Source organism: Haliotis cracherodii, unplaced genomic scaffold (assembly GCF_022045235.1).
Source record: "Haliotis cracherodii isolate W230 unplaced genomic scaffold, xgHalCrac1.p SCAF_9, whole genome shotgun sequence".
NCBI classification, from domain to species: Eukaryota; Metazoa; Mollusca; class Gastropoda; order Lepetellida; family Haliotidae; genus Haliotis; species Haliotis cracherodii.
In genome coordinates this window covers 38,219,232-38,507,589 of record NW_027266343.1, presented here as the reverse complement: position 1 = coordinate 38,507,589, position 288,358 = coordinate 38,219,232, and the positions used below count along the sequence as shown (strand labels likewise).

Here is a 288,358-nt window from a genome sequence, read left to right as displayed (position 1 = left end):
GTTGGAGGAGACGGGAACACCGACACTGTGCGTGGGTGGGACATGAAGACCGACACGCGGGGCAGAGGAGACAGAAAGATCGAGTACCTTTCTGTCGCTTGATGAAGTGCCAAGGGGACACGTCATCAAGGATTTTAAAGGCCAATAATCAATAGAAAACTAGCGACATGCTATGTGTCTTACTTACGAAATCAGGTTGAATGACATGTGGTTTTGTATGCATGGATGATCTCACGTCGACAACCCGAGTTCGACTGCCCACATGGGTACAATGTGTGAAGCCAATTTGTGGTGTTTTCTGTCGTAATATTGCTGGAGTATTGCTAAATGCGGCGTAAAATCATACTCACGTTCTCGTGTTAGCGAGATTTTGCTGAATCTGTTGAAGCGATGCTGCCAAAATAGATTACGTATATAAAACATGATACATTCTTCAGATAGAAACACTTCTGATGTCTTACGTAAACATAAAAATGCCTTACAATAATTTCCCCCGGAAGATTGATATCAATTCACAGTATGGCACATGTTTGTGAGCTAATCCATTAGAATAAATCTGCCGACACGTCTACAGATAGGGGAGCCCCAATTTGATTTTCAAGGGAGGGGGTGGGGGAATTTTTGCAAACATCTTCAATCATAATCATTTTTATAACATATTCCCGCTTTGTAGGAAAATATAACGTGCCCTTAGTTTACAGACACGTGTCCAAATAATACAGTTCGTTATTGAGTTATATAAAACATTTCAGCACAAGTTTATGGTGGAAAAAAGAAATTGAATTTTTTTATCCCCCTTCCCCCCTCCATCGAAATTCAAATGGTTGCTCCCTAGTCAGAGGGATCACAAGCGCCTGGCGTGGGGTACTTTCTTAGTTCAGTCCCGCTCCAAGGAGTCAGGACATCTACAGTTTATCAAAGGCCATCTTAATAAACTGTGTTTCATAAATGCAAAAACGATCTTGCCAACAGTATTGCATGATTTATATCGCCACATACCCTTCACATGTGTTGCTTTGTGCTTCAGTTTACCTCCAGTAAATCAGATTCATGCTCTAAAAAACGAACCCTTTCACCCTTTTGTATCAAACGTTTTCGAACAGGGGTCCGAATGGAGGTAGCAAATCACAATTCCGTGTGATGTGCTAATGCTCTATTACAGCCAGGTCAGAGATAATCATAATCAACGCTGTCGGAACCTCTCTCCCTACGGGTCCCCCGCTGGGACAAAATGGCTGGCATGAGTTAAGAGCCTCGTTTTGGAGACAGGTTAAATGAGCTAGAAGCTTATATTGCCATGTAATGGCCACTTTATGTCGGCGTATTGGATGTGAATTAGAAACATCAGCAGTCATCTCTTCGACACATACCGCTCCAATTGCTGACATACGGGTTTTGTTTATAAACGTGTGATAGATACAACTATATCCGTGTTATAAACATATGTGGCCCTGCAAACGTTTAAAGTAGATGCCCAAATATGCCTCGAATGTACATGGAATCATTTTGAGAACTTTAGTCATGTAGAGAACCTATGCCAAACTTCTATTTTAAATTTAAATTGTTAGTTTTTATTTTGCCTTTCATAGATCATGATATTGGGTAGTGTCATGTTTTAGATACTTTTTCGGCTGTAAATATTTGATGTAGGTTCAGTTATGCCCCGCTTCCTAGCCTTGCCCAAAGGCTGTACTGAATGATCCACGAGTGTCTAGTAATTATATCCTTATAGGCAAGTCTAGATATGTGGATAGTAAGGACGCCACTCTAAAAGGGACATATTGTTCTTATTATTTCATAATCTAGAAATAATGATTTCAACTAATACTTTTTGCCTTAGGGACTTGTGCAATTCTACCCGAGTACCCGTGTAAGCTATTCCGTAGACTGGTTCCCGTTCGTTCCAGCTACGAACTGGGACACACTGCAGCCACACCAAGCGGAAGTTCCGGACACCAGTCACGGGTGGCCTAGTCGTCTAGTGGCCTAGTCGTCGCCAGAAACCTATGATTGTGGGTTCGAATCCCGGTTCACCCCGATTATGTTTCTAGGTTTGTCGTAACCATACCCGTGCTCGTGGGTTTCACCGAAGTGGTAAACGTCTGAGACCTGCATCACTTCGGGCTTTCCTCCCACATTAAGTTGACACGCCGTGATATGACTGGAATAATGTTAAAAGCGGCGTTAAACATAACTCACTCACTCACTTTAAGCGTAAAAGGGGCATAGGGTACCTAGAACAATGGTACGAATAGGCTTCTTCAATCGGTATTTAAAGTCATGGTTCCTTTATATTCGACCCTCGTCATATAAATATATGGAATACGACGTAAATAAATATCATCTCATATAATTTCTAACCTCTCTCTGACCCATGTCATTGATGCCAGATCGTCCTCCCGGAGAGCGGAAGGTCCGGGGTTCAATCCCCGATCGCGTCATACCAACAGTTGATATAAGATGGTACTTGTTGTTACCCTGCCTGGCGCTCGGCATTAAAGGTATAAAACAAGGAGTGGTCGATTCGGAGTCAGTATACTGTGTCTGAGTGGGGTATTCATGTTAAACTGCAGCGTGGTATCTCAGTGGGTTAGCACTATAAAATCGGCATTAGTCCGGACTAGTACAAGCACACACACACAGGCACGCACGCACGCATGTATGTCGCAATATAAGTGTAATAATCTTGGACGCGATGTTAAACCCCATTTCACCTCAGCTCAAAATGTCATTTCAGGCGTTTATAGGAAATGACACTTCTTTCATTAACGGAGAAAAGCGAATGGTTACGAAAACATCGATCATGTCTCCCTTTTTCCGTGAGCACGCCTACGATTGATCAGCACATATATGATACCGTTCCATCATAATACTTGACCGTTTCTACTTTGACCACGAACACGTCTTCACATCCAATTGACTCGATACCGCCTGAAGAGGGCGATTTAACACAATGCACACCTTCCTTCGCCTTCTTCGACGGCCGTTTCCTTCGCCGGCGACACAATGGACAGTATTGACCCTCGGTCAAGCTGGTGGCCAGGCTGTCTGAAGCCGTTGAGTCCACTGTCCAGAATCCCCGAGTGCTATGATTGAAAGGACAGTCGTAAGTCATCTACCAACACTCGAAAAAGCATCAATGTTTTTAGATGTGAGACGAGAATATTGAATCTTTGGTCGCGACTGACAAATCAAATATTTGATAGGCAAAACCAAACATGTCCATGGGTTTGGTTAGGAAGAAACCAACAGGAGTCGGTTACGCAAGGATCACATTCCGTGGTAAGAAAACTAGTGCGTATTTGGATTACTAGAATTGCAAAGCTTCATCGAATGAATTCTTTATTGGTGTTGATACAGCGCGTGATTACTGATTGGTTCTCGTAGTATGGTAGATAGGATTAACTCGAGATGAACCTACTTTGTTGAGGAACGTATGACGAGACTCTCTCCGCCGACCCTTGAAGATCCTGACCATAACTCATCTTAAACAACATACATTGCCAGGTTGAAATGGGATAAAGATTCATATTGTGTAATTTCAGTTGCTTTGATTTTGTTATTGTTATTATTTCTAACTACATCGTTTTCTTTAAAAGTTTAACGCTGCAATATTCCAGCTATACTACGGCGATCTGTAAATCTGAGTCTGGACCAGACAATCTAGTGATTGACATCATGAGCATCGATCTATACAACTGGGATACGATGACATGCATCAACCAAGTCCGCGAGCCTGACCACCCGATCCCGTTAGTCGCCTTTTTTCGACAAGCATTGGGTGGCTGAAGACTTATTCTACCCCGGATCTTCACGGGTCGCCAAGGAAAAAGAGGAATGTTGTTTCTGGGGATGGACTTCCTGGATGTAGTTTGGTGCCATGATATCTCCTCCATCAAGGGGAAAAACTTCCTGGATGTAGTTTGGTGCCATGATATCTCCTCCATCAAGGGGATGGACTTCCTGGATGTAGTTTGGTGCCATGATATCTCCTCCATCAAGGGGAAAAACTTCCTGGATGTAGTTTGGTGCCATGATATCTCCTCCATCAAGAGGATAGACTTCCTGGATGTAGTTTGGTGCCATGATATCTCCTCCATCAAGGGGATAAACTTCCTGGATATAGTTTGGTGCCATGATATCTCCTCCTTCAAGGGGAAAAACTTCCTGGATGTAGTTTGGTGCCATGATATCTCCTCCATCAAGGGGAAAAACTTCTTGGGTGTAGTTTGGTGCCATGATATCTCCTCCATCAAGGGGATAAACTTCCTGGATGTAGTTTGGTGCCATGATATCTCCTCCATCAAGGGGATAGACTTCCTGGATGCAGTTTGGTGCCATGATATCTCCTCCATCAAGGGGATGGACTTCCTGGGTGTAGTTTGGTGCCATGATATCTCCTCCATCAAGGGGATAGACTTCCTGGATATAGTTTGGTGCCATGATATCTCCTTCATCAAGGGGAAAAACTTCCTGGATGTAGTTTGGTGCCATGATATCTCCTCCATCAAGGGGATGGACTTCCTGGATGTAGTTTGGTGCCATGATATCTCCTCCATCAAGGGGATAGACTTCCTGGATGCAGTTTGGTGCCAATACCTCACCTGTACGAGACCTCTACGACGACTTACACTGTTATGGCCGATGTCCTCAGTGACAGGAACCGGCTGTGCACACGAAATGTACGCTGATAGCGGCCCTCCCCACGTTGGTTTGTGACGCGTGGCCTGTCCCTCGTGAGTCTCGTCTCTTTGTACGTCTGGAGACCTCGAGCCACTGTCATCCGTCTGCAACCGAAGGTTCGTGCAATGCGGACTTGCGTCGCGGCTCGAGTAGCCATACCCATTGCTCAATCCCTTTCTTCTGCAGTTTATCTGGGCTTACATGGGGCATTCTTTTTTCAAATGTGACACGTTCCCATCCATGTGATCACCTTTATACCTCTCGTTTGCATCCTTCCTGTTGTTGTTTTTTATATAAAAATACGTGTTTTCTACAAAAAGTGCGAAAATCGAAATCTCCGAAATACACGGACATAGTCATCCACACTTGGCTGTGTCTGGACAATCGTTTCCAGATACTTCAAGATAAATATAAATGTTACGAAAGATTTTCTAATGCTTACTCTTTTATGCTTGTCAGTTTAAAAAACAATAAAAACCCTACAAGGGGATTTCAGTTTCAGATTCATCTGTTTATCCCTGCAGTTCACAGAATAAAAACTAATATTTTCGACAAGGAGAATATAAATTAATCATACAATGACAAGTCTCTTTGATGTTGTACTGGCTAAAGTATACCGAGTAGATGAAACGAATGTAAAGTACGTTATTCATATTGTATCTTGAACAAATGAATATTATGTGTCCTTGTTGTTAAACGCCGTAATCAGAGCTACTCCAGCTATGTGACGTCGGTCTGTAAATACTCGCCAGTGGTTGATATTATGAGCAACGCCATGGGTGTGCTATGTATGTTATCAACATAGTCGCCGAGCCTGACTACCCACTCCATAAAGTTGCCTCGTACGACAAATTGTTACCGAATCCTCACGGGGGAGATATTATATCAAACGCAAGATCTATAGATGCAAGTTCATATCCCCATACCTATTCCGTTATGTATTTCACATTTATCTAGAACGGTACAGCGTTCGAATCCCATTTAAAACATTTCTCATTCAATCGCATTGTGACACACACTCCTATTCGGTTTACAATTTGGTTTAAAGTCGCTTTCAACAGTATTTCAGTTATATCAAGTCGTGGTATGGGAGATGTACAGTTTGTTGTTTAACGCCGCACTCAGCAATATTCCAGCTATATGACGGCGGTCTGTAAATAATCGAGTCTGGACCAGAAAATCCAGTGATTTACATCATCAGAATCGGTCTACACAATTTGGATACAATGAAATGCATCAACCGAAGTCAGTGAGCCTGACCACCCGATCCCGTTAGTCGCCTCTTACAAGCATAGTCGCCTCTTAAGGCAAGCTTGGGTTGCAGAAGATCAGTTCGAACCCGGATCTTCAAGGGTATGGTAGATGTATAGTTCAACAGTGACGCATGTCGTTGTCGCTTAACGCGATAAGAGATCAGCAGGTAGACCTAGAAACTAAGTCGGGTGCAGGGGTGGCCCAGTTGTCCAAGGCGCCGCGATTCGCTGTGCAGGGTTGCGTCCCTTTGGCACGCCAGAAACCTATGATTGTGGGTTCGAATCCCAGTTTGCCCCGATAATGTTTCTAGATTTTCAGCACCATACCCGTGCTCGTGGGTTTCACCGAAGTGGTAAACATCTGAGACCTGCATCACTTCGGGCTATCCTCCTGCATTAAGCTGACACGCCGTGGTATAACTGGAATACTGTTAAAAGCGGCGTTAAACCCAACTCACTCACTCACTCACTAGAACCTAAGTCATGCGGGTCGAATCTAGGATTAGAACAACACATTCAGATGGTCGTTTAACTCAAATTAAAAGCACCAATATGGGACACATCTAAGATGTATGTGCTTCTGATGCGGCCCTTTTGGCCTAAAAGTAACATCCACGTCTTTGAGAGTCTTTTTTCGCCGAAGACCCGGGCTCGATTTCCGACATGGATACAATGTGTGAAGCCAATTTCTGGCGTCCCCAGCCGTGATATTGCTGGAATATTGCTAAAAGCGGCGTAAAACCATACTCACTCACTCACCTATAATATGACCATAATAGTATTGGAAAAATTGTTTGTCGATAATCTCGCCAGGGTGATGGAGATAAAAAATATGACATCGTTTACAGTTTCCGAATTTCTTTTAGGTTTACTGCTGGGTGTGCTTTGGGTGTGTTGGTGTGTGTGTGTTTTTGGTAGCGTTTTCGTTAAAGCGTTCGCTCGTCGCGCTGAACACCCGGGTTCGATTCCCCACATGGTAACTATGTGTGGTGCCAATTCGTGGTCGTGATATAGTCGGAATATAATTAAAACGATGTAAAAGCAGTGTTTCATTATTGATACACGTGGCTCACACAGAATACCTCATATCTACCAAGCTACAACACCTGACTCACTGAAAGACAATTTCACATACGTTTTTAATCTGTGAGTCATCTGCCTACGTCATAAATTAATTTTTTAACAGTTTCAATTTTGTTTCAATATTTTAAATTCGATCCATCAAACTGTTTCCTCGTCTAATTAGATGCCTTGTTTTGAAAGATTATGTTTCAAACAAAATGTTTTCATCTAACCACTTACAAAGTGTTTGAAAATGAAGAGTAACTGAAAGAAAGACACAAATGTTCAAGAATGTGGGTCATGGTTGATGACACATGTGTCAGCTACGTGTCAAAATTGCAGACCAAATTATGCTGAGATGTTTCATATTAACTTGCGGACTGACAGACGCTTGCCCCCGATGCATGTTTTATTAAGAGGTGTTGTTATGAGCAGGCTTGTGACGTACCGTTGAGGGTTAAGTGACAGATCGTACACGGGGAAGATGAAGAGACGATCAAGTGTTCAGATGAAAGGAATGTGAACTCTACAGGGAGGGTAACGGCGCACAGTGGAACCTGTTACTTCAGTAGAAGTCCATTGACTTTACGTGGTAAAATATGCGGCTTTTCTGTTCAAATCAACGGATTATTTCATCCCCTGACCTAAGTGGCGTTGAGTGAGTGAGTGAGTGAGTGAGTATGGGTGGGTGGGTGGGCGAAAGGGTGAGTGAGTGAGTGGGTGTGAGTGAGTGAGGGACTCACTTCAAGCAAGCAGAAGTCATGTCGTAGTGCTTGTTTAGGCGGGGCGGTCGGGTAGCCTAGTGGTTAAAGCGTTCGCTCGTCACGCCGAAGACCCGGATTCGAATCCCGACATGGGTACAATGTGTGAAGCCCATTTCTGGTGTCCCCCACCGTGATATTGCCAATCTCATTAAAATCAGATCTTAGTTCTCGCTACCGCTAAACAAAGATCTGAGGACATCTCATAAGGGGTCACGTCAGAACGACCCTTCCTCCGACCAATCAGAGCGTCGCTTACCAGATCATGAAAGTGACAGTCGGAATGTGATTTCTCATCATTCAGCCTCGAAAACTTTAAAACGGGGTATTCCGAACGATAGTTACAGGCTTAACGACTGAATCTATACAATATAGATCATATATTAGCCATTCGAGAATGTTCTTTTGTTCAGGTTTCAAATTTTTAAACGAGAATATGTCAAAATATGTTTCGAAGCGTAGTCGCCAATTTGAAATTAGTGCCGTAAAGCACGAGAAAGCTGGAATATTGTTAAAAGCGGCGTAAAACCAAACTCACTCACTCACTGTTTGTTTAGGCCTGATAGTGTCCGTATGGCCGGCCAGGGAGCTTTATGGAGTATGATACCACAGCAGAGTAGAGGTGAGGTTGTGAGGTGAAATGAGGTTTAACGTCGCGTCCAAGATTATTACACTTATATAGCGACGTGCATGCACGTGTGTGGCTGCTTGTACTAGTCCGGACTGACGTCGATTTATAGTGCTAGCTTACTGAGATACCATGCCGCAGTTTAACATGATTACCCCACTCAGACACAGTATACTGACTCCGAGCCGACAAGTCCTTGTTTAAGCCCCTTAATGCCGAGCGCCAGACAGGGTCACAACAAGTGCCATCTTTTAACGTCTTTTTGTATGACGCGGCCGGGGATCGAACCCCAGACCTTCCGCTCTCCGGGCGGACGCTCTACCACTAGACCACGGAGGCGGTCGCAGAGAAGAGGGGATTTCAGGTAAGTCGATCCTGCATTCTTAACTAATTAACCTCTCAGAGAAGACATACTCATATACTTAGAAATGTGTATAGCGTTACCAGCAACAGTGACTCACCGCGACATGGGACGGAGGCTGGCGTTATTGATGCTGTGAATGATACTTAAAGGGGGCCTCCGCATTTCCAGTCTGGCTTTAGTTTTTGTAAATATAGTCGTCGCCACTTGAAATAGCATCATTAAAAAAAATAGCGCGATCATTGATCAAGGAAAATAGCTGTATGTAAGCTAATACTTTTACAGTGAAAACAAGCCATTCCGCCAATAAGGAATACCACTTACAGTAATGACAAGAATTGCAAAGTGCGCCTTTCAAGAAATATACCATTTCGCTAGCGATAAACATCATCATGAGTTTTGACCACAATCCGGGTAATCTTGGGCAGTCAGGTGACTATATTTATGCTGTATTTAGCGTATTTAATGTTGTTGGTTTGTTGTTTCATGCTGCACTCAACATTATTCCAGCTATATGTCTGTAAATAATCGAATCTGGACCAGACAATTCAGTGATTAATATCCTGAGCATTGATTCACACAATTGGGATCGATGACATGCATCAACCAAGTCAGCGAGCCTGATCACCCGATCCTGTTAGTCGCCTCTTACGACAAACATAGTCGCCCTTTACGGCAAGCATGGGTTGCTGAAGACCTATTCCACCCCGGATCTTCACGGGTCTTTAGCGTACTTAATGTACAGCGTATATGCAGCGTACGTACATTGCCAGCACGAACTCAAAGAAAAACACGTGCGGATGTAGTATTTAAAGCGCAGTTGAACAATGTCATTGCTTATTATAACCTCACACAGTCACCTGACTGTCGATTCTTACCCGGATTGAAACCACGTGATCAAAATTCAATGACGATATTTATCGCTAAGAAAATTGACATTTCTTGAAAACCCACTTTGCAATGTTTGTCATTGGTGTAAGTAATATTCCTTATCGGCGGAATGGCTTGTTTTCGCATTATAAGTATTAGCACACATGCAGCTATCTTCGTCAATTAATCATCGCGTCATATCGTGATACTATTTCAAGTGGCGAGGATAAACGCGCGAGGTGTTGAATTGAAATATTGTGTCTGCATATTCACGGCAGTCATAAACTGCAACACTGATATACATCATAAACTGTTTGAGTGATATGTCATAAACATCCAGACATCATTAACTTTGGGGAGGGAGACATACAGAGATGCGTTTAAACGAGCTGCATGAAATGTGCAAGGACCGCCAATTAGCCGAGCGGAGTGCCCCTTTAAGAACAACCTTGCCCAACAGAATAACATGATTGATTATCACCCGATCCCGTTAGTCGCCTCTTACGACAAGCATAGTCGCGTTTTACGGCAAGCATTGGTTGCTGGAGATCTTTTCTACCCCGGATCTTCACGGGTCAAACATGATCAGGAATCAGGTTTGTTTTATATAAACGCAATTAGGATCTAAACACATCGCCATGATCTAAACATGTCTTTCCAACATTTAAACCCTAAACACGTTTAACTCTTAAAATCAATCCTAAACATGTTTAGACACTAAACGCTCCGAAATTATTGGACAAGGAACGTGTTTAGGTTTAGGTTTACGAAAATAAGAACATTTTTCAAAGTGTACCCATGTGGGAATCGAACCTGGGCCTTTGGTGTGGCGAGCGGACGCTTTAACCACTTAGCTACCACCGCCAATCAGTGAAAGGTTATTCTCTATGGGTTACTGCAATAATATCTGTCTGCATGTCATGTTAATGGAAGGTGGGGCCTAGCTTGTGGATTGAGTTCCTCCCACTGAGGATAGATGTTACACAATATCTGAGTAGGTTTGTATGAAAGAATAATCACACTGAACATTATAGAAGAAACTAGTATGTTTCAACAAACAGGAAGAATTTAAAAAAATGCTTTCTTAGCTTTAACAAACGTCACGCGTGATACAAGGTCCTAACGAGGTATTTATTCCACTGGTCCAATGAAATAGCATCCTAAGACGTAAAAGCACATTCTGTAAACACCTCAACATATTCGATAATCCAGTATGTTATAACCCGACTGGAGAACAATAGGATGACGTCACCGGAGGTTTATAAAACCCCTTAGATGATAGTTATTATAATAGTAAGTGATGGATAAACGAGGATTACAACATAAAGGAACATGTGCGTTCTGTTTTTAACATTGCTTTTTTTGCACATCCCCCCGAATCTCATTGCTCATCCCTGAATCCCGAATACTACTTAACACAAGTCTCGTGTCAGAATTCAAACGCAGAAAGAAAAGCTTTAAAACACGTTCCCAGGTCATAAAGGGGTGCGGTTTGAAGATCTAAAAGTTTTAAAAAGATCTATAAGGACATTTTTACGGACACGTTTTTAATTTAAAATGTTGAATCTGCGTGTCAAATACGATTTTATTTTGCGTCCCGTGTACCACACTGATGAGTACCGGATACCTTCTAAATAGACCCCGGATCCCTCCCGCTATTTTTAAATAGCGTGGCGTCATTTCGGCCTTACGTCACAATATAATTCGAATGACATCAACAATGCCGTCAGGATGACGTTAAACAATACACTGGTTCCCGTTTTGTGATATTTTCACGAGTGCGCATGTAGACGATGTTTATGAACTTGGTTATTTCTACCTCTATGGGTAATAGTGAGTGAGTGAGTTTGGTTTAACAGTATTCCAGTTATATCGCAGCATGTCAGCTTAATGTGGGAGGAAGGCCCGAAGTGATGCAGGCCTTAGACGTTTACCACTTTGGTGAAACCCACGAGCACGGGTATGGTCCTGACAAACCTAGAAACATAATCGGGTCGAACCGGGATTCGAACCCACAATCATAGGTTTCTGGCGTGCCTAAAGGCGCAACTCTGCACAGCGATATGGGTAATAAACCTGCCCACGTGACCAACTCTGAAGCGGTCATCACCATTCAATAGATTTTGTCAGCTGAGTATCATGCAAATACGACGCTAAAAAGTGTATCTATTACATCTATACGAAATATCTTAAACTATAAAGATATAATGTTCATATTCTAAAACAAATACTAAATAACATTTATTACACTGACGTAAGAGGGATCTAAATCGACGTGACGTTTAACATATAGTCTAAGTAAATATTGTTCTTATTATGAACACAGTTATTTAATATTTATAACATTGGGAGTGTGTGGATACATCGGATATACACGTTTCGGGAACCGTTTTACGAGTCAATATACATTTTCTCCCGGCCATATTAACAAAACCTAACTATAACACCCTAGATTGACACATAGTCTCTGAAAAGATATAATGTTCATATAAACAAACAACTACATTTAAACTGAGCATATATGAGCCGGGTGAGATGGGAAATTCAAAACCGGATCCTATGGAAAATCTAGACTTGCTTCATTTTGAACCATACCATTACCATAGGGGCTGGGCAGAAGGGAAAATAATATGACAGACTAATAGCACCCGTGATGCATTAGGAATTTTTAATTCTATCTGGTATTTTTGGCTGGTGTTATACGGCCGTTGAACAAACGTATGATTTCCAAGTTTCCGGACCCACTAAAATATCTTATATTATTTTTAACAGCATTCCCATATGGGTATAACTACGTGAGCGAGTAGGTCCACTTAATCCTATAGCTTAGTTTCCTGCATGATGAAGTCATAGGGGAACCACTTCAGTAGAACAGCCCCCTCGCATACGGGAAGTATAACAAGGCGATTATTTACTCTAAGTCTTGAATAAGGGCCTCTGACTGGCAAAGGAAAGAGCTCAATATCAAGTCTTCCGTTTGTTTGCTCTCGGTATAGTCAATGAGGTTTACTTTCACATATCATTTCCCTTATGACAACACAACCTGGCCATACCATACCCTGAACCGTATGGCACGGCTGATTCCCCGTGTTCTAATTGGCGAATCTACATAAGCATATATTACCATGAAGCTAGGGTGCAGGAGGACAATGTTTCTCGATCTTAGGACTTGATTTGTATCAATGGAATTTCCTGCTCAAATAGGACATAAGTACGTGGTTGTGTGTGCTCAGGTACATATTGGGTGGTCTATCGTGTTAAAGTATCCTTGAATCTTCGACTGTCTGGTTTGGCTGTGTTCTGGAGAGTCTCTCCCAAAGGTCAAACTGCGTACAATCTGTGAGGTGGCATAAAATTGAGCCGATTGCTTGGTTTGTGGACATTGACCATAGTTTACTTATTATTGGAACTGGCGAGACATATCTGGTCAAGGTGGACACCCCGACATTGGAGCGAACTGGGCGGTGTGACCTTACGGGGATTCAGCCCAGGAAAATACATGTATTCTCAATAATCACCAACACACTATTCGTGCTTGCCCGTACCTGTTCGTTCTTGTTCGTACTTGTCCGTACCTGTTCGTTCTTGTTCGTTCTTGTTCGCTCTTGTTCGCACTTGTTCGTACTTGTTCGTAGTATGTTCTATTAATTCTGAACAGTTTTAACACACATGGGTATAAAAACGCTATTTGATTGAGTATGGTTTTATGGTTGTTGTTTTTTCAATATTCCAGCATAATTACGGCTTGGGCGCACATTGCACCCATGTGGGGAGTCAAACCCGGACCGTCTCTCAACAACACAAGCATGCGAATTTTGTTCCCCACGGCGTCGCCAGACTTTCTCTCTGTCATATGCTGTTGAGATACAGTAACGGCACTCGTCTGAGAAGAGGACTCTTCTCCACTGCTGGTGGCACCAATGCTGGTGCTGTGTTGCCCACTGAAGACGGTCCCGGCGATGACGTATGTCAGAATGGGTCCTCGGTGTGGCCTATGACAGTAGATGTGTCTGCTCGTCAATGGCTGACGCACGATGCCCGCACTAATGTGTCCCTGGTGTGTCTCCATTGTCTGTCGAGCAGTTTCCGCAGCAGTAACAAAGCGATCTTGAAGATGCTGTCGCACAATCTGACGATCCTGACGTCGGGTGGTGACCCTTGGTCATCCACTACGTACGTGGTCGGTCATCTGCAGTGTTGGTGGTCTGGTACCGTTGCTGGAGCCTGTATATGGTCCTTACGTGGCCTTGAAATGCATTGACTACTTGCCGGGCGGTTTGTCCAGCTTGCAATCGTCCAATGGCATGGTGTCAATCTTGGCATGTGGTAGCAATTCAATAACGAATGAATGTTATCCGATCTGGGAGGATTTTTATTGGGCAAGAAATGGGGGAACGCATGTGCATTTCAATTTGGGTGGAACTCACGTGCATCGGGTTACCATAAGCGTTGCTGTGATGCGTCTGGGCGATTGTCAACTGCTATGTTTTCTTATCATCAAATTTTATTTTTCCGGACAAGGTAATGTTAAATTTTAGAAACTTTGACAAAAATTACCTAGATATTTAAATGACAACTTTTTATGCAATGTTACTTGGGGTGACGTTTCTTTTGCGGTTCAATATATATGCATGTGGTTTGTCACTATTGAAACATATCAAAATAGCTCACACATTCTTGATCAGACTAGGACGACACTGTTGCTATGTAGCCTAGGTATATAGGGTGTCAATTATGGGCATGAAAAAAAGCTTCAATAGGTCCGAGCATAGTCACAATGTGATAAACAGTTGACGAACATGTTGTTTATGCCTATGTCACACTGATTGGATTCTATTATGCAACTGGAAAAAAAGGACAACGACTTTTTAAAACAATGAAAAGTGCAAGATTTAAAGTAATAGAAAAAGCTAACCAAAACACATGTCTTCAGGGATAAAACCAGTGGTTTAGCCATGCATGTGAAAAGATGACATCCTTACCTTGTCGGTGTAGCAGGGCGTGGGGTCGTCCCTCAGATGACATCCTTACCTTGTCAGTGTAGCAGGGCGTGGTGTCTTCCCACAGATGACATCCTTACCTTGTCAGTGTAGCAGAGCATGGGGTCGTCCCACAGATGACATCCTTACCTTGTCTGTGTAGCAGGGCGTGGAGTCATCCCACAGATGACATCCTTACCTTGTCAGTGTAGCAGGGCGTGGTGTCCTCCCACAGATGACATCCTCACCTTGTCTGTGTAGCAGGGCATGGAGTCGTCCCATAGATGACATCCTTGCCTTGTCAGTGTAGCAGGGCGTGGGGTCATCCCACAGATGACATCCTTGCCTTGTCAGTGTAGCAGGGCATGGAGTCGTCCCATAGATGACATCCTTGCCTTGTCTGTGTAGCAGGGCATGGAGTCGTCCCATAGATGACATCCTTGCCTTGTCTGTGTAGCAGGGCATGGAGTCATCCCACAGATGACATCCTTACCTTGTCAGTGTAGCAGGGCGTGGGGTCATCCCACAGATGACATCCTCACCTTGTCAGTGTAGCAGGAAATGGAGTCATCCCACAGATGACATCCTCACCTTGTCAGTGTAGCAGGGCGTGGAGTCATCCCACAGATGACATCCTTACCTTGTCGGTGTAGCAGGGCGTGGGGTCGTCCCTCAGATGACATCCTTACCTTGTCAGTGTAGCAGGGCATGGGGTCGTCCCACAAATGACATCCTTACCTTGTCGGTGTAGCAGGGCGTGGGGTCGTCCCACAGATGACATCCTTACCTTGTCAGTGTAGCAGGGCGTGGGGTCGTCCCACAGATGACATCCTTACCTTGTCAGTGTAGAAGGGCATCGAGTCATCCCACAGATGACATCCTTACCTTGTCAGTGTAGCAGGGCATGGGGTCGTCCCACAGATGACATCCTTGCCTTGTCAGTGAAGAAGGGCATGGAGTCATCCCACAGATGACATCCTTACCTTGTCGGCTTGCTGACGGGGCTTAATTCTTTAGTCATGTGGACATGGCGTCCGGCCTCAGATTAGAAGATCAGTGGTTCGAATCCCATCACTGGATTGTCTGGTCCAGACGCGATTGTTTACAGACCGCCGCCATATAGCTGGAATATTGCTGAGTGCAGCGTTAAACAACAAAACAAACAAACAAAATCAATGAAAAAGCAAACCATTGCATGATGAGATGCTTTAACGTCGTGTTTGGTGGACAAAGGGAGATAACCCACAAACAATCCCAATACACATTTTACAGATTTGGTACTCAGCCTACTAAGCGAAAATATGTGACCATCCCAAATTGCCTGCCTATTATATCTCGGCCCTTCCTGTGAGCGTCTTTCCTTCGTCACTGAAACATCATGATCAATATTTTGACAGTCAAATGGCATCACCCTTCCCCCAAAACAGTGTAGGCCCATGTGCATTTTATCTTGGCTAGACTCCCTCAACCCATATTTTGAACCTTCTCATTTTACGACGGTGTCATGGCATGTACATAAAGCACTTAACATTTTTTTTGCTTTATTTCGTTGCAATGCAAATCATAATTGTGAATTATGACACTTAAAAGAGATTTTACGTAAGCTTTAATAAATATCACCTCCTATAATTTATTGCCACACAATGTTTTTCGTGCTATCATATGTACGTGATTGTTGCAAGCTTCGTTCTATGAAAAACATTGTTTGAGCATAAAAAGAATATTTTGAGACAAAAAAGTTTCAGTCGATAAATATGAAGTTGAAAGTAAAAGAAGACTGGGTTACTGTCTGTACGCAACAAGAGTATTCTGCCAGTTTTCGTGCGGAACTTAGAGTTACTCCCCTTTGATATTTTGAAAAAATGACCAATCACGGGCAAGCTTTTATAGGCGGTTTGGTAAATGTTGACTCATCTGATTGGCTGCTTCGAAAAGGTCACAAAATTCGAACAAGCAGGTAGCTCCAAAGAAAACAAACCACCGGCAAAATGCCTCTTTACAAGAAACCCGAAAAGGAAAAGAATCAAAATATTCAAGTTGCTGTTCGATGTCGGTATGTAAGACAGATTTAATTGAAGCATTCGATCGTTAACTTTTAGGCTGTTTTTACTGACATATCAATGATGAGCCGATGAGATGACAAAAGATCTTGGAACTGCTAAAAACATTTATTTGGACTTCTTATTTGAACAGTATCGCTCTGTCTGTGCTATTGGGGACTCTTACGCGTGAGGTAAAGGTGACAGAAAGCATGGATTTGTTTTTTAACATGTCGAGTATGCAAGTCTGTGGTAAAATGTCTTTCCGATGAATCTGGTAACGATTATGCCAGGCAAAAATTATACCCTCTATGTTGTTATGTGATAATTTGTTTCAGAAATATTGTTCCTTCACCAGCGTTAGTAACAAACAGTTTAAGTCGACTAGTCCTTACAAAAACATAGCAAAACCATTAAAAAAGAGCAAATTTCTACAAGCCCTTATGATACCTAATATTAGGCAGTTTGGCAAGGACCATAGGACAGGTGCCAATTTCCAATGCTGTTCACTTTTCTCTATATGAAGCGCCTATTGCACGATGTGTTGCATGATGTATAGGATGCAAAGCACAGGCCACATGCATATCCTGGGCTACAGAATATAAAAATAAACTTGATTTTTTGGCAGTTCAAGTTGTCACTGAAATAGTCTTCGAATATTTACATATTAGGTTAACCTTATTGACGCCTATCATGTCTCTCAGTATTTCCATCCAAGAATGATAATGATGGTAACCTCAAACTGTGTGCCTTTTTCACATCCCCAAGTCTAAATAGAAGTTAGAACTTGCAGTGCGAATTGTTATAATGTTAGATTGGAACCATACTGAAGTGACAGACACCATGTACACTTGAGACTAATGTCATTGAAAAAATGTTTTTACTGTATCAAGTAGAATTGCGGGTGACAGTGTTTCATGTACATACAGAGTAAATTGCTGTGCCCATCTGCTAGTGTGCTGATTTTTCAATTACCCGTATTAAGGGTTTTGCGCGACAAATATGCGTCCATAATGTACAGTTTAAGAGAATGGCCACAGAAAAAAATATACTGTGTCCCGAAGGACGCACAATGATATTCATTGTACCTACAGCATGTACAACGCATCAAACACTGAGCTGTTATGGGTGTCTTGTTATTTCATCCATCAATTTTGACCACTGTCAGCATGATCATTGATTCATTCCAGGCTCTGAAGTAATTATTATGTAGGCCTAAATGTAATCTACACTACACCATTTCCTTACTTATATTATGCTCATATTGCCTGCAAGGACCCTTAAAATTAATTACCGGTACTACTTTTGTAGGTCAAGGTAAACATGGTAAACCCTGCTTTTTAATCATTTATGACAACTTACAATAACATTCATTACCTCAACAGAAGCTAAAAGCATGACTCTTATCCTGTTTCAGACCAATCAATGGGATAGAGAAGAAGCAGGGGTCGTATGCAGTAGTGGATACAAATGGAGATAAGAAAGAAGTGACCGTCAAGGAAAGATTAGGAGTGAGCACCCACACAAAGACCTTCACCTTCGACCATGTGTTCCCCCCACACTGCAAGCAGCTGGATGTCTACCATAGCATTGTCACGCCCATCATTGACGAGGTCCTCCTGGGATACAACTGTACAGTCTTTGCGTCAGTATATCTTTGTCATTAGAAGATTTGTTAGGATTGTATGTATACTGGATATTATGAAGATATATCAATATATCCAATCGTTATCTCTGAAACGATTCCTCTATATGACGACACCTCCACAGAAAGCTGCATCTCGTGAATCCTTCTGAAAATTTGACCACCCAATCCATATCATAGATGACCGGCTCTGTGGGCTAGTGGAGTATGGAAGATCCGGGGTTTGATCCCCGGCCGCGTCATACAAAAAGACGTTAGGAATGGTACTTGTTGTTATCCTGTCTGGCACGGCATTAAGGGACTAAAACAAGGACTGGTCGGCTCGGAGTCGGTATACTGTGTCTGAGTGGGGTATTCAGGTTAACTGCGGCATGGTATCTTAGTGTGCTAGCACTATAAATCGGCATCAGTCCGGACTAATACAAACAGTGACACACACACACATGCATGCACATCGCTATATAAGTGTTAAGATCTTGGACATCACGTTAAAACCCATTTCACCTCACCTCATATCATAGGTCTAACTTAACAGTGCTCAATACATTGGTGAACTGTGACAACCCAATATCTAGACTATCATCAGTGTCTGAAAATATCAGCTTATCAAAATGCATCTTATTTGCAGATATGGCCAGACAGGCACAGGTAAGACCTTTACGATGGAAGGTGACCGCAGCGAGGACCCGAACATCTCCTGGGAGGACGACCCTCTGGCTGGAGTCATCCCCAGAACCATGTATCATATATTTGAGAAGCTGCAGAATCAGGTAGGCAATTCCCCAGGGTTAGTCCGCTGAAGCATCTTAGCTTGTCATGAGAGACCACCAAATGTCCCGTGGGGTCAGGCTTGGTTGATTGCGTGTCCTCATACCCTGACGACGTGGAACGCTGCTCACAAGCTGCATCATTGGAATGTCTATTCCCGACTTAAATTATTTACAAGCCGCTGTCACATAGCTAGAACATTGCTGAGTGTAACGTAAACAACAAAGAAACAGGTTCGGAGTTATGGGGGCACGGTTTACTGTTTGTGTGTTGAGCTTGAGTGTCGGCACCATAAATGTGAGATTTCACCTTCACCTTATATCATTATCATATCCATACAGTTGTATGCTTGACTCTCGATGATTTGGATTTTGAGACTGTATTGGCAAACATGCTCATACACATAAAAATCACTGTGATACTGATACAAATCAAACAGATTCAACAACAAAATCAATAAGTTCAAATTGTGAAGGATTTATATCTCCTGGCATATAATGCGGTGGGATATAGTCATCATCTGGTCTGTCCGTATGTCCATATTTTGTTCCCGGAGCATAACTTGAAACTTGGGAAAGATTTTTCATCCAAACTTGGTACATGTGTTAGCCAGGGGCTGTGTTTGTGCCTTTTGCAATTGTAGGGTCGGGGGGATTTGTCATCTTATAGTGACTCTTGTTCTGTTTGTCAACCTAAATGACTACATGGAATATCCATATTTTCCAGAACTCGTCACGATATGGCTGAAATATTGCCGATGTGACGTTAAATATTAACTCACTCACTCACACTATTTTCCAGGAAGTTGAATTCTCAGTGCGAGTGTCCTTCCTAGAGCTGTACAATGAGGAGCTGTTTGACCTGTTGGGATCCTCAGAGGATCCACTGCGGCTCCGCATCTACGAGGACAGCACAAAAAAGGTATGCTTACATAGATGCCCTTTATGAATATCCATCAGTTTGATACCAAATTGCTTTTGTGAAATTCTGCATCAGTGATGCTGTACATGTACATATCGTGTACTTGGAGACATTTGAGGTCCAGTACGTGTTTAAACTGTCCACTGAAATCACTGACTTTAAACTGACCATATGATATGTATATTAGGGCTGCAACCACTATTCAGTCGTTTAATATGCAAGGTGTCATCAATAAGTATAGACAATACTTGAAGTTGAATCGACAGTTTGTGAGATTGTGATATGTTATAAATAGAACAGGAACTGATGGAGTTACCTCCCCAAATGATGGATGTGGAATAGCGCCACCTGTAAGCATGGGAGACCATCAGGATGTGGTGATAATTCTGGACGTGCCTGCTGCATTTGAGTTTTCAGTTTGGAATAATATGGGTTTGAAATTAGTCCTCAAACTGAAATAAAGTTGTGAAATGTATAAAGCACAAGATATCAGGAGATACTCGGCTCTAATGTATATGATTATGATGTATATGATTGGAAATGATTTATGATAAATTGTCATGCTTATTGTTACTTGTTGTACCCAGGGTTCTGTGATTATCTCTGGCCTAGAGGATGTGGTTGTCCGCAGCAAGGATGAGGTATATGCCATCTTGGAGCGTGGAGCCCGCCGGCGCCAGACTGCCGCAACACTGATGAATGCTACATCCAGGTAAGTAGCAATTTTTCATCACATTCCAGATTAGAATTGGCCACCTATGCTTGTTGTAAGAGGCGACCAAATGGATCGGTGGACAGACCCTATTAAATGGTTGATTGCATTTCACCGTACTCCGATGGTATGGATTGTTGCTCACAATATCAATCACTAGATTGTCGGGTCCAGACTTGATTATTTACAGACTGCTGTCTTTTAACTGGAATATTGTTGAGTTGGTGTATCCACATTTCATCTCAAGAAGGATGACAAGCCATAATCTGCCTGGACATGCATCGTGTGTTTCCTATGATCAGTCACTTACAGTTGTTTTTTAGGAGAAATTTCTCTTTGACAGGCTTTACCATTGTCAAGATTATTTGATAGAATTAGGTCATATTTGTTCTTGAATAAAAATTGTCTCCTTTATTGATGAACTTAATTAACAGTCTTTTGTGATGCTTCACAAAGTGCTGGTTGTAATACAAGTGTATCTGACATGTTCGGTCTAGTCGCTCCCACTCGGTTTTCTCTGTGACGATCCACATCAAGGAGAACACAGTGGACGGGGAAGAACTTCTCAAGACCGGGAAGCTGTACCTGGTAAGTACTTTTGTTAATGTCATTGTACAATGTTGTAGGCAATGGTTCTGGGGCAGGAATACAATGACAGATCATCCCCCATCAGTACCGCTGTAGTTAAATAAGCATTCTTGACCATTGTCAAAGTACTTGACCACCATATTCCCTGCTAACACCGTGACAGTATGAGGTGATGTGTAAACCTCCTCAATTATCAACTGAATCATGTCTCCATTATTGAGTCCAGTCTGAATTACACCATCTTCCCAAAGGCAAGTGAGTTAACTGACTATAAAAGTCCAGTTTCCACCCTTGCCGAACTAGGCTGGTATTATGGAGTTACATTTTGGCTGGACTAACGAGTCTATGCATAGTCCAATCAAAATCGCGCACCGAAATCGAAATCCGGTTCGTAAAGTGTCATGCAGATTTCGATCGACTGCAGGATTTGTAAAGCATGTGCACTGCTAACTCGTTGCACTTCGCGATGTAAGACTCGTTTTATCACAATATAGATCTTGATTATTGATCAGATCGTATTGACTGGGCGCCACTATTTTGTTTGAAGCAAATGCAAGTGATACGAGGGGTTGAATCTGATTGGTCAATAGAAGAGGCATAGAAAGGACATAACTCGTAATAGCCACTGGTGGCACTACGATCGAGCCCAGGAATTCCAGCCTAGTTCGGCAAGGGTGAAAACTGGACTTTTAAAGTCAGTTAACTCTCTTGCCTCAGGAAGATGGAATTACACAGCTCTCAAAATAGACATCCAGTCAAATTACTTTTGTTCTTTTGTGATTGGAGCAAGTAGGGATATCACAAGTCTTCTATTCAACTTTTATGCGCTGTTGCAAATACACCTGGAGAGTCTCATGACTGAAGGACTACCACCTCTTAGTTCTCAGGAAAAGCTCTTTTCCAGTTAAAAGTGAAACACTAATTTTAAGATGATAATCGGACGCTGAATGTTTCTGCAAGGGTTGTAGCATTGTGTTAGAGATTAGGGTCTTTCATGTATTGTTGCCATGGTTCTGAAGAACATTACACACTCTGTGCCAGGTTGACTTAGCAGGAAGTGAGAACATTGGCCGATCGGGAGCAGTTGACAAGCGTGCTCGTGAAGCGGGTAAGTAATCAGTACACTTCATATTAAAACTTTAATTATCTATTTTCTGCATGCAAATGCATTCTTTAAGTTGCAGGGGTGGTGGGGTAGGCTAGTGTTTAAAGCGTCTCCTCGTCACAATTCCCTACATGGGTACAATGTGTGAAGCCCATTTCTGGTGTTCCTTGCCACAATATTGCTGGAACATTGCTAAAAAAACAGTGTGACACTCACTCACTCACTCACTCACTCACTCACTCACTCACTCACTCACTCACTCACTCACTCACTCACTCACTCACTCACTCACTCACTCACTCACTCACTCACTCACTTTTTAAGTTGCAAAAAGTACCCAATATTGACGCCTTGAGAACTTGAGAACTGGTTCAGAATTATAGCCTTCTAATGCTACCAGACAACAAGGACTGCCATCATTGGATGTTTCAATGGTCCTCAGAACAATTTAGTAGGGAATTTCGAAGGCTGTAGCGATGTGAGAAGCGCCTCTGGGTTGTAATGTTCTTCCTTCTGTTTTATAGGTAATATCAACCAGAGTCTGCTGACATTAGGACGTGTCATCACCGCACTGGTAGAACATGCACCTCATGTACCTTACAGGTAGGTACTGCACGATCAACCATCTGGCTGCCTGGTCCAGGTGTAGATAACTCGGACATTGCAATTACATAACATTGATACCTGATCTTTTACTCTGATCCTATGATCTGCGTGAAGATCTAAGGACACCAGTACAGAAGGTCGAGTTCACGCAAACCTTGAGCGAACTATGGCCGCCCAATCTTAATAAAGGGTTCTTGACCCTATCAGATGTCAGCTCTCTAAAATGATTCAGATTTATTTCTTTAGTGAAAGAAAACTGCCATGGAACATTAAGATGCCTGCATCAGTAACCCCTTTTGGTGCAGATGCCATGGTGTTCAGAAACGACAGATGCATGAAATATCCAAAACAGTATAATAACACTCTTTTATTTTTTTGCATTCGGAACTTCCTGATTACATGTGATCTGATTTTAGTGTGAATGAAAGTCCTAGTCAGTTAACTATGGCTGATATTGAATAATTAATCAGTATTCCATTTCTGGGAGAAACGTTAGTATATGAGCTTTACAGTATAGCTTCTTTTCAACAGAAAAAGTATGCAGTGAATATTTTGTTACAAACTGTGAGATGTAAATCTTCTAGAGTATTTGTAAAACAATGCGTTTGAAATTTAGTATAGCCCACTTTGTAACTATGAGTTTTTGTTTGCAGAGAGAGTAAGCTGACTCGTCTCCTACAAGATTCTCTAGGAGGTCGCACCAAGACGTCCATCATCGCCACCATCTCCCCCGCCTCCTGTAACCTGGAGGTAAGCAGTGGTGCTAGTTGAAGTATCATAACATGTAACTATACAAGATGGCCATTGAAAAGAGTGCCACATTCATATCTGTTAAACCTGATTTGATACTTGAAGAGTAGCTCCATGGGGATTCCATTTGAGAATTGGTCTTCGACTACCTTTGATTGTCATGTGAGGTCACCAAATGGATAGGGGACCTGTGAAGATCCAGGGTAGAATAGGTCTGCAGCATCCTATGTTTGGCGTAAAAGGTGACTATGCTTGTCGTAAGAGGCGACTAATGGAATTGGTTGGTCAGGCTTGCTGACTTTGTTGATGTATATCCCAATTGCTTGGATTGATGCTCATGATGTCAGTCACTGGTTTGTCTGGTCCAGACTCAATTATTTACAGACCGCCATTACATAGCTGGAATATTGCTGATTTTGGTGTTAAACAACAAACAAACAAATGGATAAGGTTGTCAGGCTCATTGACTTTATTGAAAGCGTGTCATCATGCCTTGTTGTGTGGACTGATGCTCATGATATCGATCATTGGATTGTCTGGTCCAGACCCGATTAATTGCTGGCTGCCATCATGTAAGAGGAAAGCATCTTAAAACATTTACCTCTTGTGTTATTTTCTGAATGTACGAAGCAGGGTTTAATCTCACACAAAAAAGAACTATATTCACGATAAGGGTTTCTGTATGCTGGTCTTTCAAACAAGGACTGAAGCTCATCCCCTTGACCATATGTTTGTCTGGCCACAATCTCATTAAAATTGCTAAACAAAGATCTTAGGACATCCCATTATGGGTCATGTCAGACCGACCTTGCGCAAACTTTGACCGACCAATGGAATGACTGACAAGAAGTCAACATTAGCCAATTAGAAGGCAGCTTTCTCGTGCTTTACGGCACTAATTTCAAATTGGCAACTACGCCTCAAAACATAATTTGACAAATTCTCAATTAAAAATTTGAAACCTGAACAAAAGAACATTCTGGAATGGCTAATAGATGGTCTAGATTGTATGGATTCAGTCGTTAAGCCCGTAACTATTGTTCAGAATACCCCGTGTTGAAGTTTTCGAGGTTTTATGATCAGAAATCACATTCCAAATGTCACTTTCATGATCTGGTAAGCGACAGTCTGATTGGTCGGATGAAAGGTCGTTCTGACGTGACCCCTTATAGGATGTCCTCAGGTCTTTGTTTAGCTGATTTTAATGAGATTGGTCTGGGCAAAGATTGATTACATTTTGTTGATTCTTATCAGGACCGGGGCGGTCGGGTAGCCTAGTGGTTAAAAGTGTTTGCTCATCACGCCGAAAACCCGGGTTCGATTCTCAACATGGGTACAATGTGTGAAGCCTATTTCTGGTGTCCCCCACTGTGATATTGCTGACATATTGCTAAAAGCGGCGTAAAGCCATACTCACTCACCCTTATCAGGACGTAGTTATTTAGTGTGATTTGTGTTCTATTGCAGGAAACATTGAGTACCCTGGACTATGCTCATCGTGCCAAGAACATCACCAACAGACCGGAGGTCAACCAGAAACTGACCAAGAAGGCCCTCCTCAAGGAGTATAACGAGGAGATCGAGCGTCTGCGTCGGGATCTCCAGGCAGTCCGAGAGAAGAACGGAATCTATCTGGCTGAAGAAAACTATGTGTGAGTTTGAGGTTGAGGAGTGTTATACAGACCTATTGAAGAAGCTGTAACAGTTAAACAAGCACTCACTGTCAGAATACAGGGTTCATACGGGCTTGAAAAGGCCTTTAATTTTAAGCCTTGAAAAAACCCAAAATAGCTTGAGAATCAATTTTAGACTTTGATAAAGAATAAGTTTCGACATGATGTTATGATTAACTTTGGTCTCAAATTTTCTTTCTGAAATCTGTATCTTTGTGCTTCATGGCTAAATATGTGTATTTCAGTGCTATGCAGAACAAAATCAGTCAGCAGGAAGACGCTATCCAGGAGTTTGAGGAGAAAATCACAGCTCTCACAGAGGAGATGACGACGGTATGTACAGGCTCAGGCTATATTTTATGACAATAGTCACTTTGTATTGCAGTTTTCCATGCTGGATATCATGCTCGAAGAACATTTATCCCCCCACTCAATGGATTAGTGTGCACTCAAATTTCATTCTCAGCTCAGAGTATGCAACCCATGCTGCCATTGAGGTGCTAGAAGGTTAACGGTCATATTACCATCTCATCCTACCGGGTACCCTTTCACTGCTGTTTTAACAGGCGTATTTCAACCCAAGTCAACTGCCTAAGGAGACACCTCGTGTCACATGTGTATTTCAGTGTGGGGCCTGACCGAAGCCCTAGAAACTCGCCCCTGTCAACTGTTGCAAGCCAGTTACGATTGTGTGTAGCCTAGTGGTTAAGCATTTTTTGTCGGCCGTCCACCATTTGTTAACCTTGGCCAGGCTCATTATATATTGGCCATTGTGACAATGCTGGAATATTATATATAATAAGTGGGAGTAGAACATATTCACTCAAGCAATAGTGCATACATTTGGATGAAATTGTGTTTAGGAAGAGATTAATATAATTGTTTATGAAAAATTAGGGTAAATGTGCAACAAAATCATAATCTTTTTGTTAGATCAATTGTATCATTAAAGACTTCAAATAAATGTATGTAGTTGTCGGAGCTGTTCACTGACACGAAGAAGGAGTTGGAGGAGACGTCGGAGCAGCTGACTGTGACCACCAAGAACCTGGAGGAGACGACAACAACGCTGCAGGAGACGCAGGTGACCCTGAAACACACGACGCAGGACCGTGACGAGCAACAGTTCCTGGTGGGAGAGCATGTGAAGACAGAGGACAATCTGTACACTGAGGCCACACAGGTAGGCCTACTGCACTGGGGGCTGTCAGATGGAGAGAGGGGGGGGTTGTGGTGGGGGATTATAGGGTAATCACTCAGTAAAATATTTGGAGTGGTACAGGTTGAAATTTGATGATGTGTTAAATTTTTAAATGTCTCCTGAAAGCGTGAAGTTGATTGATGACTTTCTAACAAAATCATTAATGAGAAATTGTTAAACTTGCTGAGTTGTTACCTCATTAATTCCATAGGCACCAAGTATATCTTTGGTTTTCCCTAAGCTCAGGTGACTGCAATTTTACTTTTAGCAGAATGTAACCATGGTAACAACGTCACACTGAAGTCTGATGTTTGTATATATTCAGTTGCTGACCACGGCCGAGTCGTCGACGTCCGACGTGAGCGGTCTACATGCCAAGCTGGACAGGAAGCGGGCTGTGGAGGCCCACAATGAGGAGAGTCAGCTGACCTTCCAGGATCGGTTCTGTAACGACATCAGCAACATGCGCAACTCTGTAAACACCTTCCTCTCCCAGCAGGACTCCTTCAAGGCCAGCGCACTCAGCAACATAGGTGTGTACAGGACAGTCACCTAGTCACCAAGTCACCTAGTCACCTAGTCACCTACACTGTGTTAGGCTTCCTTGTTGTTGTGACCCCTGTGGACCTGGGATAGAATGTGTTCCTTGCACACCATTGCTTGTCGTAAGAGGCACCTAAATTGAGAACCCTTGGGGATTCCAGGTTAGAACTGGTCCCAAGCAACCTGTGCTGGTTGTTAGAGGCAAGTTAATTGTTTGGGTGGTCATGCTCGGGGACTTTGTTGAAAGCGTGTCATCTTACCCCATTGGTGTGGATTGTTGCTCACAATCACTGGACTGTCTGGTCCAAACTTAATTATTTACCCGCGTTTACCAATTTTGTAAGCAACATGTCAACATTACCCATTTTTTTTTTTATCTAATGGCTGACTATATTATCAAAAAGCTTATGTTAATTCCTTTCCAGAAACGATGTTGAGCCGAGGCAAATCCCAGGCAGACAGTTTGACGTCCCAAATGACCGGTCTGGTGTCCCTACTGGGTACACATGTGAAGACAGTTGACGCCCATACACAGCAGGGTCACGAGGACAGTCTCAGTACCCTCTCCCACATCCAGGAGGCAGTACAGTCCTCCAAGGTAGGTCATCAGTCTCAGTACCCTCTCCCACATCCAGGAGGCAGTACAGTCCTCCAAGGTAGGTCATCAGTCTCAGTACCCTCTCCCACATCCAGGCAGTACAGTCCTCCAAGGTAGGTCATCAGTCTCAGTACCCTCTCCCACATCCAGGAGGCAGTACAGTCCTCCAAGGTAGGTCATCAGTCTCAGTACCCTCTCCCACATCCAGGAGGCAGTACAGTCCTCCAAGGTAGGTCATCAGTCTCAGTACCCTCTCCCACATCCAGGAGGCAGTACAGTCCTCCAAGGTAGGTCATCAGTCTCAGTACCCTCTCCCACATCCAGGAGGCAGTACAGTCCTCCAAGGTAGGTCTTCAGTTTATCAGTCATTGGTTTATGTTTAAGGCACACGTGTCACTGAAATGCTTTTTGAATGACAGTATGTAAGACATTTTCTCCATACTTACCAATAATGTTAGAGAGGCAAATATCATACAAGAATCAGAATGCAAGAGACGTCACAGATATTTATACATATATTTTTTATAATTATGGTGATGATTTTGATAATGTTTCTGGTCGAGCTCACCCGCCCTCTTTCTCCTGCCAGACAGCAGAGGTGTCAGCTCTGGGTTCTCTGGCGCAGACCGTGGTTGTGTCCTCACTCACCGAGCTGCAGAACGACATGAAGCAACTCAGCTCATCTCTCAGCTCCCTGGCCGAGTTTGTGCAGCAACAGGTCCGTGTCGCCCGCTTTTCTTATATATTGCACCACTATTAATAAATTCTTAAATATGTGGAAGAGTGTAACAATGTTATGGGTTAGTGAGCAGTTAAGGTGAATATAAGCAGGTTCAAGGTTTTTCTGTCAACACTGTTATAAGGATAAAGTAAACTATGGTCAGACCTTAGATACATTTATGATGTTAAAACCTCATGCTGTTTTTGTTACTCTCTCAGGTCAGTGTTCAAAATAGGCAAGGTCGGATCCAGCATTTTTAAAAGGGAAGCGTCAAAAATATCAAAATCCTCACTCAGATAATTTTACTGCCTAATTTTACTGCCCTGTCAACAGGGCCCACTTGCACAAAGCGATCTTAGCGCTAAGATGACCGTAACTCCCATACTTTAGCATAGGCTTACAATAGTCTTAGCTCTGAGATCGCTTTGTGCAAGTGGGCCCTGGACCCCCCATCTCTGGATCCGCCTATGATAGGTGCCAGTGGTATACAGTGTTAGAAATTGGCACAAGTCCTACAGCCCTTGCCAAACTGCCCAATAGTAAAGTTATCCGAAGGGCTAGCAGAAATTTGCCATTTTTAAAGGTTTTGCCATATGTAATCATTATAAGGACTAGTGGACTGAACATGCTGAAACTGTTTGTTTCTACCACTGGGTATATGTAAACTATTAATGCAAGCATTCAATCCAATCTGTTTTCGAGAGGGGCCCTGAGGTCTTTGAGGTTTTAATACTTCTATGGACTCCCTCAGTCGTTTTATCTAACTCTTTTATCAAACTTTTATGAAAGGATCCCTTGACTTTTTTGGTTACCTGATTTTGAAACAGTGCAATAAGAACCATAGTATTTGACATTATATTGTTTTCTTACAATATATTCCACTTTTTCTGCTTCTTATTTCCAAATATTTTACTGTTTTTTTATTTACTGTAAAATGTTCTTACAGCGAGAGAGTCAGGCTGAGTTGATCAAAGCTCACACACAGAAGCTCCACACAGACCTGAGTGCCATCACAGACACTGTGAGGAGTTATGAGAAGAGCCAGCAAGAGAAGATTGTGACACTCCAAACACAATCCAAGCAGAACGTGACCACTCACGACACTCTACAGCATGACATAGAGAAGAAACTGAAGGAGCTGACTGACCTTATACACAACAAGCACACACACGTTGCCGAGTACAACACACAGGTAGGACCAGTAGTAATATGTGACTGACCTGTAGTAATATGTGACTGACCTGTAGTTATATGTGACTGACCAGTAGTTATATGTGACTGACCAGTAGTTATATGTGACTGACCTGTAGTTATATGTGACTGACCTGTAGTTATATGTGACTTACCTGTAGTTATATGTGACTGACCAGTAGTTATATGTGACTGACCTGTAGTTATATGTGACTGACCTGTAGTTATATGTGACTGACCTGTAGTTATATGTGACTTACCTGTAGTTATATGTGACTGACCAGTAGTTATATGTGACTGACCTGTAGTTATATGTGACTGACCTGTAGTTATATGTGACTGACCAGTAGTTATATGTGACTGACCAGTAGTTATATGTGACTGACCTGTAGTTATATGTGACTGACCAGTAGTTATATGTGACTGACCTGTAGTTATATGTGACTGACCTGTAGTTATATGTGACTGACCTGTAGTTATATGTGACTGACCAGTAGTTATATGTGACTGACCAGTAGTTATATGTGACTGACCAGTAGTTATATGTGACTGACCTGTAGTTATATGTGACTGACCTGTAGTCATATGTGACTGACCTGTAGTCATATGTGACTGACCTGTAGTTATATGTGACTGACCAGTAGTTATATGTGACTGACCAGTAGTTATATGTGACTGACCAGTAGTTATATGTTACTGACCTGTAGTTATATGTGACTGACCTGTAGTTATATGTGACTGACCTGTAGTTATATGTGACTGACCAGTAGTTATATGTGACTGACCAGTAGTTATATGTAACTGACCTGTAGTTATATGTGACTGACCAGTAGTTATATGTGACTGACCTGTAGTTATATGTAACTGACCTGTAGTTATATGTGACTGACCTGTAGTTATATGTGACTGACCAGTAGTTATATGTTACTGACCTGTAGTTATATGTGACTGACCTGACACACCACAAATACCCATGGTTCTTGAAATGTGGTCTTGCTTGTCAGGTCAACACTCAGTGTTCTTCAATGTGGTCTTATTTGTCAGGTCAACACCCTAGGTTCTCATTGTGGTCTTGCTTGTCAGGTCAACACACCGGGTACTCGATGTGGTCTTATTTGTCAGGTCAACACTCAGGATTCTAAACGTGGTCTTATTTGTCAGGTCAACACACCGGGTTCTCAATGTGGTCTTATTTGTCAGGTCAACACCCTAGGTTCTCATTGTGGTCTTGCTTGTCAGGTCAACACCGGGTTCTCGATGTGGTCTTGCTTGTCAGGTCAACACTCAGGATTCTAAACGTGGTCTTATTTGTCAGGTCAACACACCGGGTTCTCGATGTGGTCTTATTTGTCAGGTCAACACCCTAGGTTCTCATTGTGGTCTTGCTTGTCAGGTCAACACTCAGGGTTCTCAATGTGGTCTTGCTTGTCAGGTCAACACTCAGGGTTCTCAATGTGGTCTTGCTTGTCAGGTCAACACTCAGGGCTCTCAATGTGGTCTTGCTTGTCAGATCAACACTCAGGGTTCTCAATGTGGTCTTGCTTGTCAGGTCAACACTCAGGGTTCTCAATGTGGTCTTGCTTGTCAGGTCAACACTCAGGGTTCTCAATGTGGTCTTGCTTGTCAGGTCAACACCCTAGGTTCTCATTGTGGTCTTATTTGTCAGGTCAACACACCGGGTTCTCGATGTGGTCTTGCTTGTCAGGTCAACACCCTAGGTTCTCGACGTGGTCTTGTCAAGTCAACACCCAGAGTTCTAGACATGTGGTCTTACTTTGATAGGTCTGGTATTGTTGAACAGGTGTAAGAGCTGTGTGCTGCATAGCTGCTGGGCTCGCTGAAATGTACTGCTCTGCCATGGCCACAAATCTGTAAGACTGAAGAACTTCAACAGTTCTATCTGGGGCTAGTAAGACTTCTTAGTTATTTTAATGAGTGCTACTATCCCTCTTACTTGAAGGCTTATAAAATACTTTTCAAGATTTTGCTGATGAAGCAGGGTCTAAAGACCAAGTGTATTGTAATATTGTTTATCATCCTCAGGTGACAGAAGCGTTGGGATGCAGACAGGAAGATGTGACAGAGTTGTCCACCAGTGTACAGAGGTAGGTCCATGTTGACACTTGACATGGCTGCCTTATCCTCACTTCTATGTCACCTTGCACAGCTGAGGTGTATTGGAGTTGTCTCCCTTGTTCTGCCTAGTGGCTCTTTTGTGTCTGTGTGTTATATGTAATGCCTGTGTGTGTTGCAGTGCGGTAGATGGCGCCACCACAGCCTCCTCGGCCAGTGCAGACAATCTACAGAGTCAGCTGCTCAGCTGTGAGAAGTCGACATGGGAACAGATTGACAAGGTCAGCCTACACAATTTGAAAATCAACATTCTGTTGAACGACCCAGTACTCCTTGTTGCTGAGTTGACAACGATTACAATTTGGGGGAATCATTATGATAGTTTGAACCAAATTCCCCAGGCCAAAGAAGATTGTAAAAAATCATCACCTTGTAATTGAAACAAGTTATTGACCATGCTGCAATCACTCTTGCATATGACCATAATAATCACTTGTATTGCTTTTGAAGGGGTTTTGAAGAATTTGTGTGATTAAAATATCCAACCCCACCCTTACAACCCCCTCCAGGTTACAGTTGGTCCTCAGCAACCTATGCGTGTTGTAAGAGGCAACATAATGGAGATTGGGTCGACTTGGTTGGCAATATGGATCGTTGCCCATGATATCAATCACTGGGTTGTCTTGTCCAGACACAATTATTTATACAGACAACTGTCATATAGCTGAAATATTGCTGAGTGCAGCATTAAACAATGCACACACACACACACAAAATTACTGCTGTGATTTCTGACAGGCCGTTGTGATATATTTGCTAACTGTCATATATACATTTATGTTCCTGCTAAAGGAATGTCATAAAGACTCATTCTGTATAACAAGCCCTGCACATTGTTTCTTTTATTTTGGACACTGGACTACAAAAATATTGTGCCATTCATTATACTGATATTGTCAATTGGCTGAAACTTGGGAGCTTTAACTTGAATAATGGCTTTGACAAGTTTTCATGTCCTCACTGTATAATGTCTCACTGGTGCAACTGACTTCATCCTGTTGGCAGATGTGTTCTAACCTAGAAGAAAATGAAAAGAAAGCCGAGAAACTACAGACAGATATCACAGACAACCTGAAGCAGAGATGTCAGGTCAGTCCAGTCTTAGAGACATTAGATTTTTTTTAGACTAGTAAACCTTCCTCAGGGTTTGTAGCTAGTCCTGCTTGAATGAGAGAAATATGTTTACTATAGTTACAATTCTATCAGTTGTATTCTACTCCAGTTTGCTGCAAAACTGAAGCATTCAGAACTGGTTCAGAATTATAGCCTTCAAATGATGCTAGTTAATGAGGACGACCATCGTTAGGTTTTTACTTGTCCTCAGCACAGTTTAGTAGTCTCAGCCCAGACTATCATGAATTTCGAAGGCTGTTAGTTACTGTGTTGTAACATGTAGACATGGCGGTTAGGGTTGTTTGCAGTCCTGCACGAATAGTATTTAACTTGCTCATAGATTGGTCTTTTTAGTTAGTGAATGATTCAATATAACTATCCGAAGAAAAATAAGTCTGCATTCTATGGCAGTGCCAAATCCACACTTTAGGTATTTAGCTCAGTTTCTAACTTTTCACTTTTGCTGTGGGGATAACTGCTGTAAACATGGTAAGGCATAACTCATATGTGGCCTGTTTGATATTGAATTGAAATATATTTTCATTGATATACACCACTGTCAAATCTGAAATATAACAAGAAAATATTCTCTGCTTCATTATGTATTATAGCTGATGCAATACGAGCATCGTTGCTATCCATCTTATTTGAAGCGGGCGGTCGGGTAGCCTAGTGGTTAAAGCGTTCGCTCGTCACGCGGAAGACCCGGGTTAGATTCCTGACATGGGTACAATGTGTGAAGCCCATTTGTGGTGTCCCCCGCCGTGATATTGCTGGAATATTGCTAAAAGCGGCGTAAAACCATACTTACTCACTACTCTTATTGAAGCTTTATAAGTGGATAGAAGCCAAACAAAACAAGGAAGGAAATTAAACAAAAGATTTCTATAGTGCAGCTATAAAACAAAGGTGACATTGTTTGCTGTTGCGTTTAGGCCTGGGAAAACCACAGCAGTGAAACAACAGCAACACTAGACAAGCACAGAACAACACAGGAGAATCTGAAACAACATCTCAACAACACACAGGTAAGGCGTCACCACAAGGTGCAGACCCCGTGAAGATCTGGGTTAATATTGGTCCTCAGCAACCCATGCTTGTTGCTAGAGGCCGCTAACGGGTTTGGGTGCCAGACTCACTTACTTGGTTGATGCATGTCATCGTATCCCTGTTGTGTAGATCAGATCGATGCTTATGATGTCAAAAACCGGTGAAGATTCCGGGTTAGAATAGGTCTTCAGCAACCCATGCTTGCCGTGAAAGGTGACTATGCTTGTCGTGAAAGGTGACTATGCTTGTCGTAAAAGGCGACTAACGGGATCGGGTGGTCAGGCCTCGCTGACTTGGTTGATGCATGTCATCAATCCCAATTGCGTGGATCGATGCTCATGATGTCAATCACTGGATTGTCTAGCCCAGACTCGATTATTTATAGACCGCCGTCATATAGCTGGAATATTGCTGAGTGTGGCGTTAAACAACAAACCAACCACAGGGTTAGAATTTAATTTTTTTAGGCACAAGCAAATTTTTGCTTGTGGTTTTAAAAGTTACAAGCAAAATAAAAAATCAACAAGCAATTATTTTTTCTCAACTCAAAACTTCCAAATATATATCACAAGATTGCATGATCATGATTTATGCTGCATATAAATAATGGCTGATTATGCATGTTATGACATTCAGATAACAAAGTAATTAAATTACACTCATAAAACATTTATCAAAGAAAATATCTGCATGTGTGTAAAACATCTTTGCTACCACATATTATACACCATTTCAAGTTCCAATCCTATTGTTTATAAAATATGTTATGTTTATCACATTATTTAGATAATGCATTTACAACCTTATTATGTTCGTTGTAAATAAAGAAAATGTAAGCTAACACATTCATAACGTCCAGATTAAGGACCAAGGAAGCGCAAAATTGACGATTTTCGCAAACAGAATCTATAAGATTTCATAAAAAACGCAATTGGAAAAATATTTTAAAAAGAATTGTAAATAGATCTGGTATCTGCCATCACCCATTTCCCGATATCTGCGGCTGTTCGTTCAGTAACATGAAGAGATACCTCCGTTTTCGAATAACATGGTCGTCGAAGACTGCCATGTGACACATCGCTAGAAAGCTTCGATAAAATTGGTTTCTAATGACGCTTTCTTTGCCGAAATCTGCTACAAGGTTCGTGACTGGTCAAATCTGAACACGTGACCTAAGTCAGCCAATCAAATTACATCTATGGTCTGATAAATTTCAGAATTTGACGAAAGACTTTTGTTAAATCATGTTATTCTGAACGTTTTAAGCAGGAAATTGCGATCTATATTAAAAATATGGAACTTCATAGATGTATCGTGCCAGGTTACGAGCTGTGACAAAGATTTTTCATGCTTATATTTTTGCATTAAACATCGTCTCCGAACCTAGGAAATTGAGACGACGAAAGCCGAGATGTCATTTGACTTACATTACACACGATCGCACGAAAAGATGGAAATAATAACTTAAATGTAAGTTTGACAACTTTAAGATATATTTTTAAAATTTTATCTGTTACTTTGTATAACATATAGCTTGAAACGTCTTTACATTGCTCTTTTACATGTTCGATGTGGACCCCGTTGTCGTAAAGCGTTTTCGAGATTTTATTTTCAATAACATTGCGGGACATAGTGAATAGTTTTTTAATTTATCGATAAGAAATGATAAATTGAAATGGAATACGTATTTCAGACATTATGAAATGTGATAGATTAAATAAATGAATCATAGGACAGGTAGGTTAATAAAATTATATACTATTTTGACGTGACTACGGCTTCGTCAGTCAACCGGCCTCCGGGTGTCGTCTGGGATTCGAGGATGGCATGTCATCTTAAAATATGAAACGACCTTGGGTCAATTGAATAAATTACCGATGACATAGTTTTTACGGCATTTGATTGGTCTCCCGAAAATAGACATACGTCATTTGCATAATATTAATCTCCGTGCTATATGTTCATTGGTCAAAAAGAGCTCGGAATAGTCCGTGTTAACGAAAGTTGAAAAGAAGTAAAAGTTTTTCCCGGAAACGCGAATGGGGAGGTAACTCTAAATTGGAGGTAAACAAATCAAGGAAAATCTTCGCGAAATCAAATGTTATCACAGTGAATTTAGAAATTTAGGTATTTCTCAACCAATTGTTAAGCGGAAAAAAGCAAGACGCAAAAAATATCGTCTTTATTTTGATTTATAGACGCAAAATCATAAATTAAGACGCATTTTGCGTCTTAGCGTCCCTTAATTTCGAACCCTGAACCAACCAACTCATGATGTCAAACACTGGATTGTCTGGTCCAGACACGATAATGCACAGACTGTGATATAGCTGGGGGTCGTCTTATACGTGGGGTCGCCTTATACACAGCGATATACGGTATATTGTTGAGAACAAAGAAACAAACAGGGTCCATCAAATCTTAAATATAACAATGATAGCTGTGATAAGCTGTTTCAACACATGATAGATTTGGCAGTGAAATTATTTTTTTAGCACTAGCCCTAGCAAGTTTGTCTTGAGTGAAAGTATCAGAATTTTTCAAATTTCAGGCTGTTTAGTTTTTCCTGTAAGTAATCACTATTTGGGTTGGCCGAGCTTCAAGGTTAATTTCTATACCAGCACGGAAATGCTGACTGCCATGTGTCTGTTTCAGTCCCTGGCTGCAGCAGTGACGGAGGTGACAAGTCGGGTGTCTACATGTGTCGGGGAGAATCTAGAGAGAGAAGTGTCCGAGCTAGGTCAGCAGAGGACGTATGTGGACGAGCAACACACAGGGACGACGACGTTCAGTCAGACCCACACGGACGAGCTGCAGGCCAGGCTGGGTGATGTGAACAAGTTCCTCGCGGAGGAGCTCCACAAAGACATTCCTACAGGTAAGTGCTTCCCAGGGGTAGAAACTAACAGTTTTCGTCCACTTGTCCTTGTAATGATAACATATAGCAAAACCCTTAAAAAGGGCAAATTTCTACTAGTCCTTATGATACCTTTACCATTGGGCAGTTTGGCAAGGACTATAGGACTAGTGTCAATTTCTAACGCTGCTTCCCTGTTGCTCCCAGCAACGTATGCTGGTCGTGGGAGGCGACTTAATGGATCATATGGTCAAGCTTTGTGACTTGGATGATTGTCTGTCGAAGAAGCTGTTTTCAATACTATGTCGTAAGAGGCGACTAACGGGATCAGGTGTTCAGGCTCGCTGACTTCGTTGATGCATGTCATCGTATCCCAATTGCGTGGATCAATGCTCATGATGTCAATCAGTGGATTGTCTGGTCCAGACTTGATTATTAACAGACCGCCATCATATAGCTGGAAAATTGCTGGGTGCGGCATTAAACAATAAACACACAAATGTTTTCAATAATTGAAATTATGTACATGTATTGGATTGAATACACTAATATTGATATTGAAAGATATGAACTTGGCAGGTGTTGCCCCAGATGATGGTATCAGCATGATCAGTAAACATTATGTGAAAATTCAAGACCGTTTAATAGCTTGTGCTTGATGACTATTATAACATAGCAATATGATTCATTTGACATGTTAACAGCTATATGACAATATAATTTATGTTCCTGTAAATACATGAGGGAATTATTCAGTCTTCCTGTTGACTGGTAATTGCCAGTAATTTACTGGTAAAATAGGCCATGTACCAGTAAAATTTACCCTTATTGGTCCAAAGTATTGAACGAACCGGCTGGGCTGATCCAGTGAATCGGTAAATAACTGAATGGAAACACATTTTGAATGGTCTTATTACGTATTAGAATTTCCTCAAATGCATGTCTGTGGGAGTTGCCTCCCTTGAATTAGTTTGCTTGACACTTCCATCCGCATTGTGTGCATCTTCCTGAGGCAAGAGAGTTAACTGACTTTAAAAGTGCAGTTTCCACCCTTGCTGAACTTGGCTGGAATTCCTGGGCTCGATCGTTGCGCCACCAGTGGCTATTACGAGTTATGTCCTTTCTATGCCTCTCCTATTGACCAATCAGATTCAGCCTCTTGTATCACTTGCAATTGCTTCAAACAAAACGGTGGCGCCCAGTCAAGACGATCTGATCGATAATCAAGATCTATGTTGTGATAAAACGAGTCTTACATCGCGAAGTGCATCAAATCACGTAAGCACCTTGATTAAAAACATGAAAAAGATTTAGAAAATATCTGTTGACAACGAGTTAGCATTGCACATGCTTTACAAATCCTGCAGTCGACCGAAATCTGCATGACACTTTACGAACCGAATTTTGATTTCGGTGCGCGATTTTGATTGGACTATGCATAGACTCGTTAGCCCAGCCAAATGTAACTCCATAATACCAGCCTAGTTCGGCAAGGGTGGAAACTGAACTTCTATAGTCAGTTACTTGCCTCGGGAAGATGCATTGTGTGAAGAGCCACTCACTTTGACTTCATCATGTTTTTTTTCCCTCAGGTCAAACCCCCCAGAGGCGAGACTTCAGCTACCCCCGGGCCCTTAGTAAGACTGACCCCCATGATGCCTTGCTCAAAGAGTTCCGAGACAATCAACAAGCTGACCCCCTCGCGGTCAGTCTGTCCGATGCCCTTGCAGCAGCCGAGGATGACAAGATGATCGGCTCACCAGAACCTGAGGTAGGTCATCAGCGGCGTGGACTCTGGTCGAAGGCATGCCGTATGACGTCCTGATGTCAAAGACTTACAGATATTACTATGTCAATCAAATCAGAGGTGTTACTTGATATTTCTTTCTGTTGACCGCCTCCTTGTTCCAGTGGTTAGACCGTCTGTCTGGTTAGTGGAATATCGATGGTTCAACCCCTAGCCGTATCATACAGAAAGAAGTTACAAGATACTACTAGTTGTTACCCTATTTAGTTAGTGATTATGGATCTGTATAATCTAGACATGAGAGTTTTCCTCAGATTCTGGGAATTCAGGGAATTTTTCCACTTAGAATGATGTAAAATGCACATATTTTAATCCTTGTTTTTAATATTTTCGGGTGGGGGGTCATGACTACAAACCCCCCTAAATTGGCAATGTTCCTCAAAAACAAGGTATGCTGTTGTCATGTCTGTATAATCTATATTGATAGCCAGCCCTAAATATCATTGCCTTATTACTTCACTTTGAGAAAAACTGTGGTGTTTTTGGGGGCAAGAAAAAACATTTCTCATCAAAAACTTTTTATTAGACTCTAAATAGAGATATAGAAATGATTCACTGATTTGTTTGAAAAGGAGCATCTTTGGTCATTTGCATCCATGTTACCTGTGTGAATGTGTTGTGAAACAAGCGCCTGTCTTTCAGGATGTGAAGGACATATCTGACAGCCTGAGTGATGCCGGCAGCGACATCTCCACCAACTCCAACACATCCGGCATCTCCACGCTCAGTGACAAGAGTCGGGTATGTAGACATGAGGCTGCTATGTGGACAACTTGCAGGACAGTGTTTTATACTACTACCATGTTGGTTGAGATGTTCAGTTACACATTATGAAATTACTGCCATATTGCAGGAAGCAAATAATTCTGATATTTCACGAGTCTGTGAATTATTATGGCTTAAAAAAATAAAATATTTGGCCTTGGAATATTTAAGGATTTTTTATATATATTTTTTTAAATGAAAATAAAAACAAAACGTGCGGCCAACTTTAGGATGATCACAAAATCACAAATTTATATGAACTTACTGTTTGGTAAGTGGAAGGCTATTTAATGACCTTTGTCCTTAAAATGTCTTCATTATATACCTTTTTTTTTCGATTGAACTTTCTTTTTCTAAAATTCGCCAAAGACCCGGGTTCGATTCCTGACATGGGTACAATGTGTGAAGCCCATTTCTGGTGTCCCTCGCCGTGATATTGCTGGAATATTGCTAAAAGCGGTGTAAAACTATACTCACTCACTCACTTTTTCTAAACACACTTGTTTTTCAAGTTGAAATGTTAAAACAATTTATGACCCATAATGTTCACAATACATTATCTTTCTAGGTTTCGAACAAAGAAAACAAGCAGCGAATGAAGCCACCGAGCTCGTCCAGAGTGAAGAAGAACATCACAACACGGACCCCCAACAAAACCCTCACCCCCCAGAACAAGACCAAGCTACCCCTGAGGCAGGGCAACACTCCCACCTCATAAACACAAACATCTTCTGTCGTCTCAGTGTTTAAGAACGTTTATGCATCTTCTAGCTATCTTTACATGCGATTCACGTCTTATCAAGTCTTATCAGCTAGTGATGTGCACATGGTCGAGTTATGACCCTGAACTACAGCATACACCCCACCAGGGACAACATTGGTCAGACCGTGAAGGTTTGTTTTCAAGCCTCATTTGACATGAATGCACAAAATGTTGAAACACGATGACATCCACAATCACGAAACTCTTGGCCTAAGATCTATCCTGATGTCTTTTCTGAGGTATTGTGTTAAGATTGCGATGCCAGGGCCCCATTGCACAAAGCGATCTTAGCACTACGACTATCACAATTCATATACTTTAACAAAGAATTACGACAGTCATAGAGTTATGATTGCTTTGTGAAACAGGGCCCTGGATTCCATTCCTAAAAGTGGTCTTAGTGCTACGACTATCACAATTCCTATACTTTAACATAGAATTACGACAGACATAGAGTTACGATTGCTTTGTGAAACAGGGCCTCGGGTTCCATTCCTAAAAGTGGTCTTAGCGCTACGACTATCACAATTCCTAAACTTTAACAGAGAATTACGACAATCACAGAGTTAGATTACTTTGTGAAACAGGGCCCTGGATTCCATTCCTAAAAGCGGTCTTAGCGCAGCAACAATCAAAACTCTCATACCTTAACATAGACTTACGATAGTCGTACCGCTAAGATCGCTATGTGGAATGGACACAGGACTACTTTGTCATCAATACATCCCTGTTGGTACACACTATTTGCCTCCTCCACAAGGAGAAAGGTAGTGTATACACGCCTGTGAAGTATTAGCTTTGTTCAATACCTGTCTGTTCAACTCCTGTCTTCCTATCCCTTCTTACTTCAGCTCTATTACTCTGTATCATATTGTATAAAGCATATCGTGCATGCATTGCCATTATTTATATGTCTCCTATAAGATCCTGTAAATATCACCATTGCTCATCGTAGTCTGCTGGAAGCAGGGTTAGTGAAGACCTGGGTGCCGTTGTACAAAACAGCCTTAGCTCTACGACTGTCGTAAGTGGTCAAGGTATGGGAGTTACGATCACCTTAGTGCTAAGATCGCATTGTACAATGGCACCCTGTTCCAGTTCTTTATGAATCTGTTGATGCATGTAATAGATAATTATGAAAATGTATTAAAATAAAGGAGACAGCTTGAACTGGTTGTCTTGAATATGGCCATACTTAAGTTTCATGCCGACTTTGTGTCAACTTGGTGTGCAGGTGAAATTCTGTTGATGGATTTACTGGTCATCAAATATTATCCATTTTGTTTACTATATTTTAGATGTAAGCTCAGTTTACTCTTTTAATTCAATTTATTTGTATTAAGACATTTTTATTATAAGCTTGTTTTTTTATGCTATCATGTAGAATTTTAAGTAAATGTGATTTGTGTCTCTATTCTTTACTTTTGGCTAATTGCATGAACAATGTAAAGTCAAAGTGATTAATTTGTATGGGAGTGTTGAATGGGAAATGTATATAAACAACATGAAATGGTTAAGTCAGAGACCAGTAAGGCTGAAAAAAATAAAAGAATTTGTTCTTAGGCAATGGCTTTTAAAAATATTGTGCGAGCGGGCAGCGTTTATTTTTTTGTTCAAACTAGAATGTTACCAAATTTTGTTTACAATAATTTTGGCGAATTTTGTTGTTCCTAAGTATTGAAGCATTTCACTGCTTGGGTTGTGTGGTTGAGACGCAGAATATTTAAAGATTTATTATTATTCTTAAAATGGAAATAAAAACAAAAAGTCATGATGCGGGCGATGCCTGGGAACCAAGACTATTTATTTTTATCCTAAGGTACTTAAGGATAAAAACTGCAGCATTTGATCCTATCTTTTCTGTCTGGGTTTGATCCTAACAGACAAGAGTTGTGTCCCTTGATTGACACACCATGATAAAGAATTGTTCTAACATGCTTACATATTTAGTGGAGCAGGTGATCTAAATATAGACCGACTGCTGCATCAGAGTGGCAGATTACCAAACAATGTGTCCATGTTTGTATAAAACCAAATGTGTGTATTAAAATGACCTTGCCAAAGAACATGATTCACCAAAAGGTGATGACCTTGATAATGATGGCACAACATTAATATTGAAATTATCTCTAGGACAAATCAAGCCAGGCTGGGTCTCGTTGTGATAAGCTGCATAAATGCTGGAAGCATTGACAGTACTCATATTGTTAATTTATCACACTAAGGAATAGTTAAAAGCTGACCAGAGATCATTTTCAGTAATGTCATGTCAAAATGAACTAATTTGTTATGATGAATCTTATTAAACAACATATATATTCTATTTGTTTTTCTTGTTTATTGCCTGTTATAATGCTTTTGAGAGCACCAGACATATGGTGGAGGTGATTAATACCGTTCTATTTCAGCGAAACTGTTTCGGCATCTTTTAAGAGATTGCAAAATGCCTACAATTGGATAGGCCAAATTGGCAGTTGTTTGAAAGGTGGCTCTGTTTAAACAATGGGAATTATATGAATGGTATTTATTGTTACTAGAGAATTCAGAAATTGAAAGACTGAGCATGATAAGTTATTTTCAGTGATATTGCTGGGATACTGCTAAAAGCACTCACTAAAACGGAGACGGCATCACATTTGCTGTGAAGATAGATGTCATTGCCCTGTTGGTATTGAGACATGTTTTTGTAATTATAGAGTAAAGTATTGTTTTAATGTCCAGTTTCTAACAAGACCGCTACCTGGAGCCTGACAGCAGTGTGAAAGGTACAATTAATACACCAGAACTTAGTGGTTAAAGCCTCCACTCCTCGGGGAAGACCACTCCGGTTCCTCACATGGGTACAATGTGTGAAGCCCATTTCTGGTGTCTCCCCCCCCCCCCCCCCCCCCCCCACGTGATCTCGCTAGGATATTGCTAAAAGCTGTGACCGCCTCCGTGGTCTAGTGGTAGAGCGGAAGGTCCGGGGTTCGATCCCCGGCCGCGTCCTACCAAAAGACGTTTAAAGATGGTATTTGTTGTTACCCTGTCTGGCGCTCGGCATTAAGGGGCTAAAACAAGGACTGGTCGGCTCGGAGTCAGTATACTGTGTCTGAGTGGGGTATTCATGTTAAACTGCGGCATGGTATCTCAGTGAGCTAGCACTATAAATCGGCATCAGTCCGGACTTGTACAAGCAGCCACACACACACACACACACACTTTTTTATCGTGGAACTAGCATGCATGAATGGAACAGCAAAACAGATTGTTTTAATGTCCCGTTGCTCGTATCAGTGTTATTCTCCACGTGTCCACATCCAACTATTCGTGTGGAGATCCTTGAGCTGTTGAAAGGCGTAGATTTCCATCAGGAGACGGGCTACTACGTGGACTATGGTTACCGTATCACTAGGGTCACGGAACTGCCGTATCTGTAACAGGAAGCAAGAGACTATTGTCCAACTGTGCAGGTCAATGACGCAAGGTCTGTAAATATGCCTAGCATAGATGAGCGTACATTTATAACATAACACACATTCCCAGGAACCTGTCTCAGAACCACATGGACCTACTAAAATAACTCTGAATAGTTTTAACTTCCTTGGTAGAAAAACGGAAGATGTTGTTAAACGCCGCAGTCACCAATACTGCAGCCTGTAAACAATGGATTCTTGACCAGACAACAGCAACAACAACACAGTGCTGGGACGTATTCTAACCTGTCTCAACATGTTATGTCTTGTAATTTTAAACCCGTGATGATGCAGGGTAGAATAGGTCTTCAGCAACCCATGCTTGCCGTAAAAGGCGACTATGCTTGTCTTACGAGGCGACTTACGAAATCAGGTGGTCGGGCTCGCTGACTTGGTCGATGCATGTCATCAATCCCAATTGCGTGGATCGATGCTCATGATGTCAATCACTGGATTGTCTGGTCTAGACTCGATTATTTACAGACCGCCGTCATATAGCTGGAATATTGCTGAGGGCGACGTTAAAAAACAAACAAACAAACAAAATTATACTACAGATTCCGAGAACACATATTTTTCAATACATTCTACCACACCCATATCTGATTACCGATCGCGATGCAGTTTAAAATTGAATTTACGAATAATCGACTTGGTTGATGCATGTTATCGTATCCCAAATGCGTAGATCGATACCCAAGATGTCAATCACTGGATAGCCTGGTCCAGACTCGATTATTTACAGACCGCCTTCATATAGTTGGAATATTGCTGAGTTCGGCGTTAAACAACAAACACACACATAGGAATACAACAATGATCGGTGTGCTCGGAACCAGTGCAATGTGTCTGAGCGGGGTTTCCTTGCTAAACTGTAGCATGGTATTTCACGGGGGCTAGCACTACATGCAGCCCGGGGCTAGCACTACATGCAGCCAACAACAAACAAATGTTATCATTCCCACAAAGTTTCCCCTTTCTAACCCATGCTGAAACAGCACAGTTTCATTCAGGGAGCGAATTTAAAATTATCTCCCTTTGACTGCAATGCTTGCCTGCAAGACATTCTGAAGGTATTGATCGATTTGAAGTACTTCTTACTTGCCAGTTAGACTATTTCTTGTTCCTTTTGACATTCTATAGTTTTACCCATGCAGGCCGATCCACTATTTTGAGGATTTGGTTGTTTTTGGACTTTAGGGGTGTGCAAACGATCATTATAGCTGATTACATGTATCGGGCCCGTGAAGATCCGGGATAGAAGAGATCTTCAGCAACCCATGCACGCCGTAAAAGGCGACTATGCTTGTCGTAAGAGGCGACTTACGGGATCGGGTGGTAAGGCTCGCTGACTTGGTCGATGCATGTCACCGTATCCCAATTGCGTGGATGGATGCTCATGATGTCAATCACTGGATTGTCTGGGCCAGACTCTGTTATATACAGACCGCCGTCAAAAAGCTGGAATATTGCTGAGTGCGGCGTTAAACAACAAACAAACAAAACATGTATCGGCGACTGCTAAGTTATCCGGGGACCGTATGTTCTGTCTTAGTTTCATCATCCCAAACTGGATTCCACAGGAGATGTCGCTTGGTGAGATCAAGCAATATTCCTTTGGAAATTTTCTGTAATGAAATTGCATCATAATTATTTTCAGACCATCGGTTACCACGACGTCGCACTCAAATGACATCTTTAATCTCTCTGCCACTGAAGCTGGTATGCTGTAATTTTTACACCCAGGACTCTGGTTATTACGGTGGCCCATAAGGGACATGGAGTCTGTTTTGATAATTCACTTACTGTTATCGTAAGCTTTTGCAAATTAACACGATTTGTCATACAAATATGTGATAAATCATGTACAAAGAAGTTATTGAATCGCTGAAATGTGAAGCGAAAATGTCACAAACTAAAATGAAAATACAGAAAACTATTTCCACCGCGGTGGGAATATTATCACCGCGGTGAAAATAGTTTTCTGTATTTTCATTTTTGACATTTTCGTTTTTGTTTTTGACATTTCCATTTTAGCTTTTGACATTTTCGCTTCACGTTTCAGCGATTCAATAGGTACTTGAAAGTACATTTTCCATGTTTTCTGTTGTTTTCATACATGATAACAAATTGTGTTAATTTGCAAAGGTTACGATAAAAGTAAGTGAAATATCAAAATATTGTAAAACGGACTCCATGTCCCTTATGGGCCACCGTATTTAAAAGCTGAAAAAGTTGGAAGAAGGACGTTGGATGATATATAGAATCTCACCCCAGTGTCTTTTGGTATCAAATATCTCAACACTCGTCGATAAAACTCCGAGGCTTGACACGTGATGATATATGTGATATTAAGACACTTGGTGATATTCTTTATATATATATATATATATATATATATTCAGCTTCATGTGCAAAGAATGTAGACTTGTCGGCTCGGTGTCAGTATACTGAGTCGGGTAGTCATGTTAAACTGCGGCATGGTATCTCAATGGGCTAGCACTATAAATCGGCATAAGTCCGGACTAGTGCAAGCTGCCACACACACGTGCATGCACGCAACTATATATATAAGTGCAATAATCTTGTAGGCAACCATCTGCGGATCCGGGCAGAACAGGGGGGATATTTATGATTAATCACATTGACCGAAATTCCCACCGGATGTCCGTCTCGGCTTCCAGATGTCAGATTACATCCGTGTTTGATATAGGCAATAATCAAATTTCTTGATCAATGTCAGGAAACGTGTGTTGTGGCAACATTTATAACGCAGTATTTCATTCCTTAAGGCTAAATGCAGATGACAGTTTCTGGAATATCTGTTGAGGCTATTAAGGCTGGATGTATGCTTGTAACAGTTGTTTGAATGACCATCAACCTCAATTTTGGAGTGGTCGTCTGAACTGATTTTGCACTAATTAAAAATATCCAAAATTACAGGAATGATTGTCTTAGTAAATTTCCGTCCCTAATCATTGTCAATATGCTGCTGTGAGTAAGTGAGGTTTACGCCGCTTTTAATAATATTCCAGCAATATCACCAGAAACGGGCTTCGCACATTGCATCCATGTGGGGAATCGAACCAGGGTCTTCGGCGTGATGAGCGAACGCTTTAACCACTAGGCTACCCGACCGCCCCAGATGCAGCTGTGTCACGCTGTGGTGGAGCTTTAAAACTTTAAAATTCAAAACTAATATTCACATAATTCACAGCTGCCGGTAGATATCTTAGACTTCTTATCTTTGAAAATCAATAAATTTGCTTTTTTCGGCACAAATGTACAACAAATATTTTCAGGGGTCAGGTGGTTGCAAATTGATATATATATATATATATATTCAGCTTCATGTGCAAAGAATGTAGACTTGTCGGCTCGGTGTCAGTATACTGAGTCGGGTAGTCATGTTAAACTGCGGCATGGTATCTCAATGGGCTAGCACTATAAATCGGCATAAGTCCGGACTAGTGCAAGCTGCCACACACACGTGCATGCACGCAACTATATATATAAGTGCAATAATCTTGTAGGCAACCATCTGCGGATCCGGGCAGAAGAGGGGGGATATTTATGATTAATCACATTGACCGAAATTCCCACCGGATGTCCGTCTCGGCTTCCAGATGTCAGATTACATCCGTGTTTGATATAGGCAATAATCAAATTTCTTGATCAATGTCAGGAAACGTGTGTTGTGGCAACATTTATAACGCAGTATTTCATTCCTTAAGGCTAAATGCAGATGACAGTTTCTGGAATATCTGTTGAGGCTATTAAGGCTGGATGTATGCTTGTAACAGTTGTTTGAATGACCATCAACCTCAATTTTGGAGTGGTCGTCTGAACTGATTTTGCACTAATTAAAAATATCCAAAATTACAGGAATGATTGTCTTAGTAAATTTCCGTCCCTAATCATTGTCAATATGCTGCTGTGAGTAAGTGAGGTTTACGCCGCTTTTAATAATATTCCAGCAATATCACCAGAAACGGGCTTCGCACATTGCATCCATGTGGGGAATCGAACCAGGGTCTTCGGCGTGATGAGCGAACGCTTTAACCACTAGGCTACCCGACCGCCCCAGATGCAGCTGTGTCACGCTGTGGTGGAGCTTTAAAACTTTAAAATTCAAAACTAATATTCACATAATTCACAGCTGCCGGTAGATATCTTAGACTTCTTATCTTTGAAAATCAATAAATTTGCTTTTTTCGGCACAAATGTACAACAAATATTTTCAGGGGTCAGGTGGTTGCAAATTGATCTCTTACCCCAGTCTACATTGAACAAACATGTTTTTTCACAAAAAGTACCCACTCACAGAATACTTTTTTACAGACTGTTGTTCGTGCATGGTTAAATGGACATAATCGAATCTACCAACAGTTCTTTCAATTTCCAATTACATAAAAACAAACTCTGTATACCTTCTTTTGCCCCTCAGTTTAGAATGACCTATACTCGAAACTCGGAATTTCGGATTATCGGATCAAATGTTGTAAGTCCCTCGCAAAAGTCTCGAGATATTTCCGGCGATAAGGACCCGGGACTTACACAATACGCAATACATTCACTCGGAACAGATTAACCGTAATTCCTCCTGGCTCGTTGGGCATTCTCTAACTAATATTGGGGCGGTCGGGTAGCCTAGTTGTTAAGGCGCTCGCTCGCTCGTCACGCCGAAAACCCGGGTTCGATTTCCCACATGGGTACAATGTGTGAAGCCCATTTCTGGTGTCCCCCGCCGTGAAATTGCTGGAATATTGCTAAAAGCGGCGTAAAACCTTGCTCACTCACTCACTTAATCGCTCCGCGAATATACATACTCAATCAAACTAATATTATACATAGTATATAACGAAATATAGAAGTTTGAAAATTTATGATAAAATCAAATTCTTTATAAAATAAGTAATATTACGTGATCACATGAAAAAAAAGAAAAGAAAGGGGAAAGGACAAATATTTTGGGGTTGTCAACCTTACCGTTGTACCGCAGACCGTCTTACCCCAATGGAAGTGAACGCTTTTCTCTGCGAGAAGTAAGTTTAAAAATATCGTTTCAGAGCGGCATTTTCCTATATTTCTCGAGTTGTAAGCATTTAGATCAAAACCTTTTCAATGCAGTCAGAGCAAAGACCTAAAAAAGCTTTGTCGTGTACTATCAGCCCTTACTGGCAATACTATTGATACCCGTCAGAATAGTCGGAAGAAAAGTATGTCTGAGAAGCTATAGAATGGATTAGATTATTCGCCACGTTATACAAACAGTGGCTTTTAGCATTCAAAGTCTTTAAGTCTTTTACATAATTCATTAAAGAATGATTTTACGAAGTACGAAGCTTCAATATCTAACGGTTTTAATTATTGGCGCTGAAAGACCACCACCCTAAACAAACCATTGAACGCGTCCACTCCGCGTATCAAACTCTGTCCACAACGGAACAAGTTTTGCCGGTGAACGCTTACCGATAATCTAGGTGTGTAGTGTTGCTTCTTGAACTGCTAATATTGTGTGTTGTAATGCATATTGAAGTCTAATACTGCGAAAAATTCCATGTATATATGTAGAACTTGGTACAGGAGTGAAAATTCGCTGCCCATGTAATGAACAGGTAGGATTGGGCAGGGATGTACATCTCTTGGATGATATTTGTATGAACGGTATACCCCAGTGATACGCTAAACGCGCAAAATAAATCGTAACCACCCGATTAATTTTGAGATCTTTGCGTTCAAATTTCACCTCACCTATATATATATCAACAAGCATTGTAAACAAAAAATAATGCGCTTATATGTTAAATAGTTTTCATGTTTCATGGTATAATTATCGATGTAACTAAAAAAGATCAAGCTATTTTGTTCTGTAAATGTAAACCTTTTTTAAAACATGACTTGGGCGCTAACCATGTTACTGCTTCGATCTTGTTAAACGATGTCTCCCACTTGGATGTTCTGTAAGGGGATCAAGAGGTTGACTTGTGAGAGAGTGGTTTCATGGTAATCTACGTGAAAAAACGTATTATAGTACATTCATCCACGTAAGGTACCGTTTATAATCTATGTGAATACAACGTAATAAAGTACATCCACGTAAGGTACCGTTTATAATCTATGTGAATACAACGTAATAGAGTACATCCACGTAAGGTACCGTTTATAATCTATGTGAATACAGCGTAATAAAGTACATCCACGTAAGGTACCGTATATAAAATGCACTCATTGACCCGTTAAAAAACTTTCTGTATCCGTGAGGCGGAGTAGCAGCGATAAAAATACCCCCACTCTGCGACGATGAATTATCTGGGAAGGGGTAATTTGCTGTAGTTAAGAATACAATTAGGTTGAGGAGTGTTTTCAACCATGATGAAATTACTTTGTGTCGCTTCCCTTCATTCCCCGCTTATGTATAACCCACACCCCACGCCAAAACCTCCGTACGCATACTAAGTACATCTATTTATAGATAGCGGACCCAACCACCCTATTGATCATGTACGGCAGGCGGTCTTTCCATGCACAAGGGAAGTGAACGTTTTCCTCCGCGAGAGCTACATTTGCAAGCATCGTTTCAGTGTAGCATTTTTCTTGTGTTTCTCGAGTTGTAAGCATTTCTGTCAAAACCTTTTCAATGCTTGCACTTCAAAGATATAAAGAGAGACACATGCAAAAGCTTGAGTTCCAACTTCAGCTAAAAATTATTTATTAGTAAAAGGACTGTTGCTTTTAAAATATCGGCGGATTAAATATGCCCCGAAATTAGTTGCAATTATGTGTTATGATTAATGATAAACATAGCATCATAAACACTAATCCCTTAACTTCAAATCTTGAGGAAATCTTCTTTTAAAGAGGTGTAGGTTTACATACGTTTCGTTGAAAGATACCTACAGCCTCGAGTATAAGGTTAGACTAACATCTAGTCTCTGAAATGAACACATCCTACATAAAAAAACAGTTGTTCGGTTATCTTAATAAAAATATAATAAAAAGGAGCCCAGTGACTCTCTTCATTCTCAGATACTGATACTGCAGTGATCTAGACTTGCCAAATATTATAGACTTGCATGGGCTGTATTTGATATATATTTGTATCAGTGTCTGTAAGACAGACTAGTATAAGGTGTACACTTACCGTGCAACAGTACATTTACCCGTGGTGTACTCTTTCCACTAGTTTTACCATCCTTTTTATAAACGGTTTTAAGAAGCATAGTGTGTTTCATTTGCAGGCAAGTAAAACAAGATGGATCTGTATTTTGTCTTTACTGCAATGACACGTTTGAAAACATTCGTCACCACTCGTCACGAATGGTTTGACAATTTTTCTTCCACCATAATTCCTTCTTTTAACGCACACGAACATGGTTTTACGCCGCTTTTAGCAATATTCCAGCAATATCACGGCCGGGGACACCAGAAATGGGCTTCACACATTGTACCCATGTCGGGAATCGAACCCGGGTCTTGGGCGTGACGAGCGAACACTTTAACCACTGGGCTACCCGACCGCCCCTTCTCTTCTGGATATCCATGAATGGTGATAGATACAGACACGAAGTGATCGTGTGAATTCCCGTCCACAGACTGCGTTTAGTATTACAATACCATCACTAGGTGAGTGAGTGAGTTGGGTTTAATGCCGCTTTTTACAGTATTACAATTATATCGCGGCGTGTCAGCTTATTGTGGGAGGAAAGCCCGAAGTGATGCAGGTCTCGGACGTTTACCACTTCGGTGAAACCCACGAGCACGGATATGGTGCTGACAAACCTAGAAACATAATCGGGGCGAATCGGGATTCGAAACCACAATCATAGGTTTCTGGCGTGCCCAAGGGACGCAACTCTGCACAGCGAATCGCGGCGCCTTAGACGACTGGGCCACCCGTGCCCCCTATTCAAATAGAAGACTTAGTGTTAAGTCAGTGGGTAAACACATTCCACACGGGGACAAAACGAATTGTTGTGAGCATTTTACATTTCACGGATCGTCGTCTTACTTTATCACTAGGGACTGCCATATCTGTAGCAGGAACTCAACAGTCCGGTGGTCGCATTTCATTGTCTGCGGGGAGTAGCACAATGATGCAGTGTCCGTTAATATTGCTAGCAGACATTATTTGCATGCATTTATGACATAAATTTCCAGGAACCAATCTCTAGGACCTACTCTATAAATAACGTTGACTTGTTGGCATGCCTCCGAGGTAACACACACAAACATGGGCCAAATTTCAGGTTATATAATTCAAACTGGTTAATTACTGGTTTTTACTGTGTACGTGTATTTATTTTGGTTCAAAGAGGTATGAATCGATAAATTGATGTTAGCGTCTATGGTGTCAAATACACTCACAAACTGAATCCTTAGATAAGTGTGATAAGCTAAAATTATGGATTGGAGAAAACACGCTCTATAGGTTTCGGTAGACAGAGCATGCCCTGAGGAGAGGGAAAAACCAACGGGGCGAAGCCCCCGTGGTTTTTCCCTCTCCCCAGGGCATGCTCTGTCTACAAAAACCGAGGGAAAGTGTTTTTCCATTCTTATAAACCGTCTAAATTGATTAAATGTTATAACGAGCATCTATAAATGAGGCGCTTCATTATAGCGCTTCCTTGAAGACGTGATATCATATCATGCACGTGAAATTCGCTGACTTGCCAGGCGTCCAAGAGCACTTGAATCTGTCAACAACAAAACACAACTAAAATACTTACTTTTAAATGAAAGTGAAATCTTCGGTCTCTAAATGTTTGTGTTGCAATATTCCACTTCTTTTAAACTTTTCAAAACGAAAATTCGCAAATTTAAAAGGTGTCTTTTGCTTTACAAGATTTACGACTTTAAACAATCCAACTGTTACACAGAGGTAGCTGTGACGTAACGGCTAGCAGTTACTTCACGTGCAAATTGTGCAGCATTGACAGGCACTTGTTTAAAAGCACGTGTTTTGAAACCTCGCTGTCCTTTCAGCAGAAACTCTGAAGTGGAAAGATGAGCGACGACGACTTTAATTTTGTTACCCAGTCTTCATTCACTGTACACATGGCATTCAAGTTTAATTGAATTTAAATTTTGAATTGCTACTTGTAGTCATTTTTTTCAGTTACTTGGTTAAACCTGGGATTTGAGGTTTTACATTCAAAGTAAAACCTCCAGAACGAAAATAAAACCTCATAATAGGTTTTACTTTGAAAGTAAAACCTCACAATAGGTTTACTTTGAAAGTAAAACCTCTTAATATGTTTTACTTTGAAAGTAAAACCTCACAATAGGTTTTAATGCCTATAGAAAGAACTCTCTTACTTAATAGAGATCCCAATGAATAGGTTTATAAATTTTGAGAATGCTAAGCTAAAAGATTTGGAGGATGCTAAGCTAAAATTATGTTTGAGGATGCTAAACTAAAATTATATTTTGAGGATGCCAAGCTAAAGTTATGTTTTGAGGAAGCAAAAATACCAAGCTACAATTTTAAATCCAACTGTCCAGTGTCAGATCAAATTACACGTTATAATTGTTTTAAGTTGAAGAAACATCGACAATAGGCGATTAATGTGCTGGGACATTGTTCTTTATGCAGAAATATGCAGATACATGGCAGAGAGAGAAAGCGTGTAGCACAGCTACTTCGTAAGCCAGAATGAAAAGGGTACCTTTTAAAAAGAGTACGCAAGCCTTGCAAGGTTTAGTTCAACACCGCGCGTATCTATGGTTATTAGATAGGGTCAACTGCCACATCTATTTGTCTTTTATCTATGATTTTGTATCAGCAGAGTTTCCCCCTATTTTATGTAGCGTTGTGAGCATTCACCTTGTATGGAGTTAAGCGCAAAACAAATGCTCTTCTTCTTCATATTATTATTATCATTATAGGGTCAAAAGACGCTAATTGTTCATATACTACCGTGTAGGTTTTCGCGTAAGCATACTTGTTACGCGTATAACTCATGTTTTACCACATACCTATAAGTGTACATATAATTATTTGAAAAAAGATATCGGCGAAAGAAAAAAATACGTTCTTTTCTCTTAATGTTTTATTCAGCTGTATCCCAGCTGAGGTGATAAAGAATCAGCCATCTATAGACATTTTAACCCGTTTGTACAACGTGATCTCTAAATCAGGTCTGGTCCCCAATATTTGGAAGAAGGGAGTCATTAATCCAATCCCCAAATCTGGGGCAGGTGACCCAAGATTACCAACTAATTAAAGAGGCATCACTCTTCTATGTGTGACTTATAAAGCATATGCCAAAGTCCTCAACAACAGAATCAGCACCTGGCTGGAGACTAATGATCTGCTTACACCTTATCAAAATGGTTTCCGCAAGGGGAGATCTTGTCAGGATCACCTAGAAACTCTCACTAAAATAATATACAATAGGAAGATGTCAAAAATATCTACTTATGTATGTTTTGTTGACATGCGTAAAGCCTTTGATTCTATACAGAGAAATATGTTGTGGCATAAGCTACAACATCAATTTGGAGTTCAAGGATATATTTTGAGATCTATTCAATCTCTCTACCAGCATGTGCAATGTTCTGTCAAGGTGAATACTGACAAAACTGACTGGTTTGATGTTACTGTTGGGGTCAAGCAAGGCTGTTGCTTGTCACCAACACTATTTTCTATGTATATAAATGATCTAGCAGATGCTTTAAGTGAACTTCAGTGTGGAATAAACATTGATTCTTTCAACATCTCATTCCTAATGTATGCGGATGATATTGTCCTCATCGCACCTAATGAAGATAACTTACAAAAGCTACTCGATTGTTTACATCAGTGGTCTACCAAATGGAAGCTAACAGTGAATAGAGACAAAACAAACATCATGCACTGTAGAACAGCATCAACACCTAGATGTGATATTCAGTTCAAATGTGGAAATGTCAATATTGATTAATGTACAGAATATAAATATCTAGGAATGTGGATCAACGAACTTTGTGACTACAGGAAAACAGTTAAAGAAATATGTAAAGCGGCAAACAGGGCACTTGGAGTTATTTTCAGTAAGTTCAACCATTTGGGAGGTTTAAGCCATGCAGTGTTCACAAAATTATTTGATAGTTATGTGCAACCAGTTCTTAACTATAGTGCAAGTATGTGGGGCATAAATATGTACAAAGAAATAAGTTATATTCAGAATAAAGCCTCCAGATTCTTCTTGGGAGTGAGAAAGAATTCCTCTAATGTTGCCGTCAGAGGAGAGATGGGGTGGAGAAGCCAAGATACAAAAATTAAAATTGAAGTTCTTCGAAGTTTCCATAAAATTATCACCTCCTGTGAAACATCTGTCTGTGCCATAGTCCATAAATGGTCATTTAAAAGAAAATCCTCCTGGGATTATAGGGTGTGTGAATTTGTGAAAAAAATAGGTATTCATGGAAAAATGGACGTTTTAAATTTTTGTGTCAAGGCTAAACGTGCCTCATTTCTCAAAGCATACCTTGAAGTGTTGGATACAAGAGACATACAAAAGTGGTTCTCGGATATATTTAATGACAAAGGCAATTGTAATGGAAATAAATTACGAACATATAGGAAATATAAAGAAACTATCCAAACTTCTCACTATGTGAAAATGTCTCTACCCAGACAACAAAGAAGTATATTAGCTTCATTACATTGTGGAAACCTTCCTCTGTCTAAAGAAAGTGGCAGGTATACCAAGCCTGTGACTCCCTTGGTAAATAGACTTTGTCAACTATGTCAGGAACAGTTAATCGAAGATGAAGTTCACTTTGTTGTGGTGTTCAAATTCTACAATGTTTTAAGGAAATGTTCATTTGATACATGCAATAATCATTTCAGTGGTTTCTGTGAACTGTCCACGTTAGATAAATATAAGTGGTTGATGAACACTGAATGTATCCAGCTAGAATTGGCGAGATGTGTTCAGAAAATGTATTACAAAAGGCTGCAAGGTGTAAAACAACTTAATTATTGAATTTGAATTTTATATGAAAAGTGTAATTGAATGTCTGAGGTTATGGGTTATGGGTGTGTGTGGGGAGGGGATATGAAAGTTGGTACGGTCAGAAGAAAGGATATGGATTGTGTGTAGATGCATGAGTTTGGGTATGGGTGTATTTGTGAGTGAGGTTGAGTGTGTGTGTGTGTGTGTGCGTGCGTGTATGTCTCGAGTGACGGGGTGGGGGATATCTGAATGTGTTTGCGTGTTTGTTTAGTATGTGCGGGAGAATATTAAAATGATTGATTGTGTGCATGCGTGAGTGAGTGCGTGAGTACGTATGTATATACGTGTGTATGCATGGATGCATTATGTGATTGTGTTAGTGAATATGTGTATATGTAGATATTAAGAATGTGCATGATTACTTTTTATATCTAATTGTATTTTAATATTTGTAATACCTTAAGGTGTCATTTCGGCCCACTGAGGCCTGGTGTTTGTATTTTAAGTATGCGCTAAATGTTGTATTGCTTTGTAACACATGACACTGTAATAATCTATATTATTATTATTATTATTATATTATTATTGTAATTCGGTCGTCAAATCATCTGTTTCAGTCAGAGGTGGTTATTGGGATTTGACACCTCTGAATGACCAGTCAGCATCGAATATTTCCCATACTGCATACTGATTAATTATTTAATGTAAGCTTTAGTTCATTGACTGGGACTTTTATCTCATTAAAGTTACTGTAACAAGGTCTCAATGTGTTGTTCAATTCCTTCTGACGCCATCTGATTGTGGATCTTTCTTAAAAAAAAGTTTATCATGAAGGACAATCTCGTTTTGGTTCTTTGAAAGGAGTGAACATTTAAATGTATATAAAACGTAGAGTTAAACTCAGTTTGTATGTAAAGCTATCATGCATGACTTGTCGACTGTCATATATAGGTTACAGATGCTGATGTGTATATAAATGAACAACGCACACTTTGTGGCAGACTAAAAAACGGTTACAGGCCGGCAAAGCCACATTTCGAAAATAGATAGCCCAAATTGATGTGGCTCTCGCGGCAATGGTTATGGTTGCGTGATTGTATAATGTGGCTCTCGCGGCTATGCTGTCAAAACATGCTTTGTGATTCTAACAGGTTACCGTATATAACAAAATAAGTCTTGTTTTCTCATTTATTATTCAACAAGGATAACATATTCATCAAAACTTTACATTGATGAATATGAATAGCATATGAATATCACAATGGATTTAATGTCATTACTGCATTACTGCAATACGTGCATCGATTGCCTTGTACTTCTTTCTTCGTGAAGGTTCTCACCGCTGGTGAGAGAGTCTCAGGACTGCAACCTCTTTGAGTGACTGGTCTCGCTGAAATATCTTCACTACCTCGTAGATGTTCGGGTGGCACTTCCTGGCAAGTTTCTTTATCTTGTTGTGCCACCCTTCCATGGGATTGTTGGTACGGTGGCCTTGGTTTTCGAAATGGTTCCAAATCTCTGGCATGAAGGCCCCTCCTTGAACCCAACTGGTTGTCACGTAGTCTATGAAGGGAGTCACTTTAGGGCCAGCAGGAGAGTCAGCAATGGCATCAAGCCACACATCATCCACTTTGTCACGAGGTACTAGAGGGAGGGCAGCAGCTCTTGTCACCAGCTTCTTCACCTCCTCATCTTCCTTATTGTCCATCACCAGACCTTCTTTCTACACCCTCCTCCAGATACATTGGGTGAAGTGAAAGAAACACCCTCTAACTAATGTCCCAGGAAATACATCAGTCACGGCATTGTGAGCTGCACGTTCAAAGTCCAACTGAATTGTAAGTGGGGCAAACTCTAGACCTCCTCTACTAGCAAAATCGCATAGGTACTGAAACATGTTGACATAACACTCTTTTGTTCGATTGGACAACAAACAGTGAACTAATGGAAACATATGGCCAAACACCTCAGCATGTAAACAATAAATCTGATCAAACAACTTGGGACAGGCATAAAATATACCATCACAAAATACAATGTCTGCAGTACACAAATGTTCAATGTTCTTGTCTGTAGTGAAGATGAGGATGTCGTCACTAACACGGTGTAGGAACTGGTCGCCTCTCTCAGTCTGGGAGTATTAAATTAGGAGTATAATTAAAATGTGGGACACTCATATACAGGTATCGGTAATCGGATTAATTAATTACCCGCTAGAATAGGTGAAATGCACTCAGCTGAAAATGTGGCTCTACCGGCAATAGCCATTTCTGAAATGTGGCTCTCCCGGCTAGACACCCTAAAAAACACGTGGTACCAGCTGATACCAGTATCTAGGCCAGTGCGCAGCTATGTCTATCTATAGACAAGGCGTGGGCTTTGTGCGTCGTGTCTACTGAATTAATTGACCAAATTACTCTACGTTATTTGATATTTTCGTCAGTGCCATAGTTAAATATGCACTCTTGTGAATATCAATGGTTACTGCGCTTCAACTTCCTTCTGGAAAACCAAGCTGATGATTGAGAGAAAAAACCAATCACATGGCGATGAATAAATTACACTCCATCAGGTGATCCTTGAAGCTAATTGAACTAAGAATCTCCTTGTATTGTTACAAGCTGCACCTATCAACCCCATACATGAAACAGCGCTAGCTGGAACTATATCTCGCAAAAAGCATCTTTGTAAATAGTCAGTGAGTAAACACATTCCACGTGCACATGGGGACAAAACAAATTGTTGTGAGCATTTTACATTTCACGGATCGTCGTGTATTTTTACACAAGCACACAATTCCCTTTCTGGGATACATTTCTTAACAAAACCTTCTCAAAACTACCCTGCCTTATAGTTTAGTCCTCTTACTAAGTAAAAACACGGGTGACAATAGAAGGTTATATTTTGGTCTTCTTGTTTTGACGTAATGAAAACAAATTGATGATGAAGGTTAGCAATGTTACCTCATAAATATCGATAATTTATTTAAAAAAACATTTTAATTAGTCAGTAACTTTGCTATTTTAGTAATCAAAGTTTCGGATAAAATTATGTCAATAAAATCGTTTCTAATTTAATCATATTCAGTTACGGAGGTTGTTCAAGGCCGTGTTATCATATCATATATATTGAGTAGGAAGTATCATAAAGGCGTTTCTGATGAGATTAATACATACAAATAGTGTACTCACAAACATCAGTAACCCAGACCACTTACTTACTTATAACACCCGTGAAGATCCGGGTCTTCAGCAACCCATGTTTAATGTAAAATGCGTCCAACCGTCTTTTTAACAAAGGGTCATAAGTCTTGTACGCCTTCTTGCATACCACTAATAATATATTATCCTCATAACAGATACATATGCTTTGTTTTATAGGCATTTCTTATGCACCGTAGCCAACTGTGCTGACTATTATGTACCATGACCTTAATGAGTACTGAATAAAGTGATACCAAATACTTAACTCATACATATGTAAATATAATTGAAGACTGGAAAGGCGATCGTTTTCTGTTTAAAACTTTTTTTATGGAACGACACGAATTGTAATGTATAATGACATAGAAATATCTGATTACGGTATGTATATGACCCAGAATATGTACTCTGGTGAAATAAATGACAATAGGTTGTGGCACACCCGTACAAAAGAAGTGGCAGATAAATCACATACTTGTGCGAGACAGTAATTTACTAAATATCCACCCGACACCGATAACTCGCTGTGGGGGTGGATGACAGTGTATTAAGTATATATGCCCCTCACTCCCATTGGCCAGAGAAGTAATCACTATATATATACTGCATATATCGATGAAATGCTGTTTGTGTAACGCTTCACGGATATACTTATGTAGATCTTAAGTATACCACATACGGGGACATATGAGCAGAGTCAGGTACATAGGGTTAAGATCTATGACAATTTGAAGAGACGGTGACAGTGGATACATACTCCTCATAAGATGTAAATAAACATCCATTTTTTTCATATGAACATGGTAAATAAATCATAGACACCCGAGCACGGATGTGGTGCTGACAAACCTAGAAACATAATCGGGGCGAACGGGATTCGAACCCACAATCAAGGTTTCTGGCGCGTCCAAGGGACGCAACTCTGCACAGCGATTTGCGGCGACATAGACGACTTAGTGCCCCCATTTTACATAAGATATATAAATGGGGGTAATTTGAAGTTGGAAGTGGAAACAAATTATTCATTCAGACTGGTTTCGATAAGAGTAAACTGTATTCTGTGGGTTTTTTATATATCTGGAACCCGAGTTATTTAGATGTAGATAAGGCTCGGACGAACATGCTTTTATATAAATCGGGAAACAGTATGTAATAAGCAGTCAACTAATTGTTATTCTGTTGAAAACATGTCGCCAAATTATTTAGTTATAGACCAGTGAAGATCCGGAGTAGAAAACGTCTTCGACAACCCATGCCTGCCGTATAAGGCGACTATGCTTGTCGCAGGAGGCGACTAACGGGGTCGGGTGGTCAGGCTCGCTGACTTGGTTGATGCATGTCATCGTATCCCAATTGCGTGGATCGATTCTCATGTCAGTCACTGGATTGTCTGGTCCAGACTCGATAATTTACAGACCGCCGTCATATAGTTGGAACATTGCTGAGTGCGGCGTTAAACAACAAGCAAACAAACAACAAACAAATGTAGTTGTATGTTTTTTAATATAATTCAACATGATAATAATGCTAAAATAAGGAGACATATATAAGGGCACCTCAGTGCAAAGATTCGGGAAATAATTTGCATTTTGTAGCTAAAACGTAATCAACTCATTGTTTGTTTAGTTGGCTTCAAACAATGGGGGTGGGGCCGCGCACCCATGACGAGATATACTGTCAAGGAGATTGGGGGTGGGGCCGCGCACCCATGACGAGGAATACTGTCAAGGAGATTGCTCTGCTCGCTCTCTGCAGAACGTATAGGCTAGATAGGTGTCTGAATGTGCTTCTTATCATCATTGTGATTGTGATTATTATACCAGCGATCCATATAAAAAGCAAACGTACTAAGGCGCTATTTTCAATGCCGACAACTAGCGTGTTTACGAACTAAACATATATCGCGTTTTTTAATAAAACTAGGTCAAGGTTGCAATTGTGTTCTGGCCGACTTAATCGCATGGCGTGTGCCATGATGTGGCGCCGGCGTCAATAACTAGGTCATTCTGACATTGTAAAATAGTGAAAACTGAAAATAAATTTAGTGAGTAACATGACATCTTCTAACGATATGTACATTTTACTTTGTATTACTTTCTTATGTTGTTTAATGCCGCACTCAGCAACATTCCAGTTTATATGAAGCTCGCGACCTATTCTAACGCGGTATTCTAACGCTGACTTGTTTTGGAATATGTTCCGCATGCATGACTCGAACTGACAGCACATTGGGCAACATGTCGATGAAACTAGTGAGTAATGAGTATGGTTTTGATCCGTTTTTAGCAATATTTCAGCAATATCACCGTTTCGGACGCCAGAAATGGACGCTTTAACACCTGGGCTACCCAACCACCCAGTAGTAGTAGTAGTAGTAGTAGTAGTAGTAGTGATGTGAGGTGAGGTGCACGTGCGTGTGTGTCTGCTTGTACTAGTCCGGACTGATGCCGATTTATAGTGCTAGCCCACTGAGATACCATGCCGCAGTTTAACATGAATACCCCACTCAGACACAGTATACTGACTACGAGCCGACCAGTCCTTTTTTTATCCCCTTAATGCCGAGCGCCAGACAGGGTAACAACAAGTACCATTTTTTAACATCTTTTGGTATGACGCGGCTGGGGATCAAACCCCGGACCTTCCGCTCTAGGCGGTCAGTAGTAGTAGTAGTAGTGGTATTAGTAGTGGTAGTAGTAGTAGTAGTAGTAGTAGTAGTAGTAGTAGTAGTAGTAGTAGTAGTAGTAGATTAATATTTAGTCCCAGAAATAAAGTTATCTTATTTACAAATATATATCTACAAAATAAATGTAATATAATACAATTAAATGGAGCCCCGATCACTGCTTAATTTCAAAATAAAGCTCAGGCAGTCTAGACTACTACTTCTACTACTACTTCTACTACTACTACTACTACTACTACTACTACTATTACTACTATTACTACTACTACTTCTACTGCAGTAGTAGCATTGTTTGATAGGCAGAAGTTGACGGATGACAAATTTATGGATATCAACGTATTTAATTACTGCAAAGAATACATTTCGGTGTATATCCTTATACCGTAGTAGTAGTAGTAGTAGTAGTAGTAGTATATCCTTATACCGTAGTAGTAGTAGTAGTAGTAGTAGTAGTAGTATATAGGCCGCGCTTGGACCACGGGAATATATATTTCAGCCTTTCTTTTTGCACCAGGGGATGATGCATTTCCCCCTTTGCTGTAGCTCTTTTTAGTTTAAAAAATATAAAATCTGAATCAAAATCTGACAATGAAGTTATAATGTAAGGCTCAAGTTTGTTCTCTATACCAGGCTTTGATTCTTTACAATTTTCCTAAAAGTTCTCCGAGCAACTAAATTTTTGGAATTGTTCAGCCAAAACATTGGTCACTTCATCTGCATTTTAGACGAAGACAGGAAGAGGGGACCTGTTTGAATTGCCGTCAATTGTTTTCCAAATTGAAGATTACGATACGAACCTGTTAATTTTAGAAATTTAACAGGACAACTACTATGTTTGTTTGCTGAATGCATTGTCCGCTGAAACTCGTCAACCTCCCCACGAAATCCAGCCAAATCTGATGGCAAAGAAGTATGTTGAACACTGTTATGAGCTGTTTTCATGACACAGTCAGCTTTTGTTACAGATGTCATTCCATCAAGGTTTGGGAATTGTTGTTGAGGATACTCCAGAAGTTTTACCAATATATTTTTCAACAATAGCTATTATCTGAGAAGTAACGTAAGCCTTAGCAGTGTCAATATCATGATCCTGGTTGCATCACAGAGTAAACACTGCAACACACGAAAGTAATCATTACCCAAAGCCTCAGCATGAAAGACATTTTTAATCAATTGATGAAGATACAGTGGAAAAAATGTCCATTTACCTATTTTTTTATGTCATCTTGCTTGTGTGTGTAGAACAGTGAGTGAGTTGTGTTTAACGCCGCTTTTAACAGCATTCCGGTTACATCGCGTCGTGTCAGCTTAATGTGGGAAGAAACCCGAAGTGATGCAGGTCTCAGACGGTTACCACTTTGGTGAAACCCACGAGCACTGGTGCTGACAAACCTAGAAACATACGGAATGAGATTCGAAACACAATCATAGGTTTCTGGCGTGCCCAATCGCGGCGCCTCAGACGACTTGGCCCCGTGCCATTCCCTCGTGTTTAGAAGAACAATAGCAGTTTCCTGAAGGACATCCTTCAAACTCAGCCATTATAATTAGTTTTTGAACTGTCCCCACATTTCGTTTCCCCAGAGAATTTAATGTCCCAGTGGAATTATTTAACACGCTTTCATAATCCTCAGCAGTGGGTTTCCTAGTTTGTAAATATTATTTATAATCGGAAATCTGGTTTCACTGTTAAATAATGTAATAGCATAACTTCAAAATCAGATTGTGGGAGTAAATGTTCCTGGAATGCAATACTATCTTGAACAAATATTGTGTAAACACCTCTACAAGGGTTTTTAACATTAGGATTGTGAAACAAACGATCTTGTCTAAAAGACTTTAAAACCATTCATTCTGAAATTACATGGACTTTTTAAAAAATTGACATGTTTGACCATTGAGACGGGTGTAATTGGAATATTTTTATCCTTATGGCTTGCATTCTGGTATGAAGTGCCTTCTGGTGGTTTCATTTAAAGCGTTTGGAAAGGACGAGTTGATATTGTTCGGAAACCTTCCGTCAGTAGAAGTATTTTCGAACGGTCCAATGACTGAAAAGGATGGATCAACATTCATCCCAATCAGATTTCCCTTCCATAGCTATAAATAAGCAAAACCAACTTGCAATGCGATTGAATGCCTTGTATTTGTACATACATACAAACACACACACACACACACACACACACACACACACACACACACAAACATACACACACACACACACACACAAACACACACACACACACACACTGGTACCGCGTCTGTTCGCCTGACATTCCTGACCATAGTCCTAATAAGATTATACAACCAGACCATGGTCCTAAAAAGGTTACGCCACCAGACCATGGCCCTAAAAAGGTTAGACAACCAGACCATGTTCCTAAAAAGGTTACACCACCAGATCATGGCCCTAAAAAGGTTAGATCACCAGACCATGGTCCTAAAAAGGTTAGACCACCAGACCATAGTCCTAAAAAGGTTAAACCACCAGACCATGGTCCTAAAAAGGTTAAACCACCAGACCATGGTCCTAAAAAGGTTACCACCAGACCATGGTCCTAAAAAGGTTATACCACCAGACCATGGTCCTCAAAAGGTTACACCACCAGACCATGGTCCTAAAAAGGTTATACCACCAGACCATGGTCCTTAAAATGTTATACCACCAGACCATGGTCCTAAAAAGGTTATACAACCAGACCATGATCCTAAAAAGGTTATACCACCAGACCACGGTCCAAAAAAGGTTATACCACCAGACCATGGTCCTAAAAAGGTTACACCACCAGACCATGGTCCTAAAAAGGTTAGACAACCAGATCATGGTCCTAAAAAGGTTAAACCACCAGACCATGGTCCTAAAAAAGGTTAAACCACCAGCCCATGGCCCTAAAAAGGTTACACCACCAGGCTATGTTCCTAAAACGGTTATACCACCAGACCATGGTCCTTAAAATGTTATAACACCAGACCATGGTCCTAAAATGGTTATACAATCAGACCATGGTCCTAAAAAGGTTATACCACCAGACCATGGTCCTCAAAAGGTTACACCACCAGACCATGGTCCTAAAAAGGTTACACCACCAGACCATGGTCCTAAAATGGTTATACCACCAGACCATGGTCCTAAAAGTTTAAACCACCAGACCATGGTCCTAAAAAGGTTACACCACCAGACCATTGTCCTAAAAAGGTTATACAACAAGACCACGGTCCTAAAAAGGTTATACCACCAGACCATGGTCCTCAAAAGGTTACACCACCAGACCATGGTCCTAAAAAGGTTATACCACCAGACCATGGTCCTTAAAATGTTATACCACTAGACCATGGTCCTAAAAAGGTTATACAACCAGACCTCGGTCCTAAAAAGGTTATACCACCAGACTATGGTCCTAAAAAGGTTATACCACCAAACCATGGTCCTTAATAGGTTATACCACCAAACCATGGTCCTAAAAAGGTTATATCACCAGACAATGGTCCTAAAAAGGTTACACCGCCAGACCATGGTTCTAAAAAGGTTATACAACCAGACCATGGTCCCAAAATGCAGTGGCTATCAGGGTATCTTCTTTTTAGTCATGTAGTTCCAAGAATATGCCTTTTTTTTAAGAGTATCCCTGACTCCTCTCATTCCCTTTGTGGACAGTCCTCTGTGGCCAATGTGTATGTTCTAGCCAGGTCAAAGGTATGTCCCCCATCAGGGTTTTCGGCTAAGGGGGAGGGTGTGAGGAGTGCCACTGATTAGTATTTCTTAATACAGGGCCCTTACTGCAAATCTTGCCTCTGATATAAGGCAAAAGTACCTGTAATCTGTCTTCATCTCTTACCACAATATGTACGTTCTATCACTTTTCATGTGCCTGTTACAGAATCCATCTGGAATTGTGGAAATACTGGGAATACGTTTCTGAACTTCTCTTTGATAATCTAAATTGCGTCATTTGCACATTACACCATATTAATATGCCATGTGTTTGACAAATATTTTCAATCCCTGAATGATAAACACAAGACTTGGACTTGGATAGGTTTTGGAATTTTCTTTCGTGAAACAGTTCGGTGTCTGAGAATAAAATGAAATTATATTACCGTCAATTTTCTTTTGACAAACACTTAACATATGGATAAATGATAGATTATAAACAAATAAATCAAACTACACGGCCTTGAACAATCTCCATCACAGAAAATGATTAAATTAAGAAACGATTTTAGTGACAGCATTTTATCCGAAACATTCATAACTGAAATAGCAAAATTCATGTCTGACTAATTAAATTTTTTTATTTGTATTCTGTTAATTTGTGATTCATTGGAAAAGGAAAATAAATTATCAATGTCACCCGTGTTTTTACTTAGTAAGAGGACTTAACAATAAGGCATGGTAGTTTTGAGAAGTGTTTGTTAAGAAATGTATCCCATAAGGAGACTCGTGTGCTTGTGTAAAGTGACACGAAGATCCGTGAAATGTAAACTGCTGACAGCAATGGTTTGTCCCCACGTGGAATGTGTTTACTCACTGACTGTTACTCACAAAGCTGCGTTGTGCCAGATATAGTTCCAGCTAGTGCTGTCGATAGGTACAGCTCTTAACAATACAAGGAGATTCTTAGTTAAGTTAGCATCAAGTGGTTTTGAGAAACTTCATAATGAGTTTCTGCCACATATATGTGAAGGGCGGGCGGGTAGCTAAGTGGGTAAAGCGTTCGCTAGTCATACCGAAGACCTGGGTTCGATTCCAAACATTAGTGTACCCATTCTCAAAGTCATATGGCTGATATTTTACTGACGCGGCGTAAAATGATACTCTCTCACTTAGAAAATAACGTATCCTAGTCTTGAAACCCAACTGAAACGGGATTTGTAAAAATAGGTTTAAACATTGAACAACTTCAGCATATATATAAAATAACACACACAAACAACATGCAGTTTAATGTCCTATTTGAAATCCTAGAGTTCAGCCAAAGGGTTTTGTCACTTGTGTTATATATATATATCAAATCAAACAGGATTCACCTGCTTTATGCATATGATGGTGAAAACGTGCTATGTTACACGATGCTTGGAAGCCGTGAAGATCCGGGTTTGAATAGATCTTCAGCAACCCATGCTTGTCGTAACAGACGAATATTCTTGTCGTAAGAGGCGACTAACGGGATCGGGTGGACAGGCTCGCTGACATGGTTGATGCATGTCATTGTATGCCAACTGCGTGGATCAGAGCTCACTGGATATCAATCACTGTTTGATCCAAACAAACAAACAAAACATGATATTTGCCAACGTGAAAAGAACCAGCTGAAAGTTGATATACACACATGGCGCAAACAAGAATATTCCTTTCTTGTAAGTTGTAACATTGTAAAACTCGGATGTGCATTTTAATTAGACAGAATTATAGCGTCTGTAGGCATTAGGTATAGGTTTAAGATTGTGTATTTGTATCTATGACATAAAATGTAAATAAACAGTGTACCTTATACAGTGTGACTTGTGTCAGAAAGTGAGATGCAATAATATAATCATATAATAAGAATATATCTCATTGCATGTTCTATTTGTCACACATATGATTAAAGCATATTAGATTCATGTGTTTGGATTTTATCGAAAAAATAAATATTGTCCAGGAAAATGCTTGAAAAAGATAAATTGTCAAGGAAAATGCTTGAAAAATAATATTATTGTTGAGACTAAAAAATTTCTGCCACAAAAATAAATTTTTGCAACATGTTTTACAAAAATATTTTGGCTCGTAGTTTTAAATAAAATAAATATATCTGGTTTAGCAGCAGAATATCAAATGATCAGTCCCCGAGAAAGCTGGTACATGTGATCAAAAACATCAAAGCTAAATTTAGACACAACCGGTTTTCCTCACCAGCTATTCTTAGCTATACGTGGGATAATGACAAGTTGATTCAGTATCTGGATGGGGAATGTAACCGCATGACGTGAAATCAAAGTCCAGGATAAATTATTCAGTATATTTCCATGGAGAAATGAACACTTTTGTATGCAGATTTGTATAATTTTACACTCGCACACATATTGGTATTTTATACTCATAAATCTTGAATGTGTCCTATTCCCAAATGACTGAGATAGCTGATGAGATACAACAACTGAGAAACATTGCTTGGCAATTACCATAGAAACCAAAGTCTTCGTAGAACAGAAAAAGAGAGAGTTTGAAATCATCCCATCAAAGACATACGTTTATGAACTCAAAGAACAATAAATGCGGTTTGATAATCAGTTTCGGTGGAAAACGTAAAATCGACCTATTGCATTGGCACGGCGCGCATTTGTACAAATAACGATTTATTTTAACGGGAATCCCAGGAAAAAATGCAGTGAAACATTACGGCGTCACACCTTAATGACACTATAGGATGATCACGTTGAGAATAAGATTCTATAACCCATGCATGAAAATAGACATAAAATAAACTTATATTGACATGATACTTATATGGATTCCAATTTCCTTATTGGTGCTTTCCCATTTTCTAACACACTGTTTATGGTGACAATTAAATTACAGTCAGTATGTTTACAAAATATATTGACCGTGAAAATGAAATTACTACTAGCGTATTTTTTCTGCAAATGCAAATACAATGCGGATATAAAGTATACGTACCTTCCTATAACAGAGATATCCCAGGAAAGTAAAACATTGGATTTTACATCGGAAACAATAAATAGTCACTTCAACTGTTCACTTACTCAATATTGTCAAAAACCTCAAACGAGCACATGTATGCATAGTAAGCGAAGTTTCGCATCAGCGGGGACTTCCCCTTCTATTTGTAGTCCTTACCTGGTTTTTCCCATTCTATTTATAATGCTGCGATGTGCAGAGAAGTTGTGCGCAGTTGTTTCCAGTGGAGAGGTCGAGAGTCCGCGTTTATAAACTGAACTTCCCTGACGTATGTCAGTACTGTGACTCTGTTTAACCGAGGTATAACCCGCCTCTTTGGTATGGGAGATTTGCGCGATAGGGTAGAGGCTGATGGGGCACCAGTCATTCAACCTCAAGTTACCCAGACTGCTCGATATGAACCCACAATTGAACCAGCAAACGACGCGGACAAACTCCGACAAAGGCTGAACACGTACGCACGATGGACAAGCCAGAAGAGCGCATTGCAGCTGGCAACTTCAGGATTTATATACACAGGTACATCTATATGCAATTATATATACATACTACTTCCGACATAATTTCTCTTTGCTAGACTGGATTCGTAGGCGACATAAATTATCTTTGCTGGACTTAATTTATTTTTTATATTAATAGTTGCTATGCTATCAGCAGCTGATCAGTTGTGATCGCGATTTTTTTTTATGATTATTATGTATTGCACTATTTGAGGATGTGTTGAAAATTTGGAGCTATCTTGACCAGGTATCACGGACAAGGTCGAGTGTCAGTCTTGTGGTATTCGGCTGTACAACTGGCAAGATGACGAGGATCCTCTCCAAGCACACAAGAAATATGCCCCGGATTGTGAATTCATGACCAAGAATTTCCCCCAGATCAAAGCGCCCCCGAAACCAACGAAAATCCTCACAGTGAAGTACCCCCATTACTCTGATTATGAAACGCGCCTGAGGAGTTTCGACTCGTGGCCACTAAAGTGTGTCGCCCAAAAACCCGAGATGATGGCTAGGTCAGGGTTTTTCTACATAGGGTCAGCTGACAGGGCAAGGTGTTTTCACTGTGGTGTGACATTGAGAGATTGGGATACGGACGACTACCCACCATGTGCCCACAAGCAGTGGTCTGAGAACTGCCCTTATGTTCAGCAACTTGATGTGGATGGAATGAAAAAAGAAATTGAAGAGTGGGAAAGGACTGACAAATTGAGAATTCAGTTTGAAAATTCAACTTTTATCGATGTTAATTCCAGCAAACTTAACAATGTGAATGTTGGTTTCTACGGTGCTGGTGACATCACAGTTGACGGTGTTACAAGTGGTGCAGCGGCCAATCCCCAAGTCCACTCCCAAGTTTCAGATCCTTCTAATGACGATTTCGGAAATAGCCCCGCGATCCAGGCGGTCGTGGAAATGGGTTATTCTCATGACATGATCAAGCAAGCCATAGCCATTAGAAGGAAAAATGGAAATGGGGATTTTCCCGATGCGGTTACACTCTTTCAAGCAATCATGGACATTGAAGACGGAAGGTGAAATCTTCATGAAACACACACCACGGTAAGCACCAATGATAGCAAGGCTAGTTTCCACGTGACTAAATACATATCTAATTGCCTGTCACCGCTATCGACTTCAGCGTATACGATATCCGTTGTGACTCACACATTTTGAACTCATAAATGTTATACCACGGTGGTAAAGGTTAGATAATGAAATTGCTTGTGCTCTTTTAAATGTTTCACAGTCTTACGGAATATTAATGTGCTTGGTGTTTATGGAGGAAGTTAGATAGATCTATCTGTTCAACATATTAAGGTCACAAATTTTGTAATTGTTCAGACAACTTGATTTCAAGCAGATACATTCTCCTTACCTATACAGTTTGTTGTAATCTATACACTGACGAGAAGCAGGATATTGTCTTTGCTTTGGTTAATTAATATCTTTTATTTACGCCAATTAAATTATTAGTGAAGCAAATAAACATAATATTGTCTTTTCTAATGTTTCAGTTACCCATTGACCAGGACCATTCCACAAACCCACGTGGACCGTGCGAGCTGGTCCTGTCAGAGGTTGGTCCAGGTGACTGAAGACAAAGGGCCACACACACACACCGAATTTAAACTTGAACACTAATCAATAATTGAAAACTTATTGTATATAGTTCAGGTTCACATTTGGTATCGTTCTTATAGCTGTGCGTTGCACTGTTAATTATTGTAGATGGCGCTTACATTCGTCACATTTAATAGAAAAAATCTAATGGGTTATACCGGATAAACATTCAGTCATTGAATAGCTTTGTGGGAGGGAGTTAGAAAATAACTTGAGAGTTAAACAATACCAACAGTTCTATGACCAGTTTTAAATTGGTTGTTTGAGAGAAGCTATTCATATGAATTAACTGTTTGTTTAGTGACGCGGGTTTGTCATGGAGACAGTTTAACTGATCTCACAAACCGAGACCTGACTGACGACTTACCTCAATCGACAGTAAACTACGTTTATAACGAACACGCTTATAACGAACTGTTCTTTTGGTCCCATCCATTTGCTGTATATATGTTGTAAATATGCTTATAACGAACTACTGCTAAAACGAAAACTAAATTTAGCGGTCACTTTGAGTTCGTTATAACCGTAGCTTACTGTACTTGACTCCATGGACAGCTACACACATTTGTCCACAAAATGGTCATTTGGCCTCTGTATACCTTATCAGTATTGTTAACCACTGTGCTTTCACGCATAGCGCGATAAATACAACAAAGTTGCAGTCATCTGCATAACATGTACACATGCATGTCGTTAATCCGGATCGTACCGATCCCAGTAAAAACACCACGATCAAAGACTCGTAGGTGGGTTGGAGCGTCCTACTGAACTCAATATAGACGTTTCCGACAGTCATCTCACGGAATACATGGTTTCCAGATTAAAGGGTACGGACTAGCGAGGTTTTACAGTATCACAGTTCGCTTAATCTCCGTATAACTAGAGCTTAAACTAGTACACAAGAAAAAAGGTTATTATTTGTGTATATAATCTGTGTGTAATTTCATGAGGGTGGTTCGTAATTGGGGACAATTACAAGTAGATTCTGTGTAATTATACATTGAGGTCCGACGTTTGTGTTCTTTTGGGGGTTTTTGCTTACAAATTTGGGGCCCAAAATTCAGGGTGAAGTGTTTTAGTTTTTAAGATTAACTTGTCAACATGCTTATATATATAGATGTTTAATAAATTTAAAATTACTTTCCAGAGTGACTTTCATGAAATCTATGATATAATCATGGGGGAAATTGTGTATGAAAAGTTTAACAGCTTTATAGAAATACCGATGTGAAGAACGCCTTGCCATTGTTACACTTTTTTCGTAGTATGAATTAAGAATCCTAAATAATAAAGAGAAACATTTTTTTTGTGGCCGTCAATTTCTATTTTTTAGCTGTCTGAACCATAATCATTTTTTCAAGCATTTTCTTGGACAAATCAAATGGCCGGTCCTAAAATAAGTAACATTACAAACAACGGTATTCCCATCGTTGTTGAATTGCATCTATTGATGATCAAGAATAACTGGTTTCAGGGATTACTAAAGTATTACTATTTGTAAACTGGCTTCTCACCTCCGTGATGAATATCATAGATTTCACATTTCCCCGATTTGGATATTATCCTTAATAAGAAAACAAATTGGGATTAATTCAGTTTATGTATCTTGTATTTATTGTTTACATGTTGAGTATACAAATTTTCATTTGTTGTAATTTATATTGATTGACATGTACAGCTTCAAATAGATATGTACAGCTTCAAATAAAAATGTCAAGTTCTATGGTGTCATTATGTTGAGGACGGCGGTTGGGTAACTCGTCGCACGTTCGATTTAGGTGATGCTGGTGATTGTCTTCAGCTGGAATCATCTTCAGCAGTAGGGCGGTCGGGTAGCCTAGTGATTAAAGCGTTCGCTCGTCACACCGAAGACCTGGGTTCGATTCCCGACATGGGTACTATGTGTGAAGCCCATTTCTGGTGTCCCCCGCCATTATATTGCTGGAATATTGCTTAAAGCGGCGTAAAACCATACTCACTCACTCACTCACTCTTCAACATTACCGTAGGACAGGGTCACACGTTCAGTTTTGTCTCCTCAATGTCCAATGTTGACACGAAGGCAAACCTCATTTCAGAGATGACATGCATCAACCTCCTCAGCGAGCCTGACCATCCGATCCCGTTAACCGCCTCTTACGACAATCATGGGTTGCAGAAGACAAATTCTGACCCTGATTTTCACAGGTCTCCAGCAACACAGGCGACTAACGGGACCGGGTGGTCAGGCTCACTGACTTGGTTGATGCATGTCATTGTACCAAAACTGCATAGATCGATGCCGGTGATGTCATTCACTGGATTGTCTGGACCAAACTCTATCATTTACAGACCTAGCTGGAATATTGCTGAGTGTGGCGTTAAAAAATAAATAAATCATATAAGTGTTTATGCAGAGCAGTCTGATATATATTTTACAATATTAGGTGATTAGGTGCAAAGTAAACATAATGTATTTATGTTTTTGCGGAAAAAACAATGTGTTTCATTTACGACAGAATTTGAGACGTGACGTTTCCAGTAGTAACACGAGAGTTTGCTAATCGATATTTGGTTCGAAGGACATGTGGCAATAGATTCCCCGTATGATGATCTTAGCTCTAAGAGTGTCGGTACAATCTGTATTCTCACCGCCGTTTCACAAAGCAATCTAAGCGAAACGACCGTGGAAAGTCACGGTTGAAGTATCGTCTTAATGCTAATATCGTTTTGTTGAAGAATATCGTTTCTTCAAAGAAATTATTTCTTTCAGTGTTAAACCTGATTATACGTTTGACAAAAAGTCATTACTGGTTTCAACCTGTTTCTGTTTCGTTTTGGAATTACAAGTTTATTTACTGTTTTTTTCTATAAATTTATGACTCAAATTTGGCTATTATGAGTCTGCTGCAGACCTTTGTTTAGGGTAAAGGTGTATATCCCTAATGTTAATTTGTTACTGTTGCATAGTGAAGAAGATAGCTTCCCCCATCGGGGGTCTCCTCATTTTGCGACCACCTAATGTCTAGAATAAGTAAAGCAACCATGCGTATCGATTGAGAGAACATAAGCAGACAACATGGGTCGTCTCAATTATATATTAGCTTTAGACTTCCACAGAACTATTATATCATATACAGCTACCATCTTATATACTGGGAAATGCCATTAAATATAATTTAAAATATTTGTGCTCATCATATTCATATCAATTGTGTAATTTTACGATCATTGCATGGTTCGAAGAACGATTATGCGCAAGGTCGTGACTCGACATTCACAAGTGCATTTGATGCGCAAGGTCGTGACTCGACATTCACAAGTGCATTTGATGCGCAAGGTCGTGACTCAACATTCACAAGTGCATTTGATGCGCAAGGTAGTGACTCGACATTCACAAGTGCATTTGACGTTTCAGTGTTCATATACATGTCAGTATTTATATGATATCAACGATTACATGTTACGCGGCCACTGCAATTTAAAATTTCAGTGAACTAAGTCCATTCACTTCACATCTTAATTAAGCCTGGGTTGAGTTTACCACTAACTGCTGTGAGCGCTTTTGACATGACCCATGTGCTTGTATAAACACAGTAACTAGTATCCCCTTGCAGTGTGGTGGCCAAGTGAGGATAAATCTGATTGGTTACGCCCGTGCCCCGTTCTACAATTATTACGTTCCATATTATAAGTAGCACGAAGTCTTCATGAATTCAAAGCATTCCCCGTGTCCATTAAGATACCTCGGATTGGATTCTCTCGGCGTTAGCTTTCCTCTATCTTCATCACGATGGGGCGGTCGGGTAGCCTAGTGGTTAACGCGTTCGCTCGTCAGGCCGGAGACCCGAGTTCGATTCCTCACATGGGTACAATGTGTGAAGCCCATTTCTGGTGCCCCCCCGCCGTGATATTGCTGGAATATTGCTAAAAGTGGCGTAAAACTATACTCACTCATTCACTCTTTATCACGAATGGCTGTGGAAATGAAAGTGACTACAACTGTTAAATATTGTTGGGAGTTGAAATGTTTGGAATGAAGCCGGGTACAAGTTGACTCATTTCAGATGTTGGGCATTTAACTTGGACTTCTCCGGCTGTCGGGTTGATGAAGGCTCAACGTTTCATTGACTTAACTCGACTCGGTAGAATTTTGTCAAGGTGTGATGCTGCCATTGTGCCATACTTCCTGTCAACGGAGATTTTATTCCGTGGTATGGATATTCCATCTGCAGAGGACTTGCATGACCAAAGGTAATCTTGTGTCGTTCTTTATATGTATATGAGGCACGGGTGGCCCAGTCGTCTAAGGCGCTGCAATTCACTGTGCAGAGTTGCGTCCCTTGGGCACGCCAGAAACCTGTAATTGTGGGTTCGAACCTCGGTTCGTTACTATTGTTTCTAGGTTTGTCAGCACCATACCCGTGTTTGTGGATTTTCCCCAGTGGTAAATGTCTGAAACCTGCATCACTTGGGGCTTACCTCCCACATTAAGCTGATACGCCGTGATATAAATGGAATACTGTTCAAAGCGGCGTTAAACCTAACTCGCTCACATGTACATGAAAACCGTGAACCCATTCGTCTGTTCGCTGTAACTCATGAACGTGTGTGGACCCTTTTAACCTACAATGGGTTTAAGTGTACAGTAGACGTATGAGATCACATGACACTACCATTATGAAAACTGGTTTAAGGTCTCTTCAAAAGTGTGTTCGATTCCCCGATTCTACCTCATTATGATTCTAGGAAAATTGAAAACATTTTTCCTTGTGAAAGTTCACTTGAATAAGAAACGAATAATCTTATTATTCATACACCCGATCTGGTTTAGAATAGGTCTTCAGCAACCCATGCTTGCGGTATAAGGCGACTATGCTTGTCGAAAGAGACGGCTCACGGCCTCGCGTGGTCACACTCGCTGACACAATTGCGTGGATCGATGCTCATGTTGTCAGTCACTGGATTGTCTGGTCCAGACTCGATGTACAGACCGCCGTCGTATAGCTGGAATATTGCGGCGTTAAACAACAAACAAACAAAAGAAAAAAAATCATTCTAAGAACCAACTACGTCAGACTTAACCCCTAACCATTTTATATTGCTACAATGGCCCCTCACTTGATGAACTTATGTGCATGACACGGCATCTGATGTGGATCTATTTTTAGAATTCTTGGCTTTTCCAGTCTGATCACGGAAAGTTACCGGCTGTTGTAATGTCGGTCACAGTGACCTGGCTTATATTACCAGGGGCGTATTGTGACCTACTCAACCGGCTGTGCATTATATAAGAGACCTTATACCGACTTAAAACACATCTGTGCCGTCATTCCATTGTTTGAACGCTCCATTATTTTTCAGGAATGGAGAGTTGCTTGTCAACTGTACATTATCTTGAAGCAACATTTGAATTAATTTACACTTGGAACAGACGGAACTATGTTTTTACATTTATTTACAAGTGAACATTTTCATTTTTTTCCGAAAACATGTGTCGCCAGCGGGGTCCGAACACGCATCGTTAGATTTGAAAACGCGTAATTTTCAACCTCAGCTACTGCGGCACATGTAGGCATAATGTGAAATTAACTATTAAATATTTTCACAATTTTGCATCATGCTTAAAAGCTCAAAAATATATGTATATATTTTGTGTTAGAGCACGTTACCCACAACAATGTTCATATTTATAGATAGTTAGATAAACCTTTGACGAGAACAAACAATAAGGTAACATAAATATCGCTTGTTCGGGGTTCTATATTTCCAATTATACCCATCAGCATGTATTAACAATGTGCAAGCGATTGATAAATACTAGTTTAGGACCCAATACAATTATGAAGAGCCGTGTACCATGCATTGTAACTGTCAACTCGCCACGGAGCTTGGAGCACGTGCAACAGCGACAGAGGACGCATTCCTCGTGCATCACGCAAGGTCGACTCACGCAGTATAAATACGGGCAACAAAGAGTTCTGGTTTATTTTTCAAATATTTTCAACTACAGAATATTTTGTCAAAGTGTAAAAGTAGGGATGAGTTTTAAGTAGGGGAATATCCTCGTAACTCTCCATTCCTTAAAAATAATGGGCCTCGGCCCCTGCGGGGCCTCTGCTCCATTATTTTTAAGGAATGGAGAGTTACTCGGACATTCCCCTCTACATACAGTATATGTAGCGGTATATTGTCCCTGGTTATATAAAATTGACCGTAGAAGATTGTTGTGAGACTGTCACGTCATTGTGTTAAATATATATACATTGATCCTAGGTGTGGTCACGTGTTAACTCACAAAGAAGGTATTGACATTTCACCCACCCTTTATGTTTCAACTACACGTTCAGTGGCCCATCCCACATCATTAATGGGCTTGGCTCAAACTTGTTTTCGAATTACCGTCGGTATGCAAAGGTACACACATTACTAAAACTAACAAACGAACTTTTGTCCGAGAAATAAACTTTTTAAAAAATTTAAAATATGTTTCTTTAAAATAAAAACTAAAATCCAAACTGAACTCAGCCTGAACATGCTTAATTTCAGAACTGAGGCAATGTAGACTTGCCAAATCATTCTTGACTGGATTCGCTTACAAATGTATTCTCTATAGGGCCAGGGGGACATACTACAGTAAACTACGTTTATAACGAACACGCTTATAACGAACTGACCGATATAACGAACTTATTTTTTAGTCCCGACTATTTGTTGTATAAATGTTGTTTATATGCTTATTACGAACTACGGTTATTACGAACTAAAAATAGTGGTCCCTTCGAGTTCGTTACCGTATTCGCCGTAATAAGCGCCCCGCTCTGATAAGCGCCCACGGCGATATTTGCTAATATATTAGCAAGTGAAGAATCCCAATTAGCAACCCTTCCGATTGATCAATGTACACAAGACTTATTCATTCGTGTATAATACGCACTCGTGTGTTATATGCACCCTTAATTATGGGCAATTAAATTCTGGAAAAATATATCTGTCGTATATAAACAGTTCAGGCCATCAGCATAAACCACTAAATTTATCTTTTAACTCTGTTTTTTCAACCAAAATAATATTCTTATAAGGGACCCATATTTCTAATTTTGAGAGCGCCCTGGGCGCTTATTACGTCGAATACGGTATATGGTACATATAGCTTGAAGCTTAACCGATGTCATGATTTGTTGTGGATATAAGTTTTGGTCTTATATGAGCGCATTTTAAAACAAAATAAAACACCGAGGACTTATTCATAATCGTTTCTCCTCTGTTTCTCCTGAGTGAGAATCGTGTAACGCCGCTTTGAACAATATTTCAGTTATATGACGGTACATCAGATTGATGTGGGAAGAAAGTCCGAAGTGATGCAAGTCTTAGAAAAATAATCTGGGCAAACTCAGGGAACTCGAAACGCCAGCAAAGTTTCAGTATGCCTCTGAGAGACAACTCTGTACAGCGAAAAGAATCTGACGACGAGCTAACCACATTTACTGGGGATAGGGTACAAACCGGCAATATATAGGAACACGAATTTTTCAACAATCGATTAGGGGAAAACGTAAGAATATAAGATTGAACATAGCGTATCTCAACTTGTTTACCGAACTGCTGGAGGGGGATTTCTTCGCCCAGACTTGTCAACTTTGTTCCAATACAGCTGAATGCACGTACCATTGACAAAAACACAGATATATCGGCGTGAGGATGGAGCATGAGTGGAGCATATAGCACTACAAGCAACACCCACACTGGAAGTACATGTACCGGCAACCATCGTCAGGAACAACAATCAACGCCACTAGCACTAACTCCAGTCAAGCTAAGTAATTTACACCCGTATCTGCTACCATATTCCAGTGTAAATGTTTCCTGCATTAAATTTGTTTGATGGATTCCAATCTGGTTTTTGCCTCGGTTATCAGGGACTCTGCCTGTACCGATCTGCGGGTCACTTGTCGTCGGTGTGGGAACCTCAGTCACAATCCATAGCCAAGCTGGACAAAGAGACCTTGTTAGGTGGGATTGCTCGGCCCTACTACGATCCACCCTTCGAATATTTGCAAGTGTCGCCGATTGGCTTGGTCCTAAAGAAGCAAAACATCACATCCACCGATAGACCCCTTATGGATAACTGTAGGTTAATCCACCATCTGCATTACGTTTCTGTGTCTCGGGATCGATACGATAGTTATGCAGGTCCGCTTATCACAAGAAATAATCGGCGACGTTACCATGGAACTCGGGGCTTGACTGAAGCAGGTATAAATAAGAACACAAAGCACTCGCAGTTGCAGTCAACGATGGGTAAACCCAACGTTACAAGCAGCGCTATACCGATGGGTCGTGCATTCTACCGCAGACCCATTGACGAGATGTGCAAGGTAAAATCGCTGCATCATCGAATCCTACTGTGGGTACAACAGGACCTAACTATGTGGTTAACATTCCTGTCGGGTTTCAAAGGTATGTGACCGCCTCCGTGCTCTCGTGCTCGTGGTAGAGCGTCCGCCCGGAGAGCGGAAGGTCCGGGGTTCGATCCCCAGCCGCGTCATACCAAAAGACGTTAAAAGATGGTACTTGTTGTTACCCTGTCTGGCGCTCGACATTAAGGGGCTAAAACAAGGACTGGTCGCTCGGAGTCAGTATTTTGTTAGCCAAAGACTTACCCAACATTCGAATAGACAACGCAATTGGAAATAGCTCCAGTAATGTCATATCCCGGGTGGTACCGTCCTCAACCGAATGACGGGGCCACTTGCCTGAGACCCAGTGTCCTTGAACATATGCACCAAAGCCTGCACTGCAAACAGCATCCGTGTAGAGCTGCAGGATTTCATTGTCGTCCCACTGACTTTCCTGAAACACTGACATACCTTTGAAGGTGAGATGAAATGGGGTTTAACGTCGCGTCAAAGATTAATGCACTTATATAGCGACGTGCATGTGCGTGTGCGCGCGTGTGTGTGTGTGTGTGTGTCTGTGTGTGTCTGTGTGCTTGTACTAGTCCGGACTGATGCCGATTTATAGTGCTAGCTCGCTGAGATACCATGCCGCAGTTTAACATGAATACCCCACTCAGACACGGTATACTGACTCCGAGCCGACCAGTCCTTGTTTTAGCCCCTTAATGCCGAGCGCCAGACAGGGTAACAACAAGTACCATCTTTTAACGTCTTTTGGTATGACGCGGCTGGGGATTGAGCCCCGGACCTTCCGCACTCCGAGCGGACGCTCTACAATTTGACCACGGAGGCGGTCTGAAGCCATTAACCTGCCACGGCTGTCTTTTTCAAGTAACACTTGGTCAACCTTCCAATCGGGTCTAACCGCATTACATCACTTCCGGTCTACACATGATCTGATGGATGAATGGCCATTTCCGATGAGTCACATCACTTATTATCGCTTCAAAGTCCGTGAGACAATGCTCTTTCAATACTATCAAAACATATCTTTCTTCAATAGCAACATATCATAAATTAAACGTCCTTGTTCGCTGGTGCGACTATTTTCTTACCAACAAAGATAGATTCTGCCCATGTCCAAAATCTTCCTCTTGCTCACCTTTGTAACATTTTTCCAGCTCGCGAAATATAATTTTAATATTTCGGTAAGTAAGAGACTCTAATCGAATTTAGATGGCTTGTACGTGTGTAGAAATGAGTTTTGTATGGATCTACGGTCAGAAATGTGTTTGACAATAAGCGTTTTATATACAAATCGACCTGGATGTTGATGTAAACAAAATCGGGATTGACGCTCCTTTTCTCTGCTTATATATATGGTGATACATATTTTAGCTACTGTTCCTATGCAACAGAGTGAGGGGGCTCGGGGGTATGCAGTTACACCTCCAGGCCATGCGTTGATCGATGCTCATGATGTCAATCACGGGGTTGTCTAGTCCAGACTCGATTATTTATAGACCGCCGTCATATTGCTGGAATATTGCTGAGTGCGGCGTACATAACTTCCGCTTTTGGCAGGGTAGGGTCCTTACTTCCAGTTTTGTTGTTGGTCTTGGTGGGCTATGCACTTTCGTGCTTTGGCATAGTACTTGGAGACCCCATTAATGTATGCTATAGGTTACATTTGATATAAATCACCAAATTTATAGGTTCCTGCCCTTTGGCGGGAACCTTCCACCCCTCTGCTTATCAGCGATTGGGAATCTTTTTGGCGTATTCAATTTCCTCCCGCTTTTCAGCGGAATATATGTTATTCTTATTATAGCTATTGCTGCTGGCGAAGCTAGTCGCCCATCGCCGTTGTTGTTGCTGCTGCTGGCAATTCGAATTGCCCATTTAACTACCTTTGCTAAACTACCCACAAGTCCTGCCTCAACTAGACCTTAACCAAATATTTTTCCTCCTATCTATTCGTGTCCTTTCAGGCCGGTTCGAAGAGGGTTTGTTTCAAATAAAGCTGGAATATTGTAGCTGGCGGCGTTAAACAACGAACAAACAAACACAAAATCTTGTGATGGCGTGAAATATATTTGATTGTGTGTCTGATCAGAATAGAAATGAAAGTTAAATCTAACGTGCATGTTACAACTGAATTATTTTCAATGTTTCAAACATCCATACGTTTTTTTCATCTCATGACTTTCACAGAAAATATTATTCGTCTTCATTCTCACTTTTTATGCGAAAAGGTCGCGATATATTGTCCATACCGTTCACACCCAGGGCACCGCCTCCAACCGGGAACACGTACACCCTGTCGCAATTGGCATAGCCTAGCGGTTACAGCCTTCGCCCGTCACGCCGAAGACCCGGGTTTCGATTCCCAAAATGGGTACAATGGGTGAAGCAGTGATAATGCTGGACAATTGCTAAAAGCGGCCTAAAATCATACTCCCTCACTTACTGACACGACAGGTAAGTTAACGATAGCGGTTTCATCAATAGCAGCTGTTATCTATCAATCATTCCGTATCGTGATAACGGTGTGTAAGCGTGTATTGGTCACAAAAGCTTGTTCAGTCGTAATCAATTGTTGGTTCGTCGAGATAAGCGTCGAATATGCATACTACTTTAAATTTATATATATCTATATCTTGTTAATCATATACTAGATAGGGTTCACCTTGCAATAGATAGTGTTATATTATATATATATTATTAATAAACATGACGTCCTGAGCCGATAAGAATGATAATGGAGTCACCTGATACGAACTACTTTTAGTAAACTTTTTACATCAGTGTATTCCATAAACTATTGCGTAACGTTCACCAAAAGGTTTGGATGAGGGCTTTGCTTTATACTGTCCTGTCATCACTCATGATTGAAAAAATCTTTGGTATAATAATTTTTCATTAATGGTTAGGTCACCTTTAGCAGTGTATTCATACACGGTTTCTCATGTACTTCAGTACATAACGCCATCTTAAACATTGATTATCATAAAATAACGAGAGTATTACCCGCGTTTGTTCCTCCTTCATTAGTATTACATCAAGCAAATAACAAAATATGTAATATGCTCGCATACTTGTTCCTGATACGTATTCTTTATGATACGGAAAGATTTAGTAAGTATTTTATATATGGTATGTAGTTCACGATTCTGGTGCGCCCTAGTTATCAACGTATGACAATCACGTGTCATATTTCGACCTTTATCAGGCACGTTTTAGTTACACTTCAGTGTCATGTTTGTTCAAATGGCAGGGGACACTATGTGGAGATATTCATAGAAGCGTATTAGTGCCACAGTCTAAATTATTTTTATCATCTACGTAAATAATACTTTCATCAACGTAAATGAAACTTTCATCTACGTAAATAATACTTCATCTACGTAAATGAAACTTTCATCTACGTAAATAATACTTTCATCAACGTAAATGAAACTTTCATCTACGTAAATAATACCTTCATCTACGTAGATGAAACTTTCATCTACGTAAATAATACTTTCATCTATGTAAATGAAACTTTCATCTACGTAAATAATACTTTCATCTACGTAAATGAAACTTTCATCTACGTAAATAATACTTTCATCTACGTAGATGAAACTTTCATCTACGTAAATAATACTTTCATCTATGTAAATGAAACTTTCATCTACGTAAATAATACTTTCATCTACGTAGATGAAAGTATCCTCTACGTACATGATACTGTCATCTACGTAGACGATACTTTTTTAGACTGTGGCACTAATACGTATTCATAGATATTTCTAAAGTGGAACCGGCGAAGCTGTCTCCGATATAAATTGGCTCATTTTATTCTCAAAGCTGAGGAGTATCCGTGACACGCGAAACAAATGCTAAAAAAGCATGAAAAGGTACACTCTTGTATTCTTGTATTTGTTATAATGTTCTCTAAAGGTCGTTCACAGAGAGTAAAGGTGAATAGTATCAAGGAAGGAGTTTCTTTATATTAACAGAAAGTATTTGAGACAAGTGGAATTAATACCATCTGGAGTCGCAAAACCTCAAAGTGAGTGAGTGAGTTGGGTGTAACGCCGCTTTTAACCATATTCCAGTTATATCACAGCGTGTCAGCTTAATGTGGGAGGAAAGCCCGAAGTGATGCAGGTCTCAGACGATTACCACTTCGGTGAAACCCACGAACACAGGTATGGTGCTGACAAACCTAGAAACATAATCGGGACGAACCGGGATTCGAACCCACAATCATAGGTTTCTGGCGTGCCCAAGGGACGCAACTCTGCACAGCGCATTGCGGCGCCTTAGACGACAGGGCCACCCGTGTCCCCTCAAAACCTCAAAGGATTTCCTTGAATTGCTGCAGTCTCAGAAAAGAACCAAGTTCAATTCTGTCAAAACGTTTGATCTTTCTACTTCCTAAACTTCTATCCCACAAAACAAACTTAAAGAAAAACTTTATTCCTTGATCCATGGGGCATTTATTACTAAAAAACGCGGTGACCATAGATAAAGTGACATATCTATATTCAGAGGTTCAGGACAATTTGTGACAAATGAAAGCAAATGTCATCTGAAGATTACTGAGAAAACAATATGTGAAATGCTGGACTGATAACATCTGTGTAAATTTTCGGGGTAAGACATTGAGGCACGACGTAAACATCAACATGTGCACCAACTGTTCTCCCCTTCCTGCTTATATGTTTCTTTATGCAATTAAAACACATCTGTGACCTCATTCCATTGTTTGAACGCTCCATTATTTTTCAGGAATGGAGAGTTGCTTGTCAACTGTACATTATCTTGAAGCAGCATTTGAATTTTTCAAATATTTTCAACTACAGAATATTTTGTCAAAGTGTTAAAGTAGGGATGAATTTTAAGTAGGGGAATATCCTCGTAACTCTCCATTCCTTAAAAATAATGGCTACTCGGAGATTCCCCTCTACATAAATCGGAAATCTGCTCGGAATGGCAAAATCAATACAAGGGAATTTGGCCAAGAGGTTTAACGTAAGCTTCGAGTACGTCAATGTTCTGATATCTTCATTAACGGTCTAATAGCCAATTCTCTTTCACTGATTTTCCCACCTGAACTAGAAATAGAAATCTGTTTCTTATTAGATTTATGCATAAAGATTCAGACTGACTTAAAACCTCTCCACTGTGACAAGAAGGACGACTTCAACTTTCCAATAGCCTTTGGTGTTTACATTTCACAAGTTTTGAGGTACAATCGAGCATGCTTTTCCTACCTTTCATGTTCTTTCTAAGATTTCAAAGAGCGTCATACGACTCAAAAGTTGTTTGATCAAGGTTACAATATTCAGGATCTCGGTAAGGATTTTAGGAAGTTTTATGGTAGACATGTAGAGGCCTTTTTCCTAATTTGCATGTGTTTATTCAGCACTATTTTTTATTATTTCTTATTCATATTGTTCTGATATGTTTATTTTTGTGTAATCTGCCACAAGACCCGTGAAGATCCGGGGTAGAATAGGTCTTTAGCAACCCATGCTTGCCGTAAAAGGCGGCTATGCTTGTCGTAAGAGGCGATTAACGGGATCGGGTGGTCAGGCTCGCTGACTTGGTTGATGTATGTAATCGTGTCGGAATCGCGTGGATCTATGCTCATGATGTCAATCACTGGATTGTCTGGCCCAGACTCGATTATTTACAGACCGCCGTCATATAGCTGGAATATTGCTGAGTGAGGCGTATAACAACAAACAAACAAATAATCTGCCATAAAGTACATGTGCATGTTTTTTCAGTTCATCACTTCCAGATACATTGAAGATAATGACATCAAATTCCAGGAATAGATCCACATCCAAGTGAGTGAGTTGATTTAGCGCTCTATGGGGGACATCTTTGAAGATCTGCTCTATGCAAGACTGGTACTGCCTGACACTGGCGCCGAGTACGTAACGTAAAAAAGTTGGAGCTGTCCAGAAAAAACCTCAACAGGTGTGTTGCGAAGCGCGTCGCGGAACTACAGGGACTAGTTGTGCGACATGACCACGTGGACCCAAGCGTACCAGGGCATTACGAGGACGATGGAGTCCACTTGCGGGGCAATGCACGGCACCACTTCGTGCTTAACATTTTTTCAGTTTTTAGGTATTCTTAAACTTCGGTAGGAGCAGGGGAGAGGTACACACTACATCATAATCATTTATAACATTAACTTCTTTGCCACATAGTTTATTTAATTTCATTCATTAGATTTCCTTGTTTCTTTCTCAGTGTGATTTGGGTAAGGTGTGGATGGCGTAGCACCTTTGGTGCTCGGTGGCAAGGTTTGGACGGGCGCTGGACCGATAAGGTTTCGCTCGTATGCTCGGTTGCCTGCTTGTACAGTGGGAGCCCATTCCAGCCCTCATGTTTCCGTGGGTGGACACAAATGCATATAGCTCGTCTGCTGTACAGTAGAGAGCACATGGTTTTCGCTGCTGCTGCTCGGAGTTATCTCCCTTTGCTCGGTCTAGCGCCCGTCTCCGCCTTCCACACCTGGCCTTTTATTTCCAAACATTCTCTTCTGTTATTATTCTTTTCCATAGTCCATAACAGGTCGGCCGATAATCTGCCATAAAGTACATATGCATGTTTTTTCAGTTCATCACTTCCAGATACACTGAAGATAATGACATCAAATTCCAGGAATAGATCCACATCCAAGTGAGTGAGTTGATTTAGCGCTAATTTGAAGTTATAATGTTTTGCGGAGGTAGGCACTAAACAGTTTAACCCACGAACATGTGTATGACGCTGAAAGATCAAGGATCGCGAGCAGTCAGGGATTCGAAGGAAGGAAAATTCGAAATGTGTCACTTAAAGGGGAAGTGTACACACAAAAATCACTTTCTATCTTTTTCTAAACAAAACGCAATTTTAGAATTAGTTAGTATCTGTGTTTGAAAATATACACTCATTTTTTTCACAGTGAAAGTGGGAAGCTCCCAATAGTGTGAAAATGATATGCCGTTATGAGGCCTTCGTTTTTTTAGCTAAACAGGCCTGAGTTATCCCCCTTAGATTATGACGTACTTGGTGCCAATTCAACTGGGTCCCTGTCTATTCTCAACGCAAAAGATATCAAGTACCAGTTTGTGGTAAAACAACATGGCCTACGACACACTCCGGCGCAGTGGTGACTCAGCATAACACTATGCTGGCTGGCATCTGAGACGCTAGAATCACACACCTGTACCTACACCACGTGAAGCTGCTCTAACAAAGCATGATGACGTCATAATGTTTATCAATTGGCACCAATGACGTCATATTGTAAGGGGCATAAGCCATGGTGTTTTTGTTATGGAAATAGAACACTTGGTAAATGTGAAAAATATAAATCATTTTAATGCAAAAAATATGTCAACTATTAGTGATATTTTTATATTTTTGTCTATGACACTTCTAGGTTAACACTTTTAATGTGGAAAAAGTACAAGAAAAATAGGTTTATTTCCGTGTGAACTTGCCCTTTAAGCCAAAAAGATGAGAACAGAAAATAACATCTTTTCGTTTTCTTGCTGAATATAGAACAATATATAACAATTACCAAAATTACCATAAATCAAAATCTTAATAAAATTTTAGTCTCTTAAACACACACACACACACCTTCCTAAAAAGAAAATTTGATAATTATGATATGGGGGAAATTTTCTCTGAAAGAAAAAAAATGTGTAATAGATAATGGAAGTAACTACTTTTTTCGTTTATTTGAGTTTCTTTTCAAACTTTCAAACACGATTTCAAACTTAGCCCTTACATGCCTACATGGCTAGAGGTTACTTGTCCTTTGTTCTGTTAGTAAAGTCCAGGTAAGGAAGTTACTCAACAAACTAAATCACTTGCTTGATAACGATGTTAGAACCTACACCGAAACGTCGCTCCTAATTGTAATAAAGAAGTTGTTCATCGATAAATCTTATCCTTACTTATCTTTTCAAAATTTGCTGCGAAAGCTAGTTTATAAATATTAATGAAACGGGATGTTTACCATTGAATATTAGACACAGACAGACAAAAAAGATATTCTACATATCTTACATATTATATTCAGTTATTAATTCCTTCAGCAAATAAAACCTACGAAACCTACGAAACCAATTTAATCTTGTAGTAACCAAATTTATAAGGACTACAAAAATCCGTCAATCATGATAGCAGTTTATATGTGGAGTCAACTTTAATCAGTTGTGAAAGGAGCATGTTGATAGGAAAGTAAATATTCTACATACAAGGCTCAACATGTGAAGATCTTGATCTACAGCAAGATCGGGTGGTCAGGATCGCTGCTTTGGTTGTTGCATGTCATCGTATCCCAATTGCGTGGATCGATGCTCATGATATCAATCACAGGGTTGTCTGGTCCAGATTCGATTATTTACAGACCACCGTCATATAGCTGGAATATTGCTGAGTGTGGCGTTATCCCCACCCACCCCAAAAAAAGAAAGAAAAGAAAAAAATACCTCGCCTGTATACATACTGGATGCTTGTCGTTTCTACTTTTACCAGGAGTGAGTGAGATTCTTTTAACGCCGCTTTGAACAATATCTCAGTTATATTCAGCTTGGTGTTGGAGGAAAGCCCGAAGTAATGTAAGTCTTAGAAAAATACTCAGGGTAAACTCAGGTAATTCGAACCCCCAAACACAGTTTCTGTATGCCTCCGAGGGGCAACTCTGTACAGCGACTCAATTTGACGACAAACCCACCCACCCCAACCACATGTACTGGGAATGTGGTATAAACCGGCAATAGAAACACGAAGTTTCCAAAACGCGACTACCCTCGAATTACCGAAAGAATGTAAGATTGAACAAAGCCTATCATAACTTGAGATCGGGTGTTGAATTAGTTCTTTTCAAAACCAACCAATCACGCCAAGTCTGGCGCTTTTTGTGTACATAGATACTGGTCATTCTCTAGAGGGAAGTAAATTTGAATTTCTTAACCCACTTTAACGTAGACAGACAGACAGACAGATTTCTAAGTCTCACCGTAGTAAGGACATACAAGACTCAGACATGTCGACTTATTCAAATTCAAATTTTTCAGAAAATCATATATGCAATTCGACTCTGAAAGTGTTTTACGTCATTTCCTCAAATGTGATTACATTGATCTCGTCGATTTAACTGTTTTAAATTTGGCATACAATTTTATCTTAATAGTATTCTTTAAACTCAGACGAGAGTGTCATACATTTCCGTTTTCAAGCTGTACAAACATATTCAGTCGACTAACGGATTTACACCTACTTCATGTCGTACTCAATATTTACATTTGATGTAAATAATACTGTTGATTGCATGTATTAAACATGTTGATCATTCTTTACTTTTGTAAAGGAAGGGATCAAGCAAGGCCAATCATTCCACATCATGAATACGGCGTATATAAGTGTACTGTTCACAAAGGTTGTTAAGATAAGAGTAAAGTATGCATGCAACTTTGAATTAACACCTCTTATCTGAAGGACATGAGGTGAACGTGTTGCATGTGTTATATATCCTTTAGATTGGCATATATTGGTTATCATCATGTAAATAGAGGTTATCACGCGAGTGTGTTTGGGGATGGTAAATATCCTGCATTAGGAATAAACATTGTATTTAGCAAGCCTTGGCGAGTGTTTATGTGTTTATGTCCCTACTTGACCTACTTGACCTTCGATATATGCATCTCTGTCCGAATATGACCCCAACGGATATCGTTTTTTATCTGTAGGCTTTATCCTGCCGAGAAACCTACCCATTATGTGATAATAGATAGTATTAGCCATGTGATGAAACATGCCATAAACATCAGATAAATATGCTAGTTGGTCTGCTAGCAGGAACTACCTGAAATAAAGGAAGAGTAAAGTTTGCTTTTAGTAAACTCGTGTTTTCAACTTGGTAAAAATAACTAATGCGTTACGTTCACAATACGTTTGGATAAGGGATTTGTGGTGTGTGCTGTTCTGTCAAAACACATGTATAAAACATCTTTACCACTTCAGGTTATGATTTAAGGGGCATTCGTGACCAACTCGTGTTATTCCGGGACAAGCCGAATAGTGACTCGTGCCCCTCTTATGGCCATTTTTCTGATCGGGTTCCGTCTTAGCGCAAACGGGCATACCTAAAACAATTTTTTCCCTGATATATTATATATATTTCAGATGCAATTTAAAGCACATCGGGACATGCGGAATTATACAGTATGATTGAACACATGTAACGTGCACGCATTCTGATTGGTTTATCGTACTTTCGCACATAACATTCATCGATAGGGGGACGAGTCTTCTTGCAGGTTACGGAAAGGGGCGAGTGGTGACGAATGACTTGCCTGCGTGTACACCCTTTGCATCAATATTATCCCATTGATATCCTTTGTTAAACCTTCGATGCGGCTTTTTTCCTTTGATGATTTTGAGCAGTTATGTTATAAGTATTTAACCGTCTTTTTGGTGTATCCAAGTGCACTCTGCGCGCGTGATGCTTCCGAATGGATTATCTATCGATGCGCAATGAAGTAACTGAGTAACGCACCGTGGGGAAAGCATTGGGTATCAAAATAACGTCTCTAGAAAATCAAACGAAACGTCACTCGCAAAGTTTTGAATACACGCGGGAAAAGTACAGGATTGGTCCACGCCAAACTGATTAAAAAAAGTCCGGTTTGAACTCGCCTTACAACAGGCCACTGCTTATTCCACGTCAACACAACATGACCTTGACACATATTGCTTGTGGGAATACCCACTGAATGCGACATGTGGCTACAAGTAGACCCTCAACCGCTAAGTTTTGAATAAGCCAACTCCAACTCATGCTGCACCCCCACACACGATCGTATTTCTTAAACGATGCATTGATTTGAACTGGTCGATATATCTGCTGGTGGACTGAAGTCTCCTAGTTTCATTATAAGTAGAGCGCGGGTGGCCCAGTCGTCTAAGGCGTCGCGGTTCTCTGTGCAGAGTTGCGTCCCTTGGGCACGCCAGAAACCTATGATTGTGGGTTCGAATCCCGGTTCGCCCCGATTATGTTTTTAGGTTGGACATTGTCAGCACCATACCCGTGCTCGTGGGTTTCACCGAAGTGGTAAACGTCTGAGACCTGCATCGCTTCGAGCTTTCCTTCCACGTCGAGCTGACACGTCGCGATATAACTGTAATACTGTTAGAAGCGGCGTTAAACCAAACTGAATCAGCTATAAACGAAATGTTTAGGCCGAGATTATTGCACTTGTATAACGCTGCACGTGTGTGTGTGGCTGTTTGTGCTTGTCCGGACCAATACCGGTTTAATAGTGCTAGTCCTCACAGTATACTGACTCCAAGCCGAACAGTCCTTATTCATCCCGTAATGCTAAGCGCCAGACAGGGTAACAACAAGTAGCATCTTTTAACGCCTTTTGCTATAACGCAATCTGGGATCGAACTCACGACCTTCAACTCCACAAATGTGTCTTTTTATTTGTAACATGATACATGTACGTAAAAAACACTTGTTGAAAACGCAACATTATTCAATGGACTGACAATATGAACATGTAGCAGCATGAATAAATAAAGTCACGTAAACTTTAAAATCCCCCCCCCCCCCTCCCCCCCCCCCCCCCCCCCCTTCACTGACAAGAATATATCTGATGCAATTCCCTATTTTGACTTGTACTATCTGTTCCCGTGTTTTTTTAGGTGAACAATTGACTTGCCTTTGCATGTGTTTGTGACGGGTGCCACCGGTGGGGTAGGATACGCTCACCTTGTCGCGAACACCTGGTATCATTACTATTTGATAGTGATTCATAAACACATGCTCACGATATAGTCGGAATAGTTCAATCGACTCTGCTTTCTGGAGAGATTTCTATTTGATATGGAAAGGGTTTTGGCACTTTATTTATTTGAATAGCTGGATTAGTGCTGACTACGCTCTACAAAAAGGTATTTGTTCAACTAAACATCGTTTTCATTTAATAGAAATATTTTGCCATTTGGCCCATTGAAGATATGTTTGGCGTTCTTTCAGTGTTAGGCATTAGTCCCGATGTAACAGATACACCTTTATGTACTTTCAGCGTCACCAAACGCAATCATTCTTCATCAACCACATACCTATTCAGCCATGTGAATTGCACATGCCCAATACGTTCTATATGTAGCAGGTGTTCATGTGCATAGACAATGGAAAAGGGTGTGAATTCTTATAGCATTCGATTAATCATTGATCATACTAGGGCGGTTCTTCCAATGGTACTGTTTGATGCGCGGTTCAATTACATTTCGCAACGAAATGACTTGAATGCCCATTGGGGCAATGCATTGAATTTATCTCTTTGCAGTCGTTGGGTATTGTAATGTGACATTCAAATGAAAACCATTCTAGCAGAAACTGACGCAATGTTTAAAAATAGTTTTCAATGCGTAATGTTACAGTAGGTTTAACAATGTTTGTGTTGAGATTCGGTAGGCGCTCATTGCATTGTGTTTAGACAGTGATTAGTCGTCAGGAGTGTAGTTCTATATAATGTAAGCAGTCGTCAGGAAGTTACTATATATTAATGGTGGTATGGTGTGTAAACATCCGGTCCGGTATACCGCGGACGGTGATAGTATGTTATAGAAACACGCGGAATGTTTCAGTGCCTCTAGACTGGTGAGGGCACTATGTTGATATGTCCAGTAGCCTGTTTATCCTGTATATATAGTGGAACAAGAGCGTGTTTACGCATATCTCTATATCGCATCGGAACCATCTTTCGTTTGTGGATCACTCATCGCCTCTGAATCCCCGCCAAGACCCGTCTCGGAAGCTTGACCGCTGTCGCCGCTGGCGGAATATATATTATTATCACTGACTTTTGCTATCACCACTGTTTTTTTGTATTTGATACTGACCACTACTATCATATTATGCTACATATTGCCATTGAATATTCTTCCACCACTCTATAGTGTACTGACTTTGTAATTGATGTGCAGTAATTTGTGTTGATTTGTAAACCTGGTTAATTTTGTTATACATTTGTTGATTGTATACAACTTTTGGGTTTTACACTAAGTTCCTTTACGTACAAATTTCGTATCATGTTGTTTCAATTCGGTAATGGACACGTTACACAGGCATATGACTCGACTGAAAGACTCTTTTTATCCTTTTCCCTCCCCCCCCTCCCCCCCCTCCCCCCCCCCCCCCCCTCCCCCCCCCCCTCACCACCACACACACACACACACACTCAGCGCGGCTGGCTACGGCACTGTTCTATATAGTAGGGTTTTTCATTAGATAGGGACAAGCCACGACAAACATATTGTACATTTGGCAATCAAAGCGTGTAGAATCTGTTGGCTGAACATCGTCTGCCACTTGTTCACTATAAACGTCTGAGACTCCGTACTCACTACAATACCCGGTATACTCATTCTTCAAGGATATGATGACCGTGTGTGTGTGCATGCATGTGTGTGTGCGTGTGCGTGTGTGTGTGGTATTATAGTGCGAGCTCACATGCCGCAGTATAACACGAATACCCCGCCCAGACACAGTATACTGACTCCAATCCTACCAGTCCTTCTTTTATCCCTTTAATGCCGAGCGCCAGGCAGGGTAACAACAAGATACGTCTTTTGGTATGACGCAAACAGTGATCAAAGCACCGACATTCCGCGATCTGGGCGGACGCTCTATCAAGTTGACAACGGAGGCGGTTTGATTCAGTTCTGACTGTGGGCTAGGGTTTATGTGAGATCGAACAATATCTCCTTGGATCACTCCAGATCACTCTTTACACTTGGTAAAGTGTAAAATCAACTGAAAATCTAACATGTCATACAATCAACTGCATGGGTGGTATAGCTTCTTCCGTTCCTCTGTTTACTATCAGTCATACAGCAACAACACATTTATGAATACAACTTGTTTACAACCTCGGCGAATCCGTGAAGATCCGGGGTAGAATAGGTCTTCAGCAACCCATGCTTGCCGTAAAAGGTGACTATGCTTGTCGTAAAAGGCGACTAACGGGATCGGGTGGTCAGGCTCGCTGACTTGGTTGATGCATGTCATCGATCCCAATTGCGTGGATCGATGCTCATGATATCAATCACTGGATTGTCTGGCCTGGATTTACAGACCGCCGTCATATAGCTGGAATATTGCTGAGTTCGGCGTTAAACAGCCAACCAACCAACCAACAACCTCGACGGGATACGACCTTCAGGCTACGTCCTGTACTTCATCACAACGTCACAAATGTCAATGTTTGTCGTCCTTTTTATTTTTACTTGGCTTATCTGTACATCATTATGATAAAATTGTACCAAGTTCGTTGTAGATCCTGGAGGTATTGCGTTATGCAAGTGCCTAATTTCAATATACATTATACATCTTTTCCATATTTGACTTAATGCCTAATCATATGTACTTTATTTAAATATGTTTAAATTCAAAATTGGGGATATACACAATGATATGCATTTTATCGTAAACAAGTTTACATTCGAAACATGTTTAAAATCTAAATTCTAAACATGTTTTACTTCTAAGCATGGTTGGAATATGGGGATGTTTTAGATTTTTAGGTGGTGTTTAGGCTGTGAGATGATAGTTTGTTTTCATACGTTTAGACCGAAAACGTGTCCAGACGGAAGACACCAAATATGTATTCCGTTTAGGATTTAAATACATTCCTGCACATGCTTAGATCTAAACATGTCTTGTATGTGTTTACATTCTAAACAAATTTCGTGCAGTGTATGTTGACGAAACATATATTAATTAACTTCTTGAAAGGGATTTTCATGATGCAAAAAATAGCTGCTCCATGTGATGAGCGTGTGAAATGTACGTGGATATATTTATAGCTTCATAATCTGCGTTATAAATGTCACGAGAGTTCTAATCAGAAATAGATTAGGATGTCAAACCGGGTAACGAGGCCTTGGTGAAACCATGTTTTGCCTTATTGACCACCAACACGGACATTTTATCTAGAATACAGACGTAAACATTGCATGGTAACCAATATGCAACGAAAGTCTGTGTTGTGCAAGATAATATTTATACAAAGACAGTGAAGAGTAATTCATTAGCACGTTCCAGAGTGACAGTCTCTTCAATCTTCATTCTGCCTCTGAGTCAGTTAACAATGTCATATCAGTTAACATGTGTCGTTAACTTTTTAAATGTATAACGATCTGCGCAAACCTTTTAAATGTATAACGATCTGCGCACGTTCAGCTTCCCAAATTCGGGTGTTGGCTGTATTTCTCTCCAACAAGGAACAATGCTATGTGGCCAACATCAGGCGAGCTCCTGCCTTGTTTTCTGAAATAAATCAAATTATGATGCATAACAATATACCATGGAAAGTCCAAAGAGAATAATGTCAGGATAAATCCCTAAATATCGATATATTATTTGGTTTCGTGTTTCTATAGTATTACCGGATATACATGAACCACGACGCGAAATAGATAAAGCCTAAATGCATGAAAATAGATACATGAGACTATTAAAGAGACTATCAAATATAAGATTTCGCGAGAATTCAATTTTTTACTGTGTTTACTGTTAAGTTATCATCACAGGTTATAAATGTAGACACCTTTATCTATATTGTGTAATATTTTATAAAATGTTTCTCATTGAGAAGAATGCGAAAACGTAGAATACATTTATTATCCTTTTAATACATATCTTTATGTCATATGTCACTAAATTTATCACACATGCGACAGTTATAATCACTAGGATAACTTGACTAAATGTCCAGCAGAACTAAGGAATTCAAGAGGAGTCTTCAGTCCCGCTGGTTCCTGGGTCAGGACAACCTCTGGTCAATCTCTGTGTAAATCCTCTTACCAATTTGTATATTGAGTTTTGGAAGTAGATTCTGTCAGATTGTAATTCTCGCCTCAGACTTGGTTGTAGCGATCATAGATATGAAAGACATATTTCTCACAATGCAGCTTGTTCTTGTGGATACATATACGAAAATGTATGGCACTATTTCTTTTCCTGTCCCGGTTATAATGATGTAAAAAATGATTCATTCTTCTAATTTGAGGGAGTTGACCTCAATACTATTGAATGGTTATGCTAATTTTACAAAAACTCCAATCAGAACATTCATACATACTTTATTACAAAAGATTTAAGCTAACGCGAGACTATAAATCCCGATTATATATTAATGTTTCTACTCATTACACCAAACTGTTGTCCCTGACCACTTGCTTTTGTTAATGTATTTAGTTCATCATAATGTACTATTTTGTACAATTCCTTAATGAATATAACTTGTACTGGAGAGGTATTAACATAAACCTTGGCTTGGTTACCGATCCATATTCACTGAATAAGACTATGTTTAAATCAAGTCCTCTTAAGGAGACCATAAGCCATCTGAGTTAACTTGTTCCTCTCCTTCTTTTCCAACCTCTGCAGTACACTGACCAGAGCAAATATGTTGGGGTGTGCTCTCTTGCACCATGTTCACCATGTTCACCATGTTCGTCTTGTTGACGTCACGGTCTGGTTGACGTCACGGTCTTGTTGACGTCACAGTCTGTCCGACGTCACGGTCTTGTTGACGTCACAGTCTTGTTGCCGTCACGGTCTTGTTGACGTCACAGTGTTGTCGACGTCACGGTCTTGTTGACGTCACGGTCTTGTTGATAGGCTTCACTGATTTGAACCAAGAACTCCACGACAAGCATTTTATAACATATATGTATTTCTCTGCTTTAAGTAAAGAAACCAAAATTCTTATTTCTCCCAAAACTTCTCCCCCTCTCCCCCTGATATTGCTAGAATATTGCTAAAAGCGGCGTAAAACCATACTCACTCACTTTATATAGATACCATAAAACAAAAACACCCGAGATGAAGCCCTAGCTCGGAAAATTCACTCAAAAATGCCATCTAGGATATTAATACGTCAACTCATCCGAAGTCACAATTGTGATAACACTAGGCCATCAGAAAGTCACTGCAAAGGTTTACACCCTCCCTGGAATTATAATTGTTTTACCCTCCCTCGCGCTCGGCATTAAGGGTCTGAATCAAGGACTGGTCGGCTTGGAGTCGGCAATCTGTGTCTGAGCGGGGTATTCATGTTAAACAGCGGCATGGTATATCAGTGTGCTAGCACTATAAAATCAGTATTAGTCAGAACTAGTACAAGCAGCCACGACCCGTGAACATGCACGTCGCTGTATAAGTGCAATAAACTTGAACGTGACGTTTAACACCATTTCACAATCACCTTGTGTCATACACGTTCTTCATCTAGGTGTGGCTGGAACGCGAGAATGTCCCTTACAGTATGCCATAATAAGCGGAGTAAATATCGTGCTCACTCACTATTTCCGTCTATCGCCCGTGTTTCTCCCAATTGAAAACCAAATAAAATGACGTTACCTTCCCGATTTGCTTTGGAATATAATGACTTTCGATTTCGATTTCTACAAAACATAGTCATAAATTGAACATTAAGCTATGTCACGTCACCTTAGCGTGAAACCGATCATGAAGGGACTTTCACTTGTTGTCCGAGGTTTAGCAAATGGAGAGTGTAGTTTCACCTCTTGATGTATGCCAGTAGTTTCACCTCTTTATGCACCGCCTCAGTGGTCTAGTGGTAGAGCGCACGCCCGGTGAGCGACAGGTTGTGGGTACGATCCCCGCCCGCAGTGCTGACTCTGTGTCGGTAGATATTCGAGACTGGTTGTTTCCTCCGGCGTTTCTGTTTAATATTTACAATTAGCATCTTTTTGAAAGGTTCAATGAACGTACCAGTTGACCACCTGGGTAGGTCGACCCTCAGTGGGAACTGACTCTATCTACATCACGTATCGACATGTCGTGTGGTTCGATGCTTACCCTAAAGCAGTTTTTCGTAACCAAATCGTTTTGTAATGTTGCTTAACCAAATCATTACATGTATTGTCTTCAGAAGTAACAATAACTGTCTTATAGATGGCTGCTTTTAGAAATATGTCCATGGGGGTAGGGGTTGGGGGTTGGTGGTGATGGGGGTGGTTGGTGAGGTTGGTCTTTGGAAATTGTCTTATCATATATGTCTAACCTCCACCACCTCATTTTATGTAACATCTATTCATGACCCCAACCCAATACCTGTAACATTGTTTCAAGACCATCCACTCCATGTCTTAAATGAGTCCGAAAATATTTTTCAAACATATAAATTTAATATTTCATAAAAAAGAACTGTGTTATCTTCTCAATATTTGACTAATGTCAGTGGAAGGTATTCTGTACATTAAACAAGACGTACGTTTGAAGGATGAGGCTAAAAACAGGCACGTTTTGTATTTCTTGGTGAATAAATACAGACACATTGTGTATTACGTGATGAATAAATACTGACACATTGTGGATTACATTGATAAATAAATACAGACACATTGTGTATTGCTTGGTGAATAAATACTGACACATTGTGTATTGCTTGGTGAATAAGTACTGACACATTGTGTATTGCTTGATGAATAAATACTGACATATTGTGTATTGCATGGTGAATAAATACAGACACATTGTGTATTGTTTGGTGAATAAATACTGACACATTGTGTATTGCATGGTGAATAAAAAATGACACATTGTGTATTGCATGGTGAATAAATACAGACATATTGTGTATTACTTGATGAATAAATACTGACACATTGTGTGTGTCATGGTGAATAAATACAGACACATTGTGTATTGCTTAGTGAATAAATACAGACACATTGAGTATTGCATGGTGAATAAATACAGACACATTGTGTATTACTTGATAAATGAATACAGATACATTGTGGATTACATTGATAAATAAATACAGACACATTGTGTATTGCTTGGTGAATAAATACTGACACATTGTGTATTGCTTGGTGAATAAATACTGACACATTGTGTATTTCTGGGTGAATAAATACAGACACATTGTGTATTGCTTAGTGAATAAATACTGACACATTGTGTATTGCTTGGTGAATAAATATTGACACATTGTGTATTACTGTATGAATAAATACAGATACATTGTGGATTACATTGATAAATGAATACAGACACATTGTGTATTGCTTGGTGAATAAATACAGACACATTGTGTATTGCTTGGTGAATAAATACAGACACATTGTGTATTGCTTTGGTGAATAAATACTGACACATTGTGTATTACTGTATGAACAAATACTGACACATTGTGTATTGCTTGGTGAATAAATACTGACACATTGTGTATTGCTTGGTGATTAGATACAGATACATTGTGTATTGCATGGTGAATAAATACAGACACGTTGTGTATTGCTTGGTGAATAAATACAGACACATTGTGTATTGCTTGGTGAATAAATACAGACACATTGTGTATTGTTTGGTGAATAAATACAGACACATTGTGTATTGTTTGGTGAATAAATACAGACACATTGTGTATTGCTTGGTGAATAAATACAGACACGTTGTGTATTGCTTGGTGAATAAATACAGACACGTTGTGTATTGCTTGGTGAATAAATACAGATACATTGTGTATTGCTAGGTGAATAAGTACAGGCACTCAGCATGGTTTGTAAGGGGCGCTGGTTGATACGTCGCCATCTTTGTATTTGATGAATATGCATATAAATTTATATTCATATAATTTTGTAGGTGTTTCTACGCATACGGTTTTTATGCGATGTACAGGTACAAATGAATAGGTTTAATTCACTGCGGTGCACTGAACTCTGTCCCATTGAAGTGTCTGAATACACAGTCTCTTCTGAAAGCTGATAACTAACTATGACCTTTATACAGACCAGATGACGCTATTTCAGGGGAATGTATTGCTCTTCTCCGTTATATAGTTGGGATCGTACAATGGACACTGATATAAGGAGACATTTCTCATGAATATGGAAATGGTTTTGTCGCTTTACATTTGACAGGAAGCACATTGAGGAATTTCCCTCAGGATAAGGACAAGATTTCGGCTATTTGTATTGCCACATCACCACTATAATTGTATATATGTTATCATTATGTTATTATGATTAATATATTATTTAAATATATTGCATTCATATAATTTCCACTACTATTATACCTTTTGAGCCCAATGAAATCGGTGTCGTTAGAAGATCGAGGCTAGTTATTCTCAAGCATTGACGTCGTTTTATATTATACATTCACCCTGAAATAGTGTAGACGTTGTGTCGGACTTCGGATTTCGGATTTCGGATTACGGGTATTGCCCCTCACGGTCACAAGAGATGGAAGACACTCCAGTCAAAGCAGAAGCAACATTGTGTGACATACAATTCACCTAAACTGATAGTTGTACGAACAAAAAATACATTTTACGACAATTTAAATTGGACCCATACTAGTCAGTATAGGACTGTTTTCGCGTTAAAATTACTCAAGGAAACAAACAGTGAAAGTGAATATAGGTCAAGCTTTAGCATTCATCGTACGCCCCAAATCAGATTAAACTATACCAAAGGGAAATCCTACTTTTCGAACACCCACACATGAAGCAGATACCACCAAATCTAAATACAGATATGGGAAATGTACAGCTTTTATAAGCATGATTACAAAGCAGTCATCTTCACATCAAACAATGTAGTCCATCACATGGCACGAGTTGGTCATATTGTACGTCGGATGGGGTTTCCTTTTTAACCTTAACCCCTATGGAGTCACGAAGAACAGTTAACTTCCTGTCCGGAAAACCTCCTGACATACATAGCACACGAAGTATGTGAGTCAATTCCCCTGGGATGGGAAACAAACGTCATCTATACAAATACAAGGTGCATCTCAGTACTTATTTGTATCCCCCCAACATACCCGTGAAAGGCGAGTCACAAGACACTAATACGCTTGGCTGATGCCATCTCAATGTGGAGATTACTGTCTTTGTCAATATAGTTTCTTCAGATGTACCTTGAAAATGTTTTATCTTACGAGAATAACGCTGCGTCAGATGTATGTATGTATGTATGTATGTGAGTATGTATGTATGTGAGTATGTATGTATGTGATTATTTACAGACCGCCGTCATATAGCTGGAATAACAACACACAAACAAACAAACATCATTCATACAGTAAACATAAGTACTTCACTTAAACAGAAAACACGAGTACTTTACTTATGCAGTAAACACGAGTACATCACTTATAGAGTAAACATGGTTGTATCACTTATAGAGAAAACACTTCCCTTAGTGAGTAAACACGGGTGTATCACTCACTCATACAGTAAACACGGGTGCATCACTTGTTTATTAAACATGGGTACTTTACTTATACAGAAAACATGAGTACTTCACTTAAGCAGTAAACATGTACTTCACTGAGACAGTAAGTAAGACAAAATGTTACGGGAAAGGGCTGACTGCGTACTCTCGATCTTCCTCCAACCGAAAATTAAATACATGGTCTGTCTAAAAATGGTTTTGGTGGCATGGCTGGATTCCCAACATGTGCAGAAAACGTGAACCCTAGTTTTTGTGTCTCCTGTCTATATATTACGGAATGTGCTCATAGGGGCGTAAAACTAAACTCACCCACTCACTCACTTCCACGTACTTGGACCTATTGATCAGTGGTATCTCTATAAACACATTCCTTGTAGACCCGTGAAGATTCCGGGGTAGAATAGGTCTTCAGCAACCCATACTTGCCGTAAAAGGCGACTATGCTTGTCGTAAGAGGCGACTAACGGGATCGAGAGGTCAGGCTCGCTGACTTAGTTGATACATGTCATCGATCCCAATTGCGTGGATCGATGCTCATGGTGTCAATCACTGGATTGTCTGGTCCAGACTTGATTATTTACAGACTGCCGTCATATAGTTGGAATACTGCTAAGTGCGGCGTTAAACAACAAACAAACAAAACAAACAAAACATTCCTCCGTGGAATGTGGTAATTGATAAATACCAGCATAAGTGGGTGACCGTGCGTGGCAGGGGAGCCCCACATATTTAGTGAGGCATATTTTCTGTTGAGTAACACAGGGTGAGATTGTCATGTCTTTTTTCAGACAAATGGTGTTTGGACGAGTGTTCATCGTTTCTGTAATTTCTTAATTTGTAAAAGAAAACTTAGCAACGTATCTATCTGGCAGCCACCACTTCAATGTGAGGTGAGGTGAAATTGGGTTTAACGTTGCGTCCAAGATTATTGCACTTATATAGCGACGTGCATGCACGTGTGTGTGTTTGTTGCTGCTTGTACTAGTCCGGACTGATGCCGATTTATAGTGCTAGCTTACTGAGATACCATGCCGCAGTTTAACATGAATACCCCACTCAGACACAGTATACTGACTCCGAGCCGACCAGTCCTTGTTTTAGCCCCTTAATGCCGAGCGCCAGACAGGGTAACAACAAGTACCATCTTTAAACGTCTTTTGGTATGACGCGGCTTGGGATCGAAACCCGGACCTTCCGCTCTCCGGGCGGACGCTCTACCACTAGACCACGGAGGACGCCACTTCAATGTGGGGTGTACGCATGATGAACTGGGTTTCGTGTATTTTTATTTAGATTGTGCAGTGGCGTGTGAAACACAGGAAAACCTTTTATCCTTACACCAGAGTCTAAACAGTGTTGCAAATAAGATACACATAGGCACGTGGCTATTTCATTTAATTTTAAATCCAAAGAGGAGAACATTTATCCTTTCTGAGGAAAGTTTTCCGCTATACCAACAAAATATGTACACATTCATGCGAATAGGAAGTGTTATCTTATAAACAACCGCTTGATCATACCAGTGAAAACTGATGAGGACTTTGTCACCTGTAACCAAATTTGGGACCTTCAACAGGTCAAATTCTGGCTGATGAAATGATTATATTTATATTTATTATATCAATATTATTTCAGAGAATATGTTTCATTGTAGTCATAAAAAATCCTCCGATATTGAAAAGCGTTGCTGCCAATCCAAATTCTGACATATAGGTTTATTTATGTAGATAGAAGAAATAAAATCATGATAAAATGTCAATACGGTTTTCATTGTACGTCCTATTATGTTATCAGAGAAAATGTAAAGTCTCTGTAAAGTTCAGTGATTATGTATAGTCGCGGAGCGATTAAGTGAGTGAGTGAGCATGGTTTTACGACGCTTTTAGCAATATTCCAGCGATATCACAGCGGGGGACACCAGAAATGGGCTTCCCACATTCTATCCATGAAGGGAATCGAACCCGACCTTTGGCGTCACGAGCGCACGCTTTAACCTCAACCCCCAATGGGGAATTACATATAATCCCGGAAATACTTCAGGGCCTATACAAATTCATTGCAACATATCACGGCGTGTCAACTTAAGAAGGGAAAAGCCAGCATGCTGTAGGCGTTTACAGGTGCACGGGTGGGGCAGGATACGCTCACTTTTCCCGAATACCTGATATCATCACTATATGATAGTGATTCATAAACACATGCTCATGATAAAGTCGGAATCGCACAATCGACTCAGCTTTTGGCAGAGGTTTCTTAAGAATAGAAAGGGTTTTGTCGCTTTTATTTACAACTTTGTTGAAACCCACGATCAGGAATATGGTACTGTCTTCATCTGCGGATCCTGACAGCTAGGGGGCGCAACTCTGCAAGGAAATAATTGCGCCTTATGCATCCCCCTTATCAGTCCAGAGACGTCTTCACTGACACTACTTAGACGGTAGAAAATCATCACTTTTATCATTGTCAGTGTCAAACTGTTTCTTAATATTTGTAACATGCCTTTTTTGTTTGATCTAAAAAAGATAATATTTTAATAAGACACAGAAGTGTTACAGAATTGTTAAATGCTAGAATGGAATGTATATACCGTGTTACCCCTTAAAATATGTTCACTGACACATTATTAAGGCTTGGTCAGAGAGTGTAATATGACACTTCAATCGAAATACAATGACATTTTAAAACGTTGACCTTTGCAATAAATCGCCCGAAAGCATTTGCATCATTTGAAAATTCAAATACTGATATAATCTCTGATGTCAAATTTAAAATTGGAAATTTTGTTGGATCTATTTATAGCAAACAAAAGCTGGTAACTTTATCAAGTTCCTTGAATAATAACCATTGTTTGCAACAACAAAAAACAGGTATTCATTGTCCTGGGAAGTAATTTGCCACAAAGACATGGTTTCCTGTGAAGAGTATTAATGTTGAAGGCTAAATAATGTATGAATGGTGCACCTGATGCCATCATAAATCATGCAGTGAAGAAATCTCTCATCTTCCTCCTTGTAATAGGAATACCGTCATGAAAAGCTGAAGTGTCCTTTGAATTTATGTAAAGAACCACCAGTCATCGAATCTCATTACGTTACGCCTCAGATGGTAAGATCTTAAGAGATATGTGAAAAACACGACGATGACAAACAACATGGCGATGTTTCATTGTCTGCCGATGAGTTCAAAATGAGGTGAGCGCGCACCTGCTGAAACAGGTGGTAGAGATGAGGCATAGAGGTATCAATATGCAAATACATCGTTCGTAATGGTTCGAATGGTTGACACATGGTGGGTTAAATTACCCTTTCACTGACCGGAATTCAAATGATAGATGCAGTGAAATGTGTCATCTTCATGATCAATATTGTGTTACAAGTTCCTCTGCCTTAAGACAAAGGTGGGGCGGTTGGGTAGCCTAGTAGTTAAAGCGTTCGCTCGTCACGCCGAGGACCCGGGTTCGAATCCCGATATGGGTACAATGTGTGAAGCCCATTTCTGGTGTCCCCCGCCGTGATATTGTTGGAATATTGCTAAAAGCGGCGTAAATCCAAACTCACTCACTGAGAAAAAAAGTTTTTGAACATCCGTACCACATATAAGGTTGAAGTGTTTACTCTGTTGCAATAACGAATTTTAATGCATGAATTATTTTTTTTTACGTCCAGCATCTGTTATCGTCATCATTATCCCGGATCCGCCTGCAGCTGACATCCGTGAAGTAGGGCATTTGACTACACTTCACACATCCTGCTGCACGGGCGGTAGTAGCTTAGTGGTGAACGTGTTCGCTCGCCAACCCGAAGCCCCGGGTTCGACTCCCAAGATGGGCACAATGTGTTAAGCCCATTTCCGGTGGCCCCCGCAGTGATAATGCTACTTGCGGTGTAAAACAATACTCACTTACTCCTCCTAAACACTACAGAGGCAGGAAAAGGCTAAACATGGAACGTAGTCTATTTTATTGTCTAGAAGTAGAAGTGAATAGTAAAGGGTTCATTGGGCCATGACTGGAATCGCTGCACACAGACAGTTGTTGAAATTAAGAAGATCTAAATATAATGATTCTCCTATATCAACTCTGTGGTCAGGCTTACTGAATGGTTGATGCATGTCACCGTATCCCAATCGATACTCATGATGTCAATCACTGGATTGTCTGGCCGAGACTCGATCATTTACAGACCGCCGTCATATGGCTGGACTATTGCTGAGTTCGGCGTTAAACAAACACATTTTGGAATGACTGCTTATTGGACACCTCTTGTTTCAGTAACGCGACATAAAATGTTCAGAGCTAAAAAAAAGCTGCTCATTTGCGTAAAATGCTCCCCAAAAATATTCAAAACCCAATTACTTTCAATTATCTTGCGTACAGAAATGCATGCATTAACTGAAAAACTCATATGAAGAACTAGAATGGTGTCGTGAGCTTCAATTCTGTTTCAACATAGTCCCCCTGACAGTTCAATACACTTGTTCCGTCTCTTCTCAAGGGCAGTTATCTCTGTGTTATAGAAGGTCATGTCCTTTGTTGTAGAAGGTCATGTCCTTTGTTGTAGAAGGTCATGTCCAGTGTTGTAGAAGGTCGTGTCCTGTGTTGTAGAAGGTCATGTCCTGAGTTGTAGAAGGTTGTGTCCTGAGTTGTAGAAGGTCATGTCCTGTGTTGTAGAAGGTCATTTCCTGTGTTGTAGAAGGTCATTCCCTGTGTTGTTGAAGGTTATGTCCTGTGTTGTAGAAGGTCATGTCCTGTGTTGTAGAAGGTCATATCCTGAGTTGTAGAAGGTCATGTCCCGAGTTGTAAAAGGTCATATCCTGTGTTGTAGAAGGTCATGTCCTTCGTTGTAGAAGGTCATGTACTGTGTTGTAGAAGGTCATGTCCTGTGTTGTAGAAGGTCATGTACTGTGTTGTAGAAGATCGTGTCCTGTGTTGTAGAAGGTCGTGTCCTGTGTTGAAGAAGGTCATGTCCTGTGTTGTAGAAGGTCGTGTCCTGTGTTGTAGAAGGTCATGTCCTGTGTTGTAGAAGGTCATGTCCTGTGTTGTAGAAGGTCATGTCCTGTGTTGTAGAAGGTCATGTGATGTGTTGTTGAAGGTCATGTCATGATCCATCCACAGCTTCAACGGATTTTTCGTCCTCGTCAAATCTGTGACCATGCAAGTTTTTTTTCAACTTTAAAAAAATGCAGATCACTAGGGTCCAGCTCTGGTGAATAAAGTGGATGTCGAAGAAGCACGTATCCACATTCCCGTACATCAGTCTTTGCAACATGAGCAGAGCAGTGTTCTCTGATGGGGAACGCCGCGTCCAAGTTTGACGCGATGCTTCTCCCTGGTAGGTTCTAGCAAGTGTTTTCAATACGTTGGCATAATATTCACCTTTCATAGTTGGCAAATAATGGATGCATTTTATATGTTTTAATATCTTGATAACTTTCTTAGTGGATCGAGTTGCTAAACACATCTGGGTCTTAGTCTCATCACTTGACACGAGCCATCGGACACAAATCTCTGATATGTAGCTGACATACGTATGTTCATGAAGGATTGGTTCACTTGACTCAGACGAAAAGTCTGTCGCCTTATCTAGTTTGTTGGTGGTAGCTTGGTGGTGAAAGTGTTCACTCGTCATCCCGAAGCCCCCGGGTTCGAATCCCAACATGGGTTTTGTTTGTGTGTTTGTTTTTTTACGCCTCACTCAGCAATATTCCAGCTATATGACGGCGGTTTGTAGATAATCGAGTCTGGACCAGACAATCCAGTGATTGACATCATGAGCATCGATCCAAGCAGTTGGGATACGATGACATGCATCAACCATGTCAGCGAGCCTGACCACACGATCCCGTTAGTCGCCTCTTACGACAAACATAGTCGCCTTTTACGGCAAGCATGGGTTGTTGAAGATCTATTCTACCCCGGTTCTTCACGGGGAGACAAGCATGGGTTGTTGAAGACCTATTCTACCCCGGATCTTCACGGGGAAACAAGCATGAGTTGTTGAAGACCTATTCTACCCCGAATCTTCACGGGTTCTCGAACTCGTGGAGAGTAATGTATACCTGATCAGTACCCGAATGTGGAAGGCATCAATGAATCCTTTTGTTATACTGGTGCTGGGTCGACCTTGGGTCCTCTTCCAAACTCTCTCCCACGCTGGAATTCCTTCACCCAAAATTAAGATTTAACCCCAAAAAATTATTATTGGTGCTGATATTTTAGTTTAATTCTTTTAGTTTTATTTAATAAATAAAAACAACGAAGTGCATTCTTTGCATACATGTCTGCAAGTAAAGGACACATTATTAAATTCCCTAGAATGCCCGACATATGTAGTTCTTATTGGTACTTGGTCTTGATTAATGGGGCCCCTGGCCCCGGAAATCAAATGTTTGCTCCCTAAAATATGTTGACATGATCCAAGAGATTTTCAGAAACACACAAATCATAGTACAAATGCATAAAGATGAAATAAAAACACAGCACAACAGAAGTTACATCAACACCAACATCCAACATCCAACACACCCAGGAAGGTTTCATATTTTGCACATTATTTCTGGCATTCATATTCATCTCGTTGACCCCTAACACTTCAAGTAACACTTCTTTATTGACTTCAGGGGGCACGGGGGCCCAGTCGTCTAAGGCGCCGCGCAGAGCAGTGCAGAGTTGCGTTCCTTGGGCACGCCTGAAACCTATGATTGTGGGTTCGAATCCCGGTTCGCCCCGATTATGTTTCTAGGTTTGTCAGCACCATACCCGTGCTCGTGGGTTTCACCGAAGTGGTAAACGTCTGAGACCTGCGTCACTTGAGGCTTTCCTTCCACATTAAGCTGACACGCCGTTATATAACTGGAATACTGTTAAAAGCGGCGAAAAACCCAACTCACGCACTCACTATTGACTTCAACTGTTAAACTGAACAGTTGATGACGTCGAACGGAAAACCCGAAGTTCTGACCACTTGTCGTCTTGATGTGTTGATAAACCCATACAGACAGGTACTCTCGACATTTTCAAGATCACTCTTATGCTGAAGGGAGGTATCTGCTGATTGCCGGTATATCACTCAAGATACGAATATCACCTGCCATGATTCAACGGTTATTTATATATCTTTATCTTACTTTGTTTATTTCTGTTTAACGCCGCAGTAATTTTCCACCTATATGACAAAAAAATCTGTAAATAATCGAGTGATTGATATCAAACAAATATTGATGTCAAACAAACTGATATATGCACTTCTTTTTTGTCTTTTTAATATGTAAAGTTATCGAAGCATCAAGACGGAAGCGCCACACGTTTCTTTTACCGATCTTTAAGAGCTAAGGCCATAATTACGCGCTCATGTCTATTTACATATATATTTGTATATTTACGCGATAAATCGCAAATGAACATTAAAGAACGAAGCATTGTTTATTTCATGATAAAACAATGTTCTATCATGACGTCATTTCAGGAGATTCGAACATGATGACGTCGTATATTGGACGACGTTATTTTGAGAGGGAGATGTTCAGTGAATTGTTCCCCATAGATGTAACTGGGCAACACAGTAACGCGATTGCCGAACGCATCCAAGAGCAGGTGAGATATGACAATCGGTATTTGGAGAAAGGGTACAGGTTATCGACGTTATGATTGTGGGAATATGCGGAAAATACCCACCTGTGCATAAAATGGACTTGTCCAAAATTGCCGCGGTCGGATTCTATTGAGAGAGTCATCATTATATAAAGACGGGTATATAATTTTAAAGCTTGTACATTTAATCATCATCCTTAAAGTGGCTGTACTTAAGTTTGATGTATCATGTAAGAAATATACAACTCGTGGTCGTTGTTTATCGTGCAATAAAACACTGCAGGGAGAATAAACAACTCAGGTGTGCCCCTCGTGGTGTATTCTCCCTGCAGTGTTTTATTGTGAGGAACAACTCCCAGTGGTCATGAATACATGACAGCCGTGATCACTCACTCACCCTGTCACGCATGTGTTACAAATGTATTGGTTACACATGGCGTGCAGTCATGTATCTGCGAATACGAAGGTTAAGCTTCGACCAGGAAGTAGATAAAATATTGGCATATTGGAATTGGTACAATACTTATTCACCTAAATGACCCCGGAAGTGTACTCGACAATTGAAATGGTGTCACCGAAATGGTGAGGGGAATTCCCTTGGATTTGGGGTTACTAGGGTGCACGTAGACGAACATCCGTATATACATAGGTGCACAAGCTTCCTGTCGCAAGATCATCGTTATTTGATGTATGCGCCAACAATCGTGTGCCATGTATTCTACACACGGATGCAATATAGCCTTAGGGGACTAGTACATACTCGCCTTATCCTACAGTATGAGAACAATAGGTACTGCCGGGTAACTTAGAGGAGACTAGGCTCTGGCAAGTTTGAATCAGGTCAGGCAAGGTCAACTTTAACTGTTATTTCAAAGTTTAAGAATTACACCAGTCTAGCACTTTAACTCAAATAAAGCACATACGATGTCTCAGTTTTAAACAGGGCAAACCACAACGTCTTGGGGGCGGTCGGGTAGCCTAGTGGTTAAAGTGTTCGCTCGTCACGCCGAAGACCCGGGTTCGATTCCCGACAATGTGTGAAGCCCATTTCTAGTTTCCCCTGTCGTAATATTGCTGGAATATTGCTAAATGCGGCGTAAAACCATACACAACGACTTGACTAGAAATAGCCACCAGACCGTAGCCTTCGAACCCAGGGAACCCGGATGTTTTCACTTTTCCTGGAATAGGAACATCCATTCATGTGAATCATTCATTCATTCATGAGTGAGTGAGTGTTATGGTTTTACGCCGCTTTTAGCAATATTCCAGCAATATCACGGCGGGGGACACCAGAAATGGACTTCACACATTGTGCCCATGTCGGGAATCGAACCCGGGTTTTCGGCGTGACGAGCGAACGCTTTAACCACTAGGCTACCCGACCGCCCCTCATTCATTCATGAACATCACTGAGTCATGAATGAAGACACGCGGCACTATGATACAAAATCAGCCAGTGAATAAATACTACAAATATATTTTGAATGTGTTTTAATCCATCAGTAAGCATTCAACATAGTCCAAGGACGTATGTCCCGAAAAACAATTGTATATATCTGTCAAAAAGTTTGTATTATGTTTTATCGTTAGGCTCGTGACCTACAAAGATATGTCATGACCATGTACCAATTATTTATGCATAATCGATGGCGTTCTGCCACTCTGAAGATTTTAAACAGTTTTTATTTAAAGTGCCGATGTCAGGCTCACGCGGAATAAAGGATTTTGGTGCCTTAATCTGTGTGAACGACACAATGGGGGCCTTCTCACGAGAACATAATGCCGAGGCCAGCCATTCTTCACCATCTAAATATATCAATGACGTGTCTCGAGGACAATATTCCAGCAATATCACGGCGGGGGACACCAGAAATGGGCGTCACACACAGTACCCATGTCGGGAATCGAACCCGGGTCTTCGGCGTGACGAGCGAACGCTTTAACCACGAGACTACCCGACCGCCCACCAGTATTTTATATACATCGAAACGTTTGGGTCGGTAATCTATTTTAGCCACCTTCTTGAAAACATTATGAATGGTTGGTTATAGTCTACGGCTTCCTGATTTACGTCCCGTGCTCGTGGGTTTCACCGAAGTGGTAAACGTCTGAGACCTGCATCACTTCGGGCTTCCCCCCCCACATTTAGCTGACACGCCGTGATATAACTGGATTACTGTTAAAAGCGGCGTTAAACCCAACTCTCTCACTCCTGATTTACGTTATATATTACAACTGGTTTTCTAGGAATGATCATAAATATTACACAGCAACTCTGTGCGTCAGTAAGAAATTCCCCGTGAAGCTCCGGGTTCGAATTGGTCTTCAGCAAGTCATGCTTGTCCTAAGAGGCGACTAACGTAATCACGTGGTCAGGCGCGTTCACTTGGTTGGTGTATGTCATTATATCCCAATAGCGAAGATCGATGCTCATGATGTCCATCACTGGGTTATCTGGTCCAGACTCGATTATTTACAGACCACAGCCATATAGCAACAAGGGCGTTAAAAAGGGGGGGGGGGGGGGGGGGGGGTGTCCAAAATATCAAAATCCTTTCTCAGATAATATTATTGCCCACAACATATTTTATTTGGTATTCAAAAGATTGAGGGTGTTTTTGGGGGGTTCATTGTATGTTTGTCTTCCTTCTTTTTTTTCTCTTTTTTTTTTTTTTCTTTGGGGGGAAAGCTGTTTTACATAAAAGTCTTGAATGAACGTGATGGTTACGATGACACGAAGGACTATAACGGGCCTGCTGTATACTATACAACATAGCGTGACCAGCACAGAGGCCTGTATTTACTGTTATACAGTACAAGAATGTTTCACCCCGAGCACTTCCCAGTCCGGTCGTGACTGCCGTCAGAGACCAAATAATATAATCTATTATATGGTCTCTGCTGTCGTGAAGGGTGTGACATGTAAGTTAACACTGCAGTCGCAATTATTGGCGACAATATAGACTTTGAGGTGGATCTTTTTTTATATATATATTTATCGTACGAGTCAACGAGTCAAGACATGATATATAGTGTATTAGCTCACGTAAGGGAGAGACACCCTCATCTTTTATGGACGCGTTGCTATTGTTCTGGTATTTAGGTGATGGTGGCGTCATTGGGAATTCGGATAGTCGTCACATCATTTGTTGTTTCCCTCGCAATCTTTGTGTTTCAGTGTCAAAATCAGAAAAAATACAAGAATTATAATAGTTCAGAAATTATCTTTGGATCTGGATTAAGCTGTCATCTGCGTCGAAGTGAAACAAGAGGCCATTTCCCTTAAGTAATCTTAGCTCTCCGACCCTCGCGCGCACGCACACACACACACACGCACGCACGCACGCACGCACACACACGCACGCACGCTAGCACGCTAGCACGCACGCCCACATACACACGTTATAACGAACTCAAAGGGACCACAAATTTTAGTTCGTAATAACCGTGGTTCGTTATAAGCATATATACAGCATATAAACAACAAATGGCTGGGACTAAAAAATAAGTTCGTTATATCGGTCAGTTCGTTATAAACGTAGTTTACTGTATATATATCCGCAGCAATATTGTTGATACTAATATTAATTGTATATATTCTACAATGTCAGTGTCCTTGTTTTCGAATGAGACTGGAATTTACATTTCATATGCATCCTAAGTCCAACTGAGATGTAATATGCAATATATGATACATATGCAAGCGCAAGCGCAGTGACCCAGTCTCTAACCCGCCAAAATTTGCTATGCAGAGTTGCGTCCTTTACGTTTGCAAGTATCCTCTGGTCACTGGTTCGATTCCCGATGAACTCCAATTATGATCCTTGGTTTGTCAGCACCACATCCGTGCACGTGGCTTTCACCAAAGTGGGAAACGTCTACGACATGCGTCACTTCTGGTTTTTTTCCCACGTGACGCTGTCACGTCGTAACGACCGAAATACTGTTCAAACCCATGTCATTCACGAACTACAAATAAGCGGGTTTTAAAATGCTTGAGAAAAATAAGTATGGTAGAAAAAAGAGATAATTATCAACTACAAAAATACATCTTTGAAAGGACTACATGTCACTACCCGGATGATTGCGATCACTGTGCAGCCAAGGGCGTGACTTTCTCATATCTCCCCAACATGATCTCATCTTAAAGTGTCCTTAAGTTGGATCTATATATAACGTAGGATACAATTGCCTCTGTCACCATGTGTATTAGTCATATCGATATGACAACGTATTGATTAAGGAAGAGAATTTATTGATGTCAACTTCTTTATTATATTATGAGGAACACAACGTTTCGGATTTATGCTTACTCCTTCATCAGGTGAATGAATGATATGAGTGAGTGAGTATGGTTTTACGCCGCTTTTAGCAATATTCCAGCAATATCACGGCGGGGGACACCAGAAATGGGCTTCACACATTGTACCCATGTCGGGAATCGAACCCGGGTCTTCGGCGTGACGAGCTAACGCTTTAACCACTAGGCTACCCGACCGCCCGAATGATATGAGGCAGAGGCCATATATATGTACACGCCAGAACAGAGTGTGTTTTAATTGTAATGATCATATTGAAGATGAAAAACATGTTTTATTCGAATGTCCACTATACGATGATCTACGGTCTACATTATTTATGGGTCTAACGCCCAAAATGTCAATATTTTTAAACCTGACAAACAATGAGAAATTGTGTGTCCTTTTTAAACACGAGGTATATGTCACTGCTAAAACCTGCTTTTTAATATTACAACGCAGAAAGTTATTGTCCTATGGGTAAAACGTTTCTATATATATCACCCAGTTCTGTGTATCGTCTCTCATAACTTTATACGAGTGGAGCTGTATTATTATTTTTATGTATAAACGTCTATTTTATGCATTTTTTAGGATGTACAGCGGTGAGACGAAAATAAACATATTTGTCTGTCTGTCTGTCTGTCTATGTTCCCTGGTCACAGATCATGGCTGGCTGGTGTCTCCTGATGTCAATGGCTTCTGGTAGTATTTATTGTGCTTATTCAGAAGGCTCTGAACCGTGAATTTGTCATTTGTGAACAGCAATTGACGTCATATTGTAATAATAGTAATTGGTAAAAAATGTAAAATCTTTCTGAGATACCAACGCATATATACTTATCACACAGATGTAACAGCTATCCATAACATTCGTTTTACAACGCCAGCACGATGATATAAACATACAAACCTCATTGGAGAAACAAAGACATGAAACTAGAAATAAGATTGTGAAATTTAAACTGGAATAATGAAAGCGACAAAACCCTTTCCATGGCCACTTGTTATTAATAATTGCTCTTTTTGCAATGTCACGCTTTGGCTACTTTTGACACTTATTGCTTGTTTTGGCAAGGGCGACAATGCGACAATGTCCCTTGTAATATTCCATAGTTTATCCTGTACATACTACATCAGAACACTATTCTTCTCGCATCTGGAGGAGATTCTTGTGATGTTATGTATGCTGCACATACATAGTGCAGTCCTTTCAAAACAGGAGCAGGAGCATTGCAATGGGCACAATGTAGCCATGAGGGTGACTGAATTCGTTAATGACATGTCGATGCTAGATAACTATATTCTCCCTGAAAGGGTTCTTGGATATTCGTGAAGACATCACGGTAGTGTTGAAGATGCTATAAGATGTATCGTGAATCCACACATCCATACAGCGTGCTGCCGCGGTAGACTAACACCTTACCTTGAAATAATTGTACGTGTTTTCTCAAAAGAACCATATTCAAAGAACCATTCTTGGTTTAGTCTGGTCTAAACTTAGCTAGGCTTTTAGTGAAAAATTCTGTGTTTTTATATATGTTTTTACTGAAAGCCTAGTCAAATCTCTGTGTGTGTGTGTTTATATATATATATATATATATGTATGTTCGTATATATATCGTGTGTGTGTGTGTGTGTATATATATATATATATATATATATATATATATATATATATATATATATATATATATATATTTATATGTATGTTCGTTACTATCGTTTAATCAATGATCTGTGAACAAGAAGGTTGAGGTTAAAAAATAACGTAATCTGAATCAGTATCATATTGATCATGACTGTGGAAAGAGCCCTTCTGGTGATTAAAGTCGAAGAAATCAAAGCGACGGTCTTGCTCACAAAGTTTGACTTTTAATATTGATATGGATCTTAGTATCAATAAACGTTACATTAATAAGTCGTCATCATAGCTGAGACACGACGAAAACATGAATAAAAAGCAAAACCTTTTCCATAATCTTAATAAATATCGACTAAAGCAGAGTCCGCTCTACGATTCCGACCACGTCACAAGCGTGCGTCCACGAATCACTATGAATCACTATGAATGCGTCCATGAATCACCCTCATATGCGCTGTTGTTAAAATCCTTACAACTGTAAAGTGGTTCTAAGAAAATATTTTACAAAAAAATCTTTATTGAATAAACTGTGCAGTTGTTGTTCTATTGAATCTATTTATAGCTGTTTAGTTGTACTACTGTCGAGTCTATTTATAGCAGTGCATTAACAGATGTGCTTTCATTTTACAGATGTCTTTTTTCAACATTTGATGAACAAAGCCGTTTTCGTTACCAGCGCAAAAGGGATGAATTTTATTTGTGTGATACATGCATACATTCCGACTGTTTTATAATTACAACATGAACGATATACTTGTTACTTTGCCGTAGTCAGCATCCCATGCTTGCTGTAAAAGGCGACTATGCTTGTCGTAAGAGGCGACTAACAGGATCGGGTGGTCAGGCTCGCTGACTTGGTTGATGCCTGTCATCGATCCCAATTGCGTGGATCGATGCTCATGATATTAATCACTGGATTGTCTGGTCCAAACTCGATTATTTACATACAGACTATTGCTGAGTGCGGCGTTGAACAACAAACCAACCAACCAACCACACACATTGAAATCATTCTTACTTCACCAGATCATTTGTCAATCAGACCAACATTTGTATTTATCGCTTGTGTCACTATGATAAGGTCGAAAAACTTATCAGAGGCACTCATCACATGCACTCCACATGGCTTCATGTCAGGGTGGGGCGGTCGGGTAGCCTAGTGGTTAAAGCGTTCGCTCGTCACGCCGAAGACCCGGGTTCGATTCCCGACATGGGTACAATGTGTGAAGCCCATTTCTGGTGTCCCCCGCCGTGATATTGCTGGAATATTGCTAAAAGCGGCGTAAAACCATACTCACTCACTCACTCACTCATCTCAGGGTCGTCCTGTTTGATGGTCTACATCTCTTTTAATACTCTCACGCAAACTTTAAATATTATTCTACAGTTTTTTGTAGACATAAACTGCCGAGAAAAAGAAAGTATACACTTGAAAATCGGATTTGACCAAAATATTACAGACAGACATTATTCAGTAAAAATGCCATAGACACATAACAATTTACATACACTGATCATACATACGCATGCCAATAAACTAATCGATAAAGTTTCTTTTCGCCGTTTGACTTTATATAAATATAAACGTGTTATATACAACATAAAGTTTTAAGATGAAATAATTTTATTCAAAGATATTACAGTTTGAGACTTGATATGCTGTTTAAGAGACACGCATTTCGGAGCTGAATATAATGTTCACGTACAAGCAAAATACATGGAATTCATCTCAATATAAGATCTACCATTTTCTACATCCAAAACATTACAAACCTTATCAAAACGTTACTAGTCCCCGTAACACTAAAAACATAAGGTTCACAGCATACGTAATCTGTCTCAAATACATCACGACCCGTGAAGATCCGGGGTAGAAAAGGTCTTTAGCAACCCATGCTTGCCGTAAGGCGTTTATGCGTGTCGTAAGAGGCGACTAACGGGATCGGGTGGTCAGGCCCGCTGACTTGGTTTATGCATGTTATCGTATTCCAATTGCGTTGATCGATGCTCAGGATGTCAATCACTGGATTGTCTTGCCCAGACAAACAAACAATCATCAAATACATCACTATCGAATAGCGATTTCTTGTTTGTTTTATTTGCAGCCACCAGCAAACCTGGGTGAATATATCTTGGTGAGTATTTGGCCTTGACATTGCGTCAAATGAGAACAAGATCGACCTTTTTTGATAGGCATTGGCATGACTTTGAAAAATGTACCTATGATCCGATTTGAACATCTTGGTATTACCTCAAATACTACACGCGCGAAATGTAAAATTATAGTTCGTATGATTTTATTTCATAAATTGTATTTCAAGCTAAAAACACACAAGCGCATTTTATTAAACTGTTAAAAGCAGTACGTTCCTCTTTCTGGATGATATATATTTATTTATTTATTTATTTATTCCTCAGCTTTGCCGGTGGGTTAGGATGCGGTCACCATTCCGCGAACACCTGGTCACTATTTCATCTTGAATCATAAACACATGCTCATGACGTAGTCGGAATCGTACACTGGACTCAATATGGAGATTCCTTATGGAATGCATTTTGACAAATGTATCTACAGAATGGTTGAACACTTCATTTTCTAAGAACATTCATGATTTCAAGTGAAATATAAGAACACAAATACTTTGTGTTGCTGTTGGCGTTGTGTATAGTCAGACATACACTGGCTCGACTGCAACGGTGGCATGGACGTCACCATGGACCCTCGTGATAGATCTACGAGGTAATCAAATTTAGACGGTTAAAGAACTTTAAACCTATACATTCTATGGGGAAAGCGAAACATTATGCACCTTATAACCTTGCCGTATCGGGACAGGTGGCTGTAATAAGTGGCGATGTTGCCAAGAGGAAACAGAATTGGAACTTGCCCTTCCAGTCACAACCCACTGTCATCCAGAGTGTGACTGCCAACGTATTTAGTGTTGTTCCCACTGGCAAGGCATCCAATAACATGATCATCGTCATAAGCATTAACACAACTACGATGTAAATGATATATCTAATAATGACACCTATAAGGCCAGTATTTTAACTGAGGAAGACATTTGCCCAAACCACGCATAAATACTATCAACATTTAACAGGCAGACAACATTAAAATCTGAAGACATGTCCGTACAGTTTTGTACTGGATTGCAAAGCTCCATAAACATAAACGAACACAGCGAGATAATTTATATCAAATTGCAAGGCTGATGTACCACCAAATCTCTGTCTCACATTTAACCATAATACTTAATACAACGGAGGAAGGACTTTCTGTATTTGACAGTCAACGTTAGAAACTGGCTTAAGTCCTATAGTCAGACTGCCCAATAATTATGGTATCATAAGGACTAGCAGAAATTTGCCATTTATAAGGGGTTTGCTATATGTTATCATAATTAGGATTAGTGGACTGAAACTGGCAGTTTCTAAGTTAATCGCTGACAGTGGTTCATAAATATATGCCCAGGATATAGTCGACAATTGACTGTTTTTGGCAGAGATTTCTTATGAAGGTCGAAAGGGTTTTCTCGCTTTTATTTATATTCAGAGAAAGTATTTGAGACAAGTGGAATTAATACCAAGTTGCTTCTAAAAACACAAGGATTTACAATCATAGAAATTTTAACAAAACATTTGTTTTTTTCAACTTTGTAACAACAATCAGACCCGAAAAACTTTAGGAAAAACGTCATTCTTATTACATGGGGCTAAGCATCTTGACCATAGATATAGTTTAATTTCTATTTCAAAAGGTTCAGGACAATTTGTCAAAAATGAAACTAAATGTCATCTGAAGTTTACTGAGAAAACAAAATGTGAAATGCTGGACTTCCTCAATACATTTAGTCAAGAAGTAGGCATCCCCATGGGCACCAGTTGAGCTATTCTCGGATTGGCAAAATCAAAACAAGTGAATTTGGCCAAGATCTTTAAGGTGGGATTCCCTTCACCCTCGTGAACGACAAATAAACGAAGTAAGGGCAGGATTTATGGATGAACAACTTCTTTATTACAATTAAGAGCGACGTTTCGGCGTAGATTCTTACACTGTTATCAAGTAAGTGCTTCTTAATGCCCATCAAAGAAGTTAAAAAATAAACGAGACCAGCAAAACAACCTCATCTGTTTCATGTTCAGATCTATGCAGAGTGACAAAAGAAAATGTATGACAAGAAGGATGAATTCAACTTTCCAAAAGTCAACTTACCGTTTATGCCAAGCATTATTCCAGCAGCTTTATGCAACTCTTGTTCAAAAGTTGTTTGATCAGGGTTACAATATTCAAGGCCTTGAAAGTTTTCAAAAGCTGTCATGTTAGATATTTCCAAATTTGACGTATCAGTGGCCAAATGATGTCCTATCAAAGTCCCTATTTTGACCATATGTTCCCGTTTTTGTTCAGGTGAACAATTGACTTGCCTTTGCATGTGTTTGTGACGGGTGCCACCGGTGGGGCAGGATACGCTCACATTTTCGCGAACACCTGGTATCATTACTATTTGACAGTGGTTCATAAACACATGCTCATGTTGTAGTCGGTATTGTACAATCGACTCTGCTTTATTCAGATATTTCTATTGGATATGGAAATGGTTTTGTCGCTATATTATTATTATTATTATTATGGCAATGGATTTGTGACTTTATTGGTTGCTGATGTACATGACGTATCTTAAATGACTGTTTTGCAAGTTCCTCATTATCTAACGGTATCATACACAAATGAATGATGTTAACACGTAGGCGATCGCCGTTTTGCTCCTGTCGAAAGATGTAATATTTATTCTGTCTATTTATTAGCTTATTTTACGCAGTAGTAGCATTGTAGTGTGTGAACTCGGGTTTATGTGTGTTTGTTTTTTGTTTAAAGCCGCACTCGGCAATATTCCATATAATATCGAGTCTGGACCAGACAATCCAGTGATTCGATTCACGCAATTGAGATACGATAACATGCATTAACCAAGTCAGCAAGCCTGACCACCCGATCCCGTTAGTCGCCTCTTACGACAAACACAATCGCCTTTTACCGCAAGCATGGGTTGCTGAAGACCTATTCTAAACCAAATCTTCAGGGGTGTCTCGGGTGTATGAATATTTTTATACCACGATTATATTCGATCAAACAGTTCCATGAATCAATCTTCAGAAACGATTACATGGAGATTTATTGCCAATCTAAGGGATTTCTATGAATTATATTTCTATGATGTATGAATGTAGGTGTGAATTGTCAGTGATATTTCTTTCTTGCCAGATTGGCATTTTGCCTTTAAAAGATAAGTAGACTGGTTGTGGGATTTAGATATCCTTATCGTAAGGACATACTTCAGGTGACATTTAATAGCACCGTGGGAGACGTATGTGTGTCCTAATAATAAAGCTTACGTGAACGTTTTGGAAGGAATACCTTCTACATGTTTAACCAAACGCTGTGAGCCCGATGTTGTCTCGAAACAGTTTTATTGAAGTAAAACTCTATTCACACTTGAACTTTAGGGTTATACTTTTGCCGATGCGACTTTCGTATTTTGACTCTCCCACGGAGGTACAGGGATACACAATGCGTTTCTCATAGACTGGGTTAAATATCTCAAGAAGGCATATGTAAAATACAACCATTGCATAACAATGTGTTAGCTTTTAAGTGGAGTGGAGTATATATTTTATGAGTAGCTATTAACATGTATTTGCTTGAATCATTCAGATAACATATTCGTATTACTAACAGATTTAAAGTACTTAAATAACAATCAAAACAACAACAATATATACCCTATAATAAACGTAACGCAAAAGTAGTAAAATCATTGCCGACCAATTCAGCGTATTCAGACACGGTATTCACACATCCAGCGTATTCAGACACGGTATTCACACGTCCAGCGTATTCAGACACGGTATTCACAAGTCCAGCGTATTCAGAGACGGTATTCACATGTCCGGCAATTAAGACACGGTATTCACACGTCCAGCGTATTCAGACACGGTATTCACATGTCCAGCGTATTAAGACGCGGTATTCAGACGTCCAGCGTATTCAGACACGGTATTCACACGTCCAGCGTATTCAGACACGGCATTCGCATGTCCAGCGTATTTAGACACGTTATTCACACGTCCAGCGTATTCAGACACGGTGTTCACACGTCCAGCGTATTCCGACACGCTATTCGCATGTCCGGCGTATTCTATTCGCATGTCCAGTGTATTCAGACACGGTATTCACATGTCCGGCGTATTCAGACACAGTATTCACACGTCCAGCGTATTCAGACGCGGTATTCACACGTCCAGTGTATTAAAACACGGTATTCACACGTCCAGCGTATTAAGACGCGGTATTCACACGTCAAGCGTATTAAGACACGGTATTCACACGTCCAGCGTATTCAGACACGGTATTCACACGTCCAGCGTATTCAGACACGGTATTCACATATCCGGCGTATTCAGAGACGGTATTCACACGTCCAGAGAATTCAGACACGGTATTCACACGTCCAGCGTATTAAGACACGGTATTCACACGTCCAGCGTATTAAGACACGGTATTCACACGCCAAGCGTATCAAGACACGGTATTCACACGTCAAGCGTATTCAGACACGGTATTCACACGTCCAGCGTATTAAGACGCGGTATTCACACGTCCAGCGTATTCAGACACGGTATTCAAACGTCCAGCGTATTAAGACGCGGTATTCACACGTCCAGCGTATTCAGACACGGTATTCACACGTCCGGCGTATTAAGACGCGGTTTTCACACGTCCAGCGTATTCAGACGCGGTATTCACACGTCCAGCGTATTAAGACAAGGTATTCACACGTCCAGCGTATTAAGACGCGGTATTCACACGTCAAGCGTATTCAGACACGGTATTTACACTTCCGGCGTATTCAGACACGGCATTCGCATGTCCGGCGTATTCTATTCGCATGTCCGGCGTATTCAGACGCGGTATTCACACGTCCAGCGTATTAGACACGGCATTCGCATGTCCGGCGTATTCTATTCGCATGTCCGGCGTATTCAGACGCGGTATTCGCAGCTCCTCAGGTACCAGGCATTCCTAAAATAAAATAACAAAGTATGGTTTCTTCATCACTACAAGGGGGGTACGGGTGGCCCAGTCGTCTAAGGCGCCGCGATTCGCTGTGCCAGAAACCTATGATTGTGGGTTCGAATCCCGGTTCTCCCCGATTATGTTTCTACGTTTGTCAGCACCATACCTGTGTTCGTGGGTTTCACCGAAGTGGTAAACGTCTGAGACCTGCATCACTTCAGGCTTTCCTCCCACATTAAGCTGGCACGCCGTGATATAACTGGAATACTGTTAAAAGCGGCGTTAAACCCAACTCACCACTCACGGCTCGCTTCTCTAGATAACAGTAATATGGTCGAACATTTCTATTTAACGACTATGGCTGCTTTGTGTTTGCATTATTACGGATTTGGGATTAAGACTTTTTAAAGATATTTTATGAAAGCACTGTCATGACATTATGTTCTAAACTCATATGAAAAATAAAGTTACAAATGTAATAATAAACAATCCTGACGAGCTTCTTAGTAATGAATCTCAAAATTATGAATAACGTCCTGGAAATGGTAATGTTAAGGAAAGTGCACAGGTAACTGTGCATTCGTTACAAATATGAATCAGCGACGCTAGCGAGAATCAACATTTGGAACGAATATCAGTAACAAAATAATTTCTGGTGTCCCCTGCCGTGATATTGCTGGGATATTGCTAAAAGCGGCGTAAAACCATACTCACTCAGTCAGTAACACAATACTGCTAAATGATATTTAAAATACAACCAGAAAGTTAACATATTTAATAAATATATATGAAGATAAATACAACACAATATCCTGCCCGGAAATGTCATGCAGTATATTCGTCATACATGATAATCTTTAACTTCGTGCATTGACATCCATGCTGCTAACCCTTTATTCGCGCTCCACGCGTGCGTGCGTGCGTGCGTGCGTGCGTGCGTGCGTGCATTTTGTGGGATTAGATCACTGTAGCCAGTAAATTCGTGATCTATTGCATCAAATCAATGCATGAGCATGCAATAAACTGTGAATTCGTTACAGATAATCTACAGTTGAAACAATAGAATGACGTCACAGCTGTATTTTGACCAGCCTTGGTCCCTGCTAGACTTAGCCGATACTTAGGTTCATCACGATTTATTACGTGACTGCGTGTCTAAGTCGTTGTTCGAAATTTGCCTAATTTCCGAAGATTGTGTTCCGATATTACCTACTACTTACCAACCAACTGTTCAGTGTTGAACTCCCAAATATCTTAGCGTTGGATCTATTCAGGACAAACGATAGGAACCGTTGTCAGTTACCTACAATGGTTTCCGTTGGCTGTAACTGTCGATATTAGAATGAGTGCGTGAGTTTAAATTCGCATCGGCGAAATTCTAGCCTCACTAATACCATACGACGGTTTGTTTGTTTGTTGTTTAACGCCGCACTCAGCAATAGTCCAGCTATATGACGGCGGTCTGCAAATAATTGTGTCAGGACCAGACAATCCAGTTATTGATATCATGAGCATCGATTCATGTAATTGGGATACGATGACATGCATCAACCAAGTCAGCGAGCCTGACCACCCGATTCCGTTAGTCGCCTCTTACGACAAGCATAGTCGCCTTTTAGGGCAAGCATGGGTTGTTGAAGACCTATTCTACCTCGGATCTTCACTGGTTGACGACGGCCGGTAAACAAGCGAGTCTTGACCACACAAACCAATTCTTGTCAGGCTTTTGAACCTTGTCAACTAATAACTGTTGACATGTACATGATCCAAATTGAAACATAAACAAGTGAATTATTGTCTATTAATCATAAATCTTATTATGTGAAAACAATCAAGCCATGCTATCACCCTAAACAATCCTAAGGGTTGTATATTGACAACAATACGCATTCGTTCCACGTGTTGTATACATATAAACTTTCCATACGTTTTCGTGTTTTCCAGTGAACAATTGACTTGCCGTTGCATGTGTTTGTTACGGATGCCACCAGTGGAGCAGGATGGGTTCCCCTTTTCGCGAACACCTGGTATCATCACTAGTACACAGTGATTCATAAACGCATGCTTATGATATAGTCAGATTCGTACAATGGAATCTGTTTTGAAGTTTTCGTATGATTATGAAAAGGATTATGTCGCTTTTACTTACGAAGATACCATGGCACGGTGATGGCAAAAATAATCCATTTCATGGACCTCCTCGGCTGGGCAGTTTATCAGTGCTAGTGTATGCCACGCTATTATCTTGTCTTACGAACCTATGAAGATACGGGTTAGAAATGATCTTCAGCAACCCATGTTTGCCGACAGACGCGACTAACGGGTCCGGGTGGTCAGATTCGCATATCATCGTATCCCAATTGCGTAGATCGATGCTCGTGATGTCAATCACTGGATTATCTGATCCAGACTCGAGTATTTACAGACCGCCGTCATATAGCTGGACTAGTGGAGTCCGGCGTTAAACAACAAAATATTTAGTTACTAGTATTTGAGGTATGTCTATGAAAATAAGTATGACAGTGATGACAGGTCGTGTCTACCTGTGTAGGCTGTTAACCTGTCTGACTAATAATAACGCTTACGTGTCTGTTTGAGATACGGGGATCAACATGGGTAGGTTTCGTAACTGATATCATGTTGCTAACGTGTAGTAGATTGTTTACGTCAGCCCCTCTAAAATACCTGCTTTGACTGATTGTCTCTTTACAATTTGATACCCATTAGTGGAATAAATGTTCTTATAGCTATGACTGCATTGGAGATCTAGGTTACAGTTGGTCTTTATCACCCCATGATTGTCGTTAGAGACGACCAACGGGATCTGGTTATCTGTCTCACTGACTTGGTTGATTAGGAAGCATTCCTTTTGATTTTCCTAAAGGGCTACATGAGTGAGTGAGTGAGTGAGTATGGTTTTACACCGCTTTTAGCAATATTCCAGCAATATCACGGCGGGGGACACCAGAAATGGGCTTCACACATTGTACCCATGTCGGGAATCGAACCCGTGTCTTCGGCGTGACGAGCGAACGCTTTAACCACTAGGCTACCAGACCGCCCCCTAAAGGGCTACATGAATAAAATGTACTTAGAAGACGAGAATCGTGTTTGACTTGTACGTGATGCATAGACCTATATTAGAAAAAAGGTATATTAGTAAATACATCAGAAATGACAGTGCAGTAAACATATTCATAAATATTATGAACACTCCAAATACACAAACAATAAGTGATCTCTGTTTTTATGTGCAAAAAATAAGAAATATGTTCAATACCACGTATACCAAATATACCTACTTTCAAAGAATGCTTCATACGATATGTGTGTCTGAGCTATATATGTGTGTATGTTTGTGTCTGTATTTGACATCCTACTACTAATTGCACCTCTAAATACTTCTCCTACATACACGTGTGTGCGCGCGTGTGTGTGTGTGTGTGTGTGTGTGTGTGTGTGTGTGTGTGTGTGTGTGTATATATATATATATATACAGCTCATCTTTGGACTTTTGTATTTTATCTATCTAGTTATATCACGGCGTGTCAGCTGAATGTGGGAGGAAAGCCCGAAGTGATGCCGGTTTCAGACGTTTACCACTTCGGTAAAACCCACGATCACGGGTATAGTGCTGACAAACCTAGAAACATAATTGGGGCGAACCGGAATTCGAACCCACAATCATAGGTTTCTGGCGTGCCCAAGGGCGCAACTCTTCACAGCGAATCACGGCGCCTCAGACGACTGGGCCCACCCGTGCCCCCCTGTGAACAAGAAGGATGAGGTTAAAAATAACAACAACAAAAAGTAACACATACATTTGGTATGAGGGTGTGTATATGTGTGTATGTATAGTAGCGCTAAGAAATGAAACCTTTATATGTCTGTATTTGGGCCATTGGCCTCTATACTGAATAAATTGTCTTGTCTTGTAAGGGTGTGGGTTTGGGGTGTTTCGTAATGTATGGGGGTTGTGTGTGTCAGTTTGCCAAAATATGCCCAAAATAAATAGTTTGTTGGCAGTGTTAGTAAAATGAATAGTTTGTTGGCAGTGTTAGTAAAAATGAATAGTTTGTTGGCAGTGTTAGTAAAAAGATTGGTTTGTTGGCAGTGTTAGTAAAAATGAATAATTTATTTTTTAGAACATCCTCAAACGTCAAACATTTTGTGTTAATAGTAAAAATGAATAGATTGTTTGATGGTGCTCAGTGACTAAGTAGTGTGTTGGATATAGTTGTTGGAAAATAGATTGTTCTCAACACTGTCACGCCTATGAACGTCGCTATATCCATTGTGAGTGCAATAGTCTTGGACGCAACGTTAGTCCCCATCTCACCCCCCTTGCATGCACCTATTTGTTAGTACTTTCTGCTGATACGTGATGCCATTGTTAGCGGGTCACAGCTCAGTAACTTGTGTTCTTTATTTGAAACAAATCAATATTTGAAACATAACGTTCCTTCCGAACGCAACAGAAAGATACGGCCTGTCTTCAGACTAACATCTTGTCTCTGACATGAACATTATCTAACAGAAAAAAAAACAGTTGATAAATTATCTTTAAAAAATATAATAAAAAGAGGCTCTCTTCATTTTCAAATACGGCAGTAATCTTGGCTTGCCCACTGTTATAGACTTGCGTGGGCTTTGTTAGATATATTTGTTTCAGGATCCGTATGACAGACTTTTAAACGTCTCATGTTTGAATGAGATTAATTATGATTTGAAATCTCCCATCGACCATCAGATTCGGGCCTTCCCCAAATTTATGGTAGAATGAATCATAATACTAATCTAAAATAGCATCACTATGTTTATATATCCTTCCAAATAAATATATAATATCCTTGTCTATAGTCAACACAATGAGTTCATCGTATTGTGTTATTTTGAAACATGATTTTATGACAAATAATAACAAGTTTATCAACCCCAGCATAAAATATGCAATTATAACATTTACAAATTATTGCTGCATTTTCATTGGTCGGGAAAGGGTCACCTGACCTTCCTTAGAATACGGTACTGCCCCGAGATCCACCCTTCCGCGCAGCGATCAAAAGTAGTATTGACCTGCGTGATTAAGCATCGTAAGTGATTAAGATTATTTGAAAAAGGATTCCATTTATAATATTCAGTTGTATCGTATACCAATAAATCTATCCGTATCATGTTTGTGTTTCCCATTGGACTGCAGACTATGTAGATATGATAGATAATATAACCCATATAGGCCGATTGCCTGGGATGTCTTTACGCCATGTGTGAATGTTTAAGGAAATGTATCATGGCTGAGATATTGCCGGTGTGACGTAAAACATAAACTCGCTCATTTTAAAAAAATGTAGCAACTCCGACAAACTGCTTAATTGCCACAATGTCAGAGGTCCGCCAGGATGACCTTTAACAACTACTAACACCACATGATTATAATTTGAAGTTAATGAGTTTTGAGATTTAATGATGACGAGAAGGTAATAACGACATCAATAAAATCATCAAGAAGAAAGGATGCTGTTTGGTATTGCATTGTAGGCACTATGTTAACAAAGTGATTTACACTCTGTCTCTCCTCTGTCTCTCTCACTCTCTCTCACACTGTGTCTCGCTCACTCTGTTTGTCACTAACTGTCTCTCACTCTGTGTCTCACTTACTCTCTGTGTGTCTCTATGTGTCTCTCTCTGTCTCTCACTAACTCTCTCTCACTCTGTGTCTCACTTACTCTCTGTGTGTCTCTGTGTCTCTCACTCACTCTCTCTCTCACTCTGTGTCTCACTTACTCTCTGTGTGTCTCTCACTCACTCTCTCTCTCACTCTGTGTCTCACTTACTCTCTGTGTGTCTCTGTGTGTCTCTCACTAACTCTCTCTCACTCTGTGTCTCACTTACTCTCTGTGTGTTTCTGTGTGTCTCTCACTAACTCTCTCTCTCACTCTGTGTCTCACTTACTCTCTGTGTGTCTCTCACTCACTCTCTCTCACTCTGTATCTCACTTACACTCTGTGTGTCTCTGTGTGTCTCTCACTCACTCTTTCTCTCACTCTGTGTCTTACTTACTCTCTGTGTGTCTCTGTGTGTCTCTCACTCACTCTCTCTCACTCTGTGTCTCACTTACTCTCTGTGTGTCTCTGTGTGTCTCTCACTAACTCTCATTCTCACTCTGTGTCTCACTTACTCTCTGTGTGTCTCTGTGTGTCTCTCACTCACTCTCTCTCACTCTGTGTCTCACTTACTCTTTGTGTGTCTCTATGCGTCTCTCACTAACTCTTTCTCACTCTGTGTCTCACTTACTCTCTGTGTGTCTCTGTGTGTCTCTCACTAACTCTCATTCTCACTCTGTGTCTCACTTACTCTCTGTGTGTCTCTGTGTGTCTCTCACTCACTCTTTCTCACTCTGTGTCTCACTTACTCTCTGTGTGTCTCTCACTCACTCTCTCTCTCACTCTGTGTCTCACTTACTCTCTGTGTGTCTCTCACTCACTCTCTCTCACTCTGTGTCTCACTTACTCTCTGTGTGTCTCTGTGTGTCTCTCACTCACTCTCTCTCACTCTGTGTCTCACTTACTCTGTGTGTCTCTCACTCACTCTCTCTCACTCTGTCTCACTTACTCTCTGTGTGTCTCTGTGTGTCTCTCATTAACTCTCTCTCTCACTCTGTGTCTCACTCTCTGTGTGTCTCTCACTCACTCTCTCTCACTCTGTCTCACTTACTCTCTGTGTGTCTCTGTGTGTCTCTCATTAACTCTCTCTCTCACTCTGTGTCTCACTTACTCTCTGTGTGTCTCTGTGTGTCTCTCACTCACTCTCTCTCTCACTCTGTGTCTCACTTACTCTCTGTGTGTCTCTCACTCACTCTCTCTCACTCTGTCTCACTTACTCTCTGTGTGTCTCTGTGTGTCTCTCATTAACTCTCTCTCTCTCACTCTGTGTCTCACTTACTCTCTGTGTGTCTCTGTGTGTCTCTCACTCACTCTCTCTCTCTCTCTCTGTCTCCCTCTCTGACTCGCTCCATATCCCTCGAGCCTTAAAGGGGAATCCCCTTGTACGTATAAATAGCAATCTCATAATCTGCCTTGTCGCTGTCGGCTTCGGACGCGCTGTTACACATGCTGCGATATATTCAGTGTTACTGTGAACATATTATCTTAAACAATGTGATTCTCTACATATTTGTGTGTGTTAATACTCTGCTGTCAATGGCCAGAATGGACATGAAGTCGGAACGGTGTAGACTGGGGACGTTCTCAAGATGGGCGTATGGATCTATACAACGATCCGTCGACCTTGCAGCAAACGGACTGTTTTATACGGGCTATCTAGATAAGGTACAGTGTGCTTTCTGTCATGGTGTGTTGAAAAAATGGCAAAAGTCGGACATTCCATTCGATGAGCATACAAGACACTTTCCTCACTGCAGGTTCATTCGGGGACTTAATGCTGGTAATATTCCTATGGGTTGTGATGTACGTGTACCGTTATACCACACAAACCAGCCTCATCATCAATGCAGAACTATATCAGCTAATACATCATTAAGTGCGCAATCATACGACAAACCCGTCGGTAACGCAGATTTAACAGTTGAAGATAATCGTCTAAGGACATTTATCAACTGGCCACTTCACCTACCTCAAACCCCTAAGACACTGTCAGAAGCTGGGTTCTATCATACGCCATGCGTTGAGAAGCCTGACCGCGTCCAGTGTGCTTATTGTAAAGTAAAGTTGTATAATTGGTTAGACGACGATGACCCTTGGATGACCCATGCACAGAACTCTCCATCTTGTCTCTACATCAAACTGTGTATGGGTGCCGATGTTGTGAATGATTTGCCGAATCAGGGAACTATTAAAGCTTCAAACAGGTTTGTCATTAGTATATTCTTAACGAAAACAGTATCTGATTAACAGTCGGACTTATAGCACGGTCCCCATTAGATTCCGGGGGAGCATCGCTCCCAGCATGCTTATCGTAAAGGCCAATTAAAGAGGTGCAAGACATGCTTTCCCTTTCGCGAACACCTGGTGTCATTACTGGTTTTCAGTAATCCATCATATAATGTTAACCGCTATTTTGCCTTTAAGGCCAATGGAATCTATTTAGGCGGATAATCGAGACTGGTTATTCTCTGGCGTTGACGCTTTATATTTACAACGTCCTAGCTGGGTCATTGTGTTCAATGATAATTTGGGTCGATGCTCACGCTGTCAACCACCGGTTTGTCTGACCTAAACTTAATAATGTGGGTATTGCTGACTGCTGTCTGCGGCGTAAACCAACATTCACCTAACTCACTCACTCTTTAGCACGGATGATAAATCATCTATCAAACGATAGCTTTAAAATGAAAGTTAATAATTGTGATATATGTTGCAAATTTGCAAGAAAGAGTAAGCGGCTTTACATCTCGTGTACCCTGTCTCAAGACTTTATTCCTCGTTGATCAACTTTGCAATGAAGAATGTGACAGCTGAAGACTCGTGTACCCAAACTGTAGGCTATGTTGACGTCCTATGGGATGGTAGTTGTTCTATTAAACATTTGACATGTTGAGCAGAAAACTTTCCAGGCACAAAACATCAGTTTATAATACAGTAAACCTCGGTTATAACGAACTCAAAGGGACTTCTAATTTAAGTTCGTTATAACCGTAGTTCGTTATAAGCATATACACAGCATAACTACAGCAAATAGTCGGGACCAAAAAGTAAGTTCGTTATATCCGTCAGTTCGTTATAAGCGAGTTCGTTATAACCGTAGTTGACTGTATAACAAAACAGAGCACACGAAGGTAATAATAGGTGCACTGTAAAACATACATATAGCACTGCCGTAACCTACATTAACATGAAATGACTAGTAATGCACACATTGATGCACTATCAAATAAGGCAATGGATTATACAAGTCGGTTGAGATGACATAAAGCCTATTTTCACTTTGCATTCACCAATGCAACCAACGTGGCGCTATTTTGAGCCGTGTTCCTGGGGAGAGATGATGTGTCCTTGACTTCCCTGTAAATGTATAGCACAGTGGTTGAAGTTGAGCACAGGGTCTAAACTGATAGCTTGTCAAAGCTCCGGATTATATTCCCAAATTAGCAACTGAGTGCAACCCATTTTGGATGCACCATGCTGTAATATAGCTCGAATATTGGTAAAGGTGTACCTCAAACCGACAAAAACATTTCCACAGTCATTACAAATCTCCATTGTCCATGTCATGGGTGTATGGCTCTCACAACATCAATAATTGCATGTGTTTACCAACCCCAAACTCAAGCAGTGGTGTAGGGCTCCGTGCTTACAGTCATCAAGTTTCGGTGTTAGTTTGCTTTCCACCTCTTTAGCGCTTCATATATTCTTTACATTCGCTAAAAGGTCTGGAAACCGGTTTCTTAGCCAATTACAATGTGTCCTCTGTGATGCAAGCATCAATCCTGCATTTCCTTTTGTACTGTGAGATCGTAGTTCGGACAATGATAATCCGGACACACCCCATTCTGGACATTTATGGACCGCCTCCGTGGTCTAGTGGTAGAGCGTCCGCCCGGAGAGCGGAAGGTCCGGGGTTCGATCCCCGGCCGCGTCATACCAAAAGACGTTTAAAGATGGTACTTGTTGTTACCCTGTCTGGCGCTCGGCATTAAGGGGCTAAAACAAGGACTGGTCGGCTCGGAGTCAGTATACTGTGTCTGAGTGGGGTATTCATGTTAAACTGCGGCATGGTATCTCATTGAGCTAGCACTATAAATCGGCATCAGTCCGGACTAGTACAAGCAGCCACACAAACACACACACGTACATGCACGTCGCTATATAAGTGCAATAATCTTGGACGCGACGTTAAACCCAATTACACCTCACTTCACCTTGAATTGCATGAACAGTTGAGTGAGTGAGTGAGTTAGTTGTGTTTAACGCCGCTATGAACAGTATTTGGGTTATATCACAGCGTGACAGCTTAATGTAAGAGGAAAGCCAGAAGTGATGCAGGTCTTAGACGTTTACCGCTTCGGTGAAACTCACGAGCAGGTGTATGTGGCTGACAAACCTAGAAACATAATCGGGGCGAACCGGTCACTCATGGCAAATCTCAGGACCATACGTAATCTTCAATGAACCTGTTGAATGCTGTTGAAGTGTAAACCGTGAACCAGATAATGATGGACAGAAATATGCACAGACACTCCAAAGCCATCAACGTGGCTTGTTGTTGATGTCAAACAGCATTGAACGTAACACCTTCATCCCTGAATATTGCAGATGCACATTAATGTTTCAGCTGTAACAAAGATGAAGATGCCATCCAATCCAAGGTCCCTCCGAGTCCTCCTCCTTCACAAGCAAGGCGGACGATTCAGGATAATATCACTCATCATATGGAAAGTGAGTCGGTCCAGGCGGTACTAGAAATGGGCTTTAGCCAGGATCTCGTCGCGCAAACTGTAGAAACCTGCCTCAGGGAAGACGACGGTACCTTGCCCTCCGCCTCGGAACTGGCCTCAATGGTACTTGCCCTGGAGGAAGAACAAGCATCTCCAGGTCCTGCTCCTGCTCTACCTCAAACACCCTTACAGAGACTGGTGGCTTCTAGAACAGATGCACCTCAAACGACTCAACACGGAGTAATGGTAAATGGCACCAGACACATGGATCCTACTTATAATGCACTGACATCCCCCTCTCAGACACCTAATTCTCAACAATGCGTTATGAACATCAATGGAACAACACCAAAAAATCAGATGTGGCAACAATACAGAGATCCTGCTCAAAGACTACGCGAGGAAAACGTTCGTCTTAGTGATCGATATCTTTGTAAGATTTGTATGGAAAACCAGGTCAGGGTGACCTTCTTGCCCTGTGGCCATCTTGCCTGCTGTGGTTCCTGTTCATCATCTGTGTCCCTGTGTCCTATCTGTAGAATGAGTATCGACGATCATATCAATACGTATTACTGAAGGAAGACAAAGACAGAATCAGCCCAGGTAATGGACAGCTAGAGAAAGGGGAGTGTTCAGCATCAACATTGACGCCCAGGACAACAAATCGTTGGCGGTCCGATGCTTTGGGCTCTCCAGGTCGTGGAAGAAACGAAGAGGGATGCCACAAAGGCAGTTCATGGAATGAAGAAGAGCTCCTTTGTGGCGAAGGTGTACCAATGTGGGGTTTCCAGATGTCAGAAGCATCGCTTCTGTCGTATGCCCGAGGAAGAGGATACGGGAGCCTTAACAGACTGACAAAAAGTACCAGTTTCAGTGATATCGACAAAAGTGGAAGCAGTTACCATGATGGGGAAGATGATGAGGAGGAGAAAGCCTGAGACTAGGACAATATTATCGGACTCACACCATCACAAATGGTATTTAGTCAATTAACTTGTATAACAAAGAGAATACCTGCCAGTTTCTATTTTGAAACTATTTTGAACTGAAACGGAAGTCTGCCATAGTTAAGTTTGACAATTCCTGAAAAGGGAGGAGTGCTAGTCCTGTTTAAACAAATATCTTAATGTTACCCAAAATTCCCCGAAAAACAATTCTTTACTTCATATTGCTTCCAATTCGCATTAACAGCCAGATCCAAATCGAAGCAACAAATATTATTTTGCCATTACTCGCTACTTGTAAGAGCATAGTATGACACTATTTTGGATACCTTGGCATGCCATAATCTAATGCAGAATCTATAGAATTTATATCTGGCACATTCACCATATAGCAAATACTGAGCAATTTGCTGTCGAGATTTTCACCGCCTCTGTGGTCTAATGGTAGAGCATCCACCCGGAGAGCGGAAGGGCCGGGGTTCGATCCCCAGCCGCGTCATACCAAAAGACGTTAAAAGATGGTACTTGTTGTTACCCTGTCTGGCGCTCGGCATTAAGGGGCTAAAACAAGGACTGGTCGGCTCGGAGTCAGTATACTGTGTCTGAGTGGGGTATCCATGTTAAACTGCGGCATGGTATCTCAGTGTGCTAGCACTATAAATCGGCATCAGTCCGGACTAGTACAAGCAGCCAGACCTTAACTATCATATATGAAATATCCTTTAAAAAATTCATTGTTGGATTAAATCTATTTAATTGTCCCTCATATGCCTAATAAAACGTTTTAAATCACACGCAGTCCTATTATTATTACGAGTTGACATGTTACTAAGAATTAGGTTTGGTGAAATATTTGTGACCTATTGTGTTTATCTTAAAGTCGCCATCGCTGTCAACAATTCGGAGTGCGAACAGGGTCAATCGTAACGTCAAAGCGAATACTCTGACGCCATGATTTCCGCACGGGCAGGACAAGGCAACTTGCAAGTCAATCAGACAGATTGATTCTTTCACGAGAAATGCTACGTGCTCTGACTTAAGTATAAAATAAATCACCAGACTCTGGATGAAGATGAAGAGATGTAGGATGTGACATCATTTGTGTTATGTGCAGCAGAGATTGCCATAAGTGGGGGGTCGTTAGTGGCGGCAAATGAGTGAAACGCTCTTAAAATAGTGTATTGGCCTGATTGTAACATTGTAAGTGTGATTTAGAGTTACCTCCCTTGGCTATTGACAAACACAGGAAAGCTTGATCAATCGAGAAGTTTCGTAATGGGACATTTTCTAATAGGCTGGCTGTACGTGTACACGTGTTCCACGAGGGAGGACTAATTAAAAACACCTTAAAAAACCTGCCAGCTTCCAACATTATTCCGACTGCCTCCATAAGAGCGGAAAGTCGGTGGTTCGATCACCGGCCGCGTTATACCAAAAAACATTAAAAGATGGTATTTGTTGTTACCCTGTCTGGCGCTCGGCATTAAGGAGCTAAAACAAGGACTGGTCGACTCGGAGTCAGTATACTGTGTCTGAGTGGGGTATTCATGTTAAATTGCGGCATGGTATCTCGGTGGCCAAGCACTATTAACTCGGCATTAGTCCGGACTAGTACAAGCAGACACACACACACACACACACACACACTCTCTCTCTCTCTCTCTCTCTCTCTCTCTCTCTCTCTCTCACACACACACACACACACACACACGTGCATGCACGTCGCTATGTAAGTGCAATAATCTTGGACGCGACGTTAAACCCCATTTCACCTCACCACACCTCACCTCTAACACTTTTGTCCGGATTTAAGAACGTAGAGCGTGCCTCCTTCATGACAATCGACAGTGACACATTCTGCACATTCTTTTGTGCACATGTGTTATAGAGCCTGTTTCTAAGTGCAGCTGTCACTCTTTTGACCCATTGTAGAGACCTTTTCTGTTGTAAAACTAAAACTGTGCGTTTCAATATAATGTGTTGATTATTTATTGGTCTTGTGTGGTCGTCTACCGAATTCACAATTTAGTTCTGCACGAAGCGGAATCTGGATTAACACTTGCGTTTTTATTTAGAGACCACCTCGTAACACTGTATTGTGAAGGTACGTGAGAACGTTGATAGTGAGTAAGTGAGTTGGGTTTAACGCCGCTTTAACACTATTCCAGTTATATCACGGTGTGTCAGCTTAATGTGGGCGGAAAGCCAGAAGTGATGCAGGACTTTTACAACTTTGGTGAACCCCACGAGCACGGGTATGGTGCTAACAAACCTAGAAACAAAATCGGGGCGAACTTGGATGCGGACCCACAATCATAGGTTTCTCGCGGACCCAAGGGACGCAACTCTGCGCAGCGAATTGCGGCGCCTTAGCCGACTGGGCCACCCGTACCCTACGCCGCTAGGAGCATGCTTCTGGTAATATTGGGTACGGTTCACCAAGAATAGACATAACACACAACCAAAAGTGGATTCGAACCTTTCTCTAACGCTGTTAACACGGGGCGTTTTGTTTCGGAACGGCCTGTATGCAACATGCAAGGATTTGTCACAACTGAAAGAACATGTCCATAATTCGTATATGTCGCAAAATTAGATAACATTGCAATCCCTAAAAATATCCCTAGATATGAATTTGATAACACCTCAGTAATAATCACACAATGTGATACATGTTTATTCTCAGGCGGCTTAAGAGTGATTTAGTGCTACAGGAAGCCTTCCGTGTTGTTGACCCAGGGAGATGATAGGTTACAGGAGTGGCGTTGCGATACTGAATTCACCATGAACAAAAGCCATTGACAGATAGCAATGTTATTTGACAGATAGCAATGTTATTTTAATGCAAACATTTACGCACAGGCGTCCCATACAACAGCAATGCCAGTATATAAAACTGTTTATATGATTTTGTAAATATACTTAATACATCCAGGTCAGCATGCGTCAAAGCTATAACCTATAACATGCAATAAGCCTCACCTGTAAACATTACATCTTTGATTGATCACAATGGCACACGCCCATTTCTGCAAACATACACACGCGTAAACGCCGCACACTATGATTTGGGAACGCCTTTACTGAAATATATAGAGTGCCTTAAGTGTAAAAAGTACTGCAAACAGCTTCAGAAGCAGAGCCATTAGTGATGTCATTTGATTGTGACGTCATGGTAACCAGTGACGTCACAATAGTCTGCAAAGCATTGTGATGTAATTTCATTGCAGCGATATCTACAGTGTAGATATATAGAATACTAAACGAGCTCCCGTGTAATACCAATTTTATGAAACGAGTGAATAGTTCTGGTATCTGACGAGCGAAAGCGAGTCAGATACCACAACTATTCACGAGTTTCATAAAATTGGTTTTACACGAGAGCGAGTTTAGTATTTTATTTATTACTTGTCATTTATAATGTTTTTAGAATTATACTGTTGAGTGTAAATAGGCTGACACCTACACGATCCATGGTATAATCCAATTGAGTTTAACAGAATAATACTTCAAACACGTCAAAAGTTGAAACGTATGAATTTAATATCATACAATGGTCCACCTTTAGAATTCAGGCGTTCGTCCCACAAAATTATCGTAGTGCTAAGGCTATCACAACTCACATAATTTAACTGAGACTAACGACTGTCGTTGTGCTACAGTAGATCGCCTTGTGGAACGGGGCCTTGCACCTCAAAGTTTACAATCACGTCACAATACCCGATGACGTAATTTCTGGAATTTTGTTGCACGATCCATCGGCGAAACAATGCCATGTGACGTCAGCCTAGCAACAAGGTTGCTGGGGTCATCGAGTGTGCATAAGCTCCTCCCAGTGATCTATCATCTCAACACACAATGTCGTTGAATAAGCCAAGGGATGTTGAGAGCTTTCAATATTTGTTCGTGAAACGTGTTCCGAGAGTACATAAGCACGCGTTTTGGTATTACACAATGTGTAATAAAGCTGTATGTTTATTAAACGGGTGATCTCTTCACGGGCAAGTAATAAATCGCTTGATCTCATCCAAGCGATATCTCCTGTGGGAGCCAGTTTTGGATGATGAATTTATATTTACTTACAACATATATTACATTTATTTTTTTTGCTGAAAAGTACAGGTAAACACCTTACATTATCTTCAATGAGCTATACCTGTACATACCTTATAATGTCTTTGATAAGCTGCACCTGTACATACCTTATAATGTCTTTAATGAGCTATACCTGTACACACCTTGCCCTGTCTTTAATGAGCTAGCAATACCACGGAGGGGGACACCAGAAATGGGCTTCACATATTGTACTCATGTGGGGGAATCGAACCAGGATCTTCGGCGTCACGAGCGAACGCTTTAACCAATAGGCCACCCCAAAGCACAGAATCCACTTAAGTACATATATATGACAAATTATCATTAGTTCCAGAACATATATACTTCAACAAGTAAAAAATAAACTTATATTATAATATTACTTAGAACTCTGATGTTATTCCTTTATACATGTTTACTCACTGTGTAAACATAAAACGTCCTAACCAGAGTACAAACCGTCTTAATCATCCCACGAAACAGATTCAATTGGGCGTAGAAGTCAAACTGGCGGTGACAATGACATGAATGGATCACTGATAATCACTTCTACCCCGACACCCAGACGGCGCACCATGTATTTGAAACTTCTATCCGCACATACATGTCATTTGAAACATGTATTTTCGCAGTTTGGCAATAGCGTTCGTAACAACACAGGATTAAATGTGGATTTTACCGACGCTTCCTTCAACGGCGGACACTATCGTCTATGTCATATTCGCTTTCTGTGTTCAAAAAGGGTGTTACCTCTTGCTGCCACAATAAATCCAAAATAATTTCTCTTGTGTAAGCGTTACCTTGGCTACCATTTCACTGCACTGTGAGATCGTAGTTCGGACAATGATAATCCGGACCCCCCCCCCCCCCCCCCCCCATTCCGGACATTTATGTTTGGGATGTCGACAGTCAAAGGGACATTATCACTTACCGTTATAATGGGAACGGAATCAACCTGATTACCATGGTCACGTACACGCACGCACGCGAAAAAAAAGACAATTGCAAAGAGACACATTTATTAACAAGATCATGGAATAATGAACAGGATATTACACAGAGATCAGGATGATAACTTTTTAAATATATCATGCAGACGCCGGCTCACGCGAGGATGCAGCATTTCGGAGACGTGCAATCGTATAATAATGTTAAAATTGTATCACCAAATGAGTGAGTGAGTGAGTATGGCTTTACGCCGCTTTCAGCAATATTCCAGGAATATCACAACGGTGACACCAGAAATGGGCTTCACACATTGTACCCATGTGGGGACACAAATTGTACCCATATGGGGAATCGAACCCAGGTCTTCGGCGTGACGAGTGAACGCTTTAACCAGTAGGCTACCCCACCGCCCCTGTCACCAAATGAGATAGTCAAAGTTGTGTGCACTCGATCACCAATCCATTTCCGAACGTTTATTATGTTTAATGTTTAGTATCAAACGGGGGTGGGGTGAGGGGGTGGGGTGAGGGGCGTTGACTTTCTTGTTAGAGATCTCCAAACATTGCACCCCTTCCCTAGTATTCATACGTATTCATAAATTCACATCAATGTAACAATTTAAGTCAACATCTAAAATAATATGTTACATTTATTTACATAGAAGTAGAGTATAGAACAAAATTTTAAATGTACATCATGAAGTCAGTTACCATAATATCAGTTAATATAATAAAAATCTTCTCGCATCATATTTTCCGATTAAGCTTATGCTGAACTTTTCGTTTTTGTTTGTTTGTATGGCTTAACACTGTTAAGGCACTCCGCTTGTCCCGAACAACGGATAAGTCGATATGTTGGTTATGACTTCGAGTCGAGGTTTAACAGTATATTAAGCACTTTATGTGTGAGTATGATGCTCAGTCCAAGGCACAAATGTCTTCTCGGCCTCATCTGTGTCTTCACACCGCCGCCAGCAGCCACACCACTGTACAGGCGAAGGCAACTGCCACACAGATGTGTGCACACAGGATGAAAAGCATCAGCGACGCATACTGAAAAAGACATTCACATTATTAGGGGATACAGCAAACTATTTATTTCATCATCATCATCTATTATTATTGTCGTCATCATCATTTATTATTGTGGTTATCATCATCTGTCATTATTGTCGTCATCATCATTTATTATTGTGGTTATCATCATCATCATCATCATCTATTATTATTGTCGTCATCATCATTTATTATTGTGGTCGTTATCATCATCGTCGTCATCATCATATATTATTATTGTCGTCATCATCATTTATTATTGTGGCTGTTATCATCATCATCATCATTTCTTATTGTTATCATCATCATTATTATTATTATTATTATTAACACATCTCCGGATGACATCATCAAAGGCATAGACACAAGATAATATCAATAGCCCCAGATCACCTGTGGCTTTGAGCTGGCCTCTTGAGGCATCGCCTGATCGATGTTGTTCACCCGTTGGTTCCCTGTCAAAGAAACATTCAGTATGTGTAATGCTGCGGGAGGTCGCCATGCTCCCCATTGCTGGGTGACACATGCTTTGGGTCAACTATCTAAATGCTGGGAAAATCGTATAATCGATGTTGAATCTTACTTTCCCCATCTTACTTACAGGAGAGGTCGATATGTGACTCACTATATGGCAGCTTTTGAATGTATATACGAATAGTGAAACTTTGGTTGTATCGACTATTAACGTTTCAGATATCTGGCTATTCGGTTTCCTAAAAGATGGAAGGTTAGTCCGACGGCATGCTAACTAAGCCCCATGGAGCAACACATACTCTGATCACACGGATCAGATGGACAATTTGCCAGCAACTGGTAGCCTGAAGACGACAAGCGATACACATCGAACCAAGATCAGATTCTACAGAAACCAAAACTGTCCCAAAACGGGCTACATCTACAGAAAGAAAACCATAGTTATTGGTTATAAGGAAAAGGAAGGTTCACTCGACCAAGATGTAAGTCTATATCGTAGCATGCTCCATCATCCATAGTATTATCTCTCCAGTCTTTCACGATACATGATTCATTAGTTTCGTTTGAGAGGCAATGTCACTTTCCCTTATCAGGAACGCCACACAGAATGTCTCTCGTACATGAGTGTCATTGATTGGTGGGTTGCCACCGTCGTGTCATTCGAATCAGACTAAAAAAAGGGTTGGTTTGGTTGGTTGGCTGTTTAACGCCGCACTGAGCAAAATTCCAGCTATCTGATTGCGGTCTGTAAATAACCTTGATTGGACCAGACAATCCAGTGACTGACATCATGTTTGTTTGTTGTTTAACGCCGCACTCGGCAATATTACAGCTCTATGATGGCAGTCTGTAAATAATCGCGTCCGGACCAGACAGTCTAGTGATTGACACAATCAGCATCGATCCACGCAATTGGGATACAATGACACGTATCAATTAAGTCAGCGAGCCTGACCACCCGATCCCGTTAGTCGCTTCTTTCCACAAGCATGAGTTGCTTGAAAACCTATTCTAACCCGGATGTACACGAGTCTCTGTGATGGCGAATGGATCCAGGCATTGCCGTACTAGAATAGAAATATAATAGGTTGGATACCTGAGGACACTGGACAGTCTAGGGTGAAGGTGTGGTTCCTTGAGTGTAAACTTTAAATTACAATGTCAGATCTATGTTATACCTAAGTATTATCAGTATAATAAGTATTAAAATTAGTAATAAGTATTAAAAGTAATACAGTGTAGTATTTTATTTACACCTGTCTTCTATGCTTGTCGTAAAAGGCGACTAACGGGATCGGGTGGTCAGGCTCGCTGACTTGGTTGATGCATGTCATCGATCCCAAATGCGTGGATTGATGCTCATGATATCAATCACTGGATTGTCTGGTCAAGACTCGATTATTTACAGACCGCCGTCATATAGCTGTAATATTGCTGAGTGGCGTTAAACAACAAACCAACCAACCAACTACACCTGTCCTCGATTCTTCTTGAAGTATATATTAAAGAAACTGACCCTTGTTTGTGGAAAGGCACCTAATGATCTCCAGACCTCCCTCGACGAGCAGATGCCAGCCGAGGTAGCCAGCGACGATGAAGGGCATGTAGTTGGGGGCACTGGCCTTCGGCATCCTCATACCAAACAATATCGCCACTCCTGAAGAAAAAAAGTCGTTTGACAGTTTTGACGGCTCTGGGTTAGTTTTGCAAACTTGCAACGACTGGTACCTCTATGAGGTAAAAAAAATAAAAGCGGCAAAATCCTTTTACATTCATCAGAAATCTCTGCTAAAAACAGTCGATTATGACTGTACCGTAAGCATGTGTTTATGAATCACAATCCAATAGCGGTGACGCCCGTTCGCGAAAAGGTGAGCGTACCCTGCCCGACCAGTTTCTCCCGTCACAAACACATGCGAAGACAAGGCAATTGTTCAAGGGCTGGAGCTGCAGGAATATTTTTCGGCATTAAGGGTAAGTTGACTATTGGAAGGTTGTGGAGAGTGTTTCGTGTTATCGCATAGATCTAAATGTGAAACAGATGAGACGTTCTCACTGGTCTCCTTTATTTCTAGTTCAGGTGGGTAAGGGCATTCGGCTTGTACCGAGTGTTGCAAGAAATCGTTCCTTTCCGTAATCAGCTTCGGCTTTTCTCGAAAAGAAACGAGTGGTCACGGTTGGCTTTAACTTTTACCGCATTGTTGTTTCCATGACGACCAGTGAATGTTTATTCTAGTTTTAATTCAATGTAAGTGGTAAAAAAGTAGATATTCACGTTCAGAGGTTTAGTTCTATTTAATTTCAAGGCATGGTATATATTACCACATCTAGTGCAAAGATATCGGGCGTTATGTAACAACATCGAACCGGTCATCTACTCCCTTTAAGGGGACGCATTGGTCATACAGCCATGAACCGGTCTATTTCAGGAGGGCGTCATTACAGCGCGTGACTAATATATTTGTATAAGTCGCTTGCTAACGCCAAGTAATCTGGGCACAATGCGCAATCTCATAACAATCAGATCTTTTACTCCGATCCGAGACCCGTGACGAATAGGTCTTCAGCATCCCATGCTTGTCGTAAAAGGCGACTATGCTTGTCGTAAGAAGCTCAGGTAGTCAGGCTCATTGACTTGGCTGATGCATGTCATCGTATCCCAACGGCGGCTGTGCTTGTCGTAAGAGGCGACTAACGGGATTGGGTGGTCAGGCTCGCTGACTTGGTTGATGCATGTCATCCGTCCCAATTGCGTGGATCGATGCTCATGATGTCAATCACTGGATTGTCTGGTCCAGACTCGATTATTTCAGACCGCCGTCATATAGCTGAAATATTGCTGAGTGCGGTGTTAAACAACAAACAAACAAACAAACTCCGATCCGATACCTCTCTGAATGAAGACCTGAGTACTTCTGTGATTCACTGGGTCATGATGGCACATAGACCGGTCACGCATTGTGACCACTGGGTCCTTCAACAAACATGAGGCACTGGGGACCCATCCTTCCCCCGGAATCCCCACAAGGAGACAAGCTTGAGATACTAGAGACCTATTATTCACGGAATACTTACAGGGAGACAAGCATGGGATACTGGGGGCCTATTTTCCCCTGAATCCCCAGGAAATCCAGTTTATAGGTGGTTTATTAAACCTCATCATATATGGTTACTGTAAAAAGTTTCACAAACCTGCAACAAGGAACGCTCCTTTACCGACCAGGAAATGAGCCCAGTTGAAATAAACTCTTCTTTCTGATTTTGTTCCGGGTCTCAATAACGCCATAATGGGCTGAAAATATGTATTTATATTGTTATGCCTACCGTATTGTGCCAGGTTTGGTGAAGAAATATTGTACAGTTTTCAAGATCTGCTCCGGAAAGGAACACTACCGCCATTTTCAGTCTAAGTCAAATTCGTTGCCATGGAAACTCGAAAAATATATTTTTCAATAATCTATCAAAAGGCACCAGTTCACCACTAGACCTATCTGTGTGCCAAGTTTGATTAGGATATCTCCCATGGTTTTTATGTTCTGCTCCGGAAATAAAACGTGACGTGACAGCATCCCTTCCTATATCCCCTTCCACTTCTAGGCGGGGAATAATAAAGAATAGATCAAACCATGTCGCCCGGGATACCGGTTGACAACGAGTTTATCATACCGTGCCCTTAAATATTTTGCAGGTATATTTTATGCATGTTTTGGTCCGAATCGGAAAGGATACCACAGTTAAGCATTTATAACAGACGACAGAAAACAAACTAGAGTTATCCCCCCTGGATCTATTTCATTCGGTACATATCCGGAGAAAATGGGGTCTCACATAACCATTCGAGATACAAAATTGCGGTTGGTATGTTGAAAATCAAATGCTAACAGGGAACGTTAGAAATGTACCTTACAAGTTGAAAATAAGGCAATGGTTCTAAGCCAATCAGAATCCGACATTCATGTGCAAGAACTCCTTAACCACTGGGCTGATCCACCCAGCCTGGTTCCCTGGGTATGCTGCGCAGACGCTACACTGATCAGATACCACGGGGACCAGGCTGTGATCCACCATGTTGAGATCTCGTAGATTTTTACCAGTTTTAGCAGAACAATTAAGGACCGTAAAGGATATAACTATGAAAACACAACCACAGTATCCCATCTTCCGGAGGCAAGGGAGTTAATTAACTGCAAAAGTGGACTTTGATGATCAGTTAACTCCCTTGCCTCGATAGGGAGGGTCCTGGTAAGATTTTGATTCTGTGAAACTGAAGGTCGTAATCTGGTTGAGCGTGGGCTTCCGACTCTACTTAGCGAATTGTTTGACCACTTAGATCCCGTGTAATAACAGACAGACAGACAGTTTATTCAGTATTTTAGGCATCAAGGCCCATAGTACAATGCAGATTGGATATTAACATTGTCACGTGATGTACATGATCAGATTTTAAATCAAGTTACACATTCCTCATTTTAAAGACATGTCTTAAGAATACAGAAACAGCATGGATCATATCAGGATTTTCAGAGTTTAGCAGATTTATCATTAACAGGTGGTCTTTAAAAGTACCTTGCAACATGGGGAGAAATTTATACCTTAAATGGGAATACGTTTTTCATGTAAGTAAGACATGGTATTCATCCTCTACCTCTACGTGTAATAACTTCATTAGTTAATCTGTTAATCAGCTATATCACAGCATATATTATCTTCATATTATCCTATATTATCTTTTGTGAATATACTTACATTTAACACGACCAATATTGTGGCTACTATACCAAGTATAGGATGCGCTTTCTGTCCAGGTTCTTCAGCCTGTGAATAAAGCGGGTATATTGCATCGAACGATTAGGCGTTTGTTTTCTTATTACATTGTTTAGATTCCACAGAGATGGAACAAAAGATCGCTTTCTTCCCAAATTTCAGCGATAAGAAAACTTTAAACAATAGATCCATATGGGAAGGATTTTGTTTTATTTTCCTTATTTTTACGACCACCGACCCACACAGCAACATGCGAAGTAAGCAGTAATACAGTCTCTGTGGTTTTAATTCCATATATTGCGTTTATATTTTATTGTTTATTAGTCAAAAGAAACAATATCGTGATTGTGCCGTTGGCAGTACTTTACTGTTTATAGAATAAACAAAATATGATATTGTTGGTAGAAGTATTGTACGGCTGCCTTTGAGGGCCATTTGGGTTTTTTAATTATACTAACATGAAATTTCAAGATGACATGTTGAAATTTCAAGTTAATATCTTGAAATTTCAACCAATCTTTTTGAAATTTCAAGATCATTATCTTAAAATTTCAACTTAGTTTCTTGAAATTTCAACATGACATCTTTCAATTTCATGTTCGCATAATTAAAAAAGACAAATGTCCCTCAAAGGCTTCCGTAGTATTGTCACACGGGTACCTTGGTGTAACCTTCCACCTCCACAAAGATCAGTATGAAAGCGATGACTGTAAACAGCAGGGTGCCGGTCATGCAAGCACGGTGAACCTGTGAAGAAATGGTGAATATCATCATCGTCGTCATCGTCATCATCATCATCATCATCATCATCGTTATAACCGCAGCTAACCAAGGGGCATATTTAAACCAATCATGATTCGCATGATCATCAGACGTGACTGAGCAGTGAGGCTGATGACATCTCTTTATATGTCTCGGGCATAGGCAAGCATCTACTTAAAGTGAGTGATTGAGCGAGTATGGTTTTACGTCGCCTTTAGCGATAATCCAGCAATATCAGGGCGGGGGCCACCAGAAATGGGCTTCACACATTGTGCCCATGTGGGGAATGGAACCCGGGCTTTGGGCGTCACGAGCGAAAGCTTTAACCACTAGACTATCCCACCGCCCAGTTGCGTAAAGACATGTTCATGTTAAAATATTAGAAGAAAAAAAACACTTCCAGAATACCTATAAAACCAGTCATTAGCCCTACCTATGCATTTAAAGTTAGTCCAAAACATGAAAAGAACAAAAAGTCTAATTCTCACTCATACGAACAGGTGAATTAACTTTCTTAATTATAGGGTTTCTTCATTTTTTAAATTATGCATATCTCGGGGCCAAAAAGGCCCTTATCACACCTTGTGTTTTAGGTCCCTGCCTTTTCTATGTATTTTTGTCTGTAGTTCGTACCGTGTGAATGCCAGATTATTACAATCGGGTGTTCGCATTCATGTTTACACACCTTAATGCTAATGGTTAGACCTGTCCAATTACTTAATCGACACCACGGAAAACATCCCCCAGAATGGAAATTAGATAATACAATTGCAGGTGATACTGATCTGATTCTTTGACAATGCTATCACAACCTGCACATTTCTGCGTTGGCGTATAGAATAACCATGGCAACTTTGGGGCAACCAAGAACCGCAATGCGGGAAGTTGCCGTGAGTGCTTCAACAACTGTATCACACGAGAATCTCCTACTTGACAACGCTCACGCGTACGTGTGAGTATAGGGTGAGGTGAGGTGAAATTGGGTTTAACGTCGCGTCCAAGATTATTGCACTTATATAGCGACATGCATGCACGTGCGTGTGTGTGTGTGTGTGTGTGTGTGTGTGTGTGTGTGTGTGTGGCTACTTGTACTAGGCCGGTACTTGTATAGTGCTAGCCCACTGAGATACCATGCCGCAGTTTAACATGAATACCCCACTCAGACACAGTATACTGACTCCGAGCCGACCAGTCCTTGCTCTAACCCCTTAATGCTGAGCGCCTGACAGGTAACAACAAGTACCATCTTTTAACGTCTTTTAGTACGAGGCGGCCGAGAATCGCACCCCGGACCTTCCGCTTTCCGAGTGGACGCTCTACCACTAGACCACGGAGGCGGTCATGTGACTATAGGGGAGGGAGTTGATGCGACGAAGAAGAGAAGGTTAATATGTTCGTCAAGATTCTTGCATCAGTGAATTGTAGACTTACATCTAGTCTCTGAAATAAACATATTTTACAGAAAAAGAACAGTTGTTAAATTATAGTTATAAAATATAATAAAAAGGAATCCAGAGACTTTCTTCATTTTCAGATACTGTAGTAATCTAGACTTGCCAAACATTATAGACTTGCATGGGCTGTCTTGGATATATTTGTCTTAGGGTCTGTATGACAGACTAATTGTATTGTTCTCCAGTCTTTTATGATGCCCATTCTCTGACATACTTTTATTTGATTAGTAGTGACTGAGTTCGGTTTAACGCTGCTTTTAACAGTATTCCAGTTATATCGCGGCGTGCCCAAGGGACGCAACTCAGCACAGCGAATCGCGGCGCCTCAGACGACTGGGCCACACGTGCCCCCTATTTGATTAGTAACACGAGCATTTACGTCAATGATAGCACTGACAACGATATTTGCTAAGTCCTCATACAGTTGTCATGCGTATTTTCATGTTCGTGCATCTTGCCTACAATAATCTTGGTTACTGGTTACACAGCCATGGAGTGTTTAATGGATAGGGACGAACCAGAGCCTTCCGTGCTTACTCACGTACAGGTTTACTATAGTTCCTTGACACGATTGTGTGAACTCTACATAATAAAATAACATGTTCGTAACAACCTTTAAAAAATTGAAACTTGGTCAATCTGAACTAACTACTTGTTATTATCCTCTTTTTTGAGACAAAAAGTTTGTTTTGAAGTACTGACCGAAATTATATGTAGTCTCAACAAAAATCCCAAATTGCATTAACGTACTCGTATTGCATTGAGTAGGTCGTATCAATATTTGAATTTAAAACAAATGGTTAAATGTCTGAAAACGGAAACAAAGCCAGGTTCTAAACAAGAATTCCTGTAGGCATTTTACCTGAAACCATATGTTGGCTCCACCGACGGTCGTATCCGGCCACATGAGCTTATAGAACCTTGCAATGACCATCCCTACGCTGGCCAGAAGTAGCCAGGCGACGGACATCAGACTTCCTGTAAATATTACATCATTGAAAATATTCATGCCGGTTTCTCTGTCACAGACAAGGAGACTCACAATCTTCATGAAAGGTAGTTCCGTTGAAAAAAAATGATTGCTTGAATTAATCTCAAATTTAAAAAGTTAAATAATATGATATTTACATTTTCAGAAACCATGGTAACGGCAGTTTTTCTGGAGGTATAACTCACCATGAGCCTTAACGAGAACAAACTCAAGGGTTACCGCCCCACTGATAGAGGTCTCCTGAAGGTCAATCACAGCAGCCGATATCGTTGGAAGGGAACCATGTTTGCTTTTTGCAAAGCCTGGAAAGAAACATTACTTGCAATATATATATATCGGTATCACACCCGATGCACCTGTTCAACGAGGCTTATATCCTTTCATCGTAGTTAGATTGTTCGCACGTCTCTACGGAGGGGTGAGTGAGTGCGTGAGTGAGTTGGGGTCAGCACCACTTTGAACAGTATTTAAGTTATATCACGGCGTGTCAGTTTAATGTGGGAGGAAAGCCCGAAGTGATGCAGGTCTCAGACGTTCATCACTTTGGTGACCCCAGCGAGCACAGGTATGGTGATAAACCTAGAAACATAATCTGGCGTATCGAAACCACAACCATACAGGCTTTTGACATGCCTGTTTAAGGGACGAAACTCTTCACAGCTAATTGCAGCGCTTTCAGTCAACTGGGCCACCAATGCCTCCAACTTATTTAAGAAAATATAGACAATCTATCTGTCTCGTGGTCACCATGCTAGTATTAAATCATACCTGGTAGCCATTGTGTCCACTAGATCTACGTTTACTCAATACTGATGATTGTCATTGGTACTGCAGTTGTTACTCGGTGAAAAGAGTTGGTTGGTTGGTTGGTTGGTTAACGCCGCACTCAGCAATATTCCAGCTATATGACGGCGGTCTGTAAATAATAGAGTCTGGACCAGACAATCCAGTGATTGATATCATGAGCATCGATCCACGCAATTTGGATCATTGACATGTATCAACCAAGTCAGCGAGCCTGACCACCCGATCCCGTTAGTCGCCTTTTACGACAAGCATAGTCACCCTTTACGGCAGGCATGGGTTGCTGAAGACCTATTCTACCCCGGAAGTTCACGGGTCGAACAGACTGAGGGAGGGATAGGGGTGTGGTGACGTACCGGCACTGGCCATGCCTTGTGCTGCCAACAGGTAAAAATCCTGCGTCAGGTTGAAGGAGTTAGGGTCTGATGTACCCCCCGTCTCCCGAAGGAAGGTGCAGTCAAACACGCCGTTGTTGACGGAGCCAGAGACGTCGCTGATGCCATCCTCGGGCTGAAATATATACATCACTCTAGGCACGAAGGTGAGATAAAATGGGGCTTAACGTCCCGTTCAAGATTTTACATAGTGACGTGCATGGATTCACAAATCAGACACAGTATACTGACTCCGAGCCGACCAGTCGTTGTTTTATGCCCTTAATGCTGAGCCCCAGACAGGGTAACAACAAGTACCATCTGAACGCTTTTTGGTATGAAACACCGACCTTCCGCTCTGGACAACCGCTCTATCTATAAGCCCATGGTGCGACAGTTCACGCGATACTTGAAAATATTGTTGTTAGAAATATACCCATCATATATTATTAATTTTTACATGGTTTTGAATCAATAGGGAAATCCTTACCTATACTCTAATTATAATTATACGAACCCTACAGACAGTTTAGATGCACGCTTTTATCTTTAAATAAAAATTGTGTCAGCCTTCGCTCTTCAAGCAAATAGATCATCCAGTATTCCAATCCGTGTTATATTATCGGATGTTACTTTCATATTAATCTTTTTCAAATACGAAACTCTTTTATCAACGACATACATGTCTTTACCAAACACCGTCAACTAAAATAGGGTATCTGTTACAATCAGATCATAAATTTGCGTTTGGTTGTCTCTTTACTGACTTTGTTTATGTACATGTACGCTTATCTCAAAAAACATACAATGGCCAGTCTTGAATTAGAGTAGCCGGCGTTGAAAGACTGGAACGCCCTGACCACTCCGCCAAAGACGACGCACTCGGTGACGCTATCACCTCCCTGCGACATAAACAAATACTAAAATGAAAGCAAAGTACCACAGAAATATATTGAAATGTATGGGAAGCATAAACTTGTATGTGAATTTTGTTTAAGTTGGGAAAACACAAGTTCATGATGTAGCGGGTGGGGTGAAATGGGGTTTAACGTCGCGTCCAAGATTATTGCACTTATATAGCGACTTGCTTGCACGTGTGTGTGTGTGTGTGTGCGTGCGTGCGTGCGTGCGTGCGTGTGTCTGCTTGTACTAGTCCGGACTTATGCCGAGTTTATAGTTCTAACCCACTGAGATACCATGCCGCAGTTTAACAGGAATACCCCACACAGAAAAGACCTTTTTTAGCACCTTGATGCCTTGTCCCAGACAGGGTAACAAGTACAAGTACAAACTTTTAACGTATTTTTATATGACGCGGCCGGGGATCGAACCCCCAACTTTCCGCTCTCCCGGCAGACGCTCTACCACTAGACCACGGAGGCGGTCTTCGTGATGGAAAAATAAAAATAGGTGAATTATGCGTGCACACAAATCAGTGACGTCACGATCAGCGCATAAAAATTTAGGGTTGTTTTAGGTGTTGATACTCTTTGCGGTCGTAAAAAATGTTTTGTACCGATATATATAAACATGGGACAACAAAAATATATGTTTTCTAATGCAAATCTGCCAAAGCGATCTAAACACTTTTATGACTGAAACACATGCAGAGAATAGGTCTTCAGCAACCTATGCTTGCTGTAAAAGGCCACTATACTTGTCGTAAGAGGCGGCTAACGAGATCGGGTAGTCAGGCGCGCTGATTTGGTTGATGCACGTCATCGTATCCCAATAGCATGGATCGATGCTCATGATGTCAATCACTGGATTGTCTGTTCTAGGCTCGATTATTTACAGACCACCGTTTTATAGCTGGAGTATTGCTGAGTGCGGCGTTAAACAACAGACAAACATAATGCAGTACACGTACCATAGACGTGTCCCCGGAGAATCCAATAGCAAAGTACGAGTTCCCGGATGAGAGAGACTTGTACTGGAACCGGATGTTGCTCCCCTCCGTAGACCATGTGACCGAGAACGTGCAGCCAGTGTCGCAATTGTCGAAGCATCCTTTTGTCTTTCCACATTCGGGGTCACGTGAAATGCCCTGTAAGCAACAAGAGTGAGTGAGTGAGTGAGTGAGTATGGTTTTACGCCGCTTTTAGCAATAGTCCAACAATATCACGACGGGGACGCCAGAAAAGGGCTTCACACATTGTACCCATGTGGGAATCGAACCCAGGCCTTCGGCGTGACGCAGGAAAAAGCAACAAGAATGAAGATAACGTTTTGACTTACACGAAACCAACAGTTACCAGGCAGGGTGTGTGTATTTTGTTAACTCATGAAACGTTAGGGACCGATAATAAAAAGAGCCCCACCATTTATTCGAAAATATAAGATAGCTATACCATAAAGAACAGTGAAGAACGAAGCGTGATTTCTTTCACGCAGAAAAATAATAAGCACACACGCACACACGCACACACGCACACACACACACGCGCGCACGCACACACACACACACACACACACACACACACACACACACCCCTCGTTGTATATTTCTTAATTCTGTAAATATTTTGTAAATATAATCAGCGAAATTCTCAGAGGCCAGGAAATCGGGATGCTACTTCAAACTAGCGACAGGATTTGCCACGACTGCTGTTAGAATGTAAAACACACAGTGCAAATAGAACTGCACATCTTCCCGAGGCAAGGGGAATTAACTGACTCTAAAAGTCCAGTTTCCACCCTTGGAAATTCTGGGCTCGATCGTAGCGTCGTCCGTGGCTATTATGAGTTATGTCCCTTTGCTTCAACTTCAAACAAAATGGCGGCGCCCAGTCAAGACTATCTGATCGATAATGAAGATTTATATTGTAATAAAACGGGTCTTACCTCGCGACGTGCATCAAATCACATAATTTACGACTTTGATTTAAAACATGAAAATATTTGAAAAATCTGTCGACGCACAGTTGACGGTGCACATCCTTTGCAAATCCTGCAGTCGACCGAAATCGGCACGTTGAAATTCATGTTGTTTACGAACTGGACTTTGATTGGACTATGCATAAACTCGTTAGTCCAGCCAGAATACAACTCCATAATAACAGCCTAGTTCGGCAAGGATGGAAACTGAAATTTTACTCTCAGTTAACCCCCTTGCCTTGGGAAGAGTGAGTGAGTGAGTATGGCTTTACGCCGCATTTAGCAATATTCCAGCAATATCACGGCGGGGTACACCAGAAATGGGCTTCACACATTGTGCCCATGTCAGGAATCGAACCCGGGTCTTCGGCGTGACGAGCGAACGCTTAAACCACTAACCTTGGGGGGATGAAGACTGTAATCATAATGTATACTTTGGACCACAACAGCGTGTGGAAATGAGATGATGAGCATTGAAAATCATCATTTGGGAAGGAGCAGTGCAAATCAACACAATTTGTGATACAGGTTACTCACCGCCGAAGGCGCCGTAGACACTGTTGTCCCTCCTGTTGTTGAAGTGCAAGGTGCCATTGTCGCCGTCATCAGCGACGCCTCGGTGACGCTAAGTGCACCAGCCGTGGCATCAGTCAGAACGGCGGAGGTCACGCCGACCCAGAAGACCAGTTCAGTCTTCACAAACGTCGTTCTGGAATAATCATTAACATCATACAACATGCTGCAATAAAAAAATCACTTTGACGGTTTGGTGACATGCACACAGATGTATGTGTGGCTGTTTGTGCTGGTCATGGTTTACCTGGTCCCGCCGTGATAAAGATGGCGTTAAACAGCATTCACTGACTCACTAACTATCTCTCACCTGAAGATGATGTGCCCTGTCGCCGGAGTAGGAGCCGTCCATTGCAAAGTCAGTCTGGATTTGGGGCTGCTATTGATATGTGTCAGCCCACGTTCTGTCTGTAAAATAGAGGACCTCTATTTAATTGTTCATTCCGAAATGACGTGTATTTATTCCGAACTGTTGATTATTTGACCGTTTGTATGACGAATTGTTTGTCTGTTATGGTGGCCGAGAGGGGATATTGCTTTCTCGCATTTCTCGCGAGAGGAGAAAGTATGGTGGCCGGGAGGGGACATATATCTCTCTCTCTCCACCCATCTTTATAATTCTCACAGCTTTTTTGCCTTTTAAACCTAGAATTTTTCAACATTTTGTTGTCGATAAATATGTTAGATATAGATACAGAATGCTATCTCGTTTAGTTTGTATACACGCATGTATTAGTTTATTATAATAAATTACCAAGGTGCACATACTCTACAACGGAAAAATCCTTTACTTTTAATATATTTCGAAAAATCAAATGCCAAAAGCAATATTTACGGACGACAATATTACAGCATTCACACTGTAACATCATATACTACTCAAAACAAGTTAACGAATACCCACAATTATACGATTGTGTTTTGCAATAAAATCAGCCATGACTGATTACTTATAGTCATATGAACGAACTGGGTGTTCTTTAACTTCTTTTGAAAGGTATATATTTACATTTAACCTCATTTATTTAGAGCGTATTGCCATGACACACACACACACACACACACACACACACACACACACACACACCCCACCCCACCCCCCCACACCCACCCCCCACACCCCACCCCCACCCGGCAAACCAATCCCCCGCGTCAGCGCTGACGGCGTGAGGGTCCCATAGAACTACTAAATTGGGCCATAAAGCAATCCGTTACTATTTACGCAGAAATACGTGAATTGTTTTAAAATCACCTACGTCTGTACAGTTGAATTATGTATAAGTAGATAGTGAGAAAATTTCAACATCCCTTCCATTTGAATAATTTTAAGTGTGAGTGGAAAAAATCAACCTGAGCCCCCACGATGTGAAGCGGAAATTATATTCTTTATTCGGAACTTCCCGTTTACGTTCTTTTCGAGATAGAAGTAAATTATGCTGCTCCGAATGCTGTATGAACATGAGAATTTTAAAGTACCCAGACTGAGTTTTAGAATAGTTACAGAATAGATTTGTCTGAACAGACTTTGAAGAGAGGTATCGAATAGTAGTAAGAAAAGCATAATGGGCAACAATGCGGAAAAAGAAAATCCGAATTTAAACAAGCCCGTCTAAATTCTTCCGTAACTTACAGCATCTCCGTTGTTGCAGCGTTTCTGGGTGGTTGCAGCGTCAATGGATGTGAACTCGCCTATCAGCTCATCGTTGTTGGCCGTGGGGTCCGCCCGACGAGCTTGAACCAGGAACCCTCCAAACTCCTCCCCGCATCGCCCCTCCAGCGTCACTGGGTGGAAATGATACCTCACCTTATTTTAATGTTAATGGTCCGTCCGGTTTTACCGTGATTTTCTCTCTTTACCAGATAATGCTACCACGAGGAAAAGATGTTAAACTGGTAGTTACTATAGACACGCAGAGAGACTGACACCGAACCAATGCTTGAGTGAGTGAGGGATTTAGGTTCTACGCCATATTTCAGCGCCATCATGGCGGTAGAAAACATGAATTGGTTTCACACGTTTTGCTCGTTTGTGGAATCGAACCACAAGGCTATCCCATTGCACCTTGTATAGTTGATGAGTTTAGTTTCAACCACTCTGAAGAGCGAGTCACTAAACTACGGGGCCAACGGTTGCTCCCAAAAGGGCTATTAGCTATTGCTGAGCAACTATAGGTGCCAGCAGAGTATGAGATCGTGGCATAAACATGGGATTTGTTTGATTCTTTGTAGTTAATCAACGCACCGTGACGGCGGTCTCTAAAAAGCCGAGTCTGACTCAAACAATCCAGTGGTTGATATCATGAGAGTCGGGGTAAAATGACACGCAATCAACCAAGGCACCGATTCTGACCACCCTATCCATTAGGTCGCCTCTTACGACAAGCATAGTCTTCTGGGGACCTATTATAACCCGGAATTCAGACGGGGGTGATGGCGTTAGAGGGGACCTCCGAATCCACCTACCCATCTACCCCGGAGATATTCTAGATAATCTGGGCACGCCAGAAATCTATGATTGTGGGTTGGAATCCCGGTTCGCCCCAATTATGTTTCTAGGATTGTCAGCACCATACCCGTGCTCGTGGGTTTCACCGAAGTGGTAAACGTCTGAGACCTGCATCACTTCGGGCTTTCCTCCCACATTAAGCTGAAACGCCGTGATATAACTGGAATACTGTTAAAAGCGGCGTTAAACCCAACTCACTCACTCACTCACTCTAGATAATCTCTCAACTATGAGTAGATGAGTCATCCTTTCCCTTCACCCGGAAATCGAAAACCAAACAAACGAATTGACACACCGAATATCATTATTGTGAATCCTGAAGACCGCACTGCCAAATACCTTCGATTGTCTCCCCTGCAGTGTACGTAGTCTTCGACGTCAGCACCACGAATGGCGAATCCGTTGTCTGTGCGGTAGCGCCGTGGTTGGGTGTAAGGCTCGCACAACCGGTAGTGCCAGCGCCGCTGGTATATGCACGTGCTTCACGTGCAAACACCAGCACTAACAACACGACGAAGCGAGGACATAGGGAAAGCCTGAAGCTTCTCATCGCTTTCTGAAATAGAATTATATCCAGTAAATGATAAGAAGTATGAATCAATAGGGATTAATCTTATCTTATCTTTTCTTAAATCTGTCATACATCTAACGCAGAATATTGAAAAAGCATGATCAGTCAAGACGGGAAATACGAACGCGAATTGTCTGCGTACTGTTGAAACAAATCCATCATCGCAACCCATATGCATATACATTCAATATGCCTCCACAAGTTAAAGAAAAGAAAGACCCTTGAGCACGGACCTCCATAAGTCGACAGTGGTTAATGACTGAGTGAGTGAGTGAGTTTGGTTTGACGTCGTTTAACGGTATTCAAGTTATATCACGTCGTGTCAGAATTAATCGGACACTTTATCGGTGTGTCCCCTTGGATTCGAACCCAAGACAAGATCATGGCGGCTAGTGGTGCAAGATGGTGGATATGTAGTGAAGCTGAGTGTTTTGTGTAGACGGCCGCCGCATGGACTACAATTCTCGCCTACCAGTTAGTCCACAAGAGATGACGAGATCTGCCTTGTTTATTTGGTTGATGTTTAACGCCGCACTCAACAATATTCCAGCTGCATGACGGCGGTTGTAAATAATCAAATCTGGACCAGACAATCCAGTCATTGACATCATGAACATCGATCGACGCAATTTGGATACGATTACAAGTATCAACCAATCGCGTTAGTCGCCTCTTACAAGCATGGATTGCTGAAGACCAATTCTAATTCGATCTTCACGGGTAGATCTGCGTTGAGACGTCATTGAATACAAGAAAACCTTACGGTGAGGCATCTACGCGGCATGTTGTATCATTATGTTGAAAAGACAATCTTTGTGATGCGAATGAAGAAATGTCGTTTAACATCGCAGAGCGAAAAACTGTTGCAATCACGTGCACCTATATGCAGTGTGTGATGTGCCTTCCCACATCATTTTAGGGTTGTCAGCACCATACCCGTGCATCACTTCGGGCTTTCCTCTCACGTTTCGCCGACACGCCGTGATATAACAGGAATACTGTTCAAAGCGACGTTAAACCCAACTCACTCACTCACTTGCCGAAGTGGTGCAACTTACAGTGTGTGATGCGACTTGATGTGTGATATTACTTGCTGTGTGATGTGCCTTGCTGTGTGATGTGACTTGCTGTGTGATGTGACTTGCTGTGTGTGAAGTGACTTGCTGTGTGATGTGACTTGCTGTGTGAAGTGACTTGCTGTGTGATGCGACTTGCTGTGTGATGTGACTTGCTGTGTGATGTGACTTGCTGTGTGTGAAGTGACTTGCTGTGTGATGTGACTTGCTGTGTGAAGTGACTTGCTGTGTGGTATGAGTTGCTGTGTGTGAAGTGACTTGCTGTGTGGTATGACTTACTGTGTGTGATGTGACTTGCTGTGTGTGATGTGACTTGCTGTGTGAGGTGACTTGCTGTGTGGTATGAGTTGCTGTGTGTGAAGTGACTTGCTGTGTGGTATGACTTACTGTGTGTGAAGTGACTTGCTGTGTGATGTGACTTGCTGTGTGAAGTGACTTGCTGTGTGGTATGAGTTGCTGTGTGTGAAGTGACTTGCTGTGTGGTATGACTTACTGTGTGTGATCTGACTTACCGTGTGTGATGTGACTTACCGTGTGTGATGTGACTTGCCGTGTGTGATGTGACTTGCCGTGTGTGATGTGACTTGCTGTGTGTAATGTGAATTGCCGTGTGTGATGTGACTTACTGTGTGTGATGTGACTTGCCGTGTGTGATGTGACTTGCCGTGTGTGATGTGACTTACCGTGTATGATCTGACTTACTGTGTGTGATGTGACTTGCCGTGTGTGATGTGACTTGCTGTGTGGTATGACTTACTGTGTGTGATGTGACTTGCTGTGTGATGTGACTTGCCGTGTGTGATGTAACTTACCGTGTGTGATCTGACTTGCCGTGTGTGATGTGACTTACTGTGTGTGATGTGACTTACCGTGTGTGATGTGACTTACCGTGTGTGATGTGACTTGCTGTGTGTGATGTGAATTGCCGTGTGTGATGTGAATTGCCGTGTGTAATGTGACTTGCTGTGTGAGATGTGAATTGCTGTGTGTGATGTGAATTGCTGTGTGTGATGTGAATTGCCGTGTGTGATGTGACTTGCTGTGTGTGATGTGAATTGCCGTGTGTAATGTGACTTGCTGTGTGAGATGTGACTTGCCGTGTGTGATGTGACTTACCGTGTGTGTTCTGACTTACTGTGTGTGATGTGACTTGCTGTGTGTGATGTGAATTGCCGTGTGTGATGTGACTTGCTGTGTGTGATCTGACTTGCTGTGTGTGATGTGAATTGCTGTGTGTGATGTGAATTGCCGTGTGTGATGTGACGTGCTGTGTGTGATGTGAATTGCCGTGTGTAATGTGACTTGCTGTGTGAGATGTGACTTGCCGTGTGTGATGTGACTTACCGCGTGTGTTCTGACTTACTGTGTGTGATGTGACTTGCTGTGTGTGATGTGAATTGCCGTGTGTGATGTGACTTGCTGTGTTTGATCTGACTTGCTGTGTGTGATGTGAATTGCTGTGTGTGATGTGACTTGCCGTGTGTGATGTGACTTACTGTGTGTGATGTGACTTACTGTGTGTAATGTGACTTGCCGTGTGATGTGACTTACTGTGTGTAATGTGACTTGCTGTGTGTGATGTGACTTGATGTGTGTGATGTGACTTGATGTGTGTAATGTGACTTGCCGTGTGTGATGTGACTTACTGTGTGTGATGTGACTTGCCGTGTGATGTGACTTACCGTGTGTGATGTGACTTGCTGTGTGATGTGACTTACCGTGTGTGATGTGACTTGCTGTGTGATGTGACTTGCCGTATGTGATGTGACTCGCCGTGTGAGGTGACTTGATGTGTGTGATGTGACTTGCCGTGTGTGATGTGACTTACCGTGTGATGTGACTTGCCGTGTGTGATCTGACTTGCCGCGTGTGATGTGACTTGCCGTGTGTGATGTGACTTACCGTGTGATGTGACTTGCCGTGTGTGATGTGACTTGCTGTGTGTGATGTGACTTACCGTGTGTGATGTTACTTGCTGTGTGTGATGTGACTTACCGTGTGTGATGTGACTTGCCGTGTGTGATGTGGCTTACCGTGTGTGATGTGACTTACCGTGTGTGATGTGACTTGCCGTGTGTGATGTGACTTGCCGTGTGTGATCTGACTTACTGTGTGTGATGTGACTTACCGTGTGTGATGTGACTTGCCGTGTGTGATGTGACTTACCGTGTGTGATCTGACTTACTGTGTGTGATGTGACTTGCTGTGTGATGTGACTTGCCGTGTGTGATCTGACTTGCTGTGTGTGATGTGACTTACCGTGTGATGTGACTTACCGTGTGATGTGACTTGCCGTGTGTGATGTGACTTACTGTGTGTGATGTGACTTGCCGTGTGTGATGTGACTTACCGTGTGTGATGTGACTTGCTGTGTGTGATCTGACTTACCGTGTGATGTGACTTGCCGTGTGATGTGACTTACCGTGTGATGTGACTTGCCGTGTGTGATGTGACTTACTGTGTGTGATGTGACTTACCGTGTGTGATGTGACTTACCGTGTGTGATGTGACTTACCGTGTGATGTGACTTACCATGTGTGATGTGACTTGCCGTGTGTCATGTGACTTGCTGTGTGTCATGTGACTTACCGTGTGTGATGTGAGTTACCGTGTGTGATGTGACTTGCTGTGTGATGTGACTTGCCGTGTGTGATGTGACTTACTGTGTGTGATGTGACTTGCCGTGTGATGTGACTTACCGTGTGGGATGTGACTTACCGTGTGGGATGTGACTTGCCGTGTGTGATGTGACTTGCCGTGTGATGTGACTTACCGTGTGTGATGTGACTTGCTGTGTGATGTGACTTGTCGTGTGATGTGACTTGCCGTGTGATGTGACTTACCGTGTGTGATGTGACTTACCGTGTGTGATGTGACTTACCGTGTGTGATGTGACTTACCGTGTGTGATGTGACTTACCGTGTGATGTGACTTACCGTGTGATCTGACTTACCGTGTGGGATGTGACTGACCGTGTGTGATGTGACTTGCTGTGTGTGATGTGACTTACCGTGTGTGATGTGACTTGCTGTGTGATGTGACTTGCCGTGTGTGATCTGACTTGCCGTATGTGATGTGACTGCCCAGATAACTACGTACATCGCCGCTGAACGTCAACAAACTACCATTGCTCGAGACACCTGAAGACTGTCAACTAAAACCGTTAGTTCAAATTCATTCACGTGAAGCGTACCTCAATTATTTATTCTATCACTAATAATCAATACCTGTATTTCTGCCAAGTCATTCTTTGAACTAAAGAATTGGTGCTGTGTCACTCTACAGCTGGCGGTGTTAACTTGATTTACTGCAAAGGACCAAGTATTGATTCCTTAGTAAGGTCATTGTGTAGTCTTAAATAGTCCGTAACATTTGCCTAGAGAGTGTCTTCCTTGACTTTCTCCTTGATAATGTCTTAAACTTGCGGAATCGTTTCATTATACAGTATATAATCTAAGATTATAATTGAAGTTTGAAGGCTTATCAGGACGAGCCATCCCCAAACCCCTTTCCTTTAGATGCATTATTAGTCAAGTAAGTCGATTCATCTTCCCAAAACAATATATCTACCTGCAAAAGAAAGTACACATCTATGTTTGATGGTAGCTAAAATGAAACAAAACAGGAAATAGTTATTCAATGGTGATGTATTTGATACGGGTATCATAGTTATGTTTTGGACCTAACTTTTGCGGTGTTTCGGCGACCGTTTTCAGCCGTATATATTTTTTGGCTCGCACCCAGTTTTCAGATGTATACTTCTTTTATCCGGTAAATTATAAACCACATGAAAAAGCCGATACAATTAAAAAGAGCATTCAGATTCAATAAAAGTCACAGTTCGCTACGTCTGAAGGGTCCTTCAGTCGTATCAGTCTGTATATCAACTGTGTGTTGATAAAAGCTCTAAGGGGGTCTGTTATTTTCCCCAGTGTAAATTAATATTTGCGTGTAAAAATAAGTCTCATTTTTATGTAGATTTTATAAAGCATTTTATATGTAAATAAATACAAGTTTCCAAACAGGTTTTTTCTGTCGTTTTCTTTCGGCCGGTTACAAAGGCTAAGTCAGGCTAAGTCAGGTAAGAGACAGTGTATTTTATTTTTGTGTCACACCTATAATAGCAAGAAAAGTTAAAACGAATAAAATACAACATCCGTGTCCAAGGTTTACTAGCAACATAATGAACAATATAAAAGCACTTGCTATATCTTTTTGGTAAAAATGATAAAAAACACCGTGCATAGGCAAAGGATTAAAAGCAAGTGTTATAGTATCCAAGCCATTCCTGAACCCGATTTGTGATCCATTGCATGTTGACATAAGAAAACAGTTTAGTAATAAATACTAAATTCTTGATCCCCCAAGTCATAAATTTTAGACCCATGAAGATCCGGGGTAGGATAGGTCTTCACGGCAACTCACGCTCTCCGTAAAAGGCGACTATGCTTGTAGTGAGAGGCGACTAACGGGATCGGGTGGTCAGGCTCGCTGACTAGGTTGATGCATGTCATCGTTTCCCAATTGCGTGGATCGATGATCATGATATCAATCACTGGAGTGTCTTGTCCAGTCTCGATTATTTACAGATCGCTGTCATATAACTGGAATATTGCTGAGTGCGGCGTTAAACAGCAAATAAACAAACAAACATAAATTGTGCTTATAAATCCAACTGACAACAGTGTATACACAAGAAATATACTCATTCATTCCATGATTTTTTAGGAAATCATGCAGCCATGCTATTGTGTCTACCTGTTGGTATGTCAGTGACATAGATACCCTCTACAACATATAACTAGTTATTACACTTTCTACCTGTTGCCCCCTCTGCATCAGTGAATGAAGATCGATTGAACCGGCCCTTCTCACAAATATGGACGTCATACTTACTGGCTGATATTCCGATAGCGGTTAAAGCGATCAGCAATTATACTGCATCGTTCAAGTCATATATAGATTCCATCTATGTGACAGTTCAATACATCAATGTGACAAACCACCCCACCCCCCACCCCCCCCCCCCCCCCACCCCCTTAAATGGGTCTTAAATGTCACGAAAGTTATTTTTTGTCAATACCAATTCGTCACCATATAATTTCAGACATTGACAAACTCTCATGTAACTGTTGGTGTTTTATGCCTGTTGTCTCAAGGAGGTCTGCAATGTAAACTAAATAGCCCTACATTCGCACGTGAGATTCGCACGTGTTAGACCAACCCACTACACTATACTGTCTTTTCTGTAATAAAATCCTGTCAATAAAAAGTCTAAGTCAGAAGCGTATCTTTCTGTAGTAGTTATTAAAATGAATATACAATGAGAATCTGTAAGATATTCTCAAGGCAATGTTAGTGATGTTCTTGGTATTGTTATTCAGCTATTTTCAAATGCAAATAATATGATAAACAGAACGAGCTCAATATGTTATTAAAATACATGATGAAATTCACAAATTATTAATCCTTGGTATTTCACGTTAATGATTATTTCAAGTTGGACGGGGTGCATTGACAAAGTTGAGACTAGATTTAAAGCTTCATGTTGAAAAAAGATGGTTTAGATCATGCAACTGTTAGTTAAATTATGATTTGGGTTGACAGTGACAGTGACAATTAAAACATCCCTGTGTTTCGCGATGCCCTTAAGCTGTTATGTTTATTGCGCAGACCCCCTTGTAACAACAAGCACTTAAAAAACAACAATCACATGATAGTTTGTTAAACAACTCTTTCTCTACTTCACGACAATGTCTGAAATTATGGTGACGTTTGTTTGTTGGTTGTTTAACGCCGCACTCAGCAATATTACAGCTATATGACGGCGGTCTGTAAATAATCGAGTCTTGACCAGACAATCCAGTGATTGACACCATGATCATCGATCCACGGAATTGGGATACGATGACATGCATCAACCAAGTCAGCGAGCCTGCCCACCCGATCCCGTTCGTCGTCTCTTACGACAAGCATAGTCGCCTTTTACGGCAAGCATGGGTTGCAGAAGACCTATTCTACCCCGGATCTTCACGGGTCAATTATGGTGACGGGTTGGTATGGACAAATAAATAACTTTCTTGCCATTTAAGACGAATTGTTGCTTTCGGATTTATATCTTCTTTTTTTTTTTGCATTTCATCGGTCCAATTTTGCAGCAAACAGATTGAATATATTAAGTATATTCGAAGATCATACAAATCCGCTTAATTAAAACATTAACAGGCTCTCTCAAAGGAATATCCAACTAGAAGGCAGTGTTTTATGTCTGTATGTATCGGGAGGATGTCACGCCTGACCGAATGTGTATGAAAAGTAAGACAAGGATCGACCCATGTTTTCTGCTGTGTCATGCTGCGGCCATTCTTTTACCTCGTAGCTAATACATACGTGACTAACACTTCTGAGACAATAAGAAATCAATAATGAATCAGTTGCAACTAGAGTAATTTGTATCTTCTAGCTATTAAAAGGGAAGACTTTCAAATATTGATCTGCCATTGTATATGAGGGCTACAGGAGTGGACGAATGGATTGATTCAACTTTTATGAGAGAATCATAAGATAATAAGTCTGTTTACTTCAGTCATAAGATCGTACTAAAGTGATGAGTCTTCGTCTGTGAATATAAAACGCCAACGCCAGAGAATAAACAGTGTCAATTATCTGCCGAAACGATTCTGTTGGGTTTAAAGGCAAAATAGCGGTGAAAAATGGGTCTATAACATCAGTGATGACAAAGGTGTCTGCGAAAGAATATTAGAGTAAAACTACTTCCATAAAGTAAGTGCCTGGATTTTTCAATCATATGAAATGGTATAATGACAAAAAAACTTGAGCAATTCAGTGTTTGAGTGAGTGAGATGGGTTTTACGCCACTTGTATCACCAGAAATGAGCTTCACGCAATGAACTCTTTTTGAGACGCGAACCCGGGCCTTCGGCGTGAAAAGCGACTATCTTAACCTCTTGGCTACCCAACCGCCTCATCTCAGTAAACAGTTACGGATAACATGCATAAATTTGTCTTTCGTATATATGCGTCAACAGTGTTAGAGGTATTTAATCCATTTTGTTGACTTAACGGGAGGTTTTTTATACTTTTCGTTGGCTAAATGGAAGGTATTTGATCCTTTTTGTTGACTTAACGGGAGTTTTTTTTATCCTTTTCGTCTTTTAATCGGGAGGTATTTGATCCTTTTGTTGGCTAAACGGAAGGTATTTGATCCTTTTTGTTGACTTAACAGGAGATTTTTTATCCTTTCCGTTGGTTAAATGGAAGGTATTTGATCCTTTTTGCTGACTTAACGGAAGGTATTTGATCCTTTTTGTTGGCTAAATGGAAGGTTTTTTACCCTTTTTGCTGACTTAACGGGAGGTATTTGACCCTTTTCGTTGACTTAACGAGAGGTATTTGATCATTTTTGTTGACTTAACGGGAGGTTTTTTATCCTTTTCGTTGGTTAAACGGGAGCTATTTGATCTTTTTTATTGGCTTAACGGGAGGTTTTTGATCCTTCTCGTTGACTTAACGGAAGGTATTTGATCCTTTTTGTTGGCTAAACGGAAGGTATTTTATGCTTTTTGTTGACTTAACGGGTTTTTTTTATCCCTTTCTTTCGTTAAACGGGAGGTATTTGATCCTTTTTGTTGGCTTAAAGGAAGGTATTTGATCCTTTTTGTTGACTTAACGGAAGGTATTTGATCCTTTTTGTTGGCTAAACGGAAGGTATTTTATGCTTTTTGTTGACTTAACGGAAGGTATTTGATCCTTTTCGTTGACTTAACGGAAGATATTTTATCATTTTTGTTGACTTCGCGGTGTACAAAACCAAAACGACTTAAGAGATAGTTCAACAGACTATCTATGATTAATGTCATGCTATTTTCCAAAGGGTTTTCACTGCCTTTTAATCACTATGCATGGATTACTCCGATGGCGTAAGTCTGGCTTCGTCGCAGATAGCTACATATAGTTTGGACTCAGGAAGACCTACAGTAGCACCTAGCGCTTAAAAAGACAGAGTAGAGATTCCTTCGTCAGCAGAACAACATATTGATCGAACGTATCTCTCAAGCTGGACAAATGGTTGTATGGTAGTATGGTAACATGGTATTATCGTTTATATTTTTAGGTGAACAATTGCCTTGCCTTTGCATGCGTTTGTCCCGGGTGCCCCTAGTGGGACAGTACGCTCACCTTTTCGCGAACACCTGGTATCATCACTATTTGATAATGATACAAAAACACATGCTTATGATATAGTCGAATCATACAATGGACTGCTTTTGGCAGAGTGAGTGAGTGAGTGAGTGAGTTGGGTGTAACGCCGCTTTTAACAGTATTCCAGCCATATCGCGGCGTATCAGCATAATGTGGGAGGAAAGCCCGAAGTGATGCAGGTCTCAGACGTTTACCACTTCGATGAAACCCACGAGCACGGGTATGGTGCTGACAAACCTAGAAACGTAAACGGGGTGAACCTGGATTCGAACCCACAATCATAGGTTTCTGGCGTGCCCAAGGGACGCAACTCTGCACAGCGAAGCTTTTGGCAGAGAATTCTTATGGTTCTGACTTTTAGTTACACAAAGTCTATATGCAAGTCACTTATGAAATGGCCACTCGTGAGCAACCTTTAAGCCCTAGAGTTGACAATAACTGGCCACGGCTATACAACACGCACCTGTTCTGGTGTTATTCTATGAATAGTCACAACCAGAAATACCCATCGTAGTTAGACGCGATGACAGTCATGACCACCAAACGGTATATAAACAAAATTTTAAAAAAGCAACAGGTGAAATATCTATGATGATGAAGAGTTTCAAATAATGTAATTGAAGGCGTCATAATACTCACAAGATCTGCGAGACAGTATACCTCGGGCTATCACCATGTGCATGTCAATACCGCTAGGACAACGGTTACGGTAGACTGGACGCGTGAGACACGAGAGCCATCGCGGCGTGCGTTCATTACAGTCAGGCCATGCTTCTTTCAAATATGGTTTACGGATATTTTTATCACCTATTCATTACGGGTAAGTCGAAATTGAAATACGTTTAAAGTTGTCTCGCTCCATATTTTATTTGCCATAAATAAAGTAAACTGCCGGACAAGAGAAAATATACACCTGTGTTTGTTTGATGGTGTCCAAAATGGAACAAACAAAAATGGTTATTCGATGATGATGTATTTGATATGGATACCATAGGCGATATAATATGCATTATATCAATGAGTATCTTGCAACAGGCGACTGTTTTCAGCCTAGTAACGTGTGCAATTGTTTGGTTAAATCCAATTTTCAAGTGTATAATTGCTTTTGGCCGGCAGTTTCTATCAGTGGGCTTAGTTTGTTGTGTTTAACGCCGCACTCAGCAATATTCCAGCTGTATGACGGCGGTCTGTAAATAATCGAGTCTGGGCCAGACAATCCAGTGACTCGCATCATGAGCATCGATCCACAATTGGGATATGATGACATGCATCAACCAGGTCATCGAGCCTGACCACCCGATCACGTTAGTCGCCTCTTACAAGCATGGGTTGCTGAAGACCTATTCTATCCCGGATCTTCTCCAGTGGGCGTAGTAGGGAAACTATTGGATGTTTACTATTATTATATTTTGTGTAGCGAATTTTTTCAAGTTTACTAATTCGATGTTTTCCCGCTACACGAGAGGGACGTTTAGTATAACCTTCGTTGGAAATATTAAGAGTAACATTTGCTTTAATTGAATTTTTTTGTCGGGAAAACAAAAATATGTTTTTAACTAGTTTCCATAGTACCATCAGCCCTTATAGATTTGAGGAAATTGTGACATGCAAATAAAATTGTTTTACATTGTCTCCAATTTTCGAACGTTAAAATTAGTAATGGAATGGTGTTCCGTACGAGTTAATTCAGAATCCACTCTCAAATAAGAAAATAGAATAAGATACAAGCAATCAGTCCGATCAACCAAACGTTCTCGCTTACTTGCTGTGGAGGTTGTGAAACTCACCCAATATAACAATATAAATGTCGTGATGGCAAAAATAGCATAAAAGACTGAAATGGTTGACAATGTGTTTACACGTCGTGTGAGGAATGTTGGGTCAAACTTGGGATGGTTCTACGTCAAGTTAATAATTCTATTTTTTGTTTGTGAAACTTCAAGGCTGCAGAAAATTACTCCCTGAAAATTACAATTCGATCTTGGCATGTTTGAAAAGAAACATAAGTTTGTTTGTTGTTTAACACACAATGCAATATCCCTGGTATATGATGGCGGCCTGAACATTTTCGAGTCAGACAAACCAATCATAAATTTGGCGTATGTAATTGGGAAATTCATGTAACTGACTTTGGAGGTATGTGTTCTCAGTACACAGAACTTGGTAAGGTGATCCTGGAAGAATCGGAGAAACCAGGGTTAAGGACGACTGCATGCTGTAAGTAACCTGGTATCGGTGCTGTGATCTGTACATGGTTCTCACGCGGACATTAACTACACTGGCAACCATTCGTGCAGTCGTCATAAAGCCTGGTTTCTCTGAGTCTTCGTTAGTCTTGGCATGGCGCTGGTGTCGATACAAGAATGTTGGATCCGCGTATCGGGGTGCCGTTTATCAGAAAAGGCACAAGGAAAAGCAAGTGAATTATGATTTCATTGAAAGCAGTTGGGACTTTGTACAATGGTCGTTTATTAAGCTGTGTTTTGGCGACCAATCATATCGATATTTGTGTCACTTTATGGCGGTTAACGTTAAATATGGATACAGACTAACGTGAAAAAACGAGATACCTCCATACAAATGCATTGTTATTTGGGAAACTGACGGGAAACTGACATTTTTTGCGGTACAGTATAATATTTTTAACAACATTTTTTTACGGTACGGTATATATTTTTAACATTTTTTTGCTGTACAGTGTATGATTTTAACATTTTTTTGCGGTGCAGTATATATTTTTAACATTTTTTTTGCGGTACGGCATATATTTTTAACATTTTTTTGCGGTACAGTATATATTTTTAAAACTCACTTTTCCTCTCACGCACGAAGTAAGCCGCTGTGTCAGTCTCAGGGTGAGCTCGTGCATTCCACGCACCTGCAACTGGTCCCAGGTACAGCTCCAGCCGCGTCGGAGATACGTGTTGACAATGAGACACCAATAGTTTTATAACCTCTCTTTCTATAAACTGTATACATAACTACCACATAACACACATGGATATGTAGTTGAATCCAAAGTGTCACCCGGGAATATCAGATTATATATTATATAGACCCGAAAGTGAAGGCATGCTGATATACGGTATATTGTCTCTCCTGCCACAGGATAATATTTCAATGTATCAGCACTCCGGTATTCGGTCTAAGTGGTTAAAGTGAGTGACTTGGGTTTAGCCCTGCTATTTACAGTAGTGTGTTATATCAGGTCGTGCCATGTGTGAGAAAGCCCGAAGTGATGTAGGTCATTGGAGATTGCCACTTCTGTGAAACGGGTGTCCTAATCGAGGTTGGTGTGGTGCTGACAAACCAAGGATCATAATCAGGGTGAATCTGGGATTCGAACACAAGATAACAGGATTCCGGCACATCAAATTTATGCACAGCGAATTAGACAATTGGGACACACTTACCCCTGTGCATAATGATACGTGTAGCCTATCAATCGCATTAAAATTATAATTGTGCATTAAGACTAATGTATCATTTGGGTTTAATGTAGCCATTTTTAGTAAAGGGTTAATACAACCGGGTCCAGAACGGTAGTGAGAGCTTAGAGCTGATTTTAATTAGATTGTGTGGTCTAGTAGCTAAAGCAGTGAATCGCATTGAAATACTAACAGTAGCAGAGCGTGTGAAGCCATTTCATGGTGTCCAACGCAGAGGAGAATGTCCTCGTAACTCTCCATTCCTTAAAAATAATGGCCTCGGCTCCATTATTTTTAAGGAATGGAGAATTACTCGGACATTCCCGTCTACATATTTAACAGTTAATTTCACACTGTACTGTCATGCATCGCCGTAGCTAAGGTCAACAATAAGACATTCTCGTGTCACACTACGCGGGTTCGAACCTCGCTGGCGACATATATTTTCTGACAAAATTTGAAATCATACACTTGTCTGTATATAAGGAAATAGTTCCGTCTTTTCCAAGTTTAAATTAATTGAAATAGTTCAAGAGAATACATTATTGACAAACAACTGTCCATTCCTGAAAAAAATAATGGATCGTTTAAGCAATAGGATGGCGTCATAGATGTGTTCTAAGCTGTGATATTGATCGAATATTGTTAAAACCAATTCAGTGGGATTGAGTGAGTTGGGTTAAAATGCGACACGAAAAATTCCAGATCACAGTGTATCAGCAAAATATTTGAGCGGAACCCAAGATACACAAATACCTATTACTCTGTGTTATGGTGATGAGTCAATGATAACAATGACATCTTCCCTAGGCAAGGGCGTTAACTGACTATAAAAGTCCGGTTTCCACCCTTGCCGAACTAGGATGGAATTCCGGAATTACATTTTGGCTAGAGTCTATGCATTGTGTAATCAAAACCGCGTGACAAACTAGACATCCGGTTCTCAAACAACATGGATTTCAACATGCAGATTTCGGTCGACTGCAGGATTTTGCACTTTGCTAGGTAAGACCCGTTTTATTAAAATACAGATATTGATTATCGATCAGATCGTCTTCAGTGGGCGTCGCCATTTTGTTTGAAGCAAGTGCATGTTATATGAGAGGTGGAATCTGATTGGTCAATAGGAGGAACATATAAGGGACATAAATCGTAAAAGACACTGGTGGCGCTACGATTGAGCCTGGAAATTCAGCTAAGTTCGGCAAGATTGGAAACTGGACTTTTATAGTCAGTTAACTCCCTTGCCTCCGGATGATCACTAATGATCTTAAATATTTATCAACTAGGCGTGAACCAACGACCATGGGTTCCTTATACACTAAATTGCAGCACATTTCACCAATGCTAGAGGCACCACTAAGTTAAAAATTATATATATGTGTGTTTGTTGTTTAATGCCACTCTCAGCAATATTCCAGCGGTCTTTAAAGAACCAGGTTTGAACCAGACAATCCAGTGATGACATCACAAGCACTGACCCACGCAATTTGGATACCATTACAAGTAACCAACCAAGTCATCGAGTCTGGTCACCAAATCTGTTTAGTCACCCCTTATGACAAGCTCATGTATCTGGGGGTGGTTGTCTCCCAAAACAACTACATGCAATAATCAGCATATGCCAAAACCCCTACACTTAGTTGAAACAAAGTCACATCCCACTGATGTAGTGGAATAGTCCAGGAGTCCAGCGAATCGAGGCGCCTTAGACGACTGGGCCACCCGTGCGTTTTTGTATTTACATGTTGTAAGCCCACTTAGGCATAGAGGCAACAGGCATAGGATTAGCTGCCCACTGGACCATTAACTTTGTTGTTTTAGACTGTAGTGTTTTTGACATGTAGTTATTTTGGGGACCTAATCCTCACCCAGAATCAATGATAAATAACATCAACTAAAAGGCCAATACATTTAACAACAAAACACTCATCTCTTAAATAGAAATGTCATAGGAGAAACGCCATTCTCGTCATGACATTAATTGTTTCAAAGAGACTTTTTGCCGAGACAAAACTGAAAATGACTTCACCAAATGCAATATGTTTTTATTGGATACTGATATTGTAACATACCATGATAACATTGGCAAAATGATTAACACATCTTTGTATTGTTTGTTAAGTTTCTTAAACATTGTATCGTATTCGACATAAGCGTCCAGGGCGCTCTCAAAATTAGAAATAGGGGGCTCTTATTAGAACATTATTTTTGTGAAAAAGAACAGAGTTGAAAGATCGTAAATTTCGTGTTTTATGCTGACAGCCTGAAATGTGTTTATATACGACAGATATATTTTTCCAGAATTTAATTTCCCATAATTGAGGATGCATATAACACATGTATTATACACCAATAAATAAGTCTTGTGTACATTGATTATTCGGAAGGGGTTGGCATTGTTCAATAGCCAATATATTAGCAAATATAGCCGTGGGCACTTATTCGGTCGAATACGGTATTACTAAATAATGTTCATATAATGACATCTGCATGTTGATATAGACATACCTCCATGTTGATATACAGATAAAAATGGTAGATGATGTTTAGACCTTTAGCACAGTGAAATACACAATGTCCTTTATCCTAAACTGTTCAATATAACGTTACAGATCGTTGTTGAGAACTGCTGCAAATATCAGAACATGACAGAAAAGTCACCATGTTAAATGTCACAAATGATCCAATTAGGTAAAATATGACATTTGCCAATGACAATATACAGATGTTAATGTTTGAGAATCCACTTTGATTAAAATGACAGCTGAGGAAGTATTCGGACTGAAATATGAAACTGTGAAACACACGATAATCTGTCCACTCATCATGTCGATAAAAATATCATTTCATTACATTGTATAAATTATGTCATTTCCCCCCTTTGCATCGATGTACACAGTGGAGATGATATTTTCTGGAAAAACACAATTTCAGGTAAAAAAGGTGGGTACCATGAACAAACTGGGTACCGTGAACAACTTAACAAAGATAACAACTGCAAAGTACACGTGATGTCTGACATGACTTGCAGTGTTTGTCAACATTGTTGACTATGAAGCTAGTGATCAATGCATCATTGATACCACTCAAAGAAGCACAAAATGTCTGTTCATTACTTAGGCACGTTGGATGTTCACTGCATCCTCCCCACTTTCTATCAACTTGTTTTACACACTGTTTAGTCAAGTTATCCCTCAATGCACACACACGCCTCGCCCCATCCCAGAGCCTCCCACTCAACGCCACCCTACCCCAGCCCGCCCCCTCCCACTCAATGCCACCAAGCCCAGCCCCTCCCACTCAAAGCAGCCCTACCCCAGCCCGGCCCCTCCAACTCAACGCCGCCCTATCCCAGCCCGGCCCCTCCCACTCAACACAACCCTGCCCCAGCCCGGCCCCTCCCACTCAACACAGCCCTATCCCAGCCCGGCCCCTCCCACTCAACACAACCCTGCCCCAGCCCAGCGCCTCCCACTCAACGCCGCCCTATCCCAGCCCGCCCACTCCCACTCAGTGCCACCCTACCCCACCCTTAAAAGTGAACATAACTGGTGACAATACCTGTATAAGATATCTGTTGGCTCCCAAAATCTTAAGTTTGACTCCTAACATATTCATGTTAGGAGCTGCTTGGTTCCCTAACAAATCAAACTTAGAGGGCTGTACCCCCTAAAACACTGTGTTCCCCTCAAACCCAATCCCTCACACAGTGCCACCCCTTCCAATCATTGCAACCTCTACGACAGTGGTTGCATCGAACCACGCCATCCCGCACACTGCGCTGCACTAGTCATTGCCAACCCCCCATGACACCGTGGTCCCATAAACCTTATTTTAAGCACCCCATCCCTTACACAGCAGAGCCCCTTCCAATCTACCCCTCAATGCCCGAGATACAAGATGAGTGTTATGACTTGGGCTTGGTCTCCTGGTCACTGACGTTGCGGATGTAGATGTCGTCCTCCTGTAGGGTATCAGGCTCGTCCTGCTCGTACATGTAGGAAGAAGCAATAGCCAGGACAGACCCATCACTGCTGAATGAAAGGGAGGCGATGCTGGTCGGGTATCTGGACAAAAATGGAGGACATAGTTACAAATGTGTGTTTCTTATTAAATACCACACTCGGCAATATTCCGGAGTATGGCTAAAAAAATATAATAGTCTTTGTTCTCAGGAACTGCCCGCATCATCATAAAGTCTGCTGCACGTTTCGTTTTTATTTCCATTTTCAAAACATATAAAATCCTGATACTTAAAAACAATAATGAGATCAAATATAGCACACAGTTACTTCCCTTTACATGCCCACTTCTTTACTGCACATCTTGGGTTATGGTCATGGCGACAATAGGAGTTTGTATGCCTGTTTATGTAGTTTATGCCTGTTTATTGGTTACATATTAGGTTGAACAAGCAAAACAAACACACACAAAAACACCCACGCTATATTTTCAAAAGTCATTGCCTGAGAACCAATTCTTTCATTTTTTTAAGCCTATAACAGTGATCTGTATATAACTGAGTCTGGATCAGATAGTCCTGGGATTGACATCATGAGCATTGATCTACACAATTGGGATACAGCAAGCAACCATTTGACCAAGCCTCACCATTAAGTCACTTGATATTAATATTAGAAATGTAGATTCCTTATCTCGGTTTAAGCAATTAATTTCTGGAGAAACTAAGCTTACTGCAAATTTTACATCTTTTGCTAGTTATGGCCAGCGGCAATGTCAGGTGATTTTATCTAGACTTAGGCTAGGTTGTAGTGATTTAAAATCACATTTATTTGACAGATTTCTGATTGATAATCCCATCTGTCCATGTGGCCTAAATAGAGAAGATGCTTTCCACTTTTTTCTATCTTGTCCACGCTATGTCAAGTTTAGAATTGATAAATACTTTTTTGTTAACCAGCTCTGCATACATACTATACTCCACGGCAATGAAGATTCATCTTCCTCAGACAATGAATACATTATAAAATCATTTCACAATTACATCATTGAAACAAACCGCATTACGTAAGTTTTATGTCAACTTAAGAATATAAAATGCATTTGGTATCTTGCTTTCCATTTTATTTCATGTTGTGTTACTCATTAATGTCTGCTCTATAGACTTCATTACAATCTACATGTATGATGTACAATATTAGAAGAAGCATTAATATAGGCCTTTTTGGCCTGTTTGCTAATCCTTTTTCCATTTTGTAATGCTATTTAATGTAAAATCTGAACATTAATGGAAATTAAATACTGTTTAAATCAAGTCACCTCTAATGACCAGCGTAGGTTGCTGGGGACCTGTATACTTCCCCGTAATCCCCATGGGGACAAGAGGTGTGACAAGGGGAAATATTTAAGTTAACAGAAACAGTGGTAACTGGGAATCCTGGACAGTTGGGGAAGAGCTGTCAGCAAGTCCTGACACAGCAAATAATTTATGGCTTAATCAAAACAATGAAACTGGTGCTCCAATAGTTTCATTCCATGATGAAGGCAACAACTGATCCCTTTGTGAGTGATATAGGTGTGACATGTTTTCAGAAAATAATTATGATGATTGCAATGTCACACAAGCAGCACCAAGAAAGAGCTTGACAATGTGGGGAATCAAACTTGCATCTTGCACATCATAAATACAAACTAGATGACCCCCAAACACCTCAACCATCCCCCAAGCATTGGGTCTGACATTCCCCCCCCACAACCCTTATCCCCCCAAGCATTGGGTCTGACATTCCCACCCACCCAGCCCCCAAGTGTTGGGTCTGACATTACCACCCACCCCTCAAGCGTTGGGTCTGCCATAACCCTCTCCCTACCCCCAAGTGTTGGGTCTGACATTACCCCCCCACATCCCAAGCGTTGGGTCTGCCATAACCCCCCACCCCCAAGCCTTGGTTCTGCCATAACCCTCCCCCGTCCCCCAAGTGTTGGGTCTGACATTACCCCCCAACCCCCAAGTGTTGGGTCTGACATTACCCATCACCCCCCAAGCGTTGGGTCTGACATAACCCTCCCCAATCCCCCAAGTGTTGGGTCTGACATTAAAAATGATTGTACTTTAGACATGTTCGCTATTCACTGTTCACCAAAAGCTCAACTAATCTCACCTGTGGAACTGACACAGTCTCTTCTTGTTGAAACCGTCCCAGATGTTGACATAGCCATCTGAGCCACCAGTGGCGAAGGTGTTGTAGACACTGTGGAAGGCGATGGCGTTGACAGGGTAGATGAGCTCGGCTCCACCCTCCTTAATACGGTGACACTTAAAGGCATACTTCTTTTTCTGAATCTCAGGGCTGGGGTCTAGGTACTCCACTGCTACTCGGCCTGGAACAAATGGTAAATGGTAAATTAGGAACTCTAAAGAGTGACTATTTGAAGTTTGCAAATTTGCAATGAAAACAAAACACAAACACAAAAAACTAACGCTGTAATGATAAACATATACATTGTTTGTCCATGCACAGTGTAGTTTTGTACATGTTGAAGTTACACCAGGGCCCATTTGCACAAAGCGATCTTAGTGCTAAGATGATTGTACTCCCATACTTTAACATAGGCTTACAATATCGCTGTCTTATCGCTAAGATCGCTTTGTGCAAGTGGGCCCTGATCCCACCAACCTTCAATGGAGCTGAGGACGTAGCCCTGTTTGTTTGGGAAGGTCCTGATACAGCGAGTCTGGTACTTGAGACTGGACTCTCGTCGCTGCTGTACGTAGCCCATGTTACGTAGATCCCACACTAGGATCTTCCTTCCTGCTGTCCCCACAACCAGTCGATCTCCACACACAGACATCGTGTACACCTGCAGTGGAGGAGTTACACCATACTCAGATTTAGTAATTGTTAGAGAGAGCTAACAAACAGCCATTTCAGGCTTAAGTGTAGATATTGGGGAGGTGAAATTGGGTTTAACGTCGCGTCCAAGATTATTGCACCATTATAGCGACGTGCATGCACGTGTGTGTGTGTGGCTGCTTGTACTAGTCCGTACTGATGCCGATTTATAGTGCTAGCACACTGAGATACCATGCCGCAGTTTAACATGAATACCCCACTCAGACACAGTATACTGACTCCGAGCCGACCAGTCCTTGTTTTAGCCCTTTAATGCCGAGCGCCAGACAGGGTAACAACAAGTACCATCTTTTAACGTCTTTTGTTATGACGCGGCTGGGGATCCAACCCCGGACCTTCCGCTCTCCGGGCGGACACTCTACCACTAGACCACGGAGGCTGTCTTTAGATCTTGAGTTACACACAGAACAGAACACTATACAATGATTACTCTTGAAATTGTTTGTTTTGTGAGATATGTTTAACCAAAATGTAGCGGACAAACAGAAAAAGAACTCCATTGTGGTGTATTTAACCCATGTGTTGTCAAAGGTGCTCTAGTCTTTTAGTAAGACTTGATGACTATTTTTTTTGTTTCTTTGTTGTTTAACACCACACTCATCAATATTCCAGCTGTATGATGGCAGGCTGAATATAATCAAGCCTGGTCTAGACAATCCAGAGAATGACATCATGATCGATCTCAGCAATTGGGATACGATGACATGCATCAACCAAGTCAGTAAGTCTTGCCACCTGATCCCACAAGTCGCCTCTTACGACAAGCATGGGTTGCTGAAGACCAATTCTAACCCGGGATCAGCAAGGGTTCAATAGGCCATGTGTTACTTTGGGTCTTACTTTTCCTTTTGAACCTGATCTGAAATATTTATTTATATTAAGTTTCCACACGATTTGACGTAAAAATGCATATCATGAAATGTATCTTATCATTATCTTGCAGTATCGTTTCACCCTATAAGTCAACCCTGTCTTCACTGATACTAGACCTTTAAAATGGCACGTTTAGATTTTTGTCTCTTTCAGAGTTATCTCCCTTTGTTATCTGTAATCTATGGCACAGGTATCCTTTTGCTGTTCTGTCACTACAATGACAAAACTCAGAGCTTTATGATGGTTATAGACAAGGCATTATAATGTCAAGGATAGTTTTCTTCATAACTCTAGCATTGTCTAGGGGCACATTAACAGTTAAGGCCTCCTGTCCACATGGTAATGATCTCAATTTACCTTGTCAGGCTGAGAGAAGGAACCAGCACAGCACGGCGTGCGTGGGTCCCACAGTTTGACGGTTGAGTCCCAGCTGCCGGTGATCACAACATTGACTTCATTGCAGAACTCCACACAGCGGATTGGAGCTTCATGGCTCCCGACGTTGGTCTCTGTCAAACATTTACAGCTTATCAAAACACGATGATGACATTCAGAGTTTTTACTTTCTGTATATTCAAAACACTTTTTAACATATATAGTGAGAGTCCACAATCATTTTAAGCTTAACGCCTCTATAACAGTATTTTTCATATCGCAGTGTGACAGCTTAATGAGGGACAAAACCACTTTTGTGAAGCACAAGCAAGGTTGGTGGCAATGAACTGTGAATCATCTGGGATTCAAACCCAGAACCAGCTAACCCTGGCAGGTGAGGGATGCAATTATGGACCACTGAGGTATGTGTGACTGTCTTATACCAGTGAGTGAGTTGGGTTTAAGGCCGCTTTTAATATTATTCCAGTTATATCACGGCGTGTCAGCTTAATGTGGGAGGAAAGCTCGAAGTGATGCAGATCTCAGACGTTTACCACTTCCGTGAAACCAACCCACGAGCACAGGTATGGTGCTGACAAACCTAGAAACATAATCGGGGTGAACCGGGATTCGAACCAACAAACATAGGTTTCTGGCGTGCCGAAGGGACGCAACTCTGCACAGCGAATCGCGGCGCCGTAGACGACTGGGCCACCTGTGCCGCCCCCGTCTTATACCAGGACTTCAGCAGTTAGTGTAAACAACTACCTCTTTGATTCTACCAACATGATTATCATTCAATCAGATCAAGATAATCATTATAGGACCTAATTGTAGTAATTATCAGAAACTTTTGTTTGTTTGTTGTTTAACGCCACACTCAGCAATATTCCAGCTAAATGACGGCAGTCTGTAAATAATCAAGACTAGACCAAACAATCCAGTGATTAACATCTTAATTGATCTCAGCAATTGGGATCGATGGCATGCATCAACCAAGTCAGCGAGTCTGACCACCCAATCCTGCTAGTCGTCTCGTACGACAATCATTGTCGCCTTTGACGGCAAGCATGGGTTGCTGAAGACCTATTCTAACCCGCATCTTCACAGGTATTATCAGGAGTTAAACTTATTATCTTTGTATGATGTGTGATGAGTATGATGAGGGAGCAACAATACTGTGAAATAGAAAACATAATTGGCTATACTCTTGCTGGCAATCATCATCATTATCATCATCATCATCATCATCATCATCATCCGAGTTCGATTCCCGACATGGGTACAATGTGTGAAGCCCATTTCTGGTGTTCCCCGCCGTGATATTGCTGGAATATTGCTAAAAGCCGCGTAAAACCATACTCACTCACTCACTCATCATACACAGATGGGAGTGAGTGTGTGAGTTGGGTTCAACGCCGCTTTGAACAGTTTCTAGTTATATCACAGCATGTCACCTGGAAGGAAAGCTTGAACTGAATGATGCAGGTCTCAGACATTTACTACTGTGGTGAAACCCAGGAGCACGGATATGGTGCTGACAAACCTAGAACCGGGATTCAAACCCATGTTCATAGGTTTCTGGCATACCCAAGGGACGCAACTCTGCACAGCAAATTGAGACACCTTCTATGACTACTTGCAGAAGGATATACAGGAGATTTTCATTCTCTTGAAAGTCAGTAATAATGCTTACATCACTTGTGTATTTTGGACTGCACTGCACCAGGCTTAGTTCAAGTTAAACATCACTCCCCTTCTTCAAACATGTTCAATCTAAATATTGTCTTTTCTTCCTCAATTTTTAACATGTTTAAGTGAGACAGTGAGCAAGTTGGGCTTAGTGCAGCTTTGAACAGTATTTCAGTCATAACAAGAAAGCCTGAGGTGACGCAGATCTTGGGTCGTTTACCACTTTGGTAAATAACATGAGAACACAGGAGTGCTGACAAACCAAGGATCATAATCAAAGTTAATCTAGGCTCACAATCATAGAATCCTGACAAGCTCAAGGGATGCAACTCTGCACAGGAAACTGCTTCCCAATAAGTGACTGGACCACCTATGCCCTCCTTTTTTAAGGTGATGGTGCTGGACTACTTCTGTATTACCTGTTGTGGCATTGAAGTCAAACATCTTGAGAGTCTTGTCCAGCCCTCCACTGTATGCATGAACGGTGTCCTACAAATGTAAAATGGAAGCACCCTGACAAAACATCCATGTATGCTGCAGACATACTGAGACATACTTCATATATAGTTTTGGTTTTGCTCCTTGTAAACCCTACACTCAGAAATATTCCAGCTATGTGACAGCGGACTGGAAATAATTGAGTTTTGAACTGACAAACCAGTGATTGATACAATGAACAACACTATATGCCATCAGTGTACAATGACATGAATAAACCAAGTCACTAAGCCTGACCACATGACCTATGTTGTTGCCTCGTATGACAGCCATAGGTTACTTTGTTTAATTTCTCTTAATTTCATTCACCATAGCCACATCATCTGTGATTTACTGTGGTCTATATACTTGAGAGTCCTGGAGGCCATATGGGAATAAGTTTTGGGGGTCCCAGGCTATAAATTGGGATGCCAGGGTGATTACAGTACCAAAAGCAGATTATACATTCAATACAAAGTATGTGTGATGACTAATGTTCATTATTAGATGACATATGGAAATTTCCTTGTGTGAACCGAAACATAGTGATTGAGAGAAGAAAATCTGACATGGCTGTTGATAGTGTTTCATATCAGAACAAAAATATCAGGTAAGTCTCAGGTACACATTTCAGCTTCAATCTTTCCAACATTCATACTCTTTTACAGTGACGCACAGTGGATATTCTTTGCGGACCAGTCCTTGTTTTAGCCCCTTAATGCGGTGCGCCAGGCAGGGTAACAACATGCACCATCTTTCAATGTTTTTTGTTATGACGTGGTCAGGGATTAAACCCCAGACTTTCTGCTCTCAAGGCGGATGCTCTATCACTAGGTCACTGAGTTGGTCTTAATTTTATGTGTATAGGACACAATATTAGGCATTCGTTAAAACCCTGCATTATGACAGCACATATCAACTATAACAGGGGTAACCAACAATAGTTAACTACCATCTCTCATATCTATGCACATCCTGTAACCAAGGGCATGCTCGAGTTTCAGATGGTAGTCGATCAACGGTCATAGACCGATAACATTTAAATGTGAATTATGATTTGTTTTGCAGTTGGACTTTCAACTGATATAAATGCTGAGCAAGGTGTCTCAGGTTTCATAATTCCATAAACATGATAAATGTAAAGTAAATTGTAAGGACTAGTCCTACAATTTTACAGTGTTGATGTAATAAAATTACCATTCCTTACTATATTTATGTTTCTCATAATCAGTGTTCTTAAGTGTTAAGGTCAGTACTTACTTGAAAACAACAGTCCAGTACTGGGGCAGTGTGACCATACTGTATTCTCATATTGTCAGTGACAATGTCATACAACCTAACACTGGTGTCCCATGATGACACCAGCAGAAACTGGTTTGTGTTGGGGCCGAACTTGACGGCAGAGATTCCATCTTCTGGAGAATTTTTCAACTTGAACTCATTTGGCGTCTCACCCATTGTTCACTTCCTACACTGAAAATGAAGCAAAACTGTTAATTCTGCAGGGCAAGACATAGTTTCATAACAACAAGCAATGCCACAGGTCAGTCATTCTATAAATTTTTCCAACATATATATCCCCATGAAACCTATTTTAGAGCCTCGCCTGTTTGAGCACTAACATAAAATGTTTTTTAATTCATCTGGGGCGGTCGGGTAGCCTAGTGGTTAAAGCGTTCGCTCGTCACGCCGAAGACCCGGGTTCAATTCCCGACATGGGTACAATGTGTGAAGCCCATTTCTCGTGTCCCCCGCCGTGATAATGCTGGAATATTGCTAAAAGTGGCGTAAAACCATATTCACTCACTTTAATTCATCTTGAATGATCATGCTTACAATAGTGCTACATTATTTCAAAATTAATGAACACAGACAATGTTTCATGAAGATGAACTTCATATTTTCCATCAAATCTAATCAGGTTTGACATACATTAAAGAAGTTTTAGAAAAGTCACATCAGATCACAACATAGGGAGTTGAAAATAGGGAACACTCGGTTAAAAGCCATAAACCAATCACACATTAAAGTTATATATTCATTTCCAATTCCGTTTTAATCCCCTGCATATATCTAGGCCATTGGTGTAACATATACATCTTAAGTAAGCGGGGAAACAAAATATTGGTAGTTAATCCCAAATGTGAGTGTAAAACAGAGAAGATGAAAACGAAATCGTCAGTGCGCGAAAACTGTAAACATTATTCTAACACCATCGAAAAGACGGAAAATCGTTTTAAATCGATTAAATTAACTGTTGGAACTTAAGGAATTGTGCAAAAAGCGGAATAGTTAAGCTGTATAGAATGAGTAGTACCCACCGACAAAAATATAGCGACAACACCGTTGATCAGCCTCTTTGCTAACGCTGCTCGCGGGTTTATTTTGCATTGGACCGGAAGTAGTCGTATAATAGGTACTCGTTGACAGACAAAGAAAACCTCTGATGACAAACGTTATGCGAACAAGGTCAGACATGGCAACCTAATGTATACGGGACATGTTATCTATTATGTCTAAACAATTAGAGATCATGAATGAGATTCACTAGTGCACAGTATCACACATGTAAAGAAATTCCAAAAATAATAACATGACATGGATTGTTCTTGGGCAGAAAGACCACCAAAAAAACTTCTCGGCCATCAAATTCAGTTGGATAAAGTCCGTCGTCACCAAACATTTGATTAACAGAGATCAAGGGTATTACATCTCGTCTGCCTATGAATAGCTAATCCTTGCAAGCAATATACTTTAAGTATCCAATCAGCCTGTCACAACTCTTTACCCAGATCTATACCTAGATACCCGGCATGCATTTGTTTTACCATTCGTCACCAATCGCCCCTTTCCGTAATCTGCTTGTCCCGGAATAACACGAGTTGGTCACGAATGTTGTTTTACCTTTCAACAACCAACATGGCTGTACATTCTTCCATAAAAGGACATCTTGGGCACAGACACATACCCCGTTCTCTTACGATAGTCTACGTTTTTTGGCTTTGATGATGATGGTGATGGTGATGTTGGAGATTTATGAGCGGTTCCGATGGCCCTGATAATTTGTAGGTTTGTATGCCCGTAAGAAGCCTAGTTACAGCCCTGCTCGTTAGTTTGTTTTAGTGGTATGCTAATTAAGATGTATTAGTTTGTTTGTTGTTTAACGCCGCACTCAGCAATATTCCAGCTTTGTGACGGCGGTTTGTAAATAATGGAGTCTGGACCAGACAATCCAGTGATTGAAATCATGAGCATCGATCCACACAATTGGGATACGATGACATGCATCAAACAGGTCAGAGACCCTGACCACCCGATCCCGTTAGCCGCCTCTTACGACAAACATAGTCGTATTTTACTGCAAGAATGGGTTGCTGAAGACCTATTCTGAACCGGATCTTCGCGGGTGTGTTTAAGATGTAACCAGCTGTCTAACTTACGTAGGATAATTTATACCCAGGCGCTAAACACAACCGATGCTTACACAGTCGCGGGGAAGTATGAGGAAGTAGAGGCAGCAAATGACTGAAGCGCTACTAAAAGTGTTAAGTGTGATTAGAGTTACCACCCCTAGTTTTTGTAAATACACACTTCAAGCTTGGTCGTTCTTGAGGTTTCGTGACAGTTTCTAGAAGACTGGCTGTACCTTTATAAGAGCGAAATGAGGGCGATTCGATGCCTTTACGATTTGACTACGTGTAATCTACCTACATGTTCGGAGAGGGTACCTATCTGAAAACTCCGAACTCCCGCCAGCTTCCAACACTATTACTGATTCAGAACGGACACATGTTACAAGACACTCGACGTGTTACTTACTGGTGCTGCCACTTATTTGGCCCATTATTTTGCATTTTGGGATTTTAAACTTATAAAACTACGTGTTTCAATTTAACTTCATTGATCTTGTGATTTACTGATTTCACGATTTCTGGGTTTAATCCTTGCGTTTCACCTCGTAACGTAGGTCACAGGACCCCTTGTCTTGATGCAGGAACCGAGTGCTGAAATTGCTGAATTGCTGAAATCACTCATTAATCAGTCTCGTTAATCCGACACGGTGATCAGCGTACTCCGCGGTCATCTGCCCGCGAGTACATAGCCCCGTGTTTTGATGCGAAACGAGTCGGCGAGTAGCTGGATAATAAACGGCTGCATAGATAAACTTGCTTAACAATAAACAATTACTGCTTTAAATAAACAAAACAGGATTAATCACATGCCTAGATAACCTCAATCTCATTTAATTCGGATACAAGTTCTCGCTACCGCTAAGGACATCCCATTGTGCACAGTTGAGTCCATTGGGTACGCCAAAACAAAAAAATCTATGGTCGTGGTTTCAAATCCCGGTCCATCCCGATTATGTTTCTTGGTATGTCAGCACCAGACCCGTGGTAAGCATCTAAGACCAACATCACATCGGGCCTTCCTCCAATATTAAGGTGACACGCCGTGATATAACTGGAATACTGTTAAACCTAAATCACTCCCTCACTCACTCGGTTATCTAATCTCTGGCGCGGGGCGGTCGGGTAGCCTAGTGGTTAAAGCGTTGGCTCGCCACGCCGAAGACCCGGGTTCGATTCCTGACATGGGTACAATGTGTGAAGCCAATTTCTGGTGTCCCCCGCCGTGATATTGCTGGAATATTGCTAAAAGCGGTGTAAAACCATACTCACTCACTCACTCACTCACTCGAATCCCGGACGGGACTCAACCCAATAAAGTACGAGAATCTGTACTTTACTAAGAAAGTGTTATCCCAAATATAACATAGGTTAAATATGACCACTTTCTTAATGGCATTGTGTATTCATGACCTTGCATTGTACTTAACTACTTAAAAGATCAAGTATTTGATCCGCTGAAAAACGCGTGACACTTAGATAATAATGTTTTTTTGTGCTTCTTTTGTAATGAAACATCGAATTTGGTAGTTAAATATTTACTCTTTTTAAAGGCGATGACCCCCTCACTTAAACCGGTATAAACAGGACTTGTGCATGACTGATTCCGACAAACAATCGAACGACGTCGTCCCAGAAGGGGATTAATGAAAGTTTAGTTGGTCAACGTCCTGCGATTGAGCCCTCGAGAGGCCACATGCAGTGTTATAAACTATCCGTGTGTACTAAAAGAGGTAAGACATAACGAGGGGAAAGCTAACTTTTATTGAAGAAATACATTCTACTTTATCCGATTGAGAGAGTCTCGCAGTAAACCGGCACTCCGCTCTGGTCGAGGAAGAAAGCGTTGCAATTGCAGTCGAAGCTGAGGACAATAACAGGTACAGTGTATGTACAACAATAAACGTGTCTTTCAATAGACATTCGACAAGAGCGATGGGACAATACTCTATCGATTTGCAACATAACGTTCAATCCCTTCCATGCTGTGCATTACCGTTATTGGTATAAGTTTATAAACTGAGGAGCAAAAGAAACTATACATTTCAGTTTATTTGATGGTATGTTTGATTGTCAACTGAAAATATCTTAAGTCAGGGATATTATTTTTAAACTCTGAACTGTACTGGCACTTTATCAGCATTGAATGAATATTTCTATATTGTTTTATTTAAAAAAAATGTAATTTGATTTTTTTAAAATAAAAAAACAACAACGTTGTTCGCATAATACACAACTCTTAGACATCTTATATTTGAAAATCAATAAATTTGCTTTTTTGTAACATTTCAAACATGGTAGGTACATGTAGCAGCAAATAAATTTCATACCCCAGGCTTCATTGAACCAATTTATTTTTACCCAACATTACCCAGACACAGATTAATTTTCAAAAAACTGTTGCATGAATGAGTGATGGTTAAATGTATACAATAAAATTAAACAACAGTTCTTTCACTTTTCATTTACATAAAAAAAAACTCGGTATACTTTCTTTTGCCCCTCAGTTTATATTATTAATATAGGCGATGACACATTTTCCGGATGATACGGCGTACACACAAACAGAAGTAACATGATTAGTTTTGGCATTTTTTAAGGTACGTTAGCAGTTTTGAGGTACCAGTGGCACGGTGGGCTCGAGAGTAGCAAGTTGTTATGCAGAATTGCGCCTCTTAGCCGTGCCAGGATTCAGTAGTCGTGGGTTCGAATCCCTGTTTCGTTCCGATTATGAACCTTGGTAACTCATTACGTGTTGCCACGCAGTGATATAACATATACATACTGGCACGTAGCTTCCGGATGGGAGGGGCACTTGGAATAATTACACGGATCTTGGAAGCACGGGTTGTTCGTGCACTCTGAAACACAAGAGGTCAGAGACACTCAGTTTGGAGAGAGAGAGAGGGGAGAGAGAGAGAGAGAGAGAGAGAGAGAGTCACCTTTTTTAACACTGAGTATGGTTTTACGCCGCTTTTAGCAATATTCCAGCAATATCACGGCGGGAGACACCAGAAATGGGCCTCACACATTGTACCCATGTCGGGAATCGAACCCGGGTCTTCGGCGTGACGAGCGAACGATTTAACCACCAGGCTACCCGACCGCCCCCCTTTTTTAACAACTTACGCTGGCCATAAGAGGCTATACATGGACCCGTGGGGTCATGCTTGGTGACTTGATTGATTGTGTGTCATCGTACCCCGACAGCGTGGACCGTTCCTTACAATACCAGTTACTGGATCGTCAGGTCCAGACTCATTATTTACAGGCTGGTATCATACAGCTGTAATATTGTTGCGCGCGGCGTAAAGAACAAACTTTACGCATGTTATGTATGATTACATCAGTGTATGTTTTCATACAGGAGCAGAGTGTGCGACATCTGACGAGATAACATTGCATATATATATCAGTACTAGGCATATGTATCTCACACTTCTGTATAAAATGTTATAAAAATGAATCATACGCTTGGGTCTGTATATTAATAGCATCCGCTTTTCCTGTTCGACTGGGGATCCTGAAAAATACGAAAGAAAAGTACCATTTAAGAATCAATGTAAGAAGTAGGCACTGTGATTTGAGCATTTCAGATAGGTTACACTGAAGCAAAGAACCGAATCAACAGACGTTTGCCAATTAATACATATAGGTATATATATTTCTATCATTTCCGATAAACTTAGAAATCTTCTTACCATTTATCACCAACAAGAGGGATAAGGTTAAGACGATGACATAAAGCTTGAACATAGTGCAAGGCCTTCCACCACGTTTTAGTAGATCTACAGATAACAGCTAACCCAGGACTATAATAGATATGCGTGACATGTTCTTCTGACCGGTGTTAGCTTGAATTGAGGCCAACTGATGAATAGTTTGTTTTTCTTCACACATTCACCTAACGTTTCTTTCCAATATATTTAGCACATTGAACATCCGGGTTACAATTGGTCTTCAGCAACCGGTTCTTGTAAGAGGTGACTTACGGATCCGGTGGTCAGACTTCCTGACTTGGTTGATGCATGACATCGCATCTCAGTTGCGTAGATCGATGCTCATGATGTCAAGCACCAGCTTGCTTGATCCAGATTCGATTATTTACAGATCACAGAGCCATAATATTGCTGAGTGGTGTTAATCAACAAACAAACAAAAGTAACACACAGACTATGTCGGCCCGTTCATGGTTTATTGGTGTGTATATATCTATACAGCATATACACGTTGTATAGTGACCGCTATCAACAAATGACAAGGGCTCCGGTTGAATCGTGCCATTCAGCTGTGCATCCACATCCTTGTCTGGAAGAAAAATGAGTGAGTGCAGATTTATGGTCGCATCAGGCATTATTTCTGGGAGAAAGAGAAATATAAGAATGTGTGTTGCAATCTATTGTTTACACGTTCATGTTATTACAAATCAATTAAATTTTGAACACCGTTTCGGCAAGGTAACATAGACACGAATTTCACATTTGTCAGCATTTATTACAGTTAACCGGTGCTTTGATATATCGTTAGATACTAAATGGCACGTTTCGTGTGAGCGAGTGAGCCTGACTTAACTCTGCAAAAAGTATATCATGGAGTATCAGGTTTAAATATGATAGCAAACTCCAATCATACAGGCCGTTTGGTGAAACCGTCAACCATGGGTAATGTGCGCACAGATACTAACCGGAGAGTATCTGGGATTCGAACCCACGATCATGTCACGGCTATGGGGCGCGCCTCAGCGAATTGTGGCAGCCACGCCCCCTTGGTGGGTAGGTGTGTGAGTGAATGAGTTGGTAGTTGAGTAAGAGGGTGGGCGAACTTGCAGCAATGTCATTTTGGAGACACCCCAATTGCATGGCGGCGTGGCCTATAGGTTAAAGGTTCCCTGGTAACGCCGAAGACGAGTTCGTTTGGTCAGGTAGGTACACAAAGTTTGAAGATATGGTTGAGTCATGACTACTGACAGTAGCATGAAGTGACATTCACTTACTCGCTGACTAATCTACAAAGAAGTTAAATACAGAGTTGATACAGCTGAACATATACCTGCACGTGGCACCGGGGTGACCAAGACACGTGGCCGTCATGCACGGGCTGACGAAGCATGCGAGTGGGATGCAGTCGATAAATCTAGCTACAAGTACAAGAACATCATACTGAAATGAAAATTTGAAGTTAAGGATAAAATCACCCAGAGTATAAAAATTTTCGTAAAAAGAAATATGTGTCTTGAACTAACTAGCCTACAGTAAGTGGAGATCCGGTTAGAATAGGTCTTCAGCAACCCAAGATTGTCGTAACCCAGACAGCTATATGACAGCGGTCTGTAAAGAATCGAGTCTGGACCAGACAGTCCAGTTATTTATATAATAAGCATCTATCCACACAGCTGGGATATGATGACATGCATCAACCAAGTCAGCGAGCCTGACCACCCGATCCCGTTAGTCGCCTCTTACGGCAAGCATGAGTTGCTGAAGACCTATTCTAATTCGGATCTTCACGGGTTTCATGCATATTGGCGAAACATGCATGTACATATGTAGATGGTGTCGTTTTCAACATACACGTAAGTAAGGAACAACTCTCTGTTCCATGTTAACAAAGTGCCATTTTATCTAAGATATATAATTGGTGTTTTGTTGTGCTGGTGATACTACCTTGTCGACATTATGTACGTCTGTACTCACACTGGACTGAGCTCCCGTTGTCCACCGGTGCCCCTGGGTTGTTAAAAAGAATATAGCTGAAACATCCCCCAAATGTCTAATAAACGAAATTATCATTTAGGAATATACAAATATGAAAATATTAATATAACCATGCAGTATATATCACGTCGTGACCATGGGGCAGAAACGGTGCATGTCTCGTAACCCACTCTTGTGGTTAGAACACAGCAACCTTTAATTTTTTAATTTGCTCGTCGTAAGAGGCGACTAACAGGATCGGGTAGTCAGGCTCGCTGACTTGGCTGATGTATGTCATCGATGCTCATGATGTCAATCACTGGATTGTCTTGTCTGATATAATGTAAAATTTACAATCCAAAACAGTGGATTTAAGGTATAAATCAAAACAGTCTATCTATCTATCTATCTATCTATCTATCTATCTATCTATCTATTTGGATGGTTGGATGGAGAGAGAGAGAGATGGGGGGGGGGGGGGGGGGAGGAGGAGGGGGGCAGACAGAAAGTAGATAGGAATTAATTCTCATGCGAGAGTTTTATTATCTATTTTCGAGTTGAAATAAAATTCACTGACCAAGCGGTGAAGTATTGATTTAAATTTTCAGATTATTCTAGTATTTCGTCACTAAATACATAATGATAAGTAGTAAATACTCTTTGATATAGGTTATGAACAGAAACAGTTCTCTCTTTTTTCTCAACATAAAACTGACAGTTTACCTTGCACATACGACACAAAAACCACAAATAGGAGAGCAACAACGGTCTTCATGATTTGTTCCAAGTTAAATCAGACGTGATTTGCCTTCAGAACCAAATTAATAGTTTATCAGTACCTTGAAATCTGGTGAGTTCTCACGGTGTCAAGATAAGCTTGCGTGTTTTTGTTATATTTCAACAGTCTGTGTTGTTGAAATTGTAACAAGAAGGTTGAAATAAACATATGAAAATTCCGAAATGTTCAGAATGTTACTATAAAAGAATTTAGAAATAATTTACAGTGGCTGTTGACATCGAAAAATGTATCGGCTGTGAAAGTATTATATTTTACGAGCGCTTTGATTAATTAGTGATGTCGTAATCATTACTTGGGCGTTATGATTTATTTCGGTCTTCGATGGGATTTGATTGTTATTTTAGGTTTGATCGGATATTTATTCTGCACAATAAAAGATAGGTTGAACGAGTGATTTTACGACAAACGTAATTTGGTTATCTGTGGTCTGCTACTTCCGGTTTATGGCGTCGGTGTCCACGTTGCTGTGTTTGTGTGTAAATACGATGCATTTCCAAATGTCTATGCATTAATCATCTATTACATAATTGTCAACGATGTCTAAGGAAGTCAGGCGTCGGAGCCGACCACGTGACGGCCCAGGACCGTCCAAATCTTACAGCAGACCGTCTCAAAAATCTTCTAAAAGCCCAGGGGGCCTCTTGACCAAATTGGCAATATCTGCTGTGGCCGCCGGCGTGGTGCTAGTTATTGCATATATGCGGTATCAGACGTCACTGAAGTCAGCAGTGAAAACGCCACTGCAATCACCGACAATACTGGCAGATAATAGTTCCAGTGCTGCTGAAAACCCCGATAGATTTTGGGGGACTTACAGATCGCACATGTATTTCGGGATGAAGACGAGGAGCAAAGCATCCCCTGTAGTTGGTATGAAACCCTTTTTCTCCCCATTTCTACTGTATTATGTCTCTTAAAGTTCTGTGTTTCACAAGAGACCCCAACAGACTCTGGAGAATAAATTACAAAACGAGTCCCAACTCAAGTTTGGGATAATTAGATTGCTTCAGCTCCAGGAAATTAAGCACTGTATTGGGCTCCTTTTGGATGTTAGGGGAATGGGGATTCTGTCGAAGAATAGCACACCACATATCTGACAATACTTTCACGGCTGTTTATTAACTAATATTTTCGTTATTTTTATCTAATGTTTTTAGTCATAAGGGATTTAAATAGTTTCTGAATGAAATTTTGATATAAATAAAAGGATACACAAGAATGCATATCTATTACTTGCAGGTCTGATGTGGCTGACTCAGTTCACTGGGCAGATGCCGCCACCGTTACGTCATTGGTGTGACCAGGGTGACAGGCTACAGCGCTATGGCTGGATGCTGCATGATGGCGTCAACTTTGGTTCACAGGACATCCATGATTCCACGTACATGCTGAGGACTCAGTTTGTGAAGCGACCTGGAGGTCAGCATGGAGGGGACTGGTCAGCCAGAGTCAAAGCAGTTCCATATGTAAGCAGCCGTGTCTTTACAATTTCCCCTTGGGGGGGTTCAAGGTCAAGATAGGTCTCCAGTACCTTATACATGTCACTAGAGCAGACTGGCAAGGGGATTGGCTGATCTGGCTGTATGGCATGCCTGTTTGCATGTCAACCTGCCCAAATGGAGTGATTGTGGCTCATGCTTTCAGTCACTGGTTTGCCAGGTCCAGACTTGAATATTTATAGGCCCCCATGGTATAGCTGGAATACTGTTGACTACAATATTAAGCAACTGTCACTCAGCTCAATAACTGTTAATGTTTTTGGACCAGGGTTTATCTAGACCAGCTCAGAGGCTGATATTCGATGCATAGGTTTTGAGCAAATCTCAGTAAAAACTCCTAAAATGGAATTAGACATTTCCCTATTCATGTTAATATAACTTGTTATATCTTTGTAGAGGTAACTGTATATCACTGACGACAGGACCAATAACCATGATAACCAGGAAGAGGCTTTAATGCTTATTTTTACATCATTACAATTTCAAAATACCTCGGAATTTACAGACCTTGTAAACTCAATTTTTAATCTCAATTTTGAACAAAATATTGATTATTTTCTCAATTTGCCTACCAAGAGCTACTTAGTTTAGAATCTTAGATAAATGCCTGTTGGAGAAAGTATGTTTTTTTGCGTTAGTGAAATGCCTTGAAATATAATGAAATTTGTATACCACTTCCTGACAATACATGCTCAGCCTCTTTATGGCTTATAGCATGTATAGTGCCTAGTGGGTCCCTGTTTGGTGTTTGTCATACATTTGACCTCGCTTCTGAGGTCTTGACAGCATTAGAAATTGGCACTAGTCCTATAGTCCTTGCCAAACTGCCCAATAGTTAAGGTATCTTAAGGACTAATAGAAATTTGCCATTTTTAAAGGTTTTGCTATATGTTATCATGATAAGGACTAGTAGACTAAAAGTGTTAGTTTCAACTGCTGCTTGAACAAATGCTTTGTGTGTGTATATTATGTTAAAAAGCAACACATATTGAACCATTCACACTTTGCTGATTATGGATCCTATCCACAGTGTGATAAGCATGATAAAAGAAGTTGTGTTCGAATAAACACTGTGATTGTCAGAGAGTCACACTTCTATGTAGTAATAACATAACTCTCTCCAATGTTGGTTGTAGGAGGAATTATTATATTTTAACAGCTTTTAAGTTTGTTTAAGGATTCTCAAATTATGTTTATTTTATCATATCAAACAATTAAAAAATTGTCATTAATAGCTAAAACAATAATCATTAAAACACCTTAATTTCTGTACCGCCTCCATGGTCTAGTGGTAGAGCGTCGCCCGGAGAGCTGAAGGTCCGGGGTTCAATCCCCGGCCGCGTCATATCAAAAGACGATAAAGATGGTACTTGTTGTTACCCTGTCTGGTGCTCGGCATTTAGGGGTAAAACAAGGACTTGTCAGCTTGGAGTCAGAATACTGTGTCTGAATTGGGTATTCATGTTAAACTGCAGCATGGTATATCAGTGGGCGCGCGTGCGCATGCACACACGCACACGCACACGCACGCACACACACACACAGAAACACAGTTGCTATATCAGTGCAGTAATCTTGGACGTGACGTCAAACCCCATTTCACCTCACCTTAATTTCTGTTTACGTTAATGTTAAACATAAAAAATCTAATTGATGCCCGTTTTCCTTTTGTACCCTTTTTGTATCTGTATAACAGATTGTTTCTGAGGAAAAAATTACATACTGCATCTTTTCTACTTCCAGAACCCAAACAAACCTGCAACAGTATCTCTGATGTTCTACATGGCCCTGGACGGCCAAGGTCAACTTGAGCCACAACTGACCAAGAAGCGCCTCTCATCAATCAAGGGATACTCAGAGGAGCTTGGTCATTTTGAGCTGAAGTTCCCCAAGAACACGGCAACAGGGGCCAGAAACAGCCATCTGATCAGCCACTCCCCTCAACTGGACAAGCTGAAGGACGTCCTCATGGCCTCTATGGCTGTGGATGCTTGGGACAAGAAGAGGACTCTGCCATATTTTGTACTAAATGGTCGAGCCATCCCAAGTGACCAACCCACTAACTTTGTTGTGCACCAGGTCACTGCAACTCTCCCATTTGAGATGGAGGTTGTCTTTGAGTCTGGCAGTGTCACCAACAGACGTGACACTTTGGCTGGGAATGTGTTTGAAAATGCCTTGCAAAACCATGTGAGTACCTTCAATGAACGTTTCTTGAAAACATTTCCCCTCAAAGAGAGAGGGTACTCTGTCAATGAGATTAACTTCGCAAAAGCAGCTCTTAGTAACATGGTAGGCAGCATTGGTTATTTCTATGGATCGTCACTTGTTCAGTCGATTTACAACGAAGAACCTGTTGAATATTGGCAAACCCCTCTGTACACCGGAGTCCCTTCACGACCATTCTTTCCAAGAGGGTTTCTGTGGGATGAAGGCTTTCACAACCTCCTCATCAGCCAATGGGATCCCTCCATCTCCAAAGACATCATTGCTCATTGGCTTGATACCATGAATGTTGAGGGCTGGATTCCTCGTGAGCAGATTCTTGGAGTCGAGGCTCGGGCAAAGGTTCCAGGAGAATTTGTTGTACAAAGAAACAAAAATGCAAATCCGCCAACATTTTTCCTGCCTCTTCAGCGGCTTATCAAAGACATGATCAAGAGCAACACACTCAAAGACAGAACATTCCTCAGCGCCCTCTATCCACGATTAAAGGCCTGGTACTCGTGGTACAACTCAAGTCAAGTTGGAAAAGATCCTTCATCTTATCGCTGGCGGGGGAGAGATGCAACTGCTGTTAAGCAACTCAATCCCCTGACCTTGACCTCTGGTCTTGATGACTACCCACGATCCTCTCACCCAACTGATGATGAGCGGCATGTGGATCTACGATGTTGGCTTGCTCTAGCTTCAGGTGTTATGGCCGATATTGCACGCTCATTGGCCAAAGATTGGGAAGAATATGACCGCACTCACAAACTGTTGACTGACAATGACCTCCTGGACAAGCTCCATTGGTCCGAACAAGGTCAGCAGTACAGTGATTATGGTCTTCATACCGACCGGGTCAAGTTGGAACGACCAAAGCCTCAGTTAAATCTCCAACCTGGCCAACGGCCTCCACCAATGAACCAAGACAAAATACGGGTCACTCAGGAGGAACCGAAAAACCAGTTCGTCAACATTTTCGGATATGTCAGTCTGTTTCCTTTTCTTTTAAAAATCGTGGAACCCGATTCACCCAAACTGTACAAGATTCTCAACGATCTCAAAAATCCATCCCTGCTGTGGACGGACTATGGTTTACGGTCACTGTCACAGAGTGCAAAACTGTACAACCGATACAATACTGAACATGATCCTCCATACTGGAGGGGCGCCATCTGGATTAACATGAACTACTTAGCCCTTGGCGCCTTAGACTTTTATTCCAGAAGTAGAGGACCTTACCAAAATTTGGCTGCGTCTATATACAAGGATTTGAGAAAAAATATTGTTGATAATCTGATGACTAATTATGAAAAAACAGGATATATATGGGAAAATTATAGTGACAAAACTGGAGAGGGCAAAGGCAGCCATCCATTTACAGGGTGGTCAGCTCTAGTAGTATTGATAATGGGGGAGAGATATTGAAATGGTCATCATTGAAGGGGGTTGGCAGTCAGGGGTAAGGGTGGCGGGGGGATGGGCCATGTCCCTTAGACATGCAAGAGACCTATGATCTTGAGTTCCTGTGCTCTAGGTTTCATTGAACTTTTAAATGTCTGAGATTTGCGTCACATTCCTCCCACATCAGACTGAAACACCATGATGGGACTCAAATACTGTTAACCCCACATTCACTCAATTGGCAGTCCCACTTTGGGCTAAAAAAATAATAGTCTTGGTTCTCAGGCACCGCCTGCATCATCATAAACTCTGCAGCTTGTTTCATTTTTATTTCCATTTTCAAAAAATCAAAAAATCCTAATACTTAAAAACAATGTCATCCAATATAGCTCACAATTACTTCCCTTTACATATGCACACTTTTTTACTGCACATCTTGCATTATGGTCATGGCGGCAATAGGAGTTTGTATGCTTGTTCATGTAGGGAGGCCCTTTCCCAGGTTGATGGTACACAACTGTTTATTTGGTTACATACTAGTTTGAACAAGCAAAAAAGAAAAAAAACACCGCCCACTATATATTTTCAAAAATCATTGCCTGAAAAGCAATTCTTTTATTTTTTTAAGCCTAAGTTTGAATCAGGTTGTTAATACAAATATGAATATGATGTGGGTTTTTTTTAAGGCACATCACACTCAAATCATAAATAACTACTATTCTAATCTTTTTTTTCAAATTCCGAAATGTGCAGCGTAAATCCTGTTAGGCAGGCAGATCATGTACTGTTGTGTTGTTCATCAACCCCAACGACTCAACCTCGGTTAAACAGCTGTTGGTCTATAATGCTCATCAATTATTTGGACCCCAAAGGTATTGTAGCGAGGGATCACTATGCAACACCTTAACATGTCTGCGAACTCAAGTTTAATGATTCAGATTACCGTATTCGTCGTAATAAGCACCCCGCTCTAATAAGCGCCCATGGCGATATTTGCTAATATTTTGGCTAGTGAACAATCCCAATTAGCACCCTTTCCAATTGATCAATGTACACAAGACTTATTTATTCGTGTATAATACGCCCTCGTGTGTTATATGCACCCTTAATTATAGGCAGTTAAATTCTCGAAAATATATCTACCGGGTATCGTGTATAATACACACAGATTCTTCTTTTATATCATTTCAGGCTGTCAGCATAAACCACAAAATTTGCAGTCTTTCAACTCTGCTTTTTTTTTCACCAAAATTATATTCTAATAAGAGCCCCCTATTTCTAATTTTGAGAGCACCCTGGGCGTTTATTACGTCAAATACGGTAATCTCACTTTCAGACCTCAGTGTAGAATGGATGGAGATAACAAGTGAAGGTAAAACCCTAAGGTCCTGACACAAACATATCTGTAAACTCCCATGCAAGTCTACTGTACATCGGTCTGGATTTCCTCAGTTTCAGAAAGACAAGGAGATTCTCTGGGATCATTTATATTATATATTAAGAGACATTTAATTACAAAATTCTTTTCATTTCAGAGTCTTAATGTTGGTTAAGATCCAGATCAATCTAGAAATAAATGTTTACTTTTAAATTGTCTTAAAATACGTTTAAAGTTCTCACCTAAAAACTGAAAATGGTCTTTGATGCATAGTCTTCCCATAGATTTTACGGAAATGTCCTTGAACTGATGTTGGTTTCAGAATTATGGCTCTCTTGATTGGTCTGCCTGTTGACAATATTTTGTTCACGGATATTTTTTCGTCAAGCTTAAATATACATTAAGTCATTTTTTGTATTGGATAAGCTTGTCAAACTTGTAGCAGTTACATGAAACAGTTTTATCCCCTGCCACGGAGTAGGACGCGGATATCGGTTAGACCTCCGTCCTTCTGTCCATTGACTTTAATGGGGACAACTCTTTTCAGACATCGCTGTGGAAACAAGGATGGAATTTTCCATACATCATTAAGAGATAAATATGTTGATGTAGTGAGAAACCCATCATTGTTTTTTTCATTGTTATGGCCCTTGTTTGATTTTTTTAACATGGTGCACAGTGTCAAAATGGGGTCAAGTCTTCTCAGAAACACTAGGATAATATTTTTCATACAGCATTATGGGATACCTATCCAGATCAAGTTCGAAACCCAGCCATCATAATTAATATTGTACAGAGTTATGGCCCTTGCTTTGTATTTGGACATGGTGGACTGAACCCTAAATGGGATACACTTTCTTGGAAACCGCTAGAATAATGGATGGAAGAGTTTTTATATGAATACTTTGTTCAGAAATATGCCCAAATGAATAGTTTGTTGGCAGTAGAGAAAAAAATTAATAGGTTGTTTTGTGGAAAATACCCAACGTCATATTATGTGTGTTGATAATCAAAGTGAAAAGCGTTTGATGGTGGTCAGTTAATAACAAGACAGCTGGGGAAAAATCAAATGGATGTTCCCATATTCAGACAAGCACTCTCACCATGCTATACTTGTCGCAAGAGGCGACTAACGGGATCGGGTGGTCAGACTCGCTGACTTGGTTGATGCATGTCATCGTATCCCAGTTGCCTGGAATGATGCTCATGATGTCAATCACTCATTTATTTACAGACCAACGTCATATAGCTGGAATATTGCTGAGTGGAGCGTTAAGCAAACAAACAAACTATGGCATCAGTTGATTTGATATAATTCAATATCAGGTTATTACTTATTATCATAATTTTTGTCATTATCATGATTAAGATTGTCACAAAATGTCGTCACGGTTATTCAGTGTTTGATGTTGCCTCGTTTACCAATTTTCATTCTCGGTGTCAGTACAGAAAATATTGTTAAATTCCTTTTATGTTTGGTCATAATATTCTAGGTTGTAGCAGGATCACTCAGGGTACATGGGATTTTATGCTTCCCGCATTTATACCTCCTACTGACATGTTTAAATGTGACATTGCAAAAGAATTAACACAAATTCAAAATTGATTGATAGAAAACAGCTGTTTGATTGAGCTGAGCATTTGCTGAGGTTATCTTGTGCTGTGTCACGCTCGGGGGGTGGGAAGCGTGCAGTTCTTTGCATTGAAACTGGGTATAAGGTATTAATTCTACCTCTCAAAAATCCATGTGCAGCCTGCATTGCTCGTGGCAGGGTATAAGAGATTTATTCCCCGCTGAGAAATTTATTACCCTCCAAGGTGGGTTACACAGTATTTTATCAAGATCACGTGGACCAATCAGATCTCATCATTCTGACATGGAGGTATCATAAATCATGTTATGTGTGCCAGATTATCATGAGTATGTGGTGTAAACTGATGTTGATTTTGGGAGGATATGATACTGTTTCATACCACACGAGTCATACCAGGGCAGCCACAATTCATAGTAACACGACAAATTTAACCTGACGGTATGTTACACAGTAGAGCTACCCATATGGTGATAAATGTTTTAATTCTTTTCGTTTTTTAGAAGCTATCATTTACATTTTGTAATAACTTGGCATGATAACTACTTATTGTTAACTTGCAGCATGTCAAGAGACAAAATGCTAAATCTGATTGCATAAAACAATAAGAATGAGCCTATTAAACCAGTCATGTGGGTAAAACACAAACTGGTTGATGTCAGAGTTTGTCAGCTGGGCCACATGGTACATCATGTACATAGAGAATGTCACTCAAGTATTAAGGTACTTAAGGTATTAATTAATTATTATGATACGTGTTGTCTCAAGACTCAAGTGTGGCGACATGTCTCAATACAGTATACAGTGTATGAACAGTTTCTTTGGTCCAGTTCAAGTGGAGTACCGGGTAGTTTTTTTTATAGAAACGTTTTGAGGCTTGCAATAATGTGGCACCCCTAATATGTGTTTTAAAAGGTTTTCCTGAATCCCTAGATAGTATTAATCTTTGAGCAAGTATTACTGTCGGGGAATGAAAATTAAGTTTAGTTAATCAGACAGGATTTATGATATTGTTTTCATATCATATATATGTAATACTCCAGTTGTCAAACAAATCCACATTGAATGATTCCTGTGTTCCAGCCATTAATTAAATAAATATATTATGCAGTGTATACGTTATAGTGTCAGAGACGTTTTTTGTCATGTAAAGTCTAGATCAATTTATTTCTAGTTTTAAAGATTATTGGTACTATGCCAAATATCAAGAAAATAAAATTACTTTTTGGGGTGCAGTTTGATTTGAAATGAATAAATAAATAAATAAATAAATAAATAATTTAAATAAATAATTTAAATAAATAAATAAATAAATAAAAACTAACCATATTTAAATCCAACAGGATTAAATAAAAAAAGGAAAAATTTAAGCTGAACAATTTACAAAAAGCTTATCTGTAAGAATTATATTCCTAGGCCAAAAAAGTACATTTTTCAAGTTAGTGTGTTTGCATAATAACCTGTCAGTTCTTCCAAACTGTGTCACTGTTGATGTATGTATGTGTACATGTCGAAGATTATCTGTGTCAGAGATGATCAGGTCCACATGGAATTGGTTCTATCCGGAACAAATATTGCCAATGTAAATGTACCTTGGAAAGATTGTCATAGTAAAAATTGTTCCATGGGAATAATTGCCTTTGAGAAAATAGTACCAAAGAACAATTTCACCAATTTCAAAGAGTGTCTGTTCCTGTAGTGAAATTGTTCCTTTGTATTATATATTCGTTGAAACTGATCGTTGTTGACATGTTGTGGTCAGTGATCATGACTTCAGCATTATGCTACTTGTAACAAGAGGTGTAGAATGCCTCAGAAGTCGGAGTTTGCCTCGCAGCCATAACTTCACAGGTGGCTGTAAATGGTCATGGATTTGTATTGGAATGACATATAGCAATACAGGGTATAGCTTTAAGATAAGATGTTGCAGCTTAAGAACATTTTGCGCGGCCAAGTTCCAGTTTCAGAATTCAGGATTTGATTTCTGCTGGTATTTCTCAAATTCCTGGATGCAACACTGCCAATTAATTGTATCAGAATATTGCACCGTTACCCCATGTTGATTTGAGAAGTTTCCATGTTCACATGTACCTCATTCATACGTTGTCACTGGACTGGGTTACATATAGAGAATCTCACCCGAGTGTCTTTTGATATCAAATATATCAACACGAGTTGATAAAAGTGGGAAAACTCCGAGGCTTGCCGAGGTTTTTTTCCACTTTTATCAACGAGTGTTGATATATTTGATATCAAAAGACACGAGGGTGAGATTTTATTTATCATCCAACATCATTCTTCCAACTTTTTCAGTTTGTAGAAAGTAATAAGCAGTGTCTTAAGTGTAAAAAGTACTAATAACAGCTTCAGTAGCAGATCCATTAGTGATGTCATTTGATTGTGACGTCATGGTAACCAATGATGTCACAATAGTCTGCAAAGCATTGTGATGCAATTTCATTGCAGCGATATCTACAGTATAGATATCGCTTGATCTCACCCAAGCGATATCTCCTGTGGGAGCCAGTTTCGGATGATAAAATTGAATATTCTGCAAAGAAGAAATACATCTTACTTATTTTTGTAAACCTTTGTTGTTTATTTCAAGATGTATATGTTGTCTTGCTTAACTTGAATAAATTGGCTGGCCAACACAATGAGGATGAAATAGTGTTTCTGCTGAGAGCCGTTGTGGATGTTTACCCATTGTGGTCAGACCCTGACTGGACCCGTGAAGATTCTGGGGTAGAATAGGTCTTCAGCAACACATGCTTGCCGTAAAAGGTGACTATGCTTGTCGTAAAAGGTGACTTTGCTTGTCGTAAAAGGTGACTATGCTTGCCGTAAAAGGTGACTATGCTTGTCGTAAAAGGTGACTTTGCTTGCCGTAAAAGGTGACTATGCTTGTCGTAAAAGGTGACTATGCTTGCCGTAAAAGGTGACTATGCTTGTCGTAAAAAGTGACTATGCTTGTCGTAAAAGGCGACTAACAGGATCGGGTGGTCAGGCTCGCTGACTTGGTTGATGCATGTCATCAATCCCAGTTGCGTGGATTGCTCAGGATATTAATCACTGGATTGTCCGGTATATATATAGCGGGAATATTGCTGAGTGCGGCGTTAAACAACAAACTTAACCAAATAATCAGACCCTGACTGTCACCCTACGATGAGTCATGTCACAGTAGATCCCAAGTAGGTCCTGCTTCTTGGGGGACCAGACCAACATGGGGATCAGGTGGTCAGGATCTGTGACTTTATTGCATGTCATCGAACCGTGTTGGTATTCATTGTTCATGCTTTTAAGCCCTTGTTGACTTGATTATTTCGCATGCCTCTGCATAGCTGGAATAGACACAAGATCCAGGGTAGAATACGTCTTTAGCAACCCATGCTTGCTGTAAAAGGCGACTGTGCTTGTCATAAGAGGCGACTAATGGGATCAGGTGGTCATGCTCACTGACTTGGTTGATGCATTTCATCGTATCCCAGCTGCTAAGTTTGATGCTCATGATGTCAATCACTGGATTGTCTGATTCAGACTCTTTTCACAGACCACCGTCATATAGCTTGAATATTGCTGAGTGCAGTTTTAAACAATATTCACAGACTCTCTCTACATATTTCTTGGATCCTTATGGACAACACTTTGGAGGGAACCATATAGCGATTCCAGGTTAAAAATTGTTCCCAACAATCTATACTGGCCATCTGTTGTGACCAAACCGGTGGTCAGGTCTGTTTAATTCGTTTGCATTAAACAACAAAGAAACAAAAACAATTTGAAGACCTAGATAGTATTGTGTTGAGTTGAGGCAACCACTGGTTTACCTGCTCCAGAGTTGAACACAGACTGCCTTGATTCAGCTGATCCACTGCTGATTTAGAAGTCTTTATTCCAGAATAACAATGCCACATCTGCCATAGTCATATACCTTCAATAATGCTGTGGTGATAAACAACAAATATACAAAACAAACATTCATTATTTAACATTTTATTGTTTGCAGATATCATATATACTGAGAACAAGATTCTGTACATTGCCAAGTGACAGTCAATTACAGTCAATTATTACAGTCAAGCCAGGAAGGGATACATTAACAGCTGACACTAAGATGCTACATACTTGATACACAATCACCAAATCAGGACATCTCGGATGCATAGGGGCATAAAGCAGTAAGCTTGGCTGTAATTTAAGGCGAGACACCATACAGTATACCGATGACTTTCCATGATACAAAAAGAGTTTTAAAAAATAAAGCTTGATCTGGGCATATTTCTTACCCGCAAACATAATTATTTAATTATTACAAAATATCTGTGACAAAGGTCTTATGAATGCAAAGAAATAGAAACAAGATTGTAATTTACCCTTGCAATATCCTCAGCAAAAGGCACCATTTCTAATCGTGCTGATAATAAAACTGATTTGTGTGTAAGCACAAATTTTTCTTAAAGTGGGGAAGCTTAGTTCTGGATATCAATATTTTATTATGTGAAGTTTTCACATATTTGTTGATATCTTGATTCAGCCATTTGTAACAAAACCAGTCCCACGGAACAGTTTACTGGTCCCACCCAAAAATATGGCCAGAAAACTAGAAAAAATTACGCACGTTTTGACAAATATTTTTTCAACAATTTCTGCCCAAGACTTTTCCACACGTATGACATCAGCCATCTGCCAAACACAAGCCAAGCTCATAACATTTAGTGAGTGAGTATGGTTTTACGCCGCTTTTAGCAATATTCCAGCAATATCACGGCAGGGGACACCAGAAATGGACTTGTCGGGAATCGAACCCGGGTCTTCGGCGTGACGAGCGAACGCTTTAACCACTAGGCTACCCGACCGCCCCCCAAGCTCATAACAATTTCTCCAATTTCTCACACTTAATTATTAAATTATTCCCGTTTAACATTTTGTTAAAAAAAAGAGTGTGATTGAAAATAGAGTGACTGACCGTTCATATTTTTTATCTTAAACTACTGGTCATTATCAATGTGATTGGCATTATTCTTTCTTGAACAAGCACATGTGTCGAACCCTGGACATAACAAACTTGTAATACTCAAAAAGGTAGGACACTCAAACCTTCTTATAAAGATATAAAACCCAAACCACTACGAAGACTCTAAGAAATCTGTGGACTGTCGAGAATGGTCACTAATAAATCAAATATCCGAGACGGTGACTGCTGATTATCCAACACTGGTTTTGAAGATAATACACACAAACAACATACTGACTAGACATTTTAGGTTACTAGCTCTTAAATAAATCCCTATAATGCAAGATTTAGTTCACAGATCCACTAACTCAAATTTTTATATTACAAATTGTTTTTTAAATTGTGTCTTTCTTCCCATAAAAAAAAAATCAAGTCTGTTAACTTGTACTTTATTACTGAAAAAAACTTCAAAGTAGGGAAGTAACTGTTAAAGTAAAAAAACACAATCTTTAATTTAATTTCTGTATCACCCCACTTAACATGTATTGAGATGACTTCATCACATACTTTTTGTCTCAAATGTTCTTTTTTCTTCCTTTCTGACCCTGGGGTTTAGGAAAACATTTATGAGCCAAGTCATCAAAAGCCAAGTCATCTTTCCTGATATTCAAAAACGTGGTACCAATATAAATGGCCTGGTATGTGTTGCCATGCAAATTGTAGAAACCAATGTTACATTTATCGCTTTCATTTTAGTATTTATGACATCTAATTTCTAATTTTTCCATGCTTCGAATTAGCCCCGAATTCCCATGGCTCTTGGCAGGTCTCCTTCAAAATTTCAAGTTCTCGAAAAGATCAAAAACAAACGAACTTGCTTTTTAAAGAAAACGGTCGTTTCTTATATTCATATTCAAAATACAGCATTCACCAGCCATAATAAAATTAGTTATTTTCATTAGCATCTAACTTGGATAAAATTTGTATGAAACCATCAGTGCCTTTGGCAAAACCACAGAAAGTTGTGGTTCCTGTAATTAATAATTTAAGAAACAAACGAAGCACCAACAGAAACAACATGTTTCCTTCTTCAAACCATAACAACTAGTCTATCTACATCAATAGCATTTCATCTGAGGTAAGATCCCCATACAATAATATAAGGGAAACATTTCACCTAAAAGTAGTTACACAGCAAATAGTACATTACAGGTAAGTAATAATCTACATCGGTAAAACATTGTGTTCCTTCAAATATTTATTGAAGTAGAATTCAAAATGGGAAACTGTTGTCTGTTTAAAAAAAAAGGTTCATTTCAACAAGTATGTAGAAACTCTTCTTTAAAAGTGATGTTTCTTTTCTAAACAAAAGATACATAATATTTATAAGCAATACAAGTATGTGTGCTATTAATATTATTATCTTTCATTATTTAAATGTTTGGCAAGCAGTTATTAATTAAAAGTGATGAAAACAGAAGTCTATCCTCTATTAGATCCTTTAAGCTTGGATGTCGGCAATGATGAGTCCAAATTCTATAATTAAATGCACTGATGAAAACCAAAACACTGTGAGGACAAACTTCCACTTGACAATCTTCTTCTGTCAGTCTATGTATTCAGGATATTGCACAACTACAATGGCAAATACACCTGTAAACAGGCGTAGAATGAGCAGCACCCTAGTGTGGTTACATACGGATACTTGAAGTAGATATCTGGTTACCATGGATACAATTTCCTGGAATGGTTACCATGGATACACTTGAATGACTGGCTGAGAAATAAATTATACTACATCCCTACTCCTATTATTGTAGGTTTAATAACAGATTGATAATCATATTTCATTGGATAATTATCAATATATTTGCAAATGTTGAAAGCTCAAAACACACACTAAAACTGAAAAATTACTGACAATCGGAGAAGCTATCTATAATAATATTTGAAAATCAGTTCAATACATTTTTTGTATATTTTAGTGCAAAAATTGGTCTGACAAATGAAAGAGTGAAATTGTTTGATAGGCATTACCATGATTACTTAGAAGTTGAAGGATGACAAGATTGACACAATTTTATGGATAACAACTTCTTAAATACTGTGAAAAGCGACGTTTCGGTATAGATCCTTATACCGTTGTCAAGCAAGTATTAAAGAAGTTGTTATCCATAAAATTGTGTCTATCTTGAAAGATAGTGAGTATTTCTTTCAGCTTGTACATGATGTTTGTGTAATCAAGGCATGGTTTGTTCTAGTTGTACAGCACTGTGAATGTACACAAAGAAACACAGCACTGGCAGCTCACACATCAGAATCTTAGCACTAGAATTACAAACAACAAATAAATTATGTCAAAAGCTGTGTCATGTAATTCACGTCACAATCGTAGAACTTTTCGTTCACAGTGACCTTTTCACCATTTGTGTGCTTGCGTTTATGGGTAGGTACAGTGTATCTTCTCAAGTGGCTCTTAGGTCTAACGAAAATTTGTTTCAATCGATAAGAATAATGCATTTTGGGTAACAACTCACAGTGAATGCATGGAACACAATCTACGTGTACTCAAGCAGAGATGATCCCACAACAGGAGCAGGATAAATTATGTACAACAGCTACTGTTACTGACAATTCTGAAGATCTGGATCAAGCAAGCAGAGTTGGTCAAATACAATATATATTCTTCAGAAAATATATTTCCTTAAATCCAAACACTTTCAATGTACTGTGACTTCTGATAATTTCAAGCTGTTTTTAAAGTTTAATTCACTAAACTCCTCTGGTTTCATTGTCCAAAACGTCTTGAGAGCAATGTAAAGCAGATCAGAGCTTATTTGGAATACAATGAATATAATAATGTTTCTCATATCGAGTACATAAAGTTCAGCTACTTAATAAAATATCAAATTTGAAACAAATACTGCAGCATAGCTGTCAACTTTCACCACATTGCAATTAGTACTTTGTTACAGTCCTCTGGTGGGACACCGATGCCTGACGATAGGAAAAAATTACAGTACAATACAGTCATGAGATTTCAAATCTGAATCGATAATTTTATTGCTTAGTTTCAATTTTGACTACAGCAACTTCCAAAAACACGACAAAAGTGTCTCAATTGGACAGTGAGTGAGTATGGTTTTATGCCGCTTTCAGCAATATTCCAGCAATATCATGGCGGGGGACACCAGAAATGGGCTTCACACATTGTACCCATATCAGGAATCAAACCCGGGTCTTCAGCGTGACAAGCTAACGCTTTAACCACTAGGCTACCAGACCGCCCCCTCAATTGGACAGATGCAACACAACTAATAGACTTCACACCAGTTGATACACATTTGTAGCAGAGGTTCTAAGGCTACATGACTCTCTGTACAGCGTGCTGTTGTACAAAACAACCTTAGCAATACAATGATCGTAAGCCTTCCTTTAAGTGTGGGAGTTACGATCACCTTAGTGCTAAGATCCCTTTGTACAATGGCATCCGGGCGTCTTTCAAAATTTAGTCCTCATGATTTTATCATCAGAATATTCGTATGAATCAAGGAAGAAACTGTATTTTAGTTGCAAAATTGTAACAAACACGGAAAATGTGGGACAGTTGGCAGCTCCGTTACAGGGAAGACACTTTGCAACGGGAAGTTTCCTATTTTTCTTCAAACAGAAACAACTAAATCTGACGACTAAGCAATTTTTATCATGATATGACATGATGATTAAGTCAAAGCTGTAAGCCTACACAAAGAGGCCTGTCTCTCAGATCCTGAACTGATATACATGAGAACACATTAACATATCCAGAGCAGGCCTATCACAAAGCAGTGAAGTTACACCACTTGTTCGGGTGCGTAAGGCAACAGCCATTTTGGAGATGGCTGAAACAGTCCTTGATGTGCTACCCCTGCGGCTAAAGTCAACAGATAAATAATATATTACATGGACATTTACAAGAAATGCACATATGAGGATGTAGAATTATGTGTTAAAATGCCTCCTGGTCTAGAATGTTTTCCGATGTATCGCCTTGACTCCTTCCTCGTTATACTCGCGTTTAGACACCCACATCTTCTTGAATGTATCCAGGGAGGCAAGGATGGAGCCACTGAAACCAAGACCATTTCACAGTTAAAGCCATGCGATATTTATTTTCAGTTAGCGGTAAATATTGAATTTTTTTTTATCATTGCACTGTTATGATGGATATTAGAAAAACAAAAAGATATGGTCGGAAAAAACTGTACTGATAGTTTTCATCTCTATCACCATTTAGTCTTCATTTGAAAGTGTTTTAGATGATGTCATGTTTCCTACCAATGAAACAGTGAATGAATTGGCTTTAACACAGCTCTAGAAATCAGTGAAGCAGTGAATGAATTGGCTTTAAAACAGCTCTAGAACGCAATGAAACAGTGAGTGTAACATATTTAATGCAGCTCTGGACAGTATTTCAGTTGTAGGACAGCACATCAGCTTTTTGCGGAAGATCTGCCTGTTGATGTTCGGGTGGCAGACATTTCCCACTCTGGTGCAACCCTTAGCAACCCTTAGCAATAGTAGGGTGCTGATAAACCTAGACTGATAATCAGGGCTGCTCTGGGACTCAAACCCTCAATCACTGGGTTCTGGCATGCCTTGGGGATGCAACTACAGTAACTTGGGGGACAGGATAACCCTTGTCCCATCAATAGTTGGTTGGTTGGTTGGTTTGTTGTTTAACACCGAACTCAGCAATATTCCAGCTATATGACGGCGGTCTGTAAAATAATCGAGTCTGGACCAGACAATCCAGTGATTGACATCATGAGCATCGATCCACGCAATTGGGACCGAAGACATGTATCAACCAAGTCAGCGAGCCTGACCACCCGATCGTCACCTTTTACGACAAGCATAGTCGCCTTTTACGGCAAGCATGGGTTGCTGAAGACCTATTCTACCCCGGAATCTTCAAGGGTCGCCCCATCAATGTAACAATAATAATAATAATAATAATAATAATAATAATAATAATACTACTACTACAACAAAAAGAAATGAAAGAGTACTCACCCAATCCATGTTGAATATAACCTTTCTTGTGGAGCAGATATCTGTAGAGAAGAGTTATCAACATCAATTACAACTGAAAATATTTTCAGATAAATGGATCCATACCACTCAACACTTGCAAAGTACCAGTGAGTGAGTATGGTCTTACGCCGCTTTTAGCAATATTCCAGCAATACCAGGCGGGGGACACCAGAAATAGGCTTCACGCTTTGTACCCATGTCAGGAAAAACAACTCAGCCTTTGAATGTTATTAATGACTGATAACATTTGATGGCTAGAACCCTTTACCAGTTCTCAATGCTGTGAGGTCAGTCTATGAAGACTAGTGGCGTAAGTTTTACGCTGGTCCTCTTGTTCATCTTAAAACAAACCCTAAATTTATAAGGCTGCAAATGGTTCTCAGTAAATGACAATGAAACTGTTGTTTTCATTAAGAAGGCTATATCAAATTGTTTTGTACTATCCATGTCTCCTTTTCAACTTTGTCTTCTGAGTTTCCATGGAAGAATGCAGGAGTATTTTTTTTTTAAATATCTTAACATTATATATTAACATAAGGCAATATATAAGAATACTGACCCTAATCTTGATATCCTTAGGTGCTAATTTCTTCACTTCACTAAGTAGTCGATCTCCAAAACCTGAAACAGAAGGAAATGTATCAGGCTCAGCCAGCAAGTCATACAGGAAAACCTTGTAGATGTACAGGCAGTAAAAACAATAACATATTCTGGGTGGATTGATAGAGATTTCCACTTAATTCTGTAATACTAGGATTGTACCAATAGAGGGAATTACATAGCTGCCAACTTTCACAACTTACAATTAGTATTTTTATATGATCTTGTCGAGAAACCAAAGACTGGGGTGATATGCATCATCTACAGTACAATACTGCCATGTGACTCCGAAACGTAGTTGATGATTTATTTGCTTAAATTGTGTTTTGACTGCAGGAACTTCTGATAATACGAGGGGAGTGTCTAGATTGGACAGATGCTGCTACACGTGAGTTGAGTGAGTGAGTGAGTGAGTTTAACGCCGTTGTCAACAGTATTCCAGTTATGTCACGGCGTGTCAGCTTAATGTGGGAAGAAAGCCTGAAGTGATGCAGGTCATCACGAGCATGGGTATGGTGCTGACAACCATGGAAACATAATTGGGTCAAACCAGAATTCGAATCCACAATCATAGGTTTCCTCCCATTCCCAAGGGACACAACTCTGCACACCTAATTGCCCCCTGCAACACTATAAGTAGACTTCAAACCAATCCAACAAACTGTGTAATGCTAAATAATTACTCTCTCTTTACTGGTGTCTTTGAAAATTTGTTCTTGTGAGTTTTCTCTCTTGTAGATTGACATATTCGTATGAACTAGGGAAGAAATCATATATTCAAATCTTAGTTACAATTCGTAAAAACGAAAAATGTGGGCAATGTCAGCTATTAAATTAAGGCTTTCTCGGCCACTTGGCTGCTCAACCAAACCCCCGTTCATGAATGATATGTACTTCAAGGCTGTTTTAGCAAGGGAAATAGGATTAGAGTGTCTTAAATACTTTAAAATACTAATGACTAGAGAACAATAATTCAGATGAAGCAGCATCAAAATCTGAGTGTACCTTTAAATAATGTTGATCCACCAGACAAGACAATATTAGAAAATAGTGTTCTCCTGAGATCCATGTCTGACTTCTGTATGGAGTATGCAAGCACCTCGTGAATCCCCTCACATTCCTCACCGATCAAGTCAGGGCGGAACAACAACTCTGGGGCTCGGAATCGAGCTGGCCCAACCTATGATATCAAACATCACATTAAAGGAAAAGAACATGAAAATATCTAGGCATCAAACAGAAGTTTTAACTTTTAATACCAGGCACCTAAAAAAGTTACCAAATTGAAATCAAACAAAGATTTTTGTAGTGAAGGCAAAGACTGTAAGGGGAGATAATCTGATGTTCCTTGAAATTATCTCCACTTGGACCACGACAGAGCACAGCATTTGCAATCTACTGCACCAATTATTTTAAAATCCAGCATTTCTTAAATTGTAACACAGTTCCTATTATAAAATATGCCAATGAGTGAAGTGTTTGTCTTTATTTTAGAAGATAGGATACAATACACAATAAACATGACATAACCATGTAGTTTTTAATATGGCTCTGCGTTGATCTTGTTTTGCAATTGAGACTGTCAATGAAACCATTACTACTTGGGTAAGCTTTACCTGACAGCCTACTTTGAAACAAGGCTATTTCTGACTGGATAACAATACCATAAGAACAAACCTAAATCAACAAATCAATCGTGATACATAAGGTGTTGCGAGGTGGTCAATTGTCACACCTCAACTATGTACACATAACCCAATAGCTGATTTTCTTCAGGTTACAAACAGAACTTGTGCAAACACATGACTCCTCCAATAGCCAATGCCTATCTGCCCTCAGTATGGATGCAGCCTTGATTTTAGTGCAACTATATTGACTATTATTATCTGAGCTTACTGGACAGGACAGAATTTTCCTTGACCTCAGTTTCTGACTAGTGTCTAAAGTCGCAGACTGTAGATTAGTTTGACTGTTATATTAGTGAGTAAGTGCGTATGCTTTACGCAGCTTTTAGCAACATTCCAGCTATATGACAGTTGGGGGACCCCAGAAATGAGCTTTACACATTGTACCCATGTGAAGTATCAAACCCAGATCTTCGGCGTGACGAGCGAATGTTTTAACCGCAACCCATATTAAATTGAAGGAAAGACTCTGGGACGCACCTCGATGACGTTACCGTCGGGCAGAGAGTACTGCACTTTCTCTGTCTCCATACTCTCCTCCTTCAAGGGGTTGATAGACAAGTAGCATGCTTTCTGCAAGAAGATGCACACATTATAGAAAATCATTTTAGTCTCAATACCGACACAACATCAACACCCATCGATGACAGTCCAAAACTCCTCGGAAAGTCTCACGAGTTTTAAACTTTTATCAATTTGTGTTGATATCATTGATATCAAGAGTTATTTAGGCAAGATTCTCTACATATCTTACTGTTCATTCACAAATACTGAATAAGGGCAAGATTCTCTACATATCTTACTGTTCATTCACAAATACTGAATAAGCAAGTCATTATCATCTTCAAAACTACCCATTGAAAAAGTGTTTTAAAAATAATGAAGTAATTAATGCATTTTTAATTTAATTTCTAAAATTAATTGATGCTTCATTCCAAATTGTTTTCAGAGATTGATATGCATAGGTCTGAACTTCCTTTCCTCAAAACTGAAAAAAAGGAAAAATATTTACTTCTTTGATAGTTCGGACAGCCTCGAATTCGGCAGTGGTGTGGAAATCAAAGCCTTCCTTCCGGAGGAGAAGCTGGAGGTAGCGTGTGACATCCCGCCCGGCGATGTCGACACGCATGATACTGTGTGGCATGGCGAAGCCCTCGTAGATGGGTACAGCATGTGTGACACCATCACCCGCATCTAGCACCACTCCTGTTGTTCTACCAGTGGCATATCTGAAACAACGTATGATGCTTGATCAGTTGTACGATTCTAGACGCATTCCCCGAACTTCATGAGGACACGCTGCACATGACAAGGAGTGAGTGAGTTGGGTTTAACACTGCTTTTAACAGTGTTCCAATTATATCACAGAGTGTCGGCTTAATGTAGATTACCACTTTGGTGAAACCCAAAAGCATGGTCATGATGCTGACAAACCTAACAAGATAATCACAGCAAACCCAATCTCATTAGAATCAGACCTTAGTTCTCGCTACCGCTAAACAAAGATCTGAAGACATCCCATTCAGGGTCATGTCAGAACGACCTTTGATCCGACCAATCAGTGCGGCACCAGATTATGAAAGAGACACTCAGAATGTGATTTCTAATCATGCTCTCGAAAACTTTAACATGGGGTATTCCGAACGATAGTTGCGGGTTTGACGACTGAATCCTTAGAATCTAGACCATGTATTAGCCATTCCAGAATGTTTTTGTTCAGGCTTCAAATTTGTAATTTTGCAAAATAAGTTTCGAAGCGTAGTCGCCAATTTGAAATTTGTGCCGTAAAGCACGAGAAAGCTGCCTTCTGATTGGTCATTCCATTGGTCGGTCAAAGTTCATGCAAGGTCGGTCTGACGTGACGTGACCCGTGACGTTACCCGAGAACTAAGATCTTATTTTAATGAGATTGGGGTAAACAAGGAATCGAACCCACAGTCTTTAGGTTTCTGGCATGCCCAAGGGAAACAACTCTGCACAGCCAATTTCTCACAACAAGACTAGAAGAATCTGGAAGATTGGACTAGTGGTTGGAGTTTGAAATGCTTCCCTCCAAGTACTTTGGGTCACCATACCAGTTCTTCACAAATTCATTCAACCCAGAAGATGCGGGTTAGAATCGGTCTTCAGGAACCCATGCCTGCCGCAAAAGGCTACTATGCTTGTCGTATGAGGTGACTAACGGGATTGGATGGTCAGGCTCACTGACTTGTTTTGATGCATGTCATCACATCCAAATACGTAGATTGATGCTCATGATGTCAATCACTGGATTGTCTGGTCCAGACGTGACTATGTACAAACCGCCATGATGTAGCTGGAATACTGCTGAGTGTGGCGTTAAACAACAAACAAACAAAAACTCATTCCCAGATATCTCTAGAGTGCAACGAAATATGATAAATGAAATTCTTAAAATCCATAAAAATCTTACAATTAGGCACATTACAACATCATGAAGACAGAAGTACTTACAAACTAAGAACAGCTTGCATGGATATGAAGAGGGCTGGAACATTGAATGTCTCGAAAAATATTTCTGCAGCCTTCTCCCGGTTCCTCCTGGGGTTGAGAGGTGCTTCTGTCAGTAACACGGGGTGCTGAAAAAGCCAGATGGTAGAAGTATGTATCCAACTAGAGACACACCCAAGATCCTTCAGTGAGTGAGTGAGGTTTCGTGCCTCGTAAAGCAATATTCAATCAATAACATTTCCCTGCCTCGTCACTGTTGCTATTTTTAGAACATAAGTTACACAACCGTTCAGAAAGTACTGGACATGACTGTGTTTCGCGTTCATAATTCAAAACAAAAACATTTTACATTAATTGCAATCAAGTTCATTTGTGAATTTTCGTAAATGGTTGAACTAGGTATGTAAAAAACTTTCCACAATATTCTACAATGTGCAAATGAAGCATGTTTGATGCCTGATGTAAATATCAGCAACAGGCTCCTAAGAACTTTTCTAGCAATTCATAGCAATGTAACAGTGACCAGTAAATGTCAGATAGTGAAAGGGGAGTAGTACATAGATAAAGCTTTGCATCAATCTAGCACCCACCTCCTCAGAGAAAGTCTGTAGCTGGTCTTTGGAGTAAATGTACTGCCAAATCCGCTCCATGTCGTTCCAGTCTCGCACAATACCATGCTCCATCGGGTAGCGGATTGACAACAGACCCCGGTGCTCCTATACAAAGAATGAAACATTCAAATATAAACCATGAGTGAGTGAGCGAGTATGGTTTTACGCCGCTTTTAGCAATATTCCAGCAATATCACGGCGGGGGACAGCAGAAATGGACTTCACACATTGTACCAATGTCGGTAATCGAACCCAGGTCGCGTGACGAGCGAACGCTTTAACCACTAGGCTACCCGACCGCCCCAAAATATAAACCATGATAGATCTTCTTTCAGTGGCATTTAGAAGTTGGAATGATGAAGTAAGACGAGTTCTATGGATGAACAACTTCTTTATTACAATAAGTGCGACGTTTGATTGCTTGATAAAGGTGTTAGGATCTACACCGAAACGTCGCACTAATTGTAATAAAGAAGTTGTTCATCCATAGAACTCGTCTTACATGATAGATCTGATATGTATAAACAAACATGATTTGGAGCAATCCAATTTGAAAGTTTGAGTTTATTATCTAATTGATCTTGACACTTAAAGCCATAAATAGGTCAACAAATTGGATGCAAAAATGTTATAAGTCAATGGCAAACGTCAAGTCAAATAAACAAAATACAAAAGTCTGTTTGGGCAGCCTTTAATCAATTCACAATAGCCAATATACCTTCATTTCAAACTGAACATGAGTCTTTTCAGTTTTTCCCAGCAGTCTAGTGCCCCAGAAAAATTTACTTCTTGAAATTGTTGGCCTTCAATTTAACCCCTATGAAAGAGTCCTGTGTGGCAGGCAACAGCCTGTTTCTCAGTAGGACAGGAATAGTGTCCTTTGCACCAAAACCTTGACTAAGTCACTACAGCTCCTGACAGTGTTTCCCTGTGATACAGAAAGTATGGTGCAAAGACACATACTGCTCAAAATTTTAATTACGATTTATTATAGTTGTACATTGTTTTATTAAATCTATGCTGTAAGTATTACTATTTCTTAATATTTACTTTTTTTATGCTGAAATTATAACATGTGGGATGCCTTGCTTATCATTTCTATCGGTCAAAAGTCAGACTACTTAAACAAACCATCTGTCAAATTGACATTTTATCCGTCTATGACTGATGATCGACGGCTATCTGAAACTCTGTATCTAATTTACTTAAATGAGCTCGTAGCTGTCGTTCGGAATAGCCCATGTTAACCTCTTCGAGGCTGCATGATTAGAAACCACATTCCGACTGTTACTTTCCCGATCTGGTAAACAACGCTCTGATTGGTCGGATAAAAGGTCGTTCTGACATGACCTGTAATGGGATGTCCTCAGATCTTTGTTTAGCAGTAGCAAGAATAAGGATCTGATTTTAATGAGATTGCTAAACTCACCACCCTGGAAATTTCAATCCGCAGGAATAAAGAAACTTACAAGTTTAAGTTACTTTTTAGGTCAATCATCAACCCATTCCACGCTACATACTTAATCAACAAATCACTGACTCAGTGTGTTTATAAATGGTCTTATCCCTTAAACCAAGAAAGGATTAAGGCTGTAAGTATGTAAGTATGCCTGTATCACCTCACAAAGATACCTTTCAGACTGTATTATGAAAACATACTGTAATACAATCTAATTGCTCTGGTCCCTGGGGCCGAGCATCCATTCTCAAAACATTACAAGCATTAAGACAAGCTGTTAAACCCTGTCAAGATGGGTCCTAAGTCCTCCCATTCTCCTCTCACCTCAGCCTCGGGTCCCAGGAAGAGGTCTCCCTCCAGGGCACCTGCCATGACCCGGACATGCTTGGGGCGGCCGATGCTGCAAGTAAAACACAGACAACTTGTAGTTGTGTTTCCAGACAGGAATACTTGGCAGTTACAATAAAGCTGTGTCAGACAGACCAACACATGGCATGCTTGGCGCAGACTATATGCAAATCAAACGCTCAATGGTTAAAAACAGTTTAATCCTTCAAGGGATGCCTAAAAGACAAATATTTCAAATCAGAACACATTTCTATTCATTGTAAAGATAAACATATTAACATGATCAAATAATGACAGACAACCACTGATCTGTAGAGGACGTAACGTGTACGCTAGACGGCTCTCCCGTCTCGCGTACAAGTGACCACCTGAGAGGGGGTCACTCGTATGCGTGACGGCCTGTCAGTGGACCATGGATTTCTGCATGTTGCACAAAAATGTCTCTACAAACGTTATTTGTGAAAATAATAAAACAAAATTAAGTACAGCTGATCGTGGTCAAATAATGACAGACAACCAATGATCATGGGTTCCACCAGAGAGGTAAATGTCTAAGACCTGCGTGCTTCCTTCCCACATCAAGCTGACACCCCGTAATTGAACTGAAATACTGCGAAAAGAGGGTTGCAACACACTCACTCACTCACTCAAAGTGTGCAAGATGGAAAGTTGTATTCAAGCATTATTATTGTCAGCATCACGAAGCACTGGAGCGTCTTATCTAGACATTCCCAGGTGCTGTTATCTGGCACCAGGGGTATGGCAAATATTAGTAATAGTAAACATGGTAAAGTTCCAAAATTGGAGTATCAAAATTCTCAATTCAGGCTATTATATAGGGCCATAATATACAAAAATTCTGGTAGTTCTTGTTTTGTATTTCTTCAAAAGGAGGAGCAGTCGGGTAGCCTTGTGGTTAAAGCGTTTGCTCGTCTCACGGAAGACCCGGGTTCGATTCCCGACATTGGTACAATGTGTGAAGCCCACTTCTGGTGTCCCCTGCCGTGATATTCCTGGAATATTGCTAAAAGCGGAGTAAAACCAAACTCACTCACTCACTCTTCAAAAGGGCTTCAAGGCTAAAGATAACTGGTGGACTATTCCTGTGCAAGCCATCCTAAATACCCAATTTTGGAGAAAAGAAAAGTTATAATACTCAATTCACCTGCCAGGGAAACATAGTTTAAAATCCTAGATATACACCTGCACTCATAGTGACAAAGCACAAACCATACTGTGGCGTCATCAATACTGGTCAGTTAAACCTTCAAAAGTCACGCTGGCCCACTAGCTCGAGACTACAAAATTGTGTTGTGGACAAGTAAATGTCCAATGATGGCAGTCCTCATTGACAATAGAGGGCTATAATTCTGACCCAGTTCTCAATGGTTCAAGTTTTCTACAAACTGGAATGAACAAACCTGACAAAATGCAAACATCACAGTCTGAAGCCCGAGTCTAGCTAAATTCTGTTCAGCTTCAGCTAATAATATCCATATACAAGTAATAACACTAAAATCTTCTAGTGAGTGAGTGAGTATGGTTTTACTTCGCTTTTAGCAATATTCCAGAAATATCACAGCGGGGGACACCTGAAATGGGCTTCACACATTGTGCCCATGTTGGGAATCGAACCTGTGTCTTTGGCGTGGCGAGCCAACGCTTTAACCACTAGGCTACCCGACCGCCCCCTAAAATGTTCTAAACATGATGCATAGCTGAGTTTAGGCTTGTATACTCAAAGGTTTTTGGCAAGACTGACATAGTAAACATTGTTGTCTTGTTCAAGCAGGACTAGCCATAAACTCCGAGGACTAAGATCTCCACTAATCCTCTGGACCCGAAAGATTCTAAGGCTGCAGTTACATCTCAATATACAATTACATATTGACGATTCCTTCAGCCTAACAAACATCAACATGGACTCACACACCAAAATTCAACTCAGTTCAACTTGGCTCCAAAATACAACAAATCATATCTCAGACAAATAATTTGCCATCTTGAGCCCCATAAACAGTTACATGACAGGTCCTTTTGACAGGGACTGCGAGTCACCAGATGGGGTCTGGATGTGACTGATTGCTTGGATATGTTGTCATACGAATAGTATTCAAATTTGCCATGGAACAAAAGCATGTGCATCTTCATTTCAAGTTGGTTACACATACATATTTCACAATGGTCATTGTTATCATCTCGTTAGGTCAGTCACAGTATGAAATATCTCAGTATCCTGATCACATGTTGAGTAGTTAACAGTGTCGGAAATAACTGCCTGCCGGACTGCCCGTGACAGGTAACTTTTCTGTCGGGCTGCATGAAATTATCCTCCACCTGCCCAACTGTCCAGCAGATAATTTTAAGACTACTTATGTATTCAGTATTATTGTAACTCCTTGTAGACTCTCAAGTAATTGTTTGCATTATTACAACTAAAACAAGACGAAAATTTGTCAGTTACTTTTTGGGGGGCAATTTTTCAATATATATAGTGTCTGAATGTGGGCAGGTAACTTTGAAGATGGGCAGGCAACACTTATGGGCCCGACTATCTCATTAGGTTTTTAAACCAAATCACATTAAAATCAGATCTTAGTTCTCGCTGCCGCTAAACAAAGATCTGAGGACATCCCATTATGAGTCACGTCAGACCGACCTTTGGCAAACTCTGACTGACCAATGGAATTACTGACAAGAAGTCGACATTAGCCAATCAGAAGGCAGCTTTCTCGTGTTTTCAAATTGGCGACTACGCTTCGAAACATATTTTGACAAATTCTCGCTTAAAAATTTGAAACCTGAACAAAAGAACGTTCTAGAATGGCTAATATATGGTCTAGATTGTATAGATTCAGTCGCTAAGCACGTAACCATCGTTCTGAATACCCTGTTTTAACGTTTTCGAGGTTGCATGATTAGAAATCACATTCCGACTGTCACTTTCATGATCTGGTCGGATGAAAGGTCGGTCCTAATGGGATGTCCTCAGATCTTTGTTTAGCGGTAGCGAGAACTAAGATCTGATTTTAATGAGATTGGGTTTAAAAATTATTTCAAACAAATAGTGGTAGTGTATATAGTGATCATTTATTGAACATAATAATCTTCTCACATTTCGAAAGAAAACAGATCCTATTTCAAAATCATAAAACAATCAAAGTATGAGAATGTATTTTCAAGAAACTGAATGGGCTAGAATCGTGATTATCAACCCTGCCAGCTCCGCACTCGGCTTATTCCCACTCGCTACCTGATCAGTACAGCCAAGCAGATGTATTGTGTACATGTTAGTAAAATCTATATGAAATGAAACAGAGAATAACAAATCAATACCATATTGCAGCAGCTGCATAAAGACTACCGATGACATTGGAACACTGGCGGCCTGGCTCATACTCCCACTGCACATAGTGCTACTGTCGACATCAGATCGTATTGATTAACATTACGTATATTACCTGTATTTTTTTTATTAGTGTTGTAGACAGTTAATGTCCAGTTATGATTCAGTTAAATTGTTCATGAGGCCTTTAAATTCAATATGGCGGAAATATACAGATGTGACGCTAAATTTTAACTAATTCAAATTCAATAGTGTTGATCACGTGTATATTAATATTCCCTACTTAATTTTTTCAATACAAAATATATAACTTGTTCATTACCAGTAACTGAAACTTTGTATTGATGAAAATTTGATAGGTTTAACTACAGATTCATAGTTCAGTATAAAAATAGACTCTGCCAATCAAACAAAAACAGAACTATGAAACTAAAGACATGTAACTAGCAAGGCTAAAGCTGAAATTCAGAAATCATTCACTAATTCAATGGCACACTACAACCTAAACAGGACTAAATTCAAACAAATATATATTGTTATAATTCTTGAATAACATGACTGTTATTTATCAGTTGATGTTATTATCAACATGATGATTATGTGATCAATAATACTAAATTTTGGCATATAAAGGATGAGTAAACCAATCACATGATTGATTAGTAGACCACTGTCAATATTGGTCAATAGGCCAGATGGTCAAACTGAAAATTTTACATGGGCTATAAATAATCCTTACACAGCCTGTACATTAAGGAAAACAGTTGCTGAAACATATTTAAAGTGGACTGCTGTTGGTCGAATATATTAAATCCCTGGGACGATTGTGATATATCTTTGGTAAAGTGTCTCGAGCTAGCAGGCTAACGCGAATTTCAATGCCTACATTATTCTAGATGTACTAAGTTTAACTGTCTTTCAACATGTTCAAAATGAACATGTTTTGCAAACATAGGGAAAATCAAATCATAACTTGATAATGTATCCCTGTGAGTCATTCAGAAGGGGCCTTCTAACCCTGCATTAGTACCCACTACAACTACTGTCTAACACACTGATCACGGTTCTAAAATATCAGTCAACTTACTAGTTTGGAAATATGTATTTAGGAACTTGATCTCCAGCAAAACCAGCTTTGATCACTCCAGACCCCTAAAACAGAAATTAAAAACTTTTCGTTACAAATATATACTTACTTTTTGTTCATGTTATTATGATGATGATAAACATGGTTACTAAATCATATAGCATCAGTATTTGCATCAACATTATCCACTGTACTGCAAAGTGTGAGTACAGTTTAATGCTAACCATAGCAAACTTGCAGGTACATCATAAATACACCTTGTGGTTGTAAATCAACAGGGATATACATGGCCACTAGTCTGTTAGTTCGAGACTAGTGAAAATCTAGAGGGACTAGATGTTATCTCTCCAAATCTAGTAATGTTACATAAGCTATTATTGTGAAATTATCTGATGATCAGTTAGATATGACCAGTTGTGTTTACACTTGATCAGGAGAGGCATTCACCATGTTCACAAATATAACTGTGCACATGTTAGGACTCGAACGCTGTAAGAAGGAGGCAACAAATGAATCCAGAAAACTAGGTCTTTTAGTTTGATTTTTGCCATGTATCAGTCTTTTCAGTTTTTGTTGTAGGTAATTTTATAAACTAACATAACAAGAAATAGAACTGTTTCCAATGTAAATATTGATAAATTCTTTTGAAGAATTATCTTGTGACAGATAAAAAAATTACTAACAAATACAAATTTACATCCTTAATTTCTTGAGAATATATATGATACAAGTAGTATGCCTAATATTATCCTCATAACATATGTGCCTTATAAGCATGGAAAGGTGATATGGGGTTTCAAGTCACAACCAATGTTGTTGCACTTTTATTACACTCTCCGGGCGGACAATACCACAAAAAACACAGAGGCAGTATATATATGTATGGTCAAGGCGCAGAGAAAGATGCAACATACAAACAGTGCACCTGTACACATTTATGGGTGTTCAATAACATGCAGGCACAGTTAATGATAATACCCGGAGATTTAATACAAATTAAATACACCTGATGTCGATACATGACCAAATGTCAAAAGAATGTTATCTGACAGGTTGAATTAATGACACCATGTGAGAAAAGTGTGACAGTTAATGTCATTTGACCCATCAAAATAGTGTAAGGAGACCAAATGTTAAGATACAATATACACAGTAATTGCAATTGCACAGTATTTACAAACATATGAATGTATGAGTCATCCACATCTTTCACATATCATTTCAAAGCCAACAAGTGCCCGGAGACGAGTTGGGACGACTGACAGGTCTAGCAGACGTTAGGTAGGTTTGTGCGCGATCCAGAGCTCAGAGAATGAAACTAATTGCATTTCCACAAACTTACATTGTCTATGACAACGGGCTGGTTTGCAATTACATCGTAAGACTCCATAAAGACAGTTTATTCTGTCTGATTTGTTCGCTTTTATCGAACCAACCAGTCTTTTCCTAATGATCATAGAACTTCCGGATAGACTGCATTGTGGGTACATTTGTCATTGTGCTATGTTCGTTACAGCTCATTTTATAATGGGACGAATTTTAAGCATTCTATTGAATAAAATCATTTTTGATAGTTGTTTTTACGATTGCAGTTATACTTACTTAATAGGTCATTCAAGGATAGGAAACTAGTTATTACTATGAGTGTTAATAACTGTACTGTATTTGTACAACAGACTATCTGCGTTTTCAATGATGCATATATATCATTTGGTTTCTTTATGCCGTTTAAAATAAAACACACAATTTGATAACTAACGTACTCACCAGCGAGATATATAAAATAGCAAATGGCGAATGAAAACATTTCTCTAAAACAACACCATTTGAACATAGAAAAACTTTATATACATGCAATCACATTGTTTCTAATAATTCATTATCAAATCTGTCTGAGATGAGAGAACGTATAGAAAGAAGTACAAGTTTATTTACCTTACCTCCCTGGACAAAAAATGAACTGTAGGGGCAAAAATATCAATGACAAGTCTCCAAAGGACGTAAACACAAATTAAAAAAAATAATCGCGTTTTTCATTCTGAAACTAGAAACCTAGCAGGTGCAATTATTTACAAAACAAACATATTTCGTCATCAATTTATTTATAATTTGTAATAAAATCGAGAAAATGAGTGCTTAATTCTGTATGACCTCAGTATGGTTGGGTCCGATGTTTATTTCGAACATACTGCAAAAATACAAATCGAAAATGAAACCTGTCTATGGATAACATATCATTCTGCAATTAACACTCAAAGGTTACTATTCAGTGTACTCTACCGTTGTAACGCCGTAAACAAGCAAACTTAATAGGAGATTGAACTCGTTAACAAACCAAACATAGCAGAGCTCATTGGCTACAGTAATATGCTTCCAATTAGTGTGACGGAAACAATCATCTTGTGGTATTTGTTAACGACATGTGCTAATTGTTACTGTGTGTCTATTGTTAATCAAGCGGAACACGCTGTCACAACTACAAAATATCTGTACAAGTTATTTGTCATACATTTTTACTTACGTTGTGCTTCAGTGTCGTTCACATGACGTATTAAAATTCTGTCTGATAAACCCTATTACAGTTTTGCCGATGCACATACGGACAGAAAGATAGCACGCTTATCATTTTCCCGAAGGAAGTATTTTAAGAAATAACAACTAGTTGTTCTGAGTATGTATTTTTTCAATCAAATTACTATAAATAATTACTTTTTATCAGTATTATTACATTTTGAAGTTAGTTGAACATTTTCTTTCGTTGTAACTCTGAAAAGATATTAGGAAAATCAATAATGAACTAATCCTGTAAGTAACGTCACTGCGCGACTGTATGGGTGGTCCAACAGCGGAAGATGTTTTGGCTGTTCCACCAATCAGGTACGCCGACCGAAATGACTATTTGTTGCCGGTCACTGTATTGCTAGTGGTGCAAGACACATATAAAAGGACAACTTTGTTGCTAACAGACAGTTTACGAATATATGTAAACGAACTGTCACTTAGGATTGCAGCAGTGTGGAATCAACCATATTTCGATCACTTTAATTACCGAAGGGAGACAACGGAAGAGCCAGATGCCACAGTGAAGCTAAAATGGAGGAGAGAGAGAACTTCTACTCGTCTACGGGTAGTTACTCGTCCACGCCCGGCGTTGCTTTGACTCCACCGGGATTGGAAGCAATTTATTCAGCATGTCGGAGACTTTACCCTACTCAGCCGAACCCTTTGCAGGTCACAGCTTTAGTGAAATATTGGTAAGTTTAACAAGATTTCATGTTGACAAGCCCTTTTTTGACTTCCATCAAAACAATGCTTCAACATCTTGCCATCTCGTATGATTCATTCTGCTCTGATTTGAGATCCTCAAGCAGCAGCATATTGCCAAATAGGACAGATTATTCTAACGCTTTGTTACTGATCGAGGAAACGAAAAAACGTCAACTTCTCATGTCAGTACTTCTGACAGAAGTAGCTGCAAGCATTGACTTAAAAAAATGATTCATTACTCTAGCCTAGTTTATACTTGTGATAAATAACTTAGTTGAAGATTTCCATTTGTTATAGATGTCATACAAAACACAACCATTGTAACCTTAAAATGTGTGTTAGACTGATGAAGTGTAACAATAATTTCAGAAGGATGTATTCTACCTTCCATTAGCTAAGATTAACAAGCATGTTGTATATGTCGTATGCATATACATTCTTACCGTATAATTATTATTAATTATCAAATAATGCTTGTTCCAAAGTAGGAACTAGTACTGATTTTGAAATAAGTTAGGGAAGTGGTGAACATAGGCTAAACTTATTAAGATACATTCTGACTGTATGTGACTGTACATGTGGACGAGCTATCTGCTGTGGTTCTGATAACTGCCCTAATTAGGATATGTGCTTATTGTGTATTAATCTTATTGATCTTCCATATTCTGATGAAATTCATGAATACTAAAATTGCAACTCATATTTTAACTAGATGTTCTACAGATAATTTTGTAAAATCAGATCCATGATAGGAATCATGTCATATTCTCATATCTTTGCATATTTCGAAGACTTCCGCCCATATTCCCCCTCAAATTTATATAATAAAAAGGATTGAGCAGCTATGCATAGGATATATAACTTCTGGAGGGGCGATACAGGTAGAAGTCTTTCCCATATTAGTAATCTGTGAAAGGTTCAAAATAGCTACTTGTCAGAGATTGTTGAAAAATCATCATTAGTAGTTTTCTTACCCAATTTTTGGTGATTTATGAACAAATTAGCCAAAATCAATTATAAACATGTTTGATTAAGCCTTGATTGTTGTTTCCCACCTACTTCAGTAAACATTAATAGCCTGTTGTAACTATGGCAGTTTGCTTGTTTTTATGTCTGTTATACATGCTATATGCACATGATGTACATGCAAGAGACCCATGAAGATTCTAGTACCTCTAAGCTTTATTTACCATACTATTTCACTAATCCCTGTGTTATCTTTAATTCATGACACAGTCATCACAGATCTAAGATTTACTTCTCTTGACTAATTTATACATCTATGTTTCAACTTTGATACATTTATGGGACCAGGGTGCTAACTGGTTTTGCTTGGTGCAGCTAGCTTTTCATGTCAACATGCACCTGGTACAAGTTAAATCAAGTTAATTAAATCAAGAGGTGCATAATATGTGTACATAATATTGCACTTAAAGTGAAATCATGTTAGTTTGGACCTTTTAAGTACTGAAACCTGCTTTCCTGATGTGTACCGTTAGGAACTCACTCACCGGTATATGATGAAAGGGTCACTACCAGAGGCCTCTGTTTGTTAATCATGTTAATCTGGAAATTTGTTAATCCAGACAATGTTACTTGGAATCATCCAGATTAATAGGGTTTCACTGTGGGTCTAATGTTATGAGATGTATAATGAGGAGGTTAGAGTTTGTACAAACAGTTACTGAAATGAGGGAATTTTCCTGAGGTCTTCAATGGTATTTGAATCAAAGAGCCCCCTGAATCTTTTTACTTTAACATTAACAAGGACCCTTTGATATTCATGCTGAATTTCGAACAGTGATAAATTATGTTTTCCTAAGAAAAAAAAATAGGGTGTTCCTTAACTTCTTTGAGAAGTATTTATGATAAATGTGTCAATAAACATGATAAATAGTCAAAATATTGTGAGTAACTTCTGTATGCCTATGGGGCGGTCGGGTAGCCTAGTGGTTAAAGCGTTCGCTCGTCACGCCGAAGACCTGGGTTCGATTCCCAACATGGGTATAATGTGTAAAGCTCCTTTCTGGTGTCCCCCGCAGTGATATTGCTGGAATATTGCTAAAAGCAGCGTAAAACCATACTCACTCACTCACTCACTCACTCACTCACTCTTACAACTGGGGCGGTCGGGTAGCCTAGTGGTTAAAGCGTTCGCTCGTCACGCCGAAGACCTGGGTTCGATTCCCAACATGGGTATAATGTGTAAAGCTCCTTTCTGGTGTCCCCCGCAGTGATATTGCTGGAATATTGCTAAAAGCAGCGTAAAACCATACTCACTCACTCACTCACTCACTCACTCACTCACTCTTACAACTGGGGCGGTCGGGTAGCCTAGTGGTTAAAGCGTTCGCTCGTCACGCCGAAGACCCGGGTTCGATTCCCAACATGGGTACAATGTGTGAAGCCCATTTGTGGTGTCCCCCGCCGTGATATTGCTGGAATATTGCTAAAAGCTCACTCACTCACTCACTCTTACACCTACTGACAGAAATAGCACTGCAGTCAATGCTCATTCCATTTTTTATGGACTCTTTATACTCTTTAGTTGTAATGTATTTTTTATTGATGAATGATCTCATGATACAATTTGATACTTGTATTGTGTCTTAGAGTAATGCGATGTAATGAATGGCAGCATATTGTTACATCCCTTGTTGCTCCCGGGAAGATCCGCGTTACCATTGGTCTTCAGCAACCCATGCTTGTCGGAAGAGGTGACTAAACAGGATCGGGTGGTCAGACTTGCTGATTTTGTTGATAGCGTCTTCTGACACCCTGACGGTATGGATCGTTAATCACCTGATTGTCAAGTCTAGACTAGATTATTTACAGATGGCCGTCTTACGGCTGAATATTGATGAGTGCAGCGTAAACAAGAAACAAACAAACAAGACAACTCTTGTTTATTTTGGAGTCACATGGGTTTGTCAATTTAAGATTTACTGTCACTTCCGAACAAAAATCCGAGGAAAAATGAAGACTCAATTTGATGATGCCCGATTTATTTTGAATGTTCTTTTTTTGGCTCAAAGCAGTGTTACATGTTGTTGCCATTGTACAACTGAAAAAAGTGTAATACTAAAAATAAGCTTGTTCATTAAAAGAAATAGAAAATGGGTATTTACTGAGCTTGGAAAGTACTGACAGAATTTTAAAAATATATGCTTCAGTTTAATTCTACTTTTTGACATATTTATAACATTGTTATGCATGTTGTTGGCCCATGTTTTAATTTACAAAAATTACTTAACAATAGAACATGGAGAAAGGTTTTAGTATCATTGTTGGACTGAAATGAAACTGCTATCCTTACTGCTGATGTTCATTAAGGGGGGACAAAAAAGACCCGTGAAGATCCGGGGTAGAATAGGTCTTCATCAACCCATGCTTGCCGTAAAAGGCAACTGTGCTTGTCTTAAGTGGTGACTAACAGTCGGTCAGTCTTGCTGACTTGGTTGATGCAGTTGTCATCGTATCTCAATTGCGTGGATCGATGCTCATGATATCAATCACTGGATTATTAACAGACCGCTGTCATATAGATGGAATATTGCTGAGTTCGGCGTTAAACAACAAACAATCAATCAATCAGAAAAAAAAGTAACATGTCAGCAATTATATAAAACTATTCCATTTTAGCAAAAAGATACTCATTCTGATGAAGGAGTAGAACATTATTCATTTTGGTGAAGGAAAGAATGTTATGCATGTTTGTGTATGAAAATAACTATTGCCACACATGCTGCGAATGAAGCCTAATATCAAGGAGTGAACTGTCCGCTTAAGTATTTTGTCAAGGATCCGTACTGAAGGGAATGAACTGAAATTGTTTAAGTTTTGAAGGATTCAGGGTGGTCAGGTAAATAGGGTGTGTGCATTTAACACAGGAGACTATGGTATGGTTCTATGCATATAAATTACAAAGTTATTTGTGCTCGGAGCAGTGTAATAGCTGCATAGTTGTTGAAATTCACTGATGCACCATTTTATGAAGCTCATCGATGCGAATCACAATCGCTTCAGAGAAAACCGGTGTAGTGTTTCACAAATTGTTTTAATTATCTGCATATCAGATGTTTAAAAGTTGAAATTGATAGTTATTTTCGCAATACATTGTCCGTTGTTCCGTGAAATTATTCAGTACACTGTTCAGTTGGATTATATCTCTTGTATGCTACTGTAGCATTTGAAACCATGTCAGCTTTTGTTTTCAACATTAATATTAAAATTTGAGTACATTCATGCAGGTTTAGAATAGTGTGATGCATAGTGATTCTGCTGATTAAAGAGGGTGTTGGGGTAGCCTTTGGCTTGTCACGCCGAAATGTGTTTGTTTGTTGTTTAACGCCACTTCCAGCTATATGACAGTGGTCTGTAAATAATCGAGTCTGGACCAGACAATCCAGTGATTGACATCATGAGCATCGATCCACACAATTGGGAAATGTTGACATGCACCAACCAAGTCAGTGAGTCTGACCATCCGAGGCATTAGTCGCCTCTTACGACAAGCATAGTTGGCTTTTACATCAAACATGGGTTGCTGAAGACCTATTCTAACCCAGGTCTTCATGGGTGTTGTCACGCCAAAGACCCGGGTTCGATTCCCCCACATTGGTACAATGTATGAAGACCACTACTAGTGTCCCTGGGAATATATGACTGGACTATGACTAAAAGCATCTAAAACAAAACTTTTACACTCATGAAGAAAGTATCGCTGTATGTATCGTATCATGAACACTGTACCACATTGTATCACAAACAAAAGCTTGCAATACATTAACATTAACACTATTCAAATTGTAAGTTAGGATCATTAATATTTGGTGGGATATTTTTTTGTAGTGAAAACGAAGCACACAATTTCAAAACAATGCCATATATTAGTGATCCCTAACATTTTTGTTCAATATATATTTATTTAAGTAGGGTTCTGTTGTTTATTTAAGTGTATTCAATACTTAATGATAATTATATGTCCTACTCCATTTTATCACCTTATTTTAGCACCAGGACATTTTAGCACCAGGACATTTTGGCAAATGTATACTTGAATTTTATTCAGTCACAATTACATTTTAGTAAACAATTATTCAGTTTTTGACAAAGATATGGAGATAGTTGTGCTTGACAACAACTAATTCCCCTTGTGGAATCCATGTATGTTAATGATCAACCACAATCTTTGCATGTATGCATTAAAAACAAATAACCATGAACTTTGCCAAATTAGTTTTCAGGGAAACTGCTTGTCAATTAATAATGAGAGTTGATTCTTCAGGAGATAGGCCCCCTGGGCCTTCCTTATCTCTGTGGGGGGTCATGAGCTTCTGTGTGGGGGGTCTGGCCTTTTCACATCACCCAGCTACAGCAGCAACAGACCATTACTAAGCACTAGATACATTATACATGATCAGAGCTCTATGCTTGTTTTGCAGCCCCAAACATGGATAGTGAATATTGATACCTGATTGATGACAAAATGTGGTGATGGGGATTTGTCTGTATTAGTAACAAATATCTAGATTTTGTATGCTTTTGTGTTAGTTAAATGGACCATGTGATGGTATTATTTGAAATTATGGCTGTCACAATCGGATTCTTGAGACAAAGCTTATTGATAAGGCTTAAAAAAAAGTAGTGTGTATTTAGCCTCTAACACTGACCTGTAACAGCACTACCACAAAACCTGACCCCTGAGTGTACAATATTTGGCAAGTCTAGATTCCCTGTACTTCTTTCTGTTCTATACTAATAGATAATTTTTGCAAAAGGTGATTAAATATTAGTTTAGCCATTTTGGTTTCTATTTGGTATAGTGTTATGTTATCCCCCACATAATATATTCAGTGTTTTGATCAACAATATTACACCTGGTTATACTGTTTCTAAATATGGCCTGTAGGTAATTAGTGTTTCGGTCACTATGAAAGCTAAAAAACTCAACTTTTTAACTTTCGATGCTTTTGGGCAGGGCGGTTGAGTAGCCTAGTGGTTAAAGCGTTCGCTTGTCACGCCGAAGACACGGGTTCAATTCCCATCATGGGTACAATGTGTGAAGCCCATTTCTGGTGTCCCCTGCCGTGATATTGCTGGAATATTGCTAAAAGCGGCGTAAAACCATGCTTACTCGATACTTTGGATCTGAGAGTCAAATGAGCTTTATGTTGTGGCATGGTTGTCCTGTCATCTTATTGACTATATATCCAGGTGAGCTACAGTGCCCGAGGGTCTATTTTATATCGTCTTTTTATCTCCTGCAATACGTTTTGAGAGGGGGTTATTAAAATGGACTCTGTCCATGCATCAGTGCAACATGTCGTTTCCAGAACAGATCTTGAATAGCATACAGCGTTTCTTCACCAAACTTGGCACAGATTGGTCTTTTGGTGAACTGGTGCCTTTTGATGATTTGGGATTTTTGAAAATTTTATTTTGACAACAACTTTAACCTAGGCTGAAAACGAGGGTGGTGTTTGTTTCTGGAGCATGTGTTGAAAATGTTAAAATATTTCTTTAGATAGATCTAGCTGTGAACTGTAGCCTTTTGATGGTTCGGGATTTTTTAAATAAATATTTTTTTTAGTTTCCATGGCAACAAGTTTCACATATTTATTCACGACAAGTATTTACCATTGGGTTTGGATTGTGATCAGGTTCTTATTTTTAGGCACTTGTATACCAACATAGCTAAAAGGTGGATGTGGTCTTGTGGATGACAGTGGTTAAATTCCAGTGTAGTCTCTCAGCTAAGGAACAATTACATGAAATACTTTAAAATAACATCAGTAATTTCTTGTCCTTGGTATTCCACCAGTTCATGAGATAGTAACATGTGCCATTTTTTTTAAATAGAGTTGTCATTTTGACAGAAAACAAGAAGTTTTATACTGTTTCCTCTCAGTGGGCAAAACCTGTTGAATGATGTTGAGTATGTTGTGGCGCTTCCCAGCAGTTTTATTTTTATTTTTGTGCTTCAGGGATACTTGTTATTTTGGGGTTTATCCTTGATCGTGGAACCATTTTGTTGTGCAGATCCTGAAGCATCTTTGAAACTCTTTTATGTTAGTTAAATGTTTAACTTAGTTACATTTTGTCTCTCATATCAGACTTATTTTATGTTATTCCATGTTAGGAAACTCGCAGAATATGTCCCCAATGCCCCATGGTTGTCTCTCCATTGGGATTCTGTGAAAGAACCCCATGCTTGTCTCCCCGTGGGTTTCCAGGGCAGAATAGGTCCCCAGTACCCCATGCCTCTCTCCCCGTGGGTTTCCAGGGCAGAATAGGTCCTCTCTCCATGGTGACCATGTGGAAGAAAGCTCACTTGGAGGTGTAAATACCCCATGCTAATCAACAGAGCCAACTGACGAGGGCTTGGTTGGCACGTGTGTCATGACTTATTCAGTTGATAAATATCCATTTATGGTTAATTTTCTTCAGCATTACCAATTCATAAAACAGATACAAAGAGGAAAGATGTAATCAATTTTGTAAGTTCTTACATTCATTTGAAATATCCAGAGCTTAAGATAACAGCAAAAAATGAAATACTTTTGAAGACTTATCAGATTCGGTGTTGACATTGGCTTGATACTGCAAGGAAAGTTTATGGCAGGAGATTAGAGGTACTGTTTAAACTGCTAAGACAGCTCTTGAACATTATTTCAGAGGGTCGAAACAGGTTGAATTTATCTGCCCCCAGGGGTTTCTACAGGTCTTGGGTGCATGTGAAGTGTATGAAAAAGACTTTGTCGTGGTTCATTTGGTAGCGGGAGAGCCCTTGCTGACAGTCAGGTTTACCTCCGCCACATGTGGAGATCCGGGGTGGGTGGTGGCAAATGCTGATAGGCCTTGTCGATCAGTGGGGGGACGTAATTTAGTCTGGAGCTGTACCCCCTGGAGGGTGAGGGAGTCGGGTGGGTGGGGGGTAGAGGGGGGTATTAATTTAGGGTAGGTAGGTTTGTGTTACCCCCAGTGTACCTGAAGACTTTGCTTGCGTGTGAGCGGGTTTGTGTGTATGTGGTGTGTGTAGGCAGGTGAGGAAGAGGGATGGGGATGGGGGTTGGGGGGTGGGGAAGAAGTGTAGGGTGTGCCTGTGTGTGTGTGTGTGCCTGTGTGTGGTTGGGGTGGAAGAATGAGATGGGCCCATCAGAAGAAGGTTCAGAGTGTTTTGAAGGATGGGGAAGGTATGTGCTTGTTGAGGGTTTGGATTGTCATTTGTTCCAGGCTCTTTTAGCTCACCTGCTCTGGACAATAATATTATGGGCTGCTGGACATTGTTTTCAGTAAAAAATAAATCACTCCTCCTATTGTACGTTTTGTTGCTTGCTAAATTTTTCTTTTACAAGTGTAAATTTAGTTTAATAAATCCAACTTGAAACATATTTAGCAAAAGCATAGATATGTGGCATTGAGATACAAATGTATTTTCAAAAAGATGAACTAAACAATTATTTACAAATTGGGCATCATATTATTTACTGTTTGAAGAAGATTGATTGTGTCCCTTGAAAACCTTAAATTGTGTCGGGGCAGTCGGGTAGCCTAGTGGTTAAAGCATTCGCCCGTCACGCCGAAGACCCGGGTTCGATTCCTGACATGAGTACAATGTGTAAAGCCCATTTCTGGTGTCCCCTGCCGTGATATTCCTGGAATTTTGTTCAAAGCATCGTAAAACCATACTCGCTCACTCACTCACTCACTTAAATTGTGTCACCTTTTTTATTTTAGGCGTGGAGCATATATATGCATAGCTCATGTTTCAGTCAGGAGGAATGAAAGTACTCTGCGAATGGATTGAGAAAAAATTATCCAAAATCTCTTAGTTAATTTGTAGAGACTAACATTTAGTCCCAGAAATAAAGTTGAAGTTACTTAAACATATACATCGACAAATAAAAAGTAAAATCCAAATACAGCCCAGAACATTATGCTTTTTATTTTCAGAGCTAGATGCTGAGGTAATCAAGACTTGCCAAATCATTCTAGACTTGAGTTGGCTTCATTATATAAGTTATTCTTTTGGGTCTTATCAGGGAGACAAACTAATGTTGTATATGGGTTGCACTGCCCGGGGTACAGCTATCTTTTTATGTCAGGAATTCTGAATAAAAACTGATAGTTTTTAAAACCTTTTGGAAGCAGATTTAGTGAAATGAGGATTTGTTAGATTATCAGAATATGAAATGTTTTGGTCTTAATATAAATAAGTGAAAAGAAATGAATGAACGCGTCACGGCACTGCCGTGCTGGGGTAAGTGGTTAGTCAATGGGTTTTGTTACAGTGCAACAAGGTATATCTTGTGACATCAGTGTGTGGGAGGTGTCGAATTTGTCGACAGAACTCTGTGATCAGTCGTGTGTTGAGGTAACCTCGGTCGTAGATAAGGTTTGAACAGGGGGCCCATAGGGTCGGGTGATGGCTTGATACTGTGGTGGGAGGGAGTGATCGGGTGCTTGAGTGTGTGATGGGTCAGGGAGTGATCGGGTGCTTGAGTGTGTGATGGGTCAGGGAGTGACCAGGGTGCTTGAGTGTGTGATAGGTCAGGGAGTGATCGGGTGCTTGAGTGTGTGATGGGTCAGGGAGTGACCAGGGTGCTTGAGTGTGTGATAGGTCAGGGAGTGATCGGGTGCTTGAGTGTGTGATGGGTCAGGGAGTGACCAGGGTGCTTGAGTGTGTGATGGGTTGGGGGAGTGATCAGGGTGCTTGAGTGTGTGATGAGTTGGGGGAGTGAACAGGTGCTTGAGTGTGTGATGGGTCAGGGAGTGACCAGGGTGCTTGAGTGTGTGATAGGTCAGGGAGTGATCGGGTGCTTGAGTGTGTGATGGACTGGGGGAGTGACCAGGGTGCTTGAGTGTGTGATGGGTTGGGGGAGTGACCAGGGTGCTTGAGTGTGTGATGGTTTGGGGGAGTGACCAGGGTGCTTGAGTGTGTGGTGGGTTGGGGGGTGATCAGGGTGCTTGAGTGTGTGATGGTTTGGGGGAGTGACCAGGGTGCTTGAGTGTGTGATGGGTTGGTGGAGTGATCAGGGTGCTTGAGTGTGTGATGGGATGGGGGAGTGATCAGGGTGCTTGAGTGTGTGATGGGTTGGGGAGTGACCAGGGTGCTTGAGTGTGTGATGGGTCAGGGAGTGACCAAGGTGCTTGAGTGTGTAATGGGTCAGGGAGTGACCAGGGTGCTTGAGTGTGTGATGGGTCAGGGAGTGACCAGGGTGCTTGAGTGTGTGATGGGTCAGGGAGTGACCAGGGTGCTTGAGTGTGTGATGGGTTGGGGGAGTGACCAGGGTGCTTGAGTGTGTGATGGGTCAGGGAGTGACCAAGGTGCTTGAGTGTGTGATGGGTCAGGGAGTGACCAGGGTGCTTGAGTGTGTGATGGGTCAGGGAGTGACCAAGGTGCTTGAGTGTGTGATGGGTCAGGGAGTGACCAGGGTGCTTGAGTGTGTGATGGGTTGGGGGAGTGACCAGGGTGCTTGAGTGTGTGATGGGTTGGAGGAGTGACCAGTGTGCTTGAGTGTGTGATAGGTGGGGGAGTGACCAGTGTGCTTGGGTGTGGGATGGGTTGGGGGAGTGACCAGGGTGCTTGAGTGTGTGATGGGTTGGGGGAGTGACCAGGGTGCTTGAGTATGTGATGGGTTGGGGGAGTGACCAGTGTGCTTGTGTGTGTGATGGGTTGGGGGAGTGACCAAGGTGCTTGGGTGTGTGATGGGTTGGGGGAGTGACCAAGGTGCTTGAGTGTGTGATGGGTTGGGGGAGTGATCAGGGTGCTTGAGTGTGTGATGGGTTGGGGGAGTGATCAGGGTGCTTGAGTGTATGATGGGTTGGGGAGTGATCAAGGTGCTTGAGTGTGTAATGGGTCGGGGAGTGATCAGGGTGCTTGAGTGTATGATGGGTTGGGGAGTGATCAAGGTGCTTGAGTGTGTAATGGGTCGGGGAGTGATCAGGGTGCTTGAGTGTGTGATGGGTCAGGGAGTGACCAGGGTGCTTGATTGTGTAATGGGTCGGGGAGTGACCAGGGTGCTTGAGTGTGTGATGGGTTGGGGGAGTGACCAGGGTGCTTGAGTGTGTGATGGGTTGGGGGAGTGACCAGGGTGCTTGAGTGTGTGATAGGTTTGGGAGTGATCAAGGTGTTTGAGTGTATGATAGGTTGCTTCTAATGTGAATTCATATTTAATTCTCAGCTCCCTTGGGAGAATACTACCATGCAATATTACTGGCTTAGGAACATGGACCAATACCCTAAGGGAAGTTGAAAAAGATGAATGATTAACGCAAGATAGAATAAGGGATTGACACTGAAGGGGAGTTGGGCGAGAGCGTGGAGGTGGTAAAGATAATGATCCAATTGTAAAAAGTATCCGCACCATGCCAATCAATGAGAAAAAAAAAATCCCAGGTAAATCCAGATGGATAAAATTTACAAAAAGTATGAACGAGATTTGCCAGAGAATCAATGAATTGAAACTGATGGATGATTGCCGACTCTCTGCTAACTAGCCAGAAATTTTGGACTTTGTCAAGGGGACTTATTCATCTGCTAGACAAAGTTTCTTTTGTCCAAGTGCAGGGTTATTGTGAATTGCGGTGTTAGTGTTACTGATAGTATGTTATTATGTGGAAGTACTGGGATAGTGAGGATCACGTTTCCCCAATTCGCAGATGTAGGGGGTGATATTTGATGTGGCCCTAACAAGTCTCAGTTGACATTAACTGGTTAGAGTTAGCTTTGATTATGGCTGATCAATTTCCTTGTCTTGAATTTAATGCTTGCAGTCTACCATATGTTGAATGTGGAGATATTAGGGGGCAACATTAAACTTTTTTAGACCGGTGTTCATGATCGAAGTACTACATCTGTTGGCAAGGTTTGAGCAAATCAGGCTTGACATAGGCGAACAAAAATGTTTCTCATTATCGCTGCTGTCGGTGTGTTGTGTCTTTTATGTCATTGATATTATACACTGCGCGTGCAGGTGATTCCCAACACACTTCAGTGACATGCATAAGAAAGTTAATCATGGCATTTATGATAAAACAATACACTGAAGTTTGTTTATTATGAGGTATAAGGATGCTCAATTTTGAAATAGATTGCCTGTATTTTGTATAAATGGCGGTTCACGTGACCTTGTCGTCTAAGGTGCCGCAATTCACAGTGCAGAGTTGAGTCCCTTGGGCACGCCAACAACCTATGATATTGGGTTCGAGACCTGCATTACTTCAGGCTTTCCTCCCACATCAAGCTGACACACCGTGATATAACTGGAATACTTCCTAAGCGGTGTTAAACCCTATTCACTCTATCACTTATATAAGCGGATAACAAGGGTGGATTTTGTTTCCAGGTCACTTCTTTATGTCCGGAAGCCTTTGAGGGCCAGTTGATTTTTTATTTTTTTTCAATAAATGTGAGATTGAAATATCAAGATACTAACTTGAAATTTCAACTTATCATCTTGAAATTTCAAGGTTAGTATCTGGAAATTTCAAGAAAATAATTAAAAATAATGACCCTAAATGGCTTCCGCATTTATGTGCTGTATTCATGTTATTTTCACTGTAAATATATTTACCATCCAGCACTATCTGACTGAAGTGAATGCTTGTTACGGCATTGGTAAATATATTTACCATCCAGCACTATCTGACTGAAGTAAATGCTTGTTACTGTACCGGTAAATATATTTACCATCCAGCACTATCTGACCGAAGTGAATGCTTGTTATTGTACCGGTAAATATATTTACCATCCAGCACTATCTGACTGAAGAGAATGCTTGTTACGGCATCGGTAAATATATTTACCATCCAGCACTATCTGACTGAAGTGAATGCTGGTTACGGCATCCAAGATATTCACATCCAGCACAGATTTAATATTATAGTTGACTTGCTAAGGCGGCCTACGTATGTTGTCATTCAGAATTAAATGTAAATATTCAGATACACAGTTAATTTATACATGTTTTGACAAACCCAAACACTTTTGTTAGCATAAATCCTCCCATATTGATATTAAGAAAGAATTGCTTTTGAGTGATAAGTGGGTGGTAAAAGGGCACATTGTGTGATTAATTATTGAATGTTTGAGTTTCTTCAGATTTGAAAAACTTTTTCACTTCATGTTGAGAACATTTTAAGTATGTTGAGATATGAAATGAAAGCAAATGTTTGATAAGAATATAAAAATAGGGGGAAAAGAGCCTTTCATGTAGATAACAACCCTTTCATGTAGATGTGTAAATATGTGTTGCTTTCCAGTTGTATATATACAGAATGTGACAAAATAGTGCCGTTCAATCAGGGTTTTACATTACCTTGTGAAAATGAGTCATGATGTCCCCTTATCATATATATTTTTTGTGGGGGTCTCATTTTAAAAATTTTAGAGTCATGATTTCTTTACATTACAGGGGGGCGGTCGGGTAGCCTAATGGTTAAAGCGTTCGCTCGTTACGCCGAAGACCCAGGTTCGATTCCCGACATGGGTACAATGTGTGAAGCCCATTTCTGGTGTCCCCCGCCATGATATTGCTGGAATATTGCTAAAAGCGGCGTAAAACCCAACTCACTCACTCACTTTACGTTACAGTTGAGTTCGTAGATATATTTGACCGCCTCCGTGGTTTAGTGGTAGAGCGTCCGCCAGGAGAGTGGAAGGTTGGGGGTTCTATCCCCGGCCATGTCATACCAAAAGACGTTAAAAGATAGTACTTGTTGTTACCCAGTCTGGCGCTCGGCTTTAAGGAGCTAAAACAAGCACTGGTCTTGGACTAGTACAAGCAGCCACACACACACACACACACACACACACACACACACACACATGCACATGCACATCGCTATATAGGTTCAATAATGTTCCATGTGACGTCAAACCCCATTTTCACTTCATCTCACCTCAGATATATTTAATTCTGAAAGTTTGTAGATTTGTTAAATTTTGAATGCCTAGTAGAGTTCGAGTCAGTATTTCTTTTTAAATCTTGTAAATTGTCAGTCTGAATTTAGATTTCATAAGCGAATGTATTGCGTCAGTTATGACTCATATCAAAAGGTTTTGCGAATATTTTAGAAAATTATTGTGTCAAATATGCAGAAATGTAAAACCCTGTTCTATACCTCTTTGGGTAATATTTTAAGAATAAACAGTCACTTTACAACTAAAAATGGCAGCCAAGTCGCTACAGAGTAAATACAATATGTTTACATAAGATGGCTTAAGATCAACTTCTCTTTGTCAAGAGAACTAACAAGAACTAAAATGAACTAAACATGTTGGTAATTAAAACCAGCCAGGCTTTTCAAAGGGAGGCCATTAATTTTTAATAAGTTTGATTTATGAAATTGGCTAACACTTCAATGTAGGTGGTTGAAAAATATATAAAAATAATGTTCAGTTTCTTCTAATTTTAGATTTTGTTTGTCGGTTGGTCTTGTAAAGAAACTATTTAACATTATAACTCCTGACTGTGGTGTATATGCACCACTGTTAGAAGCATGGAGTTGTAATTCCTCGTGGTGGTCTCTCTGAATTCATGCCTGCTTGCACCTACTGGTCAGTAACTAGAAATCTCCCATGTGGGAGGTCAGTTCATTCAGCGATAATTACCATCTTGCTAAGACGTATGTTATTCTCACCTGATCCATGGGCGGGGATTTCACTATGGATGCCTGACTACCTGTGTCTTGACGAGAAGAAAGAGCCTGGCTAGAGGAATGTCGGGACTTAGCAGGGGAGGGATAACTTCACCATGTGTTGTATACAGCAGCTAAAAATAGTTTTCTTCAAAGTTGGGGTTAAGTTCTTATTTTCCTATATTCAGAGATATTTTTTTTACATTGTGTTTTGAGATTGCATTCAATACGATAATATATAACTAAGAATTAAAATCTCGTCCTATTTATTGGTCCTGTTATCAGTGAAATACACATGATACAGGTTACCTTTACAAACCCATGATTGGTTATTTTACATATTAACATGAATTGGGAAATTTTAAAAAGTTTCAATATTTGATGACAGTTGCTGTAGACTTTGAGCTGAATATTTGTCTCTCAGCTGGTCTAGATATATCCCTGTACTACAAACCAGTGATTTGTTAATCCAGAAATTTGTCACTGCGGATGATTTTACGGGATTGGTTTGGCCATGGCATCCAGGAGTTTTTCACTGTAAGCAGGTTTTGTATGTATACTGAACCAAATAAGTTAGGGATCCTGAATATGTTTGGGGATATTTTTTATGAAATTGTGTGCTCAATCTTCACTTAAAATACATTCTTAAAACTATTCATGATCACCAACCCTTTTTATTCAGTATATGATGTACATGGCTGCAAAAAATAATATTAATACTATAAGTTCTCTACAATCATCATAAATATTATGCCCTGAATGATATATATGCTATTTCATTATTATCCTATCAGATCCAGCAAATTATCACCATCAGACAATCAAAATGATTAATATTGATTATTTCAGGAGAAATACAATGGCAATATTATGATGTGGGATGTCAGGGCGGGGTCGGGATGATATAGTTGATTATCCCGTGGAGACCCCACATGGAGCATGTTTACCCCCACAGCACATTAGACTGGAGGATTCCCCCACCTTTTCTCATAGGGAGATGCCATAACTTAGTGTTGGAGAAAAGGGTAGTGACAGCGTCACAAAGACTCCCTGTATGTGGGACTTCACAGGGGGGCACCTAGTGGTTGAGAATATTGATCCAGATGCCCCCATGTGGACTATAGCATGTATACACGGCCAGGCAGGCCGGGCTCGTATACACCAGCCGGGATATATACAGCGTATACCATGGTGGGGGTGCTAGAGATATGGACATGCTTGGCAGATTAGGGTCTGGGGAGGCCAGTGATAATTAGTTGTGTTGTTGTGTTGGTTGAAATGATTTTTTGATATGTCAGGTGCTAACTGATTTAGATTTCCACATGTAAACCGCTGTGTTAAGATTAATGTCTTTGAGTTGGGGATGGTATATTGTAGGGTTCAGTCTTTGAAGTTTGGAGAGGGAACCTTTGATTATTGTTAGCGCTTCAGTTTTTAGCTCACCTGACTGAAAGTGAAGTAGGCTTATGTTGTGGCGCTTTGTCGTCCGGTTGTTTGTACGGCCTTAACTTTTGCATTTTTTACATCTCCTTGAAACTTCAAGGCCTACAAGTTTGAACTTTGCGTGAATGATACCACCTATGGTGGCATATTTTGATTTTTAATCAAGACATGACCTTTGACCTTTACCTACACTAATATTTCTGAACATCTCTGAAACTACATGGCCAATGAAGCTGAAACTTTGTATGAATATCAGCTGTGAAGTCACAGAATTCTGATCCGACTCGACACTTGGCCATTACAGCGGCCATATTGAAAATATTATTTTTGCCCATTATTTTGGCATTTTTCATTGTCATTTATCATTGTCATTTGTCTTTATGATATTTTTTTGTAGCAACATATAATATGTTGTTGGGCATATTTTTATTTTTGATCAAGTTACAACATTAGGTTTTAATGTACCCACTTTTTTCTAGTGTTGCTGCATTTTTGACATCTATGGATCTATTATGAAGTTATTATTTCACAAATGGTTGGAAATATTGTGATACTTGTTCAGAGATCCAAAATTATTAATTTAATACCATTTGTTGGATAATCGACACAATAGATATGTAAATATGAGGTATGACCACTATTTATTTTTTGCAAAGTTTGAATTTGGTTCAGATGTCAAATGTTTCAAATGTTTGTTATCTGCTTGTGTCGTCGATTCCACTTGTCAGCAATCTTGATGAAGACTTAGATTAGGATAGTAGAATTACTATCTTTCTAATCTGGATTTTTAGAAAACAGATACATTTATGATTGTTTATGTTGATCTGATAAAACTGGTTTGCGATAAAAAACCAAGAGTGAATGACCTTCAGGATACATCATGTAGATAATGTCATTGCTGGCGATAAAAAACAACAACATCCTTCTCAATACTTCACCAGAGCCTATATAGCCCATTGCATACTGGCACTTGCAGATACCTCTGCAGAGTTGTGTCCCTTAGCTGTGTGAGGATTTGCTGATAGTGGGTTCAAATCCTAGGTCCACCCTTAAATTATGTTCCACACCGTCGTACCCATGCTTGTGTGTTCAAACTGATAAACAACGAAGACCTGTGTGTCTCTTTGGGCTTTGCTCCAATATCAGATGACATTCTGATTTTTTAGAAGCAGCTTGGAATCTTAACTCTTTCACTGTATTGGAATGGGAAAATATTTTTGTGGGAAAACTTAATGGTAATTATTTGATGCCACAATCGATACACGTTAATCTTGATAACGGTTTACTGCTTTGTTTGTTTGTTGTTTAAAGCCACACTCAGCAATATTCCAGCTATATGAGGGCGGTCTGTAAATAATCGAGTTCTGATCAGACAATCCAGTGATTGACATCATGAGCATCGATCCACGCAATTGTGATAAGATTACATGAATCAACCAAGTCAGCGAGTCTGACCACCCGATCCCATTAGTCGCCTCTTACAACAAGCATAGTCGCCTTTTACGGCAAGCATGGGTTGCTGAAGACCTATTCTACTCCGGATCTTCACGGATCCAAAGGTTTAATGCGTTTGGAAACTTATCTGGAGATTTTTATCGTTAACTGACATTAGGTGTCATGTATTGTCTTCTTAAGACTGACAATTTAATGTTCAAGGTTTGAGAGGGGCTGGGATTTTTGTTTGAGACAGGATATTTTTTATTCAGCACTGAAAAAACACAGGTTTCTCCTGTACGGGAGGAGCTCATCAGATTTTGGGGAGACTGAACATGTTATTTTTTAAACATCAAGCATAACCATTTAACAATTAAATTTGTGTGTAACACCTGAGGACAGTATATTTATTTTGCAGCATTTTCCATTTTCTGGGAATAGATTAATTTTTATAGAATATATATCAGGAACCTGTTCCACAAAGTGATCACAGCGCTAAGGTGATCGTAACTCCCATGCTTTAACCTAGGTTTATGACAGCTGTAGTGCTACAATTGCTTTGTGGAACAAGGCCCTGGCCCCCCCACCTTAGAAAATCAAGTGGTCGTCCCCTTATAGGACATTCTATCCTGTGGTGGTAGCGTCCATTAGACTTATATTTGGTGTAGCTGTTAACACAAATCCTACAGTAGTGGAGTCCTATGGACTCATATTTGGTATAGCTGTTAACACACAAATCCTACAGTAATAGCGTCCTGTAGACTTATATTTGGTATAGTTTTAACACAGAAATCCTACAGTAGTAGCGTCCTGCAGACTTATATTCAGTATAGTTAATAAAACAGAAACCCTACAGTAGTAGCATCCTGTAGACTTATATTTGGTATAGTTTTAACTCAGAAAACCTATTGTATTAATTTCCTTTAGACTGTTATTCAGAATAGTTGTTAAAATAGAAATCCTACAGTAGTAGCGTCCTGCAGACTTATATTCAGTATAGTCAATAAAACAGATATCCTAAAGTGATAGCGTCCTGTAGACTTATATTTGGTAAAGTTTTAACACAGAAATCCTATTGTAGTAACGTCCTGTAGACTTATATTCAGAATAGTTGTTAAAATAGAAATCCTACAGTGGTAGCGTCCTTTAGGCTTATATTCAGTATAGTTAATAAAACAAAAATCCTAAAGTGGTAGCGTCCTGTAGACTTATATTCAGTATAGTTGTTAAAACAGATATCCTAAAGTGATAGCGTCCTGTAGACTTATATTCAGTATAGTTGTTAAAACAGATATCCTAAAGTGATAGCGTCCTGTAGACTTATATTCAGTATAGTTGTTAAAACAGATATCCTAAAGTCATAGCATCCTGTAGACTTATATTTGGTATAGTTGTTAAAACAGATATCCTAAAGTCATAGCGTCCTGTAGACTTATATTCAGTATAGTTGTTAAAACAGATATCCTAAAGTCATAGCATCCTGTAGACTTATATTTGGTATAGTTATTAAAACAGAAATCCTACAGTGGTAGCGTCCTGTAGACTTATATTTGGTATAGTTATTAAAACAGAAATCCTACAGTGGTAGCGTCCTGTAGACTTATATTTGGTATAGTTATTAAAACAGAAATCCTACAGTGATAGCGTCCTGTAGACTTATATTCAGTATAGTTGTTAAAACAGATATCCTAAAGTGATAGCGTCCTGTAGACTTATATTCAGTTTAGTTGTTAACATGGAAATCAGGGAAAGAAGGGAAACAGGACACAAGTTACTGTTCAAATTCATAGAACATGTTTTATACATCATGGAGTGTTTGTGGCCTTCGCTTATAAGAAATGAAGAGATATATTTATGTTGGCATTACTGCAGGATTGTTAAAATTCTTGTCTGCAATGGAAGCAGACAAAGAAGAAGGTGTAATTACGGCAACAGTAAAGATACTGTAGATCATATTTTATCATCTCATAACCAACCATCATTTCCAGATTAAGTTGTATTTTCTGTGTATATATTATAAGCATACACAATCATTAACCATTTTTATGGGAGTTAAATAAGAATGTTTATACCATGAGAATGTGTCAGTTATTGGATATTTGAAACCCTTTTATTTTTCAGTTCATGAATTGAGCGACGATGGCTAAGAGCCACCTACAATCATAAAAATGGGGAGAAATATTTGCCAGCTCACTCTATTTTTTTTCAATTAGAATATTTAGAAATAAAACTACAAAGTAAAACAAACGTAGTGTTGAAAATTTCTCATATCAACATGATCAAGTGATCCAGCTCCTAGTGAAGTCAGACTGATATGGTCAATATGATGAAGTACCAACATAAAATCTTTGAAATTAAAACTTGTTTCTGTATTAGATGTGCACAGTATTACCGGTATACTGGTATACCACGATTTGAAACACTAATGAATACGTAGCACAATACGTTGGAAAGTACTGGTATATTGCGTTTTTCTAAATCATGCATATTTTCCTCTCCTTGGCAAAGTTTACATAAGTGACAAGTTGAATTGAAATTCAGTAAATCAGAAATTAGCAACTGATTCCTGTGCTAAAAAATGCGAAATTATTTGCTGCCAGCTTCCTCTATATGATGTGAGTAATATGCATATATTGTGACCATAGTAATATTCAACAAAATGGATGACAACAAAGGTATTGGGGAGTTGGTTGGGAGTCTATGGTATGGGTCCATTTATTTGGCTTAATAACAAATTACGGACGAAAAAGCGCATGAAATATATGAATAAATTGCGAAACGAAAATCAGGCCAAAACCCATTAGTATTCGGTATTGATAATTTATATTGAACATGAAAGATGAGCATTTATCATTCATGGCTATCTTTCCAAATCCACACACAACGGGCACAATGGTAATCCAATTTATTTAGTACCATAAAATGTATTTTTAGCGTCATTTCTTACGACCCGTGCTTATTTTTTAGTTTAAGATCCCTAACCTGTAAAAAAAAGAGTGGCATTGTTTATTAAAACATAAGTTGTGTTTACCTGCAACAAGTTGTTGTTTTGGCTCCTCGAAGACCCAGGAAATATTTAAATAAAAACATTCAACCAACCAAGACAGTGAGATAAGTTGTTTGCCATAAATGCAAATGTTTGCAGAAGAAATGTTTGAAATATTGAACATGATTAACAATATCAATGGGTGTTGAAATTAAGACAAAATGGTTACAATTAACCACATCCAATTATTTCTCGCAATCCTCTCATATTGAAATTTTCTATGTTATTTTACTGCTGCATTTTGTAAATGAATTGTGTTAGAGAATATTTACAGTATGTAAACTGCCAAAATTAATATTATAGTCCGTCAGAACTCATCCCAATGACAACATATATATATATATATATATTATAAATTTATAATACCTTTATTATAATACATTTTAAAGACTTGAAGACAAAGTGAATGAAAGTCACTATTGGAAATTTACAAGGTCATTTCTGATAAGAAATTAATATGTAAGATAGATAATATACTTTCCAAATATACAATTTTCTGAATATGGTTTAAATTATATTAATCTCCTTCATATATTATATTATAAGGTAGAAATGATTGTTAGAAAATTGTCCTAAATAAATAAATGTTCAGGTATGAAAGAATGTTTGAATGTAATTTCCAGATTTTTTAAGCAAACTCATCCTCAAAACTACTAGAAAATTATTTTTAGACAAGATTTAAAAAATGCCTTTTTCCAGCAGAATCCATTTGCCATCCTCTCCTGTACTTGTGATGCAAGAGCACTCCTCCAAGCCCCCGCCTGGGGGTAGACATGAACATGACGGGGGAAACTTATTTCCATGTTTCTGTTTCAGGCTGGGTGGGCCAGACCCCCTGGATTATATTAGCATGTACGCCAACCCTGGCGACCTCGGCAGGCATATTCCTCCCCACTGGCATTATATCAGTTTCGGGCTTTCCGATCTCCATGGCGACGGCAGAGTACACGAGTAAGTGAAATTTGCAGCTATATTTTAATGGTAAAGGAAAAAAAAGTTGTATTTTGTTCATTTTTATGATTCATGCCTTATTGATGTTTTTGCAAATTTATGTTGTTTTTGTAAATTGTATATGTTGGAAAAATGTGTTGCGCTGTGAGTTTATAGTTTATTTTACATTTATGCTTTATATTTATTTAAGATCAGGTGTAGTTTTATTTTTGTGTTTTTTTGTTTTTTTTTGTTTTTTAATCAGTGTGACATATAGGGTCTAGGTAAAATTTTCATTCATTGTTGAAAATGTAATGATATGAAGATATTCCTTATAACATGCTAAAGAGATGATGTCAAAATATTACATGACTGGATGCAGCTAGCTTCATTTATATACCTATTTATAGTTTTTTATGCATGTGTATTGCAGGCCATAGGCCCATGATGCAAGTGTAAAATGTACAGTGGAAGTTCAAGGTTCACATTTAGGCCGCACATTCTTCATTTTTCGTTTCACAAGCCCGCCTCCCCTACTGAAAATCAGCCAGTCTAAGAAATAAATTACCGTATTCGATGTAATAAGCGCCCAGGGCGCTATCAAAATTAGAAATAGGGGACTCTTATTAGAATATTATTTTGGTGAAAAAAATAAATTTCGTGGTTTATGCTGACAGCCTGAAATGTTTATGTACGGCAGATATATTTTTCCAGAATTTAATTGCCCATAATTAAGGGTGCATATAACACACGAGTGTGTATTGTACGCGAATAAATAAGTCTAGTCTACATTGATCAATCAGAAGGGGTGCTAATTGGGATTGTTCACTGGCCAATATATTAGCAAATATCGCCGAGGGCGCTTATTAGAGCAGGGCGCTTATTATGTCGAATACGGTAAGCATAAAAATATGTATTTTTATTATGTCTCCTGCTTGTAATATATTTGTGAAAAAGTTGGAATAAATCCGTGATCATTTAATGAAGAAAGTGTGGCCTTATACAAAAGATTGGTCAAAATAAAAATAAAAATAAACATAAATATCAATTATTTATTTATTTATATGAAAGTTAGTCTGCTGTGGAGTTAAAACTGCAGGTGGCCTCTTGAATCACTGGTAGTGATGTAGGCATGGAATTTATATATAACATTTGTAATTATATAAGATGGTCGTCTATATTACAAGCCGGAGACATAATAAAATTAAATATCTTACATTCTATATAGATTGTCTAACAATGATTGTTTTATAGTTTGATGGACAGATGGCATCAATATGTAAATTGTTTGCTTGGAAATTTGTGATATTATCTCACCCTAGTTATACTTGTATAAATGTAACCATGGTAACAATGCCATCCAATCATAGTACTTTTATAGTATATAGTATAGTATTTTGTCATTTGGATTGTGGAAACAATCGTATCATTGCTGTCTGTGTTCAAAACTTTGGAGTCCAGCAGCCTGAAATTTGCAGAATTTGCAACAGATTTAGTGTAAGTACATGGGTGGGTGGCCCAGTCGTCTAAGGCGCAGCGATTCGCTGTGCAGAGTTGCGTCCCTTGGGCACGCCAGAAACCTATGATTGTGGGTTCGAATCCCGGTTCGCCCTGATTATGTTTCTAGGTTTATCAGCACCATACCCGTGGTCGTGGGTTTCACCGAAGTGGTAAACGTCTGAGACCTGCATCACTTTGGGCTTTCTTCCCACATTAAGCTGACACGTCGCGATATGACTGGAATACTGTTAAAAGCGGCGTTAAACTCAACTCACTCCCTCACTCTTAGTACATGGACTAATTGTAGGTGAACTTATTAGAACAAACAGAAGTTACTAGACATGGGATTTGGCTCAGTCGCTTAGGTCGCAAACTATCATTATAGTGAGCAACTTAAGTATGATAAGACTATCCTTATGTCATGATGCATTGATATTTTAGTTCTTTTTTGTCAAGATTTAGGAGCAGGTGGACATGTTTGTTGTGTTAATTACAGAAAATTCCTGCAGGTCAAGGACTCAGAATTTGTCTTTAAGTTTGAGTTTATTTCCAATTAATAAATGTTAAAGGTTAAAAGTTATAAAGAGTTCATGTTTTTTCTTCTTTATTGGAACCTTGTTTGGATGCTGTTATTTGTGAGATAATTATGTATTTAAGTATTGTAATTAGTGTTTTATCGAAAGTTATCAAAATGTGTTCTAGTTGCGTCCTTTCATGTATTGTGTAACAAAAGATTTCATAGATGATATGTTAGTTTAACAAATTATCATATGGCACATGTCGGTGTTATCACAAGGAAATAGAAAATTTGTCGAATAGTGTTACTCATGTTCAGTTAAGGCATTAGTCTTGGTCAAATTCATTTTTTGTTTCTCATGATGTGTCTTATTTTTGCTAGTTTTAAGCCCTTTTAAGAAATGTCTTTTTTAACTCAAATTTCATTTCGGCACGTTTTCTGACCTGAGCAAACAGCAAATGTTTTTGTGTCAAGTTCACAAGCGTATCTATCCACAGTGTCAGTGGACAAATATTATCAAATTGCACATTAGTATTAAGTTTACTATTATAGGTTTGTAATCTACTATAGGTTAAGTTAAAAGAAATAATGATTAAAATCCTTCCTATCTTCCCAGTCAGTTTTGAATAAATATTTAATTTATTATATATTTTTTTAATAAGAATGTGTTTATTTTTCTACAGTATTTCGAGGTTTTGCATGATATTTACGAAAATGTCTACAAAGGAAACATGTCACTCATACTATTATCATTTTTGGAGTCATGTCATTGTGAATAGGCTTGTCTTGGTGTCATGTTTTAAACTGGCTAGGACATAAATGCCATGAAAACTTGTTTTGAGGAAACAGCATTTGAAAGATGATTTTGTAGCAGCAGAAATAACAAAACAACCCAACTTTTCTATTGATTCTTAGGTAAAGGTTATATGTTATCGCAATACACTCATGGATCAAATATCGGATTATATTTGTACTTCTGATTTCTGCTTCACCTTCCAGAAACCAGCCGTCATCTTCATTTGTAAGCAGGCTTTTAATCATGACCATGTTAATGACATACTACAAGTTACAAAAGCCTGCCCTACCTACCTTCATTATTTTGGGATGGGCTAAAACAAGAAAACATATAAGTTGTCCATTGGACATGCCAGAAACCTATGATTGTGGGTTCGAATCCCGGTTCGCTCTGATTATGTTTCTAGGTTTGTCATCACCATACGGTGTTTCACCGGGTTTCAACGTCTAAGACCTGCACCACTTCGGCCTTTCCTCCCACATTAAGCTGACACCCCGCGATATAACTGGAATACTGTTAAATGTGGCGTTAAACCCCACTCACTCACTCACTCACTCACTCACTCACTCACTCACTCACTCACTCACATTCTGACATGGAGGTATGATAAACATATTATATCAGGGGTCGTTAGGGGAATCATAGACTTACATAAAGTTATCTTTTTTGAAAATATATATCCACAAAATACAAAATAAGATCCAAATGGAGCCAGGACAAAGCTTTTTTCAGGCCTAGAGCTGAGGAAATCTAGACTTGCCAAATCAATTTAGACTTGAGTTGGATCTATTCTTTTTTTTAGTTCTGTAGGGTCTGTGAGACAGACAAGGGGAACTATACTGTCACCATTAACGCTCTGTCACTATTATCTGTGGATGTGACTCTGCAGATTATTTCCCATTCATCACAAGGCTAATGGTATATAGGGCACCACTTCGCTCTATGTCACAGTACAGCTGGACAGATAGAAACAATAACTGTGTCCCTGTGTATAGAACACTGAGATCGGGTCTTTGTTTCAGGTGTGTTAATACTGATATCGGAGCTTGTCAGTTTGGGTGATCTGTTGTAATGAACCAACTTCTTGTTGATGTCATTAGTGGGAAAATAAATTAATAGCTTCTACCTGAGACAGGACGACTGAATAGATGTTGAGCCTTTAAGACATATAGGTTTTGGCGTGAAGATAAAGAGGAAATCATTGACAGAACCTATATATCATGCTTGCGTCGGATCCGTGGTCTGAAATATGAGACTGTTATGCAAATGGGGCCAGATCGAACTGATTATTTTTTTTTACTGATTTTGTACCCAAAATGCATGATAACAGAAAGGAAGGAAATAATCACTTTTTAAGAATAATAAAATAAATGACTAAATTTATTACTGCATTTTGACTATTGTCATATTTGTCATACATTAGAGAACAGAGAGATGCATTAAAGAGCTTTGTATTCACTGGATTGTCTGGTCCAGATTTGATATTTATTTGCTGCCGTCATATAGCTGGAATATTGCTGTGTGCTGCATTGAACAACAAACAAAAAACAAACAAATTAAAATGTTAATAAAATGGTTGAAAGGTGACAGGTTTATATTGTAAGCAAGTAATTGCTCCTGTTTGATAACTTTGTTTGATCACTTGGTTTATGGATTTGCCAACTCAGAATTTATGAATTTTGTAATGGTTTTTTTCTTCTTCTGTGAGACTGTCAGGTCTGGATTTAAGGAACTTGATTTAACCTGCACCAGGTGCACCTTGATGTGAAAAGCTCGTTACACCAGACTGAAGCAGGTTGCACCCTGGTCCCATAGATTTATCAATGTTAAAACACAGATGCATAATCTAATCTAAGTAAGCAAAATGACAGATCTCTGATGTCATGAAACCAACGCAACACAGGTATTAGTGATGAAGTATGGTAAATAAAACTTAAAGATATTGAGTTTGTTTAAAGATTGATGTTGTGTGGACAAGTAAGGGCTCGTCAGACACAAAGTTGAATTTTTTAGACATGCACTTGGTGCATGTAGACATAAATATGAGTTTGCATTTTTCAATAATAGGTTGCACAGGTGCATGTTTAATCGAGCACTGTCGTTTAACTCATTCAGGAGTGAAAAATTTGTTTCCAAATTCAATGGTAAAATATGTATCTTTTTAATTTCAGTTCTTTCAGAAGTGTTATATAGGTGTAGAAAGTTTTGTGTTTGTGACATTGTTAAACTGCTTTCAGGACAACTAACAACGAGGGTCCGAGTGGGTATGGCTTTGAGCTGACGTTCCGACTGAGACGAGAACCAGAAGAAACCAACCCCCCTACCTGGCCTGCTGCCCTGATGCAATCCCTCGCTAGATACGTCTTTCAGTCAGGTATGATGATGATGATGATGATGATGATGATGATGATGATGATGATCTAATTTACGTTACTAATTTTTATGATGCTATACGAGTGTTTACAATCGAAGAAACTAAGTAATGTGAACTAGTCCTATGGAAACCCTGACCGCTGCATATTTTGTTGTGGTTGTAGGATAAAGACATTTTGTAAAAATGATGATGATTATGATGATGATGATTAGGGATTGATGTTAAACTATTAAAACAACTTAATTTCATTCCCTGAATGATAATGGTTGATTATTGAATATATATATCATGTACTTATTGATAAAATTATAGACAAGAAAGTGACTTCATAATGTAATGTAAATTGGCTTTGAGCCCATACTACTTTCTTGACTACTATTTATGTTTTATCTTTCAGAAAATGTATTATGTAGTGGTGACCATGTGTCGTGGCACACACCCCTTGATGGCAGCGAGTCCAGGATTCAGCACATGCTAATGACGGAGGATGCTCAGCTGCAACCAATCACAACTCCCTTTGGGGTGGTCAACTTTGTCCAGGTAATATCATGATATTAGTCAAAGAGTAATCTATTGGGTGAATACTGGGTGGTGACATATTTTTCGATCTTTGAAAATATAAAGGATATTGGTTTTTCAGAAACCATGAAACCCAGATATCTGAAACTGTATAAGTGAGTGAATTTGGTATTAAGCGGCATTGAACAGGATTCGTTGTATATCACAGTGTGTCAGCTTAGTGTGGGAGAAAAGCTTTGGTGAAGCTCACATGCAGAGCTATGGTGACAAACCTGGGAACATGATCAGTGCGAATTGGGATTCAAACACATGATCATAGGTTTCTGGCATGTCCAAGGGAGACAACTCTGGGTATCAATTTGCAGCACCCTAGCCAACATGGCCACCATGCTTCCTAAGACTGTATAAAGATGAGCTGGACAATAATATCTCAGTTCTTCCAAAGTGGTAAACATCAAAGACCAGCAGTTCTTGTGCTTTCCTCTCACATCAAGCTGACTCTCCGTGGTATAAGTGAAATTAGAATATCTTACATCTCAGAAAGCACTTTACCAAATGCAGTGATACGCTACACTAAGATATTTCTCTGTGCCCACATCAGGCCATATCACACTATAACTCTTACCTTTCTAGAATGGATGCAGAAGAAAATACAGTAATATTCATTATCATACCTCCATGTCACAATGATGACATCTGATTGGTTCACATGATCTTGATAAAATACTGTGTAACCCGCCTTGGAGGGTTATAAATTTCTCAATGGGGGAATATATCTTATACCCCGCCACGAGCAAGTCGGGCTGCTTGTGGATTTCTGAGAGGCAGAATAAATCCGCTTCCACTCTAAAAGCCGCACACTTTTTCCAAGTCAATGAAAGTCACGTGACATAGCACAAGCTAACCTCTACTGTTTTCTGTCAATTTTGAATTTGTTTTAATTCTTTTACAATGTCATATTAAGACATGTCGGTTAGATAAATTTGTTGTAGCAGGATCACCCGGGGCACATGGGTTTTTATGAGCCCCTCGTTAAGTTCTATATCACGAGCCCGAGTATTGTAACAAAATCTTGACGAGACATAAAGGTCCTGCCTGCAATTAATGTAATTATCAAATCTTACTGTACAGTTCAGTACACCCATTCCATTATATTACAGGACCCTCATATTTCTTGTAGGACCCGTGAAATTAATTATTGGGGGTCCCCTGGACCCCTAGTTTTGGAGTCCATGTAAAACCCTGCATTTGTCTCACTTTGAATATAACCAGTCAGTAACAGCAGGGCTAGTAGTTTTATTAAGATTTCTGTACACATAATAGTTAGTAAAAGGCAAAGAATACATGGCAGTATTTAAAATTCTGTTGAATTGCCACGCCGGTTTACAAGTCACGTCAGAGAATACGGGGGTAGAAATCTCTTACTTATCAAGAGTGTGACAAGGAAGTGGCAAGAATGTGTTAATGTGTCCTTTGGGATGTAAGTGCGGGAAGCAAAAGATATTCACAGATATGAACTCCTGTGACAACCAATCACGTTACTGAGGAAGTTTTAGTGTCACCTGGGACTTCAGTACTTCCTGTTGCCATGGAGATCTTGACAGTTCAGTTCAGAAGGTGTGAAAGATGCCAATTAGTCACGTAAATGAGAATTCACTATTTCATCTCTTCTGACGTACACATGATCACTGCAGAAATATCAGGACAGCTGCAAGGTTAGAACTAAACTCAAAAGCTTTACAAGCCTTGATAAAGATAAAATGCCCTTGTGGTGTTAAAACAATGAGGAATTTGTACTAGCCTGCAGGAATTAGTACTAGCCTGAAGGAATTAGTACTAGCCTGCAGGAATGAGTACCAGCCTGCAGGAATGAGTACCAGCCTGCAGGAATTAGTACTAGCCTGCAGGATTTATTACTAGCCTGCAGGAATGAGTACTAGCCTGCAGGAATTAGTACAAGCCTGCAGGAATTAGTACTAGCCTGCAGGAATTTGTACTAGCCTGCAGGAATTTTAGTAGTACCCTGCAGGAATGAGTACTACCCTGCAGGAATTAGTACTAGCCTGCCGGAATTAGTACCAGCCTGCAGGAATGAGTACTACCCTGCAGGAATTAGTACCAGCCCCATGCCAGCGGACTAGTGTTAAATTCTAACCCGGGAACATGCAGTTGATATACAGTTATTCATGAATATTTGGAAGTTTTAGTTTCACATGAAATTTGATATAACAGCTAAGGCAGTTTGAGAGTTTTGGAACAAAGACAATTGACCAATTAATTTACTACTGATATAATTATTATTACCCCGGCTTATAATAGGGGAGAATATTATCTGTCCGTCTGTCAGTAATCATTTCATGAACTTGAAAACTGTGAAAAACTTTTCAACCAAACCTAGTACATGTATTAACCAAGTGCTGAAGCGGTGCCTTTTGCTATTTGGGAATTTTACTAAATTACTTGTTTCCTGTTTCAATGGCATGGCAACAAGTTTGACTTAGACACTGTTCATAGTGGTGTGTTTGTGCTGACCATATCTCTAAAACTAATAAGTATTCTTTGATAACACTTTGCATACACAATGACCAGGTTGTCAAATGGTGCCTTTTGCTACTTAGGGGTGTTTAGAATCTATATATTTTGAGTTTCCATGGCAACAAGTTTGACTTTGACTTTGACCTGGTTTCCAGGTTCATCACTTTGTTCATGGCAGTGTGTACTTGACCTAGAAATACAAAGTTCCGAAATCCCAATTCCATGGTATTGTTTTAATAGCTCAATAACTACACTTGTATAAAGACAGACATATTAGATAGAAATCTCTCAATAAGTTGGACTTAAAGTATCAGTCACATGATTTGTTCTTTCAAATTTGTGGAGGTCGGGGGGATTTGTCCTCTTCTGATGACTTTTGTTTATTAAGGTTAAGGGTCATGGAAGATAGTAATCAGTGCAGCAGTTGGCTGTGCAGAGTTGTGTCCCTTAGCAAGTAAGGATTTAAAAATTTGCCCAGATTATGACTCAAAGTGATACATGTGTATGATCGTGGCCTTGATGCCCCAAATGTGTTTGTTGGTGTGTCAGCAACATACTTGTACCTGTTGGTAAACTTTTTACTGGGTGCACATAAATTGTTTGATAGGCATTACTTAGAAGTTGACAGATGATATGGTAGACACAATTTTATGGATAACAACTTCTTTAATACTGTATGAAGCAACGTTTCGGACTATACCGAAACGTTGCTTCATACAGTATAAAATAAAGAAGTTGTTATCCATAAAATTGTGTCATGCAAGCAAGGGTGCACATAGACTTGAAATGACTTAAGATTTGGTGAATTTGGCAACTGTGATCAACCCTGCTGTTAAATGAATGTCACAATTATATCTATACAATTTTGTGATGAAAATATCATAGCTTAACTCGACTGATAAATGTACTACTAAAAAGAAGTTAGGGAACACTTGATTCTTTCATATTACTATAGTTAATCTGTCATGGCATAGAACCAGGTGGTCCTTGACTTCTTTTGAGTAGTATAATGTTCAAATACTTGTCCGCTTGAATAATTACAATGTTTTGTTCATGAAATTCTTTAACATGTTTGAGGGGGCACGAGTGGCCCAGTCGTCTAAGGCGCCGCAATTCGCTGTGCAGAGTTGCGTCCCTTGGGCACACCAGAAACCTATGATTGTGGGTTCGAATCCCGGTTCGAATCCCGGTTCACCTCGATTATGTTTCTAGGTTTGCTTGTGGGTTTCACCAAAGTGATAAAAGTCTGAGACCTGCATCACTTCGGGCTTTCCTCCCACATTAAGCTGACATAACTGGAATACTGGAATACTGTTAAAAGCAGCGTTGAACCCAACTCACTCACTCACTTAACATGATTGATGTGTTATGTTCATGACACAGTCAACAGTAGCTGCTAACATTGAATAATATAGTAATGTTCTGGCCAAAGGTGGTTAGATTTAGACTTAAAAGAGTTGGTTCTCAGGTAAGGGTGGGTGGCCTTTTCCCTTTTTTTCCTATATTTTTTCGGTTGTTCAGACTTGTATGTTACTAAATAAACAGTCGTGTCCAATCAACCTGGGAAAGGGCCTCCCTACATAAATGTATTCCTTAATGAGTAAAATACTGGAATACAGTATTGGACTACTGTTGTACTACCAGTGTGTGCATAATACACGCATACAATGAGCTTTGATTTTTTTTTATTATGCGAAAATGTTATCATGAGCACACAACACCAGAAGAAGCATCTCGACAAGTTAGTCCTGTTATTACACTGTCTGGGTATTAAAGTGTTCATAGTGTATCTGGACGTTTGTAATCCATTACATTATTTTTCCCCAAGATTTAATTCAATTTTGTTTACATTAGTTTCGGCGAAATCGTGTATATAATGTTTAAGGATTATTTTTTGTTTAAATGGAAATATAAACGAAATGTGCGGCAGACTTTGTGATGATGGGGCGGTGTCTGAGAATCAAGACTATTTTTTTAAAGCTTTAGTCCGAATGTAAGTTTTCTGATGATATCCCAGGCCTGTATGTGGATACCTCCTGTTGTAGATTGTTGGTGTGTGTGGGGAGGAGTTGAAGGCGGCACAACACTGGAACGGACCAGGAGTTATCGAGCTGCTGCGATCTAAAGCTGTGTAAGTATATCTGGCATATGCACCACCTCCATGGTCTTGTGGATAGAAGTGGAAGGTCGGTGGTTCGATCCCCGGCTGTATCATACCAAAAGATGTTAAGAGATGGTACTGGTTGTTTCCCTGGTGCTCAGCATTAAGGGGCTAAAACAAGGACATATTGGCTCGGATTGAGTATATAAAGTGTCTGAGTGGGGTATGTTTGTTAAAACTGCTGCAAGGTACTTCATCGGGCTAAAACCACTAAAGGTGGCAATAGTCCAGCCTAATACAAGCTCACACACACACGCACGCACGCATGCACGCTGCTAGGTTAGCATAATAATCATAATAATCTTGAATGCAACATTAAGCTTCTGTATTCTGATTTGGGTTTGAGAGCATTTCTGTATGCCAAAAAAAACACCTGGGCCCACTTGCACAAAGCCATCTTAGCACTAGGATTATCGTAAGCCTATGTTGAAGTATGGGAGTGGGCCCTGTGGGCTTTGTGCAATTGGTCCCTGGGTTACATATCTGTATCTCAACGATCCCGTCAACCCTGCTGACTATAGTACATGTGATGTCACCAGAATGAATTCATTTACCTGCTGATGCTTCATGCCCGAGGTGCGTCATACCAAAAGACGTTAAAAGATGGTACTTGTTGTTACCCTGTCTGGCGCTCGGCACTAAGGGGCTAAAACAAGGACTGGTCGAATCAGAGTCAGTATACTGTGTCTGAATGGGATATTCATGTTAAACTGCGGCATGGTATCTCAGTGGGATGGCACTATCAATCGGCATCAGTCTGGACTAGTACAAGCAGCCACACACACAAACACACACATGCATGCACATCGCTATATAAGTGCGATAATCTTGGATGCAACGTTAAACCCAATTTCACCTCACCACCTTATGCCCGAGGTGGTGGAAAAGTAGTCTTGTGGTTCAAGCATTTGACCTTTAATTCCAAAGAGTTGGATAGCCTAGATGTCAAAGCATTTGTTCGTCACACTAAAGGTCTGGGTTTGAATCCCTAAATGCCTACATTCCTGGTGTGCCCCCATCTAGATACTGCTGGATTATATGTAAAAGAAGTCAGGTGTTGATAGTGTTTGTGTACTTGTTTTGAGAGGTTTGAGCGATTTGATTTGAATGTATTCATTTATTTTGGACAGTGCTGGTGGTGCTTGGCTAGTGACTGACATGAGGCGAGGCGAGACCATTTTTGAGATCGAACCATCGCTGCAGGTACAGTGTGTTTTGTGGTAAATTGTTGAATGCTTGCTGAAATTTGACTAAATATGTCATTGAAACACATTCATTATCACATAAGATGTTGAAACACATTCATTATCACATAAGATGTCAATTTATTAGAAAATGAGATGTAATGGCTGCCATGTACATAGTGTACGTCTGCTCCAGGAAACAGTTGATCATGGGATCGAGACCGAGGGGTCTAACTTGAGTGGTGTCAGCAGTCGTTGTTCGTGGGAGGAGCCAGGCGACCCCGATGCTCACAGTAACTATAACGATGACGATAAGGAGAACCGATTGGTGGAGATCGATCGCCGTGGCAGTGGGGACGTGGACAGGAGGATCATCACCGACTATGGTCAGTAGTTGCTGTAGTTAACATAAGGGTTGTCAATGATTAGGAAAACAGAAACAGACACACAGACTTACCTTTTGTATCATTTCAGCCTGTAAGCATAAACCACGAAATTTACGATTTGAGTCAATGAACTTTCACCATACGTTTGTACAGTCTTGAATCACCATGGGTTTTGCTCATTTCTTAAATATTATATATACTGTATTTGACATAATAAGCGCCCAGGGCACTCTCAAAATTTGAAATAGGGGGCTCTTAATTCAATAAAATTTTGTTGAAAAAAAACAGTTGAAAGATCGTAAATTTTGTGGTTTATGCTGACAGGCTGAAATGATACAAATGGTAAGTCTGTGTGTATTATACACGACAGATATATTTTTCCAAAATTTAATTGCCCATAAAGGCCCGGTTTATTTATAAAATGGATACAATGTATAAAGTCTGTTCATGGTGTATTGCTAACACCTTGGCTCCTCATTTACATTTGGTCATGTGACAGTCTGATTCAAATGAGATGAAAAATGTTACTTTTTTTTTCAGAATCCGAAGGCCCATGTTCAATTTACCAAATGGATACAATGTATAAAGCCCGTACATGGTGTATTGCTAACACCTTGGCTCCTCATTTACATTTGGTCATGTGACGGTCTGATTCAAATGAAATGAAAAATGTTACCTTTTTTTCAGAATCTGAACAAATAAAAGCGACTTTGAAGAAGGGCCTGAGTAACTCGCGGTCCAACGTCCCATCACATGGCGGCAAAGACGATGAGTATAATCAGTGAGTATTGGCTGTTGAATGATTCATTGAAAAACAGTGCTCAATGTCCAGTAAAGATCTTTTGATTCCAATACACTCAAGCGATATGTAACGATTTTGTTTGTTGTTTTCTTTACCGCACTCGGCAATACTCCCGATATATGACGGCGGTCAGGTCTGTAATAAATGAGTTTGGACCAAGCAATCCAGAGCCTCAATCTGTGCAATTGGGATACGATGACACACATCAACCAAGTCAGCAGGCCTGACCGATCCTGTTAGACACCTCTTACGACAAGTAGACTCACTTCTTGAATGTTGCAGGGCGGTCGGGTAGCCTAGTGGTTAAAGCGTTCACTCGTCACGCCGAAGACCCAGGTTCAATTCCCGACATGGGTACAATGTGTGAAGCCCATTTCTGGTGTCCCCCGCCGTGATATTGCTGGAAAATTGCTGAAAGCGGCGTAAAACCATACTCACTCACTCTTGAATGTTGCGGTTGAATATCAGTTATAATAAATTATGTACTGGGAGATGAAAGGAAATAATGTTGTTTCAATTTTCTGAAATGATTTTGTTTCTCAGCAGGAATCAGAACTCATCCCGGAAAGAGTCCTTTGATAGCACAGTGAGTTCTGAAGGTCCAACAGAACTGATCCGGACACGGACTCTTGATGCTGTCCATCTCAAGTTTAACCTGGAAGCTGGCTCCCTCCTACCACTTGCTCTCAGGTAAATAGCATAATGACTCCCTCTTACACTAGTTGCCTGGTAAATAGCACCATGGCTATTTCTACAATAGTTGCCTGGTAAATAGCACCATGACTACCTCTTACACTAGTTGCCTGGTAAATAGCACCATGGCTATTTCTACAATAGTTGCCTGGTAAATAGCACCATGACTCCCTCTTACACTAGTTGCCCGGTAAATAGCACCATGGCTATTTCTACAATAGTTGCCTTGTAAATAGCACCATGACTCCCTCTTATACTAGTTGCCTGGTAAATAGCACCATGGCTATTTCTACAATAGTTGCCTGGTAAATAGCACCATGACTCCCTCTTACACTAGTTGCCTGGTAAATAGCACCATGGCTATTTCTACAATAGTTGCCTTGTAAATAGCACCATGACTCCCTCTTACACTAGTTGCCTGGTAAATAGCACCATGGCTCCTTCTACAATAGGTGTCGGGTAAAAAGCATCATGACTCCTTCTTCAATAGTTGTCGGGTAAATAGCACCATGGCTCCTTCAATAATTGTCGGGTAAATAGCACCATGGCTCCTTCAATAGTTGTCTGGTAAATCGCATCATGACTCCTTCTACAATAGTTGTCTGGTAAATAGCACCATGGCTCCTTCTACAATAGTTGTCTGATACAACAGAGATCCTGTGGGCTAGAAGTCAAAATCACTGCTGTTAAGACCTTGATTGTCCATGAATTGGATATCATCCTTTGATTCTGTATATGTGATTGATTGATTCACAGTTCTATATACCTCAGTACTTGATCTGATGATTGTTAGTTCTGTTTGATTGTTTGTTTGATGCCACACTCGGCGATATTCCAGCTATGTGATGGCGGTCTGTAAGTAATTGAGCCTGGACCAGACAATCCATTGATTGACATCATGAGCATCGATCTACACAACTGGGATACGATGACATGTATCAACCAAGTCACGAAGCCTGACCACCCGGTCCCAGACAAGCATGGGTTGCTTCAAGGGAGATGGTTATTAGGAACACCAGTAACTGATTGACACAAACAGTATCTTTTCATGTTCTGATTGTCTTAACGTCTCGCTGATTCTAGGGGCAGGTTAAAACATGGCCGCCACTTCACCTTCAAGAGCGTCCTCAACGACGTTGCCATCACCCTAGTCTCCCCCAGTGTTGTTGGCTCCATCGCTGATGAAGAACATCCCTATGCTGCACACGGCACATGGCTACAGGTAGGGGGCGCTTGTGTCAACATTGCAATCATTGTAATCCTCATGTCGTAGAGTCATTCGTACTCGTGCTTTGAACAGTTTGTTGTTTGTTTATTGTTTAAGGCAGCACTCAGTAATATCAGAAGAATTGTTGATTATTCTATTAGCTGCTGCATTATTTTATTTTTAAAATGCTAGAGATAGGTTGTATACATGTTTGAATACTTTATTTGAGCTTTTTTTTCAGGTTTTGATTTCTGACGACTTCATTAGCGACATGTGCCATGACATAGAAGAATTAGCCTGCCCTGATGAGGTGAGAGAATATGTCAAGTTACGCATATCCCTGGTTTGATCCCCGGCCACGTCATACCAAAAGACGTTAATAGATGGTACTTGTTGTTACCCTGCTTGGCGCTTGACTAAAACAAGCACTGATTGGCTAAGACTCAGTATACTGTGTCTGAGTAGGGTATTTATGTTTAAATGCGGCATGGTATCTCAGTGGGCTAGCACTATAAAATCAGCATTAGTCCGGACTAGTCTGTGCAGCCACGCACACACACACGTGCATGCACGTCACTGTATAAGTACAATAATCTTGAATGCGACATTTAACCCCAGTTCACCTCATCTCCCAAGTTTGGTTGCACAAGACTCCTCGGACAGGTTCCATGTAGGCTTCCATGCTGTATTGGTCCCCACTCCCATGTCACTCCATACAGATGCTATTTTCCTAACAACATCTGTTGATAAGTCTGAGACTTCTACTGGGACGTGCAGATTGTACAGAATATCTAAGACAGAAACTGTACATATAACACTACTGTTGTTTCCAGCTAGGAGATTTTGGTTTGCAAAACACTCAAGACCAGAGGGAGGACCCAAGGCATTGCAATTTATTCATCAGAGTTGCATCCCTTGGTCATGCCAGGATCAGACAATCATGGGAGGCAATTAATGTGGTGATAGTCTGAGCATGCTGATGTGGTCATGTTTTCAACCACTGGTTTGACTGGTGTAGACATATTTTAAGGCCGCAGTGAATGTCTGCACCATTAAATAATATTTTTTTGTATCAAAAGGGTTTTTCATGTTAAGGAATATGCAATATATTCATAACATTATTTTAAAGACACATTATCTCATATTCCAGATGATGTGCCCAAAGACGTTCAGTTGGCCTGAGAAAAAACTCTGTATCACAATCCTGCCTGATGAGATTTAGCCCTTCACATGATTCAGTGATGGTGACAATTATTCTACTGTGGCATTCATATCATGGCCAATAAGCCATGTGTCTACCAAAGGTTCATGACGAAGGGCTCTGACAGCCTTAAAAGGCCTTGAAGCAACTAATGTGATGAAGACATCACAAGGGAGATCACTCTAAACTTGGTCATCTTCAGGGGAGACAACTCTTGACAAGATATTTCAAGAGCAGATAACTCTTTGACATCGCTTGATGTCCAGTATAGACATTGGAAGGGAGATAACTCTTATGCTCGTTATCTCATTTACTGTGTGCTATTGGAAATATTTTAGTGACTGAAAGCTTGTCACTTACGGAAGGGACAAAGTGATGATTGGCAGATGCAACACCTTCAACGCTTTGCACTTGGAAAGAAGCTGTGTGTTGTAATTTGGGGATACTGTTACACTGTAAATGACAGTGTGCTTGTTGGAGCAAAGACTTGATATACGAGTCCAGTGGGAAATACACAGAAAACAGATTTCTGTCCATTGCATTTTCAAATAAGTCTTATTTTTCACAGATTATATCCCATCTTACAAGTCATCTATAACAATTGTTATGATTTTGTTTCCTCATATTGTTAAGTTATGTGTTATAGTGCATACAGACTGTAACACCATGTCACTTAGGACAGGTAGATATATATATTTATCATCATTTGTATGGTAGTAATTCATTAGAATTTTATCCCATGTGCAACACAGTATGTATATTGTACATTCATTTCCACAAGGGATAATGCCTATGCGTGTTATCAGATATACTACTCAAAACAAATTAAAGGCCACCCTATTCTTTCATATTACTATTGTAATTCTGTTATGCCATGACAGATTAACTGTAGCAATATGAGAGAATCAGGTGGTCTTCAGCTTCTTTTGAGGAGTATACAACGACATATAATCGTGGCATATTGTCCATCGGTAACTTGCTAAATGAGAGGTAAAACATCGTCACCAAGTGGACAAGTCAGTGTGATGAATTCTTTATCTTTTTATGTGTATTTGTTGATTCAGTGCTACTTTGTAATATTTTACATCATTTGTTTACATATGGGGATGTGGTGGCAAGATGAGCAGGAATACCAGATATATTACCTCCCTTTGCAAACTCCTTCACAGTGCGTGACACTTTCATTACCCTGCAAGGATCATCGCTGCCATCAATGTGGAAGCGACCGTTACAAGAATAGTGAAATATTTCCTTCTAACCCCAAATTATGAAATGTAGTGACATTCATATTTGAGGTATGTCTGTGGGATTGTCATTTTTGTCATTTGAGGAAAGGTTTACGACTAATTTACTCTTGCCCAGATGAATTTAATCAGATTGGTTTGAGATTGCAGATGAACGGAAAGCATCCAACTTCTTCCTTAAGTGGAAATTAAAATTGACAAATAACAAACTAATTTAACTGGGATAAGAGTGTTTGGCATCACGTCATTTGTTTGTAAACATAACAGCCAGTCCGTTGAGAGTTAAACTCTATGCATGGTTGTGGCATCCTGGCACAGTGGTCACTGGTGGGAGCGATAGTACTGAGAGCTGCACAAACCAGATTTTGCTGTAAGGAGCTTGGCTTGATCAAGAGTTCAGAGGAACTGATACAGATAAGATTTTCCTAACAACATCTGATGATGAGTCTGAGGCTGGTTTGCCTGGTGTAGACGTATTTTAAGGGCCAGGTAGATGCAGTTTACTAAGCAGAGTTGCATCCCTTGGTCATACCAGGATCAACCGATTGTTGGTTCACATCATAGATTCACCTTGATTATTGTCTTTTGTTTGTTGGCATCACGAAGTATTAAACGACTAAGATCTGGGTTACTGCTGGCTGTCCTGTCACAGTTTGTACAAAAGCCATGAGGCATGATATATTGAAATATTGTTTAAACTGGTGTTAAACCCAACTCACTCACTCAAGCCCACAGGGAAATGAACAATCAAATGTTTGTGAGAAGGTAACTTGAGACTGATCGAATATGCTACTCAAAAGAAGTTCAGGAACACCCAATTCGTTCATACTACTATGGTTATCTGATGTGACAGATTAACTATAGTAATATGAACAAATCTTGTGTCCTGTATCAACCTCTTTGAGTAGTATATATTACAAGATTTTGATTGGATGAGAGTCACGTCTCTGTTCTATCATTGGTCAAAGGATCAAAGCAATCTGTGTCATTGTTTCATTACAAGTTATTTAATTGCTTATTAAATGCACATTTGTTCAGGTCTGTGTAGGTATGTCTGTTATGCTCTACTTAATGTTGCTTGCTGTTATGATTGAATTTATTTTGTATTCTTGTAAGTTTGATTCATTTACTGCCAAGTTAAACACCTCATATCACCATCACCCTGTACAGGTTAAGTGAAGATCTGAAAAATAGTTGTGGGGAATACACAGATAACAAAGGCTGCCCCTTAATGTATTATGTTTCTGGTATTTTTCAACCCCTACGAATGGTTGTTTGTTTTCCAGATTTTTTAATAAAGGGCAGGTAACTCTTATCTGCTTCCCCCAAAACGAAAGCACAAACTCGCTAAATACCCAATTCTGCTCCAGTCTGTGCAGGTTGTGTGTGGGGAAGATTTTGCATCCTTTTGGGCTTGTCAAGTGCAGTTTAAACATCACGCTACTGAACGTTAATGAATTGCCGAAAAAAGGGCATTTTATTAGCAGAGACAACAGTTTCTCTTCCAAATGTTAAAGGGCAACCACCCTCCAACTTTGAAAGTATTGAAATATGGATGGTTTTTTCTTTGCGGATTCAAAATTTGCTCATTATGGACTATAATTGAGTATTGTTGCCCTTAAGTCATGCATGTCAGCAGATCTTCATAAATAGAGGGGGGAAAAACAAGCAAAATAAAAAAATGCTGCATTATCAAAGCAAAGGACCAGAAACATAATTCTTTTCTTTTTCGGCCTAATGCACCTTTGTTTTATCCACAGTCAGATTGTTTTATAAACAATCATATTTCTCATTGGTTTATTATTAAAAATACTACTTGTTTCTTAAGCAGTTTTGAACTCAGATCTTTCATTCAATTTGAAATAAGGCATTTACAGAGATTAATGTATCTTTGTGTTGTTCAAGTCATGATGTTATCAAAAACTTGTTGATGTTTTTGAATGAACAGGGATATTTCCTACATTGTCCTGGCCTTCATTTGAGTGATTGTTGTTTTTGGTTGAAGCATAAGTCAATGTGTTACCATGGATCTTGCAGAGTAATCTATTTCTTATTTGCATTGTTTTTATGTTTTATGAGTCCTTTTTCATACATTGAATACAAATTCCCCAATATGACATATATTTCTAAAACGTAAAGGTTTCAAAGATAGAACATGTTGGGGAAACATTTAAGAGAATTGTTGAAAAATATATGATATAGAAGGTAAAACAAGGTATCATCCTCAGGAGCGATCTGATTTTTAGCTGTCTGTGCAATGCTTTTATTTGTTAGGCTTAATTAAATAAAAGAATTGGTTCTCAGGCAATGTTTTTTTAAAATATAGTGCGGGCTGGCGGTGTCTTATTTTTGGTTGTTCAAACTAGTATGTAACCAAATAAACAGATGTGTAACCAAATAAAAAGTTTTGTACAATCAACCTGGGAAAGGGCCTCCCTAGTAAAATACTGGAATACAGTATTTGACTACTGTTGGACTTGGAATATTTAAGGATTTTTATTTTTTTTTAAAAATGGAAATAAATACGAAACATGCGGCGGATTTTGTGAGGAAGCGGGCGGTGCCTGAGATATTTTTTATAGCTGATGAGGATGAGGAAAAGTTAACGAAGGATGCCGTTCCAAAGTGGCTTATTGTCCTTCGAGACTTATGAGTTTTTCTCCATGTTGAAGCCGAATGTTTAGTTTCATTAAATTGAAGTTGGCATTTTTATGTTTACTAGTTGTTTTAAAAATATTGGTCCAAAATTTGATGTAGGTGGTCGAAAAAAGATCATAATAATTCTACTAATGAATGAAAAGCAACATGGCAAGATACCAAAGTTTATGGGGGTAGAATATAGATTTTTATATGTATTATTTACCGGTACCATTTCTCATGAACAACTGTGGGTGTCTCTTGTGGGTTTGTTTCATTTCACATATAATATCAGGCCAAAACACTTTGGTCCAATGTCATTTTTCTTTCTTTTATTGCGTTTTATTTTTTTGGGTTGGTCTGTCTCGTAAACCAACTAAAAAAAATATAAGACCTTATTGCAAACTCGTTTAACATGTCTTGTATTATTGTTGACTCTTAGATTATTTTGTGGCATAATATTTAGTTCATTAAGCCCAGACTTATTTTTGTTTTTGGTTTACAGGTTTTCGGCCCCAAACCTCAGGTCGGTAGGTCGAAAAAATGCATTAAACAATTCCAATTTCAAATGTAATTTTTTGCTAATTTTTTAAACATTTTCCTTATTTCTGGTAGGCAAAATAAAAAACTCTGCTTTTCATTTTATTTTATTTTTAACATGTCATTTTTCAATTGTTTTGTGGATTCGTAAACTAAGTTTTAGAAAGTGTCTGGCCTAAGTCCTCATGTCCATACAGACCATCAGTATTGTTAACACTTTCATTACAAAACATCAAAAACATGACAACCTACACATTGTAGCCTATAGTATCCATAGTAAGCTTTCAACCATAGTGAATATAATCCAACAATCCAAGGGTTGAATAAACTGTATTATTTACTATCTCATTAGAGCCAAACTTGTACATTGTAACAGCTTATGGCGGTCTACAGTGTTTAGTTCATGCTTTGTCGTCCATATTGTGGTTATGTGGGGTAAGGCTGAAGCGAGATAGAAATTGATGGGACTGGGGGGTGGGGATTAAGGGGTGGCTGTGGGAGGGAAATGGGATTGAGGAGAGAGAATTGTATGAATCAAGGGTGGGTTATTGGGACTTCTGGGGAAGGGGGTTGTAGTGTAGGGGGCTTGTGAGTGGGATGTCTGATGGGGTGGATTCTTGGGCAAATATGACATTATATACTCACAGAAATGAATGTGTGTGTATGTATACAAGTATGTCAGAATAAATGTCCTTGAAGTATTTCTTTGATGTTTGTTGTGCTTTTGCAGCCTTGTTACTTGAAGGGTAATTTTTAATGTGAGTGAGGTATAATTTAGTATCAAGACGGCAAGATGTGAGCTTTACTACAACTTGTAATCTTGTCAGCCAAGGATCCAAGTGACTGCTGTTGACCAACAAATGGGTATGGTTCAGTCATTCGCTGTAGTATGTGCCCTGCTCCTACAACCACCCTGCTCCAACATCTACATCAGCCTTTAAGAGTGAGTGAGTGAGTTGGGTTTAACGCTGCATTTAACAGTATTCCAGTTATATTACGGCGTGTCAGCTTAATGTGGGAGGAAAGCCCGTTTATGGATGTTTACCACTTCGGTGAAACCCACGAACACGGGTATGGTGCTGACAAACCTAGAAACATAATTGGGGCGAACCAGGATTCGAACCCACGATCATAGGTTTCTGGCGTGCCCAAGGGATGCAACTCTCCACAGCAAATCAGGCGCCTTAGACGACTGGGACACCTGTGCCCCCTCAGCCTTTAAGAAATCCTTATAAGTGCCCCAGTATAAGACCTATCTGTAATCTCTGTAAGCGCCCCATATGAGATAAAAACTTATAACATTTCAAAAGGGGAATACCACTGAAATGTGACTTTGTTCTCTACCCCTCGATATCTGAAAACAAATTTAACTTGTGTATAGTGTTAAGAAGGGCTCTTATTAGGGCGATTATGATATGGGGATAGTATAAGAAAATGTCTTACAAATATATACCATACTTGGAGCTTAAACTTCGACCCCCAAATGTACCAGTGTGTGAAAAAGTCTTAATATTACTGGCCAGGGGGCTAGCTAGTTATGGATATGAATTATTTTTGATGGTCATACAGATGCACAGAAATGGAACTTCTTCTTTTTTTATCAACAAAGAGGTGGGCCTAAGAAAATCAGTTACAATTTCAGCAGCCAGTGGTTCTCGGGACATTTCAGAATCATTTGGCCAACAAAACTTTGCTAGCCACAGGCTATTGGGCAAGCAGCTATTTTGCACACTGTGTACACCCGAGATCTGCATCCTATGATATTGGGGATGATGTACACGCAGTGTTTGAAATAAAGAAATGCCACACTGCCATCATGACCCCAGACTTTAGAATGAGTGAGTGAGTATGGTTTTAAGCCGCTTTTAGCAATATTCCAGCAATATCATGGCGGGGGACACCAGAAATGGGATTCACACATTGTACCAATGTGGGGTTTGAACCCGGGTCTTTGGCATGACGAGCGAACGCTTTAACCACTAGGCTACCCGACCAACTTTAGAAGCTGCAGGCCCTGAGTAAACTCTTCAGGTCCTCATTTGAAAAGTGCAGCAGACTGTGACAAATAAATAAACACATTAATTTACTGAATCCATAAGAACCCGTACAACTTACCCATGCAAAGTACAGGCCCAACACCAGATCTACATGCCATGGGACTCTGGGCGGGCGCTTATTTCGATCACTGTGTACACCTTCCTTGACTCCATCCAACCATTGGTTTTTTTTCCCCCTTAATGCGGAGCACCAGGCAGGGTAACAAAAAGTACCATGTCTGAATGTATGACGTGGCCAGAGGATTGAATTACCGACCTTCCACTCTATCCACTACACCACGGTAGTGGTGCCTTACCTAATTAGTCTGCTCTTAAGATTGTGTTTGTTTTGTTTGTTGCTTAACAATGCACTCAGCAATATGCCAGCTACATGACGGTGATCTGTAAATAATCGAGTCTGGACCAGACAATCCACAAGACCACAGAGGCGGTCCTGCTGTTATGACAAGCCTGGGTTCCTTTGGGCTCATTCTGCCATCAAACTCCCACACATTGATCTAAGTTTGTAGGATACGAGGTGAAGAAAAATGGGAGTTTTATAATCTCTTTCAATATTTCAGAGTGCTACCCACTTAGATGCCATGCCACAACATAACACAGACACCCATTCAGACTCCCGAGCTGACCATCCCTTGTTTTATTCCAGACAAGGTAACAACAAGTACCATAACGTTCGGTACAAGGGCGGAAATCAAACCACTGAATTTCTGCTTTCCGGGCAGACACTATCCACTAGACCATAGAGGCAGTCTCAAAGATAGGAACAAATTCTACTCCAAACAAATAACAAAATGCATATTGTTTCTGACATTATAATATGCTCTGAATATTTACACCATTATTTACAATAACATGTCAAAGACAAGTCATGCAATACTATTAATAAACATGATCTTTTTTTTTGACATTTCATCAAATGTGTGTGAAATCGAATGTACAATCTAAATAGCACTACAATAGAATGTCAAACTACATTTAACGCCACACTCAGCAATATTCCATCTATATGACGTCAATCCATAAATAATCAAGTCTGGACAAGACAATCAAATGATTGATATAATGAACATCGATCTACGTAAATAGGACATAATATGCATCAACCAAGTGAATGAACCTGACCAACCGATAACGTTAGTCGCCTCTTACAACAAGCATGGTTTTCAGCAGACCAGGGGCCCGTTTCACAAAGCGATCGTAGCGCTTCGACTACCGTAACTCCTATACTTTAACATAGACTTACAACCGTCTTAGCGCTACGATCTCTTTGTGAAACGGGCCCCAGGATCTTCATGGGTGTAATGATACACACATTGTTGCAATGGGAGATATGGTACATAAGTAAGGCTATGATACTAAACGTGATAAGATGCATGAAAACTCAACGCTCGTCACATAATGGGAATGGCTAGAGACCAAACTGAGACATATATAATAAGCTTGAGTGAAACTAACGATGGCTTGAGAACTCTTGTAAACATCAGAACATGGAATTTTAAACTTTATTTCCTTAACATGACATGTATGTTAATATATTGCTATAACATCACGATGACACTCGGAATTGTGTAACCAAGAATTGTGTAGAGCATCGTTACATACAGCCCTCAGAATACAAAATGGGAATATTTTACAGTATTTTACAAACTTGATTATAATTGGTATTGATTCGTGATAATGTCATTTGAACACAGGGCTATCTCGAACAAACATTATCTACTGGGATCAGTGGGTGGAGATGTGCAGTGAGTAAGAAGAGAGTTTTACACTGTATTTAGCAATATTCCAGCAATATCACTGCAATTGCTTCACATATTGTACCCATATGGGGAATCGAACCCAGCCCTTCTGCATGACAAGCTAAAGCTTTAACCACTGAGCTACCCCACTGACCCATTTGAATAATTAGGAGCCATGGGTTCATACAATTTTCATAGGATGGGCACTTATAAGAAAGCTTTAGTAGTGGGGAAAGAAATATATGTGTTATCTTATAAAGGAAACATGAGGCAAAAACTGCATTCATTACTGAGTGAGGAACTTTTTTATGACAATGATTATCCAGACACTTGTAATTATCCAGTGAACGAGTGAGTGAGTATGGTTTTACGCCGCTTTTAGCAATATTCCAGCAATATCACGGCAGGGGACACCAGAAATGGGCTTCACACATTATACCAATGTCGGGAATCGAACCTGGGTCTTCGGCGTGACGAGCGAACGCTTTAACCACCAGGCTACCCGACCGCCCCTTTAATTTTATTAAAAAGCCTTAACCCTAAAGACTATGTTCACTGTAAATTCCAGATTGACATGTGTCTTGTGTAGAGACAGTGATAATATGCTCTCCTGATATTGTGAAATCGGTTACTCCCCACCCTGATGTTATCCTCAAGACTACTTCAGTGATTTCAACCTGGAAACAGCACTTAAGTTATGACTGTATTGTAGGGGTGACATTGATTTGACAGTTTAGTGTCCATTTTTTATACAGGCTTATTCTCTCATGAGGGCGGTGGGGTAGCCCAGTGGCTAAAGCGGTCACTCATCACGCCATGACCCAGGTTCGATCCCTCACGTGGGTACAATGTATGAAGCTGGTTCCCCCACGGGGATATTACTGGAATACTGCTAAAAGTGGCAAAAAAACCATACTCACTCACTATTCTCTCTGTTGCATGGCAACAAACTTGGTGACCAAAGGTTGTAATGTAAAATGCACAAAATAAATGCACTTCTTGTTTCATAGGTGTATGCTGCTTTTCCTGAGGGCAAGATGGCCTTTTTCCTTTTTTTTCCCAAAAATACTAGCAGCAATAAAATAACAACAGTGGTTGATAACATAGCCTTAGAAATTCATTCATTCAAAGACTAGTCCAGTAGACTAGTGGAAACCTTGTTTCACTAGTCCTCCGAGTGAGTAGCCAGTCCTGCTTGAACCAGACAAAATTATTTGCTAGCTTTACATTTTCCATCAGTTTTATTCAGTTCCATATTGAAGAAAACTTGAAGCATTGAGCATGGCGAAGTGACACCAATACACAGGTTATTCAAAGTCCTTTTACATGCACTTCAGTGACTTTGCCCACGCACGCGAAAAAAACGGGTCCTGCAGTAGGAATTGAAAATCCACATCCAAAAGAGTCCATCCTGACTGTTGAGACTTTGTTCAGAATTATAGCTCTCAAATGCTTCAAGTCTGTAAGGAGTAATTGTTTCTGGTCCTCAGCCGAAATTTTGTAGTCTCGGGCTAGCATGAATTTTGAAGACTAACGGCACATTTAAAAGTATTGCAAAACATTGTTGTTCAGTGTGGGCACTGTAGCTGGGATTATGATGCGACAAGCTTACCATTATTAATCTACACCATTTCCACCAACTGAAGGATGTTTTATCCCACCTTTACCTGATTAGCATGCCATTGTAACTACAGCTTGATGGGTGTGACAAGCCGACATAATAACCACTAGGCTGCACCCATAGCACAGCAACATGTCTTTCTTCATTTCCTGGCTCCTACTGATGGAGTTATCATGAGTGAGTGAATATGTCTTTACGCCACCTTTAGCAATATCACGGTGGAGGACGCCAGAAATGGGCTTCACACATTGTACCCATGTGGTGAATCGAACCTGTGTCTCCAGCATGACCTGCGAATGCTTTAACCACTAGGCTACCCCACCGCCCTGATTTATCATGAAGAATTTTTCATACAGTCGAACCGTCAACAATTTCTACACAACTGTTTGTTTAGTTTCATCTTCTGGCTCTCTTGGTTGGTGGACTCTTCTCTCGTCGACTTCTCGTTTCTCTCACGGGCGGTGCAGCCATGGATCGTGTCTCTCGCTGAGTTACTGTTGGTTGTGGAGGAGGAGATGCATTTCTCTGTCGTCGCGTTTCCCTCACAATTGGCGAGGGTGGCGATGGAGGTCTCTGACCCCTTCTTTCCATCCTCGTGAGTGGAGGGGAAGGTGGCCGTGGAGACATGGCTGTAGGACTTCTGCCTCGTCTGCCACGCCCAATTCCTTCCATAAGAGGAGGGGGACTTGGCGATCTCTTAGCCCGACGACCACGACCTGTGACCTCAGGGGGTGAAGGGCTTCTTACTCTCCGAGGTCTTCCTACTGTTGCACCAGGAACAGAAGGACTTGCTCCCCTTCGTCCTCGGCCAATCGGTTCAGGAGGTTGAAGAGGGCTTCTGGTATGGCGTCCACGGGTGATCATTTCTGTGGGCGAAGGAGCATGTCTTCTTGTTCGTGGTCCAGTATACTCTGAGCTGGATAGTCGAGTTTGTCTCATCTCTGGTGGGGATGGAGGACCATGAAGATCTGGAGGTGATGGCGATTCCTCCAGGGGTGATGGTGGACGTCTCCCAGGTGATGGAGGTTGGTGACACAGATCAGGAGGTGTTTCGGGGGATGGCGGCCTCCTTGGTGGTGATGATGGAGGACGTCTGAGATCTGAAGGTGACACAGGTCGCCTAGCAGGCATTGGTGGAGAGGGTGGTCTTCTGCCAGGTAGTGGAGGAGAATTTGGTCTTCTGCCGGGCATTGGAGGAGATACTGGCCGGCGACCACTCATTGGAGGAGATACTGGCCGGCGGCCACTCATTGGAGGAGATACTGGTCGGCGGCCAGGTGACGATTGTTGGCGTCGTAGCTCTGGGGATGACTGTCTACCTGGCATGGGAGGGGATTGGGGGCGTCTGCCAGGTGAGTGTCTAATATCAGGAGGTGATGGAGGACGGCGTCTGGGCTGCATAGGTGGTGATGGGGGACGTCGATGATCAGGTGGGGATGCTGGGCGTCGAGACTGTCTTCGAATACCAGGTGGTGAGTCTGGTGAAGGTGATCTATAGATATCTGGCGGTGATGGTGGCTGGTCCATGAGATCGTCAGGAGATATGGGTCTTCTACCACGTGTCATACGAGGTTCGAGAGGAGACGGAGGTCGCCTCATTTCAGGACTGGAGCCTCTCCTCATCATCATTGGTGATGCATGTCTCATGTCGGGTGAAGGCGGTGATGGAAGATGACGCATAGGGGAGCCTCTCATTCTCATATCTGGAGACACAGGCCGCTTCAGAGGAGATGAAGATCCTTCCCTGAATTGCGCTGGACGTCCTATATCATCCCACCCACGTCCTGGAGATGCTCCAGGTCTGCTGAAGCCCTCCGACCCACTGCTGTAGGATCCGAGTGGGGAGCGGGACCGGGGAGGAGATCTGCTTTCCATGGAGCCGCGAGGAGATCGGTGGGCCTGCCACTCCCGGAAATACTGAGGGGAGTTCTTGGCTATGGACCTGGAAAAGAAACACACATTGAGAATGCATCAGATTTAGATGTTAACAACATCAACCTAATTAAATGAAGACTTTAAAGATTGTCATTCCAGCTTAAACAATGACACAGATCGTTGACATTTATCAGTGTGAGTATGGTTTAACGCCGCTTTTAGCAATATTCCAGCAATATTACGGCATGGGACACCAGAAATGGGTTTGACAGATTGTACCCATGTCAGGAATCAAACCCAGGTCTTTGGCGTGACGAGCGAATGCTTTAACCACTAGGCTACCCAACCGCACCTGGCATTTATTAGTCACTGATATATGAAGAAATCTTTAACATGCATAAAGATGTGATACAACCATTCAATTCATGAGGAAATTACAAGATATATGCTTCAGATTTCCAAAGGACAAACACAAGTCTCTTCACCTGATGTTTGAACTGAATGGCTACATATCGAACCTACATTAACCAGTTGGCTCATTTAAGACCAACAAGTCCAAACCCAGAGTCTGGTAATAAATCATTTGGGTCTCATTATTGTCGTTTAACTCCACACTTAGGAATATTCCAGCTATGTGACGGCAGCATGTAAATAGTCAAGTCAGGGCCAGGCTAATTAAACACCAACAAGTCCAAACCAAGAGTCTGGTAATAAATCTTTTGGGTCTCATTATTGTCGTTTAACTCCACACTTGCGAATATTCCAGCTATATGACGGCAGCCTGTAAATAGTCAAGTCAGGGCCAGCCTAATTAAACACCAACAAGTCCAAACCCAGAGTCTGGTAATAAATCTTTTGGGTCTCATTATTGTCGTTTAACTCCACACTTAGGAATATTCCAGCTATATGACGGCAGCCTGTAAATACTAATGCCAGGGCCAGACAATCCAGTCACTGATATTGTGAGAAACTATCCACACAGTCAGGATAGAATGACCTGCAAGTCACAGACCCTGACCCTGTGGTTGCCACTGACAACCAGCTTAGGTTGCTGGGGACCTCCACTAGCCCGGAATCCATCCAGGGGGTTTGGGTCTACAAAGCTTGACATAACAACCTGAGACAACACATACAAATAGAAATCAATCTCATCAGTATCAGATATCAGTGCTCACTAATGCTACACAAAGGTCTGAGGACATCGCATTATGGGTAGAGTCAGAATGATCTTCGCAAACTTTGACCAACCAATGAAATGACGAACAAGAAGTCGACATTAGCGAATAAGAAAGCAGGTTTCTTGAACTCTACACTACATGTAGTTTCAAACTGGCCATTCCAGACTACACTTTGAAAACTATTTTGACAATTTTCTCGACTCAAAATCTGAAAACTGAACGAAAGAAAATTTGGAATGTGTATTAGATGGGCAAGATTGAATGGCAGTAATTCTTATGGAAGGTCTCGTCCATTTTAGATGATTATCCCATTGAAAAGAGAGATAGTCGGTGACTTTGACAGAAACATTCATACAACCTGTAACTGCTGTTTGGAATACCCTGTGTAAACATGGTTAACGTTTTGTTTAGCGGTAGAGAGAACTAAGATCTGATTTTAATGAGATTGAGAGTAAAGTCTACTGAAAGAGATGAGGAACTTAAACTTCCAAATGTTTTGGAAGAGAGAGACGAGTTATCCAAATGTAAACAGATCAGAAACAGAAAACTATAAAAATTCTTACAACTGTCTTGAACGTCTCTCTGCTTCTCCAAAGAACATGTGTCCTTTCCTCAACCTGTTGTCCATGGGTCTCATGTCCATTGGTCTCATGTCTATAGGCCGCATGTCCATAGGTCTTATGTCCATAGGTCTTATGTCCATAGGCCTCATGTCCATTTGTCTAGTCCTTCTCTCTGCTTCACCAAAGTCCACATCAGCAAGTCTTGCCCTTCGCAACCTCTTCTCTGCTTCACCGAAGTCAACTCTGTCAATCGGAGTCTTTGCACAGGGACGTTTATCCTCTTCCTCCACAATGTCCCCAAAATCAGATCCGGAGCTGATATCTGAGCATGACTGAAGAGGTCCTCCTCTCTCTTTGGACTGGCTTCTACGTCTCTTTCTGTCTTTGGGGGAAACAGACCTTGACCTTGACCTTGAAACTGACCTTGACCTTGATCTTGATTTTGACAACGACCTTGACCGTGACCTACGAGAAGTGCTGGAGCTGCTTCTACTTCTACTTCTGCTCCTAGTGCGAGACTTCTTCCGACCGCCTCGTCTGATAATTCTCCCAAATTCATCAGTCTCCTCCTCTTCACTTGAACTAGCTGACTGGCTGGTCTTGGAGCTGGTATGTCTGTGTCTGCGATGGTGTCTGCTGTCCGAACTTCCTGATCTGCTGGATGAATCAGAGCTGTGCCTCTTCCTCCGTCTTGATCGGTCCGAATCTGAATCTGAATCTGACTCACTCCTCCGACGACGACGACGACGCCGCCGCCGGTCAGGTTTACTTGACCTTGAACTTCCTTTGGGTTCCTGGGGCATCTCAACTTTGACTATTTCAACAGCTGGGGACTCAGTGTCTCGTGTGCCTTTCTCTGCTTCATCTGCTGTTGACTTGGATGCAGGAGTGTCTATCTTTTTTACTGCTTCTGCAACCACAGGTGAACTCCTTTGTCGACTGAAATGACAATAATGTTCTTAATCATGTGGTATCCATACAAAATCTCAACAGAGGTGCTTATTGGGGGGGGGGGGGGGGGGGGTGATTTACAATAGCATTGTAATAATTGGTGTTCTGATAATCAAAGATTGATTGAAAGGTCCACACGACCAATCACAATCAAACGCACATTTCCATAATTGTACACAAACAGTTTTGTCCCATCTTCAAGTTATATGAACAAAGAGCCAAAAGTTTTTGTACCTTTTTAGTTTTAATTTCTAACAAAAACACGTGACAGTCTTGTTTCTTGAGGGGGCTTATTCACTACTTACATTACAACTTAGGAAAAAAAGGTGAGAAAGAGTGATGTCAGTGTCCTTTTTGCAAAATAAAGTGCTGAAGTAAGGATTACTGTTTTTTAAGTGTGATCTAGTTTTACTGAATACTGAGAGAAAGCAAAATGACAACCGATTAATTTCACTGATCGATTGTGACGATCAAATCATCAATCATGATTATAAGGAATTCCCCATACTAATTGTAATATATTGCACCACTGTAATAGCTTTGTAATAGAATGGTTATCATGGTTACAGTCAGAAAAAATTGTTACAGAAAGTTACTTTGTTTTATTGTCCAATACTGGCTCCCCTAATTTCACAAATTGAAAGGCCTCAAAACAAGAACTAATTGAATCAAGCCATGATAGCGGAAAAGCAGAAACTAAATGCATTTATAACAGAAGCATTTTCATATAGTGTCACAGATGCAGGAAAATCAAGAAGGCAAGAATATACTACCGTATTCGACGAAATAAGTGCCCCGCTCTAAGAAGCGATCATAGCGACATTTGCTGAGATATTGGCTAGTTAACAATCCCAATTAGCACCCCTTCCGATTGATCAATGTACACAAGACTTATTTATTCGCGTATAATACGCACTCATGTGTTATATGCACACTTAATTATGGTCATTTAATTCTGGAAAAATATATCTGTCATACATAAACATTTCAGGCTGTCAGCATAAACCACGAAATTTCTCTTTCAACTCTATTTTTTTTCACCAAAATAATATTCAAATAAGAGCCCCCTAGTTCTAATTATGAGAGCGCCCTGGGCGCTTATTACGTCGAATACGGTAAATATATTCAATATTGCGCCCCCAAGCAATGTCGACCTACCCACTACGTAGACCTCTGACTGGCGTATCTGGTGACTCCTTGGCGGCAGGTGGGGTCAAAGGTCTGCGATGACTGATTCTAGGCTTGTAGAGGTCGTCCGTGCTGTATCTCTGACTAGACTTGTTCCTGCCATCCGCATCCGGGGATTTGCCTCTGAGGAAAGAATGCAGTCACAGAGTTTCAGATCTCCGTCGGTCACCGGTCATAGACCGATAAAATTTCAATTTGACAGATGGTTCCTTTAAGTAGTCAGACTTCTGACCAACAGAAAAGCTAAGCAAAGCATCACATGTGTCATAATTTCATAAAATAAAAGAAAATAGTGAGGATTACAGTACAGATTTAATAAAATGCACAGCCATCAAAAATCATAATTAAAATTCTGAATAGCGCGTGTCTTTGCATCATAATTTCTGTATCATAGGGAAATGCTGTCAGGAGCTATAGTGACTTGGTCAAGCGCCTTTCTAACCGCGATGTTCATTGGCCAGATCGTATATATTCATCCAATCACGAACAGTATTGCATTGATTTGTTACAAAGATTCATCTGTTTGTAACTTTCAGACTTTGGCCAATTGACTCTAGCCATTGAATTATTACATTTCTTGGGTCCAAGTCATTGACCTATTTACAGATTTTTGTGTCAAAATCTCTGAGTCAGGATCAAAATGAATGTTGAGTGAAGTTTCATAAAAGGTTTACAGTTGACATGTTTTATTTAAGACATTAACTTTTGGATAAAACAAAATCACTATCAGCATGATCAGTGACTAGCTTATGAACATGATGAAGCGGATGAACGTCAACTTCAGATTTAATAAAATTCTGCTCTCATTTTGAGCACAACAATACTTTCAACATGTTCAGGATATCAAATTCCGCTAATTTCAGTTTCAGTTTTGTATTGCTTGTTGTTTAATGCCACGCTCAGCAATATGACTGCGGCTGTAAATAATAGTGTGGACAAGACAATCCAGTAATCGGCATCGTGAACAACAACCCATGGGGGTACAAGGACACACTATGTACAAAGTCACCGAGTCCACCTGACCACCTGATCCATTTGGTCCGTTCTTAAAACCAGTATAGGTTGCTTGGGTTGGTTGGTTTGTTTGTTGTTTTACGCTGCACTCAGCAATATTCCAGCTATATGACGGCGGTCTGTAAATAATCGAGTCTGGACCAGACAATACAGTGATTAATATCACGAGCATCGATCCACGCAATTGGGATCGATGACATGCATCAACCAAGTCAGCGAGTCTGACCACCCGATCCCGTTAGTTGCCTTTTACGACAAGCATAGTCACCTTTTACGGCAAGCATGGGTTGCTGAAGACCTATTCTACCCCGGAATCTTCACGGGTCAGGTTGCTTGGGACCAGAATCTCCACAGGTTCATGAAATTCTGCTTCAACTAACCTCCCTGAGTCTTTTCTCCCTCGCCGCGCTGGCACTTCTTCGTTAGGACTCACTGTCCTCTGCGACCGCCGCATTGGGGTCTGTCCTGACTGGCTGCTCTCCCCAGAAATGTTCCTCTTTCTCCTTGGAGCCGCCTTCTCCGAGTCTGTCCGTGACGACGTATCCGATATATCACTGTACGGAGAAGCAGGTCTGTCCTTGCCACTAGTGTCATTACTTTTACTGTCGTCACTCAACCTGCTGCGCGACCTTGTGATGTGCACTGACTGACCCACCGTCAAAGTGGTGCTGGCAAGCGGGGCCATTTCTACAATGGGGATAGGCTGTTCCGGCAGGGGAATATTGCTAACACTGTCCAGATTGAACTGTTCGTCTTGTGTAGGAGTTGCTGGTGAGTTTGGCTGGACTTCCACCTCCTCAGGAATAACGTACTCGGACGTATCAATCTCAATGGTCTCCTCAACAACATCAGTAACGATTTCTTCGGTGTAGCTTTGACTACTGAATGGCTGTTTCTTTTCTGTGAAAATGCTCTCGAACTCCTCCGAGGTGTAGCGTGTGTTGCGTTTGCGTTGGCGTCGGAGAGCTAGTTTCTTCTCCATCACCTTCTGTTGCATCAGCTGTTCCTTCAACTGCTTCTTGGTTCTTCTCCGGGGAAGGGTCTTCTTCTCCGTTTTTGTTTCTTCTTCATCTTGGGACGTCGTTGAGGTGATGGACGTCACGGATGTGTTCAGTTCTTCTTCGGTTTTACTCACTGAAAATGGAGCATTTTAAAACAAATTATATAAAACAAGAAAGAAGTAAGCAAAGCTCACATACCCCCGTTATCCCCGCTGGTCAACAACAAAAAGTAAATAGTTTGTTAATTGATGAAATATACCTGTTGCTTTAAGTCAGAGGAACTGCCCTTTCCTTTGTAACCCCATGAGCTTTACAAAACCAGTCATCAAAATTACTAAATTTCTAATTAAGTTTCTAATGTTTCCATGGAAACGGCAAAAATAAAAAAAAATCAGAATCTTCAAACTAGCAAAAGTACTCATTGTGGTTAATTTGTGTAGAAAGTTTGGTGAGGCTAGGGTGCATAGTTAAAAAAATCTAGGGCATACAAAACAACCACCCTAAAAGTTTAAGTTTCTTAATGTTTCCATGGAAACAGCAAAAATTAAAAAGTTCAGAATCTTCAAACTAGCAAAAGGCACAAGTACTCATTGTGGTTAATGTGTGTAGCAAGTTTGGTGAAGCTAGGGTGCATGGTTAAAAAGTTATGGGCCGTAAAAAAGCTCGGACAGAAGGATGGACGGACGGATCGCTATATACCCCTGATTTACTTCGTAAACGGGGGTATAAATATAGTGTAGTAATGTGAACTCATTTATCTCAGGTGGCCTGTAAATAATCTGTAATAATCGACAAGACAATCAAGTGATCAATATTGTCAGCAATGACCCAAGACGTTGGAGTAAGAAGACACACCAATCAACCAAGTCACTGAGTGAACCACCTGATTGATTTGGCTGCCTCTTACTACTGCATAGGTTGCTGGGGATCTGTTCTAACCCAGAATCCCAACAGGGGTTAGTCATCAGGGATGAAAGTCCAAGGTAGCACAGGTCGTACATGTTAACCACATTGGTACACCTATGAGCATGGGTATAGTGCTGGCAAACAAAGAACCGTAATAGTCAGGTGACGGACATACCTGATTCTTCTGTCTTTTCCTCAATAGATGACTCAGCCTTGGCTTCTTTAGCTTTCCTCCTTTCTTCTCTCAATCTTGCTTTCTCTTCCTCTCGATCCTTCCGTTTCGCCTCTAGCTCAGCACGGCGTTGCAGTCTCTTCAGATAACGCTCCTCCTTCTCCTTGGCCTAGAAGAGAAGGTCAAGGTCGAATGAGGTGAAAGCAAAGTTCAAGGTCGAATGAAGTCACTTACAGAGTTCAAGGTCAAGTTGGAATAGTAACATCTGAATTAACAGGTGGGGTAAATACCTAGAAGATGTTATATCTAATCTGATAATGTTTTGTTTGGTTTGTTTGTTGTTAAACGCCACTGAGCAATATTCCAGCTATATGACGGCGGTCTGTAAATAATCATGTCTGGACCAGACAATCCAGTGATTGACATCATGAGCATCGATGCATGCAATTGGCATATGATGACATGCATCAACCAAGTCAGCGAGCCTGACCATCCGATCCCATTAGTCGTCGCTTATGACAAGCATAGTTGCCTTTTACGGTAATCATGGGTTTCTAAAGACCCATAATCTGATAATAGTCTCACCTCTTGACCAAATTACGAAAAGCCAACTTACAATTCTAGCCTTCCTCTCTTCCCTGGTCTCATCATCCTCACTATCGCTGAGGTTGTAGGTCAAGGCCAGAAGTTTGCGGGGTCTGACTGGTGTTGATGTCGAGTCAGCACTACTGGTCACGACTTCAGGAACTGCCTGGGGCTTCGGCAGACTGGGTTTCTTCTCTGGACTTCCCTTGTCACTCTCAGCTATAAATAAATAGAATGTCAACCACTGTTAAGCCAGGAGGTTTTTCATCATCTTCATCTTCTGCTTATTTCATTTACAGATTATTCAGAGAAAGATGGCACCAGGAGCAGAATGTTTCTGTCATGACATAATTTTCAATTTTCTCATCTGACCATACTTTCCACTGAACAAATTATATCTTTTAGACAATTTTGATTTGGCCACGTAAACGAAAGCACAATTTAAAGAAGCATGAAATACTCATATCCCCTGCCAATATGACATGTCCGGTTGTGTGCAAGGCAAGAAATATTGTACAGTTTTCAAGATCTGCTCTGGAAACGAGCACTACTACCATTTTCAGTATGGAAACTCAAAAAATATTTTGTTTAAAAAACCCAAACTATCAAAAGGCACCAGTTTACTACTAGACCTATCTATGTGCCAAGTTTGGTGAAGAAATATTGTATGGTTTTCAAGATCAAAGTCAAAGTTGTTGCCATGGAAACTAAAAATTTATTTTTTTTAAATCCCAAACTATCAAAAGGCACCAGTTCACCACTAGACCTATCTATGTGCCAAGTTTGGTTTAGACATTTCTCGTGGTTTTTGAGTTCTGCTACAGAAATAAAAAGTGACGGACCCATTCCTATACCCCCTTCCACTTTGTGTTGGGGGATAATAACTTCAACAGGTAGAAAATGAAAGGCCCTCCAAAAGAAATCTAGCCTTTCAACATGTTCAACAAAAATTTAGTCACAACTGGGTTTTTTCATCAAAGCAATGAAAACGTTTTTGTTTTTTTATTGAAACAAGAATCTGAAACATACTTCAGCTCAATCCACCTCACCTTCAGTTTCCTTTTCAGTTTCCAGTTCTTCCGTTACCTCCATCTCATCATCACTCTCAGAAAACAATTCTAGCATCTCATCCTCGAACGATGACAGATCACTGGTGTGGATAGAGCTGACCGTCACATCCGACATCTCGTCCTCATCCTTCACAGTCCAGGCAAACTTGTATGGTCGTTTCGTCTCTGTCGTCTCCGGCTCCTTCTTCTCAGTCTCTGGTGGTTTCAAGTCTCTTGGGGCTGGAACAGCTGGTAGTGGGATTTCTTCCAAACTTGGTTCCACGTTGATGGATTCTTTCTCAACCGTTTCTTTCTTCACCTCTATTTTAATCTTTGGTTCTGTGGGTGGCGGTGGAGGTGTAAACGGTTCCTTTTTAATCGGCTCTGCTGGTTTCACCTCAGGTTTTGATTCTTTTGAAGCATAACTGCTAACATTAGCCAGGAGATTCAATGCCCCAACTGAGGGTGAGACTGTGGGGACAGGGGCTGGGGTAGGGGGCGTGGCAATAACAGGGGGACCAGGAGTTCCTGGAGGAGCTGGGGTGCTTGGAGTTGCATACCCTGGGGTAATAGGAGCCATGTCTACAGTGCCTGGGGGTGGGGGTGTCTTGCTGCCTGGGTTGGGAAGCATGTTGGGAGGGGGCACAGAGACGTCAGGTAAGGGGAGGCTGGGTGGAGGGATGTTTGTGGGTGGCAGGGTAGTTGTAGGTGGGGGAATGTTTGTGGGAGGGGGGATGTTTGTGGGAGGGGGAATGAAAGGTGCGGCTTTAGCGGCTCCTGGGGGGGCAGTGGCACCAGGGAGGGGTGGGGGTGGGACATTTAATGGGGGTAGGTGGTTGAACATGTTCACTCCAGGGGGCCACCCTGGCATAAATGGGAAGGGCTGGGGCATCATCCCAAAATTGAAGGGAGGGGAAGAGAATGGGACGGGGGGAGGGTTGTTGACATTGGGTGGGGAGAATGGGGTCTGTCCAGTCCACCCACCATCTGGGGGGTAAGTCGGAGTGAATCCTCCCATCATGACATTATACTCAGGAGAAGAGAATCCTGGAGAAAAAGAAGAAGAGATGAGACCAAAAATACAAAGAATGAAGCAAAACTGACTAAAGGGAGGTAACTGGAGTTACAATGCAGGTGAGCATTATTCATGTTATTTGAAGATAATCAACGCTCTGACATTTTATTAATCATTATCAGACTTCTGTTCCACATGCAAGATCAGAATGGCCAGTGCATGAATGGCTCTGAATCAACTGCAACAACAACAACATCGTTTATAATATAAAATACATGGAGTATTTGGTATTCCACCCCCAATGTCTACCTGGAATCAAAGACAACAACAACAACGTTGTTTATAATATAAAATACATGGGGTATTTAGTAGTCCACCCCCTAGTCTACCATGGAATCCCCACAGCGTCCACTATTACCTGGTGTAGCAGGCGATGATCCAACCTGTTGCTGTTGCTGTTGAGCCTGTTGCTGTGCTGCTTGATGTTGAAGCTGCTGTTGCAGTTTTCGTCGCTGCTGTCTCTCCTGGTATTCCTTTGGATCAATGCCAAGGTGCTTACACACTGCCTCATCAATCTTAGGTTTGATCACCTGGAATATTTTCGGGTTCACAACCTGTTCGATGATTCGCTCCACGCCATTGTTCAGCATTCCAGACCTGCAGGATAGTTTGTAGAATACAGTGAGTGAGGAGTATGTTAATTTGTGAGTGAGTAGGTTATGATGCTGCTTTCAGCATTTCAGCAGAATTGCAGCCAAGTCACAGTAGTTGGTTGGTTGGTTTGTTTGTTGTTTAACGCCGCACTCAGCAATATTCCATCTATATGACGGCGGTCTGTAAATAATCGAGTCTTGGTTGCTGAAGACCTATTCTACCCCGGAATCTTCACGGGTCTCCAAGTCACAGTAGAAGACAAAAAGAAATGACTTCACTCCCATTCAGTGAGAAAGGAACACTGGGCAGATCAAGATGGCACTTTCACCCACTCTCCACTTTTCTTGCATCTCCAAGGTCCAAGTCAAAATGCCACACAAAAACTGCCTCTGATAGCTCCTTGCCATGATTGAGGGGAGGCAACTCTTGAATACATATACCTAAGGCAGATAACTCCAGCAAATTACACACCTTAAATCTTGTCAATTCAAATTCGGCCTCACTATTTCTGTGTTCTAGACCATGGTTACACAAATTATAACATAAGTTTGGGGTTTTCTCATTTTCCATCCCAAAGACTTTTTAAGACATACAGTAATCATGGTAATTAAATTAGAAAGAATTGGAAGTGTGACTTTCCTTTTTGACCAAAACATCCAATAAAATGGCTTCAAGTAACCATGGTAACCCTGGGCTGACCTCAGTGGGCAGGTTGTGTGCTGTATTGAAGTGAAATACAGAGAAGGAAGTGAACCATCTCCAAAGCCATATACCTGATAGTGAGTGAGTGAGTGATTGAGTTGGGTTTAACGCCGCTTTTAACATTATTCCAGTTATATCACGGCGTGTCAGCTTAATGTGGGAGGAAAGCCCGAAGTGATGCAGGTCTAAGACGTTTACCACTTCGGTGAAACCCACGAGCACGGGTATGGTGCTGACAAACCTAGAAACATAATTGGGGCGAACCGGGATTCGAACCCACAATCATAGGTTTCTGGCGTGCCCAAGGGACGCAACTCTGCACAGCGAATCGCGGCGCCTTAGACGACTGGGCCACCTGTGCCCCCTATACCTGATAGAGTCCATATGAACATAATGAGGGCAGTGGGGTAGCCTAGTGGTTAAAGCATTCGCTAGTCATGCTGAAAGCCCGGGTTCAATTCCCCACATGGGTACAATGTGTAAAGCTCATTTCTGATGTCCTCTGCCATGATAATGCTGTAATATTGCTAAAAGCCGCGTAAAATCATATTACACACTCAACATAATCATTACTATACATGATTGTAAAAAAATCAAATGATCAAGGCAAAGTTTGCCTTTGATCAAACTTGTACAAAGATAACCTTGCTATACTTTGTCATACAGAGGAAGGACACACCAAGTGTCGACACTCCAAATGAAACCAGTCTATTTCAATTCATCTTGGTGTTTTATTACAAAAAACAATCATTCCGATACTCACTGATCTATCTGTTTCCTGAGACTCTCTCTTAGCTGCTTCAGTTTGACATGACAAGTGTCGACACTCCAAATGAAACCAGTCTATTTCAATGATTTCAATTCATCTTGGTGTTATATTACAAAAAACAATCTTCCCGATACTCACTGATCTATCTGTTTCCTGAGACTCTCTCTCAGCTGCTTCTTGCTGAGACTCGGACTCCATTTTGTGGTAGACAGAAACCTCCCAACGTAGGCCTCCACTCTCTGTTTGAGATTAGTATAGGCTGGCTGGAAAGTGAAAACAAATAATTCTTCAGTTCACAAACAATGCACGGGTCATGATGATACACCTTGTGGAAATACAATATTTACCTTGATAGTAAATCTGCGATACAATACAACTAACTCTCACCATGCTCACTAAACATGTCAAGCGTCAAATTCCAGGGATAGCCAAACTATTATTTCTTACTTCTTGTTCAAGTTCACCATTTAGCAAGGTGAGCAGAGACAACCCTTGGAAGGACTTGTTTTCACTGTAAATATTAAACATCAACACCTCCAGACAATTAATCAGTCTCAATTAACGGCCACAATGGATCCAATTTGGCGTACAATGCAAAATAGCAGTCAAAATGATATGAATGGATTACTGAAAATCAGTGATGACAATTGGTGTTCGCGAAAAGGATAAGCATGTCCTGCATCACCGGAAGCCCCCGCCACCCAGACAATTTGCATTAAAAAGTAAGTTTCTGTTTGTTTCCTGATGCTGTAAGCATGGTAGGCGTGGTAAGCATGGTAAGCATGGTAAGCAGGGTAGGCATGGTAAGCATGGTAAACATGGTAGGCATGGCAAGCAGGGTAAGCATGGCAAGCAGGGTAAGCATGGTAGGCATGGTAAGCATTGTAGGGATAGTAGGCATGGTAGGCATGGTAAGCAAGGTAAGCAGGGTAGGCATGGTAAGCAGGGTAGGCATGGTAAGCAGGATTAGCGCCATTGTCACCATCGTCAGCATGGTCAGTGAGGACAGTGAGTTGTCTCTTGAATGTTTTTATCAGATGATCGGTTACTATGGGCTGACATTCACCACCAGAATGTTTCCTTTCCAGTACAAGTGGCCCAAGATAATGTTCTATTTATGCATTCTTTTCTACTTACACTAATCACGTTATCTTGTTTCAAAATATTAAAAAGGACACAGTTGGGACGAGATTTAATTGTATATGTCAACTTCACGCAAGCTCAATGGTAACCATGGTAACATGGTGAAGGGTCAGTAGTCCATTATCATAGTGAATAAATAGAGAACATAATTATTCAGGTGTTAAGTAGAGGATGAAAAGACCTGTCACTATACAATATGTATCACCAGCATATTAAAACACTACCATACACAACACTGGAGCCAAAGTGCATCAGAATATTCTGTTTTAAATGTGACCACTGGTGCCAAGGGAAAAAAAAAAAAATATTCAAAGAGCGCTTTTTGATATCATAAGTACATGTTATTTAAGTCCACACCATCACATGATCAGACAGCATATAAGATTTAACAATCAGACCAAAATACACACATTCGCCATGTTAGTGCTTATGCTTAATGCTGAACATTTGCTCTCAGTCTGTCATGGTCTGAGCAGCTTTATGTTAGCTATGCTCAGTGTGTGGCTTCAGTAATGTTCAGCCACTAGTATAAAACCCCAGTCTAGCTAAATTTCTTGTTAGCATGGTAAGAACAGCCAAGTCCATATAATATTAACACCATAAAAATCAACAGATATGTACCGGTAATAAAATGATACATTTGTGCTGGCAGGCACAAAGGTTTGGGCTCAGAGTCCATGTTACTACAGAAAAAATGTGCAATGGCACCTTACTTTATAATTATAATGTAGCCCAATGAGTTTTGAAATGGACATGATGAAACTTAACATCTTCCCCATGGCGATACAATAATACAAGTTAACCATTTGGGTAAATATGTTTTCCCATTTCAAAAGTCTACATTCCATCTCTGATCATTATGGTAATATTCCTGTTATTCCACATGGCAGTTATGATGGTTATACTTTTAGAATATATATAAGAATATTGTCTAAATATTTATCTTAAAACTGGATATAGCATAGATGGGGTATAATGCACTCTACCGCACACACTTTTTCATGGTCTGTCATGGTCTGAGCAGCTTTATGTTAGCTATGCTCAGTCTGTGGCTTCAGTAATGTTCAGCCACTAGTATAAAACCCCAGTCTAGCTAAATTTCTTGTTAGCATGGTAAGAACAGCCAAGTCCATATAATATTAACACCATAAAAATCAACAGATATGTACCGGTAATAAAAAGATACATTTGTGCTGGCAGGCACAAAAGTTTGGGCTCAGAGTCCATGTTACTACAGAAAAAATGTGCAATGGCACCTTACTTTATAATTATAATGTAGCCCAATGAGTTTCGAAATGGACATGATGAAACTTAACATCTTCCCCATGGCAATACAATAATACAAGTTAACCATCTGGGTAAATATGTTTTCCCATTTCAAAAGCCTACATTCCATCTCTGATCATTATGGTAATATTCCTGTTATTCTACATGGCAGTTATCATGGTTATACTTATAGAATATATATAAGAATATTGTCTAAATATTTGTCTTATAACTGGATATAGCATAGATGGGGTATAATGCACTCTACCGCACACACTTTTTCAGATTTCAATTAGCACCATGTGCAGGATCAAACTCACATTGTCAGCTCGAAGCAAAGCTACACTAAAGAGTTAATCTAAATGGCCAAATCTTTACCATTTTTACCAAAGGCGCTTTCACAAATAATTAGAACGACCATAGTGTTTTATTGGAGTGAGTGAGTAAGTTGGGTTTAACACTGCTTTTAACAATATTCCAGTTATGTCGCGGCGTGTCAGCTTAATGTGTGAGGAAAGCCCGAAGTGATGCAGGTCTCAGACATTAACCACTCTGGTGAAACCCACGAGCATGGGTATGTTGCTGACAAACCTAGAAACATAACCAGGGCGAACCGGGATTTGAACCCACTATCATAGGTGTCTGGCGTGCCCAAGGGACGCAACTGTGCACAGCGCATCACGGCGTCTTAGACAACATGTAAGATGACTGGGCCACCCGTGCACCCATGTTTCAATGGAAAGTGGTACCTAACCCTAAAAATCCTAAAAGGTTGGTTGATTAAAGAGGAGATCCAAGGGCTGTGTAACCTACCCTAACCCCAACACAACTAGACCTATCACGACATGCACGAGTGAGTGAGTTTGGTATTACACTGCTTTTAGCAATATTCCAGCAAAATCATGGCGGGAACACCAGAAATGGGCGTCACACATTGTACCCAGGTCAGTATTCGAACCCGGGTCTTCGGCGTGACGAGCGAACGCTTTAACCACTGGGCTACCCGACCGCCCCCGACATGCACGAAGGATCTAAGTAAGGGGCATCCTTGATTGAAGTGAGACACACGGCCGGCAGCCTATCTAATTACTGCTATAAGCCGCGCCCGGTAAACTGCAATGTTGTCCTTCGGTAAAATACGCAACAATTATAACACACATAGAGTGACAAAACATACTTTGGTATCAACGTCTGCTAAACATTGCTTTCTGAATTCATCAAACAAGCCCTGCGACTTGATGTTGCTGACAATTTCCTGCACGACCGGAGATGGTGTTTCCGATGCATCAGGCTCCGTCGCAGCGCTCATCATAGACAATTATACAACAGATTTGGTCCTGTCGTAAGGTTAGGAAAATTGGTATTTGTAAACACACAAAGCGTGAGATGCTTCGTCCGCCATTTTCGCTGTCTTCTAAGGGAAGTAACTCTAAGTTATGTCGCACTTATGGATACCACACTTATTTTTTTATATTTCTATTGCAGCCAAAATGATAAGGTGGTTCCCGGCTTTCTATGCGATAGGGAAGGGACGGGGCCCAGTTTACCAAAATGACCACATGAAGTCAAAACTTGCCAAAAAAACCCGGAATTATGTGTAACACGTACATTTTATTTCTTTTCATACAATTTTCAAATGGCAATTAAAAAATCAGAAAAAGTTACGCATGCAAAATAAACTCAGTACACAAAACGCTTATTTCCAGCCTCAGTCTAAACGTTGTATTTCGTGCCACGTGGTAAACAATATATATGTTTAGCTAGATATAATAACATTTGACACAGCAAACAAGCAAAATGGTCTTAATTTGAACGACTTGAATGTAAGTTGATGGATCAGTCAATGGAACAAACCAAGCCCTTCTTCTTTAATAGGAATTAAAGCCTCGGGTGAATTGTCAGTTGATGATTACCCAAAATACACAGTGAAAATATCCCCGTGAGACACCTCATGCTAATAACAACCACGGACAACGCCAGGGTCTGTTGAGGATGCCCCATCTTTAAGACTACAAGACAATGCTACTACAAATTGAAATTGCACATATGCTTTAAACATATTGAAGTCTTTACATACAATTTCCAGATTGTAAAAGAGTTCATTTAAGCATACACACTCTAAGATCCTAATTAAACCCCGTAGTTGTTTTCCCTGAAGCTGATAAACTAATGCTAGTGCGACTGGTATCTATGTCAGAAAAGCCAAGGGCAAGGCTGCTGTAGGTGGTAGTGCGTCACAATTTTCGGAAGTCTCATCGATAAGAAAGCGTTGGTAATCAATCACGGTATTGATTGATAGGCCACGACCTGCACGGGTTTCACGAAATAGAAGAGGTTAATTCTAGCCTTAAAGCAAATGAATCATTTTTGTTAATGAAACGCAGTTCCATGTACCCTGATGAGTTCAATACGTTACTTTGATTCATGATTTAGTTTCCTGAGCTGGAAACTTCTTTTTATAAAGGTGTATTTCGTAATAACATTTTGTCCTCTGAAACTGCGCTTTTATTGACAAAACAAGTTGCTTTGTCGCCAAAAAAAAAGAGAGAGAGTCAAAAGTGCCTAAAGAAGTTCCATTAATGTTGTTGTTGTTGTTGTTGTTGTTTAAGGCCGCACTAAATCAAACTATATGGCGGCGGTCTGTAAATAATCGGATCTAGATCAGACAATCCAGTAACTGTCATCATGAGCATTGATCTACTCAATTGGGATACGATGACATGCATCAACTAGGTCAGCGAGCCTGACCATCCGATCCCGTTAATCTCATCTTACGACAATTTCGGTTGCTGAAGTTCAGTTCTCACCGTGATCTTCACTGGTCTTTTCCATTAATTGACCCATGTTCGAATTAAAAGATGACGAGAACCCAATATACAGATGGGCTTCACATAATGACTTTGTTGGGAATCGCAGATAGGATCCGGCCACGTGGACAAACTATAACGCCAGAACTTACTCCACATCTTACATCTGCACGACTGCATAACATTATTGTTAGATCATGTAGCCTTAAGAAGTCTTTTGTCGAAAGAACTTGGCTTGTAGTGTGTTATCGTCACACGATGCCTTGGTTGTAACTCGTGCTATTAACCACAGGTTTGCATTGCCCAGACACGGCTGCTCTCTCTCTCTCTCTCTCTCTCTCTCTCTCTCTCTCTCTCTCTCTCTCTCTCTCTCTCTCTCTCTCTCTCTCTCTCTCTCTCTCTTCTCTCTCTCTCTCTCTCTCTCTCTGTGTAATGTAATTTGAAATTCTCATATGGGCTAGTAAAAGATAATGCGAAACCAGTCATAAGAAATGCACATTGTTAATTCAATAGAAATAATGGAATGTTTCCATAGTGAAAGTATTATTGCTTCCCCCCCCCCCCCCCGCCAGCCGACATCACGCACACACAACTCTCTTTCAAACTATATGGCTGCGGCTTTATAACAAATCGAATCTGGACCAGACACACCAGTGACTGATATTATGAGCAACTATATACGTCGTCAGGATACGATCACATACAATGAACCAAGTTAGCAAGCCTGACCAGCCTGACCAGCCTCACTCACTCACTCACTCACTCACTCACTCACTCACTCACCCACCCAATATCCACCCACCCACCCATCCATCCACTCACTCACTCACTCACTCACTAACTATCGCCGATCTCAGCATTACTCAAACTATATGGCTGCGGCTTTATAACAAATCGAATCTGGACCAGACACACCAGTGATTGATATTATGAGCAACTATATACGTCGTCAGGATACGATCACATAAACTGAACCAAGTCAGCGAGCCTGACCAGCCTGACCAGCCTCACTCACTCACTCACTCACTCACTCACTCACTCTTGTATGACGGGTTGGGTTGACAAAGTCAGACTATGTACGTAAGCGTGGATAAGACATTTCAACAACATGTCCTTTGAGCGGTAAAGTCAGATACCCACGCTTCTGACACAGCCCTGGCCTAAATGCGGAAGGGTGACCCAGGCCACGAGGGTCATGTAAGAGGTATATATATAAGCTAACTGACCACTGGTCATTCAGGATTTGGACTTCACTGTTTCGTTAAAGATTAGGATATCTCTTCGTTTTTCGACTTCACTGGTGATACTTTGGTAAGTACTGGCTTCCGTGGTTTGTGTTTATACTTATTTATATATATTTATAGGTATTTATAGGAATGAGCTTCACGATGCAAGGGTATATCTATAGGGAGGCCAGTCTATTTGATAAAAAAAACCGTCTGATAATATTGATTTAAGCAATTAAAGCAGCATATACTACTCAAAAGAAGTTAAAGAACACCCGATCGACCCAATTCTTTAAGTTCTTTTGATTATTACATTTTACAAAGAAGGTGTGGTGAAATGGGGTTTAACGTCGCGTCAAAGATTATTGCACTTATATAGCGACGTGCACGCACTTGTGTGCGTGCGTGCGTGTGTTTGTGTCAGTGTGTGTGTGTGTGTGTGTGTGTGTGTGTGTGTGTGTGTGTGTGTGTGTGGCTGCTTGTACTAGTGCGGACTGATGCCGGTTTATAGTGCTAGACTTAGATACCATGAATACCCCACTCAGACACAGTTTACTGTCTCCGAGCCGACAAGTCCTTCTTTCCTTCATTTAGGCCCTTAATACCGAGCGCCAGACAGGGTAACATCAAGTACCAGGTTTTAACGTCTTTTGGTATGACGCGGCCGGGTACCTTCTGCTCTCCGGGCGGACCCTCTGCCACTAGAGCACGGAGGCGGTCTATGTACCTTGTTTTTGTTTTTGTTACCTAAGTTCGGAACCAGGGCCCATTTGCACAAAGCTAACGCTAAGACTATTGTAAACCTATGATAAAGTATGGGAGTTACGATCATCTTAGCGCTAAGATCGCTTTGTGCAAGTGGGCCCAGGTCAGTTTTGTCTTTCATATGGACCTGGTAATGAAAACAGACTAACGTTTGTACACGCATGTTATAATATTCGATGGTTCTTTTATCCAATATTATTGTTACATTTACTGTTGTTCAAACACATTGAAGTTCAAAATCGAGAAATGAATGTTGTGTACATATTAACTGTCATTTTACAGACACCATTTTGTGAAAATA

General features: G+C 40.4%; 11 protein-coding genes across 14 annotated transcripts in view; 6 read left to right on the top strand and 5 right to left on the bottom strand.

The window, feature by feature from the left end:
- The window catches only part of LOC139451871 (uncharacterized), an 828-nt gene extending 784 nt beyond the window's left edge, over positions 1-44 (bottom strand). The window contains exon 1 of the mRNA XM_071233166.1: positions 1-44. This exon is cut by the window's left edge and continues 784 nt beyond it. Coding sequence (XP_071089267.1) covers positions 1-44 — 44 coding nt within the window.
- Positions 45-3,837: 3,793 nt separating this feature from the next.
- On the top strand, positions 3,838-4,719 carry LOC139451870 (uncharacterized). The gene has a single exon (XM_071233165.1). The coding sequence runs from the start codon at positions 3,838-3,840 to the stop codon at positions 4,717-4,719; it is 882 nt and encodes a 293-aa protein (XP_071089266.1).
- Positions 4,720-16,540: 11,821 nt separating this feature from the next.
- Positions 16,541-41,914, top strand: LOC139452822 (kinesin-like protein KIF11-A). The gene is made up of 24 exons (XM_071234447.1): positions 16,541-16,650; positions 18,054-18,281; positions 18,910-19,051; positions 19,851-19,970; positions 20,558-20,682; positions 21,180-21,270; positions 22,312-22,378; positions 22,900-22,978; positions 23,635-23,731; positions 25,199-25,383; positions 25,650-25,737; positions 26,378-26,587; positions 26,931-27,138; positions 27,574-27,746; positions 28,336-28,464; positions 29,414-29,659; positions 31,702-31,763; positions 31,913-32,012; positions 32,797-32,880; positions 33,840-33,932; positions 36,610-36,832; positions 38,404-38,582; positions 39,261-39,359; positions 39,952-41,914. The coding sequence occupies exons 1-24, from the start codon at positions 16,586-16,588 to the stop codon at positions 40,099-40,101; spliced, it is 3,243 nt and encodes a 1,080-aa protein (XP_071090548.1). The 5' UTR covers positions 16,541-16,585; the 3' UTR covers positions 40,102-41,914.
- Positions 41,915-68,434: 26,520 nt separating this feature from the next.
- LOC139453016 (baculoviral IAP repeat-containing protein 7-B-like) lies at positions 68,435-69,649 on the top strand. The gene is made up of 2 exons (XM_071234641.1): positions 68,435-68,633; positions 68,862-69,649. The coding sequence occupies exons 1-2, from the start codon at positions 68,435-68,437 to the stop codon at positions 69,647-69,649; spliced, it is 987 nt and encodes a 328-aa protein (XP_071090742.1).
- A 57,962-nt stretch (positions 69,650-127,611) lies between these two features.
- LOC139453015 (baculoviral IAP repeat-containing protein 7-A-like) lies at positions 127,612-132,535 on the top strand. Its single transcript, XM_071234640.1, has 2 exons — positions 127,612-128,388; positions 130,812-132,535. Exons 1-2 carry the CDS (start codon positions 127,631-127,633, stop codon positions 131,488-131,490), a joined length of 1,437 nt encoding a protein of 478 aa, XP_071090741.1. The 5' UTR covers positions 127,612-127,630; the 3' UTR covers positions 131,491-132,535.
- A 4,926-nt stretch (positions 132,536-137,461) lies between these two features.
- LOC139453048 (putative ferric-chelate reductase 1) lies at positions 137,462-154,085 on the bottom strand. The gene is made up of 16 exons (XM_071234672.1): positions 153,875-154,085; positions 152,660-152,811; positions 151,340-151,437; positions 150,994-151,165; positions 150,833-150,841; positions 149,450-149,626; positions 148,386-148,481; positions 147,562-147,715; positions 146,587-146,703; positions 146,273-146,388; positions 143,855-143,941; positions 143,177-143,245; positions 141,623-141,722; positions 139,947-140,087; positions 138,350-138,411; positions 137,462-137,953 (listed from the first exon to the last, which is right to left on the bottom strand). The coding sequence occupies exons 1-16, from the start codon at positions 154,083-154,085 to the stop codon at positions 137,861-137,863; spliced, it is 1,854 nt and encodes a 617-aa protein (XP_071090773.1). The 3' UTR covers positions 137,462-137,860.
- Positions 154,086-170,373: 16,288 nt separating this feature from the next.
- On the bottom strand, positions 170,374-179,533 carry LOC139452664 (mitotic checkpoint protein BUB3-like). 2 transcript variants are annotated; one of them, XM_071234202.1, is made up of 7 exons: positions 179,450-179,533; positions 178,389-178,601; positions 177,071-177,140; positions 174,942-175,093; positions 173,475-173,658; positions 172,959-173,178; positions 170,374-170,903 (listed from the first exon to the last, which is right to left on the bottom strand). In XM_071234202.1, the coding sequence occupies exons 2-7, from the start codon at positions 178,584-178,586 to the stop codon at positions 170,744-170,746; spliced, it is 984 nt and encodes a 327-aa protein (XP_071090303.1). In that variant the 5' UTR covers positions 178,587-178,601; positions 179,450-179,533; the 3' UTR covers positions 170,374-170,743. The 2 variants fall into 2 exon arrangements, with proteins under 2 accessions (XP_071090303.1, XP_071090304.1); XM_071234203.1 differs by having other exon boundaries at positions 178,389-178,596; positions 179,450-179,529.
- Positions 179,534-187,481: 7,948 nt separating this feature from the next.
- LOC139452602 (mannosyl-oligosaccharide glucosidase-like) lies at positions 187,482-192,205 on the top strand. The gene is made up of 3 exons (XM_071234131.1): positions 187,482-187,900; positions 188,270-188,496; positions 190,273-192,205. The coding sequence occupies exons 1-3, from the start codon at positions 187,567-187,569 to the stop codon at positions 192,163-192,165; spliced, it is 2,454 nt and encodes an 817-aa protein (XP_071090232.1). The 5' UTR covers positions 187,482-187,566; the 3' UTR covers positions 192,166-192,205.
- A 10,996-nt stretch (positions 192,206-203,201) lies between these two features.
- Positions 203,202-218,213, bottom strand: LOC139452957 (beta-centractin). The gene is made up of 11 exons (XM_071234580.1): positions 218,095-218,213; positions 216,753-216,817; positions 212,296-212,371; positions 210,492-210,617; positions 209,905-210,029; positions 208,442-208,658; positions 207,910-208,002; positions 206,750-206,924; positions 205,704-205,765; positions 205,124-205,164; positions 203,202-204,176 (listed from the first exon to the last, which is right to left on the bottom strand). Exons 1-11 carry the CDS (start codon positions 218,140-218,142, stop codon positions 204,074-204,076), a joined length of 1,131 nt encoding a protein of 376 aa, XP_071090681.1. The 5' UTR covers positions 218,143-218,213; the 3' UTR covers positions 203,202-204,073.
- LOC139452956 (suppressor of fused homolog) lies at positions 217,997-259,083 on the top strand. Of its 3 annotated transcripts, XM_071234578.1 has the most exons (13): positions 217,997-218,033; positions 219,807-220,006; positions 241,402-241,536; positions 246,566-246,702; positions 247,100-247,242; positions 251,802-251,887; positions 253,048-253,120; positions 253,298-253,487; positions 254,175-254,268; positions 254,833-254,979; positions 256,066-256,204; positions 256,431-256,499; positions 257,340-259,083. In XM_071234578.1, exons 2-13 carry the CDS (start codon positions 219,846-219,848, stop codon positions 257,409-257,411), a joined length of 1,446 nt encoding a protein of 481 aa, XP_071090679.1. In that variant the 5' UTR covers positions 217,997-218,033; positions 219,807-219,845; the 3' UTR covers positions 257,412-259,083. The 3 variants fall into 3 exon arrangements, with proteins under 3 accessions (XP_071090679.1, XP_071090680.1, XP_071090678.1); XM_071234579.1 differs by lacking the exon at positions 217,997-218,033 and having other exon boundaries at positions 219,647-220,006; positions 254,836-254,979; XM_071234577.1 differs by lacking the exon at positions 217,997-218,033 and having other exon boundaries at positions 219,647-220,006.
- Positions 259,084-265,152: 6,069 nt separating this feature from the next.
- LOC139452474 (biorientation of chromosomes in cell division protein 1-like 1) lies at positions 265,153-284,660 on the bottom strand. The gene is made up of 10 exons (XM_071233965.1): positions 284,437-284,660; positions 280,989-281,113; positions 279,144-279,382; positions 277,711-278,757; positions 276,693-276,880; positions 276,080-276,245; positions 274,378-275,131; positions 272,954-273,106; positions 270,845-271,783; positions 265,153-269,170 (listed from the first exon to the last, which is right to left on the bottom strand). The coding sequence occupies exons 1-10, from the start codon at positions 284,569-284,571 to the stop codon at positions 267,625-267,627; spliced, it is 5,292 nt and encodes a 1,763-aa protein (XP_071090066.1). The 5' UTR covers positions 284,572-284,660; the 3' UTR covers positions 265,153-267,624.
- Between the last annotated feature and the right edge of the window lie 3,698 nt (positions 284,661-288,358).

Coding starts and splice junctions, on each gene's coding strand:
- LOC139451870 (XM_071233165.1), top strand. CDS start 3,838: ATGTTGTTTCTGGGGATGGACTTCCTGGATGTAGTTTGGTGCCATGAT.
- LOC139452822 (XM_071234447.1), top strand. CDS start 16,586: ATGCCTCTTTACAAGAAACCCGAAAAGGAAAAGAATCAAAATATTCAA. Junction 28,465..29,413: donor CCGAGTTTGTGCAGCAACAG/GTCCGTGTCGCC, acceptor ATGTTCTTACAG/CGAGAGAGTCAGGCTGAGTT. Junction 33,933..36,609: donor AACATCTCAACAACACACAG/GTAAGGCGTCAC, acceptor TGTCTGTTTCAG/TCCCTGGCTGCAGCAGTGAC.
- LOC139453016 (XM_071234641.1), top strand. CDS start 68,435: ATGGGAGATTTGCGCGATAGGGTAGAGGCTGATGGGGCACCAGTCATT. Junction 68,634..68,861: donor TTCAGGATTTATATACACAG/GTACATCTATAT, acceptor TATCTTGACCAG/GTATCACGGACAAGGTCGAG.
- LOC139453015 (XM_071234640.1), top strand. CDS start 127,631: ATGCTGCGATATATTCAGTGTTACTGTGAACATATTATCTTAAACAAT. Junction 128,389..130,811: donor ACTATTAAAGCTTCAAACAG/GTTTGTCATTAG, acceptor TTAATGTTTCAG/CTGTAACAAAGATGAAGATG.
- LOC139453048 (XM_071234672.1), bottom strand. CDS start 154,085: ATGAGAAGCTTCAGGCTTTCCCTATGTCCTCGCTTCGTCGTGTTGTTA. Junction 140,088..141,622: donor AGGAGCGTTCCTTGTTGCAG/GTTTGTGAAACT, acceptor TTTTTTCTTCAG/GAGTGGCGATATTGTTTGGT. Junction 138,412..139,946: donor GTGCCTTTCCACAAACAAGG/GTCAGTTTCTTT, acceptor TTTCTTTGACAG/GGAACCAACGGGTGAACAAC.
- LOC139452664 (XM_071234202.1), bottom strand. CDS start 178,586: ATGGGTGAGACGCCAAATGAGTTCAAGTTGAAAAATTCTCCAGAAGAT. Junction 175,094..177,070: donor TGACTTCAATGCCACAACAG/GTAATACAGAAG, acceptor AATGTTTGACAG/AGACCAACGTCGGGAGCCAT. Junction 170,904..172,958: donor AGACTGTGTCAGTTCCACAG/GTGAGATTAGTT, acceptor ATTTTTGTCCAG/ATACCCGACCAGCATCGCCT.
- LOC139452602 (XM_071234131.1), top strand. CDS start 187,567: ATGTCTAAGGAAGTCAGGCGTCGGAGCCGACCACGTGACGGCCCAGGA. Junction 187,901..188,269: donor CAAAGCATCCCCTGTAGTTG/GTATGAAACCCT, acceptor TATTACTTGCAG/GTCTGATGTGGCTGACTCAG. Junction 188,497..190,272: donor GAGTCAAAGCAGTTCCATAT/GTAAGCAGCCGT, acceptor TTCTACTTCCAG/AACCCAAACAAACCTGCAAC.
- LOC139452957 (XM_071234580.1), bottom strand. CDS start 218,142: ATGGAGTCTTACGATGTAATTGCAAACCAGCCCGTTGTCATAGACAAT. Junction 216,818..218,094: donor AGCCCGTTGTCATAGACAAT/GTAAGTTTGTGG, acceptor TTTCTGTTTTAG/GGGTCTGGAGTGATCAAAGC. Junction 208,003..208,441: donor CTGTCCGAACTATCAAAGAA/GTAAATATTTTT, acceptor ATCTTCTTGCAG/AAAGCATGCTACTTGTCTAT.
- LOC139452956 (XM_071234578.1), top strand. CDS start 219,846: ATGGAGGAGAGAGAGAACTTCTACTCGTCTACGGGTAGTTACTCGTCC. Junction 251,888..253,047: donor CTGCTGCGATCTAAAGCTGT/GTAAGTATATCT, acceptor TATTTTGGACAG/TGCTGGTGGTGCTTGGCTAG. Junction 253,488..254,174: donor GAGGATCATCACCGACTATG/GTCAGTAGTTGC, acceptor CCTTTTTTTCAG/AATCTGAACAAATAAAAGCG.
- LOC139452474 (XM_071233965.1), bottom strand. CDS start 284,571: ATGATGAGCGCTGCGACGGAGCCTGATGCATCGGAAACACCATCTCCG. Junction 278,758..279,143: donor ATCATCGCCTGCTACACCAG/GTAATAGTGGAC, acceptor CTTTTTCTCCAG/GATTCTCTTCTCCTGAGTAT. Junction 276,246..276,692: donor AAGAGAGGAAGGCTAGAATT/GTAAGTTGGCTT, acceptor CTTCTCTTCTAG/GCCAAGGAGAAGGAGGAGCG.